The sequence below is a fragment of the Manis pentadactyla genome, chromosome 2, assembly GCF_030020395.1.
Source record: "Manis pentadactyla isolate mManPen7 chromosome 2, mManPen7.hap1, whole genome shotgun sequence".
NCBI lineage: Eukaryota > Metazoa > Chordata > Mammalia > Pholidota > Manidae > Manis > Manis pentadactyla.
The window spans coordinates 23,326,970-23,615,327 of NC_080020.1; the positions used below are offsets into that span (position 1 = coordinate 23,326,970).

The window sequence follows — 288,358 nt, forward strand, 5'->3', positions numbered from 1 at the left end:
GGTATTAGAGTGATGCTGGCCTCATAGAATGAATTTGAGAGTATTCTCTCCTCTTCTACTTTTTGGAAAACTTTAAGGAGGATGGGTATTAGGTCTTCACTAAATGTTTGATAAAATTCAGCAGTGAAACTATCTTGTCCAGAGGTTTTGTTCTTAGGTAGTTTTTTGATTACCAATTCAGTTTCCTTGTTGGTGATTGGTCTATTCAGATTTCTATTTCTTTCTGGGTCAGACTGGGAAGGTTGTGCTTTTCTAGAAGTTGTTCATTTCTTCTTGGTTATCCAGTTTGTTAGCATATAATTTTTCATAGTATTCTCTCATAATTCTTTGTATTTCTGTGGTGTTCATAGTGATTTTTCCTTTGTCATTTCTCATTCTGTTTGTGAGTGTGTGTGTGTGTGTGTGTGTGTGTGTGTAGACTCTTTTTCTCTTGATAAGTGTGGCTAGGAGTTTATCTATTTTGTTTATTTTCTTGAAGAACCAGCTCCTGCTTTCATTGATTCTTTCTATTGTTTTATTCTTCTTGATTTTATTTATTTCTTCTCTAGTCTTTATTATGTCCCTCCTTCTGTTGACTTTGAGCCTCATTTGTTCTTCTTTTTCTAGTTTCATTAGTTGTGAGTATAGACTGTTCATTAGTAATTGTTCTTTCCTGAGGTAGGCCTATATTGCAATATACTTCCCTCTTAGCAGAGCCTTCACTGCATCCCACAGATTTTGTGGTGTTGAATTATTGTTGTCATTTGTCTCCATATATTGCTTGATCTCTGTTTTTATTTGGTCATTGATCCATTGATTATTTAGGAGCATGTTATGAAGGCTCCATGTGTTTTTGGGCTTTTTCGGTTTCTTTGTGTAATTTATTTCTAGCTTTATGCCTTTGTGATCTGAGAAGATGGTTGGTACAATTTCATTCTTTTTTGAATTCACTGAGGCTCTTTTTGTGGCCTAATATATGATCTATTCTTGAAAATGTTCCATGTGCACTTGAGAAGAATGTGTATCCTGTTGCTTTTGGATGGAATGTTCTGTAGATGTCTGTTAGGTCCATCTGTTCTAATATGTTGTTCAGTGCCTCTGTCTCTTTACATATTTTTTTTTCTGGTTGATCTGTCCTTTGGAGTGAATGGTGTGTTGAAGTCTCCTAAAATGAATGCACTGCATTCTATTTCCCATTTTAATTCTGTTAGTATTTGTTTCAAATATTTAGGTGATCCTGTGTTGGACGCATAGATATTTATGATAGTTCTATCTTCTTGCTGGATTGACCCTTTTATCATTATGCATTGTCCTTCTTTGTCTCTTGTTACTTTCTTTGTTTTGAAGTCTGTTTGATGCACATCCTGCACCTAGTGCTTTTTTCCTCCCTATTAGTTGCATTAAATGTCTTTTTCCATCCCTTTACTTTCAGTCTGTGTATGTCTTTAGGTTTGAAGTGAGTCTCTTGTAGGCAGCATATAGTTGGGTTTCTTTTTTTTATCCATTCAGTGACTCTATGTCTTTTGGTTGGTGCATTCAGACCATTTACATGTAGGGTGATTATCGATAGGTATGTACTTATTGCCATTGCAGGCTTTAGATTCATGGTTACCAAAGGTTCAAGGGAAATTCCCTTACTATCTAACAGTCTAATTTAACTCACTTCGTAAGCTATTACAAACCCAACCTAAAGGTTCTTTTTTTTTCCCTCCTTTTTCTTCATTCTCCATTCTTTGTGTGTTATGAGTCATATTCTGTACTCTTTGTCTATCCCTTGGATGACATCTATTTATCCTTAGGAATACTTCCATCTATACTATCCAAAATACCCTATAGAGGTGGTTTGTGGGAGATAAATTCTCTCAGCTTTTGCTTATCTGAAAATTGTTTAATCCCTCCTTCAAATTTAAATTATAACCTTGCCAGGTAGAGTTTTCTTGGTTCAAGGCCCTTCTGCTTCATTGCATTAAATACATCATGCCACTCCCTTCTCATCTGTAAGGTTTCTGTTGAGAAGTCTGCTGATAGCCTGATGGGTTTACCTTTGAATGTGATCTTTTTTCTCTCTCTAGCTGCTTTTAGAAGTCTGTCTTTATCCTTGATTTTTGCCATTTTAATTATTATATGTCTTGATGTTGTGTTCTTTGGGTCCCTTTGTGTTGGGAGATCTATGTACCTCCATGGCTTGAGAAACGATGTCCTACCCCAGATTGGGGAAGTTTTCAGCAACTACCTCCTCAAAGACACTTTCTATCTGTTTTTCTCTCTCTTCTTCTTCTGGTACCCCTACAATGCAAATATTATTCCATTTGGATTGGTCACACAGTTCTCTCAATATTCTTTCATTCTTAGAGATTCTTTTTTCTCTCTGTGCCTCAGCTTCTTTGTATTCCTCTTCTCTAATTTCTATTCCATTTACCGTCTGTTCTACTACATCTAATCTGTTTTTAAATCCCTCCATTGTATGTTTCATTTCAAATATGGAATTTCTTAATGATTGAATCTCTGTCTTAAATTCGTTTCTGAGTTCTTGAATATTTTTCTGTACCTCCATGAGCATGTTTATGATTTTTATTTTGAACTCTCTTTCAGGAAGATTGGTGAGTTCAGTTTCATTTGGCCCTTTTTCTGGGGTTTGTGAGACTTTGGTCTGAACCAGGTTCCTTTGATGTTTCGTATTTCTATGTGGCTCCCTCTAGTGCCCAGAAGCTTTAGTCTCTGGAGCTGCTCAGCCCCTAGAGTGAGGTTGGGGATCATACGGGAGTGGAGCTGATGCCTTGGGGGAGGAAAGAGCTGTTTCCTGATTCCCGTCTGTGGTGCCTGTCTCCAGTGTCAGAGCCAGTGGGCCGAGCACACAGGTATAAGCCTCTGTGCTTGGCATCTCTAGCTGTTGTGCATGGGGTTTCCCTCTGGCTTGCCTGATGCCAGCGCAGTGACTGCCGGTTTGTGAGCCAGTGCCATCAGGCCAGGAGGGATGCTCAGCAGGCTGCATGTCACAGTGGGGGGCCTCAGAGCTGAGCAGCCCACCAGGGGGATGGAGTGCCCGAAGCTCCTCAAAGTTCCCACCCTGCTGGGCAGAGCACACCCAGACATCCTTGTCCACCTATCCCTTCTCCCACAGAGCAAGCTCCGTGCACCCCCCACCCCTTCAGCAGCCCTCTAGCTGCTAGGAAGCCTCTCAGACTGTCTGCCCTTTGCTTTGTCCCAGAGTGGCCAGTTGGGGATTCCTTCCTCCACAAATGGGCGGAATCTCAGTCTCTCAAGCACTCTGCCTGTCCCAGCTCCCCAATCTCCAGAGCACCACACAATGTAGGTTTCTGCTTGCAAAGTAGACCTCCAGGGCTGGGCGTTCAGCAGTCCCAGGCTTCCACCCCCTCCCTGCTCTGTTTCTTTTCCTCCCACAGGTAAGCTGGGGTGGGGGAAGGGCTTGGGTCCCACCGATCAAGGCTTTGGTACATTACCCTGTTTCCTGAGGTCTTCTCTGTTTGTGAGGTCTGTATGCAGTCTGGTGCAGCCTTCTTTCCTGTTGCTGTTTTAGGGTTAGTTGTATTAATTAACTATATTTTTGTACTATTTGTGGTTTTGGGAGGAGTTCTCTTTCTCACCTGTCATGCTGCCATCTTGAATCCAACCATCTAGGATTGATATTTTTTAAAAGCTCCCCAGGAGATTCTAATGCACACCTAGTGTTGGCAAACCAGTGATTTATGCATATACAAGACTGTGTGTGTGTGTGTGTGTTAACAAAAGGATCATATAATGAACACTATTTTACACTTTTAGGAAATTAATATTGTACCTTGAAGACTGTTCCACATCAGTGCATAAAGAGCTGGTGCTCTATTGCAAAGTAACAAATCACTCTAGAACCTAGTGGCTTAAAACAACAGTCATCATTTTATTATTTCTCATGGTTCCTGTGAGTCAGAAATTTGGTAAGAGCTTGTCTGGGTAGGTGGTCTCTCATAGAAGTCAGAGAGTGGCTATAGCTGGGACAATGGATGGAGGATGAAGCATCTGAAGGCCATCTGAACATCTCTTTCCTGAAGTCTCAGGGCTTCTCCTTGTGTTTCTCTCTGTGGGCTAGTTTGGGCTTCTTCATACCATGGACATTTCAGGGCCATATGTGCTGAAATGACAGCTAAAGGCTTCAAAAGCCAGTGTTCTGGCAAGCAGAAGACACTGTATATGATCTAGCCTCAAAAGTCTCATAGCCTCTCTTTCAGTGCATGCACTTCCTTGGTTGAAAGTCATAAAAACCTGCCTGATTTCAAGGGTAGGGCAATAGACCCCAAGTTTCAGTGGTAAAAGTGTCCAAGTCACATTGCAAGAAGGACACATGGGATTAAAAATGTCATCATGGCCCTCTTTGGGCACAGCTGATAGTATTCCATTGTTTGGGTGTGCTATCATTTATTTAAGCACTAAAGGACATTTATAGTGTTTCTATTCTTTTAATATTACAAATAGTGCTTTGAATGATTATAGGTATTGTTCTTCTGCCCCCAATCCCTAGAGGGGGCTTGGCCTTTCTTGAACATTCGCCTCTCTGGGCTTCTGTGTGGCAGGTCAGGAAGTAACCATTGGGTTCAAGAAGAGATTCCCTCCTGCTTTGGACCTTTGAGGGAAATTAGACTGAATTGTCCCAGAGGGGAATGAATGGAAAGCCAAGTAGCTGTGGGGATTTTTGAAAGTCTCTGCAAGATTGAGACAGGGGCTAGGCTTTGCAGAATGCTTGAGTGGCAAGATCTGAGCTCTCTCTGTCCTGGACAGGTGGGAGGGCCTCCCACATGGGTGGCTGTTGCCCTGGGAAGCTGGGGCCATAGCAAGGACCCCTTAGCCCCAGGGAGGAACAGAACTGCTGGCCTTTCAGGGGTTTTACTAACTTGGACCAAGGGCACATTTGTGGTAGCAATGTGGACAAAAGATTAGAGGGCTTTTCCTCCTGCTGGACCGAGTTAGACCAATAGACTGTCACAGGAAACCTGGGGTGGGGCAACAGTCACAATAATTTACTCAGATTAAATATTTTGCCTGCACTGTGAAATGGGGGTTTGGAACATACAAAATTGAATTTGGAGCAAGGAAAGAAATGTGACTCTTAGACCTGTGGTGAAGAAGCACATGTCACTCTTGCTACAAATTTTTAGGTACAGAAACTGATCTGTTATTTGATGTTTCATGGCAATCACAAGCCCCTGAATCCCAGATTTGTTCTTTCAGAGGTATGTGCTAGGTGCTGTGGCAGGTGTCATTAGAAATAGAGCATGATCTTTGCATTAAAATATTGACCTTCCCATTATTTCTTTACTTAAACGCTCATTTTTTAGATAGCCAAGACAACATCTTAAAGGATAAGTAGTGAAGTTGTTCTGTTTTTCTGGACAAATTATTTATTAAGAAGATAAGAAAATAATCAAGCAAGTGTTTAAAGATTTAACTACACAAATATTCATTAAGAATTAAAAAATTAGAAACAGCCTAAATAAGCAACAGTTGGAAATATGTTAAATAAATTATGGTACAACCATCTGACAGAAGTCTGTAAGGCCATTAAAAATCACTTGTAAAAGAATGTTTAATGGCACAGAAAGATGTTTTCATATAGTTACACAAATAATATATATATTGCACAACCACAGTTTTGTTTCAGAAATTATATTTATATGATTGGAAAGGAAGTATATCGTAATGTTTCTCTGGGTGGTAAGTGTTATGTTCTTTTTATTTCCCCATATTTTCTCAATTTTCTACAACACAAAGATGTATTACTTTAAAAAGAGAAAAATAATAAAAGTTTTGACTTACAGAAAAGGAAAGTAGATATATTTGTATTACTTCTGCTGTCTACCAGATATCATTGCCTTATACTTAGCTTATATAATCATTATTAATGGCTACGTTTATTGAGAACTGGCCATCAACATGCACTGCCTCTCTCTAATCCTCACAACAGCTCTATAAAATAAATGTCACTGTTATCCACAATTTGCAAATGAGAAAATTGAGACCAGAGATTAAGTAATTTTCTGAACATCAAAGTTTGTGAATTATAGGGAAAGAATTCAAACTCGGCTCACTCTGTTTCCAAAGCCCATGTGCACCTTTCTGTCTGTTGCCTTTCTACTACTACAGTCATAAAGCATGTATTCGGGACCTAATTTTATCTGATTTTTCAAGGCTCCCCAAAGTTCCTGTTTTTGAGTTACAGATCCCTTTCAGAATCCTAGCTTCGGAAAAATGCACATAAGGACTAACTTTTACGAATTTCATCCACTGACCCAGGTCAGACCCTCAAGATAAAACAAAGAACTTCACAGACCAGCTATGTTCAAGGAACATTCCCAGTAAACCCAAGTAGCTGAATAAAGTAACTAAGTCAACAGATAGCAGGACAATTAGGAACTGTTATCAACTCTAGATCAAGGATAAGAACAGATGAATATATGGGAGTGAGCCAAGTTAAGTATAAAATGAGGGTGGGGACAAACCAGGCGGTTCAGTACTTCTAAGGGCTAGCTGACGGGGCTAGGCAAACTATCTTGCATTCTGTAGCTTCACAGAGGTCTTGGGGTTTGGTGAGACAGGAGGGGAAAGGCCTTTGATCAAGAAATGTAGGCCAAATCAACATTTAATGCCAGTGTAATGTACTGAAGGGGGCACTCAATGCCGAGTCTCCTGCGGAGGCCCAGTGACCGCAAATCACACCACTGTTTCTCATGCCTCTCTCTCCCAATCAGCCTGTGTGTCTTCCACATTCTTTTTGCTTCTACACCTACTCCCTTCTCTCCATTCTTTCAGCCCCCATTCTAGGCCAGTTCCTCATTCTTCTTGAAAGATTGCAATAGCTTCCTTACTGACTTGCCAGGCCCAGATTAATTTTCCTATTTAAAGGCTGATGTTTGGGTCCTCTTTGCCATATCCTCAGCTTACATGCCTTCAACGACAAAAAGTTCACTATCTTTCAGGTAATAGAATTCAACTTTGATAATTATGATAACTAAGAATGATTGGCTGATGACTATTAAATTGAAATTCAGTAGTATGAAATTGCATTGTGTAGGACAAATAGGGGTAATTTCATATGGTCCAGTTGAATATGTACCGTATGCATAGCTTTGCACTCTGCAACATCTTATCTCCTTTAATCTCCACAACAGCCATGTAAATTAGTTCCAGTCTTACAGAGAAGCAAACTGACGTCCAGGAGAAATTAAACAATTTACAAAGATGGCACACAAGAGGCCCAGACTTAGCCTCAGGTCTAACTCCTAAGCTCCACCTCTTAGGCACTCTGGGTACTGCCTTATAATAACCAGTATCTCTGTCTTGCTGGCTTATCCACTTCTCTGGATCCTCCCTGAACAAACTGTCACATGCTCTCCCCCCAAAAGCATTTCCAAGGTTCCTCTCAATTGATGATCCCTGGTCCCTTCACTATTGCTCTTAACAGTAGGGATGAATCATGGGAAGCCTGTGGAAACCTTGCATCCAACAATGGCATTTGTGGTGGCCACTAATGTGCTGACTAGCCCATTCCCATTCAAGAAGGTCCTGAATTCTAGAGTCTTATTCTTTCCTAAAAGGTGCCTGCCAACACACCTCTCCACAAATAACCTCTCTTCGACCCAGTTGGTTCCTTGTTTTGTCCTATTTCTTTCCTCTATTGCCCCCAACTTTACCTCCAAACTCAGTCTCAAAATCACCTGTGAAGCCAACAGTTCCACTCATGGCTATATACCCAAGAGAACTGAAAACATATGGCCACACAAGGCTTGTGCATGAATGTTCATAATATAATAGCCAAAAATGAAAACAACCCAAATGCCCATCAAATAATAAACAGATGAACAAAATATGGTATAGCTATAAATGGGATATTGTTTAACCATAAAAAAAATGAAGCTCTGATACATGCTGCAACATGGATGAACCTTAAAAACATTTTGCTAAATGAAAGTACTCAGATGCAAAAGGCCATATATTGTATAATGCCACATATATGAAATGTCCAGAATAGGCAAATCCATAGAGGGAATAAATAGACTAGTGGTTACCAGAGGGATGAGGAAATAGATTTTTGATGGTGCAACATAACAAATATACTAAAACCCATGAACTGTATACTTTAAAATGGTGTATTTTGTCATATGAATTATATCTCAACAAAAAAATCATTGATCCTAACTGAATAGTTCCAATGATTGTGCCAGGAGAATTCTTAAGCAAGGCTCTGGTCAGGAATGGAGAGGTCAGCTATTCCTGGTCAATCCTCCCTTACTGTGAGCCCATCCAGAGTTACGGATCCAGAAGTGCTGATGAAAGTACAGATGTGCAGAAATAATACAGCCTGGAATGTAGGAACTCCCATTGGAATGGAAGGAAACCAATAGTTTGGGAGTTCCAAATAGAAAAAGAGTCTGGGTGAGCATCAAAAAATCCAAGGAAGGAATGGCATTTGGACTGGGTGGTAAGGGACAGCAGGAATAAAGACACAAAAGCTAGAGAGAATGAAAACACTGGGGTGGAGTTTACAGTGTGTGCAGAGAAATTTGTGGAAAACAAAGTAGAAGGAGTATTGGGGTCAAATTCTGGAGAGCCATTAATGCCAGGATTAAGAAAAACTGCTTAATTTTTGAGCAGGGAGGGGTGGTTGTAGTGAAGATGGTCTCACATAGCCTTGGAGAGCAAAACATATTACTGAGCCAAATCCTTAGACAGCTGCAAGCTCTTTGGACCTGAGATTTCACATCTAGGTATTTGTACTAAGAAATATAAGGATGTTCATTACAGCAATATTTATAATATTAGGACATTAGAATAGTAGAAAACCTGAGAAAAATTAGAAAATTATAATACCAGAATACTACAAAATTAGAAAATCCTACAAAAATACTAGAACACTAGAAAATAATACTAGAAAAACTTAAATACATAACTGTAGAGAAATGGTTCTCATCAGGGGTGATTTGGACCCCAGAGGACATTTTTGGTCCTCACAGCCTGAGCAGGGCACTCCTGGCATCTAGTGGGTGGAGACCAGGGGTGCTGCTAAATACCATACAATAGGCAGTACAGCCCCCTGCCCTTAACCAACAAAGAATTCTTGGGCCCAGAATGTTAACAGTGCCATGGTTAAGGATATGTATTTAAATATTTAAAAAATACATTAAAGCTTATAAATAATTTTTACATAATATAAATAATATATATAATACATATAATAAATAAAATACATTAGAGCTTATAAATAATATATTTGTAAATAAATATAGGAAACACCTTAAAATATACAGAAAATATTGGCAATGATAATATCTGAAATTATGTATTTGATTTCAATTTTTTCCTTCTTGTCTTCTTGCATTTTCTAAATTTTAATCAAGAACATATAAGACTTTGTGCAACCTACAGATTCAATGCAATCCCTATCAAAATACCAACAGCAGAGATCCTAAGATTCAAGATGGTGGCATGAAAGGTGAGACAGAGAACTCCTCCCCAAACCACATATTTTACAAAAATATAGTTAATACAACTAATCCTAAAAGAGCAACAGGAAAGAAGGCTGAACCAGACTGCATACACCGGGAGAACAGAGCAGACCTCATGAAACAGGGTAACATACCAAAGCCTTGATCTGGCAGGACCTAAGCCCTTCCCCAACCCCAGTTCACCGGCAAGAGGAAGAGAAACGGAGTGGGGAGCGGGGGGAAGACTAGGACTGCTGAACACCCAGTCCTGGAGGTCTGCTATGGGAGCACAAACCTACATTGCATGGTGCTCTGGAGATTAGTGGTGTTGGAAACCTAAGACAGGTGGAAGACTTGGAGTGACTGAGATTCAAGCCATTTGTGGAGGACAGGGATCCACATCGAGCTGCTCTGGGACAAAGGAAAGGCGGGTGGTTTGAGAGGCTTCCTGGAAGCAAGAGAGAGGGGCGGGACTTGCACGGAGCTTGCTGTGTGGAAGAAGGGATAGATGGACAAGGTTGTCTGGGCACACTCTGCCAAGCAGGTTAGGAACTTTCAGGAGCTTCAGGTGCTCCATCCCCCTGGCTGGCAACTCAGCTCTGAAGCCCCCCACTGTGATACACAGCCTGCAGCCCCTTCCTCCTGGCTTGCCCACACCAGATCGCAAACCTGCAGTCCCTGCGCTGGCATCAGGCCAGTCAGAGGGAGGCCCCACCTACAGCAGCCACAGATGCAAATCAGAGAGGCTTACACCTGTGTGCTGGCCCACTGGTTCTGACAGTGGAGACAGGCACAGCAGCTCGAAAGCAGGAAACTGCTCTTTCCTCCCCCCAGAGACCAGTGCAGCTCCACTGCCACCCCCGATATCACTCCAGGGGCTGAGCAGCTCCAGACACTAGAGCTTCTGGGCACTAGAGGGCACCACATAGAAATATGAAACATCAAAGGAAACTGGTTCAAAAAAAAAATCTCACAAACCCCAGAAAAAGGGCCAAATGAAACTGAACTCACCAATCTTCCTGAAAGAGAGGTCAAAATAAAAATCATAAACATGCTCATGGAGGTACAGAAAAATATTCAAGAACTCAGGGATGAGTTTAGGACAGAGATTCAGTCATTAAGAAATTTCAAATATTAAATGAAACATACAGTGGAGGGATTTAAAAACAGATTAGATGTAGTAGAACAGATGGTAAATGGAATAGAAATTAAAGAGGAATACAAAGAAGCTGAGGCACAGAGAAAAAATAGGATCTCTAAGAATGAAAGAATATTGAGAGAACTGTGTGACCAATCCAAACAGAACAATATTTGCATTATAGGGGTACCAGAAGAAGAAGAGAGAGAAAAAGGGATAGAAAGTGTCTCTGAGGAGGTAATTGCTGAAAACTTCCCCAATCTGGTGAAGGAGATAGTCCCTCAGGCCATGGAGGTGCACAAATCTCCCAACACAAGGGACCCAAGGAAGACAACACCAAGACATATAATAATTAAAATGACAAAGATCAAGAATAAGGACAGAGCTTTAAAAGTAGCTAGAGAGAGAAAAAAGATCACATTCAAAGGAAAACCAATCAGGCTATCAGACTTCTCAACAGAAACCTTACAGGCCAGAAGGGAGTCGCATGATGTATTTAATGCAATGAAACAGAAGGGCCTCAAATCAAGAAAACTCTACCCGGCAAGGTTATCATTTAAATTTGAAGGAGAGATTAAACAATTTTCAGATAAGCAAAAACTGAGAGAATTTATGTCCCACAAACCACCTCTACAGTGCATTTTGGAGGGACTGCTATAGATGGAAGTATTCCTAAGACTAAATAGCTGTCAGCAGGGGAAATAAAACCACAGCAAAGTAAAACAATTAATTATTAAGCGGATGCAAAATCAACTCAACTACTCCCAAAGTCAATCAAGGGATAGACAAAGAGTACAGAATATGATACGTAATATATAAAGAATGGACGAGGAAGAAAAAGGAGGGGAAAAAAAAGAATCTTTAGGTTGTGTTTGTAATAGTATAGTGAGTTAAAAGTAAGGGAATTACCCTTGAACCTTTGGTAACCACAAATCTAAAGCCTACAATGGCAATAAGTACATACCTATTGATAATCACCCTAAATGTAAATGGTCTGAATTCACCAATCAAAAGACATAGAGTCACTGAATGGATAAAAAAACAAGACCCGTCTATATGCTGCCTACAAGAGACTCACTTCAAACCCAAAGACACACACAGACTGAAAGTAAAAGGATGGGAAAAGATATTTCATGCATCTATTAGGGAAAAAAACCCACAAGTTGCAGTACTTGTATCAGACCATCTTTTTGTTCTATTTAGGCCCTAAGTGGATTGGATGATTGGTGAGGGTGATCTTTACTTAGTTTACTGTTTCAAATGGTAATCTCTTGGAAACATTCTACTATACACATCCAACTCTTTGAGGCATCCCTTAGAAGATGTGTGTGGGGAACTGGGGAGAGCATTCCGAACAGAGGGCTCACATTAGTTATGGTGGGGTATTTGGAGACGTTTAGGTTGCCACATGGCCTGCCAGACCAGGGAGGTCATGTATGTAGGCAATACTGAATGGGCACAGCACCCCAATAATTTATTGCATTCTACAACAATGGAAGTAATCTACTTTCCACTAAAGTTCATTTACAAAGTTCAAAGTTCCAGCAACAGCCTGCAATCCATGGTGTTTACAATGCAGAGGTGGTGGGCTTTGGCAGATACATTCATGGATGCAAAAGTACATTTCATACAGAAAGTGTTCTTTTCTTCCTCCCTTAGTAGGTTGGAGGAGCACTTCAGTGAAGATTCTGGTATTTGGAGATTCACTGGAGCTAATGGCATCTAGACTTGTGTGCATTCTGACTGACAAGCCAAGCAGGTACAGACTGTAGCCAGAAAAAGCAGGTTAAAATGCCAAGAGAAAGATCAGAAGGTTGAAAGGAAATATATTTTAAAATTAAGCCTCTACAGAAAGGACAGAAAAGAAAATATTAACCAGAGATTGCCTCTGAGAAGCAGGAATATGGGCGGCTTTAATGATCTGCCTTGTGTATTTTTTATAGGGAACATGTACTTTGTAATAAAAGAAAAACTATGGAAAGCATTTTTAGGGGGCCCTTCAAATTCTGAAATTACAGTCATTGAAATCTAAAACTTGGAGAGACTTGAGATGCTGACCCATACTCTACATGAAGGAAGCAGCCTGAGGTGTGACTGTGCAAAGTGAAACCCCATATTGGGGCGGCCCTGGGAAAAGGGGCACAGAAGTGGGGGTGGGGTCAGGGGGATGGCAAGTGGCTGGCAGTTCTCCCCAGTTCTAGCCATTCCTGCCAGGGAGGAAAGTGGATATGTAGTCATTAGATCTGATTTTCTGATAGAAGCCAAACAAATCTCCTGAACAGTAAATGTGGGCTTCTGTGTCAAATGTTGAAGAAAAGTACCATACAGGGCAGAGAAAACACATGTACAGCAATAGATTGCCGGGTGCTGTCACTTGGCAGCCTCTGCTTCAGGGCATTTTTAGTTTTGCCCACCTCCTGCTCTGTGCAGAAATCTCTTCTCCCCTGGTAGCAGACCAAGGTGGAAAGGGGACTCTCACCTTCTCCCCTCTGGGGCCCAGCAGCATCTGGAACACTCTGATCCTCATAATCCTTGTTCTTTGGAAATATTAATGATTTAATCTCCTAAGCTCACGCCTTCTTCTATGCAGCCATACCAGTGACATTTACAGGCAAGATCCAGGGAAGTTCAGATGGAAACAGCACACATCCTGACTCAGTTTTGCCACAAAGTGTAAAACTGCCCTCGGGTCGCCAGCCTCAGCCCCTCCACAGGAGTAGCCAGTGGAATTCTAGCCATGGGCGAGGTGACTGCAGAGGAGGTAGAGAGGTTCCTGGACTCAAACGTCAGCTTTGCCAAACAGTACTACAACCTTCGCTTCCGGGCCAAGGTCATTTCAGAACTGCTGGGGGCCAAGGAGGCAGCGGTGGACTTCAGCAGCTACCACTCGCTGAGCAGTGTAGAAGAGAGTGAAATCATCTTCGACCTCCTGCGGGACTTTCAGGAAAATTTGCAGGCTGAGAAATGCGTCTTCAACGTCATGAAGAAGATGTGCTTCCTCCTGCAGGCAGACCGCATGAGCCTGTTCATGTACAGGGTCCGAAATGGCATCGCAGAGCTCGCCACTCGTCTCTTCAATGTCCACAAGGATGCTGTCCTTGAGGACTGCCTGGTGATGCCTGACTCGGAGATCGTGTTCCCCTTGGATATGGGTGTGGTGGGCTATGTTGCACACTCTAAAAAGATGGCCAATGTCTCCAACACAGAAGAGGTACCCTCTTCCCCGTAAGACGGAGGGCGGGGAGGCATTATTCCCTTGGGCTGGGGGTGCGAGTTGGGTGGAGAGCTGCTGGCCACCAAGACTGGGCTGGTGATGATTCGGTGTTTATCTATTTACTTACTTATTTATGACATTTCATTTTGAAGAAAACAACAAAACAAAACCTCAAGCTTAACAGAAGAGTTCTGAATTCCCCAATTGTCCACACCTTGCCACATTTTCTTTATCTTCCTGTTCTCTGTGGCCCATTTGGGAGTCAACTGCAGACAGCACACTCTTTTAAGCTTAGGTACATTGTTGTGTGTTTCTAGAACAAGGACATTTCTTACATATCCACAGTATGATGGTCAAATCCAGAAAATGCAACATTGGTATGATAAACAGTTCATACTCAGCTTTTGCCAATTGTCTCAGTTACGTGGAAACAGCACTACTTTCTTAGTCTCCTCAAATCTTGCTCAGTCTGCTTTGTTTTCCATGATGCTGACATTTTTGAAGGGTAAGGGCCAAATACTTGGCAGAAACGTTGCTTGTTTGAGCTTGTCTGGAATGTTTTTGTGAAAAGATTCAGGTTATGTATTTCTGGCAGGCATATCACAGAAGTGATGTGTTTTTCTTCATGTATTACAGCGGGAGACATATGATGACAATATGTCTCCTTACTGGAAACGTTATCAGTGGTCAACTTGGTTAAACACTTGGCTCTTTCCTTCCATGAGTCCAGGGTTCTGTGGGATTCTACTGGCCGCTCTGACAATGACCTCTTTGATCATGGGGCAAACCGCTTCCCCTCTTTGGGCATTAGCTTTGGAAAGCTGCAGCACAGTTCTCCCCACAGCACTCTGCCTGGGCCGCCTCAGATCTCAGCTTGAAGGTCACTTCCTCTGTTACAGTCTCCTTCCTAAAGCCAGTCATCACCCTGAGCCTGGAGGCCTGGGACCACGCCTGCCTAATTTTCCCCTTTATCTTGGGACCCAGGACCTGGGACCTAGGACCCAGCAAATGTCTAGGCATAAAGCAGACACTTAGTAAACACTTGGCATAAAAGACTCAAAATCAAGTAATTATGCAATAATTTCATTAACACCTGTCTCACCCAAAAGACAGCCTGGCCCACAGTGGGTCATTCTTCTGTGCATTGGCCTGTGTTCGGTCATTTCCAAGAGCCGGCCTGGACATTTTGTGACTCTGTGCTCACCTTTCCTCCGACCTTATTTCAGATGAAGAGTCGTAAGGTTAAGAGGAGCAGAAGGTGGGGGCTTGAGGGGTCAGCTCACTCAACTGCCTCATCTAGGGATGAGGAAGCAGGAGAGCTTGAGATGGGACTTGCCTGGAGTCACCGGGAAATAGTCAGGACTCCCCACTCACAAGCAGCAGGTCTGATAGGTAGTCTTTTTGACTTGGGTTCTTTGGCAAGATGAGAAGTACAAGCTTGGGCATCTGTGAGCAGTGGTTTTCTCTGAATCACAGTGGTCTGGGTCTCCCTCTCCCAGGCACTTCTCCTTGAAGACCCAGGGGTGGGGTAACAGTGCTGCACCCCGAGGGCTTTCCTGAGGACTAATCCACCTGGACTGGAGTCTGTTCTCCCTTCAACTCTCTCAAGACTTTAATTGTGGCCACCAGGGATTGTCACAGCCTTGTAACGTAACTCTGATGATCTCTGTTTTGCATATGATGAAATGGAAACCCGGCACGGTCAGGTAACTTGCTCAGCACCACACCAATGTAAAGTGGCAGGGTGGGAATATGGATCCAGGCACTCTGGCCTTGTGCCCACACTCTCCATGACTTTGCTATTCTGTTGTTCCTCCTTATCTGTAAGATGAGGACATTGGACTAGGTGCTGTTTACTAAAAGTCATTTCAAGTCACAGAGCAGAAATTAAGATGCTAACCTTTGAGCTCAGATCTGGGTGTGAATCGAGACTCTGTCACTTTCTGGGAGCAGGTCCTTGGCAAATGTTTCGCCTGTCTGGGCTCACTTCCCGATTTATAAAACGGGTAAGAACAGTGTTGTAGGGTTAAACGGTAGTGCTATTTCCCATTTCGGAAAGTTCTTGGCACACTGATAGGGCTCATTCTGGCCGCTCCGGTCCCTAGGTGCGGTTATGACTATTTTGTTGTTGTTAAGGATCTGGTCTGCAGGATGGAGGCTGTACCAGGTCTGTGTGGGATTTGGACAAGAATCCAGTCTTGCCTTTTTGGAACCTTCAGTTTAGATTCTGTTGGTGGGGAAAACAGAACAGAGGCGCTGAGAGTGTCTATGGACCGTGGTATTAAGGAAATGTGGATTTTGGAAGGTACTCTGGTTTTAAAAGATTCTGGGCTAAGAGGTTGTTGAGCTCCTGTGCTGAGGGACAGGCACTGCTCCTGTTTGAGCCCAAAGTTCACTCTGGACGTGGTGTCTGTGCTTCCCTGGGAGCTTTTGGGCCCAGGGAAGCCTCCCTGATGGTGCCTCCAGCCTGGGGGGAGCCAGTCCAGGCCAACAGCCTTGGGTGCTCTGCATTTATATGTGTTTTTTAGGCTCCTCAGGCAATCTTCCTCTGTGAAGGGCCCTGGACAGTGGTGGATGGAGACGAAAGATGGTGTGGACTGGGGCCTGGGTTGTCCCTGAACCACCAACTGATAGCCTTCAGCACCCTCAAAAAACCTGGGAAATGGTTACAATCATGCCATTTTTGAAATGGGAAACCACAAATGGAGAAATTTCCCAGGGTCGTGCTATAACTCCCCTGTCCTAGCACATTCCTACTAACTCTTGGGATCTCTTCATGGAGACTTGACATTAGGATTGACAGATGAAATGTAGGATGCCCAGTTAAATTTGAATTTTAGATAAACAAAAAAAATTACCCCTTAGTATAAGTATGTCCCATGCGATATTTAGGATATACTTACACTAAACAGGTATTTACTTGAAACTCAAACTAGGCATCCTGGGTTTATTTGCTAAATCTGGAAACCCCACTTCCTGTCCAGCATTTGTTTGTGCATCTACCCTTTCTCCTGAGGGAAGCTCACGAGGCCTCTGTGCTTCTGTCTGTCTTATTCACCACTGATCCCTGGCATCTAGTCCAGTGCCTGAGACAGAGTGGATACTCATTACAGTTTACTGAGTAAGTGACTAGATAATGGCCCTTCCCCAACTGGCTGTGATATAGTAATCTATGAAAAGAAAAATAAACATTCGTGCTCTTCCTGTTTCCCAACACAGAACTCCTAAAGACCCTTGTAATTTCCTGAGTGATAGCAGCATCTGACAGAGTTCTTAAATCCTTCAGAATTTCGTGGGTGGTAGGTGGCCTTTTGTTTTAATGAGGTGACTGTTGGCGGACTCCTGGACGGGGGCAAGTCTAATCAAGCCCTGATTAGACACTTGGAATGTTCGGCCCCACCCCCATCCTCTGACTGAGGAGAGAGAGGCTGCAAATGGAGTTAATAGTTGATCTTGCCTATGTGGTAAATACTCCATATGAATCCCCAAAAATACAGGGTTCAGAGAAATTCTGGGTTGGTGGACGTGTGCACATGCTGGGAGGGTGACACCCCCCCACTCCACTGGGACAGAAGCTCTTACACTCAGGACCTTTCTGGGTCTCACCTTATGTATCTCTGTCTGACAGTTCATCTGTATCCTTTATAAGCATGTAAATAAAAGTATTTCCCTAAGTTCTGTGAGCTATCGCAGCAAATTATAAAACCCAAGGAGAAGGTCATGGGAACCCAGATTTACAGCCAATCGGGAGCATGGGTGACAACCTGAGACTTGTGACCGGCATCTGAAGTGGGGGCTGTCCTGGGACTGAGCCCTTCACCTGTGGGTTCTGACGCCAGCTGTGGGTAGACAGTGTCGGAACTGACTGGAGTTACTGGATGCCCAGCCGGTGTCAGGGGTCTGGTCAGTGCAGGAGAAAACATCTCTGTATCCGCTTCAGGAATGTCTGGGGTGTGGTAGTCGTGGGAAGGTAAATGGAAACAGTGAGTTTTTCCTATAGACACTGACAAATCCCATTACTGAAGACTGAGCCTGAAAGGACTGTCACTTCCAGAGACTCTCACATCTGTCATGCTGGTTTGTTCCCTCCCTGTGAGATTGGAGCCCAGAGTGCTGGGCCAGAAGGAAACCTCGAGGAGGACTTTGTCCAACACTCTGATTTTACCTAAGGGGAAACTGAGGCTCAGGGGCATTTCAACCACTGACAATGTACTAATTGGCCCCTGAAGCCACTCAGAGAAACAAGTCCCTCCCTCCCTGGGGCCTCAGGATACCACCATCCTGCAGGGGCCTCTTTCATGTTACGGTTTTAATTGTGGGTTCATGTTTTACATAGTGTCCTCACTACACTACGAGAACTCAGTGAGGAAAACCTCATCTTTCCTACTGGTCTAGGCATGGCCAGAGCCTCTCACAGAGCCAGTGCTCAGTCAATATAAATGAATGAATGAATCAATTAACCAGTGTATCAATGAATAAATCAATGAATAAACGGAGGGGCTGTGCCATTTACGAGCAAGGAAATTGTCTATGAGACAGGAAGGTGGCTGTTCTCCAGGACAGGGCTGATGGGGAAGTTAATGCGAATATGTGTAAATTGTCAGGCTCTGAGCCTTGAAAATCATTATTATTCAATAAATAGTAGATCTCATCCAGGGACACAGTGGAGCTGGGCACTGTGAGTGTTTGGAAAGAGGAATTGGGGTTTCCAGGAGTGAGAAGCAGTCTTGCACAGCACTGGAATAAAATCTACACTCCCCACAGAGGCCTCTGGGGCCATGCTGGGGAGGCCTCTGCCCCCTCTCGGACTTCCTCGCCCTCTGTTCTCCTTCTCTGCCTCTGGGCTTCCCCTACACTGGTCTTCCCGTTTCTCAGATCAGCCAGCTCATGGCCCCTGCTGGCCGTTGTGCTCTGTGTGCTCCCTGCTTGGAATATGCCTCACGTGCCTGGTTCCTTGATCTTTCAGCTCTCAGCATTACCTCTTCAGAGAAGCCTCCCTAACCACATGCCTAAATAAGTGGCTGCAGCCTGCCATCCCTCCCATCACTTCTTAAAGCATCTTGCCCGTTTACCTCCTTCAAAACAGTTACCATGACCTGGAGGGAAAATGCTTAGCTGTTTACTTGCTTTTGTTTGCCTACTCCATTTGAATGGAAGTTTCATCAGGAAAAGATCATCCCTCTTGTTCACCGCCAAAACCTGAGGGTCTAGAACAGTGCCTGGAATTCATACAGCAGGCCCTCTGTTAATGCTAACAGAGTGAATGAATGACCAGGCCTTCCCTAGCTGCTCCAGCTCCTGGGCTTTACAAAAAAAGGTTTAGCTAAATGGCTTCTAAGGCTCCTTCTGCTTCTGATAATCTGAGTTTCTATGACAGGTTTTTGAGGATGCTTTAAATACTGAAAATATAAGCCTGGCAATTACTGTGTAGATGCCAAGCCACTGGCAGGTGTATGATTTGTGAGAGAGTTCTGGGGCTGAGAACTCAGTGGGAAAGAGGGTTCTGGTGGACTGAGCAACATCTGTCTCAGATGCAGGTAAGGTCCACATGCTGCTTTCCCAGATAGAGGTGAATATTGCAAGACTGCACGGACTTCATGAAATGAATCCGAGCATGCCCCACGCAGGCATATGGGGATTCATCAGTGTCCTTAGAAAATGATGCGGAAAACCCTTTGTGGCTAATGCCTCTTTAGAGATTTTGCTTAATCCTCCAATGCTAATTTAAGCTGAACACAACAGGTTTCTCTTAATTCCTTTACCCTTCACCTGGTTTGAGACAGCTTCTTTAACAACAGTGCTGTTGTCTATATATTTAATCCCACCCCAACTAGAGGAAATCCATAGATACAGCAAAACAGTCTCAGAATTTCTGAATTGTGGGAAAGATTCCACACACTCAGTTCTAGAAAAGCTCTGTGAATCAGCTCTATAGAATACATATGTGTTCACAGAACAGCAGGTACTGTGCATGCCTGGGCTGGCTTATGGCGCAGGCAGTGCTGATGGCTGAAAAACCTCACAGTGCTACCAGGTAACAGAAAGGTGGGTTTTTAAATTTTAGACAATTCAGGATCTGTCTCCTCTTTTTGACCACATAGACCACACTGCCCCACACTCGCCTCCCAGGCTGCTTTAGGGGTCAGGTTGTGAGGGTGTGTGCTCCTCTTTGAGCCAAGCTCTATGCCCTGTATTACTGCTCCCAATTTATCTGTGAGCTAGCCTGAAGTTCAGTCTTCCCTCTATCCCTGGCGCTTAACATAAAGACTGACATACAATTAAGATTTGTGCAATGGGGACACCCATTAGACTGACTGTGTGGTGTTAGAACTGGACTGCAAAAAAGCTGAAAGTAACAAATTCTTTTGTTCAATGACCTGGGTCCAGTTCTAATCTTACCCATGCTTCCCTGAAAGGTAGCAGAGCTAAGGGTGGTTTCTGGAGCCACACACACATACAACTACCATTAACCTTCTTGTTTCAGTTTCCCTTTCTGCAAGATGGGTCCCTAATGGTCCCTGTCTCATAGGTTATTGGGGGGTTACAGTGGGTTGATGCAGGTAAGGCACTATGCATAACACCTGCTAGTGATCGGGATCATCATACTCATCGAAGTCTTTTTGTCACTCAAGTTTCTATTGGGGGCTTAACTGTCACCACCTCAAGAGAGCCTCTCTAAACCTCCCTTGCCAGGCAAAGCCAGCGCCCTCACCCTCGGGCCCCCACAGGGCCTCACTCCCTTCTCTTCCACTGCCTTCAGTAGGCTGTATCTCAGGCCTTCTTCTACTGGACTTCGAAGGCTTCCAAGGCGGAAGCACCACTGCCTTGCCCTGTGAAGAGGAGCAGATGGGAACATCTTCATCTTCTTGTCAACGGGAGAATAGCAAAGCCCCTCACTCCACCTCTACCACGGGCCCCTGGGCTCTGGATTGTTCTATTTTCTTTACCCTTCATCTGCCCACCATGCTTGTCTCTGCCTCCCTTCAGGATGAGCATTTCTGTGACTTCGTGGACACCCTCACAGAGTACCAGACCAAGAACATCTTGGCTTCCCCCATAATGAATGGGAAGGATGTGGTAGCCATACTCATGGCTGTGAATAAAGTGTATGGGCCCCGCTTCACCAAGAGAGATGAAGAGGTAAGAATGTTGTAGAAACTGGGGCGGCCATGCTGGCACATTCTCCCAGCTTATGAAGTCTCCTGAAACTTACCTTTTAGTCTCAGTTTTCCCATCTGTAAGACAAGAAAGTTAGTCTGATGCTCTCTGAAGGGAGGCAGGACAGGATAATGGTTAAGAAATTGGAATTTGGAGTCAGGAATGTAGAGATCATTGTCTTGGCTCTGCTAGTATCTAGCTGTTTGATTTGGGCAAGTTACTTAATTTCTCTGAAGCTCAGTTTTCTTATTTGTAAAATGGGGATAATTTTACAGTACCCAGCTCTTGTGGCATTTGTGATGATCAGATCAGATAATATACATAAATGACTCATCACAGGGATTGCAAACTCAATAAATAATAGCGATTTTTCATTAATACACCCCATCAATGTTGACATTCTACATTGTTAGAGTTTTACATTTGTATAAGGCAGCATTTTATGAGTCAGCATTCCATTGTCCATCTGTTCAAATTGCTTCTAATAAAGCTTTTAAAATAGTCAGACATTTGCTGATGGTAGAAGTGGCCAGAGGAGGGATTTCTCCTTCATCAATTTCTCCTCACACTGTTTGATTTTCAGATACTTCTCAAGTATCTCAATTTTGCAAATCTTATCATGAAGGTGTACCACCTGAGTTACCTGCACAACTGTGAGACTCGGCGCGGTCAGGTAGGGGGGTTGGCTCAAGGGAATGGACTAGACACGTCCTTTTACTGAAGTATTGATGTGGTCAGTCTGGAAAGGTGGGTGGTAATAAAAGTGCCTGGGACCATTGCAGTCTCTTCCCAGCACCCCTCGTGTAAATGATGTGGTTATTTGTAAAGCTCTATCTCAGTGATTACATGCACAAGTTTTCAAGTCAGGCAGCTTGGATTTGAACTCTGCTAAGCCATTTACAAGTTTTAAATCTTGGCAAACCACTTACCCTCTTCAAGCTTCAATCTCATTTGAAAAATGGGGATAAATATGGTTCCACCACCAAAAGATTACTGTCAATAGTAAATGATATAATGTATGTAGAGCACTTGACCTCAATCCACATTGGTTACTATTATTCTTATTAATAATCTCTGACAAAATAAATGGGAAGAGTTGGACCCAATATAAGCAGCCAATTACTTCCCCTCTCTGAACCTCAGTTTCTCCATCTTCAAAATGGGGATAATTATCCTTTCTGTGTTTCTGGGTTATTGTGAGGTGCTGTTTTGTGTCTCAAAAATTTTGACTACGTTTTTGTGTTTGTCCAGATACTGCTGTGGTCTGGGAGCAAAGTCTTTGAAGAGCTTACAGACATTGAGAGGCAGTTCCACAAAGCCCTGTACACAGTCCGAGCCTTCCTCAACTGTGACAGATACTCTGTGGGGCTCTTAGACATGACCAAGCAGAAGGTGAGAAGATTTCAGTGGCAGACATCTGCAAGGGCAGGTTAAATATGCACTGAGTGAAGCCCAGGCTGGTGTGTACTCCCCCACCCCCCAGCCCCCTGAATCCCCGCCACCAGGTTGGTTGCACAGCAGGGAAGATGGGAGGATGTGGGTGGTTGTGAAGTTTTTCACAGGTCTTTTATCCTGAGGAGAGGTGTGCCAACCTTAAAGGGAAAATGCCAATGAGTAAGAACAACCTGTATCTTCCCTAGTCAGTTCGGAAAGAAAGTACAGGTGAGAAGACTTGTTGAGGTGGTGAAGGTTAGTGATGAAGATGTCTCTATGGAGTGTGAAAATCCAGACAGAAGAAAGCTGCCCACTTCAGGAATTCTCATGAAATGTATTCACACATGGGTGTAAACCTTTCCCCCGGCTTGTGGAGCTGCGGCTCACCGGGGCAACTGTAGTGGAGGCCGGTGCTCAGATGTGGCCCCTCACCCTCAGAAGGCTCAGAGGCCAGGTTCGCCCTGGGACATCGGCTCGGGAGGCAGAGGCTGAGACTACCCCCTGGAAATGTTTTCAGTTAGATTTTCCCAGACCAACTCTCCCATTGCTCCTTCTCTGCCCCTGCCTCCCAGAGCTGATCATTTCCTGCTTTGGGGCAGTGTTCCAGAGTCATGAGAGTTGTGATTTCCTATCCCAAAGACCCAACATACAGGATCCCTGTCAGTCTCACTCTGTGCACCTTGAGCTGGGGTGTGGTGTGCAGAACGGTGGAGCCCTCCAAGTATGTGGTTGAGTGAATGAATGAATCACAGAGTCTGGGGTTGGAAAAGACTTAGACCTGGTGGGAGGCTCCCACATGTGACAGGGAATCAGAATCTTCTGAGGAATTTTCTTTTTAATTGCTAGGCTACATTTCCCAATATTGGGCCTTTTTTGTTCAATGTTTTATGAATCTTTCCATGTCAGTACATGTGGACTCCTTTTCAATAAGCCTTTATATCAAAATATAACATATGAGCCAGAAAGAGCACTATTTATAGATGAACAGTTTCATGAATTATCTCAGAGTAAACATCCCCATGTAACCACCACCAGGCTAAGAAATAGAAGATTACCACCCCCTCAGAAGCCCCTTCTTAGCCCTTTCCAGTAACCCTGCCCCCTCCTCCCTGAAGGCTGCCACTACTGGACCTTTCATGCCATGTTAGTGCTGCCTGGTTTTGAAATTCACATAAGTGGAATCATACAAATACATACTGTTTTGTGTCTGGCTTCTTTGGCTCAACATTTTGGTTCTAAGATCCATCTTTATTGCTCCACATTCATTTTCATTCTTGTGAATGTTCCACTGTATGAATAACTCACAGAGTATTTATTAATTCTACTGTTGATAGCATTTGAGTTTTCAGATCTGGGTTATTGTGAATACTGCTGTTATGAACACTCTAGTATATATATATATCTTTTGATACATCATTGTACCGATTTCTATTAGGTATTTACTTAAGAATAGAAGTTCTGCAATATAAGAATCATAGGTATTCCAGAAGAAGTAGAGAGAGAAGAGGGGATAGAAAATGTCTTTGAAGAAATAATTGCTGAAAATTTCCCCAAACTAGGGGAAGAAATGGCCTCTCAGACCACAGAGGTACACAGAACTCCCATGACAAGGGATCCAAGGAGGGCAACACCAAGACACATAATAATTAAAATGGCAAAGATCAAAGACAAGGACAAAGTATTACAGGCAGCCAGAGAGAAAAAAAAGGTTACCTACAAAGGAAAACCCATCAGGCTATCATCAGACTTCTCAACAGAAACCCTACAGGCCAGAAGAGAATGGCATGATATACTTAATGCAATGAAACAGAAGGGCCTCGAACCAAGACTACTGTATCCAGCACGAATATCATTTAAATATGAAGGAGGGATTAAACAATTCCCAGACAAGCAAAAGTTGAGGGAATTTGCCTCCCACAAACCACCTCTACAGGGCATCCTACAGGGACTGCTCTAGATGGGAGCACTCCTAAAAACAGCACAGAACAAAAAACCCAACATATGAAGAAGGGAGGAGGAGGAATAAGAAGGGAGAGAAATAAAGAATCATCAGATCGTGTTTATAATAGCTCAACAAGCGAGTTAAGTAAGATAGTAAAGAAGCTAACCCTGAACCTTTGGTAACCACAAACTTAAAGCCTGCAATGGCAATAAATTCATACCTTTCAATAATCACCCTAAATGTAAATGGACTGAATGCACCAATCAAAAGACACAGAGTAATAGAATGGATCAAAAAGCAAGATCCATCCATATGCTGCTTACAAGAGACTCACCTCAAACCCAAAGATGCGCACAGACTTAAAGTCAAGGGATGGAAAAAGATATTTCAAGCAAACAACAGAGAGAAGAAAGCAGGTGTTGCAATTCTGGTATCAGACAAAACAGACTTCAAAATAAAGAAAGTAACAAAAGACAAAGAAGGACATTACATAATGATAAAGGGCTCAGTCCATCAAGAGGATATAACCATTATAAATATATATGCACCCAATACAGGAGCACCAACATACCTGAAACAAATATTAATAGAACTAAAGGAGGAAATAGAATGCAATGCATTCATTCTAGGAGACTTCAACACACCACTCACTCCAAAGGACAGATCCACCAGACAGAAAATAAGTAAGGACACAGAGGCACTGAACAACACATTAGAACAGATGGACCTAATAGACATCTACAGAACTCTACATCCAAAAGCAACAGGATACACATTCTTCTCAAGTTCACATGGAACATTCTCCAGAATAGACAACATACTAGGACACAAAAAGAGCCTCAGTAAATTCCAAAAGATTGAAACCCTACCAACCAACTTTTCAGACCACAAAGGCATTAAACTAGAAATAAACTGTTCAAAGAAAGCAAAAAGGCTCACAAACACATGGAGGCTAAACAACACGCTCCTAAATAATCAATGGATCAATGACCAAATCAAAATGGAGATCCAGCAATATATGGAAACAAATGACAACAACAACACTAAGCCCCAACTTCTGTGGGACACAGCAAAAGCAGTCTTAAGAGGAAAGTATATAGCAATCCAAGCATATTTAAAAAAGGAAGAGCAATCGCAAATGAACGGTCTAATGTCACAACTATCGAAATTGGAAAAAGAAGAACAAATGAGGCCTAAGGTCAGCAGAAGGAGGGACATAATAAAGATCAGAGAAGAAATAAATAAAATTGAGAAGAATAAAACAATAGCAAAAATCAATGAAACCAAGAGCTGGTTCTTCGAGAAAATAAACAAAATAGATAAGCCTCTAGCCAGACTTATTAAGAGGAAAAGAGAGTCAACACAAATCAACAGTATCAGAAATGAGAAAGGAAAAATCACGACGGACCCCGCAGAAATACAAAGAATTATTAGAGAATACTATGAAAACCTATATGCTAACAAGCTGGGAAACATAGGAGAAATGGACAACTTCCTAGAAAAATACAACCTTCCAAGACTGACCCAAAAAGAAACAGAAAATCTAAACAGACCAATTACCAGCAACGAAATTGAAGCGGTAATCAAAAAACTACCAAAGAACAAAACCCCCGGGCCAGATGGATTTACCTCGGAATTTTATCAGACATACAGAGAAGACATAATACCCATTCTCCTTAAAGTTTTCCAAGAAATAGAAGAGGAGGGGATACTCCCAAACTCATTCTATGAAGCTAACATCACCCTAATACCAAAACCAGGCAAAGACCCCACCAAAAAAGAAAACTACAGACCAATATCCCTGATGAACGTAGACGCAAAAATACTCAACAAAATTTTAGCAAACCGAATTCAAAAATACATCAAAACCATCGTACACCATGACCAAGTGGGATTCATCCCAGGGATGCAAGGATGGCACAACATTCGAAAGTCCATCAATATCATCCACCACATCAACAAAAAGAAAGACAAAAACCACATGATCATCTCCATAGATGCTGAAAAAGCATTTGACAAAGTTCAGCATCCATTCATGATAAAAACTCTCAGCAAAATGGGAATAGAGGGCAAGTACCTCAACATAATAAAGGCCATCTATGAAAAACCCACAGCCAACATTATATTGAATAGCGAGAAGCTGAAAGCATTTCCGCTGAGATCGGGAACTAGACAGGGATGCCCACTCTCCCCACTGTTATTTAACATAGTACTGGAGGTCCTAGCCACGGCAATCAGACAAAACAAAAAAATACAAGGAATCCAGATTGGCAAAGAAGAAGTCAAACTGTCACTATTTGCAGATGACATGATACTGTACATAAAAAACCCTAAAGACTCCACCCCAGAACTACTAGAACTGATATCGGAACACAGCAAAGTTGCAGGATACAAAATCAACACACAGAAATCTGTGGGTTTCCTACACACTAACAATGAACCAATAGAAAGAGAAATCAGGAAAACAACTCCATTCACAATTGCATCAAAAAAAATAAAATACCTAGGAATAAACCTAACCAAAGAAGTGAAAGACTTATATTCTGAAAACTACAAGTCACTCTTAAAAGAAATTAAAGGGGACACTAACAGATGGAAACGCATCCCATGCTCATGGCTAGGAAGAATTAATATCGTCAAAATGGCCATCCTGCCCAAGGCAATATACAGATTTGATGCAATCCCTATGAAACTACCAGCAACGTTCTTCAATGAACTGGAACAAATTCAAAAATTCATATGGAACCACCAAAGACCCCGAATAGCCAAAGCAATCCTGAGAAAGAAGAATAAAGTAGGGGGGATCTCACTCCCCAAATTCAAGCTCTATTATAAAGCCATAGTTATCAAGACAATTTGGTACTGGCACAAGAACAGAGCCACAGACCAATGGAACAGACTAGACAATCCAGACATTAACCCAGACATATATGGCCAATTAATATTTGATAAAGGAGCCATGGACATACAATGGCGAAATGACAGTCTCTTCAACAGATGGTGCTGGCAAAACTGGACAGCTACATGTAGGAGAATGAAACTGGACCATTGTCTAACCCCATATACAAAAGTAAACTCAAAATGGATCAAAGACCTGAATGTAAGTCATGAAACCATTAAACTCTTGGAAGAAAACATAGGCACGAACCTCTTAGACATAAACATGAGTGACCTCTTCTTGAACATATCTCCCCGGGCAAGGAAAACAACAGCAAAAATGAACAAATGGGACTATATTAAGCTGAAAAGCTTCTGTACAGCAAAAGACACCATCAATAGAACAAAAAGGAACCCTACAGTATGGGAGAATATCTTCGAAAATGACACATCCGATAAAGGCTTGATGTCCAGAATATATAAAGAGCTCACACGCCTCAACAAACAAAAAACAAATAACCCAATTAAAAAATGGGCAAAGGAACTGAACAGACGGTTCTCCAAAAAAGAAATACAGATGGCCAACAGACACATGAAAAGATGCTCCACATCGCTAATTATCAGAGAAATGCAAATTAAAACTACAATGAGGTATCACCTCACACCAGTAAGGATGGCTGCCATCCAAAAGACAAACAACAACAAATGTTGGCGAGGCTATGGAGAAAGGGGAACCCTCCTACACTGCTGGTGGGAATGTAAACTTGTTCAACCATTGTGGAAAGCAGTATGGAGGTACATCAAAATGCTCAAAACAGACATACCATTTGACCCAGGAATTGCACTCCTAGGAATTTACCCTAAGAATGCAGCAATCAAGTATGAGAAAGACCAGTGTACCCCTATGTTTATCGCAGCACTATTTACAATAGCCAAGAATTGGAAGCAACCTAAATGTCCATCGATAGATGAATGGATAAAGAAGATGTGGTACATATACACAATGGAATACTACTCAGCCATAAGAAAAGGGCAAATCCAACCATTTGCAGCAACATGGATGGAGCTGGAGGGTATTATGCTCAGTGAAACAAGCCAAGCGGAGAAAGAGAAATACCAAATGATTTCACTCATCTGTGGAATATAAGAACAAAGGAAAAACTGAAGGAACAAAACAGCAACAGAATCACAGAACTCAAGAATGGACTAACAGGTACCAAAGGGAAAGGGACTGGGGAGGATGGGTGGATAGGGAGGGATAAGGGGGGGCAGAAAAAGAGGGGTATTAAGATTAGCATCCATAGCGGGGTGGGAGAAACGGGAGGGCTGTACAACACAGAGAAGACAAGTAGTGATTCTACAACAGTTTGCTATGCTGATGGACAGAGACTGTAAAGGAGTATATAGGGGGGACCTGGTATAGGGGAGAGCCTAGTAAACAAAGTATTCGTCATGTAAGTGTAGATTAATGATTAAAAAAAAAAAAAAAAAGCAGTTCCTATGTGGTGACCTCTAATGAGTTCTACACAATGATATAAAGGGCATATAAAAGTGTAGGCAAAGGGTCTGTTTGTGTTTATACAGAGGATCAAAGCCTAATTTGGCTACCCCAAAAATGAACTAAGATACGATATGAAAAAGAACTTCCAACATCAGCACTCTCGGGAAGACTCATGACAGAAGATGATCAGCAAAAAAAAAAAAAAAAAAACTCCAACAAAGATCCACGCACTGTCACAGGTGTAGATGCACTCATCCCACCAGTTCCTGGACTTGCCATGGGAATGATGAAGGAGATATCTAAGCTGGCCTGTGCATACAGTAAAACAAAAATTGGACTGGATCTATACTGTTGGAACTCAACCAAGAATTAGGAGAAGTGCAAATTGTAGTACTCCAAAATCTTACAACCACAGACTATTTATCGTTAAAAGAACATATGGAATATGAACAGTCCCCAGGAATGGGTTGTTCTAGTTTATCTGAATTCTCTCAGACTGTTTAAGTTCAGTCTGACAATATCCACCATATCATAGATAAGTTTTCACAAATGCCTAAGGTGCCTAACTGGTTTTCTTGGTTTCACTGGAGATGGCTGGTAATTACAGGTATGCTTTGGTTAGGTAACTATATTCCTATTATGTTAATGTGTGTGCACAATTTAATTAGTAGTTTAAAACCTATCCATGCTGAAGTTACTCTACAAGAAGATATGTCAAAGAAATAATCAATCTTCCCATGTTTTCTTCTGCCTGCTACTGCTATAGCTTTTCTTCTTCCTACCTAATCACAACCTTTAAATAGAACTCGTGCCACATGTCGAATTTACCGAGTATCATAATTCTTCCAAGTGGTAAAGACACCTCAAGACAAATGCTGGGCATAGAAGCCACAGGGCATAAATATGCAAAGAAGTAAAAAGCTAACCTTTTCAAACAATAAGGCTTCGCTCTCACTTACCAACTTAACATTTCCCTGTATGGCCCCGGAAGATGACTGGTTAGCCAGAGACGGGTAAGATTCCTCAAGGGAGGAACAACCTAAGACAGGCACAGTCACAGGGGGGCCATCAGGTGAGAAATTGGGGATCAACAGAGGTGAGGCTTAGAACCTCCCCCCTCATGTTCTGAGAGAAATCTTCTGCATACATGGATGTTTATTGCCCTCGACTAGCTCGGATTAACACATAGTCTACAGGCACACACCTGATCATCTACATTTGCTCTCTTACAACACTAAACTCTGTTTTCTACCTTTATCTCATATCTACCTACTTCAGCATTTTATTAAAAATAATAATAATAGAGAAATGTGGGATCCACATATAAATCAAGTTTAAAAATCAAATGAATATTCATATTTGAACTGTGTATAGTTCATAATGCATGAACAAAACCGAAAGTTTCTGTGATGACTGCCCTTGCACTGTTCACCATGTAACTTATTCACTATGTAAGAATTTGTGCTCCATGTAAGAATTTGTTCGTTATGCATCAGAAGATTGGAGACTGATGAAAATTAGGCTTGGGGTGGATTAATGATTGTGCATTGAGTATTGACCCCGCTATACAGAAATTTATTGTGGTTAACAACTATTTGATCAATAAATATGAGAGATGCCCTCACAAAATATATATATACATATATATATATATAAACACACTTCCAATTGTAAAATAAATAAGTAACCGGGATGTAATGTATAGCATAAGGAATATAGTCAAAATATTGTAACAACCTGGTATGGTGATAGCTGGTACTTAGAATTATCATGTATATAAATGTTGAATCACTGTGTTGTACACCTGAAACTAATGTAATGCAATACTGTTGTCAACTACCCTTCAATAAAAAAAAAAAAAAAAAAAAAAAGAATAGAAGTTCTGGGGAATAGTTTCAATAGGCATTGCCCATCTGACTTTAAAAATGATGATACCATTTTACACTCCCAGCAAAAATGCATGAGGGTTTCCTCACAGTCCTTGGTATCGCCGGTCTTACTAATCTCAGCCATCCTGGCCGGCACGTAGCATTAGGTCTTTGCGTATTAACATGCATTCCCCTGATGACTGAGAGGCTTGAATACTTTTCACCTGTTTATTGACAATTTGGATACCTCCTTTTGTTAAGTGCCTAATTGAGTCTTCTCCCCATTATTTTAATTCTATCATCTTTTTTATCTTACTAATTTCCAGTTCTTTACAAATTCTGGATATTGGTTCTTTGCTGAATACACACATCCCAAATATCTTCCCCCACACTGCTTTCATTCTTTTAATGGTGTGTGTTGATGAATGTTCTGAATTATAATGGAGTCTAATTTATCCAAAAAACCATTATTTCCCCACTGTTCTATTGAAAAGACCATCTGTCCCTATCATACTTAGTCTGCTTCTGGCCCATCAAGTCCTTGCTGCCTTGCTAGCTCTGTGAGTCCTTCAAATAAATATTTATGCACATACACATACACACACACACACACACTCCAGATTTTAAAATTATTTTCAGTCAAAGTATTGGTCTGGAACAAACTGGCCACTGTTAATGGAAGTAGAAATCCTCTAAAGAACAAAGAACTTTAGAGCTCATACTTATGGATAGAGAAAAATTAATTGATCCTTTCCCCTGTTGCTGGACATTTAATTATAATACAATTAGACAATGATGCACTAAACAACTTTGGACTTAAATCCCTGCACATATGGCAGAGAATGAAGTGGAATTGCTAAGACAAAATTTTTATTTCCCTCTAAAGTCTGCTATTTTACACTCTCACCCACACTGCATGGGAGTTCCATTTCTCCAGCTCCTGACAATTCTGGATATCATAAATATTTTTAGTTTTCCTGTCTTTTTTCTGCCAATTCTGGATATCTGAATTTTTTAGTTTTCCTGTCTTACTGTTTTCTCTTCTATTGTTTTTTCACTGATTTCAGTGAGGGTGAATATATTTTATGTTTGTTTGTGATTTAATTTCTCTTCTTCCATGTATTGCCCAGACTTATCTTTTTTTCCCCCTTTAAATGGAATTGTCTATTTCTTATAAAAACATAGGAATGTTTTATATGTGATAATGGTTATATATCTGTCACATAGGCTGCAACCATATTTTCCTTTTGTATGGGTTATATTTTAACTTTGTTTATAGTATATTTCATCATATAGAAGATTTAAATTTTCTTTTATGGCTTCTGAGTTTTGGATTTTGTTTGAGAAAAACTTCCCTAACTTCAATATTATAAAGATAATCTGAGATAATTTGATGTGTTTGGATTAATATACTTTATTCTTTCATTTATCTTGAAATGATGAATGTGCATGGTGTGAGGTACAGGTTAATTTTGTCCCTTACTCGTATTTCTCCATTTGAGGAATAGTCTATCCTTTCTCTACTATTTTGAAATGCTACCATTTTGTTATGCCATTTTATCATATACCAGATTTCGATATACTCATGGGTCTATTATTTTGATTTTTGCATTTAAAGTAGCTCCCTAAGTGATTCTAAGTGCAGCTAGGTCATTTACTGACCTTAGGGAACCTCTGATTCTAGTGCAAGCCATCCATTTGATTTTTGCATACTCTTGAAACAAATGTTTCATCAAATATTGCTAAATCCAGCAATAAGCCATTTGATACTCCTTGCAGCAAATGAATGAATTCATACAAATGAATGGTTCTTTTTTAATCAAAAGAATTTCTGAGTAATTGAATTCAAAAGACTCATTTTAAGGTGTCCAGTTTGCACCTTAGGGATCTGACCCAGGCATGGGCTATGCTATGCTGCAGTGTTCTTCCCTGTTTCTTTTGAACTTCCTCTCAAAAGGGAGAGTCACATTTAAGCAAGAATATTCTGACTCAGTCATCCCCAAAAGATAGAACAATCTAGCAATTAGAAGTGGGCAGGGTTGCCTCTAATCACTCTAAGAACCTGCTCCTGCAGGTAGCCAATCTCTTACCTGTGTTATAGTAGGTAGATAACAAGACCTAATCAGGGAGGGGTTGGGGACTTTGGCGGGTGTTTACATTGGACTAGATGCTTATATTTTACACATTGCATGTAGACTGTTCTTGCAGGATGTGGGGAGTGAGGCTATAGATCACATACCTGCAAAAACTGACTGGTTCCAATATGGAGGAGAAGCTGACCCAGACTTCACCTCAAAATACATTATATGCTAATTAACAGTAAAAATCATGCCCCTTGGTGCCTTGACACCAAGTTCTGAGACAGATCACCTGAAGACAAATGAAGGGCATCACCCTATTTCCAGGAAATCCCCTCCCAGTGAGAAAACCTACCTATCCCAATGACTATTCCACCCCCTGCTTAAACTCCAGCTGTCAGACCCCCCAACCCGACCCCGCAGTGCTGCTCGTCAAGGAGCACTCCCTCCTTGAATCTGTACTTTGCCTTAGTAAACAACTGGGCTGCCCACCTCTCCAGCATGCGCACACTCCCTCCTTGAGGGTGTACTTTGCTTTACTGAGCTACTTGCTTGTACCTGCTTGATGTGCTTATGAATTCTTTCTTGATCAGAGTCAAGAACCTTCTCCTGGGTTGAGGACTCACCCAACATAAAGGGCTATCACCCCAGACCAGATTGCCTGACAACATCTGAGCTATTGACATCCTGAAAAGTCATTAAAAACCAATGAATTGTACACTTTAAACAAATTATATGGTGTGTGAATTATATCTCATAAATTGTTTAAAAATAAAAGAGAGAAAGAAAGAGAGGGGTTTGGGAGAGAGAAAGGCAGGCGTACATATGCCCCACTTTCTACCCCATCCCTTGTTAACAACTTCTGCTTCTCCTTGGCCAATCTTCAGGGTCACTCAGTGTTGGACACAGATGGTGTCAGCCCATGTACTTATCCTTCTGGGCTCCTCTAGCATTTGTGTTTCCATGAATATTTTGGTTCTTACCCTATCTATCGTGTTACACTCAAGTACTTGATCATCTCCTCCCCTAGAAGTAAGTTCTTCCAGGCATGAACTAACTATACCTTATTCATCTCTGTGTACCTAGCAGCAAGCATGTTGTGGGGCTCAGGCAGGCCCCCAGTCCACATTTTCACCCAGAATTGAATTTCTTTCTGTTGTCAATAGTCATGAGAAAGAGCCCAACTGGGAAGAAGGTTGAGGACATGGAATCTGAATTTTGTGGGGTCTCCTTTCTGCTTTCCTCTAGATACTAGAACAGACAAAGCATCACAACAAATATGTTCAAACCAGAGAGAAGCCAAGAACAGTGACTATTGGTGCCCTACTCCTAGGAACTCAGATCTAATGGGTCACTGTCCCTAAAGACCAACAGTGAATGAACAGAGAGGACGCTAGAGGGTGGAGGCCTCCTCTGCCAGGCCCAGACTCAGCCGGACACCAGCTGTGCAGCTGTGTGTGCAGGGGGAAACCAGGACTGAAGTAGCAGGAAGAGCCTGTGTGGCGGCTGTAGGGGAGGAAGAAATTTCCTTTACTCTTCGAGGTTCTTCTAGCTGGTGTAAGAATCCAACTGGCAAGAGACAAATGAACAAGAGAAAAAAAGCAAATTTAATTACAAATGTTTGGGGAAGCCACAAACATAGATCCCAAAGACAGGGAAAGTGAGGCATACGTGTCATGCCAGCCAAGGAGAAGGAAGCAGCATCTGGGACTTCAAAGGAAAAGGGAAGCAACTCACAGAATATGAAAGAGTGAATGTCTGGTAAACAAATACATGATGGGCCATATAGAAACAATGGGGCACAGAAAGGAATTTTCACAGACTCAGCCACAGCCCTCCCAGTCTACCATACCTGGAGCAGGCCCTCTAAGTTCTTTATATGCTGTTGAAGTGGGGAGGTCAAAGTTCCTGAGTCTTTTGGGACTTGATTATTTTCAACTCTGAAATAATCTACATCTCACAATGGCACATCTTGGGGCCGCCTGCTTTGGTCCCTATGTGGCCCAGTTGGTTTCTTCTCCTAAGGCTTCTTAACATGTGTAACACTTCTCTCTGCCTGTGTCTTTGCCAGATGTCTTAAAGGTGCCATCCTTTCTTGTTGGATCCAAAATATATATCTATTTGTATCTGACAACATTGTTTTTTCTTTATTTGGGAAACTTTTTTTCCTGATTACAAAAGCAATACATTTATTACAGAAACATTGTTAAATAAATTATAATCTCATTCTAGTCACCTAGAGAAAACCAGTTGTTAATGCTTTTTTGTGAATTGAGAGCATTTTCTACATAGAATTACACTGGGGGTCATGTGATCTATATTTTTTGTTACCTCACATTTTTCACTCACCAGTTTATCACAGTGTTAGCCCAGGGAGAAATCCTGGGGCAAAATACCTCTAAAAACCGAAATCGGTCAAAGGGAGAAATAAAGTTTAAAACCCATTTATTGCTCACAAACTGCAGTCTAGGGCTATTTCTCTCTTTCTGCTCCAGCAGAAGCAAAACTGTTCCTCCCCCTCACCTCTCAGGTACAGATAAGCCCTCAGTTGCCCAGGTAATTACCCACTGATATGGAGATGAACTTCTCTCCACCCCGGGGGAATGATGCAAATGCACTAAAGCCATACTTCTTTCCACCTCTGAATGCCTATTGATATGCAAATGTACTAAAACCAGGTGAAATATTCTGGAAATATTACAATTTTACCCACACACAGACACCTTTTAAATCAACGCACCACATCTGTATCACCACTGTTAAAAGAGGTACATAACTGATTTAATAACTCCCCTCTATTGGACACAGATTATTTCTAAGTTTTCACTACTATAAATGATACTGCAAAAGACATTATTTTAGCTAAGCCTTTGCTCCCATGTTTAGCATGTTCTCATTGTAAGATAAATTCTAGCCGAAATAAGCAGGTGATGAGAGGCAATAAAGGGCCAGGCAGTTTATTTGAGTGCAATTCCTGGGTGAGGTTCACCAGTCTGAAACACAGGCTGGGGAAGTCGTGCCCAGGAGGGGAGGTGGGGAGTTTTTAAGAGAACAGGGAAGGGAGGGGGAAGTGGGCCGTGCTAAGGGTAGGTGGGGAATTTTTATTGGCTCAGGGTCGGGTGATGGACAGCCAGAGGTCTCCTCCTTCCGGATGGAGGGGGTCTGCATCTAGGGTTTGTCGGCACATCATGGGACTGGAATCCAGGAAGAGCTGTTCATTCCTTCCCCATACGGCACAGAGCTACTTGGTGCTGTCTCTGTTCCGCCTGCATTGTCTTTGCTTTCCTCTCTCCAGTGCCTCCAGCCTTACACTCATTAAGGTCAATTTCTTAGCCATGGAGGTCCTATTTTCCCCCTCAGTCCCAACAGCATGGGGAGCACAAAGGTGCTCCAACTCAGCTCCCAATTTTTTTGTTTAATGAATAGACAGGCCCAGTTCATCAATATCTTGAGGCACAGAAATGACTGATAACCTCTAACTCTAACCCAGGCTTAGGTGTTAGCCAGCTTTTTCCATCATCCAGATTTCAGTGATAGTTGACTCGTATGGGGAGGGTCTTCTTTTCTTTGTCTCCTTTTCTTGAACTACTTTCAAAACATGTAATTAATATTCTTATTCTTAGGAATTTTTTGATGTGTGGCCAGTTCTGATGGGAGAGGTTCCAGCCTACTCTGGTCCCAGGACTCCGGATGGAAGGGTACGTCTCTCTCTGGCCTGTTGAATATGATCTAATGTTTAATGAAATGCAAATGTAAGGTACCTGTAGACCTTGCTGGTGTTTCTTTATCACTTAGGTATTTATCTTCTCTGAGTTGGGTTGTCTTCCTTAAAATTTTGATAATTCCCCCACAATTGCCAACCCCTGTTATTTGCAAGATATTTTTAATATCTCTTTGGCCTTTCCCACCAACCTGGGTTGACCAAGGAGGAATCAATAATATTCATTCCACAGATAAGGAAAGAGCCCCAGAGAGGTCAAATAATCTGCTCAAGGACTCACCCAGCAGGAGTTAGGAGCTATGGACAATTAGAGATGTGAAAACCTTAATAGCCCATCAAGCATGTGTAAATTGGTAGCCAGAAGATCAGTTCCAGCCAATAGTTAAACTTGTTTGGCTTCATACCTTAAATTTTTTTTATTTTCTAAAATTTTGAATTGGTAGTGTAACACTTAAAAATCAAGTTATTTCCCATAAATATCTAGATTCTCAGTTGCCTTTGAAAAGGTGGAAGAACAGTCAAAACCGGATCACAAACTCACAAAGTAAATTTGATCAGAGCTGAGCAACAGCAGCCTGCTGGGGATCTGGCCTGAGCTGTCTAGTTTGCCACAGGCCCAGCCACTCCCCTTTGTAGGCACCAGGCCCCCAGCTCTCATTCCTGTTCCTATCTGGCCTCTTTCAGCACTTGGATTTGTGACCTCTGGTCTCATACCATTGCTTCATTTTAAAAGATGAGGCATAAACACATTAGAGAAGCTGACATGATGTATGTGGGATGTGAAGATGGTATAGGCTAAACAGACCAGCACTCAAATGTCTTACAGAACTCAAATGTCCTAGGGTGACTGAACGACTTAGCTGAGGCCACACAGAATAAGAAAGCAGCAGAATTGTGCCCTGAATTTTTAGTCAGTATTCTGCCCATAAGACCTTTTAGCCTGTCTGATATGGTGTATCAATTTCTGACAGGCCTGGTTCCACACAGCCGACTCTAACCTTACCCCAAATAAAGGGCTATGTGGGTGCGTGTGTGTGTTTGTGCAATAGACTTTGTTTAGTGTTAATTCAAATTGTAGGAATTCAAAATTATCACCCTTACCTGTAAGCTTTGTATATGTACCAGAAAAGAGCTCAGCCTTGGAATCTACATCGTTTGCTCTGCTTTATCCAAAATAACCTTTATAACCTGCCGCTGTCCAGTCTCAAACCATTCTTTCAGCCACACAGTTTAATGACTTCATCTGGGAAGACTGAGTCTTCAAGGATTGCACCATGTGCTGCTGACAGAAAGCTACTTGGGGACACTTTTCTCAGTACAGCTTTTTGTGTTGGCATAGTTGACATGTTACCACTGAGTTTTCCCTCCAGTTCATAAAAGAGCTGGACTTACATCGTCTGGATACTTATAAGTTGAAGAACGGGAATAGAAATCACCATAGCTTTTTCAGATACCACCAACTTCAAATAACTTCAGTTTCCCTGGCTGCTTTAATTGTCAGCTCTGAGCTGAGCCCTGAGCTCAGAGGTCATCCCTAACTCCAGGATGGCTCTTCACCTTCAAGTACCCATTCTTTAAGACTGAAGTGAACAGGGCATTTTCTTACTGAGTGCCAGAAGGGCTGCCCATTGTCTGGCCAGTTCAAGGACTTGGGTTTTCACTGAGGTGACTAGCACACTCGTGGTTCACATTTCTCTTTCCCAAGATTCTTCTTCATCTCAGATAGCAAGGGCTCAGTCCTTGCAAGAGTATAAGGCATTATGTTGTGATGGAAGAGGCCAGAAGGCAAAGGACTTTGATTTTGGTTGGCTGAGTTAAAAAACAAAATTCATCCAAGTAAGTTTGAAGATCTAACTGGCTTTATCAAGCGATTCATGAATCAGGTGGCATCCCCTCTAGCAAGTATAGAGATGCTCTGAAAGGCAACAGAAAGGAAGAGATTTTTAAAGACAGGACAAGGAAGCCAAACAGAAAAAGACTATTTAGGGCAAGGTTCCTTTCATCTGGGGACAAGGGTCTAATCAGGTAGATTTCTTGGGAGATGGAGGAAATAGGTGATGTTATCTTATCCATGCTGACCAGCCAATTCCTGACTGACTATGTTTCTGGGGGAGGTTGAAACTGAAGTAAAATCAGGTATTAAGCCCCAGTTCAGTGACCTGGCCTAGTGGAAGTGACAACGTGCTGGACCTGTGTCTTTTTAACAGTTGCTGACCTGTAAGGTAAGCTTGGTCAGATAACCCCTAGGGTCCCTGATTTTCCCATAAATGTGGTGCTGTCACTGAACTCAAGTTCAAAGTTAGCTCCTGGTCTAGGATGCAGCTGGTGAGGAACACACACAGGTCTGGAGCCAAGGCACGGCATGGCAAGATTGGCCAAAAGTAGATCTTTTGGAAAGAGAGTGGGGTTGGAAGGAGAAAGCCTGAGTTCATACCCATTCTATCAGCTAGTTGTATGGCCGTGGGCAACCTCTCTAAGCCTTAACTTCCTCATCTGTAATGCCTGGTAATCAAGCTGACCTCGCAGGGCCATGCGAACTACAGCGAATCACATGCTGACACACAGCAGACACTCCAGTGAGTGTGGCTACTTGGGTTGACCTCACTGTCTACCAGGCTCTTACCTGGCTTCTCTTTATTCTCTTCTCAACAAGTGTGTGAAGGAGGTATCCTCATTATCCCTGCCTGGCAGTTGAAGAGATTGAGGTTCAGAGGGGTCAAATCATTTGCACAGATTCTAACCGAGCGTGCATTTCTTCCTGTTAACTGTCATTACAATGCTTTCTCACACTCGCTTTACCATCACTCTCACATTTTATGTGCTACATTCATATTAGAGATACATCTTTTGCCTGGATTATGACCCATTAGTCTCCCCAAACTTTGGATTCTAAATCTCCCCAGTAGCAGCTACACCTCACTTCATCTCTTTTAAAAATAATATGTTGTATGTTATTTAAAAACTACATAAGTTAATTAGGCTTCATGAGGAAAAAAAAACAAAGTAGCACTCATTTTAAAACTGGTATTTTCCGTGCATGAGGATTGGACTCTGGCTGTATTTGTGATTCTTTCAAAGACGCTTCTGTTACAGCCTTAGCTGCTCAAGTAGAAGGTAACAAAGTGCTTTTTGATGGCTCGATTTTGACTTTCCAAAGGCTGGTGAATTCCTACATGAATATGGCCTTAAAGGCAACTTGGATGACCTACAGTGTGTGGAAAAAGCCCAGTTTTACCTAACGTACACTGGTCTTTTTGTTTCTTTCTGTGAAAGCCAATTGATTCTCCTGTGGGTTAAAAAAAAAAAGTCCATTTCTAACGTTTCTAAAGGAGTTGCATGGTGTGTGTGTGTTTTTTGCGGGGTGCAGGGAGTCTTCCCACACACAACAGAGCAATTCTCAGACATCAGCGAGATGTCTGAGAACTCAGTTCTGATGCTATCTGCCCAGAAACAGCACCAGATGCCCCAGGTTAAGGGCTCCATCCTACCAGACTGACCTCCACTCCCGACACCAGACACTGATCTCAAGCTCCAGGCAGCTCCCTGCGCTTCTGACCAATGGCTGTAGATTGGAGGTTCCCACAACCTCCCCTTAGGCTCGATTAATTTGGGAGAGTGGCTCACAGAACTCAGGAAAACACCTACATGTATCAATTCAATGAAGGATACAAGCTAACAGCCAGACAAAGTGATAATAGATTGGGCAAATTCCCAAATTAAGGAGCTTCTATCCTTGTGGAATTTGGGGCCTGGCTCAGTTCTGTTTTCCCAAGAGCAGAAGCTTTGCCCACAGAGAAGCTGGGTCCAAGAGAGAGGTGTGCTCCTGTCATGGCTTTTTGTGAGGGCTTCATTGCATAGTGGTGATTGACTAATTCATTGGTCATTAGCTGATTCAGCTTCCAACCCTCACCTCCCCCCACCCCCACCCCCTCCAAAGTCTGTTGTTAACATGACAAGACACCCATTTCACCTTTAAGGCTCTGAAGTGTTTTCTGAAACTGTGGATGAAGACCAAATACACCTGGGAAACATATATTGCTCATCTGAATGACCAAATATGTATTTCTTATGACTTATTATATTGTACAAGGCAACTGCTGGATAGGGCAGCCTGTGGGGCCCAGGTTGCTGGCAGCTTGCCTGGGAGTGCAGTGAGCAGCCCAGGCCCAAGCACAGATGGCCCTGAGGCAAAGACCTGAAGAAGGTCAAGGAGGTCATAGAAGTCGGCCTTCTCCTCTTCCCAAGTGGAAACCAGCTCTATCCAGTCCCAGCAATGATGCAGCCACATTTGCTTTCCAAACTGCCTACAGGGTACACCTTCATTTTTTTTTAATGTTGTTAGCACAATTTATTTCTATATATTGAGAAGGTAATACATTGGAAAGCTCACATCATACAGAAGGGTACACCACAGAAATCCAGCCTCTCCTAAGGCAGCCACTCTTGGTCTATCTTTCCAGGAATGTCTGCGGGAATTCAGATATTCCGGATAAATATATGTATTCCACCACCACCAACCTTGACAGTTGTGATGATTCCATTTTGCATTTTACTTTTCCCACTTAACTATATTTTGGCATCATCTTCCCCTACAGGCACATATATAGCTACATCTTTCTGGAGACATGCAAATACCCACTGTATGCAGGCCACCAATTTGTTTTTTCCCAACAGACATCGGACATCACATTGTTTCCAGACTTTTTAAAGCTCTGGCTTCAAAGCCTGGCTAAGACCCCTGAATGGGGCAAATGCTGCTTTTATTCACATTTGGGAGTACTGGTAAGATTGATCACCACATGTGTGGAATTACTGGGTAAAGAATATGTGCGTTTTAACTTATGGGGGATGTGACTCATTACCCAACTACAGTATTAGAATTATAGCTAAGAGGGACTTTAGTGATTATCGATTCCAGGTTTCAAAATTCTCCACTCGTCGTTAGAACCCTAGACTTCCATAGTGGCTGCCTTGGCTAGGGGTTAGTGGGGGAGGGAAGGACAGGAAGGGGAGAGAAAGGGATCAAAGAGAGATACAGGATCTCTCTGTGCCCAACTCTGCTTCCATAAGGCAGCTCTACTTTTGTCTGCTTTGTATGATTAGATTCCATGCTTTGGGGAAAGGGTTCTGCTGCTTAACAGCAACAGCAGGCAAACAGCACGGGTTTGCAGCTGGGGTGACCAAAGCCCCGAGAGCACACACAGTAGAACCGAAGCTGCAGTGTGAGCCTTCACTTTCCATCTGTTTCTCACTCCGTTTCTTTGGGCTGTGGGGTTCCGCTAGTCTCCCCGTGGATGCCTCCTATTTGAGGGAGCGCGTACCTCCCCAGGGCGACTGATCCCATCAGAACCGGTTAGCCAGAGGGCCTCCCTCAACGGTTCGGTCCTGTGGCTGCTGTCAGTGCTGGTTGCTGAGGAGTGGAGTGTCCCCCTCAGGAGCCTGAAGAAAGTCACGATTGGCTATCAACCAGAAGGACTTCCAGGCTGGATCAGGAATTTCTCCCTGTGGAGGTTCCGAGTCAGGAGGCCTGGGTAGGGTCTAGGGATCTCCATGTAAATTTCTAGAGCAGTATTCCTCAAAGTGCTTAAACTAAAGGAAAAGTGTTTTTTTTGTTTTTGTTTTAAAATTTCCAATCCATTTTGGACTGATCCTTTTCAAACTGTGAAGAATTTCAAACTAGAAGAATTGAAATGTACAAAGACATACAAAATATAAGTCCCCCCCCCCCGCTTTTTAAAGTTAATTTCAACAGACCTAACTTCAGTCAAACTGCTATGAAAGTTTCTAAATGCTGACTCCAAGTTCTATTTTTATCTTGTTATGGAATGGTAACAAATAGTTTGCAGACGGGTACCAGTTCAAGGACCACACTTTGAATAGGCTGTTCTGGCTGAAAGATGCAGAGAGTAAAACACTATTTTAAACTATTAACAGTAAGAGACATAGTGGAAAGAGCACTGAGCACAGGAATGAAGGACTTAGGTCTTCACTGTTAATGAGTCTTTCCTCTCTCTGGGTCTCAGTTTTTCCATTTGTAAAATGGTTTCTCACCTGCCCGGCACAGTTGAGTGTTCAGAGGATCTAATAAGGTGAGGCGGTGGAATTTTCCCTGGCACGCCAAGGGAAAGGAGCCACCTGCCAATACCCAACCACATGTCAGGAAGTCTTGTGATTGAGTAGATCTACTTTAAGAGAATGGGAGTCTTAATGGTGCAAGGGCGAGGGAGGGATGAAAGAGGTGGGAGTGAGTTCAGAGGCATGAAACACAATCAGGAAGGCAAGACTGGAAGAGCTGGCACAGCAAAGTGGGCAGCTGAGTGGTAGGAGAGAAGGAGAAAGGGGGCTGTGGTCATGGACCTAAGCTCTTCCAGGAGTCACAGCTGGGTTGATGATGATTCTAAATGGGTCGGGAGCCTCCTTTCTACCTCTTTCTCTCCCTAGACTCCAGCGACCGTCTTTCTCTCTTTCTCCCGCACTCAACTCTCAGATCCTCTTGAAATCAACATCCTATCCCTCTTTCTAGCCCCATGTCCCAGCCCAAGCCTGGCCACTGTGAGCTGGTTCCAAGGAGGAGCACAGGGGACCCTGAGCCAGCTGGGGACACGGAGCTCCGGAGGTAGCCGCACATGTCCTTAGAGGGATAAGCTGGTGCTTCTGGAACACCACGAACACAGAGTAAACAAAGAAAAAGGCTTATTGCCTGCATATATTCATGTTGAAGCTGTCTTGACTCTGAAAGTATGTTTCTCTCTCTCTTTTGCCTAGGAAATCAACTTTTACAAGGTCATTGACTACATCCTACATGGCAAAGAAGACATCAAAGTAATCCCGTAAGTTTCTTCTCAAAACATGTAGTGTGGCAGACACTGTTATCAAGGTCAATAAGATAGCGTTAAAAAAAACAGGATCATTGATTATCTCATTGGTTTTATTAAGAGATTCATGAATCAGGAAGCACCTCCCATAGCAAGTAGAGATGCTCAGAGGAGTTGTACAGAATGGAAGGCTTTTATAGACAGGAGGGTGGGAGAGCAGTTATCAGCCAAAGAGAACAGGGGATTGTTTCAGACAAGGTCACTTTCCCTTAGGGGGTAGAACAGGGAATCCTATGTGGATGACCTTGCTAGTGACAGGGAAATTCCAAACTGTTTGGTTTAAAATTCCACTACTGGGAGAGGTTGAAGTTACAGTTGGGTTAGGTATTAATCCTGGTTCCATGACTTGGTTTAACAGAAGTGACCCCATGTCAGGCTTGTGTCTTTCTTTTTAACTAGACTCATTCCAAAATCAGCAGTAAGCAAACCCAAGAAGGCCGCCCTCTTGGTCAGAGGCAGGGAGAGCGGTTAAGGAGGCGGTGTGGGGAGGCAGAAACGCCACACAGGCTGGGTGGGAAACAAGGCTGGATTCTGAGTCAGCTGCTACGGCTTAAAGTCTCAGGTCTGTTGCCAATAAGTGGCCTGTCTGGGCCTCAGTTTCTCATCTATGGAATGAGACCTTGGAATCTGATCAGGGTTTTTCAATTGTTTTCTGTGGAGGCACATCTGGAGCCCATGCAGGGGATAAGGCAAAGATAAGAAGTCGGCAAAGAAGACCTCAGCTATCCCGGAAAGCTTATTCTTTAAAGTTCTCTTCTTGTGTGACCAAGGCAGATAATGAGAAGGAAAGAACTCCTGGAGGGCTAGGCCTCAACCTGTCTGGAGGTTGTGGAGGTTCAAAGGCCATTTTAAGATTCCAGTAGTGAAGAACCTTTTTAGTACAGGCTTGTACTTTTTTGGTCAGTAGAACACTCTCAAAATTTGTTATCCATCTGAATTCCCTTCTCTATCAAGAGCCACACCCAAAATTCTTTCTTGAAACCAGCCCTTTCCCAACTGGATTGCTATTGTTGAGGCCAAAATCGGACTCTGGGAGAATCACACCTCTAGTCCCTTTTCCCTGGACTACACTGTCCACCTGAGGGGTTTACTCTTTACACCCTTAACCTTGAAACAGCCATGAGGGAAGCCACAGCTCATCTGATCCTGCTCACAGGTGGCATTGTAACATCCTGTCACTCAGATAACCCAGTTCTCAGGTTTATGTTTTGCTGATAGGAGGTGAGAAATTCCTTCAAGGTCCTGAGTTTCTGGGTTGTCTGTTCATTCCCATTTGTATGAAGATGGATTCTTTTCTAAGCTCATCTCTTTCTTTCTTTGTTTCTCTTACCTTATAAGACATATACTCTTCAACTATTCTATGTTCTAACTCCTTTTCTAGAGGTACAAGTTCACTACTCTCATTATCTGTGTCATCATGGGTCACAGTGTGCCCCGTTGTTTCTTCACCGCTCTCACCATCACACCCTCTGGCCCCTGCTGATACTCGCTCTGCTCCTTTCCACTCAGCCCCTGAACTATGCCGCATCTTTCAGGTTCTCTGTCAGGCACCACCTTGGTTCTGATAAAGATTTTTTTATCAGGCAAGAGAGGTGAGGCGGTACTATGGTAGCAAAACCTCAAGACTTAAGTAGTATAAGCAGTAAGTATTCATTTACCACCCCACTATGTGTAAATGCTGATTGGAGGGTGTGGTTGAAGTACAGTGTGTAGATTGCTGTCAAGCGAGACATGGCTGATACAGCAGCCACCAGTTTGAACCTTGAAACATTGACCAACCTTGTGAGAGGCAAGCGAGAATATGATAAAACACACATTGGCTCTTAAATATCCATCTGGCAGACTTCACTTCTGTTCACATTTCCCTGGCCAAAGTTAGTCATATGGCCACACCTAACTTCAAGTGGACAAGAAATGCAACCCTATCATGTGCTCAGGAGTGAGAGTCAGAAAATATTTGCAAACATCCCAGTAGCCACCAAAGTGTGTGCAATCTAGACGAAGAGAGGGAAAACTGAATAGCAAATAAATGCTTCATCAAACCAACAGAAGGCAAAATAAAAATTTTAAAGGGCATAGAGCAGGTGGGAAAAATTAAAAGTATACATTTGGATGATATTTAAATCCAAATATATCAATAATTACTTTAAATATAAATCAACTAAATGTTCCAGTTAAATGACAAAGATTGCCAGGCTGCATAACAAAGAAATCTATCCCATTTCATTGATTCTGAGATGCACAGCTCTGTACTTTTGGACATTGCTGAAATAGAACCAATGACACAGTACAGTTGCTGTCAGCCAGATGACAGCCGTGATACAGCTCTGACTGCCTATGCATGAACTCGGTCACAGATTGCTGTGACTTCAGTTGCGTCAGGCAGTGTTGGCTGTACCCACTTTGAATTTAACTGCCATATTAAGTAATTTAAAGAAATTATGCTCTGATGAAGCATTAAAACAGAAAGTTGTCTTGAATGGCACAAGAAGGAAAAAGGCATGAAATATGATAAAAATCTATATCTAAATTGTAAGAGCCCTGTTGATATTAATAAAGTAATAATTACAAGTTCAAAAGCATTGCATTCCGGATTAATTGGCAGCATTTTATTTTTCTCAGTTGCATATGAAAAATAGTTTGTCAAGGAACTAATGATTGCCTGGATATGCAGAAATATTGTGTATCCTCTTTATAAAAGATCTATCTAAAGAATAAGAATACAGAGAGGTTGGCAATAAAAGTTTGAAAAAATATATACCATGCAAATGCTAATCAAAAGAAAACAGACATAACTATATTAATATAAAATAAAAATAGACATTATATCAAAGAGCATTAACAAGAGTTAAAGATGGTCACTTCTTAATGATAAAGGGGTCAATTCACCTTGATATGCAGGTGATATTGCAATTCTAGATTGGCATACACTTAATAACATGATCTCAAAAAAACAACAGCAAAAGCTGACAAAAATATAAGATACAGACAAATCCATGTTTGATAATTGATAGGAAGAACAGACTAAAACAAACAAACAGAAAACAGAATATTGGAATAACACAATTAACAAACTTAATCTAATGGATATATATATAAAGAAGATAGGTACTCCATTTCCCAAACTATAGAACACTAAGTCTTTTCAAGCATACATGTGGTATTAACAATAATTGGTGATATAATGGCCCATAAAGCAAACTTCAATACCTTTCAAAAGATTGAAGTCATACAGAGAATGTCCTCTGGTCACACAATGAAAATATGCTAGAAATCCATAACAAAAAGCTAATTAGGAAAATCCTCATATGCAATTAGGAAACCAGGAAATACTCTTCTGAAAAAAAGGAATACACTTCTAGTAAAGCATGAATGAAGGACTAAATCAATGGAGATCAGGAAATATCCTGAACTGAAAAATAATAAAGATATTGCATATCAAAATATATGTGATGTGGTGAAATCATGCTTAGGGTGAAATTTATAATCTTGAATATGCATATTAGAAATGAGTAACAGCTGAAAAAGTAATGAACTATATACCCACTTGTATCAGTCAGGGCCCCAACAGATAATAGGTATCGCATTCAAAAACGGGCAATTCAAGGAGTATTTATTTACAAAGGGACAAATTACAGAGGTGTGGGTGGAGTGGAGGAAACCACAAGATCAGAAACCATTTATGCATATGCTAGCAGTGATGTTGTGACCACTCCTGAGCCCAAAGGGAGATTTCTAGAACTTGGAAGAAGAAAGGGTCTTGTAGAGCAGGCCCTCTTGAGAGAAGCACTGCCTTTCAGTCACGGGATGGAGTGAGCCCAAAGAGACCTTGCCAGGGGGTACCCAGGGAAATAAACAATCTGGCCTCACTGTGTCCTTCCTCTAGGCTTTTGCCAGGTCTCTCCATTGGGCCAAACTTGACCGGAAGCTAGAAGGCCAGGAGCTATGTGGATGTGGTCTGCAGACCGGCCTCCTGACACAGGCAGCGGCAGGTGGGAGGGTGGAGCTGGAGGGGCAGGCAGAAGCTATCCACTGAAGCATCTCAGGAAGTTAACACAGCAGAAAGATAAGCCCAAAGAAAATTAAGAAGATAAGCCCAGAAATTATGAAAGAGAAGAAGATAAACAATGAACAAATGTGAGAAACTGGTTCCTTGAACAGATTGATAAAATTGACAAATTTCTGGCAAGACTGAGCAAGACACGTAGAAAGAAAACCAAATGAGTTGTATCAGGAGCAAAAAGGAGGGATAACTACAGTAACACAGACATCAAGACAAGAATAAGAGGATTATGAAAAAAACATTTTAAATCCATATGAAATGGGCAACTTTCTAGAAAAATAAAAACTGCTAAATACAAATCAAGAGGGAATAGAAGACCATAATAGACTTATAGAAAAAATAAAAATGACAAGCTTTCCACAAAGACACTCCAGGCCCAGATGCCTTCAGGGGTGAGTTCTGCTAAATATTTAAGGAAGAACAATGTAATTCTCATACCAGATATCCAAGACAACAGAAAAAGAAGTGGCTAATATAAACTTGTTACCAAAACCCCTACAACATCTGTAGAAAAAGGAAAATTCAGACCAAGCTCACTTGTGAACACAGAGGCAAATACCCTAAATAAAATCTCAGCAAATAATAACTAAAGAGGATTATACATCATGACCCAATTGGGTTTATTCCAGGAATATAGAGTTGGTTTAACGTTAGGAAAATCAATCGATACAATTTGTAACATTGAGAGAAATATGACATCATTATCTCTATATAAGAGAGCTTTCTAAATTTTCTAAAGAGAAATTTGTCTAAATGTCTGAAAATACTAAATATTGAAGAGACACAGAGCAAAGGAAATTCTAATATACTGCTGGTGAGACTGTAAATTATACAACAACTTTAAAAAACAGTTTGGCCTTATCTGTGGTTGAAAGTAAAGTTGAAGATATACACATCTTATGACCCGGTATTTCTACTCCCAGGTATAGAGCATATAGAACTGAGAGCATATACATACTAGGCTTTTCAGAGCACCATATTAGCCCCAAATGGAAAGGGATTGTCTACCAAAAGCCAAATGGATAAACTGTACTCCGGTCCTGGGAGGGAAAACTGTACGTCAATAAAATGAATGAATTACAATAACATGAAAAAAAAAGCCAAATGAAATAGTATGTACTGTATGATTCTATTCAGATGGAGTTGTAAAACAGGCACAATTGAACTGAAAAGCATACGTAGGTGGTAAACCTCTCAGAAAAGCAGGACTGTAACTTATCCTAATGTTGGAACTATGCTTACCTTTTGGGGTAGGAAGAAAACTGCCATTGGGAGGTACAGATCAGGGGCTTCCAAAGTGCCAAGGTTGTTCTTGATGGAGATGTTGTGTCATGGATGTTAACCTTTGAATGATTGATGAAGAGTTTAGTGCACTGTTCTGCAGTACATTTTTTTCTCACAATAAAAAAGTTAAAGATAATAATACCAAAAATTGTAATGTTGTTGTGAAGGATGAATAAACATGTAAAGCACCGGCTTAGTGCTTGGTACATGGTAGGAGCTCACCGCGGATGAGTCTTCCCACTCTATATAGTATTAAGCTAACCATAGAGGTCACCGCTGCCTCTTTCCCCAGGCACACACACTGTAAGGGGAGGGAATGCTGGCTCTCTCTGCTCAGCACCAGTAACAGCCTGCTGAAGGAATGTTGTCTCTTCTCTTGGGTAGTCAAACTCAATATGCAATCAATAAAATGCTGTATTTTTCACTCTTTTCTCTGTGTCTAAATTTGAACATTAAGATGCTTAGCCAAGATTTGGGGCTTGTTTATGTATGTCAATGTAACCAGGGACTGGGAGCCACCAGAGATTAGAGGGAGGGCAAAGACCTGGATTCAAGTTTTTAGTCTAACGGTCCTTATATCTAAAGTTACCATTCATCTTTGGCTTTTGCAGAAATCCACCTCCTGACCACTGGGCGTTAGCAAGTGGTCTCCCCACGTATGTTGCCCAAAATGGCCTGGTAAGTAGTATAGCTTTAAAGAGGGAGAGTTTTGAATCAGGTGGAAAAGAGTGGAAAAAATGATGGGAAGCATGGATCTCAAAGCCTGATTCTCTCATTTCTCAATTCACTTGACAGTTGGTCCAAGGGAATGAACAGAGAATTGACATTTGAGTAAATGTGAGACACACAGAGAAATAACCCTCAGATGAAGGACTAAATATATTTATGCATATGTTAAGGTCAAAGTCGTGGCTGGCTGGCCTTCCAGGATCACCACAGACCAAGTCCCAACCTCTCATACCAGAGACTTAGTTGCCATTCCCAACCCCTCATCCCTGCCGTATTTCCAGCCATATTATGTACAGCAGAGCTCAAATGCCTCATGTCCCTCTCATTTGGTGTCAAAGGTGGAGTGAGCATCCCTTGACCAAGAGAGAAGGGCCTTGTTTGTTACCTGCACATCATTCCTGTATTTGGACTATACAGGCCATCCCTGTGTCTCTCCCCAGGCACACACTACACAATGATCCTCATGTTGCAGGGTGTTTGTTTATTGAGCATGTTCTATGTGCCAGGCACTGTGATTGGCTCCGGGGATACAAAGATAGATGGCTCAGATATGATTTCTGTCTGAAGCTCATAATCAAATGGGGGAGATATCTTTATATAAACATGTTTACTGGCAGGACCTTGTGAGTTGTTTGTAAGCAGAGAGGGAGGGAGAAAGAAGAGTCACAGTTAATTTCAGGCGTCTAGACTGGATGGATAGTGCTGCCTTCAGGTTTGGGTGTGAGATGATGAAGTCAGTTTCAGATAGGGTAAGCCTGAGACATTTTTCAGGAACAAATATCCAGCAAGGAGCTGAAGAGATGTCTCTGATGCTGTGGAGAGAGAGGAGGAATAAAGTTGGAGACTTGGAAGATCTCAGGACCAGGTGGTACTTGAAACCATTACTATGGAAAAAGTCACCAAGGAGAGTGAGAGGGACCCCAGGTAGCATATTTTGGATGCCAGCAAAAATTGGGTACAGAAAGAGGAATGTATGAAAGAGAAACAGAAGTAGGGTTCAGAGGCACCTGAAGACCCAAAAGAGGGCAGTGTCACAGAAACCAAGGAAGTAGCTAGTTTGAACAAGGAGAGAAATGAACAAATGCAGCAAAAATGATCTGGTGAGATAAGAAATGAAAACCACCACTAGGTTTGGCAATTAGGAGGTCTTTTGTGGCTCTGATGAGAACAGATCTGGTGGCGAAATGGGGCCAGAAACCAGTGTGTGATCTACTAAGATGTGGGTGAATAATGAGGAGGTAGAGAATTGCAAGAGGAAGTGCGGATGGTTGCTATAGGGGCTGTGTCGGGGTAAAGGGGTATCATTTTCAAGGATGGGAGAGACTCTCACACAGTCACCCGCTGAGGGAAGCAGCCCTTAGGGAGTCTGGAAATCAGGAGAGAGCAATGGTAATGATGGAACTGGTCCAAAGAGAGGCGAGAGGGATGGTGCAGTGGTTGAGAAGTCCTTGAACAGGAGCAGGGACAGCCCACCCTCTGAGACCCAGGCTGGTCCACTCCGCCTGCACAGGCAAGCCCATATGCTGAATGTAACCTTTTTGAGAACTAAAGAAAGGCACTCCTTTTCTTTTTTTTTCTTATTTATTTGTTTGTTTGTTTGTTTGTTTATATGTTTTATTAAGGTATGATTGATATACACTCTTATGAAGGTTTCACATTAAAAAACAATGTGGTTGCTACATTCACCCATATTATCAAGTCCCCACCCACACCCCAATGCAGTCACTGTCCATCAGTGTAGTAAGATGCCACAGAGTCACTGTGTGCCTTCTCTATGCTACACTGTTCTCCCCGTGATCCCCCACACCATGTGTACTAAACATAATACCCCTCAGTCCCCTTCTCCCTCCCTCCCCACCCGCCCTCTCACACCCCTCCCCTTTGGTAATCACTATTTCCTTCTTGGAGTTTCTGAGTCTGCTGCTGTTTTGTTCCTTCAGTTTTGCCTCATTGTTAGACTCCACAAATGAGGGAAATCATTTGGCACTTATCTTTCTCTGCCTGGCTTATTTCACTGAGCATAATGTCCTCCAGCTCCATCCATGTTGTTGCAAATGGTAGGATTTTTTTCTTTCTTATGGCCCAATAGTATTCCATTGTGTATATGTACCACATCTTCTTTATCCATTCATCTGCTGATGGACACTTAGATTGCTTCCATATCTTGGCTATTGTAAAAAGTGCTGTGACAAACAGGGGGAAAGGCACCCCTTTTCAATGGATGAAAAGAGAAGGCTAGGGGAATGTCTTCACAAGTCAAGAATAGACGGATTTCAAATCCCCCTCATCCTCTCAGCCATATGCTTTTGTGTGGTCCACACACCATACAACTGTACATAGTGCCCTGGACAGGGCTCCGGAGGGATTGGTAAGTACCATCTGCATGGTAGGGCAAACGTGATGACCTGCTCAGTTATCAGAAGGATCTGGCAATTTACAACCAGAGCCACAACACCGTTTATTTCTCAGCCTACTTTGGGGTTTATACCACAGGGGGAAACTTCCTTACAGAGCAAATGAAACAGAACCCAAGGTTAATTGATTCAAGGACATTTAGAATAGCATTATTTAGATTAATAATAAAAAAAACTGGACACAATCCAAATATTCAACAAAAGGGGGACAGCAAAATGAGATACTGTACAATATACAATGACAATAATATAATGACAAATTGTAGCCTTAACTTTTTTAAAGCTTAGACATGACTCAAGAGTGAAGCAAATGGTGTGAAGTAATGTTTGTATAAGGTGGCTTTTCTGTCCAGTAGCCTCATTTAATAATTCAAAATCATCCCAAGCATGACTACCTGATGAGAAAAATGTGAATGCCTTGGGTAAGGACGTGGTGTTTCTGAAAATAGGATGCAGGGCTTTACCTGGCGCTCTGTCAAGACTAGTCACAGCTCCGTTATTCCTCCTCATGGCTTTCAGATTTGCAACATCATGAATGCACCTGCAGAGGACTTTTTTGCATTCCAGGTAAGTCATTTTTATTTGCTCTCTTATTCGTATGATATTTTTCTCCCCAAACATGACTAGGATACATTAGAATTCGTTTATTTATTGAGAAACATTCTCAACAAAGTGAAAATGTGACTGGAGTAAAATCATGTGCCCATTGGAAGTGGGAGGGAGTTAATCTGGTAAATTTCAAGGTCTTATTCAGTTTTAATGTTCACACCCTTTGCTTTCTGGCCTCAAGACCTTTGTTTATGCTGTTTTCTCCCCAACCATTGTGTCCTACCCAAATCCCCTCTGCTCTTCAATAGCAACCTCTAATGCTTTGAAACTTCTATGAGGTATTACTCTGTTTCTCCTGGCTAGATATCATTTCTGTCTCCCTGGGATTTTCATGAAATATTGCTTAGTATTTCATTTGATTTTGTTTGCTAGTCTTTTTAGCAAAGGTGTATGGAGGACATCCTCTGTATCAGGCATTGGCAGAATGCTACACTGGCTACAAAGGTGGACCAGCCAGACCCGGTCTTTGTCTTCAGGGAGCTTATGATGGTATGGGGAGAGAGGCATGTGGGGTGCTGGTCAGGACAAGGGCCGATGAGCAGAAGAGGGAATCTCCTCAGGAGCCTGACTTTATCTGGGAGGAATTGAGGAACACGTCCATGAGATATTATTTTGTGCAGTAAAGAAAAGGGAGAGGACTGCAGGAAAGAGATAGCTTGACAGAAGGAAGCAGTGTAGACCAATGAAGCCGAGTAAGAGACTGCGGGGGAGAGTGGCTGGAGGCGGTTACAGAAAGGCAGACAGAGGCCCGGTCACACGGGCCTCCAAGGCCATGCCAGGAAATTTGTCTCTCTGACTATGTTTTCCTTACTTCACCTTTTGGTATCCTTCCTTGTCTTCTGAGCAAATTCTTTTCAGCAGAATATCTCATTCTTTGGTCAAAGGTTTGATCTTATCTTTCTTGGCATTTTCAGCTCAAGGTGCCCTGTCAATATTTGTTGAGTTCAGCACACTGGATGTAAGAAAAACAAATCATTAGCAAACAGGAAACAATTCAGAAGGAAATAAAATGATAGGAAAATTAATGGATTGTTTTTTTAATCCTCAAAGAACATTTTGAAAGAGCTTAGAATACACTTTCAAAGTTAAAGTTGTACATCTTGGGTTGCTTGATCATATCAACATGACAAGCCCAAACTGTGACTGAGAGTTGCTCACCTGAGGAAAACCACAGCAGAACTTAGTCTTCACCCAAGTCGTCCAACGAGTTACAGTCCACCCACATTAAAAATAAAATCTGATCTTGTGTTTAGATTCTAGTCTTCCCCCTCCAACTCATCCTCCACAAAATAACCTGAGTAATTTTTTAATACATTGGTCACATCAAGTAACTTTCCTGCTTAAAAATCTTTTTCAATGCTTTCTCATTTCATTTTCAATAAAACCTGTTTCCTTTTTATGGCCTTCAGAGGGAAGAGATTCCCTGAAGGATAGGCAGAGACTTGGGGGAAAGTAGGCCTTGAACTCATTTCCTGACTGACAGCACTGTGCTATTTGGACTATATTCTGCATCCCTCTGGAGTCATTCTCTGCCAGGTGCTGAGTTCCAGTGTTACTTAAATAATAATAATTATCATCTTGCCACCTTAAGAATCTTGGAACTTTCAAACTGGAAGACTCTCCAACTCCAGGAAGCCTTCCTTGACTTCCTTCTCTTTTGTGGCTCTGACCATACCATAAAGAACTTCCCATATGTAATTGCTTATTTACCTCTTAAATTATGAGCAAACTGAGGACAATATCTGCTCCTTATTTGCCTTGATTTCCCCAGCTTCTAGTTCAATTTTTTGCACATTGTGAAATGTTTGATAAATTTTTGATGACTTAATGGAAAAAAGTACCTAGAAATTTTGTAGCCCACTTATCCTCATGCTATAAATGATGAAAGTGAGGCTCAGCCAGATGGGAAATAACTCACAAAGGGTACCTTAAGATTGACTAAGAAATTCCACCTCTATTTTCTCATTTGTTCCATGAGACACCTACTCTTACTACTGTTCCCACCTACAGATGAGAAAATTGAGGCCCGTGGAGATCAAATGACATGCCGCAAGTAACACTGAATGACATGTCAAGAATCAAGAGACATAGGCTACATCTACTTGATTAGTTCAAATTTGTAAGAATTACCAATATAGTGCTTTTTAAGTCAGTCCCCCACAGTTAACTTCTATATCTGAAAGGGAGACATTACCTCTCTGGGCTGTGTGCATCGTCATATCCCTAGAACACCATACATAGTGGCCCTGACATTTTGGGGGTGAAAACAATATGGTTGCCCAACAGCATGGCTGCCTGGAGTAAGACCTCTAACTAGACGGACTGTCTCATGGCATCTGGTGAGTAAAACCATGCAAAACCCAATAAGGTGCATCATCTCGCCACCGCTTCAGCCAGTCCAGATTATGACATAGTGTGAGACCCTCACAGCTGCCCCTGCAGCCTGGCGCCTGAGGAAACCCACTCTGGTCCTTCTGTTGTAGAAAGAGCCTCTGGATGAATCCGGATGGATGATTAAAAATGTCCTTTCTATGCCAATTGTGAACAAGAAGGAAGAAATTGTTGGGGTGGCCACATTTTACAATCGCAAAGATGGGAAGCCCTTCGATGAAATGGACGAGACCCTCATGGAGGTATGTTTTATGGGGAGACCTTTTGCCCCTGGGACTCGGAGCCAGCCAGTCATGGAGCCTGGCTGCCCGAGTCACGAGCGGGGGCCTTGGTGCGCCGCTGCCCTATTCCCTGCAGGGCTGGGGAGCTTATCTTGTAGACTCCTGACTCAGCCTCAGCCTCCACGTTCTTTGCTCTCACTTCTGCACTGCCACATGTTTTCAAAGAAACCCACGTTATCTTTAAAAAAATTAATAAGCTACCTTTCAGCAGCTTTAGGTTCACTGCAAAATTGAGAAGAAAGTACAGAGAATTCCCAGATACCCTCTTGTCACAAAGGGTACCTTAAGATTGACTAAGAAATTCCACCTCTATTTTCTCATTTGTTCCATGAGACACCTACTCTTACTACATTCCCCTTTCATGAAGTTATTATGCATAAGAATGTTGCTTTATGTGTGCTAGTTGCTTTATATAAAATGCATTCCCAGCTATTATTTTTTCTTATCTTCTCATCTCTTTGAGGAGGGCAGCACATAGCTTATCAAACCCATTTTATAGCTGAGAAAATGGAGGCTGGCCCTCAGGTACGGAGGCAGGAACAAACCTGGGTGTTCTGCCCCGATTCTTCCTTTCTTTCCTTTCAGTCTTTGGCTCAATTCCTGGGCTGGTCTGTCTTAAATCCTGACACCTACGAGTCAATGAACAAACTTGAAAACAGGAAGGATATTTTTCAGGACATGGTAAAATATCATGTGAAGTGTGACAATGAAGAAATCCAGAAAATCCTGGTGGGTTAAGTCTTTCTATTGTTTCTACCCTAGCAAAGCTTGCACCCTGGGGCTGTGGCCAGAGCAAAGCGGACCTTAAAGCCCCCGAGGACGGAGCAGGGTGGGCTTGCCCAGTGCTCTAGCCACTGCCTCTCACCGAATGCTATGGGCTTTCCAGTTGAATGGATGAATGGATAGATCAGAGTGTCCCTTGCAGGGTCACCTCAGTCTTGGGGCCAGACCTGGGACTAACAGCTCTAGAAACTCCATGTTTCACTGGGCTCAGGGCTGACTTGTTGCTGACGTGGAGTCATGCAGCCACAGCCCCTGTAAGAGGAAACTCTGTCTGACAGACTAATAGCCAGTGGTCAGTTTCCCAGAGGCTCCCCTCAGGGGATCACTTCACTTAGAAGACCCAGTCGGGCCGCAGAGGAGTTTGGTGAGCAAAGAAGTACGACAGAGAGAGTTAGATGTCAGTAGGGAGCCCTTTCATCACTTTACTATTTATAAGGCAAATTCACACTTAGGATATTGTTTAATGCCTACAACAGTCCAGTAAGGGGGACAGGGTAAAGATTTCTATTGCCACTGTAGAGATGAAGAAATTGAGGTCCAGAAGGGGAAAGTAACTTGTCCCCAAATCACCCAGCTCGTTAAATATATCTCAGTTAATGTTTATCAGAATAATGAGCAGATTCTCTACCACTCTTACGAATGAGTTGCCTCAGGTAATAGTGAGCACCCCATTGAGACAGGTATCAAGCAGAGGCTCAGTGATTGCATACCAGGGCTGCTATAGAGGAGAGTCCTACCTGGGGTGGGAAATTGGATACGGTGCTTCCAATTTCAAAGATACATGAGAATTAATGATTCATCCTTCCTGGGATTTTGGTTTCAAAGGGACCAAGATTTTAGAAGTAAATTTAGTTAGCCAAATTGCATTGGGTATGATCCCCAAGCTCCCAAGACCTTGCTTATAGACCTCCCAAGTTGAAACATCACAGATCAATGTTTTCAGAGGTGATTCTTAAGCTGGGAAGATACCACAACAAATTTGATCATTTCATTCCAATAACTGATAAATTCAAAGTAGAAAACAACCAACTGATAAATTCAAAGTAGAAAACAACCAATCTGGATGAACTGACTCATGGTTTGCTTGGCTCAGTCCATGATCAGCCAGATGATGGCTATGTGGACTCTGCAGAGACACAGCCTCAGTGAACCAGTTAAAAGTTAATAGATTTTGCTCTGAGTCAAAAAGTCAGAAACAAGTAACTGGGCCCATGTTCCCCCCTCCTCTGAAATAGGAGAGAAGTGGGCCCAGAGAGGGAAGGAACTTGCCTCAAGTCACACAGTGAGAGGCAGAATCAGGACACTGAGCAAGGCCCCCTCAGCCAGTAATAATAACAATAAAAATATCAACAACTTGATTTAATTCTAGTGCTTATCATGTGTCAAGCGCTGTACTGTGATTTACATTAATTTAGCTGTATATGTGTTTTTAAAAATGACTTTGCATAAAATCTATTTTTAATTCTCCCGTTATTATTAATATCTCCAACACTTTTATTATCCCCATTTTATAGAAGAGGAGGTAGAGGATCAAAGGCATTAAGTAACACCGCCCATAAGTGGCAAAGCTTGACTTTGCATGTCCTCAGGGCTGCAAAGCCCAGGACCCTGAGGTTGCTCCTCAATGAATATTGAACAGCAGCCTCTCTGAGTTGGTGACTCTGTGGCAAAGACTTTGGATGGAGGAGAAAAATGGAGGCATATTTACACCTTAGATATAGTAATCTTTCTTTTTCTTTCTGCTATTTTGGGCCCTGGCAGAAGACCAGAGAGGTGTACGGGAAGGAACCCTGGGAATGTGAGGAGGAGGAGCTGGCTGAGATCCTGGTGAGTGAGGCCGAGCTGTACTGGCCCTGATCACACTCAGGACCGGTTCCGGTTCCGAGGGAGCCCTGGGCCTCCCTGCAAAGCACGGCCCTTGCCGCTCTGCTGCGTGCCTCCCAGTAGACCTGGGATGGGGCGGGGCGGGGCAGGGGCGTGGGGGGCAGAGGGGGATTGACCCAGGACACTTCATGTTCCCCAACTCCTTCCTACACAGCAAGGAGAGCTGCCAGAGGCAGAGAAATATGAAATTAACAAGTTCCACTTCAGTGACTTGCCCCTGACAGAACTGGAGCTGGTGAAATGTGGCATACAGATGTATTATGAACTCAAAGTGGTGGATAAGTTTCACATTCCTCAGGAGGTGAGCTCAAAACAAATCTCTTTGATGTCTCTTTTTCTTCTTGATTGCTTGCTTTTTTTTTTTTTAACTCTGTCAACTGCCTTAAAAAGAATGTTCCCTCAGTTTTTAGGATTTAAAGTGTATGTTGCACAGATGAATCATTTGTCAGAAAAGACACATAAGTTTCCTCTGAACTGTGCTATTTGGGGTGCAGTGGTTTCTTGGGATGGGTTTGAGGCACTGAATTTTGAAAGCTGTGAATAAATGGGATGCAAAAAAAGGCCCTATAGTCAAACAAGGGTGGAAATGTGAGTTAAGTCAATATAAACAGGGCTTTTCCTCTACAGGATTCTTTACAGTGTGCTGTGAATCTGGGGGTTGGGGGATGACAGACAAGGTGAGGGTGGGTGGGTGTTGTGTGCAGAATTTCTCAGACTCGTTAGATTGAAGCAGCGGGTCTCAACGCATTGCCCAAAGCTCATCAGCCACGCTAATGAATCAGAACTGTTTTAAGAAGCCTCTGGTTGATTCTGATGCACACTCATGTTTGAGAACCACTGATTTAAAGACCCCTTTTGTTTTCCTCCCTTCTAAAGCTCCTGTTAGCTTTTCCCCAGACAGTAGCTCTCCACAGCACAGTTTGGGAAATACTGATGAAACTCAATTGATGGAATAAGTAGAGTGACTCACACACCTACCTGGTTTCAAAAAAAGCATTTCACAGTTTGCAAAGTGCTTCCACAGCATTATTGTCCCTACTGCTAGCTCCCTGCTCTGGTCCAGTGTTGGGGTTGGGGGACCTCCCGCAAGAGGCTGGGCCCCAGGCCCTGATGGGGTGCGTGCTGCCTCACTGATGTGCATGTGTTCGCAGGCCCTGGTGCGGTTCATGTATTCCCTGAGTAAGGGCTACCGCAAGATCACCTACCACAACTGGCGGCATGGCTTCAACGTGGGGCAGACCATGTTCTCCTTGCTGGTGGTACGGCTGCTGGGACTGCGGTGGCTAGGGCTCCTGCCACACCAGACGACCTTGCAGAACTCCACGCGGCAGCAGCAGCCTGTTCTCAATTTATTGCTTTTCAAAAATTATGCAAGAGTACATGCTTAGCATAAATGAATTCCAAGCACAGAGAGACATCTACAGTAAAAAGTGAAAGAAAGTCCACTGTCAACCCCAGTCTGGTTATTTAGAGATAAACAAGATACAACTCCTTCCAAATTTTTCTCTAGACATATGGAGGCATATTTGGACACACATACACAGTTTATTTTGTTTAAACCAATTGAATATTCTTATTCTGTAATATGCCTTTTTCACTTGAAAGTATATATTAATCACATTCTTTATATATATATTTGTATTGTGTATATATATATATATACATAACATAAAATGTACATAATATAAAATGTATTATTTTAACCTTTTTTAAGTGTACCGTCCAGGTCAGTGGCATTAAGTTCATTCACCATGTTGTGCAGCCACTGCTACCATCCATCTCTACAACTTTACCATCTTTCCAAACAGAAACTGAGTCCCCATTAAGCAATACCTCCCCACTCCCTTCTCCCCTGTCCCTGGTGACACTATTCTCTTTTTTGTGTCTGCGAACTTGACTACTCTAGGTATGTCATGTACGTGGGCTCATGTGCGCTCTGTCCTTTGTGTTGGGCTCCTGTCACTCAGCATGACATTTTCAAGACCTATCCATGATATGATTTTATGACTCCCAAGTATTCTATACTGTTTAACTATGCCATGATTTCCTTGCTCAGCCCCCTAGTGTTGAACATAGGGGTTATTTTCAATCTTTCACTGTTAGAAACAGTGCTACAGTGTCCTCGGATGGACATACCTATGCTTATTCGTGCCAGTCTTTTTCATCCAGAGGGTTAGGAGCCTCTGTATTTCATTTAAAAGAGTGTTCCCATGCAGATTATGACCCAGATCTCTACCCTTGCCCAGCCACCTCACCCATTCCTTTCCTTCGTGGCTGGAATGGCCATGCCAGAGTAGACAGGAGGGCTTGGAGGCAGGAATTCTAACCAGGCCACCAAAGAAACCGACAAGACTTGATTATTTCTTAGAGTCACAGAATCACATCACCTCTCCAGGGTTCTACCCCACCCTTTACTCCAACGCCCAGCGTAAAAAAGGAGTTAAGGATTTGAAAGAGTCTTAGGGGAAGGTCTGCTGGGCTGGGCTTACACCAGTAGACCAGGTCTGGAAGGTTTGCTCTCCAGTCTGGACATGTTAAAAAACCCACCAAGCCCTAAAACCTGACAGCTGCACTTTCTCAACAGTCTTCCACTGCTCCCCCCTCCAGTGAGCAGACTAGGATACCGAGGTCCAGACGGAGATGGGACCATCGAAGTCACTCAGGAGTAGGGCAACCACAGCCCCATTTGCCCAGAACTCTCCCAGTTCTAGGACCATAAAATCTTGGAGTCCCAGGCAAACATCTGGTCCCCCTGAGGCATCACGGGTAGAGATCAGACCTAAATATCCAAGCTCTGGGCCCTCCTCCCCACACCTGCTTTCTCAGCCCTGCTTACATGCCACACAAGAAAGGAGTGACACCTCTGACTGCCCTTCCAGACCGGAAAGCTGAAGAGATACTTCACAGACCTGGAGGCCCTGGCGATGGTCACTGCAGCCTTCTGCCATGACATCGACCACAGAGGCACTAACAACCTCTACCAGATGAAGTGAGTCTGCCCTTACCAGCCCCCCTCCCTCCCTCCCACCCCCAGGTCTCTACCCAGACCTGAGCGGCTGCTGGGCAGACTCACAGGCCCAGGGGACGTCGTCCCCTGTGCACAGCTTGCCCCTTCCCCCTACCCTTTGGGTATGGGTAAACTCCTGCAATCGACAGATAATAGCCCCCAAATATGTCCATCCCCCAATGCCCACAGCCTGGAAATGTGTTGCCTTACAAAAAGGGACTTTGCAGATGTGATTGAGCTAAGGGTGTTGGAACATAGGGCGTACCCTGGATTATCTGAGTGGGCCCCACACAGTCAGTGGGTCTCTGTAAGGTGGGCAGGAGGTCAGAGAGGAAAGGAGATGAGTCACTGTTGGCTTGAAGGTGGAGGGCAGGCCACAAGTCCAGGAATACAGGTGCCTCTAGATGCTAGAAAAGGCAAGGGAGAGGATTTTCCCCTAGAGCCCCCGGCAGGAAAGTGGCTCTGTGGATCCATTTCAGACAGTGAACTCCAAAGCTGTAAGACAGTACATTTTTATTGCTGTAAACCATTAAGTTTGTGATAAGTTGTTATAGCAGCTATTGGAAACTAGTATATTAAACCCCCTCACTCTCCTCCTGCACTTCCTACCTGCTAAACTGATTTAGCCAAGATGTTGGTGACCAATAATGGTTCCTTCATTCACCTTGTATTTACAAAGCTCGTAATAAAGAGTGTGGTGGGCCCTTTGTGAGGCCAAGGAAGTGCCCCAGTGAGGTGCTCAGAAACAGGCCCTGTCTCCTCTGAGCCTGTGCTTCAGACAGCCTTGGAAGCATGACCCTTGAGCCACGGTTTTGGTGAACCCTCCTGACCTCCTCGTGGGCTGGGCAGGGCAGGGATTAACTCTCAAGTTCCGTCCAGGGCCACAATCTGTAATCATTAACAAGCTCTAGATCATGCTTTTCTGAGTCTTCTCAATACCTGCATGCTGTTTCCAAGGCTAGATTGTGTTTACATTTAACTTGAGGAAGCTAAATACTGAGCTCAGTTCTTGGCACATAGTAAGTGCCCAGCAAATATTTATTGACTAAAGACATGAATAAACACTCTGCTTAGGGGAATTCAATGCCTTCCCCTAAGACTCAGATATGGAGGATTTGGGGCTCGATGATCTTTAAAGTATGGCCCAGTGCCGGTGTTCGTGGCTGGCTATGGGGGATCCAAAATCTCTAAAATTGCATGTGGCATTGTGTGTGTTTGTGCCTTTTTCTGGGGATAAAGATTCACATTACTCAACAGATTCTCTAAGGAGTTCATGACCCCAAAGAAGCTCAGAATCAGCTGTGGAAAATGTTAAAGCCTGAGAGTCAGGAGACCCAACAGCTAGTCCTAGTCCCCATCATCTCACTGTGTGACAAGTTCCTTCCCATTCTTGGGCTTGCGACTCTCCATTTGCAGAATGAGGAGGTGGGAGGACTGGATGAAGCCTTTAACCTCCATCTTGGCCACTCCATGTTGATTCTGTGTGTGCATGTGTGTGTATGTCTCTCCCTCCCTTTCAGATCCCAGAACCCACTGGCCAAGCTCCATGGGTCCTCCATCTTGGAAAGACACCACCTGGAGTTTGGCAAAACACTGCTGAGAGATGAGGTAGGATGAGGATTTGTGCACTGGTTTGGGGCCTGCACAGGAGCCGCATCTCACAAGAAGCCCCAGCCTGGCCAAGCAGCGTTCTTACCACTGGCCTGGGTTGCCTCTCCCACCATCTGGGGTGGTCCTTGGTAGCTGGGTGACTTTACTGCCAGGATCCCTTCTCACAGCTCTCTTCTGGTTTTCTCTTCAGGACCTGAATATCTTTCAAAACCTTAATCGCAGACAGCATGAGCATGCGATCCGCATGATGGACATAGCCATCATCGCTACAGACCTTGCCTTGTATTTCAAGTCGGTATTTCTTCCCATTTTAAGAATAACAAACACCATAGTTTCAATTGATTTAATACATACTGTCAGCCAGACATGACCCTTGTGCTAGGGAACATTAACTCTCACTACAACTTTGTGAGTTAGATATTATTACCCGCATGGCACAGACGGGAAACTGAGGTCTAGGTGAAGAGATTTGCTAAGACCAGATAACGAATCTGTGACAGGGTCTGAGTTGGGACCTAGGTCTTCACTCCCAGGTCTTGGGTCTTTTAAGCTTATTCTGTTAATTAAATTGTTTTAATAAGCCTCTGTCTAAAGTAGCCAATGTTAGCAGCCCAAGTGTTGCCTTATTTCCAGATTTACTCCTTTAATGAACTGATGTGTTTTGTAGGAAGAGGACAATGTTCCAAAAGATTGTGGATCAGTCTAAGACATATGACACTCAGCAGGAGTGGACACAGTACCTGATGCTGGAGCAGACACGGAAGGAAATTGTTATGTGAGTTGACACAGGGCTTAAAAACCCTGATCCTCTGAAACACAGGTCATAGGTCAAGATGATACACCGACTGGCCTTACTGTCCTTAAGATACTTTCCATTTAGGAGGCCTCCAACATATGAAAAAAATGAAGCTATGCCAACACAGTATTGCAGAAATAATGACATATGTTTAATTTTTATTTTTAGCTTGAAAATATAAATAAAACATAATACTGTTTTATTTCTCTGTATATAAAAAGCACAGTTGACCCTTGAACAACACGAGGGCTGGGATGCCAACTCCCTGTGCAAAACTCCATGTAATACTTCAACTCCCCCCAGAACTTCACTACTCCTAGCCCACCGTATCTAGGAGTCAATTAACTTCAGACGCAGCAGAGCAGAAAAGTAGGAAAGAAATGGGAAGGTTGTGGAGTCCCACGGAGAAAAGGGAGCAGAGAGTGAACTGGCTGCTCTGTGGGTCCCTGCCAGGGCTGGGCAGGGGAGCACTTCGAAAGGGCAAAGGTTAACTGCCTCTTTCCTCTGATTTGCCCCACCCAGGCCTTGGCTTCTCTGCCTCTTTCAGATGCTGGCACTTCTCTCTAGCCCAGGTAGTAGCCAGGTGGCTCAGCGGGCTAGAGCGAGGCGCAAACAGCAAGTCGCAGGTTTGCTCCTCAGTAGGTACTCCTCCTTTTCCACTTCTGTACACCACATCGCCTTCAGAATCTGGCATCTTACATCCAATTACAGATACCATGTATTTACTGAAAAAAATCCACATCTAAGTGCACCCAGTCAGTTCAAATCCATGTTGTTCAAGGGTCAAATATATAATTTAAAGTATTGCTCATAAAATTCAGAATTTTGGTGGTAAAGTGATATAACTTCAAAGTTTTTGATAAAACCTAGACCATTATACCAAAGATGATTGGAGCAATAGCTACATGTGACTAAAAAAATATAGGCTTATTCACTTTATTAGTGTTCCTTTATACATGGCAATGCCCTGCAGTATAGCTGTGCTTCACCAGTTAGTATATGATTTATATGAAATTTATAATGCCTTGCTGGTGTGAGGCCTGGTAAAGGGACTCAAATTAAGTTTCCTAGTGAATGTCTTCTTTCAGTTCTCTCATTATGCTACATGACTCACTCAAGGGATGACAGGTTGAGAAGTGTAAATTGAGGCCTATTGTAAATATGTGACTCAAGGCAAATGGCCCCCTGGCTCCCCTGTGATGGGTCCTTAGTGTTGAGGGTCAGGGCAGACAAGGCCTGGTTCCCAAGGGACTATCATGTTGTCTGTTTATCCCCAGTGCTTCTATGGAGATAAGGCTTAAGACACAAATGTTGCAAGTCCCTGCAACAGAGAAGGGTCAGCCACTAGAACAGGCTCAGGGAGGTGGGGGACAAGAAGCAAGCTGTCCTTCCCTCAGCCTTGCAGTTGGACAACCAGGCCTCCACAAAGGTCCCCTGATCCTGGGGTTGTAACCTGCTCCCACTGATCACCAGAACACACTCAGGCTGTGAGTGCTCCCAGGGGGACAGGAGCTGCCCTGCCAGACATCTCACAATGGTGCAGAACAACCGAGAAAGTGGAAAGAACCCTGTTCTTGGATAGGGGGACTTAATAGTAAATGCTGTTTATTATCCCTAGTTAATTATTCATTTAAGGTGAGTCCAAGGAAAATATTGAGGAATAATTAGGAAGTTAATTCCAAGATTCTTATGAAGAATAAATATGCAAAAATAGCCAGAAAATTCTGAAATAGAAGAATAATAATAGGGCCCAGCAAAAGTCACAGCAGTTCAGTCCTAGGCATGAGTAGGGCAGATTGATGGGATAGACATGAAAGGCTATGCCTGTGCTAAAGTGGGCTTTATACTAGTGGAGAAAGGGTAAGTTCATAAATGGTGCTGGGACCATGAAGTGATCTGATGGTTTCTTCCAACACCACCTAGCAGTTTTCCAGTGCTCAGCAGGTACTGCCTGGGGGGCCTACAGACTTAACTCAGTTCTGACACTCTAGTTGGAGTTGGCATCGGATCTCACAGGGTAAGGGCTCAATCCCATAAGACTGGCCCCACTTCACATGCCAGTTGCAAGTCAAGGTTGTCATCAGTGATTTTGACTGCCTGGCTATAAACCCACTCCTTGGGTTCAATTAATTTGCGAGAGCAGCTCACAGAACTCAGATAAATATTTACTTATATTTACGAGTCTATTATAATGGTTATTATAAAAAATACAGAGCAGCCAGGTGAAGAGATACATAGGGAAAGGTCCAGAAGGGTCCCTAGTGCAGGAGTCATTCTGTCCTCGCGTCCTTGTGCTGCACCCTCCCAGCAAGTGGATGAATTTGCCAAACCAAAGCTCATCAGATCTCATTGTTTAAGAGTCTTTACAGAGCCTTACCTGCACCCTTCACAGAGGTCAGACTGTAGGCCAGACACAGAGAACCAATCTGTGACAGGGTCGGGGTTAGGACCTAGGTCTTACTCCCAGGCCTTGGTTCTTTTAACCTTGTTCAGTTAATTAAATTGTTTTAATAAGCCTCTATCTAAAATAGCCAATGTTAGCAGCCCAAGTGTTGCTTTGTTTCCAGATTTATTCCTTTATCAAACTGATATGTTTTGTAGGAAGAGGAAGGCTTCAGCTGAAAGCTCCAGCCCACTGTTCCCTGGGGCTTTCTGGGCCAGCCCCACCCAGAGCACCTACTTAGGGAACCCACATAACAAACCCAAAGTGGGCTTTGTAGGTGGTACAAAAGGAACCACCATCATTCAGGAAATTCTAAGGATTTTAGCTTTGTTTCAGAAACCAGATACAGAGATAAAATATTTTGTATTATGCCATAGGTGGCCATAAAGCTAGACCACTGTCTCACTCCTACAGCAAACTAAATTCTAGATGAATCAAGGATTTTAAAATGAGAAAAAAAAAAAGGGGGGGATGGAGGAAAAAAGCATGGGAGAATTGAAAAGAATAATTTCAGAGTGAGCTTTTCTAAGTCTAACATAAAATTCAAAAGTCATAAACAGATGGATAATTTTAACTATGTAAAAATTTCTGCAGAACACACACAAAGAACACATAGCTGAAGTCAGAATGCACAAATAAGCTGGAGAGAAATAATCTGCAACACTTCTAACAGAAAAAGTGCTCATTTCCTTAGTAAATAATGTGTTAAGGCAATTCAGAAAAAGACGAATCCAATAGAAAAATGGGCAAAAGACTCAAACAGGCATTTCCAAGAAAAAGATTTATAGAGGGATGTAAACATCTGAAAAGATGACGACCTTACTCATATTAAGAGAAATGCAAAATAAAACTATAATGAGATGTAATTTTTTCATGTCTCCTATCGGCAAAGATTAAAACACAGTGTTGGGCAGAATAAAGGGCAACAGGCAAGCCCATTCATCATGGTGGGAGTGTCAGCAGGTGCAGCCTTTATGGAGGGTAGTCCTCATGAAAACTGTAAATGCTTACACTGCGACCCAGCAATCTCACACATAGGATTTACTCTCCAGATTGGAGTATGTACAAAGTTATCCATTGCCACGGTATTTGTAAACAAAAAGGTTGAAAACAACTTGAATATCCATCGATGGGGGACTGGGTTAAATACACGATGGTATTTTCATACAATGGAATGTCATACAGACTTAACAAAGATATGATAGCAAGGATTTCCAAGATACAGTGTTCAATTAAAAAGAAAAAAGCCAGAGGCAGGACTTCAATCATTGCAAAAGCCAAAGCAAGTCTTAGGTGGAAGTTTTCAAACTAAGGCACACATACGCCCTCTGCCTCATCTCCCGACCTGAAGCCTTCCTAGAAGCATCGCGCTTGGCCTGCCTCAAGGAATCAGTGTTCTCTTGCTTCACATTACGTCCTGAGGACCTTCAGCAGGCCAGGCATGGTCAGTTTGCTTACTCTTCTCTCACTGTACAAAATAAAGGCAAACTCTCCCTTTCTTGACTCTTCCTTTGATGCAAACTTTTCCTATGGGACATCCAACAGCAGGACTATTTGAACTACTGCTGTCTTCAAAGCCTCTGAGTCAAGGCATTAGAAACCTGAGGACAGGTTTGGGGCCTTCTTTGGTTAAAAGCAAAACAAGGCATTAGAAACAGAATTTTGTCCTGGATTGTACAGCAGGGCAGTAAGAGCTAAGGCACTTAACAATCTTACTTCCTTCAGAGAAATGTGCCACTGTGTAGGGATGACCCTGCTACCAGGGCCAAGGAGCACCTGTAGTAGGTGCTGAAGGCACCTGCTCTCATCCAGGCCACTCTCTATTGTCAGTCTGTCTGCCTATCTACCCATCACCTATCCACCCATCTCTCTCTCTCTCTCTCTAGTTTATCTACATACCTACCCATCTACCTCTACTTTCTTAGAATTAAGAAATAAATGAGTGACATCAAGATGCGTTCTAACATGCTTATTTGAATTGAAAAATAACATCACATTCTTTCTGACAAGTCTGATTTTCCTGCTTTATTGACAGTAAAAGACTAGCATTTCTAATCATGCTACATAGCAAACATTCTCATGAGTTAAATGAGTCAAATCTGCAGCTTCAAAGTTTTGATGAAAACATAGCTTAAATTTATTTTAAGATACAAGCACTTTATAAAAAATACAACATTGGAAGATGTGTTAAAATTAATAATGTTTTAATTGACCTAACCCATTCTGAGTATCTTGGGTTAATCAAAGTGCCACAGAGAAAGTGTCAGGGTGTAATTAATAGTCATATGAGAAGTCTTGGTTCAGTCTTCATGGCTTGCTTCCCAGAAATTGGGGAAGTGAGTGATTCTAATGTTTGCCTTAAACGAAATCGAAGGAGAATCTAACTGAATTGTCAGTTGATCAGCATAATGATCACAGTATAGTTTTCAACAGTTAATTTGGAAGAGCTGAAAGAATTGAGTTGAGATTCTTGTAACAAAACTCCTTTCAATACCAAAGTTGATAATTACTTGCAAAAAAAAAATGGCATAAAACATGCTAAATCCCCATCTCAATTTAGCGATAAGAAATATTCATTCATTAGCTGATTTTTTAAAAATAGCCCCATTCTGTTTCATTAAGAGATGAATTTCCCTCCCAAAATTTGAGTGTTCAATAAGTATTTCTAAAAATAGATATTCTATTTTTTTGTATTGGTTAATTGTGCAATAATAAGAAGTTAATTCTAAAGAAAAGTTTTTGACAGAGTCCTATGGTCAAAGAAAAAAATCCTTACTTATATCATTTCAACTAATTGATATATGGTTGTGGATAGTATGAAAGGGTGATCAATTAAAAGACTTCTCATATATATATATATATATACATATGTATGTGTATACATATGGGCTTGAAAGTCTTTCATTATATAAATATATACGTGTATAGAGATACACATATACATACATATATATATGTATACATGTACATACATACACATATTTATAAAACTATTTATGGAGAAAAGGAAGAATGTAAAACTGTATGTTCTTACAGAAAAGCTTGTTCCTGTGTTGGAAAATGGATGATGGGGCTGATAGTCGGTATGAAATTGTAATACTACTTAGGTTCCTTTGTATTTAAAGGGTGATGTAACAATTTTATGTCAATATTTATAATGTGCTATAAATTAGATCCTCCCCTAAATATTTAAACTTATGATGAAATAGTCAAAATGTCAATTAAAAACTGTGTGAAGAAGTAAGCATTTTTCAAAATTCTTTAGGAGGCACTCAGTGGAAAATGTTTGAAGGCCTGAGAAGCAGGGTTCCTCAACCTTAACAGTACTGACACTTGGGGAGAGGAACTCTGCTGTGGAGCGCTGCCCTGGGCCTTGTCATTTACAGCATTCCTGGTGTTTACCCACTAGATGCCAGTAGCAGCCCTTCCTCCCAAGCTGTGACAATCAAAAATATCTCCAAATATTGCCAAGTGTCCCCTGGGGACAACAGTGGTCTCTGGCTGAAAATCACTGTTGTAGAGCAATGTTGGGGTTCATCAGTTAGGTGACCAGACATGTAATTAGAACTGCCTGACACCTGGGTAGTGTGGCTGTTACACAATGGGATCTTTGGCACCAGACAACCTGGGTTCAAGTCTCGGCTGTGAGCAGGTTGTTTCACCTCTCTGTGCCTCAGTTTCCTCATCTGCTCAAAGGAGACAATGGTAGCACCTGCCCTATGGATTGTGACTGGCCGATGTGGTGCCTGTGCTGTGCTGTGCCACATGGCTCAGGGTAGACAGTGATGTTAGGCACCATGCATGGTATATAAGACGGAGGTTTTTTGTCCCCAGTTCCAGACACAGAGCTCTAAAACCATTGGACCTTTCTGGGCCATAGGAGTGATAGGGATGTCTTTGGTTCTGAGACCTCCTGTGGAGGGTATGGAAGCCGTGCATGCACCCCATCCCATCCTGTGCCTTCCCCTTGGCATCTTTTCCATTTGGCTATTCCTGTGTTGCATCCTTTATAATAAACTGGTAAATGTAAGTGAAGAGTTTCCCTGGGTTTTGCTAGCTGTCTTAGCAAACTTTCAAAACCGAAAGGAGAGGAGGGAGTTGGAACCCCCAGTTTTGTAGCCAAGTTGGACAGAAGTGTGGGTGACCTGGGGACCTGACACTCGCAACTGAACTCTGAAGTGAAGTCTTGTGGGACTGAGCCCCTAAACCTGTGGGGTCTGACTCTAGTTAGCGTCAGAATCGAACGGGATTGCAGGACACGGAAGGGCGGACAGAATTGGCTGTTGGGAGGAAAAACCTACCCCTCCACCCTCCGCCCTGCCCCAGGCCGTGATTGTCTTGGAGTGCTGGTCTCAGCGGGCGGCCGCTCTTCTGAGGTCTGCACCTAATCCCTTGACGCCCAGAACCAGCTGGCTTTTGCTAGTGCCCTACACACACACACACACACACAGAACTCATGAGAAGTCATATGAGAAGTCTTGGTTCAGTCTTCATGGCTTGCTTCCCAGAAATTGGGGAAATGCGTCACCCTACTTGGCATGTTCACTCAGGGCCATGGTGTTAAAGTAGCTTTTGAGTGAGGGCTTGCTTCCCGTTCTTCCTTAAATGCTTTACATCTCCACTTAATCCCAAATTTCAACCTTGACAGTCTGACCAAACCATGAGTTGGAAAGGCCTGAGTTCCTCTAGTGCTGAGCTGGGAGGCCTGACATCTGTTTTAGTCCAGCTCAGGAGCTAAGAGTGGCTATTACATTTTTAATTGGTTGAGGGGGGAAACAAAAGAAGAATATTGCTGGCAAATAAAAATTATAAGAAATTCAAGTCTCAGTGCCCTTAAATAACATTGTCTTCTTTTACAGAAGGCCACATGATGATTTAGGGGGGCCCTAGGCAGTTTTGACATCATGCCTTCTTCCTCCACGGAGATAAATAAATAAATTTGATGTGTTATGGCTGTGTGGGTATAAAGATAAATAGAATCCAGGCTGATTCAGTATTATATTTTCAGCTTGATTATATATATTTTTTTCTGACTTTAGAACAAATCAAAATTAAACCATTTTCACAGGCCCCTCAAAGCACCCTGGGCCCTAGGCACTTGGCCAAAGGGGTCCACAAGCCTGCCCTTACTCAGCTCTGGCTGGCTGCACATCGCAGTGCCAGAGCCGACTACTACCTTGGAGCCTGTGTGGTCTGCAAAACCTGAAGTTTTTACTATCTACCCCTTAACAGAAACAGTTTGCCAGCTCCAGGTCTGGTGTTTTACAAATGAGAGAGCGAGGCCCACAAAACAAAGTGACTTACCTAGTGTCACACGGACATCAGTGGCACATCGAGTAAAGAAACTCAAGTCACACTCCTCCTCTCCTGCACACCCACAGCTTTCCCAGGCTCCTTCCAGCCTCCCTGTGCAGGCCACACCCTCTGGGCCAGGTGTGATTCCCAGAGGTGTCGAATGCCTGAATGTCTGCCTGTCCAAGTTGGCGGGGGAGCTTTCAGGGCCCAGCCTGGGGTCAGGGAGAAGTGCCACTGAGAGGCAGAGCTGAGCTGGAGAGACGTTTGCTTTGGGGATGGGCCAGGTGAGCTCAGCTTCTTGTGGTCAGCCGGCTCTGTACACCTGAGCAGCCCTGGACAGTGGTTACTGGGATGAAGGTGATGACAGTGACGGTGAGGAGGACCTGTTCCCTTACAAAATCATCTTACAGAATGGTCACAGTAACTCTTAGGATGGGTGCATTACACTAAACTGTATGAGGCTGCTAAATTCCAATGGCTTTTGACTCAGAATCATGACACACTTTTCATGAAATACTTTTTGCTCTCTTCTGCGTGACAACCATGTTATCTTTTAGTTCTTTCTGATCTGAAGCCTCTCTCTTCCTCTCTTTTAACATCTAATCTATTCCCACGCCCTGGTGAGTTTAATTCTTAAATGCCTCGTATCTGGAGACTTTTTGTTATCACCACCTCCATCTTTTGTCTTGACCCTACGATACTTCCTGTTGGCTTCCTGCTGGAGTTCCTGTCTCCTCCTCACTGAAGCCATAGTGATCTCTGTAAAATGCAAATCTTTTGCTCAGACTCTTCTTCCTGTTGCTCTTGGTGGAAGGCTTCCCCTCACGTGGTCCTGTGTCCTGTGGGTCTCCCCTGCTCATGTCCTGGGCCTCCTCTTAGCCCCCTGCCCCCTATTCCCTGAGTTCCTCCCCACTTCTAGCTCTTTGCGTGTGCCAGGCTTCCTTCCAACAAGACCTTGCCCTAGATGCTCTCTGCCTGGACTGCATTTCTGCACTCCATTCTCTACCGGCTTCACAGCTACACTTCCTACAACTTAAGTGTCACTTCCTCAGGGAAGCTCTCTCTGACCTCCCAGACCTATTCTCCTAGAATAGAACTATTTTCCTTCAGAGCAGTTGTTTGTTGAAGGACAACTGTAATGTTGTCCTTCATTTGTGTGATCATGTCAACTGCCCAACACGTCCACAAGCTCTCAGAGAGCAGGGACACTGTGAGCCAGCCCCTGCCTGGTGTCTGGCACACATTCATGGACAGGGATGATTGGGTGAACGCTCCCTACACTCCTGGATGGCCTTCGCCCTGTGGCAATCCCTAGTACTGTCTACTGCACCTTGCCCATTATACCATTTCTTCTCCCTTGTCTTGGAGAGCTCCTATGCACCCCTCAAGGCCCTGCTCCACTGTCACCTTTTAGATACCTCCTGAGCTGAGCTAGTTGCTTTCAACTTTGGATTTTTTATTTTTATTTTTTGCACCTTGCACTTCTTTCTGCCATCCCCACTTAGAATATTGTGATGACAGGTTTTTTGCTCTCTGTTCCTTGAGTGACTGTGAGCTCCCTGTGGGCCTCTCTGGGTCTCCAGGGCCTAGTGTGGCACCTTGACCTGGAAACAGCCTGAGGGGGTGGTGCCTAAGTGAATGCAATGCCTTGTCTTTGGAGCATATGAGGCTTTGAGTTGGTTTTTCTGGCACCCAGGGGTCCTCCTCCACCCATCCCAAGCACACAACAAATCTCTGTTTGCAGAAGCCCGCTTAGGGGTCAATCCCCAGCTGCAGGAATGATTTTAATGTGATCTCTCCAGCCAAGGAGAGTGAACATCCAGTGTATCCCTGAAGCCACACCTGTGGATGTAAAATGTGGATACTGACAAGTGACAGGGGACCAGTGGCTCTTTTATGCATAGTTGAGCATTCATTTCCTTAGTTTATTTGACGGTAACGTGTCACAACACTTCACACTAAGCACTGGGCACACATTTTGAAATTATTACAAAGTATAAATAAGAAATGTATGCATTTCTGAAAGTTCATGAACTTAAAGAATTCTACAAATTTTTGAGAGTTTACTTAATGGAAGATATTTAAACCTGTTAATATTTCATTTCCATAGCCTATGCCAGATATAGCTAGTTAATTGTAAAATCATCCAAGAAGCAAATAAGATTCAGAGCCCCAGGCTTCTCCCACTGTCCCCGCCCCTGCCCACCCATCTTGCCAGTCTCCCCAGGGCAGGTTGACTCTCCTAAAGTGGGTTGACTGGATGCTCTCCCAGCCCGCAGATGCCACGGCAGGCCCTTCTGCTCTGCCTGGATGGCTGTAGTGAATCCCCTCCTTCCTTCCTAGCCTCTTGTCTTGCTCCATCTTCCATGTACTGTCCCCCTGCCTTCCTCAGCGTAACTCTGGAGAGGTCGCGACCAGGCGACCAGGCTCTGAGCCTTTGACAGCTTTCCGCCGCTTATTGAAGCAGTGTGCCCTTCCCAGCCGGGTATTGAGCACCATGCCACGTGGCCCTGGGTTCATCCCAGATGTCTGTGCCACTGTCCCGGAAACACCTCCAGTTCCCCTTCTTCCTCCAATTCTTTGCCCTTGTGCCCTCCCTTTCTGTCTTCTATTGTACCTACCTATGTAATAATACCTGGCTTACTCCCCTGTTATTGTAAAATTCATAAATAATTTATCTTTTAATCCTTTCTTTTTTCCCCCAATCTCTGCCTCTACTTACTGCCAGGCTTCCTCACAATGACTGAGGTCACCTTTCTCCCTGCACCATGGATTTTCAACAGGGGTGATTATCACCCCTAATGGGGCAAAAATTGGTTCTTGGGGAAAGAGTAAAAAATCTTAGATATTGCAATGGTCCATGGCCCTCCTAACAGATATGAAGTATGTCTCTGGAGTGACTACAGAAAAAATGTCTAAAATGGCTCTGACCATTTGGAGTGGGGGAATGATGGGCAAAAGAAGGAGAAACATTGTTCTGTACTAGGCAGGAGAGAAGGAACTCCGAAGATGTGAAGAGATTGAAATGAAAAGGATGTCTATAAAATGCCTAGAACAATGTGTGGCACACAATAAAAACCTCACATATGTTCATAATTGCCAGTATCATACACATGCTATGTCCAGGCACTATGCTAAGTTTTTTGTTTGTTTGTTATCATTAATCTACAGTTACATGAAGAACATTATGTTTACTAGGCTCTCCCCTACACCAAATCCTCCCCACAAACCCCATTACAGTCACTGTCCATCAGCATAGTAAGATACTGTAGAATCACTACTTGTCTTCTCTGTGTTGCACAGCCCTCCCCGTGCCCCCCGCCCCCACATTATACATGCTAATCGCAACGCCCCCTTTCTTTTTCCCTGCCCTTATCCCTCCCTTCCTTTCCATTCTCCCCAGTCCCTTTCCCTTTGGTAACTGTTAGTCCATGCTTGGGTTCTGTGAGTCTGCTGCTGTTTTGTTCCTTCAGTTTCTCTTTGTTCTTATACTCCACATATGAGTGAAATCATTTGATACTTGCCTTTCTCCACCTGGCTTATGTCACTGAGCATAATACCCTCTAGCTCCATCCATGTTGTTGCAAATGGTAGGATTTGTTGTCTTCTTATGGCTGAATAATATTCCATCGTGTGTATGTTCCACATCTTCTTTATCCATTCATCTACTGATGGACACTTAGGTTGCTTCCATTTCTTGGCTATCGTAAATAGTGCTGCGATAAACATAGGGGTGCATCTGTCTTCTTCAAACTGGGCTGCTGCATTCTTAGAGTAAATTCCTAGAAGTGGAATTCCCGGGTCAAATGGTATTTCTATTTTGAGCATTTTGAGGAACCTCCATCCTGCTTTCCACAATGGTTGAACTAATTTACATTCCCACCAGCAGTGTAGGAGGGTTCCCCTTTCTCCACAACCTTGCCAACATTTATTGTTGTTTGTCTTTTGGATGGTAGCCATCCTTACTGGTGTGAGGTGATATCTCATTGTGGTTTTAATTTGCATTTCTCTGATGACTAGCGATGTGGAGCATCTTTTCATGTGTCTGTTGGCCATTTGAATTTCTTCTTTGGGGAACTGTCTGTTCAGCTCCTCTGCCCATTTTTTAATTGGATTATTTGCTTTTTGTTTGTTGAGGTGCGTGAGCTCTTTATATATTTTGGATGTTAACCCCTCATCAGATCTGTCATTTCATGAATAGAATATATTCTCCCATACTGTAGGATGCCTTTTTGTTCTATTGATGGTGTCCTTTGCTGTACAGAAGCTTTTCAGCTTGATATAGTCCCACTTGTTCATTGTAGCTTTTGTTTCCCTTGCCTGGGGAGATATGTTCATGAAGAAGTCACTCATGTTTATGTCCAAGAGATTTTTGCCTATGTTTTTTTCTAAGAGTTTTATGGTTTCATGACTTACATTCAGGTCTTTGATCCATTTTGAATTTACTTTTGTGTATGGGGTTAGACAGTGATCCTGTTTCATTCTCCTACATGTAGCTATCCAGTTTTGCCAGCACCATCTGTTGAAGAGACTGTCATTTCGCCATTGTATGTCCATGGCTCCTTTATCATATATTAATTGACCATATATGTTTGGGTTAATGTCTGGAGTCTCTATTCTGTTCCACTGGTCTGTGGCTCTGTTCTTGTGCCAGTACCAAATTGTCTTGATTACTGTGGCTTTGTAGTAGAGCTTGAAGTTGGGGAGCGAGATCCCCCCCACTTTATTCTTCCTTCTCAGGATAGCTTTGGCTATTTGGGGTCTTTGGTGTTTCCATATGAATTTTTAAACTATTTGTTCCAGTTTGTTGAAGAATGCTGTTGGTAATTTGATAGGGGTTGCATCGAATCTGTATATTGCTTTGGGCAGGATGGCCATTTTGATGATATTAATTCTTCCTAGCCACGAGCATGGGATGAGTTTCCATTTGTTAGTGTCCTCTTTAATTTCTCTTAAGAGTGTCTTATAGTTTTCAGGGTATAGGTCTTTCACTTCTTTGGTTAGGTTTATTTCTTGGTATTTTATTCTTTTTGATGCAATTGTGAATGGAATTGTTTTCCTGATTTCTCTTTTTATTGGTTCATTGTTAGTGTATTGGAAAGCCACAGATTTCTGTGTGTTAATTTTGTGTCCTGCAACTTTGTTGTATTCCGATATTAGTTCTAATAGTTTTGGAGTGGAGTCTTTAGGGTTTTTTATGTATAATATCATGTCATCTGCAAACAGTGACAGTTTAACTTCTTCTTTACCAATCTGGATTCCTTGTATTTCTTTGTTTTGTCTAATTGCCATGCTAGGACCTCCAGTACTATGTTAAATAACAGTGGGGAGAGTGGGCATCCCTGTCTTGTTCCCGATCTCAGAGGAAAAGCTTTCAGCTTCTCGCTGTTCAGTATGATATTAGCTGTGGGTTTATCATATATGGCCTTTATTATGTTGAGGTACTTGCCCTCTATACCCATTTTGCTGAGAGTTTTTATCATGAATGGATGTTGAACTTTGTTGAATGCTTTTTCTGTACCTATGGAGATGATCATGTGGTTTTTGTCCTTCTTTTTGTTGATGTGGTGGATGATGTTGATGGACTTTCGAATGTTGTACCATCCTTGCATCCCTGGGATGAATCCCACTTGGTCATGGTGTATGATCTTTTTGATATACTTTTGAATTCGGTTTGCTAATATTTTGTTGAGTATTTCTGCATCTATGTTCATCAGGGATATTGGTCTGTAATTTTCTTTTTTGGTGGGGTCTTTGCCTGGTTTTGGTATTAGGACTATGCTAAGTTTTAACACACAATATCTCATTTGATCTTGCATCCACTCTGTGAGGAAAATGCCAGACAAGCATTTTGTCTGTAATTATTATTACAGACAAGGAAACAGAGGCTTAGAGAGGTTGGCTTAATTGCCCAATGTTAAACTTCTGGTAATTAGGCAGGATTTGAATGTCTGCCTGACCTCAAAGCCTGACCTTCAGATGCAATGGGAAATGACCCCTCAGCTCTCAATGGGGTGTAGACAAGGGAGGAATGTATGGGATTAACCAGCACTTGAGGCCTTAAATGACTCTGGACTGAGGGACGGTGTCCTTATGTACAGGGCCATGATGATGACCGCCTGCGATCTCTCAGCCATCACCAAGCCCTGGGAGGTACAGAGTAAGGTATGATCTCCTCCTGGCTGAGAGGAGGGAAACCCCGTACCGCGACAGCAGCTCCAGAGGCAGCCGCCTTTGTTCCAGCCTCCTGCGCCAAGACATGGAAAGCACGTTAGGACCCCTCCAGGGAAGACAACACGTGGCAGGGGAGGAGTGGGGTTCATTTTTGCTGAGCTGGAAATCCAAGTGGAGTGAGAGTGGCAGGAGGGTCAGGGCTGGGCATTGATCCCGTGAGACTGTGGGCGTCTGTCTGTTGCAGGTAGCTCTGCTGGTTGCAGCCGAATTCTGGGAACAAGGTGACCTGGAGCGCACGGTGCTGCAGCAGAATCCCATTGTGAGTAGAGACGGGACCAACCTGATGCTGGGCACGCGCGACCTCCTCTCAGTAGAGCGATGTGCCTCCTGATATAGCAGTGTGTAACCTTACCATAGAGATAACCTTTTCCTGATGCAGTGGTTCTCAAAGGGTGGTCTCCAGACCACCATTAACCTTATTATTGGGGCACATAATAGAGATGCAAGTTCACAGACCCTACCTAGGCAGGAACTCCGCTGGTGGGCCCAGCAGTGTGCACCTCTCCAAGGTCTGGGAGCCCTGCTCTAATGGATGTGTCCTTAGTTCACTCAGCTAAGTAGGGACCGACAAACGGACACCGACACTTGGATTTCCCTTTCAGTTCCAACAGCCTAGGGCCACCGTCAACAGCAAGGGCCGTTGGATTTGTATCTCTTTCTTTTTAAGATTTTTAAATGTAGAGAAACTAATTAATGAAATCTACTTACCCATCAGCCAGATTCAACCATTAGCAACAGTCTGCCATTCTTGTTTTGTCTATTGCCCAATCCCTGGCATTTTTTAATCTTTTCACTGAAGTATCTTAAAGTAAATCTTAGATGTTGTCATTTCTTCCATAAGTACTTTAGTATGTATCTTTAAGTATGTACTTTAGTGTATATCAGAACTTACACACACACACACACACACACACACACCATTATCACACTCACAAAATTAACAATAATTCTTTAATATCGTCTAATCTCCATACTGTTCATTTTCCCTGACTAAGCAAGAAAAATAATTAAGTTGATTTGTTTAAATCAGGATCCAATCAAGTCCACACTCCCTCCTGTCTCTTAAATCTCCTTTCATAGGTACCAGTTTCCTCCTTTTTTTTCATATGCTGTTTATTTGTTGAAGGCAGTGGGTCCCTCTGTTGTGTAGTTTCCCACATTCTGCATTTGGTTGATTGCACCTCTGTGGTGTTATTTAATATGTTCCTCTAGACCTATATTGCCTGAAAACCACTAGTCAGGTGTAGAAACTTGATGAATTTCAGGTTTGATATATTTTTTAAGCAAGAATCCTCATAAGTAGCATGTGCCCCCTGCACCACACCAGGAGGAGCCCAGTGCAGTTAACTCTTTCTCCCCCATAACAGCCCATGATGGACAGAAATAAGGCAGACGAACTCCCCAAGCTTCAGGTTGGCTTCATTGACTTTGTTTGCACCTTTGTTTATAAGGTAGGTTATTTGCTTTCTCAAGTCCAATTATTTATTTTATTATTTCTCAGAGGATGTTTTTGATAAATGGATTCCTGAAAGACATCAGGAATAATGAACCCTGGCAAGTGACCAGTGGGTGATACTTTACAAGGTGCTTCTCATTTGCAACAGTGTGTGGTGCTCAGGGCAGCCTATGGGGTCTTGAGTGACCCGGGCATGGAGCTTCACACACCCTAGTTGCTCAATAGTTGTGGGACAAATGACTAAATATGGTTTCAGACAGGGAAGGGGGAAGAACACAGAACTGTGCCCTCCTAACTTCCCCTGATGGTGGAAATGCGATAGGCCACAGCAACCCAGTTGTCAAAAGATAATCTTAATTTCTCTTTAAGCTCTTGCTCAAAGTCTCCCTCTTGAGAAACCTACCCCTCCCAAATTCACATTCTCTGTGCCACCATCCCCCTTCTATTTGTTATTTTATTTTGGCCATGTTACACATGAGGAGACAGCAGTCAGAGATGAGAAATGATGGGGCAGGGTCACTGGGGTCAGCCGTGAGACAGGATTAGGTCCAGGACTCTTTCTGCCATGCAGGCTGCAGCCCTTCTGCGGAGAAGTGTGCGTGCTCCAGTGAGGGAACAGGTGCATGTCTGATACAACACAGGCTGATTCAAGTCCTCTGAGCAACTGGGCAGAGCGGCCATACTCTCCACTGTATCAGTAACATTTCTAAAAGAGGGAGAGGGGGCTGAGTACTTCATGTGTGCTGTCCTGATAATCCTGTGAGGTACGCATTGTGCCGTCCTGACTTCATGGGTGAGGATGAGCTCTGCAGGTGGCCTGCTGAAGTCTCACAGCCTGTGGCAGAGCCTGGACCCCACCCAGGCAGCTCTGAGCACGGCTGCCACTGGCTGGAACTCTGCAGCGGGCCCGGGATTTGCCATGCTTACCTTGGGCAAAGATGCTCCATTGATCTGCAACTCGATTTCTTCACCTAAACATCTGGGAGTAATGAATCTTGTTTTCCTACCTCATAGGCATTTCTGAGGATCAAAGGAGATAAAGTACTGCATAAACTGTAAAATTCTGTGCTCAGAGGCATTATTTTTATTCTTAGAGTTAAGAGATCTTAAAAATCCCCTTCACAAATCCCAGTCTCACACAGCAAATATTTGCTGAGCATCTTTGTGCCCCTGTGCTGGGCCAGGGCCACCCTGTGAGTGAGCAGACAGTGTCTCTGCCTTCTCCAAGGTCACAGCTCCTGGAGTCGTCGGGAAAAGGGAGTCATCACAGTGATGTGAGATGTGGGAAGAGAGGGCTCTGGGAGCTTTGAATAGGTGGTTCGACTTATCTAGGGAATCAGAAGAAACTTCTCTGAAGTGACATCTAAGTTGAGCCCTCAAGGGAAAGAGGGGAAGTTAGGGTGTCCTCGCAAAGGGGGGAGCTTGTGTGCAGCTGACAGAAGGAAGGATACACTCCAGGAAGTGACAGATTTGGAATGTCTAGAAGGTTGAAGAAAGTATGTGAAGGAGCATGCACCCCACCGCGAAGGACAGGGGTGCTGCGGGAGGGTTTTAAGCAGGAGAGGAGGTGGGGATCTTGTTGACCACAGGCCTTACAGTGGCAGCATGCGCACTGTGGGGTGACAGGACACCTGCTCCTCAAGGCCACTCATTCAGGTGGTGGGCATGCTGAGTTGCACCTCCCCTCTGGGCCTGGACCCTGGGTCGTGGTCCCTGCACCAGAGGCTCTCGCTCTTGCAGGAATTCTCCCGCTTCCATGAAGAGATCACGCCCATGCTGGATGGGATCACCAACAACCGCCAGGAGTGGAAGGCACTTGCTGATGAGTATGATGCTAAGATGAAGGTGCTGGAGGAGAAGCAGAAACAGCAGGCAGCCAAGCAAGGTTTGTGGAAGGGGAGAAGTGGGAGGCCCAGATGCCCCCACACAGAGTGCTCACAGTGTGCCTGGCCTGGTCTCAGAGTCTCACGTGTGTTCCTATTTGGGCTTCCCCATGACCTATTATTATCCCCATTCTCTGTACGAGAGCACGGAGGCTCACAGAGACGGAGTATTATGGCCACATCACAGAGTTAGTAAGGGGCAGAGCCTGGGTCCCAAGATCAAGGCTTGCAGCAAGGATTGCCCAGCTGCCCCCCAACTAGTGTGGGATAGAGTCCAGTTCTAAAACTGTAGCCCTGGGGCCCTACCTAGGCATGAAGGAGAAAACCTAGAATTATTGGCTGGAAGGAATCTTAGAGGCCAAATTTCCAGTCTTCCGTCTAAAGCTTGAATCCTATCTATACCATTGTGAGACCACCAGTGACGACAGGTGCGCTGTCTTCCGTGCCAGCCTCACTCACCACTATCAGAAACCTCCGTGCTTCTCCTCTTGAACCTCCACCTAGTGGCACAGTTCTGCCCTTAGGAATCAAATGGGATTTCTTTGTTCCAACCCAGCCCCAGTGAAGAAACACTCTCCCTCCCTCAAGTCATTATTTACTGGTGTGTGGCTCCAGTTCCTTCACAGGACATGGTTTCTGGTCCTCACTAACCCTGACTTCCTCTGCACACCCACCCTTCTAGACACACTCTTCACTCAGACACTGACAGGTCTCTGGCTCTACTCGGCTCTGGGCAGCGAGGGGTGATTCCAAACTGGCGGCTGCAAATGTGAGGCAACCACTTACGGTCTTGCAAGTTGTGCTGTTTGCACAGCTCCATCACAGATTTGTATTGTTTTTACAATTTTCCAGAAAATGGCAGCAAAGTATCCTGAGGGAGATGCTGTCTTTTTTGAATTTGCATTTTGTCTTTTGGGCTAGTGGCAGGTCTGTGCAAACTTGTGGTTTGCAGATGTCTTTTGTTTGACCTGCTTTTTTAAAAAAATGCAAATTTGCAGTCCATTTTTACAAATGGAATACTTCAGATTTTAAAAATCCAGATTTTCAGCATTTTTTTTTTTTTAAATCAAGATTTGGCCACACCAGTCTGCATCTCTGCATGACAATTAGCTGGAGCTGAGGAGCAACTGCTCCCTTTCGCAGGGACTAGGGAATCTCTCTGGTTTGTCACAGTCTGCACTGCTCCCTATTACTCTCAGACATTGGTGCTAAGTGATAGTTGCCATTTATCATCCGATTGTGCTGCTATTTTTCTGAGTCAACATTTTTGATTTCTGATTCTCCCTACACTTGGCTTGCCTTCTGCATGTGTGATTATCTGTTGACCCCTGAAAGCCTTTGAGTTTGCAACTCTTGGTCCAAACTGGGACAAAGGGGAAGCCCAGTCCAGCCTCCTCTTACCTGGTATGTTCTCTTTCCTGTTTGCAGGGGCTGCAGGGAACCAGCCTGGCCCAATAGGGGACAGACCTGCATCCAAGTCTTGCTGCATCCAGTAGCACTAGCGGGGATCAGCTGACCAGTGTGGCACCCTCCTTCATGGAAGAGATTAACCAAGCCAGTGGGAAGCCTGCACCTTCTTGAGAAGTAAAGAAGCCATAGGATTTGAAGGCTAAAAGAGAATTCAGCTTACGTCTTAACTAGTGGCTTTCATTTTGTTAGCCTTGAGAACTTTTCATTGACCTAAAACCAACATTCTGGCTTTCATAGATATCAATTGACAATTAATTAATGCCAGATTGACCTGCTTGCTTTGAATCATTTTGTTCTTATACTTTCATTTTATTGTAAAATTTTTCAGTCATTCTCAAAAGTAGAGACTTGTGCAATGAATCCCCACCCACCTACCCATTACCCAGATTCCAATGTAACATAGCACCACATCTGCTTCATCCATCCTTTTCATTTCTCTTTCATTTTCTTAACTAAAGCATCTAAAAGAGCAAATTCCAGACATACGACTTCACCCCTCCATTACACATGTTTAAGACATCTGGGTGTTTTTTAACATAACCGCATCATTATTACATGTAATAACGATCTGGTTGCGGTAGATGCTGTGATGAGCAGCTGTACAGGCCCCTTACCAAAGGGTAGAAGACTTGTGGCCCCAGCAGCTGAGTGCCACTGGCAGACAGCCCTCAGCCAGCCCCTTCAGGAATGACCTGCGCTGCACGGAGACACGTTACCCAAGGCCACGTGAGCCCTTTCCCAGGGCGGCCCATACCCAGTGGCTGATCCACACAGGTGTCCAGGCCTGCTCATCTCAGCCCCACATGGGACAGCTCTGCAAGGCCATCCAGCTCCAGGATTCCTCATGGGACCCACCAAGGATGTGGCTGGGCTTGTGGCACAGCTCAGCTCCTCCCTCTGCCCACTCCGACTCCTTCCCTTCCCCAGGTGTTGGTGCCAAGGGCACTCCTTAATAAACACCCTGCAGACTAAGTCCACTGCAGAGGCTGCTTTCTGCAGGACCTAATGTGACACCGGTCCTTAATCACCAATCACTGGTAAAAAAGTCGTTAAAAGTTGGTTTGCTTGAATCCAGTCCAAACAAGTTTCACACTTTGTTCAGTTGTTATCTCCCTTAAGTCTCTTTTTGACAGTGCTCCCTCCTCTTTTTTCTTGGACAGTGTCGTATTGCTGAGAGCCAGTTGTTCCATAGTCTGGATTTATCCAGGTGATTCCCTGTGGTGGCATATAACATGTTGCCCTGTCCTCCATTCTCCTATAAGCAGGCGTTAGCTCTAAAACTTCTCTTCCTTCCAGTGGAATGTTATGCAAAAGCTAATATATTAAAGCAGTTGCTTTAAGGAGAGGAAACACATGTTTTTGAACCACTGATCTCCTCCAACCTCCCTTTTTATATAAACAAGGGAACTGTAGGCCAGCAAAGTGATGGGCCAGGTGAGGTTACTTGGCTCTCTCCAGAAGCAGATGCCGAGTCACAGGGAACATAGAGTACACGGCTCATGTCCCTGAGACTCCACAACAGATCCATCTGGGCTCCCAATGCATGAGCCCCACCCATATTTGCAGGCCATGGTGTCATTAGGGAACTGGCTCTGGAACCCTCTTCTTTTAAACTCCCAAGCTAGATTTTCTTCCCTCCTCAAACTGGCACTCTCAGAGCAGTGGTCTTTTAAACAGAGGCACGTCCCTATGCATGTCACATGTAGCAGCTAAGTGGCAGGGTAAAGAGGAGAAACGTCACCCAGAAACATACAGGGAAACTGTTGGTCCTGGCTCCATCCTTTGGGCAGTCTCTGCTTTCAGTCCTCAGCCTTCCCCATCTGTCTAATGAAGGTTGTAATTCATGCCATGCCTTCACACAGAGCTATGGTTAGCACCAGAGACTGTGCACAAGGGGGACACCTGATGTTGATTAGTGTCTATGATATATCCTAAGTACTGTGCACGATCTGATTTCATCCTCACAACAATCCTGTGGGGCAGAAACTATTACTAACCTTATTACATGAGGAGGAGACCAGAGAGGTTAAGAAACCTTCCCAAGGACAACCGGCTGGTAAGTGCTGGAGTCAGGACTCAAAGCCAACAGCCTGACATCACCGACTCTCAGCTTGTAACCATTTGCCCTTCACCACGTTGCATTTAAAAAGCAATTTTTTAGAACATAAGCAAACCATCATATTTTATAGTAGGGGGAACCAGGGACGGAAATGGTAGCTTGTCCAAGTTGGTACAATACGGAAGTGGCTGAGATGGATCTCAAACACAGGTCTTTAGGCTCTACGTCTCCCGTCTGTGCCTCGCACCACTGAATGCATTTGGAGGGATCATTTCTGTGACACTGCGGCTTGGCTGCCTCTAGCTGGGGATAGTCATCAGGCCTTGGACAGGATCTATTCATCCATTCAGGAATTCCTGATTAACGGGGCTGGACATCCTGCAAGGAATGGAGAAGCATACCTGCTCTTCTGAAGTTTACCATCTAGCACAGGGACAACAGACAGTGAGCAGCCAGTCACACGGACAACTTCCCTAAGGACCCTCTCACGCCAGAGAACCCTGCTGGTGGGTGGCAACATCCTCACTCATTTTAATGGGAAATATGACATGTTCCCTTCTAAGAAATCCCAACAATTTCCAGATTGAAAAAATAAAATCACCTACCCAATAATAGAGCTAGTTTATGTAATATACAATTTGAAAATAGTTTGTGCATAGCATGAAGCGAAATGGCTATTGTACCTCTTCTTGTATGTAATTTTCTCCACAAATGTTTCAACCCTCTGGGGATACACGGTTATCTTGCACCCAAACTGCACTGAAAACTAAAGTTAAAGCAGTTTGAGGGCAAAATAAAGGCTGAACCTGAGAGGGCTTCAAAACTGCGGAAATAACACACACATCCAAGACCAAGAGTCTTTGAAGACGCCACTTCACTGCTTTCGTTGGGAGTTAAGAGTGCTAAGGAAAATGTTTCAGGTTTACCCAAATGTGCACACAATTCAAATCTGTTCTCTAAATCCTCTGACCTGCAGTGGTTCTGTAGCTGTCCATTGGTGAGTGTTTTTGCCAGAGGCCCTAAAGTCCAAATCTCTCCTTCAGCATGCATATTTACCGTGCCTCTGGGAAAGCTGGTAGGCACCAAAACAAGGGGGTCCTTGTTCAGAAAGTGGTGTTACTTTGTAGAAAAGGACTTGTGGCAGAAGTTAGTAAGGTAACATCTGTGCAGCGAGGAGATTGAACACCTCACTCTGATCCGCGGCAGGTGCTGTGCAGGAAGGAAAAGTGAACTCAGAGTTTTGGAGCAGTGGGGACACCCCTTGACTGGGGGCTTGTCTGACAAGGGGACACTGAAGCTGGAACAGGCTTTTGCCATTTAATGGCCAGGGTGTTCCTCAGTGAGCATGTAAGCAAAGAAAGACAGGCACACCTGGACAGGGCTATGGGTGGTATTTTCTTTTTAATCTCCATAGAGTATTTGTTAAGTTTATTTATAAGCAGATCACTTCACTATTTACATTACATGAGCATAGAGATTCTACAGTTTTTGTGATGTAAACAATAACTCCACAGTGGGAGTTTGAGAAAAGAAGCTAGTTTTGAAGTATTTACAGACGTTAAAATAGAACTTTATACTCACAGAATAATAATACATAGAGCAATTTGGTTAAATTATCTAGGAAACTATAGAATCTGACCATGTACAAATACAGGAAAACATTTTCTCATTTAGAAGGTAAGACAGATAAATCACACCAGAAATAAAACAGGGACGATGACAACCACAATAACTGAAAGCAGAGAAGGTCTCTTCCTTGCCTTACAGATAAAGTATTTATATAAATAAGGACACAACCCAACAAAATGGAAAAAAATATATAAAAATCCTCTACCAATTAAAAAAACAGCAAAACTAAAAACTCGATTCTCAATCATTAGCAGTGTCCTTTAAAAAATTAAAATTTAGCTTTCTATTATAAACAACAAAGCAGATGTGTCCCTCTGTGTAGGTGAAATTCTTGCACCTTTCTCAAGAAATGCATCAATGTAATTACACACACACACACACAGGCGTGCACAGGTGCAGGTGCACACAGCCTTGCACTCACACACCCCAGGCTGTAGTTACCTTGTTGGGCTTCCTAATAAATAACACCCCCTACAGCAGTAACCCTGGGGATGTCCAGACCCCACAAGTCGAGCCATTCCCTGGTCCATCCCTGTCACAGAGCCGGGGAAAGCCCTGGCTCCCTATTGCTCAGAATTCTCGAGGCTGCATGACCACACCAAGAGAAAAGGATTTGAGTCCAAGATTTGGAAATGCTGGAAGGGGCCCCAGGGACTGCCGTGCCAAGTCAGGTAAGGCTGGCTACAGACACTGTCTCTCTAGAAACCTGGGGCTGGGGCCAGGGATCCTGTGGAGGCATCAACATCAGCAGCTGCCTCTGGAAGAAGCAGATGCTCCGAGTTGATGCTAACACCGTGGCACAAGGAGATGCAGGGGATGGGGGTGAATTTCCAGAGCAGACTGCACCGAACTGGACTTCTGGATGGTCGTCTCCCCCAGAAACCATCTTTAAATCCAAGCAGTCCACTTCCCTGTTCCACTGACCACCCTGACCACACGTCCCTTGAGATTTCCAACCTGTTACCACAGGAATCAGAACATTCCTCAAGAAACAAAGTTGGGAATAGTTTATGACTTTTTATTCCTAACACAAAACACTTGACAAGATTTTTTTAAATACAAAATACAAAAACCACCCAACCAAACAGACAAAAACCTGTTCGGTTATTCGTGGACCATATCGAAGACCATGGCAGGCCTGCTCCCCACCCCCCAGAATCACCACACCCAACCTCTTTGCTTCTCCCGAGGGTACAATGCAGGTCACCTAACAGAGGTTCACTTAACAAGGTCAGCAGCTGGGCTGCCAGTATTGCAGTTACAGTAAACCCCTCCCGGGCACCTGGACACGGGGTCCGTTTCAGTCTCCTCTGCCCACAGGACAGCTAGTGTGCTTCTCAGTCTGCGTGACACTCTACTAAGTGGTTGCTCCCAGGACCGTGATTGGTGTTACACTGGGCTCTCCACACACACGGTTCGCTGGAGCTGTTATACTTTGTTCCCACAGATGGTGTTGGACAGCAAGGTGGTTTATTTGCTTTCCATCTGGGTAGCTGGTGGGTACAGTCTTTGGCCATTATTAGATGACGACTAGACGTTGATAAGGCAAAGTGCTGAAGTGGAAGCTGACCAGTCCCTTTAAGTCACCCATGAACGAGGCTGGCAAAGTGGAACGGGAGGCTTTCTCAGGCTTCCGTGGGTGATCCTTTGACAAAACATACCTAACAGTGAGGGTTCTAGTATCTAAACACCTTTTGGAAGTGATGTTGCACAGCCCAGGGAATGACCGACAAAATAATTTTCCAGCCCTCAATTCAGGCAGTTAGATGTCTTTGATACTTCTAAGGATCCGCAAGGCATTCTAATGAAAGAGTATCTGAAAACGTGCCCCCAAATCTCAAAGCTTCAGTCACCACTGCTATACCATTAAAGAACAAAAACGAAAGCTGCCCTAAACATATAGTGTGATCCTCCTGTCCCCGTATGTTTTATAATCATTTGAAAGAAATGTGTGGAAAGTGCCTAAGTTGGCTGTTTTGAAGTGTATTGCTAGCATTGTCTGTGAGCAAGAGAGAAGCAGCCAAATGGTCACAACATTCAAACTAAAAGCTGCTCCATGGGGACGATGGCAAGGCTGATGTGAGGTTCGGCACCGCCACCTGGCCAGGCTGGTTTAACCTCTCGCCATCCTCACTAGAAACTATGGCTTAGCTCTGTCCTGGGGAGCTGGCCCCCTGGAGTAAGGTGAGTCAGCCAGGACGGTGTGGGTTTGAATCTACTGCTGGTTGGTTACCTTGCAGAGAATTCTCACCCTCCACATGAAGTGGGCACAGCCAGTGAATGAAATTGGTTTCACAAGTTAGTGGTGGATTCCTAATGCTCCAGGATGGGAATCTGTGCCTGTCAGAGGTGAAAGGGACTTCAATGCTCATCCAATCCTATATTCTCATTTGCTAGGTGAGGAAACAAAGGCCCAAGATCACATAGCAAGTAAGAAACATCAGGCTTCTCAATCTGAGATGGCTTGTAGTTAAATGACTTGCTCTGCAAACCCTCTTGTCAGCCGGGCTTTTATTTCTTATTTATTTACAAAAACAGGTAGCAAGATCTAAACTCACCATTCTGTTTCTGGGGCCTCCAGCAGAGAGGCTGGCAAAGGGCTGCCCTAGGATGTGCTCTCCTGCTACTGAGATCTAGGAAGACATCTCTGCTCTCTTCTCCCTCACACCTGCCCTTCCTGACCCCATGCTAATACCTAGCAGAGTGCCTCGCACAGCCAAAGGAAACCCTAATTGCCAGTGCAGAAACATGGAGCCAGGCTGGAGTGTTGTGATTTTCTCAAAGTGCTTTTATTGGCTTCACTACAAAGTCAGCCTCGGCCTACTTCTGGGATGTCCTGCAGTTGGCTGCCAGGCACCCTCCCCCCACATCTGTTTTGGGGCAAGGGCCTCTGTGGGTTTCCCAGTTCCCAAGCTCTCCCTCCACTTACCCTGTACCTCCAGACTCGGCAAACAGCCCTGGAGCTCCTCTATGTGTGCAAACACCTCAGGGACTGGGAGACCAGCTTAAATATATTCCACGTAAGTACTAACTGGTTTCCATCTGCCCCATTGGGAAAGGGTGGGGTGGGGGTGGGGGTGTTCTCTCCTCTTTAGCCTATGAAACCATTAGGTTCACTTCATTTCCTATTGTCTATCCCATTTCCTTCCTTGGTCGTATCTGAGAGCAGTTACTAAGTCTCAAATGCTAAGAAAAATACCGCAGTTTGACAGGGAGGCAGATCAGCTGGGATGACCCCGTCTCCCAAGCTTCAGGCTCAATTGTGATTCCAATGGCACTCGAGGCCTGGTATGGGGTTCTGACCTGTCCACGCAGAAGGACCATGCTGTCAGTGCCTTTCCTGCCCCCTCCACTCACCTTTGCACAGTGGCCTCAGCATGCGTGTTGCATATGCCGAGAAGAAATCGCTCTCTAGACATCAACAAGCACAGGCTTCAGGTGACTGAAAGACTTCTTATGGCATCTCTTCCCACAGCCAGATTTGGGTACCAAGACTTTGCAGGTCAGAGCAGTGCTCCCATCCTCCTCGTGCCCCCAAAGCCCCGCCTCTCTCCTGAGTGTATTTGACATGCAGTGCTGAGAGACCTCAGGGCAGATACAGACAACTGACTGGTGCTTTTTGACTGAAAGCAGTTTCTTGGTTGCAGGGCAAGGGCGAGGAGATAAGGGAGCCTTTGCTGCACTCCACCCATTCAAATGCTTTACCTCTTTGATGCATTTTCCTTCAGTAACCAGAGCCCCCAAAAGTGAGGATTCTGATTCAGCCTTGTACCGACTGAGGAAGGAGATGGAAGAATTCCACTTAGTGGGTGGATCAGACATTATCAGAAAACACCAGCACAGCACAGAGATGGACAGAACAACCTGCCCTGCATGGGCAGCTACGGACACAGTCTGCAGTAAACTTTTATGGCAATCACATGTAAACATCATCAAGAACAAATACTACGACAGAGCTACAACAAGATGGTTGCCAATGGCAGCTGCTCCCTCTGGGTCATTCCTTAATTTGGTGGGAAAGAGACAAGGTTGACTAGTTTTCCTGGAGAGAACTTGGAGTCTCCTTGGTAAATGATACAGAGCACCGAATGAATCTTCCAGATAAAGGTTGTCTCCGGGATTGGTCAATCTTAGAACTTGCAGCCTTGTATGCATGGGAGGCGAGCAGAAACTATCAGATGCTCCTGGCAGACATCCTCTCCCGTCAGCAGCCCCAGCCCTGACCTTAGGCATGTCGTGTCCCAGTGCCATACTCAGACCTCGGCTCTGCTCTGCTCAAGGGTCACTGTCTTATTAACTTAAGTGCCATGTATTAACCTAATGGGAAAGGACAGCTTCAGCAGAGGAGGGGAGGGAAGAGACTTGTTCTTCACTAAAGATCCCCATTTTTTTACCCCAAAGTGGTTCTGCCCACGGTAGAATCTCTGGCCTAGTGCCATGAAGGGCTTAAAGATCACCTAGTCCAATTCTTTCTAGCTCCAGAGAGGGAAAGGGACTCTGTGACTTATCAAGGCCACAGGTAAGTTCTTGGTGGAGCCAGGACTCAACCCAGCTCTCCGGACTCTGAATTTAGAGTTTTTCCCTTTGGCTTCCACACGACGAGATCTTACTTTACTCCTTGGTGTAAATCAGGACTTAAGGGAGGCAGCAGTTGGACTGAAATTCTATTCGATTCCATTCCATACCATTTATTAAGTGCCTACTATGTGCCAGGCAGTGAATAGCTGGAAAAGGAATCTAGAATGTTCAGGTCTGTGCTGTAGAAAGTCCATTTTTTGGTCTATCCTCATAAACCCTGCTTCCTCAAACATGTTCATGTCTGCTATTCCATTTCTCTACCCCACCCACCCCCAAAGGGATTGTGCATCACAGTTATATTGTAGGTCTTATGTCAAAAAATAGCTATAGGGGAACTAGATCAGGACATCAGACAGCGATGGGCCAGACCAGCGTTAAGCCCAGCCACCTTACGGTCCTGTATGATGGAAACCTTTCAAAGACTAGACCAGCATGTCAAATAGGTTAAACTCTGAACAGTTAGTAACGTCGGCCAGGGCACTGTGTTTAAGGTTCTGATAGCATGGCCAAGCCCAGAGAACAGGAGGGCGGTGGCTGACAAGTCATGTCTGCCACTGGCCACGAGCGTGTAGCAGTCAGTGGTACCTGTGTCATGTATGTGGCATCTTGAGGTAGACACCACCTTACCAGAAACTAAGACGATCAGAGCTGACAGGGACCTTAAAGATGAACGTGCTAAATTCCCCACCTCAGTCCATTTCACAGAAGAGGAAACTGGGGCTCAGAGAGGTCAAGTGACACACAGGAGCTCAGGCTCCCCGCTCCTCCTAAAGCCAGTCTCCTGCAGCCTTCTCCACAGGCTTGGAGGGTGCGACCTCTCAGGACAAGCTCACTGGCCCAGTTAACCTACTGAGGTGCCGGATAATCTTTGAAAAAAAAAAACAAAAACAAGTTTCAAAGGATGAGGCCTGGCATTAACAATAGATTAAATTAGCTGATTCAGTGTAATGAGTCAATTTTGGACTTTCTTACAGAGCAGCAGGACCATTATTTTTTTGCTTTTTAAACCCAAGCCCTGACAAAGCAGGTCGTGCAGGAGCTGCTCTGCCCATAGCAAGGTGCTCTGCCCTGCCCAGCCGTGCCTCCTGCACAACCAGCCCTAGGGCCCCCACAGGACACCCAGCTGGACATGGCTTTGACACCACTTAAGGACACAAATTTTAAAGTAAAGCCCAATTAGAATGTTTTCTAAGTTGGGAAGGAGCTTGGAGTTTGTGTTACCCACACCTGACCCTCACACCCCCTCTCCGCTCCCCCTGCCCCATGTCACTAAAACAACTTTACAGGTGAGGAAAAGGAAAAGACAAGCTGAAGGGCATAGGAAGGATTGATGGTTGGCCCCGAAAGGATGACGGCCCCCAGACAGCCTGCTGGGCCTCTCCAGGTGTTTCTCGGATGCGCTAACGGCATGTCCACAGGTGTAGGCAAACCACAGGGAAGCCTGGATCCAGACACACCCCAGAGCTGAACTCCCCTAATGCTGATGGGTTAGCTGTTGACTCAACCCCCAAAATGTACCTGTGGGCTTCTACCTGCTGCCCAGTTTAGCTGAACTCACCTCCATCAGTCCCTGCAACTTTGTATCTTCACCCCAGCTACTGTGGGAGCATGGGACCAGCCATCAAGAGTCCTGGGCTGCGTCACCGCTATGCCTTCTCACTGGCTGTGGGACCTTGGGCAAGCCATTTCACCACTCAGAGCACTGCCCAACTCACCTGGGAAACCAGGAATAATCTGGCTTGTCCCACCTTCCCTACGCGGTCTGGGAGGATCTGAGCGCTCACGGCCAGGCACAAACTCCACACATAAGCTAGGGACCAGGCGAGGGCTCCGAATGTGATTACACCCAAACCTGCTCAGTGAGAGAGGGCAGAGCTGGGCAGCAAAGGCCCAGAAACTTCTCTCTGCTGCCCCCAGCTGTGTCTGCAGGCCGCTCTTCCTTGGGACCAGCCTACCGGCCACCCAGCCCCTCCAGGGCATTCTGGCAAAGGGAGCAGAGCAGCTCAGTGGCAAACACCTCACAACAGTGCATAGTTAAAAAAATCAAGGAAGCCATACAAGAATCCCAGGCTCAGCACATCTGAGCCATAAATACATTATTTTAAGGATATACTTTAGTTTTCTTCAATTGAAAATGAGTTTATAATCCTGATTCTATTCATGAGTAATAATTTCATCATCACACACCACAGACATGAAATGTTAATGGTGAACATGGCTGCACGTCTACGAGGGGAAGGAAGGGGAGCTGGGTGACCGCCCAGCACCGGGAGGCGCACCCAGGGACAACCCGCTGGAAGCAAGGACACTAGTGTGGCAGTGGAACGTCAACACCATGGAAACTCACAGACAGAAGCAGCTTTGTTCAATGTAAACATTGATTTTTTTTTTTTTTAAAAAGGACAGCAGTTTCAAGTCTCTCTCTCTCACGTGTGTTCTCTCATGCGCTCGCTCTCTCTCCTTCTATAGACTTAATTCCTTTGAAAACGTAAACATATTGGAAGGGCCTTGTCTGAGGTATTGAGGTATTCCTCGAAGGTTAAGGCTGTTATCAGTGCAGGCTCTGCTGGGCCTCCTTCAGCAAGCTGTCAAAATCCATGGCTTCGTACTTGTTTTTCAATGCTGCAGGCAGGGCCTCTTCTGCACTGGCCTCTGGGCGGTGGGGTTGGGGAGTCAAGGAGAGGGGAAGGAGGTGAGCAAGTGACAAAGGCCAGTGCCTGGAACACCTGCCACCAGGGTCGGCCCCACGGAGCGGATGCGGGCTGAGGCCTCAGAGCGCTGGACAGCAAGCGTTGGCCCTGCCACTCTGCAGGGACCCCTGTGGTGTCATCAGTGTCTTGGGACCCCGGCTGCCCTGTCTGCAGAGTGGTGGGGCCTGACTTAGAGCGCCTCAGAGCTCCTCTCCAGCTGGCATCCTACCTGCCCTAACAGTTCCTTGCCCTTTAGCAAACTGTTGTGAAGTCACATCAAGTGGCCAGAACACTAGGAGGCCCTCACTGTGGGGATGCTGAAGCGGCCATGCAGGTGGGTGGAGGGCTGCCGGGAACCCTCCTGCGCCTCCTGACACTCCGCCCTGAACTACAAGGCTGTATCGACTCTCACCTGCAAATAGTTCTAACTTGTATTTCTTTGTCCTTTGTCTTCACCAGCTTGTCCCCTAATGGTGAGGGCATGATGACAGTATGGACAATATTCACTGTGGCCCATCAGTGGGCAACGCTGCAGCCTGCTGGGGCCACCATGGAATGCCCCTCAAGGAGGCACGGCAGCCACTGGCCCCGTGGGGACAGAGACAGTAGTCGTGGTTCTGGCAGCTGGCTGTGGACACAAGACTGGACCTTCCAAGGGGCCACGGGAGGCTTCAGTCTCTCTCTTTGGTACCGGTCCCGGGACGGGACAAGATGGGCCAGAAGAGAACAAGGTGGCACCTCCAGGCAAGGCCGCTGCAAAGTCCTGCCTTCAGCGTGCTGGGGCCTGGGTGTGGGGCCTGCGTCCGGGGGGCGCTGTGGGGCTGGGGCCTCACTGGATGTGGCGGGGCCTTGGGGACTTACCGTAGTCAGCGTGCCTGGGCCAGCGGCGGGGCCCGAGTCCCCCGGAGCTCAGCGTCTGCGCGGCGGCGCCACTCCGCAGGGACAGGGCGGCGTGCTCCGTACAGCGGTAGGTGACGACGCCGCACTTCTCGCCCCTGCGGGGAGAGGACAGGGAAGATGCTTCCGGGCCAGCCTGTGCGGGACGACGGCAAGCGCTGGGCTGACCCCGTGGCGGGGGTAAGTGCGGGCGGTTCACTGGGTCTGCCCGGGGCCGGCCGCCGGGGCGGGTGACGCTGTTGTGCCCTCCTTAGGCACGAGGCGGCCGGCTCTCTGGGGTTGAGGATTTGCCCAAAGGCCTCCCGCCACAAAAGCCGCTGCATTCCCCGCACGAGCCCCCTCTCCTCGGGTTTGCCGCGCGGGTGCCCTCCTCCTCCAAGGCCGGCCTCGGCCACCACTTCCGGGGCCAGCCCGGCCTGCAGCCCCCCTGGCATTGCTGGCGTCGGCGCGCACCCCCTCCTGCGCGGTGCACACCTGCACGTCTGCCTGCCCGGCCTCCGCTCCTCTTGGCCGGACAACAGCGCGGTGGGCTCGGCCGGGCTCAGGCGCGGCGTCAGTCACATGACGGTGTCCCCCCTGGCCACAGTGACTTGCTCAAGTAAGAGCCTATCTACCCAAAGAGGAAAAATTCCCCTGAAATCCACCACAGGTCTTTGCTGGAAGCATGAGGGTGCCTCCTGCTTCCCCTGCTGGGAGGGGAGCTGAGAGCTGGGGGCGGCCGCGTGGCCGCCCGAGGGAAGCTTGCCCAAGAGGGTTGCAGGGCGAGAGGGGCCTGGTCAGTCCTACCGACCCCTCAGCTCCACAGAAAGAAAACAGTCCGGACTGGTGACTTCGTCTGCTAGCTAGACCCCTCAGGGAAGGAGATGACAAGGAGCCGCCCTCGGCTAGGGACAGGTTTACCAACCATAGGTGATTAACACACACTTAAGTGAATCCTATTTCCTGACAACTCTCTGAGCAAAGCTGAAGTTAGACCCCTCTGCCTCTTCAAATGTCTGAGACTGCTTGCTTGATGTTTGCATGTTATATTCACTTTATATCAAGACCACATAGAACCAAAAAGTTTTGTACAATAACTCTTTAAAAATAATGGTAAAATAATATACCAAAATTTACCATTTTTACTCTTTTAAGTGTACAGTTCAATAGTATTCAGTATTTCACACTGTCATGCAAAAGATCTCTACTTTCTCTCCTTGCTGTGTCTAGACTTGATTAGATGCCTCATGTAAGTGGAATCGTATCGTAGTCACCTTTCTGTGACTGGCTGACTTCACTTCGCATAATGTCCTCAAGTTCATCCATGCTTGTAGCACATAACAGGATTTCCTATCTTTGTAAGTTTGACAAGTATTTCCATTGTATGTATATACTATATTTTGTTGAACTATTCATGTGTCAATGGGCACCTGGCTATTAGGAATAATGCTGCTATGAACAGGGGTGTACAAATATCTCTCTTGAGATCTTGTTTTCAATTCTTTTGAGTATAAACCCAGGAGTGGGATTCCTGGATCATACAGTAATTCTGTATTTAGTTTTTTAAAGAACTTCCATACCATTTTCCATAGTGGCTTCACCATTTTATAATCCCACCAGTGGTGTACAAGGGTTCCAAATTCTCCAGGTTTTTACCAACACTTGTTATTTTCTATAACCATCCTAATGGATGTGAGATATGTAATGACTCCTATGCCGAAACTATTTTTCACTAAAGCTTTTAAAAATTATTATTAAATTAGAATTTTAAAGCCTTAATAACTCAGTTTGCAAGTATAATGGAAAATACTTTAGAATTATTTCAAAACTGACAGAAGTTTTGACATTTAAGTTATACATTTATATTTATATGCAACCTATTCTTGCAGATACCCTGACAGATGAAACGCTGCTTCCTTAGGTGGGTGAGGTAACACCAGGCCACCCAGCAGAACAAAAGAGCAAGACCGGGTGACAGGTGCTGCAGTCCCACTGCACAGGTGCAGTGCAGTGAGGTCCCAGCACAAATGTGCCTTTAGGCTCCAGGGGCTGTTTGCTGCCCTGCACCAGCTCCAGGGCACAGAACCTCAGGCAGATGTGTGAGCTGCAGATCTGGCTCTGCCACTAACTAGCTGTCCAGGTAACTCATCTGAGCTCCTTGAAAAGGAAGCAATAGGAAGAATGGGTGCATATATCACAGGCCAAGTTTACAAGATGCATGGAAATTGCCTGGCACTTAGTGAACCACCAGGATACGTTTGCTGCTGTAACGGGGCTGTGCAGTCATTACCGGTACTTCTGGACTAGGCTCTCCTTGTCCAGGCTATGAATTTTGACAAACTTGTTCTGCAAATCTGCTTGGGTTTCTTCAGCGTGGCCAGCCCTGGGCTGGGACCTCTGCCCTTTCTCATTCCCCTCCTCTGTAATAGTTTGACTAAACTCACCTCTTATTTCTTGTCAGCACCTGGCACTCTACAATCTCACCAAACACTTCGAAGCACCTCTTCAGCTCGCGGGAGCTCATGTCGCTGGAGAGATTTCGAATATACACCACACGGCCTTCGCCCTGCTCAAGGGGGTACACAGAAGGACCCAGTCATTGCCTGGCTGAGCAAGTGATACCAACTGGGGTCAGAGTCAGAGAGAGAGGACAATGATGTCGCTATTCCAGAGGACCTGCCTTAGAGGAGGAGGGGGCCACTGAGTATCGGATGGGAAGCAGCCACCAAAGAAACAACTGCTTACTTGAGAGAAATGGGCAGAGAAAGGAGAGGGGTTCATCACCATGAATTAACTGCATACTCAGTAGCTTCTGTACTTGTGTTCTGAGTCTGAGGCCTTTTTTTGGTAGTGGGGAAGGTCTTGGGGAGGACAAGCTAGTTGATAAGGTTGGTAATAGTCAAGCATTGGGATCCAGGTTGCTGTGGGAGTCAGAATGGGCTGGGGACAAAGCAGTGGGGCAGAGGGCATAGGGCTTGGCACCGCCATCACCTCTGGTTTTGCCAGGGCAGTGTGCAGACACTGTGACCAATAGGTCACATCAGGTGGGCTCAGTGCCATGGCCACAGGCCCCTGGAACAACCCAGCAGGGTGGGGGTAGGGAGATAGCCAGGCCAGACTGCCCCTCTTCTCCTCTAGGTTGTGATTGGATCCAATTAAAGCCACTCTACTGGAAGAGTTCTTTGATCTGCTGGAGAAACTCTAGCCCTGTTCTTGGAAACCTGTGGTCCCGTGGTCAGAACTGACAGCTTCTGATTTGGACAGGTTTTCTCTGGGAACAGATTAAGGCCAGTGATTCTGGAGCCGTCCCATTCTTAGACCTCAGAGGGCAGACAGGAAAGCACAGGCCCGGGGTCCACAGCAGGGCTGGCAGGAGCTGTGCGCCCCCCCACCAGGATACTCCAGGGTCAGCTCCATGCAGAAATCACCTCCCCCAGCCTCTCTGAAGCTCTGAATCCGAAGGCAGACCCAGTTTCTTGCAGACGCCCCTCCCAGACCGCCGTGTAAATACATCCTCCTAACTGGTCACCTGACGGTTTCAGAGATTTCAGTCATGAAATTAATTTCACCACACTTCTCCTAATCTGTAATTACTGTTTTTATTTCTTGTTTATGAGTCTGTTGTCCTTCTCTCCCTTCTGTCCCGACAATGGGTGTAGTTGTGTCCCAACACATGGGGACCTTGTGTGTCCTGTTCTTGTTGTCATCCAGGGTCTAGAACAGTGCCAGGCATGTCACAACTTTACGGTCAACACGTGGACTGCAAGAAGATGCTCCACGCACAGCCTGTGGTTCTAAGTGCCTGCTCACAGATAGCTGTACGCCTCCGGGGTGCATAGCCTCACGTGCCCCCTGCCTCTGCCCCAAAGCACGTCATGGGCGAGAGCAATCAAGTGAGCGTTTTTGTGCTTCTGTCTTTCTTTCTCTTCCCTCCTTTCTAGCGATGAGGAGAGGCTGGCTCCAGCTCCCGGGGCAGCTTCCCGAGGGGGCATTCTGCAGTGAGTTCAGCAGGCATAGCCTGTGCACTGACTGGGGAAAGCTTAGGGAGTAAGTGGGGACTCTTTTGGGCCCTTAGCCCTGGTCAAGCTGGAGGACCCTTAGGAAAACCGAGGCCTAATTCTCTAAGTACAGGTGAGTAAGCCGAGGCTCAGGGAGGCTGGGAGGCCTGCCAGAGGTCACACAGAAGGTGGTGGCAGGACTGGTCCATAGCTCAGGTGGCCCTGTCTGCTCACTTCTACCACAGCCTGCCCTCTTGGCCCTGCTGAGCCTGATGCTGAGCCCTAATCCCCACAAACTGCATGCCTCACAGCCAGGCACTGGCTGCACTTCGCACGATGCCACCTTTGATGCCCTTGGTAACTCTTGTGGTTTTGGAAGTGAGAAAAATGTAATTATCTTCTTCAGGCCACAGCCAGTCACCAAGGTTTCCAGGTCTACAAAGCCCCAGCCCTTGCTGATTTCCCTGCTTGTCCCCATTCACTCTGGGCTCTGGGGCCCCAGGTCACTTACAATGGCCTTTTCCCGCCGCTTCCTGGCACGCCGGACGCTTGGTGTTCCATCTGAACATGGCCCTCTGCTCTCACATCTGTCAGTGAACAAGCAAAGCAGAGGCAGTCACTCAGGGAGGGACCACAGCGGGGCAGGTGGGCAGAGCTGCTCCAGGAAGCAGAGGGCAATTCTCCAGGACTTGTTCATGAGGGCGGAGCTGTTGTGACTCCCTCTGGCAGAAGCCCAGTGATGGCCCAGCGCTGTGTGTGGGTCTGAGAACTTGGACACATGCCTGCTGCCAGCTCCTGGCATTAGCCCAGGAAGTACACCATGTCACTCATTTAACCATTCTGAACCCTGCTTTCCTATGCCATTTTTAGGGGCAAAAAGGCCATTTCTCTTCATAATCATATTTGATCTGATGAAGAAAGAGGAAAAAAACCTATTAAGTTTCCCCATTTTCCAGATGAAAACCCTGAGGCTCAGGTTCAATATGGGATTTGCCTAAAGCTAGACAGGGGGTAAATTAGAGTTACAAAGAGGTCTGCTGATCCTAGACCCATGGCACTCTAGTGGCTGGTGCCTGGCCCAGAAGCAAGTCCTGCCATCACAGCCCACATGCAAAGCGAGATGGCCCCTGGGGCTGTATACCTGTGCCTTCCTGCCTGTCTGCACACCACCCTCTCCTCCCAAGGGCCGGCCTGCTGGAGTGCACAGAGCATGTGTGAGGTGAGCCCCGCTCTGTTACTTCCCATACGCATCCTTGGGAAATAAGAGCCAGGAGGGGAAGAGCACGTGCCTTTGAATCCTGGCTCTGTCACGTCCCTGCTGGGTGACCTTGGACCCATTTACTTAAGCCCTCTCAGCTTCAGTTCTTCATTTGTAAATTAGGGAGAATCCATTGTATGCGTCCCCTCAGTTTAGCCCTGGCATTCTCAACGACTGCTTCCTACATTCTTCTACTGAACCTCAGCTTCTTCATCTATAAAATGGGGACAAGAAGCAGGTGCACTCTCCAAGCACACCTGTGAAGCTCAAACAGGGTAACAGAAAAGGCTGTGACTTGCAAACTTTAAAGTGCTATACAATAATAGTATCATCACCCGTTTGCAGTAGCATTGGCCTTTTCCCGCCTGAAGTGCTGAGGGTGACTGGACAGCACTGTGGCATTTGGGATGTGTTGTTAAACCAGCGCAGAAGGCTTCCTGCTGACTGGTGTTTAGTGGAAGCACAGGTACCTGTGGGTCTGGGGAAGGCTGATGACTAGTTTGCCAGGCACTGAGTTCTGCCAGGCAGCTGAGCAGGAACTGAATTAACTAATTAACTGTCTCCAGTGAGCAGAAAATGCCAGCCCTGAACTTGGCCCGAAAGTAAGAAGTGGAGAAGGAGAATCCACGGGAGCTTCTAGAGAGGCTCTCAACTCTTTGCACACCAAGTCCATGACAAGAGGCCCTACCCCAGTCCCCTGAGCAGGTCTGGGGGGGGATGGAGGTCAGAAACTCCAGCTCTGGCCTTGGGGGACAAAAAGTTTCAACAGGAAGAGAATTTTAGTAGCTTCTGAGCAAACAGCGAAGTGCCTCAGGTGGATGCTAGTCACTTAGCTTACAGCGACCCCTGTGGAAAAAGGGCTCCGAGAGGTCTGACAGAAGGCCGCTTTCATCTTCCAGGTCAGTACACAGAAGGGCGTCAGAGTAACTGCTGGGGAACTCACTTGGAGTAACACATAACGCAGGGCTTCTTAACATTAGTGTCTGGGAAGTCCACAAACCCCCTAAAGCCAAATGCCCAGTGAGAAGTCCATGCACATCTTAATAGGAAGGGGAGCCTTTGTTTTAATCAGATTCTCAAATGGTTAGATAGTGCAGATAGGGAATACAAAGCTGAATTTTCCTTAAAAAAAGTATCTTTCTGTTTTCTGAATTCTGGTCTTCAGTGGATGCTACTCTGGGTACATGACCACCACCTCAGAACTTGTTAGAAATGCAAATTCCCCCCACCAGCCCAGAATGCAGAGACAGACGTGAGGCCCAGTCATCTGGGCGGTAACAAGCCCTCTCTCTAGATGACTGGGCTACAGCGCTCTAGACCCCAGAGCACCATCTAGTGGTCACTCAGGTGCATCACAGGCAGAGGGTTTGGGACTGGCACCAGCCCCTCAGGCCTCGCATAGCTGGGTCCTGCTGCCATCAGGGAGAGAAGCAACCTGTCTCCACTGACATTCGCCAAACCTCCACATTTTCTGCCCAGCTCCTTGCTGACCTGTGGACCTCTGCAGTCTAGTTCAGTGAGCCAAGAGGGAATGCACAAACTGGCTCAGGAAGCATCATCTCCCAGGGAAAGTAAAGGAGCTCCCAGGGGGCGTCTGGGTACAGGAAACCCCTGTGCCGCTCAGCAGGTCCAAGAAATGGAAATAAACTTTAAACGGAAATCCCTGCTTTATATCCAGGTATTTTTTAGAACAAAGATGAGAATTATGCCAATCCTTCTTTTACATGTAAATGTCACATAGACATTAAACTGTATGGGTATGTGTATGTTTACCCAAACCTACCCATTTCACAAATATGAAAGCCAAACACACAGAGGAGGATGGGCAGGTCATTCAGACATGAGGCCACAAATGGGCAGGGGTGGGTTTCATTCCCCTCCTAAATTCAGCAGATTCGGGACACTCATGACTCACACAGCAGGCCTACTCGCCTCCACGATTTGCCCGCAGCTGTGCCTGAGGAGGCCCCTTCCAGGCCTCTGAGCAGTACAAGGGCCACATTGGGAAACATGCCCCAACCAGAGGGCTCCTCTCTCCTCTGACACCTCTGAACTGGGGTCCCTCGGCTGCCCCCCATTCCTCCTGAGGCTACGCATCCATACCTGGAGGTCCTTCTGGTGGCTGGTGACCAGGAGCGGCAGGAGGAGGAACCAGAGCTGGAGCGGCTGCGGGAACAGAGCTGCCACCTGGCTTTGCTGGGCGGGCTCTGGTAGGGGCAGCGGTCGGAGCGAGGGGGGCTGAGCCCCGAGTCCTCGTCATCCTCGTCGTCCCCCTCCTCCTCCTCCTCTTCCAGGAGGAAGCTGCTCTCACCACTGCTGCTGTCCTCAAAGACGGTGTCGTATTCAGGGCTCCTGCAGGAGACCAGGTCCTCGTCCCCCAGAGTGGCCTCCAGGAGCCCAAAGTGCTTGGTGAGGCTGGCGCGGATCTCATGGTCTCTCAGCAGCGGACTGTCCTTAGGGGAGGTCCTGGTGCCACAGCTTCTGTCTTCCTCCCTGCCAGAGGCCAGTGCCACAGCCTGTTGGGCACCTTGCTGGGGCCAGTCCTCCAGGTGGACCCCAGACAGCTGCCAGGACCTCAGCACCTTCCTCTGCAGGGCACCTTCTGGCTTGAGCACCTGGCAGTAGTCGTGGTCTCCAAAAGAACAGGAGAAGGGGCGCTTCTGACCAGCCTGGGAGGTTGGCTGGGCTGTGACATGCCGCAGGCGGGACAGGAGCTCACTCCGCTCTGGGTGCTTCTTAGGCAGCTTATGGGCAGACCCTGTGGCAGCCTCAAGCTGGAGGACCTCCAGGGTGGGGCAGCTGGGAGTCAGGTCTTCGCCCAGGCTGTGCTTGATGTCTGGCTTGAAGGGGTCCTCCTCTGTGGGCTTGTATGGAGGCGTGGTGGGTGGGGTGAGTCCTACCCAAGCAAGAGGAGAAACATGAGGTGGAGACAGATCATTTCTCCGAACAGCACTGAGACCCTAGTTTGGTTTGGCAAAGAATTAGCACAAGTACCACAGTCTTCCTGACCCAGTGGAATGCAGGCATCACTAATCAATCACTGCACTGCTGGCTGAGTCTGGATGTGACCCAGGACTCCTCACACAGACTCACACAGGCATGTAATGAAATCCACTTGCCATCCTTTCTGAAGCCTGGCAGTGGTAGCTGAAGCCACCAAGTCATCTGCAGTATCTCTTCCTACTCTCCATGCCTTCGTTCATCAAGCCCTCCCAGGTATTCCTCCCCATCACCTCTACTATCTCCCGGGATAGAGAGGGGGCAGGCCCCGGGAGTAACACCTCCCACCTGGGTCTCACATCCACAGTGCCCCTGCATCTGACCCTGGCCTCCGCCCTCCCCAGTGCACTGGAGGGAACCTAGGTGCCTGAGATCTCTTCCTTTTGGGGGCTCCTGACGCCTACAGGATCAAGACCAAACCCCTCAACCTGGCATTACTTGTGGCCTTTGGTGAAGCTCTTTCCTGACCCCCTAGTTCTGCATGTAGCAATGCCAGGTGGCCACAACCCTCAGATGCTCTGTGTGCTCACCCCTGTACCTTTGCTCTGCTGAATCTGCTGCCAGGACGTGCTTCCCTTCTTTGTCCAACACCTAGTCACCATGCAAGCACAGCTGGTGCTCCCTGTTCTAGATGCCCTACAAATCTTCCAAGGCCCCACTCTTGTGGGCCCTGCCCTTGCCTACCTGACCCCTTCCTTTTCCCCCAGAGCTTTTGCACACACTTGGGAACTAGTGCATATGGAACAGTATATGTCATGGTGTGACTGTCTCCCACACAAGACTGTGGGCTCCTACTGGGAAAGACAAATGTCTACTTTTCTAACCCTGCCCACAGCTCATGTGCTATGGCTGGCAACTGAATGGCTCTACTCAGGCCCTGATGCTCCTCCTGATGGCACCCTCACTGTGTACCTCCATATCCTGGGCAGCCTGTGCAGCCATGGCAGGGAGGGGCTGCTCAGTGTGGGAGACTTGTTGCTGGGGGTCATGCCAGCTCCCCAAAGGGCAGCCCACCACATCTGGCTCACCTGCTGTGCCACAGAGCTCCACAGCCAAGGTCTGCTCAAAGCTCTTCTTGCCAAAAGGAGGGTCACTGGTGGGGGTAGGGACAGAAAGGCCAGTTAGCAGCAGCTCCATCTCCCTGGGCACACAGGGATGGCAACGGGGCACTGCGACAGACCCTGGCTTTGCGGCCCACAGAAGTGCGGCCTGGGGAGAATTTGCCAGGGATCCCCAGTCCTGGATTAGAGGAATGCAGAACTGCATAGCTCCTTTAGGAAACCAGGAGAGATCAGCTGGGTGTGGAGACAGAACAAGTATCACCACCCCCCCGTCTTCACATGCAGCACTTGAGGCCCAGCAGGGGAGAAGGTCTGAAGCCCCAGGGCCCCACATGACAATGAGGACAAGGGTGTGGGGACAGGGCCAAACTCAGGGGTCCTGTGTAGCCCCCAACATACACACCAACAGGACAGTCTCATGAAGTAGTAATTTCCAAAAATTTACCTTTGTGACAAGGCCAGCATGAGGGACCTGGGAGAGTCTGAAAAAAAGACAAAAAAGAAAAAAATAAGATTTCCCAACATAGCATCACACCATGTTTCCTTCCAGAGGAGACCCCAAACTTCGCTGGTACCAAGCACATCTCCTTTCAGGCATGGGACCCAAAAGCCTCTGCCCTTTTCAAGGCAGGAACAACTCAAAGCCAGGCTCATTCCCAGGGCCTTGAAGGGCTGCCAGAGCTACTCGGTTTGGCAGGAGCAGCACATGGGCACCAGAGCGACCCCTCCTGGCCCAGCAGGGCAGCGCCATGGGGAAGCGGTTCCCAAGGCCGGCGGCAGCGGGGTCTTGCCAGAGCGGTTCAGGACTAACAAGCAGAATGACCCCTAGATTCCTCTGTGCTTCCGCTTGTGTCTTAAAGGGAGATTGTAACAGGCGTCTTGAGAGGAATCAATGTGGATAATTTGTGTTAAGTCTTAGACCAGTGCCGGGCACAGGGGTACACCATACAGATAACTTGTCATCCCCACTGCTGTTACCACTTACAACTCAGCTTTTGTTGAACTGAATTTATAGACTCCCACCTTGTCACATCATCACCCAGGAAGTCTTCTTTAGAGCAGTTACCATGATTTGAAATTACCTTCCATTTTTATTTGCTTTTTGATTGCCTGTCTCCCCCCACTGAAATACAAGCCCCATGAAGGCAGGGATCTTACTCCTTGTTCATTAAGTGGCACCTGGCCCATGTGATGACAAACTCAAGAGATGCATGGGTGATTCCTGGAGATCCACTCAACCAGCCCACTGTACAAAAAGGGAAGCAGAGAGCCAGAGGGGAAGGAACGTGCCCAACATGAGGCTCCGGGCTCCCCGTGCAATGTGGTGCACCACACCCCACCCCTGCCCCCTCTCCTGCAGACCACCGACTCCTACTACCTCTGGAAGGGAGCTGTGGACAGCTGGGGTCCTCATCCGTGTCCCCACACCCACTCTCACAGGGGCTCTCCAGAGCCGAGATCCGGGGTCCCCGGAGGAGCTGCTGGTCTTGGCCACTGTCCTCGTCCCTGGGGCTGCCCAGCTCCCCCGCCTCGCTGTAGGCCTCAGAAGCAAGGCGCAGTGAGGGCAGAGCTTCCTGGGGCTCCGCAGGGATCAGCGACTCATCAGTGAACGTCAGCCAAGGGCCCAGATCGGGGTTCAGTCTCCTGGACCGCCGCACAGGGCACACCGAACTCTCCAGCTTCCTCGCTAGCTTGGTGCATGGCAGGCCTTTGCCTGGTCTTTTCCAGCCCCACTCTTCCTCCTCTTTTTCCTCCTCCTCCTCTTCTTCCTCCTCGTCATTGTCCTGCTGCAGCCTGGCCGACCGGCTGTCGCGCCCTTTCACCTGCAGCCGTAGTGGGCGCAGGCTGGGTCTGGGCCCGGTACTCTTGGGCGAAGCTGCAATCCTCACCTCCACTGCAGGGGATGGGTGCCCAGGGGAGGCCTGGCTGTCCTTTGGGGGCCTGGGTTTGGGCCGGGGTGTGAGGGAGGCATAGACAGGTGTGGCCAGACGGTAGGGTTTGCTGACATCACAGAGAACATCTTGTGCCAGAAGTTCCCTCAGGATGGAGAACTCAGCCCAGGCAGCTTTGGAAGGGTGCCGGGACTGGGGCTGGGGTTTGACCTGCTTTGAGGGGCTGCTGCAGGGCTGGGAGGCTGGCTCTGGGGCCTGTGGGGGCAGCTTCCTTTGGGGGAGACAGTAGGTGTGCATGTAGCTAATAAGCTGCACCATCGCCTGCATGTCCTCCTGGGAAACCTGGGTGCTGGGGCCTGCCCTGCTCAGTACTGGGAAGCCCTGAGGAAGGGCCGGAGCTGGCTGGGGGCTCAGACAGTCCTCACCAGGCTCCCCATCCCCCCTAGCAGGGAGCTGGGGACTCAGAGGTGGTGGCGGCTGCAGGCCCCTATCTGGGGAGTGGGCTTTAGCCAGGAGGCAGGACGGCACTGAGGTGAGATGCTTATGCAGTTCTGTACAACTCCGGCTCTGAGACTGCGTTGTGGGGGGCCTCTTGTCTTGGGTGCTGTCCATCTAGAGAGGGAAAGAGGCCGCAGTGAGGATGGAGGCCCACGGTGCTCCTTCCCTCTGACCCACCCCTGCAGCCACTGGCTGGGCCCAGTGTGTCTCACCTGATCATCAGAATTGCCAGGTTTCACCCACTTTATCCCCAGCTTCCAGCACCAAGCCTGGCCGCTGGCAGTGCTCAGGCAATGAGAAATGAAGGGATGGCCTGCCTTCTAGCAGGCCTCCCGACACGGATTTCACCCCTTGCAGACTGACTGCCAGTGGCCCGTTCTGACTGTCCTGCTGCCCCTGCACTACCGCCCTCAGTCACTGTGTCAGGAAGTACATGAGTGGTGGCCTGGGGCTGGGCACAGGAACAGGGACCAGCTGTGAACGGGGGCAATAGTGGTCTTTCTGGGATGACAGAAATGTTCTAAAATTGGACCATGGTCATGGCTGCATGACCCTAAACTTACTAAAAATGACTGAATTGTACTTTTAAAACAGGTACCTTTGTGATATGTTAAGTGGCACCTCCATAAATTTGTTTATAAAAAAAAGAGAGAGAAATTCAGGAGCTTCCCAGTGCCCACTGGATGAAGGGGAGACCCTTGGACAGGTATTTTTTATGTATTCATTACATATTTTGGGACCTCTGCAATCTGGCCTCAGCCAACTCTCTCGCGTCACACTCGCCCCCACTTGTCCACACAGGGCCTCTCCTCCCAGGTCACCTGCTCTGCTGGGGCCAGGACAGCGGACAGGGGGGTCTCAGTTCTCTGGGTGCTCCCTAGCCTCCCAGGAGATGCAGAGCTGGCTCACAAAGGAGCGAATGGAACCTGAGGGCTGGACAGCCCTTTGCTGGGGAGGATGGCAGGACAAGCAGGGGCGGGTCACGGGGGTGGCCACACACGGACGGGGCTCCACCCCTGAGGGGAGCCCTGGCAGAGAGGCTTCCACACCGAGCTGGGGTCTGAGAGAGGCCTTACCCTGCCTCTGCCCTGAGGGTGGATTGTGTGCAACAGTCTCATGCAGGTGCCCAGAGACAAGAGGGGAAGGCTTTGGGTACCGGCTGTGAGTGACAGGGACACTGAGAAATCACTATGAAAGCCCTCCTTGGAAGTCTCAGAAGGTGGGGCCCGGGTGGGCACTTGCTTCTCACCTGGGTGCTCATGACAGAGCTTTCAGCTCTCCAGTGCCTCCCCACGAAAGGAATCCAGACTCCTTGCTAGAACCCCAAACCGCCTGGGTCTCAAGTAGTGCCCAGCACTCCAGCTCCATCGGCTGTGTGAGGGGCAAGGAGGGACACTGGAAGGGACTGAACAAAAGCGCCCTGACAGGAGCTGAAGGCTACAACGCCCCAAGGGGAGCTGTGGGCCTGGGTGGCTTTTGGGGCATGTACAGAAATACCTTGACACAAGGTCGCTGACTTTTGGGCCTGAGGCTGGCCTGGCGCCAGGCGGTCCGTTCCTTCTGGGCATCGGGACTTGAAGTTGGGCAGGATGTGGTGAGGAGGAGCTTCTGCAGCTGCGGGAGAAGCAGAGGAGTGGGGCTGAGCCACAGCCGGAGGCCATGGAAAAGCAGGTCTGGGGGACGGGCCAGAGCCCACAGCTAGCCCTCGGGACTGACCAGCCCTGCCTCCAGGCCATCACAGGGGCAGGGGAAGAACACCGGAGGGCAGTCAATGACCTAGACTGTCCCTGATATAGGAAGTTAGCAGGGCAGATTTTCTAACGATCCTAAACACACGCAAGCCTAATAAAATGTAAATCCTCTTCAGAATTCATAACCCAAGAAAAGTATCTGTGATTTTGAGAAAGCCAAACAGATCTTGGGTAATGCCTGCCCAGTCTACGTTAAAATATGTTGTTTGTACATCAGTGGGACACTTGGCACCTACCTGTAACACACATACATGGCCTGGGAAGTTAGGTGCCACACCGATTCTCTGGTGTGGGATTCCAGCTGATTTCCCTTTCATTCTTTGTGCTTATTCATACTGTTTTTTTAAAAAATTAATTTCTTACCTTAAAAAAGTAATACTTATAAATGGTAAAAAAATACATCCCACACATACTAACAGGTGGACAATTAGAAGCAGTCCTCTCCGTGCTGCCCAAGGACCCCATCCTCTCCTCCGAGGCAGCTGCTCTCTCCCACAGTCCTGCGACCCTCTGACAAGGTGGGCTCAGCCACATGATATACATGCACACCTCGCCTCTGGCCACCTGCGGCTTCTACACAGGCGGGAGCACACCACCCTGAAGCTTCTTTGGCTTCTCCAATCCTGCTGTAAGAAGTGCTGAGACTCTCACACTTCTGCACACAGAGGTCAGGGGGCACAGTATATCCCAGCTGAGACAGCAGGGAGCTGAGGGCGCCTTGGAGTTCCACCAGGGATCCCGTCACAGCCAATGTTAAGAATGAGTCAGGAAGCATCCTCTAGCCCTGAGGTCACCCCAGCAAGGAGTGACAAAGGCCCAAGGATGAGAGAAAAAGCCACTCCACACTCTCCTAGGCATTGGAGGATCCCCACCACCCCACCTAGATCCCAAGCCAACATGTACATGTGTGTGATTCTCTGATGTGGGCAGGAAAAGATCCTTGGCTTGGACGGAAGGGGCCTGCCTCTGGCCCAGCTCAGCCCCAACTCAGCATGAGGCCTTGGGTGAGTCCTTTTTGGATCTTGGAATCTCCATTGGTATTAACAGGAAGGTAGACTAACTGACTGGATCTAAACCTTTTTGGACTCAGGAGTCCCTCTAAGAATATGATAGAAGCTGCTGACATCAGAAAAATGCAAATATGTAGAGGCCCATGGGTCCCCGCCAGCCCACTGGTGGACTCTCTGGGATCCATGACTCCAGGTTCAGAATTGGGTGTCTGGATAACTTCTCAGGGCCTTTCTGGAACTCTGCTGATATGCTGGGAGTCTAGATGGTGAGTGTTTCCTGTGTGCCTAGCACAGTGCCTGAAACAAAGGTGTTGAGTACACGGTGGTCTAAGGCTTGGGAGGGAAACCTACAGCCAGCAGCGGCCGCTCTCACCCCGGAGGCCTGGGCCCTTCAAAGAGCGTGGTGGGGAAAGGGCCCTGAGAAGTCCGTTTGCTACTATTACTGGTCCTGTCGGGACCATTACTTAGATAGTATTCATTGAGCAACCTCTGTGTGCCAGGCACTGTTCTAAGTGCTTACATCTATTATTTGCTGTACCCCTCCTAACAGCCTTTGAGATAAGCACTATTATTAACCCCACCTTACAGACCAGGAAGCTGAGTCAGAGAGGTGCCCAGGAGACACACAAGTATTAACTGGAGGGACTGCACCTCAAACCCAGGGTGTCTGATTCCACCTGAAAGGAAGCAGGGCCCCTACCAACAGAGGCCACAGTGTGGGACTGAACACATAGTAGGTGCTAACTAAACATTTCACACTGCTTTTGGAAAACTCAAAGGAAGTGGGAGAGAAGGAAAGAGGTCCTGGGCAAGGACTCAGAATACCTGGGTTCTAGTCTTTGCCGGCACACCAACTTGCTGTGTGACCACGGTAGAGTCCCTCTCTACACTGGGTCACTGTTTCCCCAGAGTTGCTCTTGACAGCTACCATGGACCTTTCTAGCTCAATCTCTCCATGACCCAAGACCTCTTCCAGATCCAATAGGCTTTGATCTGCCAGGTAAGCCTCGTCAGACCCCAGGAGCTGTAGCACCAAGGCGAGGAGCCCAGGACAGGTGAGGGAAGCTGGACTTCACAGCCCAAAGGTCTGGGCCTCTGGCGCCCTCAGCCTGTGTCAAGGACAGCTGCTTTCAGCGACTTTGGAGGCCCCCCCTACTTGAGAGTCTGATAAAAGCTGAGGACTTCTCCCCAAAAAGCTGAGATTCCACATTCACATTCCCACATTCCACTTATACTCACATACAACAGTATTTAACTTTTGCTGGTGAGAATATAAACCGGTTCAACCTCTTTGGAGGCAATCTGGAAGTATCTGTCTAAACCAAAAAAATCAGGTGTCTGTGGACCAAGGAATTCCATTTCTAGGAATTTACACACTTAGATGTGGCAAGGCCTGTTCCAGAACAGTGGCTGCAGCACTGGTAACAATAAGGGAACTGAAGCAACATAAATACTCCCTGGCCAGGGCACTGGTAAGTTATGGCACTCCCTTTCACAGAACTCTGTGCAAGAAACAGAATGGAACAGAGCTACCCAGAGTCCTCTGGAAGACTTTCCAAGACACAGAGTTTACTGAGGAAAGCAAAGTACATAGCGGTTGTATAATGCAGGCTCCCTTTTGTAGTTAAAAAAAAAAAAAAAGAGAGGAAAGTCACGTAACAGATGAGTAACCATAGTTACCTCTGGGGAAGGAAGAAAATGATTGTGAGATGGGTAAGGAAGTTTTGCTTTTAACAGTCCAGATTTGCTGCTCGAGTTTTTACTGTGTGCGTCTGTATAATCTTTAGGAAAATGTCTGCATGTAATGTCAAGGGTTTAACACACAATTAAGGTCACAGAATCCCAAAGGGCCTACAGAGTGCAGATGAAGTCCCTGTGGCTCAGCTGAATGCATGGGAAAGGTGAGGCCCAGGGAGGTCTCCCACGTCCCGTCCAGGCTGCCTGCCAGGAGCCCTGTTGCGGGTGATACACAGAAACCCCTTCAGCTGGCTTCCCGGCACCCAACCACCCCTCCAACCAGATACCACATCCCAGGCCACCACTGGCACGCCAGCTGGCAATGGGCTCTCACCAATGAGAGCTCATCCACCTCAGGAGCGGAGGCCTGGGGCCTTTCCACGGTGGGGCTGGGGGGCACAGATGAAGGGGCAGGCGAAGCTGGAGCACAGGGGGATGTATCTCCACTGTCCAGGGCTGGGAAGGCAGCCAGACCCACATCATCTTCAGTGATGTTGTCCAGGGTCTTGGTGAGTGCTGCCAGGAGGGCCTCGTTCTCACTGTCGATTATCTGGGTGGAGCAGACAGGGGACACAGTTAGTTCCTGGGCTCAGCCATCTTCATGGTGGCAGCCTGTTCTGTACATGCAGCCGCACCACCACCACACTCCTGCCAAACTCACTCAGATCCTTCCCCCACCACATCTTCTCAGTTTTGCTGCGGTAGCAGATGCCCTAGAAATGTGTTATTGACTCCAAGAATCACAGACGTTTACGAGCAGGCAGCAGGTGACACTGGAAATGGCCTTTCCCTAGAGTCCCAGTCCTGGCTCTGAGGCTCATCAGCATGTGACCTTGGGCACAGGGCTGTCCACCTGAGAGACACCTCTCATGTTCACCAAGGACACCAGCTCCACACCCAACCCCTGGGCCGCAGCCCTGGGCCACGGAAGCTGGTGTGCGCCACCGGAGCAGCATCCCACGGCAGGTCCCGGCCCTTCTGACCCAGGGGCCAGGCAGGCAATATAAAGGCTGGAAGCCTCAGGGCTGGACCATCACAATGACAACCAAAGTAATACTAAAACAGCTACAGTTTCTCTGTGGTAGGAGCCTGTGAGCTCCCAGGACGTGTTCACCTTATTCATGACTGAATGAGTGACCATTAGTGAGGTGGTGAGGGACTTAGGCTGAGCCCCAGACATCACACTCATCAGCTGTGGGTCCTTAGTCATAGTTTATTGTTGAGGACTGAGTGAGTTGACCTAGGTATGATGCTTAGAAAACAATGCCTGGTATGTAAGAAGCACTTGTTACTACTACTGTTATTAGTATGACAATTCCTGCAACCATAATGATGGTGGTGGTGGTGGTGGTGGTGAAGGCGGCAGTGGTGGTGATGTGGTAGTGATGGTGGTGGTGGTGGCGCTGGCGGTAGTGGTGAGGGTGGCAGTGGCAGTGGTGGCGGTGGTGGCAGTGAGGATGGGGATGGGAGCCGTGGTGACTGTGGCAGTAGCAGTCCCCCCCTCCTCTTCCGCCTCCCCCTCCCCCTAACACACACACACTGAATGACTACTCTGCACCCGGTGTTTCTGGGGACTGGTGGCAGAGCAATGCCAAGCCTGGCACAGTTCCTACCCTCCTGGAACTTATTCTCCAGGGGAGTTAAACAAAGAAACAAGATTGTGTCAGGGAGTAAAAAGGCTGAGAAGAAAATAAAACGAACTGTGATAGAGAATAAGAAAGCGGTAAAGATTTACAGGCTGCTTAGGGTAACTAAAGAGGGCTGCTTTGGGCAGCTGATTCTTAACCTTAGGCTTGACAGATGAGAAGGCACCACCAGGAACAGGGTGGAGGACAGAAGATTCTGGGCAGAGGGAAGACCTAGTGCCAATGAGTGGGACAGACTTTGGCCATTGAGGAATAGAAAGACTCCGTAAATAAACACTGCCTCAGGTAAACCCACAGCCGCCTCCGAGAGGGGGTACTACTCTCAAGTCTGTTTTGCAGTTGAGGAAAATGAGGCCTGTGGAGGTGAAGCAAGATGTCTAGGGTCACACAGCAAATGAAGGACAGAGGCAGGACTCCCACTGAGCCCGCCATGTGTCAATGAAGCAAGACTCTTCCTTCTCTGATGTCTGAGGTCTGTAATGACGAGGGGCGGTGCTGCACACTCCAAACCTGCCCACCAGCCCCAGCCCGCCAGCCCCCATGCTCTGCTTCCAGGCGAGGCCCAGAGCGCCTCCCTCAGTACACCCCGGCAGCTGGGCCTGTTCTGGCAGGCGGCACATTCCGTCACATGATGCCTTTCCCATCCCAGCTTAGGCCGTTTATCCTTTCTTCAGGAAATTCATCTGAAATACACGTCTTGTGATGGCCTTTTGGCTGGACTAAATCTGTTCTAGGCCTTGTAGCTGGAGCAACAGCTGAGTGATTCGAAGTGGGGACATGGGGAGAAGAGAACAAACGTGTCTGTAATCTTTGGAACAGAGCTGAGAATAAAAGAAAGGTCAAAAGAAGGTTTTGGTTGGGCCTGACGCAAGCCAAGGATGGGGGTGAAGGGTGGGAGGACAGAGGTCATTCCAGGTCCAGAGACTCTGGCCTGAGAAAGTGCCAGGTCTCACCTGAGGCTCCCCACCCCCACCCTCAGGCTGCAGTCTCCTGTGTTCCCAGAGCATTTGTCTTGTGGGATGGGGAGTTAAGATCTTGGAACTGGCCTCAGTGACCACTCTTGGGGCTGACCACATGGGGCTCTGCCCCCATAAGGGAACCTTGGACTAGCCGTCTCCCTCTTCTAAGCCTCGCTGCTTTTTCTGTCAGATGGAAGGTATGATCCCTGGGCAGCCTCCCCTCCATGGCTACTAGGAAGGCCAAGATGGGCAGTGGTGATGAACGCACTCCAGAGCGTTCTTCCCACGCCTAGCTTAGTGCTTGAGGCCCAGGTGGCAGAGAGGCGGACTTACCGAATGGAAAAAGGAATGAACCAAACACTGAACTCTGGCTGCAGGGAGAGACTGAGATCAGTGTCTCAGACAATGGATTCCAGAGGGAGGGAAGTTATTCAGAAATTATGTTATCAGTACTAGGTAGAATGAGAATTCCCTCTTTCACAAGGACAACAGCAAACAGTCCACAGATACTATGAATTACTGCAAATACTGGAGCTGGGTCCCTCAGAGACCACAGAGTGACCAGGGCTGTTAAACATGTGGCCTGTGTGCCACCAGTCCCCATGTCACTAACCAACTGCGGCTCTCACTCCTTCCATGCCAGCATCTTTCTTAACACTGTCCTCTAGGCAACAATTGCCAGTGCTCAGGAGGAAACCTATTTACCATTCTTTCTTGGGTAAGGGGAATGAAGGTCCAGGAGAGAGACCTGTCAAGGTCACCCAGCAAGTCAGAGGGAGTGTCAAGGATGCGCTGTGTGCCTGGCATTGTGCTAAAATGAATACGTGACAACAGAGACCTCAAGAAGTACCTGACAGGTGGGTAAAGACAAAATGACCAACAGAAGGCCTTGCTCTCCACGGGCTGTTCCAGCGCAGGAGCAGCCGGGTGGGGCTGGAGGCCCTGGCTCTGCCTGGGAAGACAGGCCGTTCATGCCTACTTTATCCATCAGCACCTTCGGATAATACGTCAGAGGGAGCCGCGCCACCCCTCTCCTCTTCCCGGGCCCATTAGCTCAGCACTCCCTGCTCCGCATGGAAACAGAGTGCAAATTAATGGAGAGTTAATCAGCTGAGGAAGGGATATTAATAGACTCGGCCCCACCCCCAACCTTCCTAAGCTGATCTCAGGCTGGAAAGAGGAAAAGGAAATCTTTAAGACTTTCAGAAATCTGAGGGAAAATGCTTCATTTTGAAGGTCTAAAGAGGCTTAAAGAATGCCACAGAACACGGCAGTGGCTGCCAGGTCCAGAAAGACACTCAGAAATCCTCTGCTCTCCAGGGGGCTTGCCTGAAGCCCTGGACACCCAGGAAATCAGCTCCCCCTGTCTTCCAGGAGGGGGGTCCATAGGTTCCCTCAGAGCCTAAAAGGACCCATGACTCTTCCTCCCAGGAAATTAAGAACTGTAGATCGAATCCATGTTCCTTCCTCACTCCTCACATGGGGAAACTGAGGCCCAACAGAAGAGCTACTGGCCCAAGGCCACATAGAAATTGTGGCAGAGTGACCACAGCCTGCTTTGTCCAAACATACTTACTAAGTGCCGGTTGCGGCTCTGGCCCAAGGACCCTGGGCACACAGAGATGGAAGTGCTGCTCCTGCCCCCGAGGAGATGTCACCCTTGCGATGGTTGCTTGCTCTCCCCTCTCCCAGTCCGTTTCCACAGCAATGGTGCCACTCACCTGTTAGAACATGGCTCTGACACAAGGCAGCATGGCTCTATGATTCCCAAGCACGGAAACTATGCAGACTGGTGGCCGAGGGAGGATTAGAACCTATAGCCCTAGAATCCCAGCTCAAGGGTTTGGGAATGGGTCATGCCTGCTCTTTAGCAGAAAAGAAAATAAGTATTACAATCAGTCCCTCCATTCAACACACATGATTATTCCCTTACAATGTGCAAGGGCCCCAAGACCAGTAAATGCTGTTTGTCTTCAAGGCACTCACAGTCTAAAGGACACATATAGACACATGCATGCACACATACACACGTGCACACGCACACACACACACACACACACACACACACACACACACACACACACAGAAGATGTGAGTACAGTAGAGGAAATAACTGACCAACTGCCTTAGTAGGAGGCAAGCCAACATGACACCTGGGCATCAAAGGATTTATTCATTTAATAAACATTTATTAAGCCCTGACAAAGTGCCAGGCTCTGTGCAGAGCCCTGGCAGTATAACACTGCACAGTGCACAGTGGCTTTCAAGCCCTTGGGGCTCATGTCTGGGGGGTGGGGGAGAGTCAGGCACTGATCACACAGTCATATGAACTGAGGGTGCATCCGCGTGTAATGATGGAGCTGGCCTGATCTTAGGAGAACAGGTGGGGTGTGCAGGCCATAAAGGGGAGAGGGGCTGGGTAGATTCTGACCATCTGTGAGGATTCTGCCTTCCTTGCTGGGCTAGGAGCCTGGGGGCCGCACCAGGCTGACTTGTATGTGAGGCCATTTCACACACACAGTAGGGGCCTGTGGGGCAGTCTGGGCAGTCTCCGAGTATGTGGGGGCTTGTACAGTTTGGGTGTGGATGGTCTTCATGCACTCGTGAACTCTCTACAACCTGAAAGTATTTTCTGAAAGTTGGCCCTCTGTGAGGGAGGGGGCAGCTATGGCATGGCGGTCATGCCCATAGATGGAGAATGGAGTCCCTGGGTGCGGCAGAACTAGAGCCCAGCCCTGCTGATCCTCAGAGGGTTGACGGAGAGGCTGTGCGGCAGTGAGGGGTACGGGCTCCTCAGCTAATCCTTACCCTGACCCTCCGAGCTGTGTGACCCTGGGAAAATTACTTTACCCCTCTGAGCTTCTTTTTCCCCACCTATAAAATGGGTTATTAATAGTCCTTTACTTAGAGGTTAGAATAGTCTTGGGAAAAATCCAAACTCCTTACCATGGCCCATGAGACCCTGCATGATCCGGCCTCCCGCCTATTTCTCCAACTTCACCTCCTGGCTCTTTCCCCTCAGCTACTATCCTCCAGCCTTTCGGTTCCCCAACACAGCAAGCTTTCCTGCTTTCTGGCCCTGCACACACTGCTTCCTCCGCCTCGAAGCTCTGCTCCTTCCCTTTGACCTTCATGCAGCTCCTCCCTCTCATCCTTCCGCTGAAGCATCTCTTCTTCAGAGGGGCCTTTCCTGATGACGAGTCTTTAGATCTTCTCATCCCAGGCTTATTCCTTTTGTGCCCCTGTCACAGTGACCACCGTCTGCTTCTGTGTTCACCCATCTGGGCTCAGCGTCCCCCGCGGACTGCTGAGTGAGCTCATGGACACACAAAGGGAACTCCACAAACATTTCTGGAAGGAACAATGCAACCCACCAAGAGGACGATTGGAGAGGATGCTCATGTCACACTAGCATGGCATCTGGCCCATAGTACAAAATCATAATTATTCATATTACACTGCCAGACAGGCACAGGGAGCCATGGCCATCCCCCCGGGGTTCACGAGGGAGCGCATTCCAAGGGAAGAATGGTGAGTCCGAGGGTGACCGTCGCCCAGCTGCAGCATGGCCGAGCCCACTTCATCCACTACCCTCCAGACCACATGCCCACACAAGCAAATGCACGAAGAGCTGCCTTTATTCTGAAGCAAACCCTGGACCTCGTATTATTCCATGTCAGAGGGCCTCTTAAAGGAAATGTCCACCATGCCGTGCCCCCCAGGCCAGGTGTGGGAGCACACTGGGGTCAGAGGCATATGTATGCGTAGTGCTTCTAGACACTGCCTCTTTTTTAAAAACTCTAGGCTTCAGGTGAACGATGAAGATAACTATACTTATGTCTGAGAGTTATTAAGAGAATTAAGTGAGTTAATATACACAAACAGGGACAGTCCTGCCACAGAGCAGTTGCTCAATAACGTGAGTCATTCCCATAATGGGGTTGCCTTGGTTATAAATCCCTGGCTCAGGAGCCAGGCAGACTGGGTCTGACTCTAGCTAAGCTACTGACTAGGTAAACTGCCCTAGCACATGCCTGAATGTCCGCAAGCCTCAGTTTCCTCATCTGTAACACGGGAGATAATCATACCTGCCTCACAGGGTAGGAATGAGAATTCTGTGAGATAAAAGGGAAGGGAGGAGTTGGAACCTGGCCCACCGGGGAGCATTGGTCTGACTCAGGGGCACAGAGAGAGCAGCTCTTCCTTTCCACACGCCTGGTGAGGGGGCAGGAATTGCCCGAGATCAAGTGTAGATCCAGGGTGACAGACAGGGTCCCAAGAGCTTTGGTGGGTAAGGAGACTTTTTCACATGGGCAAGTGTGCAGAAAAAGATGGTACAGGCAGAGCCAGGCTTTCAGGAGCAGAGAGAGGCATGTGAGGCAGCAGGGGGCAAGGCTTGAGGGCACGTACCTGGAAGAGCTCCGAGTCGTCAGGGCTGTACTGGCCGGGTTCAGGGGCTGAGTTCTCTGGGCACCACTGCAGTTCCCCAAAGCAGGTGGCTGAGTCAAAGTCCCCGGAGTCCAGCTGGGAGAGGTCAAGCTCAGGGAAGTCGGCGCAGAGCTGCTCCTCCCCGGACCCTCCGCTCTGAGGAGACAGAGGAAAGGGGACAGGTCAGAGCTGAGCTCGGCTAGACCTATGCAGAGACTCTCTCACTCGCGGTGCTGCCAGCCCGGACCCTTGGCTGCTCCTGGCCAAGGGCTAGTTTTGCCAAGTGACCAAGAGATGTAAAGTTCTGACCCCCTTTTCTGCAACTATTGAATCCACCAGGAGCTAAACCAGGCCCTGGCAGGACAGACCCTGCCTGCTGCTCTCTCCCCGCCTCCTCTGCACTGCTACATAGTCAAAGCCCTGCCCACATAGCACCTCTTTTCTCACACTGCCCTTTTCTTTTACTGGAACTGTTATGTTGAAAACTTTATTAGAATCTGTGAATTGAGAGATACTCCTTATATATATAACTGCCCCATGTGAAAGGGGATTTCTAGAAGACAACATTCCTCAATATTAATAAGATACAACAAAAAATAAGATACAACAGCAATAACAATGGCTGACATTACTGAGGGATTGCTATGCTCTGGAGAAACTCACCCGTTTCCTGGGATTTCACAGGAATATTTGTGATGTCTAAAATGTGTCAGACCACCCATCAGTAGACAATAGGAAAACAAAACTATAATGACCCGTATTATGGAATACTACAGTGTTACTGAAAGGAATGAGGTAGATGTTTATGTTGTCCAAAGCATGTCAGATAAAAAGCTAAACTGTCAGATATCAGCAGGTAGAGTATTATCCCATGTGTGCAAAAAAAAACGCAAGCTACACATTCCTCTATGTATGACAATATATATGCAAAAAGGAGAGGGCCCACAGGGCACAAACCTACCCAACAGTGGTAGCTCGAGGAAAAGGAAGTCATGGAGGCTCTGCCAACAGCACCAGTCGACCAGTGCTTCTCAAAGTGTGGGACAGTCACCACCTCCCAGGAACTTACTAGAAATAATGCAAATTCCCAGCCTTAACCCCAGACCAACCCAGGGGATGATCACTTTCCCATCCTGGTGTCTCTAATTTAATAGTTACCTACAGAAGGGCTACCCTGAAGGTTCAGAAGTTGCCTGAATTGGGAGGCTGGCACAGAACCAGGAGACCACAGGCCCTGGGGTCTGGCAGACCTGAATCGTCACCCCCACTTCCCAGATGTGAACCTTTGGGCAAGTCCCTTCATCCCTCTGAAGCTCAACTGCCTCATCTGTAAAGTGGGACAACAGCTGCCCCACACCATTCCAATTAAACAAGGCAATGTTATGGCCTGGCTTGGTAAGTGCTTGATAAATGGTAGCTAACAGTAATGAAATCAGATAAATAATAATAATAAAAAGGACAGTGTTTCCTTTTTTTTTTTATTTATATGGAGGCAGAGAGGGTGGAACTACCTCAGAGAACAAAAAAAGGCTAAGAGAAACAGGTTTTGCCCAGGCCTTTTCCTTAATTGTTCCCACTTACTAGGCCTCATAAATTATGAATACATGTGTATTATTAGCTCTGCTTGATACAGGAAAAAGGCTTTTATCCAAATTTGGGTCAAATGTCTTAATTGGTGTTTTATAAGACTCCTGCCCCCACAGGCAGCACCAGGGCCGGGTTCTCTCAAGTGGCCGTCCCCTGCTCTCAGGCCAGGCAACACGGTGCCTAGCAAGCCTCTGTCTCTAGCAACATACCTCCACCAGCCTTGCCCTCCAGCTGCCGGGTCTTTCACAACCACATGTATTCAACAACCTTGAACGTCCAGCACCACGTCACCCTGGGTCCAGCCCAACATCCCACGTGACAAGCACTACAGCTCACCTGCTGTGGCCACACTGAACACTCAGGTGGCTTCCCAGCCACCTCACAGGGAATCCCTTCTCCTCCATGCCCAGTCAGACTATGGGGATGCAGTAGTCTTGCTTATTCTTGATGGACGGTTGGTTTGTTTCCAGTTTTGGGCTATTAAGAACAAGTCTGCAACATTTGTGTACAAGTCTTTGTGTGGACAGACGTTTTCCTTTCTCCTGGGCAAATCTCCAGGTGTGGGATTGCTGGGTCCTATGCAAGTCTATATGCGACTTTATAGACTATAAAAAACTACAACACTGCTCTCCTAAGTAGTTGTACTACTGTACACTCTCAGCAGCTGCATAGACCTTCAGCTGTTTCAGTTCTTACCCTCACCAGCACTTGGTATGGTCAGTCATTTTTCACATCAACCATGCTGGTGGTGCCTTCCAGTGCTCATTAAATGCTACATGTGCCTGGCACTGCAAACTGCAGGACTCAGTTTGTTCCTTCAGGAGCTGACATCTCAGTGGGGAAGAAAACACATAGATGTTTCATTAAGACTGTGTCAGTGCCATGAAGGAGACAAACCGGCTGTGCTGACGGGAGATCATGTAGGGGTGGGGGCGGCAGGGAAGGTTTCCTGCAGAAGCTGGTATCTGAGTTGAGACCTGAAGGAGTCAGGCAGCAGAAGAGGTGGGGAAGAACATTCCAGGCAGAGGGCCCAGCCAAGGCAAAGACCCAAATGTGGGCCAAGCCTAGAACATGAGGCGCTGACCAAATGCCATGGAGGCTGTGGCTTGGTAAGCAATGGGGGATGGGAGAAGGTGCCTTCAGAGAGGCAGGTGGAGACCAGGTGGGCAGGGAGTGTAAAGAAATGGGGCTTCACTCTGAGTATGATGGAGGCAGGGCCAGCACAGAGGCAGCAGATGGGTTCACTGGGGGAGCAGGGCGGGTGGTGGGGCTGGGAGGCACCACTGACACTCCACGGAGGGCCTCTGGAGCAGGAGGGGGGCCAACAGCAGAGACACCGGGTACTGGGCAGCTGGGGCCACCCTGGCCAGCAAAGCCCCAAGCTATAAGCCCTCTGAGGAGCTCTTTCTATTTGTTCCTGATCCTTTTCATCCCAGTAAATCAGAACAGCCACCACTGTAAGCCTCCCTTCTGAGGCTCAGCAACAGCTTTAAAATTGGAGTCCCAGAATCCCACCAGCCAGGAACCAGCATCCCTATGAGGTTGTCCAGGAAAGTCGGGGACAATTTAGGAGTCAGAGGTCCATTCAAGGACCATATAAAAGCTATGGATCCATAAAATGCTATTAATAAAGTATGTGTGTGCAATGCATGTGTGTACAGGAATTTATACTTAACTTCTAGGCCTTCAAGGCTGCAGCGTAAAATCTCCTGCCCTGTCGGTCTACCTCCTTCACTCTGCAGATACGGACACTGAGGCCCAAGAAGGATAACGGAGTTGCTCAGGGTCATCCAGGACATGCCCTTCTCATCACAACCATGCCAGCTTCTGTATAAAATACCCATAAAATGGCCATGACTACTGCATGTATCGATTATCCATAGCAGCTCAACATACTCAGTGTACTCAGGACACAAAAATAAAGAAACCTTAGCTTCACGGGTCTATCAATTAGGACTAAGGCCACTCCAGCTAAAAATCATGCAGCACTGCATTACCAATGATGTCTCCGGCCTTCACATTTCAAGGGGCTTTTGAAGGTGTGACGCAGTTCTCTCTGAAAGGTCTGACTTGAGGCCCTCTTGTTCTGTACCGGCTGTGCCCTGCAGGCCCCACCAGGGCAGCTGGGAGGTCACAATACGGGACTCAGCCACTGCCACTACTGAGCGCTCACTACACGCCAAGGGCATGCCAGGTGCCTTACACACACCCTCTCATCAGATTCTTAAAACAACCCCGTTATATGACAATGGGCTGCCACTGTCCCCACGTTACTAATCAGGGGAGTCAGAGATGGAGTCCCCTGTATCAATCTGCAGGAGCTGCTGTTACAAAGCACCACAGGCTGTGTGACCTAAACAGCAGAAATGCATTGCCTCGTAGTCCTGCAGGCCAGCAGTCTTGAGATCGAGGTGTTGGCTCCTTCTCAGGCCTCCCAGTTTGCAGTTGGCCATCTTCTCTCTCTGTATCTTTGCACTGTCCTTCCTCTTTGTGTGTCACTGTGTCCAAACTTCCCCTTTTGATAAGGACACCAGCATGCTGGATCAGGGCCCACCCTGATGACCTCATCTGAACTTGCTTACCTCTAGAATGACCGTATCTCCAAATAAGGTCACATTCTGAGGTCCCAGGGATTAGGACTCCTACACATCTGTTTTTGGAGGACAGAATTCAACCCAGAGACTTGGAAAGGTGAGGTTGAGTCTCAAACCCAAGTTTCTTCAGTCCCTACAAAGTCCATGCCAGCACCCAACATCTTACTTCCGAGAGTGAGGACACTCAAAACCACTGATTCCTGTGGACAGGTGGGGCGAGGGAGCTTTGGAGAAGGGCTGGGAAAGACCTGTCACATGGCAAGCTTGTGGCTGCACAGGGACAGGTCTGGGGCCAAATGTGCTGTGCTGTACACCAGCCTTGTGGGGCGACCCCCAACACAGGCCTGCTCACACCCCTGCTGTGGGACATCCCTCTGGTTGCTGAGCCCTCTGTACCCATTCCTCCACCACCACCACCACCCTGATCTCCCAAGCCAGGAAGATAAATGCCCCCAGCAGCAGATTACTAGTGTTTTGTATAGATTCACATAAGTGGCTTTTTTGGAAGCCTGTGTATCTTGTTGGAAATCGATTCCCTGCGTAAGAAAGAATGCATGTTCAGGAAAAACTGGTGGCTTCACTTTACTGACTCCAATCAGCAAACCGCCTAGCTTAGTGCTTGGCCCCGAGCATACTCTCAGTGAGTGGGTGGGGGGAAGCAGGAGCCGGATGAGGGGCTGGGGCAGAGTCTGGGTTCTGGGCCCGTCCACACTTGGTCAGCACCCTTCACCGGGTTGCCTCTCTCTTGGGTTTTCACTGCCCCCGTGAGGGAAGAAAGCCTCAGACACACAGACCCTATGGACCCTTGTCACTCAAGCATTTGATGCAGTTCTGTACTAATCCAGTTTCCAAGAACCACACAGGAATTGGGGAAATATCTAGGTAGAAGTCAGCATTTAATAAATAAATTAATTAATTAATGACTTGACAGAGAGCTAGACAAAGGTGTAGAGGGAAGGACTGTCTTGAAATGGAAAGAGGCCTGGACAAGGAGGGCAAAAAGGCCCCACCTTGGCTTTGCTACTAACACTAATCCTTCGAGGTTAGGACCTGACTTTTGCCACCTCACTTTCTATTGAAAAGAAAAAGAATCCTACCTCACAGGTAGGATCTACGAAAGTATGCAAATATAGAGTACACAGGTGGGGAGCCTAGCCTAGTCAGACACTCCATGAATGCTGGTCATAGATATAGGACTTACAGTTGACATCCAAGTGATGTTCAATACTATGGTCTTCTTGATACCATCCCAATGCAGGAAGTGGTCAATTGGCTTGACTGATGGAAAAACAGGGACTCTCAGAGGATCAAGCTTTGAAAACTTATCTTCTGATCCACCCCTCAGTCCTAAACCTACTGACTCTCTCAATCCTAAGTTCTTTCAACCTTGACCAGCCCCTTGCTCCCAGGTCACCATCACTCATGGTTCTTCTGGAGGAATGGTCTTGCCTGGATGGCCAAACGTCGCTGGCTCTCTCCAGGCCTTCCAGGATGGAGGGCAGCAGGGCACCATCCAGGCTTGGCAGACTGACCCCTTGACCACCACCTTCGACACCCTAACCACACCCCACGGCCGGCTTGCCACCTCCTCCACTGACAAGACGTTGTATTGGATGGTCTGAGGCAAGTTCCCCTATTAAATTGCTGTCAGGAAGGAGTCTTGGCAGATAGCTGGCAGAGGGGGTCACCTCTCCTACCTTCCTGATTCCTTAGTGGACACCACTAACTGACCAAGGCTCTCACTTCTCTGAGCCCCAAGCCTGCTCAACACGGAGCCTTAGGGACCTATTGATCAATTAGATCCGGCCTGGTCTAGACCTATGACCCTGTGCCTCCGCTTGTCTTCTAGGAAGGAAGTGGGATAAGCATCCATGAAGTCCCCTCCTACCCATTCACCTTCTTAATGGCGGCAGCCCACTGATTTTCCTGGGGAAGCCGCCCCTCCCCTCCACTCAGCTGTTGCAGGTAAACCCTAGTCTGGCTAATAAAAGTGCTTCATCCAGTGGCCACAAGTGGTTCAACTGATTCAGGGGTGGGTCAGAGTGAACACCAGGAATTTGCTGGGACATTTGGACAGGGGCTCAGCTGGCCGAATTTAATTCCAGAGAGGCTGGCAGCTGTCTTTGCCACTCCCTGGGGAGAGCCTGCCTCGGAATGAGGCTAGCATAGGGAATGCAGGTCTAAGAGGCGGAAAGAGATGGGTTCCAGATAAAATAACTTAAATACTTGGATCCAGTGGTACCTGAAGCCAGTATATCCTGTACTCTGCAGCTACGTGAGTAAATAAATTCCTTTTCCAGACTACGTGCCAGTTGGAGTTTGTTACGTACCAATGAAAGTTAGGACTAATCTGTCTTATGTTAAAAAAAATAAAATCTAATCTTCCCACTGCCTTCCAAATTGGTACAAAACTCCTAAAGTGGCTTTTAGAAGAACAATAAGGAGAGTAATTGATCTTAGTCCCCACAGAAATGCTTACAGCAGCCCCTGAAATAAGACTTAGGGGCCACAGACACAAAGTTACGCTCCAGAAAGAAAAAGTAGAAAATGGAGGGACTCTTGGGCCCAGGCTAAGAGAACAAAAGACCCTGGACTTTGATATAAACCAGGCCATTGACAGGATCTGCCACCAAAACACTGAGGACGAAGCACCTCAGCCTCTCACTCAAGGTCCTTTCCATGTGGAAGCATCTGGCCTCAGGCCTGCTGAGCACAGACTCAGTGACACTCAGCCCTTTCACAGGGTCCCTAAGTCCCAGCCATGCAGCTGCCAGCTCAGGGCTTCGTGTGAGGCCAGACTGGCTTCTCCAGCCCAGAGAGTTAAAATGGGTGCCGGTGGGCAGGAATGGGCTACAGGGTCAGACCAGACCCAGCCAGCCAGGAAGAATGGCGGTTACCAGTGACCTTAGGAAGGCAGCTTTGCAGAGTAAGTAGGGCAACAGGATGGAAGAAGCCAGGGTCCCTGATACTGAGACATGCAACATTGGCCCACGGTCGCCTACTTCAGGATGTGAAAGATGACTCAACTTGGACCCTGCTCAATTTTTTGTCATTTTGGGGGCTTTCTGTTACTTGTAGGCAAACAAACCTAATTCTTCCTAGGCCCTCTCAGGCCTTTGGTCCAACAGAAGCTCCCTTAACTAACAAGCCAGGTTAACCAACACTTTGCCTGTCATCCTGGGGCAACGCCTTTTACTAACCCAAAGGTGTCCCAGAGGCGCAGAGAGGACTCTCAGGCGCATCCACACATCCGCTCCCACCTGTTGGGCTGTTTGTTTACTGGCAGTCATTTGTGTTTCTTCCCAAACCCATTCATTACTGTCATAAAATGTAATTAAATGGCTCCTAAACAGAAAATCTGAGTACAAGAAGAGATTTCAATGGAAGCTAAGTTAAAGGCTGTGGAAGGATTCATTTAGTTGAGTTGCTTTAAAAAAAAAAGAAGGCAGAGCCAACATGGCGGCGTGAGTAGGACAGTGGGAATCTCCTCCCAAAAACATATATATTTTTGAAAATACAACAAATACAACTAATCCTAAAAGAGAGACCAGAAGACACAGGACAATAGCCAGACTACATCCACACGTGCGAGAGCCCAGCTCCTGGTGAAAGGGGTAAGATACAAGCCGCGGCCCAGCAGGACCCGAGTGCCCCTCCCCCCAGCTCCCGGCGGGAGGAAGCGGGAGCCCAGGACTGCTAAACACCCAGCCCCAGCCACCCACACCAGAGCGCAGACACAGTGCATGCATGGAGGACTGGAAACTAGGGAAACAGGGCAGCAAGACCTCTGAGCGGGTCCCGAAGCTGATGCCCCTGTGACAAAGAAAAGAGAGTGCTTTTTGAAAGTCTTAAAGGGACAGGGATGCAACAGCTGGATGGAAACAAACCACGTCACAGTACAGCAGCTGGAAACTCCAGGGAAACCTGGATGCACTAACCCCCTGGGCAACAGCTCTGAGACCCCTCACGGAGGTAAACAGCCAAACAGCCCCCAGTCCATTACCCCTCTGGGGCGTGGCCACAGCAGAGAAGCAGCCTGAGCCTGGCCACGCCCTCAGCAAGGGAGCTTCCTCCACACCGGCCCGGCAAGACACAAAGACCCAGTCCACACGCAGTTACCCAACACAAGCCACTAGGGGTCGCAGTTGTCCCAGTAAAGAAAGGCCAGTAGCAAGTGGAAAGTTTGGCCCTCCCAGCTGACAGTCAATAGCACCTGTCAACATGAAAAGGCAAAAAAATATGATCCAGACAAGACTAACCCAGACAGCTTCGGCATCTGCTATATCTTCCCCTGAGAAGGAACCTGGGGAGATAGATTTAACCAGTCTTCCTGAAAAAGAGTTCAAAACAAAAGTCATAACCATCCTAATGAACTTGCAGAGAAATATGCAAGAACTAAGGAAGGAGAATACAGAAATAAAACAAGCTCTGGAAGGACTTCAAAACAGAATGGACGAGATGCAAGAGACCATTAATGGACTAGAAAACAGAGAACAGGAACGCAGAGAAGCTGATGCAGAGAGAGATAAAAGGATCTCCAGGAATGAAAGAATTCTAAGAGAGCTGAGTGACCAATCAAAACAGAACAATATCCGCATTATAGGGATACCAGAAGAAGAAGAAGAGAGAAAAAGGGATAGAAAGTGTCTTGGAAGAAATAATTGCTGAAAACTTCCCTAAACTAGGGGAGGAAATGGCCTCTCAGACTACAGAGGTACACAGAACTCCCATGACAAGGGATCCAAGGAGGGCAACACCAAGACACATAATAATTAAAATGGCAAAGATCAAAGACAAGGACAAAGTATTAAAGGGAGCCAGAGAGAAAAAAAAGGTCACCTACAAAGGAAAACCCATCAGGCTATCATCAGACTTCTCAACAGAAACCCTACAGGCCAGAAGAGAATGGCATGATATACTTAATGCAATGAAACAGAAGGGCCTCGAACCAAGGCTACTGTATCCAGCACGATTATCATTTAAATATGAAGGAGGGATTAAACAATTCCCAGACAAGCAAAAGTTGAGGAAATTTGCCTCCCACAAACCACCTCTATAGGGCATCTTACAGGGACTGCTCTAGATGGGAGCACTCCTAAAAAGAGCACAGAACAAAAAACCCAACATATGAAGAAGGGAGGAGGAGGAATAAGAAGGGAGAGAAATAAAGAATCATCAGATCGTGTTTATAATAGCTCAACAAGCGAGTTAAGTAAGATAGTAAAGAAGCTAACCCTGAACCTTTGGTAACCACAAACTTAAAGCCTGCAATGGCAATAAGTACATACCTTTCAATAATCACCCTAAATGTAAATGGACTGAATGCACCAATCGAAAGACACAGAGTAATAGAATGGATAAAAAAGCAAGACCCATCTATATGCTGCTTACAAGAGACTCACCTCAAACCCAAAGACGCACACAGACTTAAAGTCAAGGGATGGAAAAAGATATTTCATGCAAACAACAGGGAGAAAAAAGCAGGTGTTGCAATACTAGTATCAGACAAAACAGACTTCAAAATACAGAAAGTAACAAAAGATAAAGAAGGACATTACATAATGATAAAGGGCTCAGTCCAACAAGAGAACATAACCATTATAAATATATATGCACCCAATACAGGAGCACCAACATACCTGAAACAAATACTAACAGAACTAAAGGAGGAAATAGAATGCAATGCATTCATTCTGGGAGACTTCAACACACCACTCACTCCGAAGGACAGATCCACCAGACAGAAAATAAGTAAGGACACAGAGGCACTGAACAACACACTAGAACAGATGGACCTAATAGACATCTACAGAACTCTACATCCAAAAGCAACAGGATACACATTCTTCTCAAGTGCACATGGAACATTCTCCAGAATAGACCACATACTAGGCACAAAAAGAGCCTCAGTAAATTCAAAAAGACTGAAATCCAACCAACCAACTTTTCAGAACACAAAGGCATAAAACTAGAAATAAACTGTACAAAGAAAGCAAAAAGGCTCACAAACACATGGAGGCTTAACAACATGCTCCTAAATAATCAATGGATTAATGACCAAATTAAAATGGAGATCCAGCAATATATGGAAACAAATGACAACCACAACACTAAGCCCCAACTACTGTGGGGTACAGCAAAAGCAGTCTTCAGAGGAAAGTATATAGCAATCCAGGCATATTTAAAGAAGGAAGAACAATCCCAAATGAATGGTCTAATGTCACAATTACCGAAATTGGAAAAAGAAGAACAAATGACGCCTAAGGTCAGCAGAAGGAGGGACATAATAAAGATCAGAGAAGAAATAAATAAAATTGAGAAGAATAAAACAATAGCAAAAATCAATGAAACCAAGAGCTGGTTCTTCGAGAAAATAAACAAAATAGATAAGCCTCTAGCCAGACTTATTAAGAGGAAAAGAGAGTCAACACAAATCAACAGAATCAGAAACGAGAAAGGAAAAATCACGGTGGACCCCACAGAAATACAAAGAATTATTAGAGAGTACTATGAAAACCTATATGCTAACAAGCTGGGAAACCTAGGAGAAATGGACAACTTCCTAGAAAAATACAACCTTCCAAGACTGACCCAGAAAGAAACAGAAAATCTAAACAGACCAATTACCAGCAACGAAATTGAAGCAGTAATCAAAAAACTACCAAAGGACAAAACCCCCGGGCCAGATGGATTTACCTTGGAATTTTATCAGACATACAGGGAAGACATAATACCCATTCTCCTTAAAGTTTTCCAAAAAATAGAAGAGGAGGGAATACTTCCAAACTCATTCTATGAAGACAACATCACCCTAATACCAAAACCAGGCAAAGACACCACCAAAAAAGAAAACTACAGACCAATATCCCTGATGAACGTAGATGCAAAAATACTCAACAAAATATTAGCAAACCGAATTCAAAAATACATCAAAAGGATCATACACCATGACCAAGTGGGATTCATCCCAGTGATGCAAGGATGGTACAACATTCAAAAATCCATCAACATCATCCACCACATCAACAAAAAGAAGGACAAAAACCACATGATCATATCCATAGATGCAGAAAAAGCATTTGACAAAGTTCAACATCCATTCATGATAAAAACTCTCAGCAAAATGGGAATAGAGGGCAAGTACTTCAACATAATAAAGGCCATCTATGATAAACCCACAGCCAACATTATACTGGACAGCGAGAAGCTGAAAGCTTTTCCTATGAGATCGGTAACTAGACAGGGATGCCCACTCTCCCCACTGTTATTTAACATAGTACTGGAGGTCCTAGCCATGGCAATCAGACAAAATAAAGAAATACAAGGAATCCAGATTGGTAAAGAAGAAGTTAAACTGTCACTATTTGCAGATGACATGATACTGTACATAAAAAACCCTAAAGACTCCACCCCAAAACTACTAGAACTGATATCGGAATACAGCAAAGTTGCAGGATACAAAATCAACACACAGAAATCTGTGGCTTTCCTATACACTAACAACGAACCAACAGAAAGAGAAATCAGGAAAACAACTCCATTCACAATTGCATCAAAAAAAATAAAATACCTAGGAATAAACCTAACCAAAGAAGTGAAAGACTTATACTCTGAAAACTACAAGTCACTCTTAAGAGAAATTAAAGGGGACACTAACAGATGGAAACTCATCCCATGCTCGTGGCTAGGAAGAATTAATATCGTCAAAATGGCCATCCTGCCCAAAGCAATATACAGATTTGATGCAATCCCTATGAAACTACCAGCAACATTCTTCAATGAACTGGAACAAATAATTCAAAAATTCATATGGAAACACCAAAGACCCAGAAAAGCCAAAGCAATCCTGAGAAAGAAGAATAAAGTAGGGGGATCTCATTCCCCAACTTCAAGCTCTACTATAAAGCCATAGTAATCAAGACAATTTGGTACTGGCACAAGAACAGAGCCACAGACCAGTGGAACAGACTAGAGACTCCAGACATTAACCCAAACATATATGGTCAATTAATATTTGATAAAGGAGCCATGGACATACAATGGCGAAATGACAGTCTCTTCAACAGGTGGTGCTGGCAAAACTGGACAGCTACATGTAGGAGAATGAAACTGGACCATTGTCTAACCCCATCTACAAAAGTAAATTCAAAATGGATCAAAGACCTGAATGTAAGTCATGAAACCATTAAACTCTTGAAAAAAAACATAGGCAAAAACCTCTTAGACATAAACATGAGTGACCTCTTCTTGAACATATCACCCCGGGCAAGGAAAACAACAGCAAAAATGAACAAGTGGGACTATACTAAGCTGAAAAGCTTCTGTACAGCAAAAGACACCATCAATAGAACAAAAAGGAACCCTACAGTAAGGGAGAATATATTTGTAAATGACAGATCCGATAAAGGCTTGACGTCCAAAATATATAAAGAGCTCACATGCCTCAACAAACAAAAAACAAATAATCCAATTAAAAAATGGGCAGAGGAACTGAACAGACAGTTCTACAAAAAAGAAATACAGATGGCCAACAGACACATGAAAAGATGCTCCACATCGCTAATTATCAGAGAAATGCAAATTAAAACTACAATGAGGTATCACCTCACACCAGTAAGGATGGCTGCCATCCAAAAGACAAACAACAACAAAAGTTGGCGAGGCTGTGGAGAAAGGGGAACCCTCCTACACTGCTGGGGGGAATGTAAGTTAGTTCAACCATTGTGGAAAGCAGTATGGAGGTTCATCAAAATGCTCAAAACAGACTTACCATTTGACCCAGGAACTCCACTCCTAGGAATTTACCTTAAGAATGCAGCAATCAAGTTTGAGAAAGACAGATGCACCCCTATGTTTATTGCAGCATTATTTACAGTAGCCAAGAATTGGAAGCAACCTAAATGTCCATTGGTAGATGAATGGATAAAGAAGATGTGGTACATATACACAATGGAATATTACTCAGCGATAAGAAGAGGGCAAATCCTACCATTTGCAGCAACATGGATGGAGCTGGAGGGTATTATGCTCAGTGAAATAAGCCAAGTGGAGAAAGAGAAATACCAAATGATTTCACTCATCTGTGGAGTATAAGAACAAAGGAAAAACTGAAGGAACAAAACAGCAGCGGAATCACAGAACCCAAGAATGGACTAACAGGTACCAAAGGGAAAGGGACTGGGGAGGATGGGTGGGTAGGGAGGGATGGGGGGGAGAAGTAGGGGGGGTATTAAGATTAGCATGCATGGGGGGGTGGGAGAGAAGGGAGGGCTGTACAACACAGAGAAGGCAAGTAGTGATTCTACAACATTTTGCTATGCTGATGGACAGTGACTGTAAAGGGGTTTATAGGGGGGACCTGGTATAGGGGAGAGCCTAGTAAACATAATATTCTTCATGTAAGTGTAGATTAACAATAACAAAAAAACAAAAAATAAAGAAAGAAGGAAAAGGGGGATTACTCCCTGATAGGATAAAACTAACTAAATCAACGATTAATGCATGCTTTAAATATCCTTAATTTTGATCACTTAAAGGGTGTCAGATGATCGGCTATGGAGGTCCATTTTTCTGATAATATTCCTTTCTCTTAAAAAAAAAAGCAGTTCCTGTGTGGTGACCTCCAATGAGTTCTACACAATGGTATAAAGGGCATATCAAAGTGTGGGCAAAGGGTCTGTTTGTGTTTATACAGAGGATCAAAGCCTAATTTGGCTACCCAGAAAATGAAATAAGATACGATATGAAGAAGAACTTCCAACATCAGCACTCTCTGGAAGAGTCATACCAGAAGATGATCATCAAAAAACCCCAACAAAGATCCACGCACTGCTACAGCTGTAGATGCACTCATCCCACTGGTTCCTGGACTTGCCATGGGAATGAAGAAGGAGATATCTAAGCTGGCCTGTGCATACAGTAAAACAACAAATTTGACTAGATCTATACTGTCGGAACTCAACGAAGAATTAGGAGAAGTGCAAGTTGTAGCGCTCCAAAATCTTACGACTACAGACTATCTACTGTTAAAAGAACATATGGGATGTGAACAGTTCCCAGGAATGGGTTGTTTTAATTTGTCTGATTTCTCTCAGATTGTTCAAGTACAGTTGGACAATATCCATCATATCATAGATAAATTTTCACAAATGCCTAGGGTGTCTAACTGGTTCTCTTGGTTTCACTGGAGATGGCTGGTAATTTTAGATCTGCTTTGGTTATGTAACTATACTCCTATTATGTTAATGTGTGTGCGCAATTTAATTAGTAGTTTAAAACCTATACATGCTCAAGTTACTCTATAAGAAGGTATGTCAAAGAAATAATCAATCTTCCCATGTTTTCTTCCGCCTGCTTCTTCTATAGCTTTTCTTCTTCCTTCCTAATTACAACCCTTAAATAGGATTCTTGCCTCATATCGAATTTACCGAGTATCATAATTCCTCCAAGCGGTAAACATACCTCAAGACAAATGCTGGGCATAGAAGCCACAGGGCATAAATCTGCAAAGAAGTAAAAAGCTAACCTTTTCAAACAATATGGCTTCTCTCTCACTTATCAACTTTACATTTCCCTGTATGGCCCCGGAAGATGACTGATTAGCCAGAGACGGGTAAGATTCCTCAAGGGAGGAACAACCTAAGACAGGCACAGTCGCAGGGGGGCCATCAGGTGAGAAATTGGGGATCAACAGAGGTGAGGCTTAGAACCTCTCCCCACCCTGTTTTGAGAGAAATCTTCTGCATCCGTGGATGTTTTATTACCCTTGTCTAGCTTGGACTAACACATAGTCTACAGGCACACACCTGATCATCTACATTTGCTCTCTTACAACACTAAACTATGTTTTCTACCTTTATCTTGCATCTACCTACCACTTCAGCATTTTATTAAAAATAATAATAATAATAATAATAAAGGGAGAAATGTGGGATCCACATATAAATCAAGTATAAAAATCAAACGAATATTCATATTTGACCTGATTATTTATAGTTCATAATGCGTGATCAAAATCGAAAGTTTCTGTCATGACGGCGGTTGCACTGTTCACCATGTAAGAACCTATTCACTATGTAAGAATTTGTTCTCCATGTAAGAACTTGTTCGTTATGCTTCAGAAGATTGGAGACTGATGAGAATAAGGCTTGGGGTGGATTAATGATTGTGCATTGAGCATTGACTCCCCTATACAGAATTTTATTGTTGTTAATAACCATTTGATCAATGAATATGAGAGATGCCCTCTCAAAAAAAAAAGAAGACCCTGCCATCAAGTCACATGTGGTGAGCTAACAGTCACAGGTGACGGGGCTCAGCAGGGATCTGAAGTATTCCACACTTAGATTGCTCGACAAGAGTCTAAATTTTTGATCCAAGGGAATGAATCTCACCGGGAATGGGAGCCCTGGGGCTGTGGGTGTGGACCAGAAGGGAGAGGATTGCAGCACTGGTGCCCCACACAGTCCCACAGCGAAAGGCTGGCAATAATGAATGCACACATCACATGGCTTCATTAAAAAAATAATGATTTCATGCTTTCACTGACTTTTTCCTAGTAATTATCCTCTCCAGGCCACCATCTCCGTCCAAGGTTCCTACTCTGACCAGATAAAGTGACGTTATACACAGATGGCGGCCTGCGTAGCACAGGAAATAAATCTTACAGTGGTCTGAGCGCTGGAGTCTGTAGGTACTTCCACTGACTAACCTTTCATTTTGCAGGTAAGGAAACTGAGACAGAAAGTCCCCTGGGGCAGGTGTCAGCTTTCCTCGTCTTCTCCCTTCCTGCCCCAGTGCCTTCAAGCACCGTCTTACCAATAGAGACCTTTGTAAAGTCTCTCACAGTCGTGCCCAGGCAAGACTACCTGGACTGAACAGCTCCTGGATGTCCTGGCAGGTGGCTGTGCGGGGCCCTGACACCCCACCCCTGGCACCAGGACTCAGTGGACGTGGTCAGCTAGCCCCTCCCCACTGCAGCCGCAGAGATCCTGGCATCTGTCAGGGCTGCCCTTTAGCACAGGCTGCCCCAGGCCAAGGAAGGTGGTGTGTTTTGTTTTTTATTTTAAAACAATAAAAGGTTGAAGTATGTTCTGTGACATGAGTGAGCCAGCAAGTGAGGGTGTTTTAGGTGCAATGTAACATGCACACTGTGTCTGTCTACAATTGCAGTCAACTGTATACACCTGAATTCAAAGAAGACTGTCAGGAAAAGCACTTTACTGACTGCAAAACCTGTGCAGGCGTCTGCTGTTAAGAACTGCTGAGGCAGAGCTGAACCTGGCTGGTCACCTGCTGGTTGCAGGAGTCACCAAGCTAGCCTCCTGGACTCTCTGGAGGCCAGCCTTGCTCATGGATCTGCTTGTACAGCTTGAGTTTCCGCCCCGGGACCTCTGTGTTGACAGCTCCCTGTGCCTGCAAGGCCTCCTGTCTTTCACCTTTGAATGGCTGGTCTCTGACTACTGATTACTCAAGTGGCTGCCCTGTCTCTCTCTGACCCCCCACCCTGCTGGAAATTCTCTTAGTTAGCACTTTTCATTTTCTGATAGTCCCATTTTTTTCTTAGTATTTTTAAAAATTGTGGTAAAATATATACAACATAAAATTTACCATTTTAACCAAATTCTAAATGTACAGTTGAGTAGGAGCTAAGTATATTCACATTGCTGTGCCAATGTCACCACCCTCCCTTCTCCAGAACTCTCCCCATTTTTCACCTATCTCCTTATGTACTGTTGCCTCCCCCAACTAGTGGCACCATGTGAGCAGGGCCAGGTCTGTTTTGCTCCCTGCCGTTTCCACAGTGCCTAGCACAACGCCTGGCACACAACAGGTGCTCAATGAACAAAATGAGATAATGTAGATGTGCCTTGTAAACTCTAAAGGGTGGTGCACAACAAAGTAAGAGAATACAACATGGGTATTTTTTCATACTGCCCCAAGACAAGGCCAAATTGCCTGCTGGCCTCGGTCATCAGATAACAATTTCCAATTCTGTCCAACTTGTGGCAAAACCACAGAGAAGTCCTTTTCCTGGTTCCAGGCCCATTTGCGAGGTCAAGAATTTCGAAGATATAGGATTGCACACACCACCTGACATCGACACTCACCGTTTCAACACATGAGCTGTACCAAGAGTAACATTTTATCAGTACTGAAGGGCAGGCACAAAAATAGACTGTAAGGATCAAATGCCACCCTCAGCAGTGGTTAAAAACTCTTGGCATATGGAACTGGGTGGAGGGTCCTCTGTCACAGTAATGTACAGAAATTGTTAAAGTGGATTCAGGGCTGGGATTAGGATGAGGTAAAGGAGGCCTCTGCTTTAGGCACCAAAAAACTAAGTAATCAAGACACATCATATTTAATGCAACTTTGTGAAAAAATAAAAATTAATGTAAATTATCCAAAATTCTAAATAAAGACAGGTCTGTCGTACAGATTTTTCCTTTTGCTTCAGGTGCCTGTATGGCTCTGCATGGCACTCTTGCTGTCCCTGCCTTTCTTTAAAGATTTGGTATTTTGTTCAGCATGGATATTTTGGCACCAATCATTATTTTTAAACATTGCAATAAAATATGATTTACCATGATCACTAAGTTTTTGGCATCTCCTTACATTTTCTGTCTGAGCCAAGTGTCTCCTTTGCCTCACCCTAATCCCAGCCTGGGTGGAAAGAGATGGTGAAATAGTTACTATATGTGCAGCTGTCTAAAATGATCAGATCATGTTCTAGACCACTTCCCCCAGGGCCTCAGTTTCCACATTTCTACAATGGGGTCCATAACCCTCTGATTGCTGTGGAATCGTCCCAGCCCTGTTCAGTGAGCATTTTTGGTTGGAAAAGTGTTTGGGGAAACTCTAAAGTTCAGTCCACATTTAAGGAACTGTTATTAAATGTTTATCAAAGGTTAGGAATGGTCCAGTAAAGTGGGGAATAGCACTCAGTTATGAGATGAGTTGCAAAACACTTGCCCTATTTATAATGAAAGGAATGAAGTTTGCTAAATGAATACATTTTGATTAAGAAGGGAGTTGAGAGTAGATTCACAGTTTTCTACTCTAAAATGGATCACAGGTCTATGAATGGCACTATCTTGCTAAAAGCCCAGAGCGGTCAGTGGGCAGGAGCAGAGCTCCACGGCCTCTGGGCAGGGTGCTCTCCCTGCTTCCCCCACCCGTCCTTGTCCCCCCTTGGTTCGGGATCACAGCGCATGAGACATCCCCTCCTGTTCCAATCCCCTTCCTGAATGGGAAGGAAGGCTGAGGTTACAGCTAGCCCTAGGAAACATGCCCATTCCATGCAGCTGAAAGGGGGCTCCACCGACATTTTAATCAAGTTGTGGCAATCATAAATGAGCAGGCACATCCCCTCCTTGGGGGCACATTCTGGGGGGTTTCTTCAAAGATCTGAATGTGCCTGGATATACCTGGAGAGGGGATACTGGCCTGTGTGCTAGCCACCCTCGTATATGTGTGAGATGGATGAAAACGTTCTGGAAAAGGGCAGTGGTGGTATTCATACGTCGTGAACACACTTAATGCCACTGAAGTGTACACTTAACAATGGCCAATTTTGTATTATGTATATTTTACCACAATAAAATAATATAAATATAAAAAAGTCCCAGAGGCCAAAAAAAAAGTGTCCAGCATCCTCCGTCTGGAGGTGTGCTCTGGGGTCCTACAGTGTGCAAGCTCTGTGCTTCTATTTATGTGTCTCTTGCCCCGCCTGGCAGAAGAGACTGAGGGAGCTGGGCCAGGACTCGGCCGAGAAGCCCTTGTGCCTGTTAACACTGCTATAAATAAACCAAGAAAAACACAGAAAAGAGGGTCCTGGCAGGAGAGTGAAGGTTAGGCAGCCCCTTGATGGCATCTGAGGAAATGGCACGCTCCACAGGGCAGCAAGGTGCCAGCTCACATCTTCAGCCCAGTGCTGCCCAGGGCTGACTGCAGCCTTGCCCTGATACCAGGGAGCCTGGGGGCCAGCACTCCCACCCAGGAAGGGCAGCTCCTTGGGGGGACGACCGTTGGGTGGGCAGCTTAGGATCCCCCTGAGCCAGGTGGGCAGGGACCAATGCTGGCTCCCCAGGAACCTGGGAGAGGGCTCAGTTACCCGCACCCCAGCCTCGGCTTCTCAGCTGGAGACCTGCCGAGGGAGAGATGACACAGCAACGCTCAGCCCACAGCTACCCCTGCTGGGGCTGCCGGCCAGCGTGGGAGCTGGGGGGCCTCACAGCCCATCTGGTCCTACGGTTCCCACGCTGGGCTCCCTGGGGAACCCCCTGCATGATCTCCACCCCCACAGCCCGCCAAGGCCCCAGGCTCTGAAGTGGGAGGGATTATGAGAGGGCTCATTAATTAGGTTTTCCATTTTTATTAACTAAGACCCACAGAGCAGCAACCCATCACACTCCTGTTGAACCTGGGTGAGCTCAACATGATGAGTGTGGCAAAAAATAAGTACATAAAAAGCCAAAGTTGTATTTCTGTCTTACATATTAGAAAATACGACATTGTATTTCACACATGAATTCTCTATCTTCCCATATCTGGGCAGTCGTACTTGTTATTCATCCACACTACTTCATAGGCAATTTAAAGGTTTTATGAGGCTCATTTGAATCCTCAAAGAAGCCACTCTCCGAATAGGTGATGCCCACCACTCAGAGCCCCTGCGTGGCACGTGAGACAGGCCTGGCAAAGTGGGCAGTACCCCACATTACAGATGCAGCAGCTCAGGCTCGGGAGGTAATGTGACCCGAGGTAATGTCAACTAAGCAGAACACGAATCCAGATTCAACCCCAAATTCTTTGCTGCCATACCCGCCTGCCTCCTGCCTCCTCCCCAACACCCAACTCGCCCTGGATCGTATCCCCGGGTATCATCCACAGCACGAACCCAGGCACTGTCTGCGTCCCCTCCAGAACGGAAGCCCCAGGAGGGAAGGGGCCCCGACTTGTCCTCTGTTCCAAGAGCGTCCAAGGCAGAGCAGGTGCTCACTAAACCTCTACGGGATAGGTGGAGCAGGGGGAATGGCAGGAGAGGCCCGCTTTCCCAGGTCAGTTTTGCCATCTCGGCCTCACAGTACTGTGATGCTGCAAGGTCTCCCTCACACTCACCCCCTTGCTGTGTGTCCGTTTACTGCCCTATGGAAGCTCTCGCCTTTCCTTTTACAGTGGGGCAGATAATGAGAAACCCAGACTACAGGCTCCCAGAAAAAGCTGGTGGGAAATAGATTCTCTCTGGCCCCAGCAGGCCCTCCCTGGTCATGTGGTCAGTGAGAGCCCGAGGAGAGGGAGGCCCGGAAGGCTGCCAAGCAGACCGCACTCACTCCCGTCTCCCCTGCCCACGGCACCGGCTCCTTCCAGCCAAGGTGAACCTGCCTAAGTAGAACTGTGTTCACTGCACGTGTAAAGCGGATCTGTATCAAACAAATCACATGTTTCTATCCGCTTCTCAAGAAACAGGGATATGTCCCATGGGAAGGTGCTGCCACAGGCTCCCCCGCCAGAGCTCAGGCCGCTTTATTGTGTTCCGACAATGGGAAAGCATCTGACACGGCTGGATTATCACCCAAGCCTGATGGGAAAAAAGCAAGAAGTGGGGACCTTTAAAACCCAGAATGGCGAGATCTTCTGGGGAGTGGAGTTCCCACCACCCCTGACTGTGAGGAAGGGCCACCTAGGCCCATTTTTCTGCCCTACTAGGGTTTCTCCCACCCCACCAGGACTGGGCATCTTGGGGCTCATAAAAATCCTTTATGCTGTAAACTAGACATTCTCATATTTGATCCTCACAGTGGGACAGAGGTGAAGCCATTTTTCTGACAGAGAAGCTGAGGATCAGAGAGGGAAAGTAATGTGCCTAAAGTCACATGGCAAGTTAAAGAGAAGAGCAGGGCCAGAAGCCCCAGATCTGACTCCTAGGTGCAGGGATACCAGAGAGCACTGACTGGGAGTCGCAACTCTGAACTCTCTGTGCTATTGGCATGGGTCCTGGAGTGAGTCCCTCCATTTCCCTGAGCCTCAGTTTCCCCATATTCCAACACTGGCCAGCCTTGGAGACCATGGTCAGTCATCTGGGGTTCTGGAACAGGCAGGGTCAGTCCGTGACATTCTGGGCAGGGTGGGCACATCTCAGGTACCCTACCGGTGGAGAGGCGGTGGGGAGCACCGAGGGACCGAGCATCACAGCAGTGTGTGTCTGCACGGGCGCCGTGGGAGGGCACCTGTGAGATCCGCTGGCTCCGCACTGTGCTACTCAGACCACAGATAGCAGTCACATCAGCCTCATCCGGAACATGTTAAATTCTGCAGGCTCTCACACTGCACCTCACACCTCCTGACAGAATCTGCATTTCATCAACATCCCTGGGTGATTCATATGCACATTCCAAGTTTGGGAAGCAAGAATTTTAAAATCAGGAGTCAGTAGCATTTTACATTCTACAAATGGGCTCAACACCTAAATCCTTCAAGCCCCAGAGTCTCCATCTGTAGAGTAGAGATAATGATGCGTACACCTCACAGGACTGCTCTGAGGGTTATACAAGATCATGAGTGCCAGCAGCCTAGCCCAGTGCCCGGCACGGAACAGCTTCCCAAACCGTTAGTTTCTTTCCTTCTTGAAAGGTCAGAAGGAAGAAAGCCTCTGTTTCCATCCCAAGTCCTGCCTGCACATCTGGGAGGCGAGGAAAAAAGACCCACATGGGGCAGCAACGGATGGGGACAGGGTGGGAGCAGAGGCAAAGGAGGAGAGAAGAGGAAATAAAGAAGCAAAATAAAAACAAGCAGCAGAGACCATCTGAATCCCCAGGAGGCAGGCACCATGTGAGACCCAGAGACACAGCCGTTTCAGCTCACGGCCTACACGAGAGTATCAGGCACTGCCAGAAGCCAGCAGGCCACGAGGGAGGGATGGAGGAGCAAGGGCCGCCGGCTCTGTCCCCTCAGGCCGCGTGTGACAGTGCTTTTCAAGCCCGACTCTGAACAAGTTCTTGTGGCAGGGGCTGACGTGACACCAGGAGTCATTGGAGCAACCGAACGGAAGCTGGGGGTTTGAATTGAGCCCTGGGAAGGGTCAACCTTGAGTGGAGGACCCTGATCCAGGACACTGTCAATCCAGAGGAGCTGGACAGTGGGGAGGCTGAGCTGTGTGATCTTGTCTAAATGATTTAACCTCTCTGGGGCTCAGTAAAAAATGGGGGCTAACAGCCCCCCACTGCCTTAGGGTTCTTATGAGGATTTCACAAGAAGGGCTTTGCAGTGTGGTGCAGTGTAGGTGCTCAAAAGATGAGGGCCATTAGTGAGATTAGTCCTAAAGCATTGCTGGAATAGCTGCAGCCTATAGGGGCTACAGAAGCTTCCTCAGCACCCACTCACTGAGTTAACCCTTCAGGCTCAGACTGACCCACCCATACTGCCATCAGCTCACACCTTACTGGCAGCCGTGGCCTTCTGCTTCCTCTACGGCCTCCTGCTTCCACTCCAGGCCCCAGCACACTGATGGACAGAGCTGCCCCAGCCATCTTCTCCAGACGCAGATCTGACCTCACGGCTCCTATTTAATACCCCGCCTGTCCAGATTCCTCTCAGATAAAGACCTAAACCTTCTTGAGGCCTGTAAGATCCTGCTTGACTTGGCTCCTATCTACCATGAAATAATCATTTCACAGTATTAACCCACTTCTACCCCAACTTTTGGTCCCACTGGCCTTTTTTCCACCCCTGGCACCTGCCAGGATCTCTCCCTTCACAGGGTCTTTGCACATGCTGTTCCCTGTGCCTGGAACACCAGCCCCATACACAGACCTGCTTTGCCTACTTATCTCCTCTATCCTTCACTCTTTACTTCCTGGAGGAAGCTTTCCTGGAGCCCTGCAGACTGCATGAGGAGCCCTTCTGTACCCTTTCGTGGCCTTCTGGAGATCCTGAGCATTCCAGAGCTTATCACAGTTGGTAATTAAACATTTATTTGCAGGGGCATTTTATTTATGCTCACCACTGTATCCCCAACAGCTGGTACATAGTAAATGCTTAATAAACACTTAGAAAAATGAATGAATAACCCCATTCTCTGGTAACCAGCTCTTCTCCTCATCCTAGGAGGTCCCGCATTCCTCTCTCACCCCAACCCCTAGGCCTTAACTATCCACACATGGGACAAACCCCAATGTTGCCTGATCCTCAACCTACATCCATGATGCATGGGCCTAATGTTGGAGATCCAAACGTTTCTAGATCTGATTTCTTGAAAGCAGCTTTGGGCCACTGCCAGGGGAGGCGTGTGCCGCCGGCCTCGGCAGTAAACGCTGATGAGGCTGTCTGGACCAGCTGAGCTGAGATCAGGAAATGCCAAGATTTAAAAGCATCCGGAACCCATTTATTTATTGTTGTTCTTGCACTTCCAGGCTATTTTAAGCTTCAGATAGATCTGCTGGCCCTCCTCGCCAAATATGACTCCAGAAATACCCGACATGCTCCTGGCCTACCTGTCAGTGCTCAGCTGACAGGTGGGACACATGACATGCAACAGTGACAACACAGAGACAGAAAGCTCTTCTCCTTCATCTTGCCTCTGTGAGTAGTTAAATGCTTTCACTCAAAGTCCCAAGGGGACATATTATTAGCTCCATTCGAAAGACGGGAAAATTGAAAAGTCAGAGAGGTGAAGGGACTTGCCCAGGATCACACAGCAGGAAGGGCTCGGACTGAGATTTGACCCCAAGTCCTCTGAATCCAAAGGTCAGGCTTTGGCTCCTAACCACTGAGTGATGCTGCCTCCCTCATTCCCCTGCCAAAGCACCTCACACATACTGTGGGTGTTCTCATCTTGCCCAGGGGCTTCCACCTGCGAGGACTGCACCAGCTGAGGCACACAGTCCCCAGGCACTGCTATGGGATGGCTGCCCAGATGGGCTGGTAAGTGACAAGAGAACTTAACATTATGTGATCCTCTTCATGCTTTTTAAAACAATGCTAGATGGATGGAAGGACAGATGGGTAGTCCACAGATAAGAACACCTAAGAAAATATTAAGGGTTAGGAAATAGGAATATTGGGTTGGGGATGGAGGGAGGTCAAGAATATTTACTCTTGTTTTATGTTCTTCTTTACTCTTTGAAGGTTTTTTAAAAAATTTAGTTACACACATGTTTCAACTCATCCATCAAGGTCCAATTCATATGCCACCTCCCCCATGGATCCTGCTTCATGCCCCCAACTTGCCCCTCCTCTCAATTCCCTACCACAATCTGCCTGCATTTTTCAGGGCAAGTAAGCCACCGAACCTGTGTCCTCAGAGTGCATATAAATGTAAGAGCCCCTAGGCAGGCTGGAGCTCCAAGGCCTGGGTCAGTGTCTCATGTCTCTGGGGTGTCCCCCTACATTGAGCCTGAGCTCTGCTGAGATGGGGGCGTGGAGAGCCCTGGTGGATGACTAACTGCTCTGCTTTCTACCTGGGTCCATGGCCTCTTGAAGCCAAGGAAGTTGGAAACTCTAAAATGGAACTCAGGGGTAGGGAGTGGTGAAGGAAAGCAGAGAATCAGAGGGTAAATTCAGCTCGTGGAAGCCTGCCCATGTTCATCCCTGGGAAATGACTCAAGCATGGATTATGCCAGCGGACAGTTCATTTGGGCCCTGAGGTCACCAAACCTCGTCATGGTCCTGCTTATTAAATACAGAGGCATGTGAAATAAAGCCACCACTCTGGTGCTGGGACTCTGAGGAAGGTGCAGAGAAATGGGGATGAGAGGTGGGGCATCTGTGCCCTATTCCCCAGCTGTGACAGCTCATCTAGGAAGCTCTGGGCTGTGGCTGGGACGGGACCCCCAGGTCAGACTTGGCTCTCGGCCTTGGAGGGAGCGTGGTGATGGTCCTACCTCACCTCTCAGGCAACAAAGGGATCCCCGTCCTCCTCCACACCCAGCCCTTGCCTGAGGACCTCTGAGAATTGGTAATATTTGGCCCATGATAATCACAACCCTTTGTTGAGGTTCTCTCGAGACCACACAGCTAAGTTGGTGACACTAGAACTGGACCAAGGTAGCAGCGGAGGAAGAAGCAGTACTCCCCTGGCTGGAGCTGTGTGATCACAGGAAGGCCACCCATCAGCCCAAGGCCTCAGTTTCCTCATCTGCTCAGCAGGCTATCTACCCACAAGGCAGCCTGAGAATCTACTGAGTGGGGCCAGGCTTCCGGGCTTCTGATCAGATACCACTAGGGGTGCGTTGGTGGGCTGGGAGATACTCAAGGGCACAGGATGGGCACGCTGACTCTTCTCAGAACTCCATTCTATCTACCCCCACCCCCCTCACACACACCAGGATTTGGTATAACAGAAAGCTAAATCACTTCACTGCTAAGAAAAACCTTATTCTATTATATAAAACAAGGGTACACTAGGGACTAGAATGTAAAACCTGCATTGCTTTTTTATAGATAAAATACAAATGACTTTTGTGCTGTGGCTTCTGTTTAAATGGTTTGTAGGTTTAGCTGATGGGGCTACTCTGGAGGCAGAAATGGAACCATCAAGAACACTGACTTTGCAATCAGAAAGATATGCATTAATTTGGGCTCAGTCCCTCAGTCAGCTGTGTGACCCTAGCCAAGATACTCCTCTTCTCTGAACCTTAAACTTCTTCATATATAAAATAGGTATGATAAATTCAGGCTTGTAAAGCAGGAATCCTTAACCTTTTTTGAAAAAAAAACCTTTTTTGCCAGTCTTACTGGCAATCTGGTGAAGCCTATTAAATTTCTCAGAATGGGTATGAATTCATAAAGTAAAATAAGTGAAATGTTTTTAAATGTATGAAATAAAACACAGCATTCTAAAGGAAACCAGTAATACCAAAATATAGTTATAAAATATTAAAAATAATTTATGTTACAGTAATAGAACATGCTCCCTTACTGCTGTATTAAAATAAGATCTAGTAGCAAGTATAATAATTACCTGTAATTTCTAAGTAGCAGGGAATATAAATATTTCTAGATAGCCTAAATAACTAATGTGATATGAAAATATCTGTGATTTCCACTGGTGATAAGGTCACAGGTACCACTAGGACTTTTACACTTGATACTTTTGTCATCTACATTCATAATGAAAGGAAATGTTAAATTTCACTTACAGGCTAGCAAAAATAAAGTATAATTTTTATTTTTCCAGCCAAGTTCACAGACCTCCTAAATTCTGTTTGCTGGGCTTGCTGAACGTGAGATTAAGCAGCTCAGTGGTAGCATTTTACACTGAACGTGGCTGGTTCAAGCTATGCCAGCCTCTGCTTCCAGGAACAACAGGGCCCAAGGTTCCACCTGCGATCCATTAGGAGTCCTCTAGGGGAGAGGTTTGAGTTGGCAAGAGCCCATCAGGAGCTCAGGGAGGTGTGTGGGTCATGCAAGGCTGCTGGGTAAGGAGGGGAGGCCCTTAAAGCTAATCCAGAAGCTTAGGGCTGGAAGAGGGTTAAGCCCCAGTTAGATATGCATTCAGGCTGTCTCAGCTCAAAATAGCTGTGTCCTTCCATGCAGTAGCTGTGTCCTTAGCTAGTCCTGCAAAGGAGCCCTTTCAAATCCTGACATCTGCACTTGGCTGGTTTATTGGCATCTCAACCTTATGTTGAAATAGAACTCCATTTTCACCCAAGCCAGTTTCTCCTTCAGTCTTCCCCACGTCAATAGATGGTGAACCCTTCACCCAACTGCTAAGAAGCAATCTTGGAAATCCTCTTTCACTCCCATTCAATCCATCAGCCAGTCCTGTCTACTCTCACTCCAAAAACAATACTATTCTCTCCATCTCTGCTATCATCACACTAGCCTGTGCTGTCATCATCTCTTAGAATTTTACAGTGCTGCTTAACAGGTCTCCCACTTCCATATGCACCCATCTCACTCCAAGTTGGTCTCTCCCACAGTAGCCAAAATAATCTATAAAAAATACATGTCAAAAAAATATATATACATGTCAGACCATGTCACCCCACCCCACTCCCTCCAAAAAACTCTTCAGAGACACTCCTATTCCACTTAGGATGAAATCCAAGCATCAATAGCTAACAATGCCCTTGCCAACCTTGCCAGCATCCTCTCCAGCCACTTTCTGCCTCATTCATCATGCACCTGGCATCTGGGCATTCTTGAAAGGAGCTCAAAAGCTGATACCTACCCCAGGGCCTTTGCCCAAGCCACTTTTGCATGCTGGCTCCTTCCTGATGCTTAGAGGAGAGACATTACTCACTCTAAAGTAGCAAACCCCTTACTCTGGCACACTCTCCATCACATGGCTGTATCTTATTTTCTCCATGACCCACATCACTGTCTGAGATTATGTTGTCCGTGCTGTTCACGTGTTTGCTATCTACTCACCCGCACTGGGATGGAAGCTCCTGATTGATGGGAACTGGTCTGTCTTGCTTCCCACTGTACTTTGGCACATAGTAGGCAAGTCTTCAGATTTTACTGAGTAAGCTTATTTTGTGCAGGAAAATGGGCTGGGCTCTTGACATGAATTATGTCATTTAATTCTCACAGCTGCTATTATTTCCATTTTACAGAGGAAGAAACTGAAGAGGTCCAGTGAGGTTCCCCAGCTGGTTGAGGGCTTCAAAGCTAGGTTTCCAATCATTGTTTTATACTGCTGAAAAAAAAAATTACCCCTTCCTTCTTCCCAACCCTTCCAAGAATCATCCCCAAACAGAAGGATGATCCTACAGAAAAATGCTGAGGGGTGGGGCTGAAGTGATGGACCCCCAGGCCTCCATGTGGTGATTCCATCCTTCTGGGAGCCGCTGCCCTCTGGACGCTCTGCCCAGGGGAGCTGCTGGCAGGCGCGGCTCCCCCACCTGGACTCTCGCTTGCCTTCAGCGTTCTGGAAACTCCCCACAGCTCCCTTCTCTCAACTGCCTTTTCCAGGCCTCTAATCTCCAGATCAGATTTCCCGAGCTGGTTTCCAGTGGAGTGTCCTCTGCTTGGGAAACTCCCCATCAACACCGGGACAGCGGGGAGCCTGCCTGAGACCAGAGATCTGGCATTTAGAACCACAGAACCCCAAGTGAGAAAAGACCCTGACAGCCATTTGGTCCAGCCTTTCTCCATATGCTTTAGCCAAGCACGGCTGCAGGCGCCTCCTGGGGCAGGTTCCCTCTTTACCTCCATTTCACAGAGGAGGAAACTGGGGTCCAAGGAGGCTTGCTGCATTCCCATGGTGGCATCCAGCTAAAGAGTCATTGAGCTGTGATGGGAACCCATGAAACTGGACTCTCTGAACTGTGACATTTCACCTCTATGCTAGATTAGAAACAAAACCCCTTTGGTATCAGACTCTCCAAGGGAGCGGCAGGTACCAGAATTACAGAACAACAGTGAAAAAAGAGCCCTTGGAGAGAACTGGCTCTGACTCTATTTTCCACGGAAGGAAACTGAGGCTCCGAGTGGAAAGCCACTGACTGACCCTTGGACTGCAGCAAGCGGCCTCTGGCAACTAACTCCCCATGGCCCCGGACACAGGCAGTGTGCACAAGTGGCACGCGTGGGGCCAGGGGGCACTGACTCCCACAAAGGGCCCACTCCAGGCCTGCGTGCCCGGGGGCCTGCATTCCAATCTGGTTACAACAGGAAGGGGGCAGGTGCTTGAGACAATGCTCTGCAGCAGCAGGTGGGAGCAGCTGCTGCACCGGAGCCTGCCTTCAACACAGCTCCCGGTTTCCATTTTAGCCCTGTTGCCATGCGATGGGCCTGGCTGGGACAACGGCTTCCTTGTATAGAGCAAAGCATGAATCCTTGCCCGGCTTCTCCTAACGCAAAGGCAATGGACACAGAAAAGACAAAATAAGCAACTGCCCTTTAGAGGCAAATGCATCTCTTTGCCATTTGACTACTCAGAGAATTCTGCTTGTGTGGGTGCGTGCACATGTATCTGCGGCAGAACAGCAAATCAGAACAAAGTGCTCTTGCCTGGGTTTGAGACTGAGCTGCCACATGCTTTTAAGCAAATCCCCTTGCCTCCCTGGGCTTCAGTTTCCCCATATGTATATTCAAGCGTCAAATTACACACTAATGTCCTCCTTGGCCACAATATTTCATAATCCTATGAATCCAGTTAATCTGAAATATTTTCTCTTCACTGAAATACCGACACATCGGTGACACCACCATCAGTCTGTCTGGAGATCCTTCCCCAAAAGACTTTAAACCTCCTGGTCTTGCTCTAACAGAGGATGAATTTTCAACCCTTCCTTGACAGCGCAAATAGTCCGGGGTTGGCAAAAGTTTTCTATAGCGGCCAGATAGTAAAGATCTGACTACTCAGCTCTGCAGTCACTTGAAGGCAGCCACAGACAATGCATAAACCCTCGGGTGTGGCTGGGTTCCAATAAAACTTTACTTACAAAAAGAGTCAGCTCACTGGATTTGGCCTTCAGGGCCTAGTTTGCTGGCCCCTGGCACCACCATCTGAACTGCCACCCCACCACCCCTCAGTGGTCCTTTGCTCTGACACAGTGCAGCCCCTCCCTCGGGGCCCTGGGGCCTTCAGCATCAGCTCCTCTTGGCAGCTGGGTTCTCAGCTTACATGCCTTCCCCCTGTGGGCCTGCTGTCTTCAGCAAGTTCCATTCCTTTCTGCTCAGGTACCATTTCTAATCTGCAGTGAACTGCCCAACCAGATCTCCGAGCTGAAGGCCTTCTTAGAACAACAACCAGTGGGTCTGGTGGAGAACCATTTGGGGAACAACAGTGCCTGGTCTCTGTCCTGATGGCTTTGCCTTCCACAGGCTCTGTGTTAGATTCCCAAAGGGGGAGGCTGCTGGACGAGACATGTCTGAGGTATGAAGAAACCGGGGTGTGGTGTGTTCTCCCCACAAGCACCTGCTGCATGGATGCCAAACAACGCAGTGCAGGGGCATTTTTTGAAACAAGGGTCTGCTTATGCTATCATGAAGAGCATGCTGGGATTTTCGGAAACCAGAGGACGCTCTGCTACTCCAACTTCCTTTTTTCTTTCCCCTGGGACCTACTGATCCAACCACTTCTCCCTTCTGACAGGAACACATCTCCAATGAGTCAGGGGCTCCTCCCAGCAGGCAGAAACCGCTCCCCTGCACAAGAAGAGCTACCCCACCGCCCCCACTCAGTTCTCAGGAAGGCAAACAGGAAAGCGCCAGCAACAGCAACTGCCCCCGCAGGCTGTTTGGAGGGTCCAGCAGACCAGCAACCCCGAGGGAAGGGAGGCCCAGAGGGATGGAAAAGCCACGCCCACAACCAGGCCCGGGGGGCCTCCCTCCTCCTGCCCCTGCCTGGATGAGGCCGCTCAGGGGGTCTGCTCCCAAGGCTGCAGTCACTGGCATTGCACATCTCTGCAGGTCTTCGAGGAGAAGACAAGAGGAGCTGCTTTTGCGGGGCTCCAAGGACATATCCAAGACACCAATGGATGGAAGTCACATTTTTTTTTCTATACGAGGAGGAAGGTGGTGGAGGCAGTGAAGGTCGTGGTTTCCTCTGCTGGGATTTACAGAGGGTGGAGTGTTGACTGCAAAGAGGACTCAGGACCCAAGGAGCAGACTGCTTCCGTCCCTATGACTATGTAGCAAGTCTGTCTCTTATCTTTCACCAGCACATTAAGCCTCTTGACTTTCTTTAAGGTAGAAATTATTACTGTTGCACTCTGCAGATAGGAAAACGGGGGCTCAAAAAGGTTGCAACAGAGAGGCAATAGTGTAGCCAGACAGTATCAGACCCCAGCTTACTAGTGCCAGTGTCCCCACAAAATCACATTCCTTAAATGACACTTAGGATCCAAGTCCCATCCCCACTCCATCCCCCAAATGGAATGAATTAATTGTGCGAGGTGTTGGCCTTTTTCTGACCCCTCCTGCCTCTAGGGAGCTATTGTGAAAAGTGATGGGGTGGAGGACCCCACATCTTTAGAGGCTCCAAGAAAGAAGATTTCTGCCCCCACCCCCACCCAACCCCCACTCTTGGTCAATGAAGGGTTAGAAGTCTCTGGAACCGCCCTGTTGGCTCCAGAAGGGCTCTCCATGCAAGGCCTACCTGCACACCCCCACTTTACAGCCTCCTGCCCTGCCCCTCCCCACCCTTTACTCCAAACACACCGACGGTCCCACCTCAGCAGCTCTGTACAGACTGTTCCACCTCCCCCCACCCCACCCTGCTCCCAGCCTTTCCTGCTAGGTGAGCTTGTTCTCGGCACATCTTCAAGGCACTGTCCTTCCATGTCTTGCCCAAGGACACCCCTGCCCCACTTAGACCCCTCTATGTCTTTGGCATCACTTCCCCACGGGGAAGCTTCGAACCCAGCACCAGGGGATTGTGGTGTGTGTCCTGGGGTCCCCTGGGGTCAGCAGGTGCTCATTCATCCCATGTTTGTTGAATGAGTGAAACTTTTATGATGTATCCTTCGTATTAAAAGAGAAAACCACAAGGCCCTGGGATATGGGCTCTCATTACCTAAATCTGGGAAAGGCTGTAAAAGTGGGGGAGGGGGTTGCCGGACACCAGTCCAATCAGAGCAGCTCCCCTTGTTCCTTGACTCACAGAGCCTTCAGGAGGTAAGATTCTGTCTGCAGAGGGGAGGAAATCTGCCTTTCAGCTCTAATATCCTCTAATTGCCACCCATTCTGCAGAAATTGACTTTTGCTATAAAAGACTAGCTTTTCCAGGCAATGAAATCACAGAATCATAACACTTTGCATTTGGCCGGCTCACAGCCCCAATCTGGAGGAGGCATGTTCTGGGGCTCCTTGCACGCCTCCGGGGATGGGGAGCTCCTGCACAAGCAGAGGCTCATCTCTAGCAACTCCTAAGCAGGAGCTCTGGGCATCTTGCAGATGTTTTGGCTGCCCCAAGAGTTGGAGGTAGGGTGGCTTAGAGATGGTGGCCAAGGAGAAATCTTACAGAATCAGAGGATATTCTTTTTTATTTATTTATTTTTGGTATCATTAATCTACAATTACATGAAGAACATTATGTTTACTAGGCTCCCCCCTTCACCAAGTCCTCCCCACAAACCCATTACATTCACTGAACATCAGCGGAGTAAGATATTGTAGAAACCCTACTCGTCTTCTCTGTGTTGCACAGCCCTCCCTGTGCCCCTCCCCCACTACAGATGCTAATCATAATGCCCCCTTTCTCTTTCCCCACCTTTATCCCTCCCTTCCCACCCATCCTCTCCAGTCCCTTTCTTTCCCTTTGGTAACTGTTAGCCCATTCTTGGGTTCTGTGATTCTGCTGCTATTTTGTTCCTTCAGTTTTTCTTTGTTCTTTTACTCCACATATGAGTGAAATCATTTGGTACTTCTCTTTCTCTGCCTGGCTTATTTCACTGAGCATAATACCCTCTAGCTCCATTCATGTTGTTGCAAATGGTAGGATTTGTTCTTACGGCTGAATAATATTCCATTGTGTATATGTACCACTTCTTCTTTATCCATTCATCTACTGATGGACACTTAGGTTGCTTCCATTTCTTGGCTATTGTAAATAGTGCTGCGATAAACATAGGGGTGCGTCTGTCTTTTTAAAACTGGGCTGCTGCATTCTCAGGGTAAATTCCTAAAAGTGGAATTCCTGGGTCAGATGGTATTTCTTTTTTGAGCATTTTGAGGAATCTCCATACTGCTTTCCACAATGGTTGAACTAATTTACATTCCCACCAGCAGTGTAGGAGGGTTCCTCTTTCTCCACAACCTCGCCAACATTTGTTGTTTGTCTTTTGGATGGTGGCCATCCTTACTGGTGTGAGGTGATATCTCATTGTGGTTTTAGTTTGCATTTCTCTGATGACTAGCGATGTGGAGCGTCTTTTCATGTGTCTGTTGGCCATCTGAATTTCTTCTTTAGAGAACTGTCTATTCAGCTCCTCTGCCCATTTTTTAATTGGATTATTTGCTTTTTGTTTGTTGAGGTGGGTGAGCTCTTTATATATTTTGGATGTCAAGCCTTTATTGGATCTGTCATTTATGAATATATTCTCCCATACTGTAGGATACCATTTTGTTCTATTGATGGTGTCCTTTGCTGTACAGAAGCTTTTTAGCTTGATATAGTCCCACTTGTTCACTTACGCTTTTGTTTCCCTTGCCTGGGGAGATATGTTCATGAAGAAGTCGCTCATGTTCATGTCTAAGAGATTTTTGCCTATATTTTTTTCTAAGAGTTTTATGGTTTCATGACTTACATTCAGGTCTTTGATCCATTTCAAATTTACGTTTGTGTATGGGGTTAGACAGTGATCCAGTTTCATTCTCTTACATGTAGCTGTCCAGCTTTGCCAGCACCATCTGTTGAAGAGACTGTCATTTCCCCATTGTATGTGCACGGCTCCTTTATCAAATATTAATTGACCATACATGTTTAGGTTAATGTTTGGAGTCTCTATTCTGCTCCACCGGTCTGTGGCTCTGTTCTTGTGCCAGTACCAAATTGTCTTGATTACTGTGGCTTTGTAGTAGAGCTTGAAGTTGGGGAGTGAGATCCCCCCCACTTTATTCTTCCTTTTCAGGATTGCTTTGGCTATTTGGGGTCTTTGGTGGTTCCATATGAATTTTTGCACTATTTGATCCAGTTTGTTGAAGAATGCTGTTGGTAATTTGATAGGGATTACATCAAATCTTTATATTGCTTTGGGCAGGATGGTCATTTTGACAATATTAATTCTTCCTAGCCAGGAGCATGGGATGTTTTCGTTTGTTAGTGTCCTCTTTAATGTCTCTTAAAAGTGTCTTATAGTTTTCAGGGTATAGGTCTTTCACTTCCTTGATTAGGTTTATTCCTAGGTATTTTATTCTTTTTGATGCTATTGTGAATGGAATTGTTTCCCTGATTTCTCTTTCTACTAGTTCACTGTTGGTGTATAGGAAGCCACAGATTTCTGCGTGTTAATTTTGTATCCTGCAACTTTGCTGTATTCCAATATCAGTTTTAGTAGTTTTGGTGTGGAATCTTTAGGGTTTTTATGTACAATATCATGTCATCTGCAAATAGTGACAGTTTAACTTCTTCTTTAACCAATCTGGATTCCTTGTATTTCTTTGTTTTGTCTAATTGCCATGGCTAGGACCTCCAGTACTATGTTGAATAACAGTGGGGAGAGTGGGCATCCCTGTCTTGTTCCCAATCTCAGAGGAAAAGCTTTCAGCTTCTCACTGTTCAGTATGATGTTGGCTGTGGGTTTATCATATATGGCCTTTATTATGTTGAGTTACTTGCCCTGTATACCCATTTTGTTGAGAATTTTTATCATAAATGGATGTTGAATTTTGTCGAATGCTTTTTCAGCATCTATGGAGATGATAGTGTGGTTTTTGTCCTTCTTTTTGTTTATATGGTTGATGATATTGATGGATTTTTGAATGTTGTACCATCCTTGCATCCCTGGGATGAATCCCACCACTTGGTCATGGTGTATGAGCCTTTTGATGTATTTTTGAATTCGGTTTGCTAATATTTTGTTGAGTATTTTTGCATCTACGTTCATCAGGGATATTGGTCTGTAGTTTCTTTTTTAGTGGGGTCTTTGCCTGGTTTTGGTATTAGGGTGATGTCGGCTTCATAGAGTGAGTTTGGGAGTATTCCCTCCTCTTCTATTTTCTGGAAAAGTTTAAGGAGAATGGGTATTATGTCTTCTCTGTATGTCTGATAAAATTCCGAGGTAAATCCATCTGGCCTGGGGTTTTGTTCTTGGGTAGTTTTTTGATTACCACTTCAATTTCGTTGCTGGTGATTGGTTTGTTTAGATTTTCTGTTTCTTCCTTGGTCAGTCTTGGAAGGTTGTTTTTTTCTAGGAAGTTGTCCATTTCTGCTTGGCTTTCCAGCTTGTTAGCATATAGGTTTTCATAGTATTCTCTAATAGTTCTTTTTATTTCTGTGGGGTCCGTCGTGATTTTTCCATTTTCATTTCTGATGCTGTTGATGTGTGTTGATTCTCTTTTTCTCTTAATTGAGTCTGGCTAGAAGCTTATCTATTTTGTTTATTTTCTTGAAGAACCAGCTCTTCGTTTCATTGATTTTTTTCTATTGTTTTATTCTTCTCAATTTTATTTATTTCTTCTCTGATCTTTATTATGTCCCTCCTTCTGCTGACTTTAGGCCTCATTCATTCTTTTTTTTCCAATTTTGATAATTGTGACATTAGACTATTCATTTGGGATTGTTCTTCCTTCTTTAAATATGCCTGGAATTCTATATACTTTCCTCTTAAGACTGCTTTTGCTACGTCCCACACAAGTTGGGGCTTTGTGTTGTTGTTGTCATTTGTCTCCATATATTGCTTGATCTCTATTTTAATTTAATTTGGTTGTTGATCCGTTGATTATTTAGGAGCATGTTGTTAAGCCTCCATGTGTTTGTACAATTTTTTTTGCTTTCTTTGTACAATTTATTTCTAGTTTTATACCTTTGTGGTCTGAAAAGTTGGTTGGTAGGATTTCAATCTTTTTGAATTGAGGCTCTTTTTGTGGCCTAATATGTGGTCTATTCTGGAGAATGTTCCATGTGCACTTGAGAAGAATGTGTATCCTGTTGCTTTTGGGTGTAGAGTTCTATAGATGTCTGTTAGGTCCAACTGTTCTAGTGTGTTGTTCAGTGCCTCTGTGTCCTTACTTATTTTCTGTTTTGTGGATCTGTCCTTTGGAGTAACTGTGTGTTGACATCTCCCAAAATGAATGCATTACATTCTATTTCCTCCTTTAGTTCTGTTAGTATTTGTTTCACATATGCTGGTGCTCCTGTATTGGGTGCATATATATTTATAATGGTTATATTGTCTTGTTGGACTGATCCCTTTATCATTATGTAATGTCCTTCTTTATCTCTTGTTACTTTCTTTGTTTTGAAGTCTATTTTGTCTGATACTAGTAGTGCAACACCTGTTTTTTTCTCCCTGTTGTTTGCATGAAATATCTTTTTCCATCCCTTGACTTTTAGTCTGTGCATGTCTTTGGGTTTGAGGTGAGTCTCTTGTAAGCAGCATATAGATGGGTCTTGCTTTTTTATCCATTCTATTACTCTGTGTCTTTTGATTGGTGCATTCAGTCCATTTATATTTAGGGTGATTATTGAAAGATATGTACTTATTGCCATTGCAGGCTTTAGGTTCGTGGTTACCAAAGGTTCAAGGTTAGCTTCTTTACTATCTTACTGTCTAACTTAACTCACTTATTGAGCTATTATAAACACTGTCTGGTGATTCTTTATTTCTCTCCCTTCTTATTCCTCCTCCTCCATTCTTCATATGTTGGGTGTTTTGTTCTGTGCTCTTTTGTGTTTCCTTTGACTGCTTTTGTGAGTAGTTGATTGCATTTTTTGTCTTTAGTTAGTATTTGGTTCGTCTGCTTTCTTTGCTCTGATTTTATTTTCTCTGGTGACATCTGTTTAGCCTTAGGAGTGCTCCCATCTAGAGCAGTCCCTCTAAAATACCCCGTTGAGGTGGTTTGTGGGAGGCAAATTCCCTCAACTTTTGCTTGTCTGGGAATTGTTTAATCCCTCCTTCATATTTAAATGATAATTGTGCTGGATACGGTATTCTTGGTTCAAGGCCCTTCTGTTTCATTGCATTAAGTATATCATGCCATTCTCTTCCGGCCTGTAAGGTTTCTGTTGAGAAGTCTGATGATAGCCTGATGGGTTTCCCTTTGTAGGTGACCTTTTTCCTCTCTCTAGCTGCCTTTAAAACTCTGTCCTTGTCCTTGATCTTTGCCATTTTAATTATTATGTGTCTTGGTGTTGTCCTCCTTAGGTCCCTTCTGTTGGGAGTTGTGTGCACTTCCGTGGCCTGAGCAACTATTTCCTCCCCCAGTTTAGGGAAGTTTTCAGCAGTTATTTCTTCAAAGACAATTTCTATCCCTTTTTCTCTCTCTTCCTCTTCTGGTACCCCTATTATGTGAATATTGTTCCGTTTGGATTGGTCACACAGTTCTCTTAATACTGTTTCATTCCTGGAGATCCTTCTGTCTCTCTCTGCGTCAGCTTCTCTGGGTTCCTCTTCTCTGATTTCTGTTCCATGAACGGCCTCATGCACCTCATCCAGTCTGCTCTTAAGTCCTTCCAGAGATTGTTTTATTTCTGTAATCTCCCTCCGAACTTCATCCCTTAGCTCTTGCATATTTCTCTGAAGGTCAATCAGCATGGTTATGACCTTTATTTTCAATTCTTTTTCAGGGAGATTGATTAGGTCTATCTCCCCCAGCCCTCTCTCAGGGGTTTTCTGGACTATTTTGGACTGGACTAAATTCTTTGGCCTTTTCACGGTGATAAAGGTAGCTGTAAGCTGCTAGCGCATGTATCAGCTGGGAGAACAAAGTCCTTTCCTGCTTGCTGGTTGCCTTGCCCTTCTCCGCCGCCTGTGTCGGTTACCCGCACTCCTGGAGCAGCCACTGGGTTAATCCCCTAAGCTGCTGTGGGCGGGGTCTCCGTCAGAGCAGCACAGAGCCCTGTGGGGAGTGACAGGCGCGCCGGGTGTGCTCTCCTGTGAAAGCGGCGCCCCTGCTGAGCAGCTGTGTGCCGACAGTGGCCTTTGGTTCTGGCCTGGGCAGTTGTGGGTTGGGCTGGGATTCCGGTCGGCTGCTGGGGGCATGGCTGCTCCTGGGCTGCTCCTCCACCACCACCGCTGGCTACCGCGGGCTGCTCCTGGGTCCCTCTGGCGCTTACGCCACGGACTTGTGCAGGCCATTCCCGGCCCCTTGTGGCGCTGCCGCCACAGGCTCGTGTGGGCCACTCTGTCACTGCCGCTGGCCCACGCGGGCCTGCCCCGGGCCACTCGGCCGCCACCGGCTTGTGCTCCCAGGCCCCTCTGGCACTGCCTCCCCCGGCGCGCTCTGCCACTCTCCCACTACTGGGCCAGTGTGTCGGGGTCTGCTCTGGTTGGCCAAATGACTGTCCTTGTCCTTGATCTTTGCCATTTTAATTATTATGTGTCTTGGTGTTGTCCTCTTTGGGTCCCTTTTGTTAGGAGTTGTGTGTACTTCTGTGGTCTGAGCAACTATTTCCTCCCCAAGTTTGGGGACGTTTTCAGCCATTATTTCTTCAAAGACACTTTCTATCTTCAAAATCACAGGCTACTTATCACTGTGGAGGGCTTCAGAGCTGTGCTGTTGCCCAGGGGGTTAGGTCGCCTAGAGTTCCCCGGATTCCCAGGTGCTAGGGTGCGTGTGTTGGGACGACTTCGTCCAGCTGTGAGGTCCCTGTCCCTTTAAGACTTGCAAAAAGCACTTGCTTTTCTTTTGTCTCAGGGGAGCCGGTTGCGTGGACCTGCTCGCAGGTTTTGCTCTTCTGTTTCTCTAATATCCAGCACCCCATGCACCATGTGTCTGTGCTTCTGGTGTGCATTTCTAGAGCTGGTTGTTTAGCAGTCCTGGGCTTTCACTCCCTCCCCTCCAACTCCTTTCTTCCCGCTGGGGTCTGGGATAAGGGGGTGTTCAGGTCCTGCTGGGCCACGGCTTATATCTTACCCCCTCTATGTGATGCTGAGTTCTCGCAGATGTAGATGTAGCCTGGCTGTTGTCCTGTATCTACTGGTGTCTCTTTTAGGAATAGTTGTATTCGTTGTATTTTCAAAAATATATATGTTTTTGGGAGGAGATTTCCGCTGAACTACTCACGCCACCATCTTGGCTCCTCCTCCCCCAGAGGGCATTCTTAAGAAGAGACTCAGTATTTCTCAAGGTTTGGTTCTCTAACTACCTGCTGCAGAATCTCCTGGGGATGCTTGCACAAATGCAGTTTCCTGAGCCTTACCCCAAAGGGTCTATAATCACTTTGGGGGAGACCCAGGAATCTACATTTTAAATAAGTCCCCAAGTGATGAAGCAACCGCTGCTGTCCACTGTCCAGAGCCCTTTCTCACATGCTGCATGGACTGCAAGGTGCCACATCACAGGAAGGGTTACGGAGACCCACTCCCAACAGAAGAGAAAGTACTCATAGAGCTTGACAGGCAAGCAAATCATCAATGGGCTTTGTCAATTTCTCTGCTTATTAATTTCTTCCATCAGGCCCCCAAACAAGAGCACTTGTAGACTCTCAGCTGCCTTACCCTAGAATCAGAATCATTTCCCAATGTGCTCCTTTTACTGTAATTTTTAGCCTCAAAGGGCCCCAGGAAATGCAGGCTCCAGACCATCTTACTCTGGATTTGGTTGGTCTGGGACTGTGGCAGCCTGGACATGGCCTGTGGCTGACTGCTGAGTGGAGAGTCACGGAAGCAAGCCAGGCTGAGAGCAGAGGCACACCCAGAGGGATCAGCAAGCCCCAAAGGGGGTGGTAGCTTCCACCTGGGAGGGGAGAATCTGCTCAGAGCTGACCAGGGCACCATAATAAGAGATGCTGCAGAAAGGCCCTGGTCCTCTGCCCAGTCCTAAGAAGGGCAGTCCATGCCCACCATTTTAGCTCCCTTTAACCTCTGTACCCCCACTCCTACCCCCACCCCCATGATAAATACTGAGTACGTAATATGTTACCTAGTACATCCCTTATGTGATCCCATTAGCTCCCCACAGCAGCTGTGACTGTCATTTCCATTTACAGATGAGGAACTGAAGTTCAGAGAGGTTAGGTAACATGCCCATGGTCACCCAGCCAGGAAGCAGTAGAGCCACAAGGTAAACCCAGGCAGTTTAACTGGAGATCAGGGACAGACCCTTAGATTTATATGGCTTCCCTTTCCTTTTCTCTCAAAAGGTCTTGGGAAAGTGTCAATGAGCCCTGAAAGGTTGCCACACTGACCACAGCAGACCGATTTCACCAGCACGGGTGTGTGTTAATGAGGGAGTGGATTAGTGAGGTATTTCCCGAGCAAGAAAGGAATTAGAGGTGCTGCTTCAAGTAATTCCTTCCAGGTGCAGAGCATTTTACATTTTTACAGAGAGAAGCACCATAATGAAGGGATTCAAAGCAGGGACACCAGAACCAGGCTGCCTAGGTATACACCCTGCTCCCACAGCTGTGTGGGCATGTGACTTACTATCTATGCCTAAGTGCTGTTTTCTTTAAAATGAGAGTAACAATAGTAACTACTTCATAGGGTCATTTTGAAGATGAAATGGGGAGGTAAGTAAAGCACTTAGAAAAGGGCCTGGCACATCACAAGTGTCATCTAACTTCTTGCTGTTATAAATATGACAAAATGACTTCACATTTATTACTTCATTTGATCCTCATAACAACCCTGCTTGGTTCACACGACTGGATGGATCATTTGTCCCACTTTGCAGATGAGAAAAGTTAACTTCAACAGAGAAAATCATTTCCTTTTGGGCACATAGCCAGCCTGAGTCTCTGAACCCTCAAGTCGCTCCCCAGGCAGGCCCTCACTTTGCATCTGTCTCTCCTCAGAGCCCTGAAGTTGCCCTCATTTGTTCTGTTGATTCACAAGTAAAACGAGAGAACTAAAAAACCAAAACCAAAAACGAAACAAAAGGACAGAATACAGTAATGGCTACTACACAACAAACTTACCACCATTTCAGTGCCTTTGCCCATGGCAGGTCCTGCTAATCAATCACAGGCCTCTTTCCTGCTGAGCCAGAGGAAAGCTTTGGATTCTCCAACACGGCATTTTTGACGGTCATTATCAACTGATTGCAGATGGTAGACGATCAAACCCAATCCTTCCATTGTATAGACAGAAATCGTCTCTCCAAACTTGGATTCTTTCCAAATCTAGTTATGATTGGGAGACAGGGGTACCCATACCACAGTCACATCACTACATGCATCAGCCTCCCTGCAGATCCCTCTCACAGATATAGTGTCCCTGTGGGTAGAATGTCACAGCATCACCCATCTTTCCCCACATCCAAGAAACTGCTCGACAGATTTTTTGCTTAGAGGTGGCCCCATAGTCTCACCTTCACGACTGGCAATCACAGAAGCTACTGCGAGGAAGCAGGTGTTCGCAGCATCTGACATCGGCAGGTCTCCCCCCTGTGTGGCTATGGACACTGGTGAAAGATGTGGTCAGCAACCCTTACTTAACCCATGGTTTTCTTCTTACGTCGTTTTTCTATTCTAGGCACCTAATTAAATTGGTAAGGCCTGAGCTGAGGTTAATGCTCTGCTTCCAGGCCTTGGGGAGGATTCTGCTTCTACTGGCAGAAGACCTTTATTCCTTTGTTTGTTTATTCATCCCTTTATTCCTTTTACTGATATTTATTGCTGTTTGATGGCCTCCACTCTATCTTCTGAATTCTTCTCCACCTTTTCTACTACTTATGACATTCTTCCCCTGACTGTCTCAATATGCAGTTTCTGCAGGCCATCTGTGGCATGCATACAGCTGGGTTTAGACATAAGGCCACCCATGTGACAGGGTGTCTGGGGAGGCATTTGCACAGCTATCTGCCTCTGGATCTTGCTCCTGCCCCTGGAGCGTCTTCCCACAAAGAACGGGCTCAGCCCTCAGCTTGCGCCTTCACTCTAAGCCAAGACCCTTGGGCAGCTAACCTCACAGATGCCGGGTGGAGCGGGGGGGTGGGGGAGGTGGGGAAGGTCAGTGAGTGATTCTTTTTTCTGACCCTTTTTAGTGTCAACCTGGGTTGGGATGCCACCAGCCCCCAACAGTCACAACAATAACACACAGCAGGACCACTCCTGTGGCCCCACCAGGGGACCAAGTCCTCACCCTGTGTATGAGACAAGGAGACTGGGGTCTCAGGAAAGGCAGGAATAGAGGGCAAGACTAACTGTACAGCAAGCGGCCTCTCCACAAATCCTTGGCACTAAATGATAAGGGGCAAAAGAGAATTCTTCTTAATGATAAATATTTTTGAGTCATTTGAACTGCCACGTTCTATTCTCAAGACTAGAAACTGGAAAGAAAGGGGCCTGCATTTACTGTGTGCCAGGCACTGTGTGTCTCATTTGAGACATCAAAATGGTTATCCCCATCCTCTTACACAGATAAAAAAAACCTGAGCTCCGAGAGGCCCAAGATCACCTGGCCAACAGGTGATGAGGGCAAGGATTCAAACCTGGGTCTGTCTGGCTATAACATCCATGATTTGCCTTTTTGCCTTTTTCTGTCCTACCTGAGGAGCTAAAAGGGCCCTTGGGCAAGGACATCTGGTCCAACCCTTCACTGCACAGATAGGGGACTAAGGCCCCAGAGGAAGAGGTCTGCCTGGGTCCAGGCTTCCTGCCACCCTTGGGTGAGGCCTCTCTCCAGACCTCCTGGAACTGGAGTACCAGTATGGAGAATTCTCTGTCACTCAAGAGCATATAAATACTTCCCTCTTTCCAGAAGTTATTTCAGTGCTAATCTATGCTACGCATCTAGGGGTATAGTAGCAGTGATAGAAAAATGGGGTCCCTGCCATGCAGTTAGATGGGGGAGCCCCCAGACCAGTGCCCAGGAGATTAGAACACTAAGAAAAGGAAGGAGAGCAGCTCAGGGGACCAGGAGGGCTGAGGGGGAAGCCGTTGGGTTGGCCTCAGCCCTGGGATCACTGAGGGTTCCCCTGAGGGGGTTTCTGCAGGACAATGACAAGGCAGACCTGTGCTCTGGTTGCCACGGGGAGATGGGGACAAATGGGAGCAGGAGGCCCAGTTGGGTGGCTTGCTCCCTAGGCCAGTGTGACATAGTGGCCTCCTGGTAGAAGGAAGTAAAATGAAGAGAAGCAGACCAATTGGACCTATTGTGATCTATATTCTGGGGTAGGACTGAAAGGACTTGGTGGTAGCTGGGCTGGGGAGTGAAGAAGGAAAAAGCAAGCTGGTTCAGGGCTGCGGTGAACCAGCAGGGAGAGGGGGTGAGATGCAAGAGGAACTCCGCTCTGGACATGCGGAGCTGGGGGTACCTGAAAGCAGGGGCCTGAGGGCGTCGGCCTCGGGCAGGCAAGATGTCTCCCACCCGCTTTGCCCAAGCTGGGGCAGGCACTGGAGGGTACGCACGCTTGTACACGGCGGGGATATGACTATGGCTGTGGCCACGCTCCTGTTTGTAAAATGCTACAGAGCAGATTCACACACTCTTATCTGGTCTTCAAAGCACCCCCGTAAGCTCTCCCCATTTCAGATGAGGAACCTACCATCCAGAGAGTTCTAGCATGCTCCCCAAGGCCACAACCCCAGCCCATGTCTTCTGTGTCTCAGGCCCCACGCAGTCCTCACCAAGGTCACAGACTCCCTTTATTCGGATATGCTTCTCTCTCTGGAGGAAACTGCACATTCTTAACTGAATGTCCAACAGGGCAAAATGGGCAAATGTGCCCATCAGTGAAGACAAGTCCCCCAGTTCCATTGGTGGCTGTGTGTCTCAGTGGAAATTAACTAACTGGCCTCTAGGGTTTGAGTGTGGCAGGAGGGGAGATGTGTCCCAAGGGTAAGGAAGGCCTGAGTGGGCCAATGGTCTGTCACCTTCTCTCTCAGTGTGACACTGACACCAGGACCCAGGAGTTCTGGTACCCATTCTGGGACCTTCGCCCTAAGTGCCCTGACCTTCTGTCTGCCCTGCAAGCTTAGAACCACTAGCCAGGGCAGCCCTACCAGCCACCTTCCACAGGCCCTTTCCTCCCTCCTGTTCTGCCTCCCTCCCCACCTCTGTTCCAGCTGTACTTGGCAGCCCCCCAGAGGCCCGCTGGGAGTCAGAAGGGAGTGCTGAGCATCTCTGGCCAGCCCCCAGGCAGCCCTGTGGGTTCACATTAGGGCACTAGCTAATATGCAGGACCTGTGACTGGCTGGCAAGGCCAGGCATTGGGCTATTTCAGCACCCCGGCCTGAGTGACCCCAAATCCCAGCTACAAATAGATGAGAATCTGTCAGCCCCCCTGCCTATACCCAGTCTCCTCCCCTTCTTCCTGGCCAGGAATGAAAGAGTGGCTCGAATGGTGCAGAGGCCCAGATACCCAGCTCAGCTGCTCTGGACCTAAACCTTCTGCTGGCCTCAGGAAAAATCCTCCACCGTCTAGAAATCCAGGGATCCGTCAAGCCTGGGCCTGACTCAGCATACGTCTCGCTTCTATCTCCAGTGACTCTCCTGGCGCACAGTCACTGCTGCCAACCCCCAGATCTCTGAGTCACTGGGACTGCATTTTAGTGTGCTGTCGCCAAGGCATTCACCAGAGCCCCCTGCCTGGCAGAAGGGTGTGTGCGCACATGTGCACCTAAGTGTGTTATGGATGCTGGTCTTGGCAAAAAATTATTCTTTTAGAGCTTCTTTACAGGTCAGAGGATATTAAGCCAACCTTCACTCTTCACCCTACGTAAAGGGAATGGGCCCTACCCCAGGTCACACAGTAAACAGGTGACAGAGCAGGGAGTGGACTCCCAGGCCAGCGCTCATCCCATCCCCAAGCTGATGATGAGCCATTCTCCCAGCCCACTACCACCTGGGTTTTTTTTTCTTTTGCTGTGCCAATGACCTGGAATGTTCTTCTTGTCTTTATCTCTCCCACTTCTTGCATGTAGCCCACTACCATCTCCACCAAAAAGCCATCCCAGTCTAATTTAATTTAGCTCAAAGCTGTCCTAAGCCCCATCTCCCTGCCACATACACTCTCCTTAATGCATTTACTGAGTCACCTGCTTGACACTGAACAAAAATGGCATTAATAATTATGTGCTTTTATTTAGGGGTAGCAAATAGAATCTATCTTATAGGCCAAGTCCTAACAGTTAGCAGTAGCTGGTATCTGGCAAAGTGTGTATAAGGATAAGGCCATATCCAAAATCAGCAGGAAAGTGTGCAGTGATGGACTAGTGCTGTCTGCCTCAGCCAGGCCTATGCCAGCACTCAGGCCAGCTGTGTTTGCTAGCCCTACTTTAGTACTTACTCTTCACTCTGCTCCTCCAAAACTGAATTCCTTAAGGCAGAAGCTCTGCTGTACAGATCAGTCAGCTTGACCTGTAAGAACAGGGATTCCTCCCTCCCTAACCACCACCCAAATGCCAGCACAGTGCCAAGAAAACATCATAAAAGGGGAAAAGTGATAATTATGTCTTGCTCACATCTGTGGTTATACCACATAAAGGATTCCATGGCCATCACCTCAACCCCTCTGGACAATAAGCCTGAAAGGCAGACAAGCTGAGGAGCGCAGAGGGCACATGAGCACCCGAGTCATGCTACGGGAGTTGGCAGGCTCACACCTGAAACCATCTCACAGAATGGCAGCCATCCAGAACCAGCAGGAATCATCCAGTCTGGTGCCCCAAAGGACAAAGGACAGCCAACCTGGCAGGCGACTGTTCCTCCCCCGCATACCTCCCGTGACAGGAAACGCCCTACCATCCATGCCAGGCCAGCTCATTCCACCTGGCGGCGGGCCCGGACATCTGGGAAGCCCCTTACCCTGAGCTGGACCTCCCCCTGCAGCTTCCTTCACCACGGCCGCCCCTCTCCCATGTGCAGTATCTGCAGGCAGCTCTCATGCCCTCCCTGAAATCTGCACGCTGCTACAGTCCCTGCGCCATTTGGAAGAAAACCTGGTTTAGACTCATCTTACTTTTTGTTCTCCTTTCTCTGAGAGAATATCTGTCTGCGTACTTTAGTGACAGAACCATCTCCTCCATAGTTCTGGACCCCAGACTTCAATTAATATAACCAAGTATTCAGAACTATCAAAAGTTTTTTGAGATTCATCATGCTTCACACTAGACAACCTCCTCCTCTAACCAATGATCTGCAAAACTAGAAGAAGCAGCTGTCAGAGCAAGCAGAGCATTAGAAACCGCTAGTGCACATGAAGGAGAAGCACCCCATCTTCTCAGGTTCAATGGCAAGACAGAGCAGAGACATACCAGAACCCAGATATCCTCCTCTCAGTCTTGGACTCTGCCCGCCAAACACTAGGTAATATCTGGCCTGAAATCCTGCACCCAATTCAAGGTCAGGCAAGCCAACCTGGGTCACACTGAGGACCTGCTGACAGGTCAGGATGAGGATCTGAACCCCATGGGCCTGCAGCCAGGCACTGGCACACGGGCCCCCACTGCTCTATCCCAGGCTCATCCCTGTGTTAGGGACCGTGCTTGGGGCTTCGCCCTCCTGGGAGCGTGGGCAGCCAGTGCTCTGATGCCACATGGCTCTGTTCTCCCCCACCCCCAGCTGGGTAGCAGGAGTAGGCTTTCCATCTGCAGGCCTAGGAGTTCACTGCAGGTTCCTTCTCTCCATTCCACCCAGGATGAAAGCTCTTTCACCTAAATTTCCTTTCAGCTCTGAGAATAGGGAAACAGTCACTCTCTGCCAGCCAGAGGGTGTTAGAAAATGCCACTGCAACAGGAGAGCGCCCACATGCAGGGGCTGGGAGTGGGCTCTGTCTACTCTATCCAACATCACAGAGCACCCAGATGCCCTGGGGTCAAGGTACCACACCACGGGTGCCCCCCACCCCTGGAACCCCCTCACCTCTAGCTCTCCTAAATACCTGTGTCCTCACCACACTATCCTCCTCTCAGGATCCCTCCAGGCTCTTTCAAATGCTCTTTCTTGCCGGAGGTCTCAAAAGTCAATCCTAGAACAAGCTGCCTCTGATGGTCCCATCTCCCATTATTTCCTCCATCTGCATCCCTCACCATCCCACTGCTGTCACCATTTTGTCTCCTGATTTGTTTCCTCATTTCTGTGTTTCTGAAGAGCTCCATGGATGCAGCAGCCTTCCAGTCTTTTCCTCATTGTATCTTCAGTGTCAAATATACATAGCTGCTCAATAAAAACCTCAAGGCATAATAAGAAGAAAACAAATCCTACCATTTGCAACAACATGGATGGAGCTAGAGGGTATTATGCTCAGTGAAATAAGCGAGGAGGAGAAAGACAAGTACCAAATGATTTCACTCATCTGTGGAGTATAAGAACAAAGGAAAACTGAAGGAACAAAACAGCAGCAGACTCCCAGACTCCCAGAAGGGACTAAGGGTTACCAAAGGGGAGGGACTGGGAAGGGTTGAGTGGGGACGGAGGTAGAAAGGGATTAAGGGGCACTACGATTAGAGCACATAATGTAGGGGGGTCACGGTGAAGGCAGTACAACACAGAGAAGACAAGTAGTGACTCCACAGCATCTTACTACTCTGATGGACAGTGTCTGCAATGGGGTGGGGGTGGGGGACTTGGTAATATGGGTGAATGCAGTCACCACAATGTTGCTCACGTAAAACTTTCCTAAGATTGTATATCAATGATACCTTAATTAAAAAAATAAATTACAAAAACCTCAAGGCATAAACATTATGTGGTACCAGAGGCAGTCCAGCAACACTATGGAGGCTGGCGGTGAGGTGCCAAAACTTGACCTTGAGGACAGAAGATACAACCCCCTCCCAGACACAGGAGTGCCTGCTGTTTCCAGTTGCTGAGCACTTTTGATGTGCCAGATACTCACATTCATTCCATGGCATTCTAACAACTCTCACCACTGTCTAAGAGATGGGGAGCACCTCAAGTTCAGAGAGGCTTAGTGTATTCCATCTGTGATGTGCGGCCAAGAGATGGGATTCAAAACTCAGGAGTCTTCCATGGGCTTTGCTCAGATGCAGAGCCTGGCTGAAATCAGATGGTGATGGGCCTTCAGGGTTGTGAGGAGTCTGAACCTGATTTAGCAGCCAACGGAAATCCAGGGAAGACCCTTCTGAGGTGGGGCTGACGTGGGCTCTTCCATCTGTGACATTCAAAAATGAGGTCTTGTTTGGGTTAACAGCCACCTAGGGCACCTACTCCCTAGACTGGTCATACCCCCTGTGGGATGGTTCTAGGAATAATCTGTTGAAATCCTAGAAACTGGGGGGATGGTTCCGAGATCATGCAGTTAAGTCACACTTTCCTTTTTTCAAATAAGGAAACTGACACACAGGTGCCAGGTCTTACCTGAGATCACCCAGCCACAGCCAGGCAGTGAGGATCCAGGATTCTGGCCTAGGGTATGGGGAAGGGAACCCGGGAGGTAGGAGTCATGGAGGGTGTGGCCTGCAGGAGGCGTGGGCCTCACTCTGTGGGGTCCCAGAGAGCTGAACCTGGGCCAAGGGTGGGAGCTGATATCCTAGCTCATTTGTCCTAAGGAGGCCAGTGCCAGAGCTGCCCAAAGATGGTTATGGGCAGCCCTGTGACGTAGTGAGGGCTCTGCGGCTGGGCACATGCAAACACGGGCTGCTTGGTGGGATGGCCGGGGGTGTCAGCACTAGATGGTGGTGGTCTCGGTGAGATGGCCTTGAGCGTCACCTTGACCCAGGCAGCGCGAGCGCCCTGCTCTCAGCCTCACCCATCCTCCTCCACCGGGTTGTAGACTCGAGGCAAGAGAGGCACTGAAGTCTTCTTGCCAGAGCATGGGCCTCCTCACCACTCTTGGTTCAGGGCGTGCACCCTTTATGCCGTCCCCTGTAACCCTGCAAGCACACAGCATCTGCCAAGATCCAGTTAATGCTGGCCTGTGCATGTGAGCACTGGATGTGCGTGCGTGTGTGTGTGTGTGTGTGTGTGTGTGTGTGTGTGTGTTGTGTGTTTTAAGAGAGTTTTAAATCCCTACTTCTACGTGTTCTCCTCTTGGGAAGCTGGAGCTCCTGGAGGCGGGCAGCGTGGCGCAGCCCTCCTGGGGAGAGAGGACCAAAGAAGGCAAGAAGTTAGGGAGTAGAGGGAGGGGCAGGTCACAGGCAGCTTCCCGAGGAGACCCAGGCTGTACAAGGAGTGAAGAGGCCCCTGTGATCCATGAGGGACGAGGCAGCCGCTTAACTCTTCCCTCCCAGAGTGGGAAGGCAGTGGACTTTCCCGACACATTCCCTGGCACAGAGCCCGGCGTGCCCCCTTCCACTCTCGGCTGTCAGCAGACGGGGCCAGGCCTAAGCACTGAGCAGGGGCTGGCAATGGCCCAGCGGGGGTGGGCTCCGGGAAGGAGAGAGGAAAGGGGAGAGGGTTGCTGGAGAACAGGGTCAGCAAACAGAAGGAATGGCCTCAGATCCCGGCCGTGCCAACACGGGCAGGGTTGCAATGCATTTGGGGACTTCTTTCAGAAAGACAGGTTTCCACATCAGTAAAGTGAGCAGAGTATGTGTGTGTGTTTAATATGACTAAGAAAATTACTCTAACCCTCTAGCACATACTAAATGCTCAAGAAACAGTAGATGAAACTTCCTTCACAAACCATGAAACTACCTTGGCAATCATGACAACAAAACGGATTCAGACTGAGTTCTAGCCCTGGTCTTGCTGCCTAATTAAGACAAGTCATGTCACCTTTCTGCGCCTTAGGCCCTGCATCTGCAAAATGGCAATAATAACCATCCTCTGGCAATTTAGAAAGTGCAACATGCCAAGAAATGGTTACTCCTATCATGGAATTGCTGGACGGAGGGTGGGGTCAGGCTGCAAGGGCAGGCACCAGGCAGGAGCCTGAGGGTGAGTGCACGTGTGTGCATGTGGACTACAGGCAGCCCAGGAGAGCCTCACTGTCTACTGCCCAAGGGAGACGGTTACTGGGCTATTTCCATCCACAGCAAAAACCCATATAGTCCTATTCAAAGCTGTCTGTAGCCCCAGAGCTAGCAAGTAGCTTAAGTGGGGATATGAATGCAGATCTAACTGCTGAGGCCACGGACCCTCTGTTACTCTACAGGGCTGGCCTCTGGATGGGCCATTCCCAGAAGCCCTGGATGAATTCACTGTATCCTAGGCTGCAGCTGGCACCATCGGCTCACCCAAGTCTCTCCACACCAGCACCCACCTCACATATGACCTCGAAATCCCCTCATCTATGGATGCCAACCATGGGTGGTACTATGGCCAGGGGGCACTTGGGAGTTCCTGGTGGGCACAATGATTTGGCAGCGGGGCCTAGGGTGCTAATCTAAATGCAGTCCTGGGCAATGAAAAGCTGTCCAGCCTTAAAAGCTTTTGGCATGCCTTTTGGTAAACACTGAACATGGGCAAATTTCATAGCACAGATAACTAAGGCCCATAGAGGGAAAGGAGATTGCTCATGTCACACAGTAAGCTAGCAATGGAAATGAGACTATAGCTCAGCTCCCCCTCCTTCCAGTCCAATGCCCTTTCATGGCCTCCATCACCTATGCTCTGCTGTTTTTTCTACGACGCACATGAAGAGTCAGAGCAGAACGCAGAAAGGGTTGAAAAGGAAGCTAACGACAATGACGGAGGGAAGGAGGGAAGGTCATGTCTGGGCAGGGAAGAAAGGAAGTGGAGGGCAGAGGTTTGTGCAGCCAGCGTTCTCGCATGCCGACCACTAGGGGGCAATGTTGGCATCAGACAGTTGGGTTGTCTGGGAAAAACGTTAAGAGGGAGCCAGGGAGGGGAAGGCAGGTCGACTCTATTATTGATTTCTCTCTCGTTTACTTTCAATATAGACTGTCCAGTGACCTAATGAGGCAACTCCTTTCAGTGCTACCAGTGGAGAGAGGTGGGGGGTGGGGGGGAGGGTAAATGGAAGAAAGTGGTCCAAAGATAGATGCAGATCAGAAAAGCCAGAGACCCAGAGCCCTGAGTACTCCCTGGCTCCCATCCAGGGACAGAGCGAGAGTGGGTGCCCGTAGCTGGAGCCTTCAGTGTAAGATACGCCCAGCTGCAGGCTCAGCATCCCTGCTAGATCTCTTAGAAACAGTGTGTATCTCCGTGCCAGCTCCAACTGATGGGGAGGACTGCCTGAAGCACTGTTTTGCAAAGGATTCTGAAGCCTGTCCAGGTTCCAAGGAAAGAGTGTGGTGATTGATTAGTTCTGCCTGCCATGGGCGCTGGAAAGGGAGTCTCTGCTTCTGTGACATCTCAGTCGTGACTTTCTCCTGCCCAGGAAGCCTCTGCACGCCTCATTCTCCTGAATCCTTCAAGCAACCTGGGCAGTGGGCAGGGCCAGAACTACCAAGCTCCTATACAGGGAAGGAAACCGTCGGCCTGCAGGGCCAAGGGAACTGTCCAAGGGGACACAGTGAGTCAGTGATGAGACGGAGACTGGACCTCAGGACTCCCCACCACCAATCCCGACCATGCCCCCTGAGCCCTGGGGGCCCGCAGAAGAACATCCTCAGCTGTCTCTGCCCATTGGGACTATCGTTAGGGCTCATACAGTGTAATCATGGGGAGGGCTGAGAGTTCAGCTACGCATGACTGTTAAGAGGGCTCCACAGTGGGGAGCTGCCTCGCCCACCCCTGCACACTCCTCACGCGGCCCTCAGCTGCCCAGGAAGAAGGTGAGATGAGTCCAGGTGAAGTGGTGTGACCAGATCCATCCATCAGCACCTCCCCTATAGCCACCAGCTTGACTCAGCTTTCCCTGCTCTGTGGCTGTGGGGACATGTGGCTCCCCTGCTTCATGGCCTCAAGTCTCATTTCAATGACCTTGGAAATGCTGAGGTGGAGTAACCACCCCCAGTGGGCATGCTGGACAGTGGGATTCACTGGACTTGGAGTCCAAAGTCTCAGATTGAGGTTACAGCTCTGCCACCACCCACTCTGGAGCCTTGGCCAAGTCCCCATCCCCCACCCCAGGACTCAGTTTCCTCTCTGTTCAATGCAGATTCATGGCCTCCAAATGCCAGTCTGTGGAGCAGCCACATCAGAGCCAGCCATGCACCAGGCTTGTGAACACACACGGGCCAATCCCAGTCTCAGAGCCCAAGCAAATACCTGGCACAAGGCCTGGAATCTATACTATGAGCCAGTTCCCCAGAGGACTCTGAGACCAAGAGACAGAACCCAACCCCTGGGCAGAAGGCCCGCAGGTCCCAACCCTTCAGCCTCACTGCTAGGACTCTCCTGAGAAGGTCCTAGAGAATAGCAGTAATTTTCTGAGCAGCTTGACAGGGCCCAACTACCAAGGGGAGTACCCATGATCAGCACAGGGTAGAGGCAGGAGGGAGGGGTGGGAGGCTCAGACCCTGCCCAGCAGTCAGAGCACACATGGGGCAAGCACCCAGCCATGCTCGTTCCTGAACACCTGGCACCCCACAAAGGGCCTGGCTTATAAGGGATGTAGCCTACATACTGAATGAATGAATAAATGTCAAAGCTGGTGTTGTAGAGACCATCCCAAACCCCCTCCCCTTAATACTCAGATACGGTAACTGTGGCCAGGCAGGCCACCATGGGACCAGATCCCGAAGGATAACAGCAGCAATCGATCTTTACTGAGCCCTTATTCAGTGCCAGGCCCACTGCTAAGTGCTTTACCTGTGTCATCCCATTTAAACCTCACAGCCCCCCAGGAGTATGTCATATTTTTAGGCCCTTTTTGAAGGTGAGAAAAGTGGGGTCCAGTGCACACAGCTAGTAAGCAGCAATACTATGGTGCCCTCTTACCAGAGTGGGGGCAAGGAGCTCTACCAGGTTTTCTGCCTCATGGCTGCTGCAAGGTGCCAGCCCATAGACTTCCCCCTGGGGCCCAAATGCTTGGATTATCCCGTCCTCTACCCAAAGGGCATCAGGTCAAAGCTGAAAGGGGGACCCAGAACAAATGCCTCATTTGCTCTCCTAACTGGTTCTGTAATGGCTAAAGCAGGCTGAAGTCCTGAGATACCCCGGCACACACTTCCTTTCTGATGGAGGGGGTGGTGCAGGCTGCCATGGGGCCCTGTGCAGGACTGGCATGAATCCTGGGGAAAGAGCACCAACATCCCAGAGAAACACCAGCAGCAGATGGTGGGTACTCAATGAATACTTATTGAAGAAAGGAGTAAATCCAGTCAGGAGGCAAAATGCAAAGTTGAGAGTGAGTGTCCCACCAAGGGCTGATGGAACCCCAGCAGGCAGAGGGCACTCAGGCTGGGGTAGGTAGAGAAAGAGTTAGCTGGGGAAGGTCTCCTGGGAGCAGAGTCAGGCTTTGAAGGGTGAGTAGGAATTCAATAGTCATTTCAAGACAGTGGAGCCTCCTCTCAAGGCAGCGGTGGGGTTGCCCTGCATGGAGAGGGAGCCAGGAGGGAGTCAGGCTGGACGAGAGCAGCTGGGCAGGGACCAGGCTGAAACCCAGCTCTGAGATATAGGCTGCCTCGCCCCACCCCTGCCCGCCAGCCAGAGAAGGAGCCAGAGTTGTCTTCCTTCCTGTAGGCAGCAGTAGCTGAGAAAGATCAATGGCCAGGGTCTGTCATGTACTGGCCCCCAGTAAATGCTGGGCAGAGACGCCGACAGGATGCCAGGGGGGCACAGGGGGTATCAGGCTTTGGGAGATGTGGTTGTGTTTCTTCTGGAAGTTGTTTTGACCAATAAAAGTCACATAGGTCTCACCTGGCTGCATGAGCCACCACCCAAGCAATCTCCACCCCTTCCCCAACCCCATCACAGCCATGTGGTCTATCTGGACACCAAAAAGGTACAGACTAAAGCTGCAGCCCACCGGCACTGTCAGCCAGAGTTACCAAGCACCGAACCCCCGGAGCAGATACCACCCTGCATCACCCCCCCTGATGGCCTGCCTTCAACACCAGACATGCTCCCCCTGTGGCTGCCAGCGCCGCCATACTCAACACTGCCACAACACCTTCACAAGGTCACGAGCACCATCACACCAAGCTCACAACGCCACCACCTCCATCACTCAGTCAGCAGTCAGAAAACACAGCGGGTGCCCCAGCAGCCCCACACAGCCCCACAGCCAGACCCCTACACTGAGCACCATGATGGGATGCATGATTACACGAACCCCACACCGCACAACAGCCAGCATGACACCAACCGCACCACACCCTAACCCACCTCACGTCACAACAACTTCCCTGCCGGACACCCTCGCGGCAACATACCACAATCGCCAGCCCAGGAAGCTCACAGCAAAGCCACTACCAGAACCACTAAGGCGAACTCAGACCAAACACGTGACACTGCCCTTGTGCCTGCGCAGCCAAGGGTCACGGGCAACCCCAACCCAGAACACATCAGAGCAGCCCCTTGGGAGGCTCTCCGCCAGCACAGTGTGGGGCTCGGCCCCCTCGCCCCCCAATCCAGTCTTGACTCCACTCCCTGACCCCATGCTGTATGATGTCCGCCCTGACCACACACCATGGCCTCAGCAGAGCAGGAGCCGCACGCCCACCTGGTTTCCCATCCCAGCGCTCCTTCTGGCCCCTTTGGGACTTGCCCCTGCACTCCTCCCCAGCCCGACTCCAGAGTTCTGAGGCCCATTCTCCAGACGCATGCGCCACGGTCACCTAGCTGAACGCTCACACAGAACAGTCTGGTAGAGTTTCAAAAAGCTCCTGGGGCTCTAGCTCCAAACCCAACCGCCTTGAGTCCCTGTGCTGGAGCCAACACCGGCGCCTGGGGAAGGGAAATGCCCGGGCAGCCCTCCATCCTTGGGGGTGATACCCAGCCCTCACTGGCCTCGGTATGCCTGGGAAAAGAAGGCCTGAGGTCAGGCAGGGGCGGTGCCACTCACTGGGAAGGGCACCCTGGGTGGACCTCAGTTTCCCTGTCTGCCGAATGGGGACAACCAGTGTCTTTCCAACCCCAGCTGGTCCCTACTAAGCAGATGCCCCTCAGCAGCCCCTGCAGGGCCAAGCTTCTTGGAAAAAAGCTGGCAGGACACTGGCTATGGCTCTGGAGAAAGCTTCAGGGCCATACTATTGAAGTATATTAGTTTACTAGGGCCGCCATCACAAAATACCACAGACCAGGTGGCTTAAACAGCATTAATTAATTTTCTCACAGTTCTGGAGGCTAGAAGTCCAAGATCCCAGTGCCAGCAGGGCTGGGTTCTAGTGGGGACTCCCTTCGTGGCCTACAGATAGCTGCCTTCTCACTGTCTTCACACGGCCTCTCCTCTGAGTAGTGTGGAGGGATAGCGCCCATGTCCCTTCTTTTTATAAAAACCCCTGCCCTATCAGATGAGGGCCCGCCTTTACAGCCTCATTTAACCTTCTTTACTTCCTTAAAGGCCCTATCTCCAAATATAGTCATATTGGAATTTAAGGCTTCACTGCAAGAATTCGTGGGGAGAGGCAACTCAGTCCAACAGGGAGAAAGACTTGCTATAGCATCCACTGGTTGGGCGTCTGGCAGCACTGGGATCGGAAACCTTCACCTCTCTGAGTATACATCCATAAATCTGGGATAACGATACTTAATTCACAGGGTTGTCTGAAGATTAAAATGAAATGTGAAGTAGATGAAAACTAGAGGCAGCTTGGAGAGATCATTCAGTGATAATCACATTGGTAGCATGGAACTGGCTGGCCATGGTAGGGAAATGTATGTCATGTAGACCAGCAAACCTCAAAACTCAGGGCTCCCCACCCCCTTCCCAGAGCTGCTGTTACCCATTTACCAGCACACCACTGAATGTAAGGTAGAGTGAGCACAGGGCTGCCAAACAGGCAAACAGAAAGAAAAAGGAAAAAGGAATACAGCTTGGTCTCTTTCTCTACGCAGAACTAGCAGAAGGATGGCAAACACTTCCCTTGCTATAATTTATTTAGCACACAGTGCAATGTAATAGGTGGTTCCCATTACTCTACGCCTTTGTCTTAGTTACCCCAAAATCTGACCTCACAGATCCAAGACCACACCCAGCTAGTTCCCACCTCCATGCCTCTGTCCACACCGCTGCCTTGAGAGTGCCCCCTGTATTGTCCCCAACAGCCCTTTAGACCTGGGCAATTAGGGCCTCTGCTCCCAGCTTTGCATCTCAGACAGCACCGCTCTGGCCTCCCTCTGGACCCAAATGCCCTAAGTAACCTGAACCCACCTACAGGCCCTGTGCAGGCCTCCTCCCTGGGTCCATCTATCCAGGGAACAACTGCACACTGTGTGCACACTCCTAGGCCCAAGGGGTAATCATGCAGCAGTCATCTGTAGGGAAAACAGCACATGGAGCTTGGCCATGCAGCTGGGGGCATCCACATGTGTGTGCACAAGGCCCCCCTACAACATGCAGGCTGGCCCTAGCCTCAACAAACCAGCCATCTCTTCAAGGTTCTAGGATGTGAAATTTGGTGATGGTGATAATGATCTTCCAAAGCCCAGGATCATTAAGGCCCCCTGACCCTGTGATGATTCTGTATCACTTTTAATCACTTAAGTCCTTACGCTTTCCTGTTACTCAAGGTACCTCATGCCATTCCAATACACCCTTGTAGTTCCACAATATTCTCTGATTTGTATTCTTAACAGTCAGTTAAAAGATGGAGAAACTGAGACTCAGAGATACTAAGTCTTTTGCCCACCGTCACATAGCTAATAACTGCCTTGAGGTAAAAAGTCTTGATTTTGCATAGGTGCAAAGTCTTCCCCTAATTGGATGATTAACTTTTTTTTGATATTGTTAATGTACAATTACTTGAGGAACATTGTGGTTACTAGACTCCCCCCATCACCAAGTCACCCCACATACACCATTACAGTCACTGTCCATCAGCCCAGTAAGATGCTGTAGAAGGACGATCAACTTTTTTGAGGGCAGGAATAATAGCCTTACATTTCTTTGTGCCTTGAGCTACTGAGCAATAAAAATATGGTTCCCAGAAGGGTAAAAATTTGGTCCCTTTTTTTAGTTGAATCATAAGAACTTGAACAGAATTTGACAGCTGGAAAAGGCGACTTCAGGACTCTGCATTCCTCCCCGTCAGGAGAGGAAGAGGGAGGCGGCAGGCTGGGGTGCAGCCAAAGGGGAGGGTGAGGGGGCTCATCCTACAGCGGGCAGTGCTCCCCAGGAGGGCCACATCCTGCTCTCCTAAACCTCTGAACATGCTCCCTCTCGCAGATGTGATTAAGTTAAGGGCATTGAGACGGGGGAAATTATCTGGGGGGGTCCAATCTAATCACAACAGTCTTTACATGGGGGCAGTGGGAGGGCCAGACTCAAGGGGGTGTGAAGACGGAGGCAGAGGCCAGAGCGACGCGACCACACACCCACCGAGGAAGGTGGGAAGCCTCTGGAAGCTAGAAGAGGTAAGGAAATAAACAATTCTGTCCTCGAGCCTCTAGGAAGGAATGAAGCCCTGCTAATACCTTGAATTTAGCCCAGTGGGACCCATTTTGAATTTCTGACCTCCAAAAGTATAAGATAATAAATCTGTGTTGTTTTAAGCCAGTACATTTGTGTTAATTGCTTACAGCAGCCATAGGAAGCTCAAACAACCCCCGTTTGATGTATCAGTAAAGAAACTGGAGCCCAGAGACAAGGGAGTGGCCAGGGGTCAAGGGGAGGCAAGGTGCATTCCCCCTCCCTCGGAGGGGGGGGCTTCCTGTCCCAGTGAGAACCCACCTCTTCTTCAGGTTATCATTTAGCCATCTTGAGTATCATTTGTAAGGGGGAAACATAAGATGTTATGTAGATGTAAACAAATGCTAGAAATTTCCAGGGGAGCAGAGCTCAGCTCAATGAAAGGAACACCTAAGCTGTCAATGTCCAAAGGGAACAGGGTACCCTCCGTGGGAATGAAGGTTCTGTCCCTGGAGAGGCACAGCCGAGTGGGTACAGCATTTTCCAGGGATGCTGAGATGCTTTCTTACTTTAGGAGGAAACTTAGACCAAAGGATACCCATAAATGCATGATTTAAGAGGCCTCTAAATTTCTAGGTTTTCTACACTGAGAACAACGCTCTAGATTCCCCTGCAGTTCTAAGATCTAACTACCTGTCAATAAAGTCTGAGACCCCATGCCTGTGAGACATACTAAGGCCATCTCTCCACAAAGCTCTCCCACATCCTCAAAGCTCCAGGTGTCCCATGGGCTCAGGAAAATCAGAAAACAGACTTCTCCCCTGGGAGCCCTAAATAAATTTCCTTTCTAAACAACTATTTTATTATCAAGGAATCTTTCCAGCCAGCCTCACCCAGACCACGTCTCCTGGAGCAGGTAAAAGGCTGGAGACACAGGAATGCATTTGTTGGCTCTTGTACCTCCCTGCATAAACACCCTCTCGGGTCCCAGAGCCTACTTCTGTGAACTTTACACCCTGGCCTACACCCTCCCCCCTCCCCCACCCCCACCAAGCCAGCATGGGAAATGGGCTGGGATGTCCAGCTTTACAGAAAGAAGACTTGTTTCCTAGTGCAGGATGGACTTACTCCCCTGGCACAGGAGGACATCCTTGCCAGGGGCCAGGGAGTTGCTGCGAGAGCTCTCCTCCCACCCAGTGCAGAGACTCAATCCTCATCTGCACGCCAGCCATGCCAGGCCTACGCTGCCAGCCAAACTCACTTGGAAAGGGGTATGTTGGTTTTGTTTCCTCCCCACACCCCTGCTTCCATACTCAGGTTGTCCAAGTGCAAGCAGGATACCTGCTTCTCTCTCACAGCCACTCAGAGAACATCCACCTTCCCCAAGGAAGCCGCCACATGGGAGAACAGATAATTCCATGTCTCACATTTGCTTACAGTGGGATCTTATGAAATCACGATGAGTGCTACATGCTCTGTAAAGGACAGGGGCAGGGCTACAGGGCATAATCTCAGGCTCTAGGGTGACATGCTGCTTCTTTAGGTCGGCTGCAGGCAGAAGCCAAAAGCGTGACCCATTAAACCCTCCAGGATCCAGGAACAGGACAGCTATTTGTCCTGGCCTTGGTGGCGTGGCAGTAAGAAGTTAAAGTCACACACCAGCTTTGAAATAAGACAGCTTGACTCAAATGCCAGCTGTGCAATGTATGTTCTCAGGCAAGTTACTCAGTCACTTCTGAGCCTGTTTCCCCTTTTGAAATACGGTGCTAGTATTGATCATGCTATGTAAAATGGGACCACAAAGGATGCATGCAAAGTGCTAATCAAATTGCCTAGCCTTTTGAGAAAGAGCTTAATAAGCGATATCTTTTAAGTACATATATTAATTGATCATTAAGGCTCTGCCAGGTGAGATATACTGTAGTTCACCTGCTAAAGATACTTTAGCTTTCCTGGTATGCTGACTTTAGATTTTCTTGATCTCCTTCTTTCACACCACCCCCATTCAAGCCAAAAATAAAATATAATAATAATAAATGAAAACATTTTTTTCAAGTCTCTGAACCTGCAATTTAGGTAGGCTGCCACATCTTGGCAGATTTCTCAATAGCAAGATCTATTGTAAGGTCCAAGCTTTGCGTGAGTATGCAGAGGTAAAGTTCTGCTCATGTAACACAGATTAGTAATCATGAAATTTCTACATACGTTAATTACAAGAAAATCCCCATTATAATAGCAGCTTTTAGAAAATTTGAGCAATTTATTGCTAGGTATTATCGGGTGCTTAATCTCATTTATCCTAAAAGCAGTGCTGTTGAGGCTAGCATTATTACCCCCACTTTTAGAAATAAACTGAAGGCTCAGAGGGGTGGGGTGACATGCCCAAGGCCACACAGCCTGTATCTCCTAAAGGAGGTCTTCAGGTAAGAATGAGCACCTCTCCCCTTTCTGCCCTTAAGGTTTGCCCTTAGCTCCTGGTGGCTCCAGTCCCAAGTGCCCCAGGCAGGTGGCTCCTTCAGTCTTGGTCTTGGCTGTGGTCTTACCAACAGCTGAATGGTCAGTGCTTCCCAGATGGGAAGCTTCCCAGATAGGGAAGATGCCTATTCTTCCCTAATCCAAAGGAGGTTTTATCTTCATTTAATAAATAGAGGTGAAGAAGAGGGTTCTTCCCTCCTTTCCATCCACAGGGTTAGATCGCCTTAAAAAGACAGTTCTGAGTTATCTCAGGACACTCCCATAACACCCTGCCACCTCTTGAAGGGACTTTACTTGGTTTCCTTCTATCAGATCCTAGAGGGAAATTCCTTTTTTTGCATTTTGACTATCATTAACTGCAATTCCATTATTAAGCGCCTTCCACCTGAATTTTCTCACTTCTCCCTCCCCCAGCGGCCTGAAGAAGCTGACATGCTGGTGGGAGGAAAGACAAGAAGCAGTATATGCATAAGTGAAACAGACATCATCCTGACGGCAGTAAGCACAGTAAGGGGGACCAGCAGGGTGACGTGGCTGAACAGCGGTGTGTGTAAGGACAGCCTGGAAAGCCTCTCCGAGGAGGTGGTGGAGCCAAGTGGACTTGGATCTAACCAGCCAGACCTCCTATGGCACAGCAGCTCCATCTTTTCCCACATTTTGATACTGGCAGCCCCAGAAGCCTGGGCCACCACACAACCCAGTCTGCGCCCTCCATGCTGAGACCCGCTGAGCCCTAACCGAGCCCTAACCAGACAGGCTCTACGTGGCATTTCCAGCCACAGTATCTCACAGATCAGGAGGGAATGTGGCACTGTCCTTCCCATTTTCTCAGTCAAAGGGCCAGCCAGCAGCAACCTAGACAAGACCCCAGCCCTGTGCCTTTGGGCATCAGGTCAGAGCCCATTCTGCTCCATCTGGTTGGAAGAGGCCTAAGCTCAGGTCCTAGAGAAAAGCCCTCAAGTAGCTCCAGCCTCCCTGGGTCCCTCCTTCCACACCATTCTCAGGAGGAGGCCACCCCAGGAAGGAAGCAGGGGGCACAAATGTTTGGGTCCTACCCTCTGCCCTAAGAGAAGCCCATCCTCAGGGCTCAGCCTGGGTTAAAGCACCCGTCACCAGTCCGGTCAGGCCTGGGGTGCAAGGTTCTCGCATCAGCTGCCCAAGTTATTTAATATCCTGTACCCACTGCTATTTTTTACTTAATATCTGTCTTAAAATCTACTTATTATTTTCTGGTTAGATTTATCCTTAGTAATAAATTATATGTACTAGGTATATTTTATCAATGGGCATTTAAATAAATACTTAGCTATTAAAATGAAAATAACCTGATCCACTTGGCACCCCAAATCACCAAGCAGACCACCCATGCCACACTTTGGGAAGCTGAGCTCCGTTGTTCACATGCACTGACCTTATCCCAGCCCTGCCCTTGCTAGCCTCTCTTCCTCCCCTGCATAATTCTGAAAAACAGTAGAATCTGAGGTCTTTCCAACCCAGCGCTTGGTCTTCCTGGATCTGGTAACTGCTGCCCAAGGGTCACGAAACCCCTGTACTGGAGCCTGTCTAGATCCCACCACGAATTCACAGGCTCCATATCTTTACCCAACCCCACCGCCTTGTGCGGCCCAGCCCCTCGGCAGGGCTAGAGGCCATCCCGCCCTACACCCAGGGGCCTGCTTCCCGCTGGGCCCTCGCGGCTCATCTCCCACCAACCCTGCGCCCACAGCCCCCTGCAGCCCTGCCCCCTGGCCGGGCTGCCCTGCCCCTTCTGCTCCGGGTCCCCACCCTCTCGCCCGGGCACTTCTTCCCGCCCAGCCCCACCCGCGCCTGCCTACCTGGGCTCGTAGGGCGGGTCGGGGGGTGCTTCTCTGGCCCTCCGTTTCCACTCCATACAATGAAGGTGGAAGGACTCAGACAGTTTTTATTTTGGGCCTGTACCCAGCTTCTAGTCTATGAAATCACAAGCAAATTATTTTGTCTTTTGACATTCTCTTCTAAAAAGAGTCCATACTGTCTTCAGAGTCCCTGAAGGGGGCTCTGACAGGAAGGGGGCCAAGCTCCAGGAGCAGAGGGTCTCTGAGGGCCTTCCGGCTCCGGCCCTCATGGCGCTCACGCCTGAATCCCCGGGTGCACACACTCCGCTTGGTCACACCCGGGACCGTGCACAGTGGCCTCACGAAGAGACTTGTGACGGCCCCTCTTCTCCCTAACTCCATCCTTCATGACAAACATGCCCCAACAACAAGAAAAGAAACATACCAATGTTGGATGCCTTTTATTCAACGTAAGAGCTGAAGCAAGTTATAACTTTAACGGGAGAAAAAAATAAAAGCTTAAGAGCCACTCCAGGGACTGTGGCCACGGTGAGGCTCTCTGTCCTCGGCCCCACTGTGGTCCCCAGGAACCCAGAATGCAACTGAAGGACCAGGGCCCAAGGCCAAAGGTGGTGGGGAGGGGTGGCTGGGGGGCGCTGCAGGGCCAGGGAAGGAGGCAGGGGAGGCCCCAGAGGGCTGGAGGGAGAGCCCATAGGGAATGCCACAGGCTAGAAGCTACAGGTTCAGCTTAACACCCACACATCACTAATACTGTCCCCAGGACAAAATAGGGGGCCTCCAGAGACAGTAAGCATCCTGTCCCTCCTCATGCTCAAGGGCAGCTGGAAAATTCAAGCCCTGCCTGGGAAGATATTAGATGAGATGCCTCTAAAATCTCTTCCATTCTTGTCAGCCTTGAAATTCTTCCTCAGGGCAGGAGGGGGCTGGGGCCTGGGAAAGTGGAGAAGACATTTAGACAGAGGCCTGGTGGTTGAGTCAGGCCCAGATCAGCAGGGAGGCATGTGGAAGCCACTGCAGAGGACTCCTGAAGTCCCCCCATTTGACCCTCTGCTTGTCACTGCCCTTGCATTTGACGCTCGTCATCTCACCTAAGTCCTCACAGGAACCCAGAGAGGATGAGGGTCTGCCCAGAGAACAGGATGGGGAGTAGACTGAACTAAGGAGAAAACAGCAGAAATCCTAGGGGTGACAGAAACTGAGCCAAGTTCTGTGAGCACACGCAATTTGGTTTTATCCTCACAGCACCATGATGAGGTTGGTGCCTGGCATTCATGTGTCCATGGGTATCCACAGGATAACATTAGCATCCCCTTACCGATGACGAGACTGAGGACAGTGGGACCTGCAGGCTATCAAGTTAACAAGCCACAGAGGCAGGCCTGGATGGCAAGCAGTTCCTTCCAGGCCCACACAACCAGAACAGCATTGCAGACCGTGAGAAGGGGCTAGGTGCCGCGCCAGCATCTGTCGCTGAACAGTCACCCAGACACCACACCGCTTTAATAACTAGAGCAGCAGGAAATAGACCCTGATTCCAGAAACATTCCGGCTCCTCCCCACCCAGTCCTGCATTTCAAGGCGTGAGCTGACCCTTTTCTTTCGCCTTACTTCAAGGTGGGGCAGGCTCCCCTTGAATGCTTACTGGGACTAAGTGTGCTATGTTGGGACCAGATGCAATCCTACTACACCTTGAGCAAATTCTAAAAATGACGCCACTCCTTCCCACTTCAAGAGGCAGCCAGACACAGCAGGCTGCAGTCCCTCTGGTTTGTGTGACAGGCATGAGATGGTTCATAGGGCAAGTGTCTGCCGTATCAGTACACCGTTTGGGCCCCATTCACATTTCACTCCACAGTGTCCAGCAGTGCCAGTCTCAAGCATGACCCAGACTTCTGCACACCTGTTGCCGCTGCCACTGCCACGAGGGACAATGGCAATGGAGAAACTGATGAGAACAGCCACACGGCAGCTGCAGATACATTAGGTCTGTTTATTCTCCTTTCTTTCTTGCACCCTTTTAAACAAGATAGGAGGCTCATAAAAGCCAGGTAACTTGCCCAAAGTCACACAGCATGTTAAATGGCAGACTCCTCAGACCCAGCACTCAAATTGGTCTGAGTCAAAAGCCCTACCCTTAGCTACCATTCGATGCCAAAGCTCTGCCCAGGCTTCAGGGACACTGCAGCTGGGATAGCCCAACCCAAGTCCGATCCCCAGCAATTCTTCCAAGAAACTGCAGCCCAGGGCCCTCTGCCATTACCACAGTGCTCTTTCCCTCACTGGGCTCATCAGCCCTGGACCTCGGGCAGTCTGCTGTTTGCTGGTCTGCCAGTCTACAGTCTGCTTGCTCACAGCTGTGTCCACAGAGTTGAGCACTGGGCCTGGTACAGTGGATTCTCAAGAAATGACCCAGTGGCCATCCTGCTGTATCCTTGGCCTTTGCAGCATTGTTTGCATTACACATGTGTGCTATCTGCGTGAGGACCGCACCCCCTCTTTGTCTGTTCCCCCTACAGCTCCTTGCACATAGTAGATGCTCTATCCCACTGGGTAAAAGAATCTAACATGGAAGATGTGGTGGGAAAGCCCTGGGTTCAAATCTCGGCTCTGCCACCAGCACACTCCTTGGCTTAGGCTGGTAGCTCAGTCCCTCTGAGCCTCAGCATCCAGGGCAGCTGTGGGTGGCCTCCACAGGGCGACCTTGCGCTGCCCCACACTGCTGCTGGAAGCATGCCTGGCAAGGATGTACATCTTTCTCAACTGAATCACTTCCTCTGGTTTGTGAGGACCAGGGGAGGAACAATAGTACTATCTTCACACTGAACTGGCCACCCCTGCCGGAGGCACAGCCCAATTTCCATTTATATGCTGTTCAAGTTCAACTTTGGTCAGCAGCCGCTTGAAGCAGGTGACTTAACTCAAGAGTCTCCAGCTCCTGACCACCAGAGTGGGGCTGGTGGCAGCCCCTCCCGCCTTGCTCCACTGGCAGCAGCTATTGTTACAGCATCCAGGCACCAGGGCTGCCTGCTCCTTTACCCGGTGCGTCCATTCCAAGAGGCAGCTACAGTGCTTTCTCATTTTACAAGTCAATAAGGAGGCAAACAGGAGCCAATGGCTTCCCTAGGTCATGCATCAACATAACTGGCTCTCTAAAAGGGAGAACAAACCACAGAAAAGAGTCTCACTCTACATCCATGAGGAACATCCCCTGCTGCCATCAAAATGGTGAGGTAAAAAATTTAAGGCCATGCAGTATAGCATATAGCACAGAGAAGATAAGTAATGACTCTACAGCATCTTACTATGCTGATGGACAGTGACTGTAATGGGGTATATGGACTTGATAATGGGGGGAATGTTGGAATCCATAGATGAGTGAAATCATTTAATACTTGTCTCTCTCCACCTGGCTTATTTCACTGAGCTTAATACCCTCTAGCTCCATCCAAGTTGTTGCAAATGGTAGGATTTGTTTTCTTCTTATGGCTGAATAATATTCCATTGTGCATATGTACCACCTCTTCTTTATCCATTCATCTACTGATGGACACTTAGGATGCTTCCATTTCTTGGCTATTGTAAATAGTGCTGTGATAAACATAGGAGTGCATATGTCTTTTTGAAACTGGGCTGCTGCATTCTTAGGGTAAATTCCTAGAAGTGGAATTCCTGGGTCAAATGGTATTTCTATTTTGAGTTTTTTGAGGACCCTCCATACTGCTGTCCACAATGGTTGAACTAATTTACATTCCCACCATCAGTGTAGGAGGTTTCCCCTTTCTCCACACCCTTGCCAACATTTGTTGTTGTTTGTCTTTTGGACGGTGGCCACCCTTACTGGAGGGAGGTGATATCTCATTGTGGTTTTAATTTGCAGTTCTCTGATGATTAGCAGTGTGGAGCATCTTTTCATGTGCCTGTTGGCCATGTGAATTTCTTCTTTGGAGAAGTGTCTGTTCAGATCCTCTGCCCATTTTTTAATTGGATTATTTGCCTTTTGTTTGTTGAGGTACATGAGCTCTTTATACATTTTCAATGTCAATCCTTTATCGGATCTGTCATTTATGAATATATTCTCCCATACTGTAGGATGTCTTTTTGTTCTACTGATGGTGTCCTTTGCTGTACAGAAACTTTTCCCCTTGATATAGTCCCACTTTTTCATTTTTGCTTTTGTTTTCCTTGCCTGGGGAGATATGCTCATGAAGAAGTTGCTCATGTTTATGTCCAAGAGATTTTTGCGTATATTTTTTTCTAAGAGTTTTATGGTTTCATGGCTTACATTCAGGTCTTTGATCCATTTCAAATTTACTTTTGTGTATGGGGTTAGACAGTGATTCAGTTTCATTTTCTTACATGTAGCTGTCCAGTTTTGCCAACACCAGCTGTTGAAGAGGCTGTCATTTCCCCATTGTATGTCCATGGCTCCTTTATCATATATTAATTGACCGTATATGTTTGGGTTAATATCTGGACTCTCTATTCTTTTCCACTGGTCTGTGGGTCTGTTCTTGTGCCAGTACCAAATTGTCTTTATTACTGTGTCTTTGTAGTAGAGCTTGAAGTTGGGGAGTATAATTCTTCCTTCTCAGGATTGCTTTGGCTATTCAGGGTCTTTTGTGGTTCCATATGAATTTTAGAACTATTTTTCCAGTTCTTGAAGAATGCTGTTGGTATTTTGATAGGGATTGCATTGAATCTGTAGATTGCTTTAGGCAGGATGGCCATTTTGATGATATTAATTCTTCCTAGCCAAGAGCATGGGATTAGTTTCCATTTGTTAGTGTCCTCTTTAATTTCTCTTAGGAGTGCCTTGTAGTTTCCAGGGTATAGGTCTTTCACTTCTTTGGTTAGGTTTATTCCTAGGTATTTTATTCTTTTTGAGGCAATTGTGAATGGAATTGTTTTCCTGATTTCTCTTTCTTCTAGTTCATCGTCAGTGTATAGGAAAGCAACAGATTTCTGTGTGTTAATTTTGTATCCTCCAACTTTGCTGAATTCAGATATTAGTTCTAGTAGTTTTGGGGTGGAGTCTTTAGGGTTTTTTATGTACAATATCATGTCGTCTGCAAATAGTGACAGTTTGACGTCTTCTTTACCAATCTGGATGCCTTTTATTTCTTTGTTTTGTCTGATTGCCGTGGCTAGAACCTCCAGTACTATGTTAAATAACAGTGGGGAGAGTGGGCGTCCCTGTCTTGTTCCCAATCTTAGAGTAAAAGCTTTCAGCTTCTTGCTGTTCAGTATGATGTTGGCTGTGGGTTTATCATATATGGCCTTTATTATGTTGAGGTACTTGCCCTGTATACCCATTTTGTTAAGAATTTTTATCATGAATGGATGTTGAATTTTGTTGAATGCTTTTTCAGCATCTATGGAGATGATCATGTGGTTTTTGTCCTTCTTTTTGTTGATGTGGTGGATGATGTTGATGGACTTTCGAATGTTGTACCATCCTTGCATCCCTGGGATGAATCCCACTTGGTCATGGTGAATGATCCTTTTGATATATTTTTGAATTTGGTTTGCTAATATTTTGTTGAGTATTTCTGCATCTATGTTCATCAGGGATATTGGTCTGTAATTTTCTTTTTTGGTGGTGTCTTTGCCTGGTTTTGGTATTAGAGTAATACTGGCTTCATAGAATGAGTTTGGAAGTATTCCCTCCTCTTCTATTTTTTGGAGAACTTTAAGGAGAATGGGTATTATGTCTCCTCTATATGTCTGATAAAATTCAGCGGTGAATCCTTATGGCCCGGGAGTTTTGTTCTTGGGTGGTTTTTTGATTACCGATTCAGTTTTGTTGCTGGTAATTGGTCTGTTTAGAGTTTCTGTTTCTTCCTGGGGTCAGTCTTGGAAGGTTGTATTTTTCTAGAAAGTCCATTTCTTCTGGTTATCCAGCCTGTTAGCATATAGATTTTCATAGTATTCTCTAATAATTCTTTGTATTTCTGTGGGGTCCATCATGACTTTTCCGTTCTCATTTCTGATTCTGTTTATGTGTGCAGATTCTCTTTTTCTCTTAATAAGTCTCCGTAGGGGTTTACCTATTTTGTTTATTTTCTCAAAGAACAGCTCTTGGTTTTATTGATTTTTCTTTTGTTTTATTTTTCTCAATTTTATTTATTTATCTTCTGATTTTTATTATGTCCATCCTTCTGATTTTTTTTTTTAAGAAAAATGTTATCAGAAACACAAAAGAAACGTTCATGGTGGTCACTTCTACAGAGTGAAATTATGGGTGGTTTGTGTTCCCTTTGGAGAGTGTATCTAATTCCTTAATTATCTTCAATAAAGATTTAATTTTTTGGAAAAGAGATTTTTTTTTTCAGGCTATCAGATTTTATTTTTTTGTTACAGTGTTTTTATTTTTTTTTTGAAGATAATTATTTTTTATTGAAGGGTAGTTGACACACAGTATTAGATTACATTAGTTTCAGGTTTACAACATAGTGATTCAACATTTATATACATGACAATTCTAGGCACCAGCTATCACCATACCAAGCTGTTACAATATCTTGACTATATTCCTTATGCTATACATTACATCCCGGTTACTTATTTATTTTACCATTGGAAGTGTGTACTTTTTTTTTGTGTGTGTGTGAGGGCATCTCTCATATTTATTGATCAAATGGTTGTTAACAACAATAAAATTCTGTATAGGGGAGTCAATGCTCAGTGCACAATCATTAATCCACCCCAAGCCTAATTTTCGTCAGTCTCCAATCTTCTGAGGCATAACAAACAAGTTCTTACATGGAGAACAAATTCTTACATAATGAATAAGTTACATGGTGAACAGTACAAGGGCAGCCATCACAGAAACTTTCGGTTTTGATCATGCATTATGAACTATAAACAGTCAGTTCCAATATGAATACTCATTTGGTTTTTATACTTGATTTATATGTGGATACCACATTTCTCTCTTTATTATTATTATTTTTAATAAAACGCTGAAGTGGTAGGTAGATACAACATAAAGGTAGAAAACATAGTTTAGTGTTGTAAGAGAGCAAATGTAGATGATCAGGTGTGTGCCTGTAGACTATGTGTTAATCCAAGCTAGACCAGGGCAATAAAACATCCACGTATGCAGAAGATTTCTCTCAGAACGGGGGGGTGAGGTTCTAAGCCTCACCTCTGTTGATCCCCAATTTCTCACCTGATGGCCCCCCTGCGACTGTGCCTGTCTTAGGTTGTTCCTCCCTTGAGGAATCTTACCCGTCTCTGGCTAACCAGTCATCTTCCGGGGCCATACAGGGAAAGGAAAAGAGATTTTTAAAGTAAATTTTTGTCTTTTATTTGTAAGACACAGAGGAAGAAGTTACTCTTAGGTGAACTAGAGGACTGTGAATGTACAAAACTATGGCCAATTCTTTAATTATTTTATCTACTTAAAAACTGGAATTAAAATGAAAAAAGTTATAGTTATTAAATATTTGTTGATTAAAAAAATACAAACAGGATATGAATCCATAGCAGAGAAACAAGATGCCACAGAGGCTGGAAGGAAGGCTCAAGTACATGGGCAGAAGTGGCTTGAGGTCATCTTTGAATCCCATGGCCGTGAACTCCCAGATAGGACCCCTGCTCCCAAAAGGCATTACCTGCCCTGGCACATAACCACATGGATCCCCATCTCCCAGCCAGGTCCCCGTACTTGTCTGTTGATGTCTGTCTCACAAGAGGACCTGACGTGTGCAGCTTCAAGGACAAGTGCACCAGAACAATGATGCTGCGTGCACAGCTCAGTCCCCTCCTCACTCTGGCAGACCCTGGTCTCTAAGGCAGCCAGATGAGACTGTGCTGCAGCAGTCCCAGCAGAGCCAGGCACGGACTGTGGCTCAGTAAGTACTTGCTGAACAAATGGAAGGATGTATATTGATTAGGTGAGAGAGAGAACGGATGGATAGGAGAATTCTGACCTAGAACAAGGTGAAGGGCTACACTTGACCCCAGGGCAGGGTTAGCTGGCCAGAGTCCACCCCACTGTGGGATACGGGTTGGCCACATGATCTTCAGCCTTACCCCCATGGGCCATCATGTGATAGACCTGTCCCCAGTCACAGGGGAACAGCAGGCATGGACCCCAGATCGTACTACTGTGCATGGGATAGCAGTGAGGGTCATGGCATAAGGGAGAGGGAAGAAAAGGTCTCCACCACACAGGCTGTTACTAGAAGAGATTAATCAGGCCAGAAAATGCCCCAAGCTACACACCCAGCCTTTTTCTAGAACACAAGCTCCTGGGGCAACAGGACCCACTCCCAGGCCAGCAGTGTCCGTGGGAGTCCGAGGCCTCCACATTGATCCGTGTCTCTCCAGCTCTGTTCCCAGCGGCTCCCTCCGGCCAGGCCTCCCTCCCTTTCTCCCCTTGGCCTTGCCCCCAAGTCCAGCCCTGCTGGTTTCTCTGCATGGTGACCCTGCCCCTGCCCAGCTATTCCAATTCTAAGAACCCTCCTTATTAAGCAACCCAATTAGCCCCACTGACCTCAACTCTCTGCAGCCCTCTGGGCAGCCGGGCGTTAAATCGCGGATCCAGAAGTGAAAATTGACTTTGTGTCGACAGTGGCTATGGATGCTGACAACATTAGATGGAAAGCCAGCAAGGAAGCCCTCATCTGCTAGGACAGCCTGCCAAAGCTACTCTGAATTTGGAAAAGCCTTGATTCTGCAACTTACAAAAGCCTTGTGGATTTTAGTCATTTCAAATAAATACTGTAGCTCAAACTATGGTCTAAAATGCATTTATTCACTCACCTCACTGAGGCTAACTTGGCAGTTCCCTCAAGCAGGGCCTGCTCTGATTTATAACCAACACATCACCTGCTCTGAAGATGCTTAAACACGCCAGCCCTCTTTACACAGCCTTCCCTTGGGTCCCATTTGTACAACTAGTGGGTGTACTGTGTAAATGACAAGCACTGCAACTCAAGGCCTTTGACCTTGCTGTCCCCACTGCCCATAGAACGCTGTTCCCCAAAAGGTTGCTTCCTTTTTGATTTCTCAGGTCTCAGCATGAATACCATCTCAGAGGGGCTCCCAGACCACCCTTCCTAACGTAGCTCCTGGACCCCTATCACATGTCCTTCCCTTATTGATTCTCATATCAGGGCTTACCAGGAGCTGAAAGCATCTTTTCATTTTCTGTCTCTCTATGCTAGCTCCCCATGGGCCGGCTGCTGTATCCCCCAGATCCAAACAGTGACTAGCATATAGGAAATGGACATTAACAGGGGTTGGAAACTGCCCATGGCAAAACAATGAATGAAGCAGGGAGATCCAGGCCAAGGGGTCAGAAAATCAGATCTAATCTCCATTTGACATTAGGACATCAAAGCACTGGAACATAGGGCTTTGGTTCCCAGGCAAGGAGGCTCTTATACCCTCTGCTTGCCAGGTGAGGCCCCCACCCCTTGGGGAGTAATGAGGGAGGCAAGCTGAGTCAAGTCCCTGAGGTTATAGAAAAAAATCATCTCACAGAAAGTAATCTGCAGAGTCTACAGGGGAGGAAAAATTCCCCAATCCCCTTAAGAGCATGTCCTAGATAGACCTTCGAGGCAGGGACCAAGCAGAACCTACTGACACCGAGCAGACTATGCTGCCATTACTATGACCAAGAACAATAAACATGAAACAAAATTAACAATAACTAGGATGTGAGCTCCCCAAGGCCAGGAACCCTGCTTCTTTTCTGCTAAATCCCCAACATCTGGAACAGAGCAGCATATACAGGCACTTCAGTATTTCTTTAGTAACTTATTTTTTTTATTAAGTGACTCCTACATGGTAAACACTTCATATACAAAGTCCACTGATCCTTCGAATAAACCCTGTATAGCCCAGGCTCTCTCTTACTACCTCAGAGAGGTGAAGTATGATACCTCACGAGCGAGGGAAGGGAGAGCACAGCCCCAACCCAGAGCGTCTGACATCAGAGCCTCCCTGACTACCAGGCCCACATCTCCTGCAAGCCCAACGGGAGTGAGACACTGCCTGCCAAGCCCCATCGTGCGCCACGTGGGGAGGGCTCCGCCACTGTGGCCTCAGTGAGCCTTTCAACAGCCCACTGTGCTTGCCAGAAAAGGCAACCATGGCCCAGAGAGGGGAAGCCACTGGTGCAGGGGTGTCAAGCTAGCTAACAGCTGGCAGAACTAGGATTCTAGCCTACGTATTGTTCAGCTCTGAAGTATGGGCTCTTGGGGTCCAGCTATACAGCATTCCAATGAAGGAGAAAGGCTGTGGGGGAAGCTGGGATAATGTACTGTAAAAATCAGGATGCTTTCAAACTGCACATCACTTCAGTACCTACTACAGCAAGACAACTCAGGACCCCAGCCCCGGGGGCAGACTAGCCCCTGCCACATGACTTGAGCAGGTCCATTCTCGCTGGGCCTCACTTGCCCCACCTGCTTAACCAGATGACAGGCTCTAAAATATTAGAAATCTAAAGTCTCTCACTTACTTGATACAATGTCAATATTAATGCCATATTACATTTTACAGCTTTCTACAGTTTACAGAACACTTGTACATTGATTATCTCATCTATCTAACAACACTGCTATTGAACTAACATCCTCACCTGAGAGTCTGGAAACAGTGACTCAGAGTTTAAGTGACTTAATTAAGGTCACACAGCAGGTAGGTGACAGGGCCAGGATCTGGATCCCAACCCTACTCAGTGTACTTTCTCCTTTAACCAGGCTGCCAGAGGAAGGGTGGAATCCAAGATCCCAGGGTATTGTGAGGGAAAGTAGAAGACAATCACACCCTACAGATCAGTAAGAAAAGAATCAAGAACACAACAGTTCATTAGAGAGGAAACACAAGTGACTCTCAACCATAAGAGACAGACTGCAAACTAAAACTACAGAGACACCAAATTAACAAATCAAAACAGTTTAATACCATGCTGTGTTGGTGAATGTGTGAAGAAACAAGCATTTCTTATTTATCCCTGTAAGGATGTAACACTGGTATAATTTCATGAAGGGGAATATGGTTATAGTCATCAAAATTTCAAATGCAAATACCTTTTAGCTGGGCAGTTCCCCTTAGCAGTATTCATCCTACACATTCATTCACACGCATGCAAAATGACACTCATACAAAGTTATTCACTGCAAACTAGCAGCACTAAATTAGGAATAACTTAAATGCCCAGCAGAGAACTGGTTAAACCACAGCCAAGCCAAAAAATGAAGTAGGTCTTTCCTTGTATACTGCTATGAAATGATCTTTCAAGATGTATTATTAAGTAGAAGAAAGCAAGTTGTACAGCAATGTTCTTAGCTTGCCACCATTTGTGGAAAAAAGTGGAGTGGAGGCAGGAAGTTAGAACATATATATGCTGGTATCTGCACCACCTACCTCTGGAAGACCATGTTAGAAATTGGTAGCAGGGTTCCTCTGAGCACAGGAACACAAAGACAGGAAAGATGACTTCCATTTGTAACTTTTGCAATTTTTTCAAGGAGGCTTATGTAAAACATTTTCAAAATAAATACAAAAATCAAGTCTATTGTCCCCTTCCCACTGAACAATGTTGTGTATTGAAACTAGCATGAAAATTTACTTGTTAGGTAGCTGGAACTTCCTGGAGCTTGCTCCATGTGATCCCCACCAATCTCTTCCCCTTGGGTGGGCTCCAATTGCAGGCTGAATCACAAGGTGGATCAGTTAACACTTCAAACAGCCCTGCTGAGTAATAGATTCTAAATCAGGAAGCCTGGGTTTGAAGGCCTTTCTACCAGCAAGGAGGTTTATCTTGCTCTGTACTTATTAACAAATGTATATATAGACAGATGCAGTACACAGTGTATGGAACAAAAGCCAAACCTTGGGGGTGATTAAATCTTGGTGTAAAATGGCAATTGGTTGTGTGAAATAACTTAGAGGTGATGAGATATTGTCCAAGCCGGATATTGCCTGAGTTCAGACAATAGCAGTTGCTGTGGTGGTGGCAGGCAGGGGAGGTAGTGACACTGCCTTACATCTGTTTATGACTCTACAACTTGCAATTCGCTTTGAAATCCATGATACATGCATGCATTCTCACAGCAATGCAGCGACAGTTCCCATTTTATGAAGGTGGAGTAGGTTGAAAGAGGTCACGTGGTGTGCAACAAACTATGACCAGTCTAGGTTCTTTCCTTCTCAAGGTCATGAGCAGAAATCAGCCCATTGGGAGGGATAAGGGGGAAAAGGGGGCATTACGATTAGCACACATAATGTGGGGGGGGGGCATGGGGAAGGCAGTACATCACAGAGAAGACAAGCAATGACTCTATAGCATCTTATTACGCTGATGGACAGTGACTGTAATGGGGTATGTGGTGGGGAATTGATAATGGGGGGAGTCTAGTAACCGCAATGTTGCTCATGTAACTGTACATTAATGATACCAAAATAAACAATAAAAAAAAAAAAAGAAAAAGAAATCAGCCCATAAATGATAGGCTGGGAGGCAAGAAAATTGTGCTCAAGTTGGGAAGCTTGGCTGAAGTGGAACCTACAACATTACTTTAAAAATTAAGAACTCTGAATTAGACTGCTTCTTTTTGGGTCTTGGGATTTTTCAATTTGTATTCTCTCAAATTTCAATAAATCAACACCTGCCACTCTTATAACAAGAAAATAAAATTTACATAAAAATAAAAAGACACGATAAACACATATCCCACTGCAAGACATTTAAACACATCAAACTGCTTAAAAGTGGTTGTTTTTTGAGGACAGAAGCTATAGGATGGCAGGGTGGGTCTCACTTTCTTAGACAAATGAGTTCCTAACACTGGAAAATTTTTTTAATCCTATTAAAAAATTTTTATTTTAAAATATCTTTATTAATTTAAAATATATATATATATGTCATTTGTTGAACAAAGAAAATATAAGGAGGGCTTTAAGATAATAAGTTACTTTTCTAAAACACTTTGGGGTTAAAGGTGAATCATGGAGCAATTAACTGCCTGAGTTATAGCAATATAAAATGTGTTTTAAATTCTGTACTTTTTAGCTTCTTTTATTACCCAACAAAACTGCTTTTAAATTAATGCATTCTGTAAGGCTCGAAGCAGAGTTTCCCCTGGATGTAGGCAGATCCCATCTTCCAGGCTGCAGTGGGTGAGCCACCTGTGCAGGCACCCCCGTGCACACACGGACCTGCCCGTCAGTCCGGCGGTCACCTAATCCACCAGCCTGCAAAATCCGGCAGCTGGCAAGGGCCTTGGGGAGTTGGGTAGCTCTGGTGTTGAATTGCCTGTTGGCCACATGGTACAGTAAGTGTGGTCGCTCTTTTTCCACTTAATGTGAACTTTCTTTAACTAATTGGAGGCCTCGTGGTAGAGCAGGGAGGCGCTCTGCATGAGAAGCACCAGGGCCCGGGCCTGAGGAGGGCCGTCTGAGCCTCCAAGAGCACCCGGAGCCAAGTCTGAAGCCTTGCCGGGGTATCTCAGAATGTGCTGATACCTTCCCTCCCTTATTAAAATATTTTTTAACTAGCACAGAGAGGAGAGTGAAAAGGCAGTTTTATAGATAAAAAAATGATTCAAGATGGATAAGACAATACTGTGGGGAAAAGGAAGAAATCCATTTTAGATATATTCTGTCAGTAAAGAATTTTGAATAATTTGCTCCTTTAGAAAAAAAATCTGACCTGAAGTTCCTGATTTTCACCCAGTCTTTCCACCCTCACAAGTGACTTATCCAAATGTCCCATGATTCACTGGAGAGGTTGGAAATTGGGGATTCTCCTGCCTGGAGTCCCTCCTCCACCTCCCCTCCTTCTAAACCCACTCAGTTAAGGCACATGATCCCATGACAAATGTCTTCCAAGCTGCAGTTCAAAGAGAAGTCAGCAGCTGTCACCCAGGAAGAGGACACAACCTGGGAAGTTAAGAAACTGCCACTGGCTTTGCCTGCCAGACGTTAGGGAATTCTCATTGTCCACTTGAGATGTGACAGTTCCAGTAATTAACCTTTTCCCTCTCCATCCAGTACCTGGCAGTTCTGCAGAATGTACAAAAGGAAGACAGCCCCTATGATAGAAAAATGAGTCACAGCACAGGAGAGAGGTGGGTTCCAGAAAGAGGGCTAGAATTGTCCATGGTCACACAGCAAAGAGGGACAGGCAAGATCTGAACCCAGGCCTTCATCCAGACTGCCAGGTTCAATGGTCTCAACCAAGGCACTCTAATCTCCGGTGCAACTACAAAATTCTCTGAGCAAGATTTTTCTCTTCGCTAACTCGAATTTAAAGAGGATCAGTGCAAATTGCTCTTTTCTGGGGGAGATGCAACTATTGCAAAATCATGCAATGGAAAGATGTTGTAACTTCAAAAAGACTGGGGATCACTGCTCCAAGGAGAATTCAAGACAATCTTAGGAACTCAGTCTAGACAAGGCACGGACATGAACGGCCAAGGGGCCCTACTAAAAACCACCCCTTCTTAGCCAGGCAGACTTAGAGGACCACAAGTTTCACATTCCTGTCAAGTTCCTGCAACAGTGACCTTATTGGGCAAGACACCTCAACATCCCTGGACCTCAGGGTTTTCATCTGTAAAATGGAAAAGAAAATCCTCAGTAGGATGTGAATTATGGATATGAAAATGTTATGAGAATTTCACAGTAATAATGCCAAAGGGGTAACTGTAGTGGTAACAGGAGCAATAAGGATTATTACAATGGTAATAACTATTATTATCATCATTTAATTCATTAAAGGCTTACCATGTAAAACTATTGACATTTTCCCTCACCTCTGAGAACCTGGGGGTTGTGGGGCCTGGCTGCCGTCCCCAGTGGGGCCTGCTGGGCACAGGATACAGTCAAGCCTGCAGATGAAGAGCTGTGCCCCAGCCTTGCCCCTCTCCAGCCTAGGGCCTGCGGGTGAGTGGCAGAGACCTCAGTGTGATCCCATTCACTCTGTCCTGCCTGTGAGGCCTGGGGAAAACCTCATCACGCTCCCCAGACCTTCCCAGGCCTCCCGAGCAGCCTCCAGCTAGTTTCTTCGGCTGGAAATCTTGGTGCTCGCAATGTCAATCTTCCAGGCACTCAGATCATCCCGTATGTTCTTTACCCTCATGACACCCATGAGGGTGCCCTCCAGCCAACTTAAATCCTCCATGCAGGACAGCCCTTGTCTCTTGCTGTTCATTCACCAGCCGCAGGACGTGCAGGGCCTTACTACAGGCCGGTCTCTCCCTCAGACGCCCTGCTCTTCCCTGTCAGCCAGCTCCAGCTCAGCCCTCGGTGTCTCTGCTACATGAGCTGCCTGGACACTCCCTCTGCCTGGCCACCCTCCATGGCCATCTGCAGACATGTTCTTCCCAGGACAATGGGCAGGGCTTTTTCCTCTGCAATCCTAGCTTCTGGCACAGAGGGAGTCAGTGCTGCCCAGACAGAAAAAGGAAAAGGCACCCAATGATAATCCAAGGTTCTGTGGTTCATGGGGTCTCCAATTCTCTTCACCAGTCCAACCAGCCACTGACTGTCAGCATTACTGACAGTAACAACACCCAGGCAGGTGCTAAGCTCTTCCCATGTTACATCTTTTCATTGTTTCAACCCCCCATTGAAATACTTAATCTCACTTCACAGGGAAGGAAACTGAAGTCCAGGCAGACTCGGTGAAATGCCCTAAGTCACTCAGCTACTGACTGACAGACCCTGGATGCAGACCCTGACTCAGAGCTCCAGTCTTAACCACTGTTCTAGTCTGCCTTCTGCTGACCCTCAAAATCCAGACTGCAGGCCACACCCATCACCTGGAACCAGCTGATACTGTTCCCCCTCCAGGTGTTCTGCAACTGGATCATGGAAAATTTACTGTGAGGTCATCTGATCAAAGAAGGTCTTCCTTGTTGTTCTAGGATGGATTCTAAATCTCCCTCCTTCCTCTTACGGTTTTTACCTCATCCTCGGAGCCCAGTCTGTTCCCACAACTTGATCCACTGATCTGAGCCTACTTAGGTTCTAGGGAGATGAGCATCTGGTGAGATAGCACCGTTATCCTCCAGGTCTGGCTGCTAGTGGCTGGGTGGCTGGCCTGCAGACCGCCCCACCCAACTCCATCCCCCTAGAGGTGGGAGATGGCCACATTCCTGCTGGGGGACGGTCCACAAAGTACAAGCCAGGCAGCCACTCCCTCTGCCACTAGGACAAAGAACAAGTGCTCGAGAGGCTGAAGGCCCAGGGTGCTTCTGAGCAGGTACGCTTGGCGGTACCCACAGTGCAGGGCAGAGCTGTCGCCCAACCCCAGGGCGAAAGTGATGACAGGTCACTGGGGCAGTACTCCTGGGCGGGGCCCTGTTCACACTGGCTTGCTGGGCCCCTGGGGCCTCTGTGTGGCTTGTCAGCAAACGGACTGTATCCCCTCACCACACCACTCACCCTCTGAACCTCGGGTTCCTCATCTGAAAAACAGGGCTTTATCTCCTGGAGCTGTTGGGAGAGTTAAGTGAGCTCCACACGGTGGCCAGAACAGACTAAAGGCTCAATACAAATTGAATTTATTCATTCATTCTTTCATCATTCAAGAAACATTCAATGAATGCCAACCATGGGCCAGGTCCTAGGTTCTAGGGACACAGTGGGAACCAAATAGGCAACATCCAGTCCTCTAGAGCTTCTGTCCCCACAGGCAACAGGGACTCCTGAGGTGCATCCTCAATAAGCAGGAAAGTGTATGGGAACATGCCTTGGAGCAAAGAGAACATGGTGCTGGGACAGAAAGAGGACGGAGTGGGGAGTCAGGGGAGGCTCTCTGAAGAGGTAATGTCTCCGCACATGTGGTGGAGGTGAGGGAGATACCTGGGAAGAGCACTCCAGCAAAGGGAACAGCACATGCAAAATCCTCACTACACTAGCTCAAAGTCTACTTCTATTACCACTTGAGCCACACCTTGTCCACTCCAAAGAAGCACGTTTAGCCAGGGAGACAATGAACTGGGCATCAGGAGAAGTGGGTTCTAGTCCCGTTGCTTCCCCTAAACCATAGTATGGCCTGGGACCGTGCCAGTACCCTCTGGGGTCAAGGGACTGTAAGGGTCCCTATAAGTCAAATGATCACTGCTCTGAGGGTGTGGAGGTGGCTTCCATTTCCTCAGGTTCCCTCCATTCGCCCTCTTCCAACCCAGCCACCTCTTGAAGTAATCGTGATCCCCCACAACCACCTGAGTTGCCCCTCTAGCGGGTATGTGGCTGAGGATCAAGGAGGATGGACACAGGGATGAAGATAAATATTTGAAAACAGATGCACTGCAGTATCCTATCAAATCGCTCTTTGGGACTCCATTTCTCCATCTCTAAAATGGGAATAACACTCTCCCCTTGCCTATGACACAGGATTGATATGAACATCAAGTGTCGGGGCCAGGTAAGGAGACCACTCTGCTTTATACAGGTATTATAAAGGGGCCTTCTAGCTGCTTCTTGGTCATTTGGGCCCTAAATGCTACCCAATGCTCTGGACTAAGGCAGAAAGGACAGAGAAGGGAGGGGACCAAAGAGTTAATGCCAGATGCTCTACAAATAGTATTTGATTGTTCAGGACCAAAGCAGGGGTGCCATGAGAGGAAGCTTTCTAAAAACCTTAGAAGCTTAAGAGCCTGCTTTCAAAGATTCTTATTTAGTAAGTCTAGGGCGGCCCCAGATGTATCATTATTATTTTTTTAATTATAAATTGATCCTGATATGCACTCATAGTTGAGAACTACTGATCAGTGTTACCAGCCTGTAAGGTAGGACCTATTATTACTCCCATTTGGGAGCTAGCTAACTAGGGCCCAGAGTGGCTGTCCAAACCCTTGGATCACATAGCTAGTAAGATTCGAACCAGACAGTCTGCTTTTATTACTCATTAAAGCTACACAGTTTCCTAAGGCCAGGCAGCATCTGCCATACTCCGTCTACTACCCTGTGCAACCTTGGAAATATGGGGAGACAACATCTCAAATTAGGAGACTGCATTAACTTTCAAAGTAACTTTGCTGACCAGATTAACACCTTCTCCATCTGGCATTATTGAGGAATAATGTGTATTCACGATAAGCAGAGTTTATAGATAACTTTGAAACTTTTCCAGCTTTCAATAGACATCCTCTTTTAGATGGCATTACCAAACTGTAATTCACTCTTCTTTGCTTCCTCAGAGAACACCAAACAGAATATACCTTTCCTCAGGGATGGTACAGTCTCCGTGACTATTAGCTTTGTACTTTTGGACAGTGTATTCAGAAGCAAGGGGTCTCCTTGCCCCTTCCCTAAAAGGTCCCAAGTTGCCCTCAGGGCTGCAGTGATGTGTTTCTGCCTTGAGTGGGACTGCACCCCTTGCCCTCTGCCTGCAGGGGCTTGCTCCTTCTAATGTCAAGAGGGGTGGACAGGATTGCCAAGCTTGTAAGAATTGTGTGTAAACCAAGAGATAATTGGCCCTAAGTAGGAAGGGTGAAGGGTGATCTTAGGTGGAACAGACTGAGTCTTGAGGGATTTCAAACCAGGGAAGATTGATGGCACAGAGTTAATCCTCTTGGGCTGAAGAGTGTAGTCGCCATCCCTAAGGGCTCCCTCACCCCTTTACCTCCCTGGATTCCCCCTTTTTTCCTCTAGATTGGGGGCCAGCTAGCCAGTCCTGCTGGAATAAGTGGACAGGCAATGGACTTGAGGTCCAGTGTGAGGTGCTGGTTCCTATTTCCCTAGAAGGTATAGAGACCCTTGACCAGACAGCGAGGCTCCTGGAGCTCTGAGCCCCTCCCTAGCTGGGCCAGAGCAATGCCCTCTAACAGACTGTTCTAGCAGTGTCTAACATGCCACACAGCCCTGCCCACTGGAGGTGTGTTCTGACAGGGGGTTCTGGATGCTGCAAAATAATGTTTGCTTTTGTTTCCTTTATGTGCAAGGTTCATCTTGGAGACAAGAGCGGTGGGCCCCTGTGGGGCCTGGTACAACCCCCCAACCCCTCTCACCCACACATTCCAGCGCAGCTCCAACCATAGAGCAGGGGTCTGTGTGGCCAGGCAAACGGTTAGTGGATTTCCTTAAAGACCAAACAGCATTTGTTCGTTCATTTTTGGGGGAGAGCAAGGAAGAGTGAAATACTGTTTGGTATTGCCATCTAAAAGAGGATGTCCATCGAAAGCAGGGAAAGTTTCAAAGTTACCTATAAACTTTTGCTTATTGCGAGCACACATTACTCCTCAGTAATGCCTGAAGGACAAGGTGTTTAGTGTGCCAGAAACCATTAAGGCTCTGGGGGATTTGACAGTGAACCAGCCTGATGAGGTCCCTTTCCTTAGGGAGGTCCAGTCCTGACTGCGTAGAGAAGAGAGAACAGTGAAGAATAAACACATCAACAAGGGTTATCCCAGGCTGGGAGAGGAGTTTCACATTTAATGAGGCTCCAGGGAAAGCCAGGATGGGGATGAACCTGGCACACAGTGGGCCCTGGATAAACGGATATCTATTCCCCATACAGATCTTCCCCCAAAGCGAATCCTCTTCTGCACCCCACTCATGACTGAGCCCCTTCACTCTGTGTCTTCTCTCCCACATCCCACTCACTTCCGAGTCCCACAGCTGAGGCCAAGGACAGGTGACTCCTGCCGCCACCCATCACCCCCATTCCAGTGCTTTCCACGTGCTCGGCCGGAGTAGTCACAGTGCAGCAGTTAAGACTGGGTGCTCTGAAACCAGGCAGACCTAGGTTCAAATCCCAGCCTTTCACCATCTGCCTGGGTGATGCGGGGCATGTCATTGAACTTGCAGCCTCAGTTTTCCAGTTTGTCATAGTACCGACTTCCCCAGGTAGCTGAGGATTAGACAAGGTGATGCACCTGGAGGTTCCAGCTTAGTACCTGGCCACTAGAGTGCTCACGAGATGTTAGCTCTTTTCTATTACTGTTATTAATAGCAATACTAATGAGAACCTTTGCTGACTCCCCACCAGAGCAGTCAAAGCTCCCTCCTTTAGCCAGTTTCCTCATTTTGTTCTGGGGCGGTTGGAGGGCAGATATAAACTCATTAGGGTGACAGAGTACCCAAGGGGAAGGTGGAGCACACAAGGTGTCTGCAGCAGACTGGGGGATCACAGAGCAAAAAGGGACCACGTCTGGGGGATGGGCATTAGGGAGGCAGCCCTGGAACTGGGCCTGGGAGCTGCCGGAGATGGGGAGAGACGGCAGGCCAGTCTACTCAATGGTAAAATGGGCATCAACAGTGGGAATGCTTCATGGGGCTCCTCTGAGATTAGATGTGATTTGCGTGTGAATAATTTAGCACAGGATCAGGCAGAGTAATTACTTGAAAGGGTTAGCAGTTGTTAACTGTTCTCATCACCATTATTGTTTAAAGATATGGTTAAAGATGAAATCAGACTGGGAACACCTAACACCAGGGTCCATGTTAGGACTGTGTTGTTCTGTTCTTGCAGCTGTGGAAACAGTGTTTCATGGTCTCACAGTATTTGATGAGTAGATGGAGAGACGGATGGATGGGCATTTGAGGCCTTGAATGCCATACCCAGGAGCTTGCTTCTGCATCATGCAGTGGAAGCCTGCAGATGCTGTGGCCTGGGATCGTAGCAGCATGGAAGCTGGGTCATCCTTGGTGTCAGGGAGCCAAGGCAGGGCCCTCCCAGTGTCCTGGGTATGACACTTCCCTGTGAGAAGCCTGAGGCCAGAAATAAAGGCTCAAGCAGCCACGTTGCCAAGACCGTTTGCCATGGCAACACCAGGGAGCCACTCCTGGGCCAGCTGCTGCCACTGCTCAGGGCTTGGTTTTAACATCTTCTTGATCTCCCTCTTCTAAATGACTGTGTTCTGCCAGGCAAGCACAAGGGAAAAACACTCTGCAGAGCTGCTGGGGAGCATCCGTCTCCAGCAGGCAGGGCTCGCCCAGCTGAGTTCCCAGACAGTGGGACCCAGACAGCTGAGTCCCTGCTCTGCAGAGCCAGCCCTGCCCAAGCAGACAGCAGCTGGGAGGCCTGTCCTGCCTCTGCTGGGCGATCTGAAGGCATCCCCTGGTCTGCTTTCAGCCTCTCTCCTCACATCAAGGTAAGGGTACTGAGTCAGATGACCTTTGAGGCACCCCCACCTCCCTGAAAGCTCACCTTTACTTTGGTGTTTTCCCACCATTGTCATTCTCATCATCCCAGTGGCTGCCAGTTCTTGTTGAGTGCCCACTGTATGGCAGGCAAAGCTACCAGCGTTACTTACCCTCTGTAGTTATCCTAAGAGCATACTATTATTATCCCCAATTTTGCATGAGGCAGCTGGGGTCAGGGGTTAAGAATTCTCAAGGTCACACAGTTAGTAACTGGTAGACTCCTGATTTAAACACTCGGCAGTTAAGCTCCAAAACCAAGAGCTCTAAGCACTATCGGATATGTCTTCTCTCTTCAAGTGGCATCTAACTGGATCTGGTTTCCTAAAAGTCCATATTGTAGTACTTTGCTAAGACTAGATGGAATTCCTCTTTAGTTCCCCCAGGAGTCTGGGGGAAGAAAAACATCATACTCTGAAAGAGGAACCTCAGGGCCTCAACAGGACCAAGAACCTAGAGTTCAGGGGGAAGATAAATAGCAGGGTCTGCGTTCTATTTATGTCTTTTTAATATTAAGAATGGCTCCAACTGGCTAAGCATTTCTCAACACTTTAGAGTCTAGTCCAACCAGTCAACCAGTCCTCACTAAACCCTTTAAAATAATCTACTACTATCAGTCCCATTTCCTAGATGAAAAAACTGAGGCAGGAAGAAATCTGAGCCAAGTCTGCAGGGCTTGCCCCAAGCAGAGTCCAGTCCTAGGATTCAAGCCCTCTCAGCCACCCAGACAAGTAATAGGGCCAATGCTGGTTTTCTTACCTAAAAGACTAAGCAGTAATTACAACCTTTGGGGATAATTAATCAAAGACTTTGCCCTCCCATTTGTAAAAAAGTCTCTCTGGTCTCCTACTCCACACCTAGGCGGCAACTCAATCCCTGCCCTAAGGGCAGGGTGAGAAGCCCAAAAGTCCAACTGCCACCAGGAGCCTGTGGACTCCATGCCCAGCCAGCTGTGTGACCTCGGGCCAGGCCCCTCCTCTCAGTTCTGTGAACTTGGGCTTCAGATCCCACGACCTGTCTCCCTCATTGGGTGGTCCTCAGCACCTAAAGAGAAAACCCGGGGCTAACTGCGAGGGCGCCACTCCTGGGCCAGCTGCTGCCACTGCTCAGGGCTTGGTTTTAACATCTTCTTGATCTCCCTCTGGGGTTTAGGAACAGTGGAGACCAATGTTCAAATCCCAGGTTAGATGCTCACTAGCTCCAAGACCCTGAGTGACCTCAATTTTATCATTTCTAAAGTGGGGAAAACAGAACCAATCTTGTAGTTATGGGGAGAAGCCCATACAAGAGTACTCTCAAGTCTCTTCGCAGATACACTGAAGCCATCACGGATGACATGATGTGGTATGTGGTGGACGAACGAGAGTGGCTGTGGGTCCAGGACAGCTTGGGCTGGGTGACAGGGGCATGGGGATTGACTGTACCATCTGCCACTGGCTCCTTCCACATTATATTTGACATTTTCCATAGCAAAATGTTTAAAATACAAAGTTCTTTTCAGAGAACCTGATACCTAATCACATAGATACTGCTCAAAAACTCATCTACTTAATGGGTAATAACCAGTGCAGGCCCAGGATAAAAGTACTATTTCTTGCCCTCCCAGAGCTGTCAGCCTGGTTGTGGAGACACACAGACACCAGAGGACAGCATGCAGTACCCTCCACGTCAGTGGTGGATGCAGTTTGCTTAAAGGGCTTTCCAGAGAGGACAGGTACAAACATGGGCTTGACATGCAGGCAGGCTATGAATCCATGAAAATGGTGGGGCCGGAGTGCAGGGAGCAAACTCCAAGTCACTCCACAGCATTTCTTCTTCTCAGGAACACAGGGACTGAAGACACAGAATGAGAAGTAGTGGCTGCCCCGAAGAGGCTTACGGGTTAGCGTACTGGTTTCTGTGAGGATTCTGAAGGCTACTGTGCTCTAGGCACTTGTGAGAAAAAGTGGTGAATGAAGCATACAAAAATGCTTGCCCTGGTGAAGCTTAACCATCTGGAGTGATTTTCTAAATGATAATACTTAGTGTGATTTCTGTATTAGAAAAGATGTTATCTATTATTTGGTGATTATATGCCACGTGTTGTGTTCAGTGCTTTAAATCCATTTTGTCATTTGATTTTCATTGACTCCTTGCAACAACTTTATAAGGGAAGTACTATTTATCATTATCTTTACACATGAGGAAATGGAAGAAGCTCAGAGTTTATGTGACCCACCAAAGGTCTCAGAGCCAGCAAACAGCAAACCAGGACTCAGCCGCAAGGAGGCTGACTTCAAAGTGAGTGTCCACTGCTACATGGGGCAGGCAGCTGTGGCCTGGAGAGAAGGCGCTACCGAAACAATGGCATGGGAGCTGGGTCTTGCGGGGTAAGTAATGGAAACGGTGGAAATGAAGACAGAATAGACAGAAAACAATGGCATGAGGCACCTGCTTCCAGAAACAAGACTCACAACATATTCTGGGGTGCAGCAGGGTCCTCCCCAAGCGAGAGCAGACAACTCAGGAAAAAGCCAGGGGCCTAACTCTCCAACTTCAAGTACATAAAAGGCTCTTCTTACGCATCAGGTTAAAATTTAGGTTTTAATTCAGAAGTACCAGGGAGCACAGGTGATGCATGAGCGAGGGTGTAACAGAAGACGCGCACTCTTGTAAGGGCAGGAACTGGTCATGAACAGACAGGGCCCTAGACCTGAAGAGGAGGACGGTCCCCAAAAGCGATGCAATCCAATTGGTTCTGTACCAGCGGACGGTCAACAGGATGGACTGAGGCACTCAATTACCCTGGAGGAAGAGAGCCTGGAAATGACCCTGCTTATTCTCTCCCATGTGACTTTACTTGGGTCCCCTTTACCTTCACACACCAATAATTATGTTTCCCTTTATTGCATAAAGAAGATTACACGGACAGGAGTTCTCACTGTATTTGATCCTGCCCTTCTCAAGTGCTTCAGAGAGAAGAACTCAGTTTTGTGAGCAGCAGGTTGCTGCTCATTTTAACTATATTATTTAATTCCCAACCCTGAGACTTAGGACCTACTACCCCCATTTCACAGATTGAGAAACTGAGGCCTAGAGAAGCAGAGGGCTTTATGAGTCTTTCTTCTCTCTATACAATGGGCTTTCATTTACTCAAGGCACTAAAACACAATGACGAAACAGAAACAGAGAGTAGCCCTGTCTGCAGAGCTTGGGGTCAAAGCAGTCGGGGAAGCTTGCCCACTGATCCTGGCTCTCCCACCAACTACAAGCTTGTGCAGAGAAGCTGTCTTCAACAAGTCGGTGAATTCTCTGAAGGTGTAAAATCCTCATCTGTATGACGGGAATAACAACAGCACCTACACTTAGAATCTTTATGAGAATGACACATAAGAATGTGAATATAAACCTCGGCAGAATACGTGGCATACAGAGAATGTGCAATATATGTTATGAAAACGATGGAAGGAGGAGATAGCTGCTGGCACTGCAGGGCTCCTATTATGACCTCACTTCCAAGCCCAAGACCCCATCTGCAAGGCTGCCTCTGACTCAAACCAGTACTCCTTGTATTATTCCAGAGACAAGGAAAAGAGTGACTCATCCTGGCAATTGTGGAGCTTCTGGCTGGCCTGCACCAGCTGGGGAGAGAAGAGCCCCAAAGTGAAGGGGAAATAGGTGCCCCGGGGGCCCGGATGCTGGGCCACTGCCTCCTGGGTTTCATAGGCATCCTGACCATTAGCACCAGAAGGCAGGCCCTAGTAAAGACAAGCCCAGGCCTCTGGTAAACAAACAAGCAAACATGTCCCCTTCTGAGTTCAGGTGAACATACTGCCCTGGTCTTGCACAGATGAAGGGTGGGAAAACGCACCCAGCCAAGGCTACCCTTTGACCTACCCCTACAGATGGTTAGAGTTCTGGCTTGGAAAGAAGTTAGCTCCAGCTTCAGGGGCTACAGAGGCAGCAGCTTTCCAGAACCAGCAAGTGAACACTAGGACTTCAAGCCATTTTCCCAGTTCTCCATGTGACAAAGGCCCCTTCCAGGTGCTCACATCCAGTTTTAGAACAATGTGGGAATAGGATACCAATTGAAAAATGGGCCAAGTTCACAAACATGACATTTCACAGAACAGAACCACAAATGGCCCATAATCATATGGGGAAAAGGTTCAGCATCACAAGTAATCAAAGAAATGCACATTAAAACAATAAGGGTGATAGAATTTACTGATGAACAGACTGAAAAAATGAAAAACAATTAAAACACCAAGAGGCATCTGGGTATGGGGAGCCAGGCATTCCCACACAATGCTGTTGTGTAAATTAGCACAATCTTTCTAGAAGGCAATCCAGAAATGTTTTTACCAAGTGCCTGCACAGTTATTTTGACAGAGTAATTTCACTTCTAGGCATTTAAATGAAGGAAAGAAGACATATGCAAAAATATTCATTTCAGCTTACAGTTAAAAAAAGTTATAAACAACTTAAGCAACTAACAATGAAGGACTGATTAAGTACGTTTTGGTTCAACCCTCAATGAAATACTGCATAACCATTCAGATATTAAGATACTGAGCAGCATGTTTACTGATGTGGAAAGGCAGTCATAGCACACCGTTTAGAAGGCAAAAAAAGCAAGTTACAGCAGTATGACTCCAAGTTACAATTAGTATATAAAGAATGACTCTTTTTGTACAAAAGGTATAATCAATAGGAACCAACAGGGAAAAAAAAAGTCTGGAAATATATATAAAAAGTAACTGGTTATCTTTGGGTAAGATTACTTATTTTCAATCTTTTTCTTTATGTTTTGCCAGTATTTTCTAACAGCTCTATAATTAAATATTTTTAAATAAGGGTTTGGGTTTTAGACCACATGACTTATAAATTCCTGCCAACTCTATAACGTTTTGGTATCTATGACTGATGTCCCCCCGGCAGCTTCAAACAACCCGTACTCAGTGTGGGCCTACCATGCGGCCTCTGGAGCCTAAGTCACCGCCCCCAGCTGAAGCCCTCGACATTCCACTCTCCCCGAACTTGCTGCCCAGCTGTCTCCCTGTCCAGCCTAGGAGCCTAGGCGCTTCCCCTGTCTATAATCTTGTGCCTAGCCAAGAGCTGAGCAAAGGAACTCAGCATGGTGACAGGTGCCATGGGGGCACAAGATGGAAGGCCCAACTCTAGTTCCAGAATCTTACTGGGACACGGAACTCACACACAAAGGGCTTAGTTGCACTACACACACTATGAAAACCAAAGGAGAAAGCAGGGCAAGCTGGACTAGGAAGGCCTACTAGAGCAGGTGGCATTTCACTGCAGGCAAGAGACACAGCCTGGACAAAGGTGAAGCCAACCCAGAGTTCTTTGGGATGCATGCCCCAAACCTTTCCAAGAAACTTTCACAATTCTTGGTGTGCTGAATTTTTGAACTTTGGCCGGAATGGGTAAAAGTTAAGTCTTCTAAACACAAGTCTTGCCTCTATCTTCCCTCTATCTCTGGAAGAGTCAACAGACAGCAATCTTTTGGATCATGACAATAAATTACCTTTTTATTCACTTTCCCCAAGCCTTCCAAAGGAGGAGACGGAGGAGGGGAAGGGAGGGAGGGGGTGAGTCTGGAGGAGGGGGGGGAGTCGCAAGAACACTCAGACATCTCACAGGCAAACAGTGCTCATCCCCACTACACCTCACCGTAGGCTTCTCTTGCCAGCACCACCACCAGCCCCATTTGACAGATGGAGGACAGGAGGCTCCGAGAGTTAAAATGGCTTGCTCTGGGGTCACCCAGCCAGAGGGTGGGGAAGGCGACTCCACTCAGGCCTTCTGACTCCAAGTCCAGTGCTATTTCGAGGTGACACACAGGACCTGGAGTCAGGAGCCCTGGGTAGCTCTGTCACCCGCTGGCTGCGTGGTCCTGCACAAGCCGCTCACCCCTCACAGTCTCTATCCCCAGCTGTAAAATGAGGAGGCACGCGATGGCCCGCCCAGGTCCTCTTCCAGCCCGGCTCTCTGAGCCTTCTAGGGGCGTCTGCAAAGCTCCCCCTATCAATTACATTTCCCAAGTTGGGCCGGCAAAGATCACCAGAAAGAGCCTCAGACTGTCACGTGGTTAAATAAAAAAAGCAAACGTCCCAGATTAACTTTCACTGCACTGCTCCAGCTGACACCTGATTACCCAATTTTCTAGTCTCTTTGGGTGAAATATTCCTGCTGGGTAGGCCCGCCGGGCGGCTAAATGGGCAAATAATTAATTATTGGAGAGTCTTGAAGATGGAGTTAAAATCTGGGGTCGCGTTCCGAAGGGATAGTTCTTGGTATGGGTCCCTTAACAAGTCTCCGGCTATTTCAGGCCTCCCTCGTCTTAGCCGAGAGTTTTGGAGATACCCCCAGGTAAGTGACAGAACTTTCCCAGGGGCAATTCGGCCCCGCCCTCATCCGAAGCCTCGAGCCCCAGGCTGGAGGTGGCACCGGCCTTCAGAACAAACACGGGCTCCGAGCTGGGGACGGCGCCCGGTGACCGCCGCGGGAGCTCCACTGCAGTTTCGTCAGAGGTAAAAAGCTGCGCGCCCAGCGCGCGCGGCGTGCACACACACACACACACACACACACACACGAGCGCGCAGACCGCTTATCACACACACACTACCTCACACACACACACCGGCCTTGAGAAGAAATGGGATCACGCGCCACCGAACTCCTTCCGCCCCAGCCCCAAACCCACCCCAAGCACGCCTGCCACCGACCACGAGGCCCCGCGACTCCCTGACGCAAGGACGTCTGCAGCCGGCAAGAGGCCGGCCTTCTCCCGCGCGCGGCGGGCTTCCTCTCCGCAACACCCCGCCACGCCGCGCGGTCCCAGCAGCCAGCCGGGAGTAGCCGCCCGGCGCTGTCTCCGCTGCTGCGTCCCCTCCAAGTCGCGTCTCACCGCAGAGTCAGCTTGCAAACCTCTCCCCGCCCACCCGGTCCCATGACAGCTGCTGCCGCCCAAAGACAGGCCGATTATAACAAGAAGCAAAGTTTCCCTCTCTCCCCTCCCACCTCCCGCCCTCCCCATCCCGCCCCCCCACCTTCCAGTGTTATGCAAAATGAGCCGGCACCGGCATTCCGACTCCAGGTACCAAAGCAGCCCCTGCGAGTCGCGCCCGGTTCCGCACGGCAGCCCCTCTCCGCGCCCAGGGATGCGCCCGCATCCGGGGTCTCATTCTTGGCTCCGCTGCATCCCCATCCTCCCGGCTACCCGCAGCTGGGCGCCCGGAGAAAAAGCCTTAAGTATGGGGCCAAACTTTATTCTTGCAACAGGCTTGGGATAGGAAAAACCAGAGAAGGGGGTGGGGGGCGCGCACGACTAGCGCAGGCATTTTCGTCGGCTGCCTGCCCCGGCAGTACCCCTAGTTCCCGTCTCCGCGTCACCAGTTTTCTCTCTCTCCCCACTCCACCACAACAGAGCACCCACTCCTGTCACGCGCGGGTCGCCGGAGGGGCTCCCAGGGAGCAGCCAGAGCCCGGGACGCCGCCTCGCCTTCCCTTCCCCCAGCATCGCCGAGCGCGCACCGGGGCCGCGCGCCGCGGGGGGACCCAGGGGGCCCCAAACAGTCCTTCCGCCGTCATCCTGCCCACCTTCCCCCCCCGGGGGGGACTCCAGGAAGGTGTTATCCCCGCCCGCACGTCCACGTGCCCCGCAGACCCCTATGTCCATCCACAGCAGGCAACTGGCAGGAAACTCTGCTCTGCGGGCGCCAGTGATGAGCCGCAGGGGGCCAGAAGCAGCACGCGGGGTACCGGAGACTGGAGCACTAGGGGACTCTGGGGTAGGGGGCAGGCGCCTGTGCCGGGGCCCCAAGTCCACGTGAAAGTACGGCAGCAAGTGCCGGGAGTCTGAGGGCGCGCCTCCAGCACCCAGAGCCAGCCTGAGGGTCCCCTCGCAGCTTGGCGCCGCTCCACCTCCCCAAGGAAGCGCGATACACACTCCCCAGCTCCGTCGGCGGGGGGGCGGACTCCAAGAGACCAAACCGAGACCCTCCCCAGCGGCGGAGGCGTCCCCAACGTTCCGGCATGCTCTGGGGGGGCCTATAGCTCCCTGCCTCCGTGACGGAGCGCATCGCAGGGCGCATGGAAGGGGTACTCTGCAGCCCGGAGCCTCCGACACCCCCAATGCGCCCACCGCTGCCTCCCGGCCTCCGCGGCTGAGGCAGCAGCCCCCGCAGCTCAGCACCTCTGGCCCCGGGCCCGCCTCCCCTGCTAGCCGTACCTGCGTGTCCGCGAGATAGTTGAGGAAAAAGGAGGAAAGCTCTTCGTCCAGCAGCGCGCCGCAGTCATTCCCCGCCATCTTCCAGCCGCGGCTGCAGCGTGCGGCGGAGTCAGCGCGGAGCCGGCCGGGGGAGGAAGCGAGCAAGCAGCCGAGGGAGGCGGGAGGAGGGAGCGAGGCTGGCGGGAGGCGGAGGGCGGAGCTCCAGCCCGGGCTGCCGCAGGGCCGCTGGCTGCGGAGGCGGGGCTGCGCGGTGCCTGCGCAGGCCGGGGGTCGCGCCCCCGCTTCCCTGCGTTACGTCTGGCACCGCGATCCTTGCCTGCAGCCCCTAGCTCGGAGAAAAGCGCCCGCAGCTGGGTGACGATGCCCCAGCCGGCAGCCGGATGCCTGCGCAGCAATGCGGGCAGCCCCCTGCTCCTGCCAGAGCGAATCACGTTGCGTTAGCGCTGGGCGGGTCCTTCGAGACAACCTGCTACGGCACAGCTGGGGAAACTGAGTCCCGGGAAGGCTGAAGACCTTCCGTAGCAGGAATTACAGATCCCAGGTCTGACTGCCCTGCTTGAGTTTCTCAACCAGGGCTTCAAGGACAGAAACGGAGGGATACCATAGTTCTGAAGTGTAGAAATCAGGGAAGGTTCCTCGGAGGGGGTTGCATTTTAATCTTTTCCTTGAAAGATGCGTTGATCCATGTTCCATTAAGTTTGACCACCTCCTTCTCTCTCAAGCCTCCCTTCACTCCACTGTTCCCCCACCCCACAAAAAGCAAAACAAAAAAATACAGAAACAAAAAATGCCAATGAGTTCCCTTACCACGGCCCACAACCCTTTGGAGTGGCCAGGCTCTTGCTGGCTTCCCCTGGCCCACTGGGATGGGCCATCTCACGAGGGGCCTCTACCCACAGAACGCCGCCCCCTGCCTAGCAGTCACCTAGTAACCACCTCTTCAGGGCTTCCCTCCCCACCGCCCTTCAGACTGTCAGCGCCCACCCTCTCCCCGGGCCCCCACCGTCTTGGGCTCCCTTGTCTTTCCTTTAAAACACTGGTCACAGTTCCCATTTTACATTTGTTTCAGTAAAGATTTGATCTTCATAAGTTAGAGTTAGTAGACTCTAAGACCCATGAAAGCAAAGCTTGAATCTCCTTTTGCATTTGCTATGTCTCCTGTGCCTGGCACATAGTACTTAATAAATAATGTCTTACCTATAAAACCTGGGTGATTTTTGACCCACCCTCACTCCACCACCATCACACATCATATAGATGGGACTGCCTAGAGTCAAGAGTGCGCATACAGTGAGTGCCTCTATGCACCAGAACCAGGACTCAGGCCTCCTGACTCCAACCTTGAACTCTCGTCACCATGCCCTGCTGTTCGCCAGGCAGGTGAGGGCACTTTGCCAGGCAGGTGAGGGCACTACCTGAATGAGGTATGAAGGCGGGAAGATTTAGGCCTGTTTTATTGGGCATGCCTACCCACCTTCCCACCCTCTCTCTACTCCAGGGCTGCCCCACCCTGCCTGCCATGCAAGGGGTCCCTCGGAGCCACAGAGGGAAACAGGGAGAGTCCCCAGTACACCTGCTCAGACTTGAACACCAGAGCAAGAGCTTCCTTCTCCAGTCTGAGGTTCCCAGAACCGCAGGGCGTGATTTCACTCTTTGGGCTTTAGGCCAGCGTGCTTTTAAGGAACAATGAATTCCAACTGAGAGCCTACATCTAGCCTTGGAGCGCTAGCCTGGGAGTCAGGAGCCCCGGGTTCTGGTCTAGCCCTGCTGCTTCTTGTCCCAGTATTGGGCAACTCAGGAAGTTAGAAGCATGGGCCCTGTAGTCAGATTGCCTGGACCCCTGCAAGTCATTTAGTTTCAGGCTTCAGTTTCCTCATCTACACGGATGGGGATCAGAGAACTACTTACTTCATAGAGTTGTTATGATAATCAAAGAGATAATATATGTAAAGTGTTTGGCACAGTGCCTGACTAAATGGGGAAAATGCTAAACTCTATGGTACTCTGTTGCCTTGTCTGTAAAAATGGGGATAAAATATATGCCCCTTGAAGGCGCTGGCCAGTAATACTTTCCCTTCCTCCTGCACTTGCAAACTGCTGGCTACACTGAACTACAGGAGATAAGGATTTGAATCCCGGTCCTCACTAGCTCTGTGCCCTTGATAATTTACTTAACCTCTCTGATTCTCAGTTTCCTCCACATAGAGATCTTGTGAGGATTACATGAAACAATACATGTACAATAAATTGCTTGGCCCTGTGCCTTGCAGGTAGGAAGTACATATCCTCACTCTCTTCTTCATCCCCTTCATTGCCAACATCATCAACAGTAGCACTAAGGACTTGAACTCTCCTAATTCCCCACCTTCCTGCTGCTTGCATGGACACTGGAGTCAGAACCCTGTGGGACAGTTTCTAGAGATGCCCCTACCAGATCTAGCCTGCCCTCTGACCGGTGTTGTGCCCCTTTTAGGCCAGAGGCTAGCCATCTCCAGCCTTGGGCTTGCAGGGCTGCAGGATCACGCAGGACTCCCAGGGAAGGCCTCAACAGTGCTTGCCCAAAGGTTTTTGTCTTTACAACTTCAGTGTTGATAGAAAAATTCACAAATTGCCCAGCTTTGGGGACTTTCTTACTAATTACTGTGTCCTCAGAATGACTTCTGGCTGACAAGAAACTCAGGTGAGAAGGCCCCCCCTCAACCTGAAATATCTAGCTTCTGTTTCAAAAGCATCTTATTCCAGGGACTCCCTCATCACAGGCCACTCAGAGTGTCAGCCTCATTGCACTCTCTAATCCAAGGAGGAATTTGAAGTTCTTCACTGATATTAGCCCTCAAGAAACCTAAGGTGCTAGATGATCTTGTGCAATTTCGTTCCCTCTCTGAGGCTGTTTCCTTACCTGTAAAATAAAAAAGCTAGTATAAGTGAACCTCTACTGAACCCTCCACCCTAGATATGATAGCACTTTATAGGTATCAGCCAAAACTTAGCAGCTTTTCTGTACTGTGCATGTTGCATTTATATCTCCCCAGGTTCTTTCCACAACCCTGAGTAGTTGACGTTATCATGCCCATTTTATGACTCAGGAAACTAAAGCTTAAAAGGGGTTAAAGTGATTAGCCCAAGCTCAAGCAGTTACAGACACATCGGAGAGTCAAATCCAGGTCTGTGCATGATCCAAGCCACGGACCCTCGAAGGCAATTGAGAAAAACCTCACAGTAGTTAACCACTCCCAAGAAGCTGGAATGGTAGCACATTTCTTATGTTATGACTTCCATATAAAAGGCAATAATAATGCTAGACTTGGACTTCATGTGGCTCAACTCCTACCTTCTCTGCCTTTTTATTGGCCTTGCCTCTCCCAAGATTAGTGAAAGTTTGCCCTATGCACACCCTGGGTGAAACCCAGACTCCTTCAGGCTCCGTGGAAATGGCTCCAGCAAAATGAACCTATTTAACTTGAATATTATCTACTGACAAACCCTCAAAAGTAAAAACCTCAGCATTTTCTCCCTCCTAAGAATAGAAGAATGTTTTATTCAGACACGACAGCCATGGTTCTCGAACTCTGGAGGGTATGACAGTCACCAGGGCCTTGTTACCAGAGAAGACAAGTCAGTAGGTCTGCAGTGGGCCCAGGAGTCTTCATTTAATAGGCTCCCCTGGATGACTGTGCTGCAGGAAACACCCATCATTCAACTGATACTGAATGAGCACCTACTATGTGCCAGCCGCCACACATGGATAAATCAGTGAACACAACAGCTGCCATCCCTGCCCACGTTCTATTCAGCATAATTGCTTAGTAAATGTTTGTTCAATGAGTGAAGGAGATAGGACATGCATCTTGATAATCACTCAGGCTTCCTGCCAGCCACCTACAACTCTGGTTCTGACCCAGGCCAGGGATCCAGAAACAAACCTATTTCCAGCTTCTGTCCAGGGGCAGGAACTCAAGCTGAGAGGAACTAAAAAGGTGTCTGCTTTTTATTGTTAAGTCTGACAGCCATCTCCACCTTCCATTCAATGAAGCATTTTAGAACTGCGGAGGGGCAGTGGAGAGCATGTTATCCACTGCCTCACTGTGCAGATGGAAGAATGTGGCTGAGGTCACACAGCCCTTCAGCGGCAGAGCCAGGGCTAGAAGCCTTGGCTCAGGATACACAGGGTGCTACAAAGTGCTCAGGCAGCTTCCATGGGACACACCTCCTCAGGGCTGAGCACTTGGAAAGAGCACCCAGATGGTGTCATTCTAGGGTCTCAGACTTGGAGGTGGGGAGCTTTGACACTGGGAAAGTCCATCCTAAACAAGGTGTTTCTTAGTGTCAACCAATGTCCTGTTCTTCCTGCAGGGTTAACCTATGAACTCACCAGCACCTTCTGGGGATACATTTAGATCACTTTCTCTTTCATTTGCTACAACGATTAAAGGGCTTCAAAATCAGCAGATGGGGGCACTCAACAGGCTGTTACTTCAGCTATTACTGTTTTTCAGTTTTGCAAGGGCTGTTTTTCGTTCACCCTCCTCAGCCTCATGAGTGACTGTGCACAAAGCATGGGAATGAAAAAGCAGGATGGGAAGAGAGATGTGCTTTTTCCCCAACTGCTCACAGAACAAAAAGATCTTAGGATCTGATAGATGCTCATTTGATAGATGGAAAAACAAAGGCCCAGAGATGTGAGGTGGTTTGTTGTTGTTGTTTTTAACAGAGATGTAAATCTACCAGGTTATTTTATATCTAGATCTAGATAGACCAGAACAGCAATATATAAAGAAACAGTCACCTGACAGTAAAGGGCAACATAGTATGCCTATCAAATAAGGCAAGCAGATGGCAGGAATACCTGAGTACCTGTTCTTCATACTCTTGTCCCTTACTGGCTTTGGGACCTTGGCTAACCTAGAGTTTTGTGTTGGTCAAATTCATTTCAAAGAACTTTGAACTCTATATCATTATCCTAAATCATCAATAATGCTGCTCCTGGGACGTTATCCTAAAGGTCTGATTCAAAAAATGGGAAAACTACAGCATGATGTTTATCTATACTTTGATTCAACAAATATTTTTAGAACCTTCTGGGTGCCAGGCACTCTACTACAGGCCACCAAGTGGGAGCCATGATACAGTCTTGGCTCCTACATAACTCATAGCTCCGATCTCCACAGGGACAGGGGAGAGAAAAATCAACATGCAATTTTCTAGAGTGTAATAAGTTCTTCAGTGAAGGAGGGGTGCTGGAGGCTGGAAATGTTGGGTGAAGATCTTAGGGGAAAGGTGGGGTCCTGAGCCAAGACAATGGAAGTAGCAGGAGGGATGTGGAGGACTGGATGGATTAAAGCTGTATTTTAAAGCAGAAATCAATAGGCTCCGGTCATAGGTAAGAAATGGTGGGAGAGTTATAGGGAAAGGACAAGACACCCAGTTTCTGGCTTCAGAGGATGATGGGTCTCAGAGGAGAGGCAACTTGGGAGGAAGACTCCTGAATGGGTATTCTGATGACTGTGGGATGTCCGAGAGGAGACCCATGTGGGGACTACACGAATGCCAAGCAAAGCCTTGGCAATAACCTCAGCATGTAGTAAGACAGAGCAGTTTGATTCCCCCCTAGTTACAGATAGACCTAAGCTCACTCGTGTGCACAGAGAACTATGTCCATGCATGTTCACTGTAATATTGTTCATTATAGTAAAAACAGAGAGAGTCTAAAAAAATGAACCATGGTAAGGCCATAATGGAATGTTAGACAATAGAGAAAATCAGTAATATCCACATGAATCCACACAGGTAAATCACAAAAACAACAAATGAGATAAGCAAGCAGCCTAAGGATACATACAGTATTATGCCACTTATATAATATTTTAAAATATGCCAAATAACACTCCATAATGTTGGTTAATACCAATATATGAAGTAAAATTATATACATGGAACAGCAAAGACAGAGATCAATTTTAGTAAAGTGAGAGGAGATGGCTTCATGGGTGTGCAAACTATGCAATCGCCCTGGCCCTGTACTTAGAAGGGCCCTGGGCTTGCTTGAATGCTCTGGTGTCACTGTCTTGAAATTTATAATGATTTTTCAATAAAGGTCCCTGCATTTCATTTTGCACTGGATCTTACAAGTTATGTAACTTCTCCTGGGTGATTAGCCTATGTTGTGCAGAAGAAACTTTCAACATATCTGTAATGGTTTTCTTTTTTAATCTCAAAAGTATTTTTAAAGTATCAGCATTTGTTAAATCTCTGTAGTGTATTGTTCCTTGTGCCTTTCTATATGTTTGAAATGTTTTACAAGAACAATGAAGATCTCCTCAGGCAAGGGAAACAAAATAAAACATGAACAAATGGGACTACATCATGCTAAAAAGCATTTGTACAGCAAAGGACACCATCAGCAGAAAAAAAAGGCATCCTACAGTATGGGAGAATATATTCATAAATGACAGATCCAACAAGGGGTTAACATCTAAAATATATAAAGGACTCACATGCCTCAACACCCAAAAAGCAAATAACCCTATTAAAAAATGGGCAGAGGATATGAAGCGACATTTCTCCAAAGAAGAAATTCAGATGGCCAACAGGCACATGAAAAGATGTTTCACATCACTAATTATCAGGGAAATGTAAATTAAAACCACAATGAGATATCACCTCACACCAGTTAGGATGGCCAGCATAAAAAAGACTAGAAACAACAAATGCTGGTGAGGATGCAGGGAAAGGGGAACCCTCCCTACACTGATGGTGGCAGTGTAAACTAGTTCAACCATTGTGGAAAGCAGTATGGAGGTTCCTCAAAAAACTAAAAATAGAAATACCATTTGACCCAGGATTTCCACTCCTAGGAATTAATGCTAAGAATGTAGGATTCCAGTTTGAAAAAGACATATGCACCCCTATGTTTATTGCAGCACTATTTACAAATGCCAAGAAATGGAAGCAACCTAAGTGTCCATCAGTAGATGAACGAATAAAGAAGATGTAGTACATATACACATGAAATACTATTCAGCCATAAGATATGTGGAGCATAAGAACAAAGCAAAAACTGAAGGAACAAAACAGCAGCAGACTCACAGAATCCAAGAATGGACTAACAGTTACCAAAGGGAAAGGGACTGGGGAGGATGGGTGGGAAGGGTGGGAGAAGGGGAACAAGGTGCATTACGATTAACACACCTGACGTGGTGGTGGGAGCATGGGAAGGGCAGTAAAGCACAGAGAAGACAAGTAGTGACTCTATAGCATCTTACTGCGTTGATGGACAGTGACTGTAATGGGGTATGTGGTGGGGACCTGATAATTGGGAAAATCTAGTAACTACAATGTTGCTCATGTGATTTTATATTAATGATACCAAAAAAAAAGAAAGCACTGGTGGAAGGGTCTGGAGAGCTGGAAGGAGAAGGTGATAGACTCCCACTGAGAATTTAAGAGCTGGGTGGGATGAAGAGACTTGGGGCTTGAAGTTTGGATGGTGACTCTAGCAAACGGATGCACAAGGGGATGAATCCTGGGAGAAGGTGAGTTATTGTTTCCATCTGAAGCCTCAGCTGGGGAGACTCACTGCCAGTCCTTTAAGGAGATCACAGAGATTGAGACCCTGCCCCTGACACACACCCTTAAGAACTGTGCTGGGCACAGCTGAGGCTGGGAGCCCCAGCTAAGTTATGTCTCCTCAGTACTGTCCATGCCATGTTTTGGAAACAAGGTCAGAGAAATATTAATTGCTGCTAAATTTCATCTTGCTAAGCCAAGCGCATTTTCTCAGCCAGCTAGGTGGGCTTTGTTTTTTTAGGTTTTCCTTGTGGTTTACAAGTATTCTTCAAAAACAAAAAATAAAACTAAGCTAAAAAAAAAAAAACCAATGAAGACGTAGTTATATGAAAGTTTATTTACATGATGAAATATTCTGAAGAAGGTGGAGGCCATATGGAAAATGTATGGGGAAACACCTATAACATTAAGTGAAACAAGATTATGAAAGCATTTACAAAATGATCATAGCCATATATATAAATGTTCACAGAAGTATATATGTTACAGTAACATAAGAAATATGAACAAATGAAACATTAGAATGGCAGAAATAACGTCTTTTAATGTTTTCATTTGTGCTATTACAATTTTGTTTTTACAATAAATAAAATTAAATGTAACTTGCTATCTGTTTTCTATACTAAGCTCCAGCTTCTCTGATAAACTAGGTTGCTGGGTTCTAAATGTGTTATTTAAGTAACAGATACACATTGTAACAGGAACATTTTGGAGAGTGGCTGGATGATGGAACTTTTGGCACCCTCCCTAAAATGAGTTCTGAACTGGGAGTCAGGTTGGAGTCTCACTCTGGCACTGAACTCATATTTGGACAAATCTCTTCTCCACTCTGCTACTCAGTTTCCCAGTCTACCTGCGATGGGCTTGGATTGGATCAGCCATCCCAAACATGCCTCGGATAGGCATCTCCCCCCGGGCCTCTGCCCTGACTATGAGATGCTCTGATTCCCCCTCCCGTTTGCAAGCGAAATCATCTGGGCCATGAGCAGTTTGGCAGCAGAGGCAGTTGGAGTCAGGAAACTGAGAGGAGAATCCAGGTCAGTAGGCCACCCCAGGAACATATTATATGGGGTGTGATCGCCTTGGCTCCTCGAGCAGCCAGAACTACAGAGTCACAGAGAAAGGGCATGGCAAGTTATAGAGCACACAGCATGACATCACAGGTGCAGCATGACATCATGGGCACAGCATGACATCATGGGCACAGCATCACGAGTGTGGCAGAGCATGATGAGCACAGCCCTGACCTCTAGCTACCCCGAGAATACTGACAGACACCTCAGAGAAAAAAGAAAAGCAGGTTAAAAGGGAATATTCCACTTCTTGTCAAAGCTGTTTATTATTTTTTCACTGTAAAATACTTTAAATTACACAAGTGACACATAATCCTTTTATCTTTGTATGAAAAATGAAAACAGTACAGAGAAAGAACAAGTTTCTGTGACAACTCCCACCCAATAACACTCCCTCCTGAGAGATGCCCACTGTTAGTATTTCATGAGTAGCTTTCTAGACATTTTCCTTTATTTTACATACTCATGTACATAGAGAAACTCAAAGTTTTATTTGGGAGATTTTGTTTTTAATGAAAATAAAATGTACTGTAATTACTGTTTTGTGATTTCTTTCTTAATGTGTCTTGAAGGTCTTTCCATATAGGTACATATAGACCTGTGTTATTTGTCTACGTGGTGTCTTGCAGTGTGAGTGTGCCATAGACTTAATTTGTAACTGGTGGCCCATCATGATTCTAAACTTGTGCTCTCCAGGTGTTCTTGCAGTCCTGGTTGCATCACTGAAGAATATGCAAAACTAGAGATAGAAAACAATGATAATGGATGAATTCCTTTATTCATTCAACCAACAAAAGCCTTTGGAATGCTCACTTTGAGTATACTCTTCATCTTTTCATACACAATGAAGCCAGATCTATGTAAATGAATTTGGTAAATAATATTAATCATGTTGCTACATTGCTTGAAATTCATTCATCATTCCTTCATGAGCAACCTGCTTTGTGGCAGGCACTCTGCTAAGCTTTGTGGGACTTTATTAGTTGTGAATGCTTTGGATTCAATGAATAGAAAACCCTACTCAAACCAGCCTTAACAAATAATGTATTGGCTTCCTTAATTAACACATTAAAAGGAGGAATGTTGCCAGGAAGATGCGGATGTTGACTTCTCAGCTCTGCTTTCCTCTGTGTTGGCTTCATTGTGAGGCAGGTTCTCTCCTGATAAAGGCAAGCTGTATGCTCCAGCCGAAATCCAACCCTCTTCGGCAAATCCAGCAGGAGGAACTGTCTCAGTTGTCCAGCAGAAGTCCATTCAATCAGCAAAAGTCAGATTTATTCTGACTGTATCATTTTGACTCATATGCCCATTGCCAGGGCTAATCTCTGCTCTGATTGGCCAGTACTGGGTTAAGTGCTCACTAAATCCAGGAGTCAAGCAGCTTCTTAATCAAGGATTTTTAATAAGCTACCCAGAATTTAAGTGGGAAAAACTGATTCTCTCTTTTCACTAACCTCTAACTGAAATTTAGCATTTCCCTCTGTTATGAATGTAGCAAACAAATCACAGTAGAATTAAAAGTACTTATTCCTTTGTCTCCAACATAAATCACATCCCAGTCATTGCTGATATCTTTTTTATTTTCATTTTTTAAAATTAAGGTATCATTGATATACAATCTTATGAAGGTTTCACATGAGCAACATTGTGGTTTCAACATTTACCCATATTATCAAGTCCCCCCCCCACACACACCCCTTTGCAGTCACTGTCCATCAGTGTAGTATGATGCTATAGGGTCACTACTTGTCTTCTCTATGTGTACTGCCTTCCCCGTGACCCACCTATGTTGTGAGTGCTAATTATATGCCCCTTAATCCCCTTCTCCCTCCCTCCCCACCCCCCCACCCTCCTCAACTCTCCCCTTTGGTAACCACTAGTCCCTTGTTGGAGTCTGTGAGTCTGCTGCTATTTTGTTCCTTCAGTTTTGCTTCATTGTTATACTCCACAAATGAGGGAAATCATTTGGTACTTGTCTTTCCCTGCCTGGCTTATTTCACTGAGCATAATATCCTCCAGGTCCATCCATGTTGTTGCAAATGGTGGGATTTGTTTTCTTTTTATAGCTGAATAATATTCCATTGTATATATGTACCACATCTTCTTTATCCATTCATCTATTGATGAACACTTAGGTTGCTTCTATATCTTGGTTATTGTAAATAATCATCACTGATATCTTAAAATATTTATTTTCATTAATATTTTTAAATTATGGTAGTTATTAACCAACTAGACCTTGTTACCTAATGTGTTAATAAAGAAGTATTTATGACAAGTATGCTTTTCTTATCATTTAGTAACTATTTCAATATAATTGATTTATTTGAAACCATATGTAGCTTGTATTATGCATTTAAAAACATCAATCTGAGGAGGGCTTCTAAGGACTGCCAGAGGGGTCTGTGGCACAAAAAAAAGGTCTACATATAACATGGGGCAGGGTGTCTCTCCAAAGGGAAATCGGGTGCCTTTGCCATAGGAGAGGAAGAGGTACTGAGCAGGCAGAAACAACAGATGTCCACTACAAAGGCACACAGAGATGAGACAGAAGTGAGCCTGCCTTCTAAGTCAGTTAGACTAGAAGGTGCCTGGAGATGCTGTGGGCCAGCTCCTTCATTTTATAGATAACAAACAGCTAAGACCCAAGAAGGGCGGGGACTTAACCAAGGTCACCTAGTAAGTGCCAATAGCAAGACCCAATGAAAGCTCCCTGACTGTAGACCTGGTTATTTCACTCCAGCCTCTTTAGTGCGGGTGGGGAGGGTGTGGCAGAACCCCACACTCCTGAAGTTAAACAACAGTACACACAAGAAAGGAAAATATATAGTGTTAAATGCCTATATTAAAATAGAAGATTGCAAATCAATAATCCAACCCTTAAACATAAGGCAGTGGAAAATAAAGAACAAACTAAGCCTAAAGCAAGCAGAAGGAGGGAATTAACAAAGATTAGAGTGAGGATTAAGAAAATAAGACAATAGAAAAAAATCATCAAAACCAATAGTTGGTTCTTTGAAAAGATCAACAAAATTGACAGAAGTCTAGCTAGATTGACCAGGACAGAAAATAAGAGATTCAAATTACTAGAAAAAGAATCAAAGAGAGGACATTATTAATTTATAGAAATAGAAGAGATTATAAGGTAATACTATGAATAACTGTATGCTAAAAAATAACTCAAGTGAAATGGTCAAGTTCCTGGACAGATACAAACTACTAAAACTAATTCAATGAGAAATAAACTATCTAAATAGATCTGAAACAAAAAGACGGTACTGAATTAGTAATAATAATTTTTTACAAAACTACCCACACAGAAAATCCAATGTCCAGATGGTTTCACTGTTAAATTCTATCAAACATTTAAAGAAGAATCCATACCAGTTCTTCACAAACCATTCCAAAGAATAGAAGAGGAAGGAGCATCTCTACGAGAGCAGTATTACTCTGAAACCAAATCAGACGAAGACATCAAAGAAAAGAGAAATACAGAACAATATCTCTTATGAATATATGTGCAAAAGCAGCACAAGTGAGGACTTAACCATGGAGTTAAATACCGTAATGGAAAGAGATGTATAAAGATGTCTCTAGTTCCCAGAAAATTCTCATCATCAAAACAATAAAAGATAATGGTGATGCATGAAATCAGACATAGAGGGATAGTGGGACCATTTGGAAAAATATGAGAAGACAATCCATAACAATACTTTGTCCCATAAAGCAAGATTAGTAATACTTCTCTGCCCTACTTCTCTGACCTTTTTGGAATTATTTTGAAGATCATTTAAGTTAAATGATGTTCAAAGTATTTAAAAACCTTCTTGTAGGATAATTACTGTCAGAACTCTTTACAATAATAAAATATGACCCTATTCATGAGCCCCATTCTATTCCTTACAAAGAGTTATCTCTGCCTCAGGGTCTTTTCACTTGCTGTTCCCATGATATGGAATGCTCTTCCTTCATCTCCCCTTGTACTCTGCTCTCAATCTTCCTGTCTAGCCAAAATCTCATCTTCTCAGAGAGGCCCTTCCTGACTATCTGATCTAAATTAAATCTCCAGAATTATCTATCTTGTAAGACAAGCAAGGCAGGAGAGCAGGAACACTGTCTTGTTACCCACAGTATCCCCCAGGGCCTATGACTGTTTGTGCCAAATGGAAGGATGCTGTTAAATGAAGAGTGACCCACATCTCTGGAACTGGTAGCCAGGCCTATTGTACAGATGAGGAAGCTGAAGCTCAGGAAAGAGAAATGACTTACCCAAGTTTCTAGTTTCTAAGGCAGTAGGGTAAGTATCCAATTTATTGTCCAAATTGTGAAGTTTTGCCTTGGACAAATGCTAAACTGGACAAACATGGGGTAACAGGTATAAACTGGGACAACAAACAAAGATACATGGTCACATTTCAGAAGGGGGACTAAACTCTGGCAAGTGTAAGCCATGTTCTTTCCACTATATACCAAGTTCTGTAGAAAGTCACAGTCAGCAAATTACTTTTCCCCCTGCCCCCACCCCACAGAGAACACAGTCCTGCATAGCTTAGGAGCAGATGATCATCACAACTCTTTGCTGACTTTTTAATCACCCAGGAGTCCTGAGGAGGTTCTCCATAGCAAGAGCCAAGATTTCCTCAGTTAAAGTACGTGCAAAAGAAGAATGAACAAAATTAAACCTATGAAGAGAAAGGGGGAGGGGCTTGAGCAATATGCCTGAGGAGAAGTTGGTGAGATCACTTTGCTCTGCAGATTCTGACTTGTCTCAGCATAGAACCCAAAAATATGCTTGCCCTTTGGCCAGGCGTCCCTGTTCCTGGGAATTCATCCAAAAAGTGAGTGAAAAGAGAAAAATGGGTTAAATTTGATACTTATCTTATTCAGTTAAATGGGAAAAAACATTCATCATGGGGGTGGGAGGCTGAATTTGGACTTCTGCTCTGTGGCTATCAAGATGGTGGCCAAAAGGACTGCCCGTCCCCTTTGCAGTGACCCCTCTGCAAGGGTGTCTGTCTTCCTCCATTGATTATGGACTGGCATTGTGACTTGCCTTGACCAAGAGAATGCAGCAGACAGAATGTTGTGCCAGTTCTGGGTCTAGGCCTTAGGACCCTGGGAGCTTCTGCTTTTGTTCTCTGGGAAGCCTGGCACCACATGAAGAAGTCCAGCTAACCTGCTAGACAGACCAGTGGAAAGAAAGAGGCCCTGGTGGATGAAAAACCACAAAGAGAGCAACCAGCCAGCCCCCAGCCATTTCAGCCTCCCCTGCTAAGGTGCCATGTGACTGAACAAACCCACCTTGGCTCCTCCAGCACCAGTGAAAAGCTACCTCAGTCAGTGCTACATGGAGCAGAGATGAGCCAGCCCAACCAAACCCTGGCCTCATTGCAGAATCATGAACAAATAGCTGGTCATTGTTGCCTTCAGCTACCACATTTTGGGGCAATTTGTTACACAGCAATAGATAGCTGAAACACTAGTTGTGTGAATTTGGGCAGGTTATTAAAATAATCTGAGCCTCAGTTTCCTTACCTGTAACACGAGTTAAATTTGATACTTACCTTATCCTATTATGGTGGTGCTCAAATGTTACATAGTGAACATTTAGTGATTTTTGTGAAATATAATATGACATACGTAATATGCTATAGTTTTGCAAGGGTTGACTTTCTATAAGTTACTGGATGGATTCACTAGATAAAATAGTATGGAACCATCAGAAATCACAAACATAAAGGTCATGAACAACTTTATTTATTAAATGACTTCAAGTAAAAATTAAATAATGAAATGTTTTGGAAATGAGTGACACAAGGAAAGCCATTCTGATTCCAGTGAAGTGAAAATTGTCTGAATAAAAGTTGGAAGGCAATGTGAAGAAATTAAAACTGTTAGTGTATTTGGGTAGTGGGTTTTACATTAAAATATACCTTTAGGATTCCCTTAATGCTGTTGTCAGGTCTCAATAATAAATCATGTTAAAGCAATTTTTAAATGAAGATAAAGTTTTGAAGAAAACCTGGAGACATGAAATGGTGTATTTGAATTTGAATTTTATGGAAAACATTCTCTACTAAAATTTCCTTTAATTTGATCTTCATAAAAAATACTTTTGGTGCAATTATTAAACAGAAAAACTGGTCATTGTGTGATTTATCCAATGCTATTATGAACCCAGAGGGGAGATGAGTTCTTACATTCCTTCATTTATTCAACAAGTAGCAAAATCCATAGTTCAAGGGGAGGTCTTTCCAGGCATTTGCTCTCTGATGCCTCCCGGGAACTCTGTGATGTCAGGGCTGTTATTATCCCCATTTCACAGATGAGGAAACTGAGACTCACAGAGATGAAATTACTTGCCAGAGTCATTCATCTTAGAAATGGCAGAGCTGAGATTTGAACCCAGGTCTCTTGAATTTCTCTTCCCACCATTTCTCTCATCCTTTGCCCACAGCAGTGCAGCCTACTCTAAAAGTTGCAGACTAAATAAATAGAGACTGACCGAGCCAAGCAGTGGGCACCAAGAAGCAACACTCAAAGAGACGACAGCATGGGGGCAAGAGACCTGGGCCTGGATCCAGACCTGCTCTGTAGCCCTCTGGACCTCTGTGGCCTCACAGGCTGAATGGGGAATTTGGGTAGATATTTGGAAATTTGTGGAAAATAACCCAAACCCTTGGTCCTTAATTTTAACAGATTATAGTTAGCACATTAGTCCTAAAATTGTACTAAAAATATTCCAATGGTACCCAGATACTATTCAAAGCAGGATTTAGACTTGAAGTCCTAAGAGTTGGTTTCAAAGACTAGCTCCACTTTGGAATGACTGGGCCAGTTTTCTAGCTCTCTGGCTCTGTTTCAAAGACAATAGCAATCCCAATCACCCTCGATCACAGGGCCCCAGGGAGGTGACCATGTAAAAGAAGTAAATGTTCAATAAGTATATATATCCTAAATTAAAGACACCTTAATGAGACAGCAATGTAAAATGATATAACATACCATTAGCACAAATCTCTCCGTTCTGATGTTTCCTGATCACATAGCAATTCTTTGATAAGTAGATATCCATTTTTGATAGATGTCTCCATAAGGAAAGGAAGTGAACCTGTTGAGAACAAGGACCTTATCTGCCTGGTTCATGGCCATTCCCTGAGCCAACACAGTGTGTGGTCCACAGTAAGTGCTCAGAAGTTTGCAAGAAATGACAGACAACATGCCTGGATCCCTGTGATGACAGAGTTCAGAGCCAAGATGGAAGTTCTCCTGAGTCTCCTACCCCATATGTTTTATGCGAACAGCAAATGATACAACTTTGGAAGGTAGTTAGTTTTTTTTTTTGAAGTTAAACATCTGCCTTCCATATGACCCAGAAATCCCATTCTAGGTATTTATATAAAAGAAACCAAAAATATGTCCACATAAGAATGCATATGTGAATTATCATAGTAGCTTTGTTAACAAAACCAATAACTGGAAGCAACCCAAATGGCAGGTTCAATAAACAAATTGTGATAATATCCATTCAATTGGAATACTCTTCAGCAATACAAGGGAACAAACTACTGACACATACAACAGATTTCAATCCCAACTACATGGTGCTATGTGAAATAAGCCAGATTCAAAACATGGAATAGGGTATAATTCCACTTAAATGAAATTCTAGAAAAGGAAAAATTACAGTGACAGGATGTAGAGGCCAAGGGTGGGGAGAGAAGACTGACTACAAATGAGGACAAGCAAACTTTTTGGCATGATGGAAATGTTCTGAACTACCTTGTAGCTGTAGTTGTGTTTACATAACTGTATATGTTTGTCAGACTCATTGAATTTACACTTAAATTGGTGCATTTTATTGTATATAAATTATACTTCAATAAAGCCAACTTTAAAAATGCACATCTATCTGGCAGTTGTTTTTTAACATGGATTGCTTTTTGAAGTTGTGAGTATCCTGACCCTAAGGAATTCCAAAGACAGGCCAAATGGATATCTGTCAGGCATGCTGTTGAGGGGATTCCTGATTTGGGTGCAAGCCCAGAATAGGTGGCCTTTAGAGTACTTGTTATGGAATTTAGGCTTAAGGTCAGTATTGCCTAATGTGTAATAGAAAGAACAATGGTCCAGGAGTCCAGAGTCATTCATTCATTTATTCGTTCATCAGTCATTTATGATCATCTACCATGTGCCTGACACTGCTCAATAATGTTAAGCTTGAGCTAGTTCAAGTCAGGTTTCTGTGCAATCACACCTAAAAAATCCTAACAAATATAAGTCGATTAACTAGGCATTAAATTGGGTAATATATACTAACTATAAATGCCAAAGGAGGAGATCAACGCAGGCTTGAAGAGTCAAGGAGACACTCCACTTATTCCCATCTCCATTCCCCAGCCTTGGTCCTGGGACAGCCTCACTGGTCTCCCTGAGGACACATACAACAACAGATTTCAATCCCAACTACATGGTGCTATGTGAAATAAGCCAGATTCAAAACATAGATTCCACTTAAATGAAATTTCCTCAGATCCAGTCTATACACAGGGGTTTCAGGGACCTCCTGAGATCCAGATCTGGCCCCCTTGCTCTCCTGACTTAAAATTCTTCCATGGTGTTTCATTGCTCCAGATTAAAGTCCAAATCTCTCAACATGGTTCACAGGGTCCTCGTGACATAGACCTTCAAAGGAGACCAACTGGGGTGGGGAGGAAGGGCTGGAAAGGATGGCCCGGAGAAATGTTTAGGGAGCAGAATCCAGCTGGACTGTGGCCCTGGTGGTACTGCTGGTCTGTGCAACCCAAGCCTCAGTTTCCCAGATCATCCAGGATGAGACAGGCAATCTTGAAGGGCCCTTTCGGTTTCAGGGTTGTATGTTTATGCTTCTAGGTATGTTTCCTGGCTGCCCCTCTTTCTCTGGGATTCTCTGCCCCTTGCATTCAATGGACACCTTTATAGAAAATTGTTATCTGTGGATATGAGTCACAGATTATAACCGGCTCAGTCTGCAGGAGGTTTCACAGCCCATCATGCTGACAAGATTCTCTGCCCAAAGGAGCTTGAGAGTCATGTTACCGCCCTGAAGTGCTAAAGAAAACCTGGTGAGTGTACTTTGAAATGGGAAAAGAAGGAATGTGCTTACGGCCACTGACACTCTCCTCGACAACTATTTTTCCCTGTAATATACCAAAAGTGCACAAGTCAGGGAGAGAACAGTCCAGTCTATCAGATCTTTCAGATGTTGTGTGTCCAAAGCACTTAAAACACTACCGAGGAGATGTTTCCTTCCAGTCAAAGGGAAAGGTCACTGAACTGGCTGTGAATCGATGGGCCACTCAGTCTCGGCTTGACCTTGGCAATGTCACTTCACCTCTAACAGTTCTTTTCCAATCAGTCGAATACAGGAAGGACAGCTCAGACGCATAGAAAATTTCACATTACTTATAATTTCACAAGCTGTACAGATTCATGAAAGAAAATATAAAGCATGAATAATCGAAAAGGAAAAACATATTCCTTAATCTCATCATTCCAGTATGAACAGATGTTTTTTTATTTTAACCAAAATGGGATTGCAGTTGCAGATTCCCTCCTGTATGCAATTATTTTCCTCAGTAATATATCATGAACACCTTTCCACATGATTAAATTTTCTTCTGCATTACCACTCAGATGTGACTGGATACCCATGTGTATTGTATCTCTGATTAAGGCCAGTCTCTGTGTTTTATTTCACCCTGCAAAAACACATCCAATCCCCAAAGCACTGCCAGCCACTGTGTGTTTTACTGAAGACTTTGTGGGCAGTGGAGGAGAAAACTATATTGCTCACCATCCAGCCAACCCCCTCAAACACCTCACTTCTCTCTGTAGTCTGACCTCCCAGTTCCTTCTACACAGCCTCTCAAAAACCACCACTAGCTCTTCTAGTCTGCTTGTATGCACCACATAGCAATATATAGCAAAACAATAGTCAGGTGGCATTCTTCAGCAAAGCATGTAAATTACTTTGGAAAGTAATTTACAGCATTTACTCATTCATTAATAAATGCCAAACACTTTTATATGACAGACATTGTTTTGGGTGCTGATTCATCATGCAACAGGAGGAAAAAATTCTTGGTTCTGTTGGGACTTAAACTGTTCACTATTTGCAATCTTATTGAAAGGAAATTTCATAATTCATTTCAAACATCAATTCTTTTCTGGCATCTTTGTTATTTCCAGTTCTCTCCTTCCACGTGGTAAACAATGCTAAGGTAAACATCTTTGTGGCTTAGACTTGCATATCACAATTTTCAAAGATCTTTCCCTTGACTAATCTTGCTTTTGTCATGACAATCTGAAGAGATTTTACTGAAAGGGAAGGTAAAGGCCAAGAAAAGCCAAGTGATTTCCCCAAGGTTACATATTTGGTTCTTTGGTGGCAGATAAACACACACACACACACACACACCTTTTCAGAAGGAAAGCATGATTAACAACAGCTTGAGCCAGATGACCTCTGAGTCCTTTCCCCTGAACAGCAGTAGCAGGCATCTACAGAGCACATACCATGAGCCACCAACCTCGACACATACGGTTCATGTAATCTTCTTATATTGTCATCCCATTCCACAGATGAGCATATGGATACCAAGTGTCAGTCAGGCTTGGACCTAGGCGGGCCTGATACCAAAGTTCATGCTCTGAAATACTCTCCTACTTTGCCTCATTGACTCTGTGAGTGACTGACTTCAATCCTAGCAAACTTGTCTTTGGGTCTTAAAAATTGTATAGGAATTTATGAGTGCTTCTGGCAATATTGTTTCTAGGTGGGCCAGTTGTTATTAGTCTAAATGTTTTTTAGCATCATGATACCTTAAGAATAAAGATCACACAATATCCACCATATCATAGATAAGTTTTCACAAATGCCTAAGGTGCCTAACTGGTTTTCTTGGTTTCACTGGAGATGGCTGGTAATTACAGGTATGCTTTGGTTACGTAACTGTACTCCTATTATGTTAATGTGTGTGCGCAATTTAAGTAGTAGCTTAAAACCTATACATGCTGAAGTTACTCTACAAGAAGATATGTCAAAGAAATAATCAATCTTCCCATGTTTTCTGCCGCCTGCTACTTCTATAGCTTTTCTTCTTCCTTCCTAATTACAACCCTTAAATAGAATTCGTGCCTCATATCAAATTTACCGAGTATCATAATTCTTCCAAGTGGTAAAGATACCTCAAGACAAATGCTGGGCATAGAAGCTACAGGGCATAAATATGCAAAGAAATAAAAAGCTAACCATTTCAAACAATAAGGCTTCTCTCTCACTTACCAACTTCACATTTCCCTGTATGGCCCCGGAAGATGACTGGTTAGCCAGAGACGGGTAAGATTCCTCAAGGGAGGAACAACCTAAGACAGGCACAGTCGCAGGGGGGTCATCAGGTGAGAAATTGGGGATCAACAGAGGTGAGGCTTAGAACCTCACCCCCCACTGTTCTGAGAGAAATCTTCTGCATACGTGGATGTTTTATTGCCCTTGTCTAGCTTGGATTAACACATAGTCTACAGGCACACACCTGATCATCTACATTTGCTCTCTTACAACACTAAACTCGGTTTTCTACCTTTATCTTGTATCTACCTACCACTTCAGCATTTTATTAAAAATAATAATAATAAAGAGAGAAATGTGGTATCCACATATAAATCAAGTATAAAAACCAAATGAGTATTCATATTTGAACTGACTGTTTATAGTTCATAATGCATGAGCAAAACCGAAGGTTTCTGTGATGACTGCCCTTGTACTGTTCACTATGTAACTTATTCACTATGTAAGAATTTGTTCTCCATGTAAGAACTTGTTTGTTATGCCTCAGAAGATTGGAGACTGATGAAAATTAGGCTTGGGGTGGATTAATGATTGTGCATTGAGCATTGACTCCCCTATACAGAATTTTATTGTTGTTAACAACCATTTGATCAATAAATATGAGAGATGCCCTCACAAAAAAAAAAAAAAGTACACACTTCCAATGGTAAAATAATAAGTAACCGGGATGTAATGAATATAGTCAAGATATTGTAACAGCTTGGAGGGGGATAGCTGGTACCTAGAATTGTCATGTATATAAATGTTGAATCACTATGTTGTACACCTGAAACTAATGTAATGTAATACTGTGTGTCAACTACCCTTCAATAAAAAAATAATTATCTACAAAAAAAAAAAAAAAAAGAATAAAGATCACTTTTTCTTTGTGACATTTTATATTTTACAAACAATCTCATTTGGTCCTCACAAGAAATGCTCATCCTTCAAGACCCACCTACTTCTCCAGGAAACCCTCTCCAGCTGCCTCCAGTGGAAAAGATATCCCTCCTCAGCCTATAGGCCACCAGACTGTGGGTCTTTCATACTGTAGTTTCTTTTCTGTATTGTTATTCTCTATCCTTGACAGTAATGACCAAATCTTTTTCTTTCTCAACACTATGCTTGGCCCACCACATGCAATCCATAAAAGTTTGTGAGCACTATTGCTCATCACTAGGTTCTTGAAAAGGAAATGGGAATTAAAAATCAGGGTTCTTCACCACCCCAACACAAGATTTTTCCTATCACACTTGCTTTAAGCTCAACCATTTTGGGTGGTTTGAACCCTGTCTGGTGCTAAAGATGCTAAAAATGAATGAATGAGTGGCTAGATGGGAGGGATGAGGAAGAGTGGAAAGAAATGAAGGGAGGCTGTGAGAAAAGGGAGTAGGTCAGGAAAGGTGAGTAGATAGAAGGAAGTAAAGAAGCATGGATGGAGGGATGGATGGGTGGATGGATGGGTGGTTGGATGGAAAGTAGGATGAATAGTTGAAAGAAAGAGGGCAGGGTGAGTGGATAAGTGGAATGAGGGAAAGAAATATAGACATATAGATAGAAAAAGGCGAGTGGGCTGTGGGAAGGGGGAAGAATGGAAGAAGGAGGAAGGAGGAAGTAAGAAGGCAGAGAATAAGAAAGAAACAAATCCCACCTTTTGCAACAACATGGATAGAGCTGGAGGGCATTATGCTCAGTGAAATAAGCCAGGCAGAGAAAGACAAGTACCAAATGATTTCCCTCATTTGTGGAGTATAACAACGAAGCAAAACTGAAGGAACAAAACAGCAGCAGAAACACAGAACCCAAGAAGGGACTAGGGGTTACCAGAGGGGAGGGGTGTGGGAGGGCGGGTGGGGAGGGAGGGAGAAGGGGACTGAGGGGGTATTATGATTGGTACACATGGTGTGTGGGGGTCACGGGGAGAACAGTGCAGCACAGGGAAGACACATAGTGGATCTGTGGCATCTTGCTGCACTGATGGACAGTGACTGCAATGAGGCATAGGGGGGACTTGATAATATGGGTGAATGTAGTAACCACAATGTTTTTCATGTGAAACCTTCATAAGAGTGTATATCTATGATACCTTAATTTTAAAAATGTAAAAAAAAAAAAAGAAGAATCCTTAGCATTCCACATAAAAAAAAAAAAGAAGGCAGAGAAAGAGGGAGGGATGGGGTGGGAGAAAAAGAAGAAAGGTGAATGGGAGGTCCAGGGTCAATTTATCTACAACCTTACTTTGGACATCACCTGCCCCTTGGAGAGTGAGGTATGGGAGCCCTTTGTCACTGAGATTTTGCATTCCAGACCTTAACCAGTATTTCATGTGCAAGATTAACCAAGGGTTCAGAGATTTTCAGAGTTCATTCTTAGGACAAAGAATTAGGTTTGTGTGGCCAGTCAAACTGGAGAGTTAGGCTCCAAAGGGTAATGAAATCAATCTTTAAGGAAATGTGCTTTCTAATCCATCGAAGAGACAAAGTTACATGAGACACAGATCAACAAGGAAAGCATGAACATCCTGGAGGTGGAGCATCAGAGTGGGGCTTTACATGTTGCGAAAGATTTCACCAAGTCATCAGAGTAGCAAGAACAAGGTCGCCTGCTCCAAAGGCACCAGGACCTGTGGGGAGCTGCTTCAGGGGTGGCACGTGAGGGTAAAGGTGGGAAATAGGTCTGTGCAAGAGCCCTGATGTCTAGAAAGCCACGCTCATGAGCTGGGGCTTAGTTTAAAGTGTGGGGAGCCTCAGAAGGTTTTTGAGCCCAGGGAGATCTGAGCAGATCTACATTTGTAGATTCTTGTATTTCCTTTATACACTTGCTAGATGATAAAATCCTCTGGAGAGCTTGATAACATGTAGCTAGCTCCACAGATCTGGGTACAGGGGCTTTTGATTCCGTCCTTTGGAGAAGTGTGGGTGGGTAGTTGCATGATAATGAGGGGAGGGACAGTATGGTTTTTGATCAGTCCCTACAATCAGGGCCGAGCCTCACCTCATTCTAAGTCTTCTGTGTGTCAAAACTGTACCCTAGGGGCTCAAGAAGGGGTTGTGAGTAGGGCAGTGGAAATCTCCTACAAAAACCATATATATTTTTGAAACTACAACTATTCCTAAAAGAGAGACCAGAGGATACAGTACAACAGTCAGGCTACATCCACATCTGCAAGAACTCAGCATCTCATGAAGGGGGTAAGATACAAAAGCTGTGACCCGACAGGACCCAAGCGCTGCCCCCACCCCAGCTCACTGGTGGGAGGAAAGGAGTCAGAGTGGGGAGGGAGTGGGAGCCCAGGACTGCTAAATAGCCAGCCCTAGCCATCCACACCAGGAGCACAGACACACAGTGCGTGGTGAACTGGATATTAGAGTGGTGGAAGGGTACGGTCCGAGACGGAGACTGAGAGCGGGTCCCCACAGCCAGCTCCCCTGGGACAAAAGAAAAGCTGGCACTTTTTAAAAGTCTTAAAGGGACAAGGGCTCAACAGCTGAACAAAACCGTCCCAGCACACTCAGCCCAATAGGCTGGGAATCTTGAGGAACTTTCAGCTCCCTAACCCCCTGGGGTGTAAAGCAGCCCCAAAGCCCCTCACGGTGATAAACAGCCTGCCATTTGTTCCCCTCTGACTGGAGCTGCAAGCGGACCGGCTGACCCGCCACAGTGGCAAAGCAGCCAGAGAGCGGCCCTGCCCACAGCAACTACACAGAGTTTCCTCCCAGTGTGCAGCAGAGGCCAGAGCAAGGTCCGGACGACACAAAGGGGTGCTGTTCTCATGGGAGAACACATCCGGTGCAGCTGCGAACCCCGACAGTGCTCTGGGCTAGCCCGAGGGTGGCCCACCCACAGCATCTCAGGTGATTATCCCAGAGACTGCCTCCCAGTGTGCGGGTAACCGGCACAGGCAGCAGAAGCCAGAGTAAGGTTCGGACGACACGAAGGGGCGCCATTCTCACAGGAGAACATACCCTGCGCGGCTGCGACCCCCAGCAGTGCTCTAGGCTAGCCTGGGGGCAGCCCCACCCATAGCAACCCAGGAGATTATCCCAGAGACTGCCTCCTGGTGTGCGGGTAGATGGTACAGGCAGTGGAGAAGGGCAAGGCAACCAACAAGCAGGAAGGGACTTTGTTCTCCCAGCTGAAACACGTGCCACCTGCCTACGACCACTTCAATCACCATGAAAAGGCAGAATAATCTGGTCCAGTCAAAAATCATTCAGACAAACCCAGAGAGAGGGCCTGGTGAGATAGATTTAACTAATCTTCCAGAAAAATAATTCAAAATAAAAATTGTAACCATGCTGATGGAACTGCAGAGAAATATGCAAGAGCTAAGGGTGATGTCCAGGGGGAGGTAACAGAAATGAAACAATCGATAGAAGGGCATAAGAGCAGACTGGACAAGGTGCAAGAGACTGTTAATGGAATAGAAATCAGAGAATAGAAATACAGAGAGGCTGAGGCAGACAGAGATAAAAGGATCTCTAGGAATGAAAGACTATTAAGAGAACTATGTGACCAATCCAAACAGAATAATATTCGCACTATAGGGATACCAGAAGAAGAAGAAGAGAGAGAAGGGGACAGAGAGTATCTTTGAAGAAATAATTGCTGAAAGATGGCCGCATGAGAGGTGAGACAGAGGCTTCCTCCTAAAACTGCATATAATATGAAAATATAATCGATACAACTAATCCTGAAAGAGCAACAGCAAAGAGGACTGTGCCAGACTGCATACACCTGGAAAAAACAGAAGACCTCATGGAAAAGGGTAATGTACCAAAGTTGTGGCCTGGAGGGACCCAAGCCCTTCTCTCACCCCAGCTCACCAAGCAGAGAAGACAAATGGAGCACGGAGGGGGTAGAGGCCTGAGACTGCTGAATACCTAACTCCGGAGATCTGCTCTGGGAGCACAAACCTACATTCCATGGTGCTTTCATGATACACTCATGATTGGGGATTGGAAAGCTAATACAGGTGGAATTCCTGGAGAAACTGAGATTTCTTGTGGAAAGCAGGGATCCATATCTGGCTGTTCTGGGATAAAAGAAAGGTGGGTGGTCTGAGAGACCTCCTAACAAGGAAGCCCTTAGCAAGAGGGCTGCAAAAGGGGCAAGGATTGCACAGAGCTTACTGCTCAGGAGAAAGGACAGGTAGACAAAATTGTCCAGGTGCACTCTGCTCAGTGGGTTGGAAGCTTTCATGATTTCCAGGTGCTCCACCTCCCTGGCAGGCTACACAACTCCAAGGCCCCCCTCCATGATACGCAGCCTACTGCTGGCTCACAAACTGGCAAACCCTACCCTGGTGTTAGGCAGGAAGACCTGTCTACAGCAATACAAATGCAAAGTATAGAGGCTTATACCTGTGTGCTGGGCCCACTGGTTCATGCAGTGGAGACAGGCATAGCAGCCAGGAATCAGGAAACAGCTCTTTCCTCCCACCGGGCACCAATACCACTCCCCCTGCAACCCCCGACATTGCTTCAGGGACTGAGAGCTCCAGAGAGTAGAGCTTCTGGACACTAGAGGGTGCCATATAAAAACATGAAATGCCAAAGGAACTTGGTTCAAAGTAAAATTAATATAACTCCTGAGAAAGATGACATTGACTACATGAATCTTCCTGAAAGGGAGTTCAAAATAAAAATCATTAACATACTCATGGAGGTATGCAAAGATATCCAAGAACTCAGGAATGAACACCGGTCGGAGATCCAATCATTGAAGAGCACAATGGAGGGTATTAAAAGCAGACTAGATAAGGTGGAGGAGATGATAAATGAAATAGAAATGAGAGAAGATGAATAAAAAGAAGCTGAGGCAGAGAGAGAAAAAAGGATCTTTAAGAATATTGAGAGAACTGTGTGACAAATCCAAACAGAACAATATTTGCATTATAGGGGTACCAGAAGAAGAAGAGAGAGAATAAGGGATAGAAAGTGTCTTTGAGGAGGTAATTGCTGAAAACTTCCCCAGTCTGGGGAAGGAGATAGTCTCTCAGGCCATTGAGATGCACAGATCTCCCAACACAAGGGACCCAAGGAAGACAATACCAAGACATATAGTAATTAAAATGTCAACGATCAAGGATAAGGATAGACTACTAAAAGCAGTCAGAGAGAGAAATAAGATCACATACAAAGGAAAGCACATCAGGCAATCATCAGACTTCTCAGCAGAAACCTTACAGGTCAGAAGGGAATTGCATGATGTATTTAATGCAATGAAGCAGAAGGGCCTCGAACCAAGATTACTTTATCTGGCAAGAATATCATTTAAATTTGAAGGAGGATCAAACCATTTCCAGATATGCAAAAGCTGAGAGAATTTACCTGTCACAAACCAACTCTACAGTGTATTTTGGAGGGACTGCTATAGATGGAAGTGTTCCTTAGGTTTAATAGCTGTCACCAGAGGTAATAAAACCACAGTAAAGAAAGTAGAACAGCTAATTACTAAGCAAATGCAAAATTAAATCAACTATCCCCAAAGTCAATCAAGGGATAGACAAAGAGTACAGAATATGATACCTAATAGATAAAGAGTGCAGGAGAAAGAAAAAGGAGGAGAAAAAGAAAAGAACCTTTAGATTGTGCTTGTAATAGTATACTAAGTGAGTTAAGTTAGACACGTAGATAGTAAGAAAGTTAACCTTGAACTTTGGTAACCACAAATCTAAAGCCTGCAATGGCAAAGAGTACATACCTATCAATAATCACCCTAAATGTAAAGGGACTGAATTCACTAATCAAAAGACATAGCATCCCTGAATGTCTTTGTAATCTATGTCTATGGATTCCCTATATTTAAAGAAATAAACCTCATTTTTTTCTAAAGAAAAAAAAAAGGACATAGAGTCACTGAATGGATAAAAAAACAAGACCCATCTATATGCTACCTACAAGAGACTCACTTTAAACCCAAAGACATACACAGACTAAAAGTGAAGAGATGGAAAAAGATATTTCATGCAACTAATAGAGAGAGAAAAGCAGGAGTTGCAGTACTTACATCAGACAAAATAGACTTCAAAACAAAGAAAGTCACAAGAGATAAAGAAGGACATTACATAATGATAAAGGGGTAACTCCAACAAGAAGATATAACCGTTATAAATATCTATGCTCCCAACACAGGAGCACCTACATATGTGAAACAAATACTAACTGAATTAAAAGGGGAAATAGAACGCAATGCATTCATTATAGGAGATTTCAACACTCCACTCACTCTGAAGGACAGATCAACCAGACAGGAAATAAATAAGGACACAGAGGCACTGAACAACACATTAGAACAAATGGACCTAACAGACCTCTACAGAACTATACACCCAAAAGTAGCAGAATACACATACTTCTCAAGTACACATGGAACATTTTCAAGAATAGATCATATATGAGGAAACAAAAAGATCCTCAGTAAATTTAAAAAGATTGAAATTGTATCAACGAGTTTCTCAGACCACAAAGGTATGAAACTAGAAATAAATCGAGCAAAGAAAATGAAAAATCCCACAAACACATGGAGGCTTCACAACATGCTCCTACATAACTAATGGATCAATGACCAAATAAAAACAAAGATCAAGCAATATATGGAAATTTTTTTTCCTCCTTCAAATTTATATGGATATATGGATACAAATGACAACAATAATTCAACACCACAAACTCTGTGGGATGCAGCGAAGACCATGCTAAGAGGAAAGTATATTGCAATACAGGCCTACCTCAGGAAAGATGAACAATCCCATATAAGCAGTCTACACTCGCAATTAATGTAACCAGAAAAAGAAAACAAATGAGGCCCAAAGTCAGTACAAAGAGGGACATAATCAAGATTAGAGCAGAAATAAATAAAATAGAGAAGACTAAAACAATAGAAAGAATCAATGAAAGGAAGAGCTGGTTCTTTGAGAAAATAAACAAAATAGATTTATCTCTACCCAGACTTATCAAGAAAAAAAGAGAGTCTACACACATAAACAGAATCAGAAATGAGAAAGGAAAAATCACTATGGACACCACAGAAATACAAAGAATTATTAGAGAATACTATGAAAAATTATATGCCAACAACTGGATAACCTAGAAGAAATGGACAACTTTCTAGACAAATACAACCTTCCAAGGCTGACCAAGGAAGAAACAGACTGAACAGACCAATTACTAGCAATGAAATTTAACTGGTAATCAAAAACCTTCCTAAGAACGAAAACCCTGGACCAGATGGCTTCACTCCTGAATTTCATCAAACATTTAGTGAAGACCTAACACCCATCCTCCTTAAGGTTTTCCGAAGAGTAGAAGAAGAGGGAATAATTCCAAACTCATTCTATGAAGCCAGCATCACTCTAATACCAAAACCAGGCAAAGACACCACAAAAAAGGAACATTACAGACCAATAGACCTGATGAATATAGATGCAAAAATACTCAACAAAATATTAGCAAACCAAATTAAAAAATACATTAAGAGGATCATACACCATGACCAAGTGGGATTCATCTCAGGGATGCAAGGATGGTACAACATTCGAAAATCCATCAGTATCAACAAAAAGAAGGACAAAAACCACATGATCATCTCCATAGACACTGAAAAAGCATTTGACAAAATTCAACATCCATTCATGATAAAAACTCTCAACAAAATGGGTATATAGGGCAATTATCTCAACATAATAAAGGCCATTTGTGACAAACCCACAGTCAACATCATAATTAACAGCGAGAAGCTGAAAGCTTTTAACATAAGATCAGGAATGAGACAAGGATGCCCACTCTCCCTACTTGTATTCAACATAGTATTGGAGTTCCTAGCCATGGCAATCAGACAAAACAAAGAAATAAAAGGCATCCAAATTGGTAAAGGAGAAGTCAAACTGTCACTATTTGCAGATTATCATGATCTTGTATGTAAAAAACCCTAAAGACTCCACTCCCAAACTGCTAGATCTAATATCTGAATTAAGCAAATTTGCAGGATACACAATTAATACACAGAAATATGTGGCATTCCTATACACTAACAATGAACAAGCAGAGAGACACATCAGGAAAACCATTCCATTCACAATTGCATCAAAAAGAATAAAACACCTAGGAATAAACATAACCAAGGAAGTGAAAGACCTGTACTCTGAAAACTACAAGACACTCATGAGAGAAATTAAAGAAGATACCAATAAATGGAAACACATCCCGTGCTCATGGATAGGAAGAATTAATATTATCAAAATGGCCATCCTGCCTAAAGCAATCTATAGATTCAATGCAATCCCTATCAAATTACCAACAGCATTCTTCAATGAACTAGAGAAAATCATTCTAAAATTCATATAGAACCACAAAAGACCTCGAATATCCAAAGCAATTTTGAGAAGGAAGAATAAAGCTGGGGGGATTATGGTCCCCAACTTCAAGCTCTATTACAAAGCCACAGTAATTAAGACAATTTGGTAATGGCACAAGAACAGACCCATAGACTAATGGAACAGACAAGAGAGACCTGATATAAACCCAACCATATATGGTCAATTAATATATGATAAAGGAGCCATGGACATACAATGGGGAAATGATAGCATACAATGGGGAAATGACAGCCTCTTCAACAACTGGTGTTAGCAAAACTGGACAGCTGCATGCAAGAGAATGAAACTGGATTATTATGTAACCCCATACACAAAAGTAAACTCGAAATGAATCAGAGACCTGACTGTAAATCACGAAACCATAAAACTCTTAGAAGACAACATAGACAAAAGTCTCCTGAATATAAAGCTTGAGCAACTTCTTCCTTAATGCATCTCCTCAAGCATGGGAAACAAAAGCGAAAATGAACTCATGGGACTACATCAAGCTAAAAAGTTTCTGTATGGCAAAGGACACCATCAACAGAACAAAAAGGCATCCTACAGTATGGGAGAATATATCTGTAAATGACATATCTGATAAAGGATTGACATAAAAAATATATAAAGAGCTCATGCACCTCAACAAACAAAAAGCAAATAATCCAATTAAAAAATGGGCAGAGGAGCTGAACAGACAGTTCTCCAAAGAAGAAATTCAGATAGCCAACAGATACATGAAAAGATGCTCCACATCACTAATCATCAGGGAAACGCAAATTAAAACCACAATGAGATATCACCTCACACTGGTAAGGATAGCCACCATCCAAAAGACAAACAACAACAAATGTTGGCGAGGTTGTGGAGAAAGGGGAACCCTCCTGCACTGCTGGTGGGAATGTAAATTAGTTCAACCATTGTGGAAAGCAGTATGGAGGTTCCTCAAAAAGCTCAAAATAGAAATACCATTTGACCCAGGAATTCCCCTTTTAGGAATTTACCCTAAGAATGCAGCAGCCCAGTTTGAAAAAGACAGATGCACCCCTGTGTTTATTGCAGCACTATTTACAATAGCCAAGAAATGGAAGCAACATAAGTGTCCATCAGTAGATGAATGGATAAAGAAGATGTGGTACATATACACAATGGATATTATTCAGCCTAAGAAGAAAACAAATCCTACCATTTGCAACAACATGGATGGAGCTAGAGGGTATTATGCTCAGTGAAATAACCCAGGCAGAGAAAGACAAGTATCAAATGATTTCACTCATCTGTGGAGTAAAAGATCAAAGAAAAAAAAACCAGAAGGAACAAAAAAGCAGCAGACTCACAGAACCCAAGTATGGACTAACAGTTACCAAAGGGAAAGGGTCTGGGGAGGATGGGTGGGAAGGGAGGGAAAAGGGGGGAAAAGGGGCATTAGGATTAGCACACGTAATGTGGGGTAGAGGGGATCCTGTACCCTGCAGTTGTGTCCAGGGTGAGGTGGTAATCTCACAGAGCATGGGCATGTTCCTTGTGGTGTTATGCGTGGGAGGGCCTGTGGGGAATGTCTCCTGCCCTGGTGACCCCAGCCCCCATGAACTTGGCTGCCATGATACCCACCTTTGATCGTCCCCTCTTCCCCCAAGTCCTGTGTGTGCAGGAGGAGGTGGCCTGGCCAACAGGCATGAACTTTGGCTTAGCGTTATCACTTTTCCTGAGAAATCCAAAAGTGGCTGAGCAACTCAAAGTTCTTTTATGACCAGCAAGCAAAAAGTCAGCTCCAGCCGTTAGTCACTGATTATTCCTCACCACCCTTCAGGCGAGATCCTTGCCCTGGTTTTAGAAGGAGTAAAACTGAGGTCTCAGTGTTCTTCTAATAGGTCCCTGTGTAATGTCAAGACACCTTTTCAGACTCCCAGGCAGGGAAAGAAGGCTCCTAAACTCACAGCCCCTGAAGTTGTTTATGTTGGGTGGGGGAAAGGGGCTCCATGTCCTGTCCTGCTGAGGACAGATGTGTATGAAAAGCCAGGATTCTCTCTAACAACAACAAAATGGTACTTACATGAAGTCATCTTACCATGATAAACATGTATACAATGTATACATGTATCATATTCTCACATTGCATACTTTAAATTTACACAGTGTTATATGTCAATTGTATCTCACTAAAGCTGGGAATTAATAAGTAAGCAAAGAAACAAATAAGTAGTAAATCAAATCAGAATCCTTCCTTTCCTGGCAGCAGTGTCAATAGCAATTGTATCAGACATTAAGAAGTTCTGGACGGTTTGCTCTAGCAATTCCACTTCCAGGAATCTCTCTTAAGGAGTTAATTCTCAATATGGACAAGGCTCCAGGCACAGGAATGTCTTCGTTGCATTATCCACAGTTGCTGAAAATAAAATCAACCGTGTCTATGCTAGCAATAGATAAATGATTAACATTTATTGCCCTGGGCTGTTGGTAAAGCATTTTACCTGCCTTAGCTCATTGGATCCTTGTGGGAGCCCCATAAAGTAAATACCAGCGTTACCCCCGTTTTGCAGGTAAAGAAGCTGGGCACAGTGGGGCGAAGTATCATGCCCCAAATTACGTAGCTAATATCACAGCAGAGCCAGGATTCACAATAATGTGAAAAAATGTTTCTGTTAGAATGGTTTTTATTAAAAAGGATCAAAGTTGATATAGAGAATGAACACAGCTATGTAAAACAGTGATAATAATATAAACAACTCAGAGATTTGTTTTAAAGACTTCAAGAGACAAATACTCCAAGCGTTGCACTGGTTCTCTTTAGGTACTGGGTGTGTGGATGTTTTGAGACGTTTGCGGTGTGGTGGGGGCAGCGGGGTGTTCTGCTTTTCTCTACTTTACACAATTGTATATTTTTTTTAATTCAGGATGAATTGCTTGTTTTCAAATAGGAATTCAGAATTGATAATGTAAAATGGTTCTCAAGCGGAAGGATCTTAGGCAACAGAGGACTTATATGGCAGCCACCAGCCAGCAGAGGACCGAGGAGGCTCCTGACTGGCCCCTGAGGTAGCATTACCGCAGAAGTGTGCCGCGACAAGCCCAGCAGAGAAGCCGGATGGGGTAAGGGTCAGAAAACAAGTCCCTGGAGAAAATGTCCAAACCCTTGGTCCCAGACCATGGGGGCAGCCTGGGGAGGTTTTCCAGTGACATGTCACTGGGAGGCTGGTGGCAACTTTGTTTCCTTCTTCCATCTGCAAGGTGGCAACTGGCAGCCAAAGATCAAGGTCACCCCATCATGGCCACTCCAGGGTGGCTAGAGAGGTCGATCTGACCCACTTCTCCATTTCCATCAGTCTCCCCCAGAACCCGGCCACCCCCTTCTTTAAAATGAACTCTACCTAACGTAAAGCCTAAGTAAAAAATTATTTTTAAAACTTTATTTTTATGTGTCTGTAACATTGTATCAAAGCAAAAAACACCGTGCTTGTTGGACAAGCTTACCTTAAAAACAACCCTCAAGCCCCGAGTTCAGAGGGAATCTGGAAGCACTATGCCCTCTGCCACACCCTGGTTCCACAAGGGAGCCCTGAAGGCTAAGGACACTGAAGGTGGGGGCTGGGTGAGCAGCTTGGCAGATGGCGCAGGCCACCTGAAGGCTACGGGAGAGGCAGGGCCAGGTCTGGGCCAAGGAAGCTGCAAAGCAGGGCCAGAATGAAGGGTCTAGGGCCGCTTGGAGGTCAAGGTCAAGCCAGAACTGCTTCACCTGCTGCCAAAAGCCAGTGGCTTTATGTTAAAAAAACTTGGTTAATCACAGACCTTTTCCAACATAAAATTAATAGATGTCATTATAGAAAATTTAGAAAAAAAGAAAACCTAAAAAAAAAATTTTTTTAAGATTTTCTGTTATTTTTATTTTAAAATACATCTTATTATTCAATATATTTTCCCATTGAAAGTAAGCCAGGAGGAATGTTCTGTTTGTTAAACACTTCTGTGTTGTTTGAATGTTTTGAGGAATACCTGCTTTCTTTATATTATGTCTTTGTTAATTTGGCAAATACAAAATAGGGAAGAAACAAACAAAAAATGGTTTCTTTTACATAAATATCTTTTATCTTTCAGAAACTCTATCTTTATGACATAAAGCAGATACTCATGAAAAACGTATATATATTTGAAAGCACATGCTACTGAGACAGGGACCATGGACTTAGAATAGGATGAGGGCCTCCAGAAAAAGACCCCTACTGAAACTCCATGTTAAACAATTAAGCAAAGCCAGAGTCACATTAATTCTCTAAAGTAAAATATCAAACAAGGAATATAAGCATTCTTCAGTGAGATTAGTAGTTAGAACTAAAAAGCCAGGAGCAACAGAACAAAAAGGCATCCTACAGTATGGGAGAATACATTTGTAAACAACATATCCGACAAGGGGTTAACACCCAAAATATATAAAGAGCTCACACGCCTCAACACCCAAAAAGCAAATAACCCAAGCAAAAACCCAGGCAGAGGATATAAAAAGACAATTCTTCAAAGAAGAAATTCAGATGGCCAACAGACACATCACTAATCATCAGGGAAATGCAAATTAAAACCACAATGAGATATCACCTCACACCAGTCAGGATGGCTACCACCCAAAAGACAGACAACAACAAATGCTGGCGAGGATGCAGAGAAAGGGGAACCCTCCTACACTGCTGGTGGGAATGCAAGCTAGTTCAACCATTGTGGAAAGCAATATGGTGGTTCCTCAAAAAACTAAAAACAGAAATACTATTTGATCCAGGAATCCCTCTCCTTGGAATTTACCCAAAGAATACAACTTCGCAGATTCAAAAAGACATGTTTATCGCAGCACTATTTACAGTAGCCAAGATATGGAAGCAACCTAAGTATCCATCAGTAGATGGATGGATAAAGAAGAAGTGGTACATATACACAATGGAATACTATTCGGCCATAAGAAAGAAACAAATCCTACCATTTGCAGCAACATGGATGGAGCGAGAGGGCATTATGCTCAGTGAAATAAGCCAGGCTGAGAAAGACAAGTGCCAAATGATTTCCCTCATTTGTGGAGTATAAGAACAAAGGAAAACTGAAGGAACAAAACAGCAGCAGACTCAGAGACTCGAAGAAGGGACTAGCAGTTACCAAAGCGGAGGGGTGTGGGAGGGCAGGTGGGGAGGAAGAGAAAAGAGGATTGAGGGGTACTATGTTTAGTACACGTGGTGTGAGGAGTCACGGGGAAGACAGTGTAGTGCAGAGAAGGCAAACAGTGAATCTGTGGCCTCTTATTACACTGATGTACAGTAACTGCATTGGGGTATGGGTGGGGACTTGATTATATGGGTAAATGTAGTAACCACATTGCTTTTTCATGTGAAACCTTCATAAGAGAGCATGTCAATAATACCTTAATAAAAAATAAAATAAAATAAAATAACCACAACCACAAAAAAATAAAAAATAAAATAAAATAAAAAGCCAAGAACAACTTGGCCTAGAAGTTTGAATACACCCCAGATAAAGAAAAGTATTTCAGCATAGCCTATGTTTGCACTGTGTCAATTAGAACATACCATTGTAAGATTTACTTTAGCCTGCTCAAAGGCCCAGCTTATTTATGAAAAATTCTATTTTTTATTTTATTTTATTATTTTTATTTTGGTATCGTTAATCTATAATTACTTGAGGAACATTATGTTTACTAGACTCCCCCCATCACCAAGTCCCCCTCATACCCCATTACAGTCGCTGCCCATCAGCATAGTAAGATGCTGGAGAATCACTACTTGTCTTCTCTGTGTTGCACAGCCCTCCCCGTGTCCCCCCGCACATTATACATGCTAATCATAATGCCCCCTTTCTTTTTCCCCCCCCTTATCCCTCTCTTCCCACCCATCCTCCCCAGACCCTTTCCCTTTGGTAACTGTTAGTCCATTCTTGGAATCTGTGAGTCTGCTGCTGTTTTGTTCCTTCAGTTTTTCCTTTGTTCTTATACTCCACAGATGAGTGAAATCATTTGGTACTTGTCTTTCTCTGCCTGGCTTATTTCACTGAGCATAATACCCTCTAGCTCCATCCATGTTGTTGCAAATGGTAGGATTTGTTTTCTTCTTATGTCTGAATAATATTCCATTGCATATATGTACCACATCTTCTTTATCCATTCATCTACTGATGGACACTTAGGTTGCATCCATTTCTTGGCTATTGTAAATAGTGCTGTGATAAACATAGGGGTGCATATGTCTTTTTCAAACTGGGCTGCTGCATTCTTAGGGTAAATTCCTGGGTCAAATGGTATTTCTATTTTGAGATTTTTGAGGAACCTCCATACTGCTGTCCACAATGGTTGAACTCATTTACATTCCCACCAGCAGTGTAGGAGGTTTCCCCTTTCTCCACAACCTCACCAACATTTGTTGTTGTTTGTCTTTTGGATGGTGGCCATCCTTACTGGTGTGAGGTGATATCTCATTGAAGTTTTAATTTGCATTTCTCTGATGATTAGTGATGTGGAGCATCTTTTCATGTGTCTGTTGGGCATCTGAATTTCTTCTTTGGAGAACTGTCTGTTCAGCTCCTCTGCCCATTTTTTAATTGGATTATTTGCTTTTTGTTCATGGCCGTGCATGAGCTCTTTAAATATTTTCGATGTCAAACCTTTATTGGATCTGTCATTTATGAATATATTCGCCCATACAGTAGAATGCCTTTTTGTTCTATTGGTGGTGTCCTTTGCTATACAGAAGCTTTTCAGCTTGATATAGTCCCACTTGTTCATTTTTGCTTTTGTTTCCCTTGCCCGGGGAGATATGTTCATGAAGAGGTTGCTCATGTTTATGTCCAAGAGATTTTTACCTATGTTTTTTTTAGAGTTTTATGGTTTCATGACTTACATTCAGGAATTTGATCCACTTTGAATTTACTTTTGTGTATGGGGTTAGACAGTGATCCAGTTTCATTCTCTTGCATGTAGCTGTCCAGTTTTGCCAACACCAGCTGTTGAAGAGGCTGTCATTTCCCTGTTGTATGTCCATAGCTCCTTTATCGTATATTAATTGACCATATATGTTTGGGTTAATGTCTGGACTCTCTATCCTGTTCCACTGGTCTGTGCATATGTTCTTGTGCCAGTACCAAATTGTCTTGATTACTGTGTCTTTGAAGTAGAGCTTGAAGTTGGGAAGCGAGATCCCCCCTACTTTATTCTTCCTTCTCAGGACTGCATTCGGGGTCTTTGGTGTTTCCATATGAATTTTAGAACTATTTGTTCCAGTTCATTGAAGAATACTGTTGGTATTTTGATAGGGATTGCATTGAATTTGTAAATAGCTTTAGGCAGGGTGGCCATTTTGATGATATTAATTCTTCCTAGCCAAGAGCATGGGTTGAGTTTCCATTTGTTAGTGTCCTCTTTAATTTCTCTTAAGAGTGCCTTGTAGTTTTCAGGGTAAAGGTCTTTCACTTCCTTGGTTACATTTATTCCTAGGTTTTTTATTCTTTTTGATGCAATTGTGAATGGAATTGTGTTCCTGATTTCTCTGCTAGCTCATCGTTAGTGTATAGGGAAGCAACAGATTTCTGTGTATTAATTTTGCATCCTGCAACTTTGCTGAATTCAGATATTAGTTCTAGTAGTTTTGGAGTGGAATCTTTAGGGTTTTTTATGTACAATATAATGTCATCTGCAAATAGTGACAGTTTGACTTCTTCTTTAGCAATCTGGATGCCTTTTATTTCTTTGTTTTGTCTTATTGCCATGGCTACGACCTCCAGTACTATGTTGAATAACAGTGGGGAGAGTGGGCATCCCTGTCTTGTTCCCAATCTCAGAGGAAAAGCTTTCAGCTTCTCTCTGTTAAGTATGATCCTCGCTGTGGGTTTGTCATATATGATCTTTATGATGTTGAGGTACTTGTCCTATATACTCATTGTGTTGAGAGTTTTTATCATGAATGGATGTTGAATTTTGTTGAATGCTTTTTCAGCATCTATGGCAATGATTATGTGGTTTTTGTCCTTCTTTTTGTTTATTTGGTGGATGATGTTGATGGATTTTCAAATGTTGTACCATCCTTGCGTCCCTGGGATGAATCCCACTTGGTCATGGTGTATGATCCTCTTGATGTATTTTTTAATTTGGTTTGCTAATATTTTGTTGAGTATTTTTGCATCTATGTCCATCAGGGATATTGGTGTGTAATGTTCTTTTTTTGTGGTGTCTTTGCCTGCTTTTGGTATTAGAGTGATGCTGGCTTCACAGAATGAGTTTGGAAGTATTCCCTCCTCTTGTATTTTTTGGTAAAACTTTAAGGAGAATGGATATTATGTCTTTTCTGTATGTCTTATAAAATTCCTTGGTAAATCTGTCTGGCCCGGAGGTCTTGCTCTTGGGTAGTTTTTTGATTATGGATTCAATTTCATTGCTGGTTTAGATTTTCTGTTTCTTCCTTGGTCAGTCTTGGAAGGTTGTATTTTTCTAGAAAGTTGTCCATTTCTTCTAAGTTTTCCAGCTTGTTAGCATATAGGTTTTTATAGTATTCTCTAATAATTCTTTGTATTTCTGTGGGGTCCATCATGATTTTTTCTTTCTCATTACTGATTCTGTTGATGTGCGTAGATTCTCTTTTTCTCTTAATAAGTCTGCCTAGGGTCTTATCTGGTTTGTTTATTTTCTCACAGAGCCAGCTCTTGGTTTCATTGATTTTTTTCTTTTGTTTTATTCTTTTCAATTTTATTTATTTCTCCTCTGATCTTTAGTATGTCCCTCCTTCTGCTGACTTTGGGCCTCATTTGTTCTTCTTTTTCCAATTTCAGTAATTGTGACTTTAGACTATTCATTTGGGGTTGTTCTTCCTTCTTTAAATAGGTCTGGATTGCTATATACTTTCCTCTTAGAACTGCCTTTGGTATGTCCCACAGAAGTTGGGGCTTTGTGCTGTTGTTGTCATTTGTCTCCATATATTGTTCGATCTCTATCTTAATTTGATCATTGATTCATTGATTATTTAGGAGCATGTTGTTAAGCCTCCATGTGTTTGTGAGACTTTTTGTTTTCTTTGTACAATTTATTTATAGTTTTATACCTTTGTGGTCTGAGAAACTGGTTGGTAAAATTTCAGTCTTTTTGAATTTACTGAGGCTCTTTTTGTGGCCTAGCATGTGGTCTATTCTGGAAAACGTTCCATGTGCACTTGAGAAGAATGTGTATCCTGCTGTTTTTGGGTGTAGAGTTCTGTAGATGCCTATTAGGTCCATCTGTTCTAGTGTGTTGTTCAGTGCCTCTGTGTCCTTACTTACTTTCTGTCTGGTGAATCTGTCCTTTGAAGTGAGTGGTGTGTTGAAGTCTCCTAGAATGAATGCATTGCATTCTATTTCCTCCTTTAATTCTGTTAGTATTTGTTTCACATATGTTGGTGCTCTTGTATTGGGTGCATATATATTTATGATGGTTATATCTTCTTGTTGCAATGACCCCTTTATCATAATGTAATGTCCTTCTTTATCTCTTGTTACTTTCTTTGTTTTGAAGTCTATTTTGTCTGATAGTAGTACTCCAACACCTGTTTTTTTCTCCTTGTTGTTTGCATGAACTATCTTTTTCCATCCCTTGACTTTTAGTCTGTGTATGTCCTTGGGTTTGAGGTGGGTATCTTGTAAGCAGCATATAGGTGGGTCTTGCTTTTTTATCCATTCTATTACTCTGGGTCTTTTGATCGGTGCATTCAGTCCATTTACATGTAGGGTGATTATTGAAAGATATGTACTTATTGCCATTGCAGGCTTTAGATTCGTGGTTACCAAACATTCAAGGTTAGCTTCTTTACTATCTAACTGTCTAACTTAACTCACTTATTAAGCTATTATGAATGCAGTCTGATGATTCTTTATTTCTCTTCCTTCTTATTCCTCCTCCTCCTCCATTCTTTATATGTTAGGTGTTTTATTCTGTACTCTTTTGTGTTTCCTTTGACTGCTTTTGTGACTAGTTGATTTTATTTTTTGCCGTTAGTATGTGGTTGGTCTGCTTTCTTCACTGTGACTTTATTTTCTCTCGTGACATCTATTTAGCCTTAGGAATGCTTCCATCTAGAGAAGTCTCTTTAAAATGTCCTATAGAGGTGGTTTGTGGGAGGTAAATTCCCTCACCTTTTGCTTGTCTGGGAATTGTTTAAGCCCTCCTTCATATTTAAATGATAATCGTGCTGGATACAGTATTCTTGGTTCAAGGCCCTTCTGTATCATTGCATTAAATATATCATGCCGTTCTCTTCTGGCCTCTAAGGTTTCTGTTGAGAAGTCTGATGATAGCCTGGTGGGTTTTCTTTTATAGGTGACCTTTTTTCTCTGTCTCTCTGCCTTTAGTACTCTGTCCTTGTCCTTGATCTTTGCCATTTTAATTATTATGTTTCTTGGTGTTGTCCTCCCTTGTTTTGGGAGATCTGTGGGCTTCCGTGGTCTGAGAGACTATTTCCTCCCCCAGTCTGGGGAAGTTTTCAGCAATTATTTCTTAAAATACACTCTCTATCCCTTTTTCTCTCTCTTCTTCTTCTTGTACCCCTATAATGCAAATGTTGTTCTGTTTGGCTTGGTCACACAATTCTCTTAATATTGTTTCATTCCTGGAGATTCTTTTATCTCTCTCTGCCTCAGCTTCTCTGTGTTTCTGTTCTCTGATCTCTATTCCATTAACGACCTCTTGCATGTCATCCAGTCTGCTCTTAAGTCCTTCCATAGATTGTTTTATTTCTGTATTCTCCCTCCTAACCTGATCCTTTAGCTGTTGCATATTTCTCTGCAGGTCCATCAGCATGGTTATGACCTTTATTCTGAATTCTTTTTCAGGAATTGGTTAAATCTATCTCCCCAGGCTCCCTCTTGGGGGTTGTCTGGGTAATTCTGGACTGGATCAAATTCTTCTGCATTTTCACAGTGATAGAGGTAGTCGTAGGCAGTTTGTGTGTGTGTCAGCTGGGAGAGCAACGTCCCTTCCTGCACCTTGCCCTTCTCTGCTGCCTGTGCCAGTTACCCGCACACAGAGAGCAGCTTCCGGTTTTGTTTCATGAGCTGCCACAGGTGGGGCAGCCATTGGGGCAGCCCAGAGCCCCACGGGGAGAGGCAGGCATGCCGGGTGTGCTATCCTGTGGGAACAGCGACCCTTCGCGCCCTGTCCCAGCTTCCTCTGTCTGTGCTGGGCTGCCGCGTGACTGCAGGGCCTCTGAGTCTGGCCCAGGCAGCTGTGGAGGAGGCTCTGGGTGGCCACTGTGGGCGCGGCCACTCTCAGGCTGCTCCCCTGCTGTGGCGGAGCCGTGTGGGAGAGGGAATGGACAAGAGGCTGTTTATTGCTATGAGGGGCTTCAGAGCTGCATTGCTTCCCAGGGGACTGGGGTGCCTGAAATTCCCCAGGATTCCCAGCTGCTGGGCTGAATATGCTGGGATGCTTCCATCCAGCTGTGGGGTCCCTGTCCCTTTAAGACTTTCAAAAAGCACTTGCTTTTCTTTTGTCCCAGGGGTGGCAGCTGTAGGGACTGGCTTGCAGGTTTTACTGTTCCGTTTCCTTAATATCCAGCACACCACACACTGTGTGTCTGCGCTCTGGTGCGGATGGCTGGGGCTGGGTGTTTACCAGTCTTGGGCTCCCTCTCCCTCCCTGCTCCGACTCCTCTCCTCCCTCCGGGAGCTGGGGTGAGGGGCGCTCGTGTCCCGCTGGGCTGCGGCGTATATCTTACCCCTTCATGAGGTGCTGAGTTCTCGCAGATGTAGATGTAGCCTGACTGCTGTCCTGTATCTTCTGGTCTCTCTTTTAGGAATAGTTGTATTTATTGTATTTTCAAAAAATGTATATGGTTTTGTGAGGAGATTTCTGCTGCCCTACTCACACTGCCATCTTGACTCCTCCTTTGGAAAAATTCTGTTTTAAAGCAAAGATTGCATTTTAATCAAACAAACAATAACTCAGCCCATATTGGAAGCAAGGCAGGCAGTCTTAATTGATATGCTGTCAGATCACAAAGCAGCTATCCTGGTTTCTGTTCTCTGATCTCTATTCCATTAATGAATCAGAGCAATAAATTTCTTGTGTCAAGCTAACTTTGCAAAATAACCCACTGATAAGAAACTTGGTATCTCTTCAAAAATAAACATTTTGGGACCATGTGGCAGGTCTGCATCCCTAGCCCTTTGTCTCTCAACTGCCTATAAATCCCCTAGACAGTGCACCACCATGGACTCTCTTGTCCCCTCCTGCACAAGCCAGGAGCTCTGTCCTCTTACTGTACCTCTAAATAAAAGCCTCTCACTTGCTCTCCTACTTTGAGTGTTTGCAAAGTTCATTTTTTGACTCCATGAACAAGAACCCGGCACCACTATCAAATTCAAAAGGTCCAGAGGTAGGTCTTCAGTTAACAGTCAGCCTCCTTCCCTCCCCCTCCTGTTGCCAGCCACCCAGTTCCCCTCCCTGGGGAAACCGTTTTTGCTGTTTTTTATTCATTCTGGCAGAGCATATCTTTGCATTTGCAGTTGTATGTACATACATCCTTTACTTGTGTGTGTGTGTTTACAGTAAGTGAGGCACTATGTTCTGAACCTTGCTTTTTAGACACAAGATATCTTTGGGATCTTTCTGCAGGACATGTAAAGGGTTCTGTTGACTGTGACATCATCCCTATTGACCTAAAGGGTGCTTCTTGGTGTCTAACCAGAAACCCTTCTTGTTGTCTCATCCCTCTAGCAAGGCCTGCAGCCCCAAGTAAACGGTTGAGTTGAAGGTAGGGGGCTGGCTCAAATTGCTCCCTTTTGCCCCCTCCCTTCCTTACTCCCTCTCTCCTCCCCTTTCCTTTCCTTCTTGCTTTCTAAAATTAAAATAGCACATTGTGGCTTTTATTCATTCTGATGATTGATGCAAAACATGCTTAATTGTAAAGTGATCAGAAAGTACAAAAAGGAAAAAAGGAACAAAAAGTCACTCCTACCATTACCCAGAAGTGGTCACTGTTAACATTTTAGCATCTGTTCTTCCAGTTATTTTTCTGGAATACACACAATATTGGTTCACCATTTTCACATTTGAAAGTGAAATTCAGTGGCATTTTGCACATTCACAATGTTGTACAACCATCACCACTATTTAGTTTCAGAGAATTAGCATCACCTCAAAAGGAAACTCTGTACCCGCTAAGGACTCTCTTCTCCCTTCTCCCAGGCCCTGGTAACCACTAATCTGCTTTCTGTCTCAACTGATTTGCCTATTCTGGGTGTTTCATATAAATAGGATCATATGTGACCTTTTGTATCAGGTTTCTTTTACATATTATAATGTTTTCAAGGTTCACCAATGTTTTAGCATGTATCAGTACTTGGTTCCTTTTTATAGCCAAATAATACTGCATTGTAAGGATGTACCATCCATTATCTATTCAGCTGGGGGACACTTGGGTTGTTTCCACCTTTTGACTATTGTGAATAGTGCTGCTATGAACACGTGTATATAAATTTTTGTTTGAACAACTATTTTCAATTATTTTGGGTATATACTTGAGAGTAGAATTGCTGGGTCAAAAAGGTCATTCTATGTTTAACTTGTTGAGAAAACACCAAATCCTTTTCTACGTGACTGCACCATTTTACTTTCCTACCAGCAATGTATGAGAGTTTCAATATCTTCACATCTTTGCTAACACTTGTTATTTTCTAATCTTTTTCTTTTGTTGTTGTTGTTATAGCCATCCTAGTGGATATGAAGTGTTATATCACTGTGGTTTTGATTTACATTTCCCTAATGACTAATGACAAATAACAGTGAGCATCTTTCCATGTGCTTGTCAATTATATATATTCATTAGAAGAGTTTCTATTCAAGACCTCTGCCCATTTTTAAATTGTGTTGTTTGTTTCTTTGTTGTTTAGTTATACAATTTCTTTATACATTCAGGATCCAAGACCTTTATCAGATGTATGATTTGCAAATATTTTCCTCCATTCTGTGGGGTTTTCTTCTTTTTTCACTTTCTTGGTAGTATCCTTTGATGAATAAAAGTTTTTTATTTTGATAAAGTCCAATTTATCTGTTTTTCTCTTTTGTTACTTGTGCTCAAGGTCATGAAGACATACTCTTATGTTTTCTTCTAAGAGTTTTATAGTTTTAGCTCTTATACCTGTGCCTTTTACTTATCTTGAATTAATTTTTGTATATGGTGTGAGGTAAGAGTTAAACTTCAACCTTTGCATATAGATACCCAGTATTCCAGCACCATTTGTTGAAGAGATTATTCTTTCCCCCATTGAATGGTCTTAGCATCCTTGCTGAAAAACAATTGAACAAAAATGTGTAGATTTACTTCTGCATTCTCAATTGTATTCCATTGATCAATATGTGAGACCCTTATGCCAATACCACACTTTTTTATCACTGTGGCTTTGTAGTAAGTTTTGAAATCAGGAAGTGTTAGTCTCCACACTTTGTTTTCTTTTCCAATATTGTTTTGGCTATCTGGGTTTGTTGCAATTACATATGAATTTCAGAATCAGTCTTTTCACTTTTGAAATTGTAATCTGTGGGGTTTGGGGATTTTCGTAGAGATTGTATTGAATGTGTAGATTGTTTTGGGGAGGGTTGTCATTTTAATAATATTAAGTCTTCAACCCATGAGCATGGTTGTCAGTTTATTTAGGTCTTCTTTAATTTCTTTTAGCAATGTTTTGTAGTTGCAGTATATAAGTCTTACATCTCTGTAGTTAAATTTATTCCTAAGTATTTTATTCATTTTTGGTGCTTTTGCACTCAATTTTTCCCCCAATGTTTTACTATGGTAAAATAAATGTAACACAAAATTTACCACCTTAACTATGTTAAGTGTATGGTTGACTGGCTTAAATACATTCATAATGTTTTACTATCACCGTGGTCATCCATTTCAAGAGCTCTTCATCTTGTGAGATGAAACCCTGTGCCCATTAAACACTGCCTCCTCATTCTCCCTTCCTCACAGCTCCTGGCAAACACCATTCTGTTTTCTGTCTTTACAACTTTGGCCCCTCTGAGTGACTCATATAAGTAGAATCTACAATATTTTTCCCCTTGTGACTGGCTTATTTCATTTAGTATAATGTCCTCAAGGTTCATTCATGTCGTCGCATATGTCAAAATTTCCTTCCTTTTTAAGTCTGGATAATATTCCATTGTATCTATATCCCTTATTTTGCTTATTCATTCTTATCAGTGGTCACTTGGGTTGTTTCCATGTTTTGTCTATTATAAATAATGTTGTTAGAGTATGGTTGTACAATGTCTCTTCAAGACCTTTCAATTCTTTTGGGTATATACCTAGAAGTGAGATTGCTGGATCATATGGTAATTATATTTTTAATTATTTAAAGAACTGCCATACTGTTTTCCAAGTGTCTATACCATTTTCCATTCTTACCAACAGTACACAAAGGTTATAATTTCTCTGCATACAACTTTTTAAACCAACTTTTAAAACTTAACATATGGCCGTCTTTCCATGTCTGTGGTGTAGAGGGTTACCTAATCATTTCACCACACTTTATGTATATACTACAGTTTGTTCCAACAATCCTTAATATTGGTATCTTGGTTATTTCAAGTTTTGAATGATCACAAATAAGGATGTGATGAGCTTCATTATAATGTACATCTTTGTGCACTTATCCAATTATTTCCTTTGGATAAATTCCCAGAAGTGGACTTACCAGGTCAAAGGGGAGGCATACTTTTAAAGCTTTAATGAATGCTGCTAAACTGCCCTTCAAAAATAGACCAACGTTCATTCTGAACAGCAGTGGAAGAGGTTCGTGTATCTCATATACGGGGTCCAATTACTTTTCCCCAATGTCACTTCCAGAGGGAAAGTACAGAGACCCTGATGTGCTTCTTCACTAGGAAGAAATCTCGAAGAAGAGAGTAAAGTCCCATTCAACAGAGGGGTCCTCCTCTTAGATCTGGAAGTGCCCTTAGCAAATCTTTATTGGAATTTTTATTATAAAGACAAATTTGGGTTCGTGGTTATTATTTTGTCTGTTATTTGTGTTTCTTGTCCTAGACTGTGAGCTACAATCAGCCAGGGACTACACCTGCCTCATTCATGTGAATACCAATGTCTTGTAAAGTACCTGGCACAGGGAAGATCTCAGAAATGCTTACCTATAGGACTGGGGACAAAACAGTTCAGCACAAGCTGAAACTCCAGGACAGCAGGAGTGGAGTCTGTTATTACCTTCTGTCTCCAGTGCAGCACAGCCTCTGGCACAAGGTCCCTGCTCTGTGAGTATTCATTGAAAGAATAAGTGAAAAAACTGAAATGAAATATGAAAAAATAAATGAAAAAGTGCCCAGCTCTAGGGTGCCCATGGTAGTAGCAGATCTGAGGACTCCTAGTCCAGCGCTCACTCTGCCCGCTGCAGCCTCTTATCCCTCTTTGCTCTAATGCTGCCACTGGATTTCTGTCTTTATGGCCCCCTGGTTCCTGTGCTTCAGCAAAACAGTCACATTTTTGCTGCCAAACAGACAAGTATGGGGCACTGCCTGTCAGCAGCTCTGAAGTTCCACCCAACACTCTCAGATGGTTTTCCAGTGGTGAGGACCCAGAAGGGAATTTCCCGGGTGTGCCCAGCCCTGGACCATCCGTGCCCACTCTGCTTGGATGCTGTTATGTGCTTTGGAGTCAGCTTGAGAGTTATTTTTGACCAAGTGGCTACCTAATCTTACATAACATTCAGTGATTCAGGCCAAGGTCCTTCTTACATGAAAGATGCTTCAGAGACAGTGACCTCCCTTCACCAGAGACCCTCCAAAGACCTAGAGCTGGAAAAGCAGTGCCATGAGGGTGGCTCCAGGCTCCACTGCAAAGCCCATCTAGGACCTTCTGAGCACACTTCTGTAACAGCTCCTGGGACAATTGCCCAAGTAGTTTGCTCCCCAGTATCCCTGGCACTCTAGTGGAATTGCAAACCCAGGAACCAGGGCATTGGGACCCCGTGCCCTCCAATACCCAGTTCCTCTCTGAATGTGGAGGTATATGAGCTGAAGATACTGAGAAGCCCCTGGCCCATGGATGGGGGAGGACTTTGTCCCTCCTAGGGGAGAAGTGATAAGCCCACATTTTCATTTCAATTTTGTTTTGTTGGGAAAGATAGAATGGAATTCAAGTTCCTTTGGAATCGCATCTGCTTTTCCTGTCTCTTCATCAAGCCCTTAACCAAAAGGTTGGCATAATAGATGCTCGCTAAATGCTTAGTGAACAGAACTCACTGCCTGCTCCCTTAGACTTCCTGCTACACCCAACCACTTGCCAGACCACAATCCTGCTGGTGAACCCTGTACCTTTGCATACACCGAATGCATCAAGACCACCGTTCAGTATCCCCCTAAACAGAATGTGTTGTTCTTTGGTCTATTTTTTTTTAGCATTCTCTCACATTTGTTTTGAGCTTCTTATAATATAAGTGGTATGCGTACTTCTGTTTCTGTTTCTTCTACCAGACTGTGAGCTCCTGGAGGGCAGGTTCTGGCCCTTCATGATCACTCTGTCTCTAGCACATTTTGCTGCTTGGCACTTATTGGGCCCCTGTAAATATCAATGTATTGGATGGATAGATGACTGGAGACATGAATGAGGTCTTCAGTTCATAGAATCATGTGTGTTTCATATCCAACATGGGCTGCTTATAAACTGTGTCCAGTATTCTGTTGAAAAAGTAGGTGTGGGAGCAGTCCTGCTCATGAGCATTTTCAGAGGATTCTGTCGACACAAGGCCAAGTCCCTGAGCACACAGTGGAATCCGGGTCTCCCTGAGCCTGGAGCTGTGAATGCAGGAATGCCCAGCCTCAAGGTCATTGGCTGGGTCCCTAGGGTTTTCCTCAGAAAGCAAGGGAAAAACATGGCTTTGAGGACATGTCTGGCACCTGACAGTTTGGAGCAAGTCATTGTCCTCATTCTGGGAGGTCATGAGACACCTGAGTGAACTGTCCCTGTGCCAAGCACTGTGCTCAGTCCTGGCCTTCAGGAGACGCAGCACACACAGACCCGTGCACCTGGAGCTCACAGTCTGGTGCTGAAGATAGACACTGAGTGGGTCCCTCCGCAGAAAGGAGTGAGGGTCACTCCTGGCCATGCTGGGTGCCTTGGGTGAACGAGTCAGGGGCTCCTCCTGCTCAGATGGTGGGAAAGGCTTCTGAAAGAAATGGGCTTGGCTGAGACTCGTGGTGGTGAGGCCAGAGAAGAGCAGACAAGCATCCAGGGAGAGGGAATTGATGGTGGAAAAGCCTGGCAATAGGAAAGAATGTAGAGCATCCCAGATGGAAGGAAAGCCCTGTTGGCTTGAACAAGAAGAATCCAGTAAAAAAGAGTACATGATGAGGCTGCAGAGATGGTAATGCCTTGTGGCCAGGCCTGTGGCCCGTGCTGAGATCTCTTTCCTGAGCACAATGGGGACCTGGGAGGGGGCCCCTTGGAAAGGTGTGACCCATGTTCTTCAGCGAGAGGCAAAGCAGACCGAATCAACAGGTACCAGGGCCCATGTGTCTGGCACTTGTGGTCCGTCCCAGGGGCCCAAGGCTCTCTGCATTACACTTGTATCTCAGACCGCTTAGCTCAGGCCCCGTACAGTGGAAGCCAAATCCGGGGCCTCCACCAGCCTGGTCGCTGATCATGGCCGATGCATACGCGTGTCAGCCCGGCTCCTGGGCCAGGGCCTTATCTTTTAATAGATAAATACAGCACGTGCATGTAACGGTGTACACATGACTACATCTCTACTTTCTGCATCAAGAAACATTACCCCCATCCAACTTCTGCCTTGCCTCCCATACAAAGAAACATCTTTGTCATGAAACTTAACGGAATGAGGTAATGGAACTGAAAGTTTCCTTTTCATAAAAGGAAAAAGTGCTAGAATGGTCACTTCCAAAATTTTTTTTCTCTTAAGCAGCAGAAGTCTTTTTTTCAAATAAAATCTTACTGTACATCATGTATCTGTCTGCTCCCATGGTGTTGCCTTTTGAAAATAATCTCAAATTTAACAAGTCCAAAACTAAGGCCTTGGATTCTGCCACCCTTTTCAAATCTGCTCCACCCTCCCCCTGCCCCACACCTTCTCCATCTTAGTTCTGACACCTCCTCCCACCCAGGTGCTCATGCTAGGAGCTGGAAAGGCAGCCCTGATACCCCTGCTCCCCAAACACATGCTCACAGTCCGCCACTGCCCCCACCATCATAACCAGTCCTATGGGCTTTTCTTGAGCACGTGTCTCCAACCCACTCTCAGCTCTCCATCGCCACCAGCCCTCCAGCCAACCATCACTCACCTAGGTTCTGAAGTAGCCCCGCCTCATTTCCCTCAGACTGTGCCTGACTCCTTTCCAGGTCAGTCACATGGCGGCCAGTGTGGAAAACACATGCAGAGTCACACACAAATCATAAGCACTAGGCTTAGTGAGTTTGCCTGAACTGGACACCCCTACTTAGCCAAAACCCAGCTCAAGAAGCAAAACATCACCAGCATCCCAGAAGCCCCTGTATGCCCACCATAGTCACCTCCTCTCCCCCTCAGGGTTAACCACTGTCCTGACTTCTAACACTATAGATTAGTTTTGCCTGCTTTTTAACTTGATATTATGGATTAACACACTATGTATTATTTTATATTTGCCTTAATTAATTCATCATTGTGTTATTGAGAGCCATCCACTTCATTATGTGTCGTTATAGTCTGTTCATTTTGACAATTGTATAGTATTCCATTGCCTGACTATATCATTTGTTAGTCAAGTACTGAGAAGCATTTGAGTGGTTTAGAATTTGGAGCTTTAAAGAGTACAGTTGTCAACATTTTTGTCCTTGGTGCACTTAAGTGTGCATTTCTGTTGAGTAGCTACCTAGGAGTAAAGTTGCATGGGTTATGCAAATGTCCAGAGTGATATTTTTAAAGCATAATCAGATTGCAGCATTCCCTTGCTTAAAAACTCCATGGCTTCCCATTGCCTCTAGAATAAAGTCCAAACTTTCCACCTAAGCTCACAGAGGCCTTGCATGCTATGGCATCCGCTGAGCTCCTCACATCAAACCATGTGCAGACTGCTTTCCTGCCACACTGACCTTTTATTCCATTTTTGGAGCCTGCCAAGGAAACCTACCCACTTGATATGCTGCAATTTCCGGGTAGGCAGCAATTACTCATTCTTTACATAACAGGCCAAATGGTATGTTCCAGAACGGCCTCTCCTGATCCCAATCCATAAGAGCCCTCACCATTATTGTCTCTCATTGCCCAGCTCACAACTGCACTTACCTACAATATGAAGTTGTCTTGTGGCTGATGACGGCCTCATCCAGTAGACTGAACAGCAAGAGACCGACACTGTCATGTTCACTGCTGAATCCCAAGTGGGATTCAGGAACATAGCAGGTGCTCACTAAATGTCACTGTGGTATAAGAGCGTGTAAGGGAAGACCCGAGGTCTGAAGCTGCACAGGGACCAGGGCTCAAATCTTGGCTGTGTTACTTGTTACTCTTGTGTCTTCAGGCAAGTCACCTAAGTTCTCTGGGCCTCATTTTCCTCCTCTGTAAAACAGGGCTAATCCAGCTGGCCTTTCAGAGAGGTAGTCAGGAAGGCGTGAGAACATACGTATGTACATTGCCTAGCACCATGTTGGGCACATGGCAAGTGCTAATTAGCAGTGGCTTCCCATGTACAATACATTGAAGCTTCACCACAATCCCAGGGGCAGGCACTGCTTTAAATCCCTATCTCATAGATTAAGAATTCAAGACACTAAGGCCCAGGGAGGTTAAATATTTTGCCCAGTAATTCTGGCTCCAGATACTAGACACTCCTCCACGATACTATTGGTGGTGGCATGTGGAAGATAAGTAAAAACAGAGGAAGGGGCAGTGACAAGCTCCTAACTGCCTACAGCCCTGCTCACCCCCACCCTTTGATGTCCATCCCCATGAAACTGAAGGTTAAGAGTACAGTATGAAAACCAACGGGTTACACAAACATCTGTGGTTATTAATAGCCATGAAGGAAAAAATAGAAAGATCTGATTACAGAAAAATTTTAAGCTTCTATATAACAAAAGACATCACAAACTAAGTCAAAAGATAAATTAGAGTGTGGGAGAAAATATTTAAACTTCATATAACAAAGGCTTACTGTCCCTGGTTTGGACATATTCCTGCAAATAAACTGGAAAAATACCAACAACCCAATGGAAAAATAGGCAGAGGATGTGAACAGTGTACAGAAAAGGAAATGAAAATGATCAAGAAACATGTGTGTAAGTAGGAAAATGAAAATTAAGTAATGGGCTCCCACATAGCTCCTAAATTGGCAAAAAATGAAAAATATTGGTAACTTCCATGGTTGATGAAGGCATGAGAAAACCAACACTATCATACCTATTATTAGTCTGTAAAGAAATTACAGCCTTTTAGGAAAAATTTTCCAAAATATTATAACCAAAAAAATGTGTGATAACTTTCAGAAATGAAAGCAATAATACATAGTGAGATATAGATAGATAGACAGATAGATAGATACAGACAGATATAGGCAGACAGAAAAACACAAGACTAGTCATAGAAACATTTTTGTAATAACAAGAACCTAGAAATGTCCTGATTGCATCAAGACAGTCACATAATCAATGGCTATTAAAACCACTGAGGTAGGTCCATTCACACCAACTTCAAATGATCCGTAAAATGTATAGAGTAAAAAAAAAGTGTTAAAGAATAATGTCTATTGCTTGAATGCATTTTAATAGAAAACAAAATAAACGTATCCAAGGCACCCTGAACGCTTGCTTAAGCAAAGAAAAATATAGGAAAACCAAATTTCTAATTAAAGTGTGTCAAAGGGGTTGGACCCAAGGGTTAGTTTTGCTTCAGATACATCTTTAAGTTGAATGGTTGCAATGAGTATGTATCTTATTTAAAAATTAACTAATAAGCTCTGCTCATTAATAATGACTGAATTAACATTACCTGCTTGTCTACTTTTATGAAACCTTTTCTGCTTTAACACTTACTTTACTTTAGTTCCTACAAATAAGCTGTTGGTTGGAGAGAAGGTGTTAATTGTCTTCTAAACAACTTCCTCTGCTTAATCTCTTGGCTTGCTCTGCTATCCAGCCTTCCAGGGGAAAGAAACCTGATATCATTATTCTAAAAAGAAATACATGTTCTGAATTCAAAATATATGTACATGGTAGAAAGTCAAATGAATGAAAAGTATATGCTGAATAGCACAGTTCTTCTCTCCCTAATATCCTAGCCATCCAGTTCTACACCAGTTTCTTGCATATCCTTTCAGAGATATTCTAAGCATTTATTAGAATTGACTTGTATATATTCTACTATTTTTAAACACAAATGCTGTACATCACACACACACAAATATGTTTTGATTTCTTTTAGCCAGAACCTGATTAGTTCCAAAGTTGCAGTTCTCTCCTGCTTGAGAAGCTGAAATTCCTCACCAAAAGCAGTTCATCCATTCATTCATCTATCCATCAGTCCATCTGCCTATCCATCCATCTGTCCACTACCATTCACTAACAAGTATTGGTAAGCCCTCACTCTGTGCCAGGCACTAGCTAGAGGCTGGAGATAAAGTGAAGAAATGATAAGGTCCTTTGTCCCACCCACTTGACCTTCTAGTGGGGAAGAAACAAATTATGTAGGAGAAAACAGATAACAAAAGAAAACTAACAAATTCCAAATGATATAAGTTGCCTTAGAGATACTCATTCTCAGTTAAGAGAGTGGGTAAGAGGGAGAGATGGAAAGGAGAGGGGAGATGAAGAGAAGGCCTATTTTAGATGGAGTGGCCAGGGAAGGTCTCCCTCAGGAGATGACATTTAAGCTGAGAACTGAATGACAAGAAGGAGCAAATGTTACTGGTTTCCCGCTTTGATGACTTTCCAGGGAGAGATCCCTTAGGGAGAATTTCAACCTGGTCTTAGTGGTGAAGAGGTTGGGCTCTGAAGTCCTGTAAGTGTGCATTTGAATCCCAGCTTAGCCACTGCCACTGAAATCTGGGTGAGCCTTGGGCAAATTATTTAAGCTCTCTGTGCCTCAGTTTCCTCATCTGTAACTTGAGGTTATATAAAAATAGTACCAACCTCATAGGATCACAGTAAAGATTAAGTGAATTAAGCAATGTGGCCTTATCAGGCTGGCACAAAGAAAGTGATCACCAAATGATAATGTTAAAATAAATCATAATGTGAGGCCAAGACAAGCTTTTTGTCCTTAGATAAAAAGTCAAAAGTATGACCTATAAAAGAAAAAAACAATATTTCCACCAAAATCAGAAACTTTTGCTCTTTGAAAGACACTGTTAAGAGGATGAGCCAGCACATTACAATCTGGGAGAAAATATTTGCAAATCACATATCTGACGAAAGGCTTGCATCCAGAATATAAAAAGAACTCTCAAAGTGTAGGCAAAGGGTCTGTTTGCGTTTATACAGAAATCAAAGCCTAATTGGGCTACCCTGAAAATGAACCAAGATACGATATGAAAGAGAACTTCCAACATCTGCACTCTCTGGAAGACTCATGCCAGAGATGATCGTCAAAAAACCCCAACAAAGATCCATGCACTGCTACAGCTGTAGATGCACTCATCCCACCCGTTCCTGGATTTGCCATGGGAATGAGGAAGGAGATATCTAAGCTGGCCTGTGCATACAGTAAAACAACAAATTTGACTGGATCTACACTGTTGGAACTCAACCAAGAATTAGGAGAAGTGCAAATTGTAGCGCTCCAAAATCTTACAACTACAGACTATTTACTGTTAAAAGAACATAAGGGATGTGAACATTCCCCAGGAATGGGTTGTTTTAATTTGTCTGATTTCTCTCAGACTGTTCAAGTTCAGTTGGACAATATCCACCATATCATAGACAAGTTCTCACAAATGCCTAAGGTGCCTAACTGGTTTTCTTGGTTTCACTGCAGATGGCTGGTAATTACAGATATGCTTTGGTTATGTAACTATACTCCTATTATGTTAATGTGTGTGCGCAATTTAAGTAGTAGCTCAAAACCTATACATGCTGAAGTTACTCTACAAGAAGATATGTCAAAGAAATAATCAATCTTCCTATGTTTTCTTCCGCCTGCTTCTTCTATAGCTTTTCTTCTTCCTTCCTAATTACAACCCTTAAATAGAATTCGTGCCTCATATCAAATTTACCGAGTATCATAATTCTTCCAAGTGGTAAAGATACCTCAAGACAAATGCTGGGCATAGAAGCTACAGGGCATAAATATGCAAAGAAATAAAAAGCTAACCATTTCAAACAATAAGGATTCTCTCTCACTTACCAACTTTACATTTCCCTGTATGGCCCTGGAAGATGACTGGTTAGCCAGAGACGGGTAAGATTCCTCAAGGGAGGAACAACCTAAGACAGGCACAGTCGCAGGGGGGCCATCAGGTGAGAAATTGGGGATCAACAGAGGTGAGGCTTAGAACCTCACCCCCCACTGTTCTGAGAGAAATCTTCTGCATACGTGGATGTTTTATTGCCCTTGTCTAGCTTGGATTAACACATAGTCTACAGGCACACAGCTGATCATCTACATTTGCTCTCTTACAACACTAAACTATGTTTTCTACCTTTATCTTGTATCTATCTACCACTTCAGCATTTTATTAAAAATAATAATAATAAAGAGAGAAATGTGGTATCCACATATAAATCAAGTATAAAAATCAAATGAGTATTCATATTTGAACTGACTGTTTATAGTTCATAATGCATGAGCAAAACCGAAAGTTTCTGTGATGACTGCCCTTGTACTGTTCACCATGTAACTTATTCATTATGTAAGAATTTGTTCTCCATGTAAGAACTTGTTTGTTATGCCTCAGAAGATTGGAGACTGATGAAAATTAGGCTTGGGGTGGATTAATGATTGTGCATTGAGCATTGACTCCCCTATACAGAATTTTATTGCCGTTAACAACCATTTGATCAATAAATATGAGAGATGCCCTCACAAAAAAAAAAAAAAAAAAAAAAGGACAGACTTCCAAAGGTAAAATAAATAAGTAACCGGGATGTAATGTATAGCATAAGGAATATAGTCAAGATATTGTAACAGCTTGGTAGGGTGATAGCTGGAACCTAGAATTATGTATATAAATGTTTTATAAAAAAAAAAAAAAAAAGAACTCTCAAAACTGAACAGTAAGAAAACAAGCAATCCAATTAAGAAATGGGCCACAGACTTGACCAGATACTTCACCAGAGGATACATGATGGTAAAAAGCACATGGAAAGATATTCAACAGCATCAGCCATTAGGGAAATGCAAAATAAAATCACAGTGAGATACCACTACCCACCTATTAGAATGGCTTAAAAAAACTGACACTATCAAGTGCTGACAAGATACAGAGAAACTGCAATCTTCATGCTCTGCTGCTGAGAGCACAAAGTGGTACAGTGCTCTGGAAAACAGTCGGGCAGTTTCTTATGAAGTTAAGCCTACACTTAACATATGACTCAGCAGTCCCATTCCTAGGTGATTACTGTAGAGAAATAAAAACATGTTCACACAAAAACCTGTACACCCCCATGGTAACCACTAGTCACTTCTCAGTGTCTATGAGTCTAAATAGCAGCTCTTTTCATAATCACAAAAAAACTAGAAGCAACCCAAATGTCCTCCAAGGGCAGAATAGATAAACAAACAATGATAAGTCCATACTACTAAAAGCTATACAGAAAAAAAAAGGTAATAATTACTGATACGTGCAGCACACAACAACTGAATGAAGGAGAAAGAAGCCAATCTCAAAGGGTTACACACTAGGTTTGGGGGAAGGTATGACTCAGAGGGACAACTCCAGGTGGTTTTGGGACTGGTGGAAGTGATATGTATCCTGATTGTGGTGGGAGTACACGAATCTACACATGTTAAAATTCATAGGAATGTACCTGAAAAAGTCCATTTTACTGCACATTAACTTTAAAAATAGGAAAAATAAAAAGTGATCCATGATATTGACATTCTAACTCAGCCTCTCACTTCTAGTCCCTCCTTCCTCTTTTGTCCTCTTTTGTCCAGAAACTTCCACCCACCTAAATACTTGAAGACATCATTAATAACCGAGTTTTGTTTCTCTGCATACAAAGGGAAGATATTTTTGTTGGAAAAACAGGAAGGGAAGAGAAGGAGGGAGAGAGGGAGGGAGAAGATTCAGTCATTGTAGAAACGTGTGACATAGAAAAGCAAAGCTCTCAAGAATCCCACCCTCCACAGTTAACTGCTGGGAGGAGCTTCCACCCAAACCATTTCAAAGCAATTTTATACAGTTGTTTCCTCACAAGGTTCAGAATGTCATATGGTGGGATTCACTCTTGATTGTTCAGGGAAACATGGAGGGCCCTGGGGAGAAAGATCTTGAAAGGTTAACATCCGGGATGCTAGCCCATCCTCTCATCAAGTGGAAGCATTTCACAGGTGGAGAGAGTCTTAAGGTGATCTAGTTCCTTAAAGGTCATCCAGTCCCTTCCTGCCCCTCTCTGCCCCACCCCCACCCCGAACAAGGCTCTGTATCTCATGGCAGTCTCTTCCCCATGCCCTGACCTCCCACTCCATGCCTGGCTGCCACTTCCCACTCAGCCAGCTCCATTTGCAATCGCTGCTTGGATCAGTCAGTCAACATCCAACAAGTCATTCATTCACCCGTTGTTCATTCTTTCAGAATCACTTATTGAGCACCTAATTTGTGCCAGGCACTGTGCTAAGGCATAGAAATACCTTGGTGCACAAGATGCACACAGTTCCTGCCCTCCAAGAGCTCCCACTCTAGTCAGAGAGACAGCAACTAACCACAGAAGGATTCTAACACATGTTTCAGTAACAACAGTGCTAAAGCCTAGAATATGGGAGCGCATGGGCTGGTGAGAACAAATCTGGTCAGGCCAGGCTTCCCTGAGGAAAGGGCAGTTAAGCCATGCACTGCAGGATGAGCAGGAGTTGTCCAGCTTCAGAGCAGAGGGAAGGGCATTTGAGGCAGAGAGATGCACATCTGCAAAGACACAAGAGGTCACGGTGGGTGGCTCATATGTATCATAGGGACTGGCAGGTGCTGGGGTCACAGTAGTGGACAGGGCACAATGACAGCTCTCCAGGCAAATGTTTTGGGGACTTTTGTCATTGCTTTTGTGGCCTCCCTTCCCCTCTCCCTCAGAGTCCTGTACTTGAAACACAATGTTCCCTGGAGAGCTCAGGGTATGGGGTCTGGAGTCATGCTGAGGTAAACCCATCAGACCTGTGCCCCATCATTCACTATGTGTGTGCAAATGTGCAACAGCTTAATCTCTCCATGCCTCATTTTCCCACCTATAAAATGGGTATGAAGCTATGACATGTGAGGATTTAATGAGATAATCCACATGAAGTCACATACCAAGATCACGATGCTCGGTACTCCAGCAGCACTCAGGTCATGGTGGCTAGTGGTGGTGTTGATAATGTTAGAGGCACCATGCCTGACCTTGGAGGTGCAGCTTCTGTCTAGTCAAATATGGAGTTAACACAGAGCCAGGGAGGGTCTTCCAGCCTCTGGATTCCTGTAGACAAAAGTCCAGGCAATGACTCCATTGGAATGACATTCCTTGAATCTGTCAAGTGTGTTTCAGGAGTGGACTTGCATTTGTCAGTGACACAGGCCAGGGAGCAGAGGACAGCTAAGACCCAAGAAGTTTCCTTAGATGACAGATCAGTGCTGCCAGTTGACATCAGCCCACTCCCTCCCCCGCCTCCTGCCCTGAAGCTGGACTCCTGTCCAAAGGATTCCAATGATACTGTCAGTAACAAGAGCCCCACAAAGTCCTCTCTGGGCTGAGAAGTCACGGGGTCTGCCTTCCCAGAAAAGTACCTTTGCTTCAGTGGGAGTAGGCCTTTGGACTGATAAAGACTTGCTGTGTCCAGTTATGGGTAGGAATATTGCATGGGGGTGAAGCTATTTTTTGCCACATGCTCTATCTCTGGCAGGCACAGCAACATTGCTTAGGATCAAATAGCCCCAGCCACAGAAGGTCATGGAGCAAAAGCTAGAAGTCAGGCTGCGGGTAGGAAGGTTTATTTGCATCACCAGTTGGAGGGTCTCAGAAACTCTAGCTCTCATTCCCTTCATCTCTGGCCTAGTCCAAACCCACTGTCCACAGGACTCCTGTTCAACCGATTCCCCTAGGCCCAGAGTCTGGTGGCAACTGCTTATTTTTAGCTTCTGATTTCCTGAGAATGAGGGTGGGCCCCTACAGAGCAGAGGGAGGGAGGCGGGAGGAAGAAGAGAGACCTCTGGCCCTGGAGGCCAGGGAGGACGCAGCGCCAAAGCTATCTGCTCAGCCCTGTGACAGACTCCTCCAGACTCAGGGCCGCCCCTGCTTGGCCCGCCCCAGCTCAGGACCAGGTTGGACTCATGTCCCTGCATTCCCTTTTTCTTCTTCCCTGAAGTCCCTAGGGACCCAACGCTTTCTGTTCTTCTTCCTAGCCTTCCCCTGAAAAGCAGAGGTCCTCTGGGGTCCCCACGCTCACCCACAGTGGGTGTGCCACAGGATTCCTCAACAGACGCCTTCCTCCAGCGCTGAAGAGATAGACATCCCAGGCCCATCTCCTTGGGCCAGCCTGACACCAGAGTGGATGCAAAATAAACCCGAGCAGACTGAAAGATGGATTTCACTGCTCTTCTTGCTCTTCCTATAGGCAAAAAGGCTGAATAATGGAAGAACTAATAAGAGGAAGTTATTGGGGTTTAGAAACTTACAAAACCCTTAAGTCACTGTCCCTGGCTGTTAGTTTCTGTCTCTTTTCTGAGAAGTTCCCTGGAGCCCCTGAGCCTCAACTCTGCCTCTGTGACCCAGAGGGAAATGCAGCTACCCCGTCTTCCTCCTTGATTCTGCCTTTGGCCTTCCCCCAACCTGTCTCTCCAGGATACCCAGGCCCTGCCTCTCAGCCCAAATAAGAGTCTGGCAAAAGGAAAACCATCTGGTCAAGCTGGCTCCAATCCTGGCTCCACCACATACTGGCCCTGTGACCCCGAGCAGACGCCCTGCTCTCTGCAAAAGACTGTTAACCTCTTTTTCTCTGAGGACCAGAGAGAGTGCATGTAAGATGGGTGGCCACAGAAGGTGTTTCATAAATGGTTATTGTTGTTTTGTTATCATTAAATAAATGGTGCAGAAACTGAAGACTTCTTTTTTAATATCTTCTTTCATGCTGTACCTGATCATTCTTCATATGTATAGAGTGCTTTAATATTTTATAAAGCACTTCTGTATCCATTAGCTCATCTAACCCCCACATAAGCCCCTTATGAGGGCCAAGTCATTATTGCATGATTATTATTCCCAGTATGCAGATAAAGGTACTCATGCTCCAGAAAATCACAGATGGGTCCTGCTTGTCACTGTGTTCTTAGCACCCACACAGTGCCTGGCAGAGTAGGTGCTCAAAACAAAACAAAATCCTTTTGAAGGAATGACCTATATGAGGTAATTTTCCACACCACTTACCCTTTTCTTTCTGTAAAATGGGGACTCATGCTGTAGGAGATAGACAGGAGCATTCAACTTGTAGGATTCAGCTCTACAGCAGGGCTTGATCTTTTTAACAGGAAGAAGGAAGTGAGTATCAAGCCCTTTCCCCCCTCCTAGAGAAGAGGCTGACTTTCAGTTTCAGGGGAATAATTGGGAAGTGCCTCTAATGGGGAGATGGTTATAACTCATTCCTGGAAGATCCCCAGACCAGATCCTCAGTGTCCTCACATCCCTGGGACTTTAGCTTCTCCTGGTTTCCTCAGCTGGAAGCTGAATTTTAGAGAGACAGGCCTGTGTACGTGTAGTCATGGGAAGTAAGTTCCAGAGTAAATAGGAAAGGTTCTGGAGTAGAAATTAAAATTTTCTCTAATATTGACACCCCAGGGAAAGGATTCTGCAGCAGTTGGAAGAGATAGGGTGGGGTGGATGAAAATGTTAGGAAAAATTAAAATATGTGCAATCCCTTTTTAGGTCAAAAATCATTTTATTAATTTTGGGACATAAAAATGTATTATGTATAATTTGATTTTCACTGCAAATTATCACAATAAGTATATTACATTTCCAAGTACAATCCTTATTCTCAAGCAGTAATTATAAATCTGTCGTTTACTTCTAATTTATTGAATCTAAAAAAAATGGCGCTATAGCTGTTAAATTTTCAGGAATCTCTTCAGCTTGCCTGTTGGGGAGAAGCAGAAGTCACCCACACTTGACTTCAGTAACTTCTCATGGTGTGGGATCAAGAGAGACCACACATCTTTAAGAAAGTTGCTGAGACTTTGTAGGAGGAAACACCCCATCTCCCTGATGGCAACACTTGTCTCTTGGAACTTACTGAAAGGGTACATTTTGTTTGCTAGTGACTGTACCTCACATTTTTTTCCCCTCAGAATAATTTATAATGCTCTTAGATTCTAGAATCGTGCTCACTATGTCACAGAAAGAGAAATTGGGGGAAATGGTTATTAAAGCTGATGTTTACTGAGAATCTATTCTATGGTAGCCAGTGTTCTAAGATTTTTACATATCTTCATTCATTCAATCCTTATAACAGCCCCACAACAGATGGACTGTTATTACTCACATTTTACGGATGAGAAAACTAAGGTTCAAGGAAGCCAAGTGACTTGACTAAAGTCCCATGGTTACCAAGGGGCTCAACAAGGATTTGAACCCAGGCTGAAAGCAAAGTAGTGGGTGATTCGGTACAAAAAGTAGGTTCCAGTCAGTGCGCCTCAGTTAGTCAAGTTACCATCTCAAAGGGAACTGGGGCTAACCCCCTCCTGCAGCCTCACAGCCCCATGGAACCAGGCGGGGGCCCCCTTCTTCCCAGGCCTGCCCCCAAGGGGGCACTCTCAGCGCAGGCGGCTGATAGAGAAAACCGATGCTCCTGAAATACTGCTTTAGGTCTTGAACTCAGAGCAGTTTTAAACTCTTTAAACTTTCATTTTTAAAGGATTCTTTCTTTAATTCCTTTTATAGATGATGAAGTCACAAGGGCAAGAAAAAGCCAATTTCTAATTCCCTGCCAACTCTGTTTCTCAGTCAGGCTCGAACTAGTCCGTCTAGAAACTTGAGAGAAAGCAGAAAAATCAAATCACACTCTGACCCTTCGCATTCACTTGCTCCTTTAGCCCTTACCTACAGCACTCGAGCCTGTGCGCGGCGTTGGGAACTCGGGCACCCTCAAGGCCCTGTCCTCACACGGAGCACCTTCTAGCGGGGGAAGACTGGTGAGAACCGCGGCCGCAGACAGGGGTTAAAGCCTGGTGACTGTCTAAGGGCTCCGAAGGGAGCACCCTGCTTTTCGGACTGGCAGTGCCAGTATCCGGTCAGGGCCCTGGCCCCGGGGCTTGGGGAGTGGGCAGGATCGCATTCCCCACCGGCAAGACTGAAGGTGTGGACGAGGAAGCCTTTCGGAGCCAGGGCGCGCAGGTGGTGCTCCCCGCAGCTCTACCCTCACAGCCTTCCTGGGGCTTGCTTTTTAGGGATCCCTTTGGGAGTGCAAGGTCTCCCTGGAGGGTCTGGGCAACTTACCTTCAATATTGTATCTCGGGGGAGATTTGTTCGTGCAGCTTAATTTCTTTGAGGAGCCCAAAAGGTCCCTGGAATAAAGCTACACCAATCACACTGCACCTCTAATTCCCACCTTCCCAACTGAGGCCCATAGGGAGGATCAGGGCCGACACTGCCTCCTGCCGTGCGCCTGAGAACCGCGCCTCACTGGGCTACACGTCAGTGTCCTGGGGTCCCTTTCCTGTCCATGATGTCAACCGGGCCTCGCAACCCCCGGGAAGAGGAGGACGGAGTTTCCTGCCCCCCCCTCCCCGCTTTCAGAAGCAGAGCCCTACTTCCACGCAGCTTCGTGCTCTGTTTGCCATCACAGTGTCTCCCAATCTTCTGTCATTCAAGGCCTCCCTCTGACTTTTACCATATTCCTGTACCACCTGTACTATTATTAATATATTTTTAAAGGCAGCCTATTTTTTCCCCCAAAGCTTAAGTGCTTTTGTTTAAAAATGAAACTTGATACCACTGCTCTAATTGGAAATCTGGTTTCACTTACCATAAATGGAAGGCAGCCATAAAAAGAAATGCAAGAAAATGTTATCAAGTCCCAGCTAGACGCTGCTGCCTCCTGAAAACTCTGAGCCTGAGTTTTACTTGATCTCTCTTTGTGAAAAAGGGAGGGTAGCAAGTGTCAGAGGTCTTAACGACAGGCTGACTCATAAGCCAGGACTGGAGGAGAATGGAGAAATGGATGAACTTTCTCGCTATGTGGGCGCTATGCCATGCCCCTTAGGGACACCACCCTGGTAGCCTTATCTTGCCCTTGGGAGAGCCTGTAGTGCAGCACCCCACCTTGCAGGGGAGAGGATTCACCCTTGGTAACTCTCACGTTGGTTCCCCCAAGTGCACCCCACTCCCTCAAGCCACCCTCACCTGTCTCAGAGGCCATCCTTTGCAAGTCCTCTGTCTCTGCCTCCCCGCTCCCCCCGTGAGGTCCCAGGCCCCAGCCCTGCTCACGCACATCCTAGCACAAAGTGGTCCTCTAACCCACACCCTGCCTTAACCAGGCAGCATCAGAGCTACTGTGTTGCCCCAAATGCCTGAACTCTCCCTCTGCTTCCCGTGACCCTCCATGCCCTGCCCAGGTGCTCTCTAAAGCCCAGATCCCATCACACTGCTTCGCTGCTGAAAATGCCTTGGCGCCTCCCATCACCCTCAGGATCCCACCCTGCCTCCTGCCAGGGTCTCCGAGGGCCCTGGCCCACGTGTGCATCTCCTCGCCCCATTCCTCACCAGTGCTCAGCCCCAGCTCCGGGATCTCGCCATGTCAGACTTCATTTCCTTACCAGGCTCCCCCTTGACTTGGGCATTTCATAAACCACGTTCCTTCTGCTTGAAGCACTGTGCCATCACCCACACATCACTCCTGCCCCAACTGAAATGTCACTCTCTCCTGGCAGCCTCCCCTGGTCCCCCTTGAAGCAGCCCCCACTCTCCACCCTTGGTGACCCTATGTTTCTCCCATTTCTCACACTTGCAACTGCCTGTGTCTGTTTGCATGTCTAGCACAGTGCCTGACACAGGGCAGAACTGTGTGAAGCCACAGAAATATTGGGTGACTGAATGGAGAGTTATTAATTTCCTGTACCTATCAATCTCCTCTCCCACTTTCCACCTGTCCTGCCTTTTGTCTTGACCTAACTAAGTTCTCTCTCTCCCAGCCTTGATGTTTCAGGTCAATTCCACCTCCTCCCTGAAGCCACTGCTGATCACTGGACCCTAGACTGAATTCCTTCCATCATCCCTAGGGCATCTGTGAGAGTGAATGGGACATATTGTAGGTGGAACAGAGTGAGGAAACAATGTCATCTAAAACTCACGCTCACTGCAATGATGCCTGCTTCCTAAGGGAGAAGGCGTAATTCCTATCAGTGGAAAAATAAAACTCTAAACGATTTACTTCTTAGAGAGGCTGGTGGGAGAAGAGAGACAATAGGCTGAAATTACAGTCTTTTTTGGTGTTTCTTTGCAGTAAATGTGGAATCCTAAGAAGAAGGCCTTTTTCAGAAAATGACTTGTTTAATAATAAGAGTAATAAATAAGAGTCGCACATGGTGTAAAACCCAAAGCAGAATTCCCTTAGCACACCATATTAGTGTATCTTTGAATGTGCAAGGAGATAGGTGTAAGTGGGAGTGGGGAATCCATTGCTTTGAATAATGCAGTGAGGGAAACTGCATCCCTGGGGCAGTCCCCAGGGGTGGAAAAGTGGATTCTAAGGCAGAGCGGCCAAGCACTCAAATGAAGGTCTAGGGCCCTTGACAGGGAGGGCAGCGAGAAGGTCTCAGGGCTGGGTGGACTAAGGGCCAGCAAGCTCAGGGCTGGCCACAATCCAAGTTACCCTTGCTGGCCTTACTGACCACATCTAGCCATCGGTAAGTCAGCTTCACCCAGATCCCTGGAGGGAGGTTTGGGGGGCAAACAAGGAAAGGTAACCTCAGTTACCCTGGAATCAAAACAGCCACAGAGAGAACAGGAACCCAGGGCCTGGGGACATAAGGCGGATGGAGGCCCTTGGGAGCTGGCAGAAACCTTGGGAGGGCATCAGGCTTCCCACAGAGTGGGAACAGGGCTCCAGCTACTTTTATTTAATCTCAAAGGACATATGACTTCAGCTAACACTGGTTACAAAGAGCCTTGCTTTATATTATATAATATCTCTTTTGTTTATTAATACCCTGCATTCCTGACTAGACTATAGGCTCTCTGAGGCTAAGGACTGGGTCTCATTTCTTCTGTTCCATGTCCTTCCTACTGGCCATTAACAGTGAACTCGGCACTGAACCCATTTTTGTGGCAGCCCACAAAATCCTTGCTGAGAGAGTACTGTGACTGAATGATTCATATCTCCCCCCTCCAAACACACACACACACACACACACACACACGCCCCTTGGAATTAGCCAGGGGAGGGGGAAGGCAGTATCTGGGCTGTCAGGAGCCCTGGGCACTACCTGGCTCCCACTACCAATGTGCCACTTTGGGCAACCTTGGGGCAAAGCCCTTGATTAACTCAGCTTTTGTTTCCCACACCTTCCAGTCAATAGCACAAGGAACCACAAAGCAATCTTTATGGCCATAGTTCTGGCTGGATTATAGGAGGTACAAATAAGGCCGTTTCTAAATAATTCCCAAACTGTTCCGATACGAAGATTGTAATGGGCAGAGACTGGCATCAGCTGGGGGGCTGGGCCGAGCAAGATTGCCACAGGGCTTTGTAACTGCTCACTGCAGCTATAGGTCTGGAACCAGCTCAAGTCAAATATATGTACAAGAAAGAGGTTTGAATGCCACCTCACAGACTGTGCGTGGGCGTCTTGCTGCCTCCACGGGAGAGATAAGGAAGCAAAGACACAGAGAGGTTAACACAGTCAGGAGAACAATAACAGGGTAGTCAAGAATTAACCTCAGGAGGCCAATACCTAATTCCTGACTCCTTAAAGATTTCTAGTTACTGAATTCCTGTCAAATTGAGGTTTTACCTTCCAGAGAAAAAATTTCTCCACATGATGCCACCGTTATAACAACAGTGTGGAACTGCTAGGCAGACTAGTTAGCCATTGGCTTGGCACAATGGATTCTTGACATCATTCAGTTTAAATTTTTGCTTTTAATTCTTTGTGAGTGAGCCAGAATACGTGTGGCATGTACGGATGCATCATTTTGCTAGGTCCAAATTTAAATGATGACACTGGGAGACTGGTGAACTGGAAATATTCACAGCCTGTGTGTAAGACCAGCCTGCTGCCCAGTGGCTACATTTCAACATCACTTTGCTGTTGTCATGTGTTAGATACTCTGTAACTCTCAGGAAGTTAATGCAAAAATATGTATATATATTTTTTACTTTCTATTAAATACGGTTCTTTGAAAAATGAGCCAACACTCATTGGTGATGGAAGAGAAGAGCAAGAGACATGTAAGTTCATGTTGGTCCTTAAACCAGAAAATAAAAAATTCTGAATGAACTACAGAATGAAAGATTGGACCCAGTGGGTGCTCAGTTTTAAAAATGGAGAAATTCACCTTCTCTAAATGGTAATTTTGAAAAAGCAATCTATAAAACCATTTTGAGCAATCAACAGCAGCAATACCAACAACAGAAAACACCTCTTTGGTGAGCAAGAGAGGAAACTTTAGAGAAGTTGAAAAAGCATTTGATGTGTAGCATGCAGATGCAACCCTTGAAGGAAATGGGAAGTCAGTTACCTGAGCAGTGATTTCTGTGCATACAAGTTTTGGGCTTGCAAAGGTCTCCATCTGTTAGTCTGGAGATGCTGGGAAGTCTTGCCTCACTCCATCAGTTCATCCTTCCTTCAGAAGTCTTACCCCTCCCCGCCCCCCCATCACCAACCCTTCCCAATTGGGAGGTCATGGTGGCACGCCATCTAGTGGTTAGAATGATTCCTGCATGTAACTGCCTGGGGCTTTTTGTTTTGATTACACCTTCATTTATTTATTCATTCAATGAATTGTTATTGTGTGTCTGATGCTGAGAATATAACAAAATGATATAGACAAAGTCCTTCTGTCAGGAACCTCAAGTGGGGAGAATCAGGCGCACAAAATACAAGAAGGATCATGGCATGTTACAGGGAGCAGCTGAGCACTAAGGAGGCACCTATGCCAACTGTTGTGGTCGGGGAGGACTTCCCAGAGGAAGTGCCATCAATGCTGGGACCTGAGAGATGAGTAGAAAAGGAAGGGAAAAGATTATTTTCCAGCAGAGAGAACAGGTGCCTAAAAGCCAGGTGTCAAGAGAGTACAGCCAGCTCATGCTGGGCTTTCAGCTTTGTTAAGAACTTTGAACTTCATCCTTGGAGGCATTAAGACCCATTTCTTTTCAGGGAAAATGGAGAAATCCTACAGAATTTGAATTTCCCCCAGGCCATAGCTTACACCCCTTACTCTCAGAGGCCATACTCTCATACACACTCCCAGTACTCCCTCCCACACACACATCCTAAAGAGTGACATGATTCGTTATTCTTCAATTGTTTTGTTTTCTTCCCAGGCCCAGGCCCTTGATCTCTCATTCCCTTCTGTCAGCAAAGAGGCTTGCTTGCATTGTAATCATTCTTAGCCAGGCCAGAGCTTTAGCTCCTGCAAGAGTAGGCCTGGGAATGCCCAGCTCAGCTCCAGAGCCAAAGTCCTTGATGGGATGACAATGGCCACTCTCAGGGTGAGGTCCTGGGGACCTCATGTGTTGGCACTGGCATCCTCTGGGGCATCTGTTAGAGGGGTACCTCCTAGGTCCCGTCCCCAGCCTGCTCTGTCCTCACTCAGAGTACAGCAGCCCTGGGACGGGCCCCGGGGCCCCAGGTGGCCCTCCTCCTCACTCACGTGGGAGGTGCAGTTGCGGAGGTCAGGAGCACAGGCCCTGGGTCCAGCCCCCTTCGTGGTTCAGCCCCAGCCCTTCCTCCACTGGTGTGTGGCTCGGCTGTCTGACCTTAGGCCAGCTACTTCATCACTCTCAACCACTGCTTCCTCTTCCTGAAAATGAGAATCATAATCATAAAACCTACCCGATAGGGTTATTGAGAAGAGTAGATGAGGTTATGTATGTAATGCACTTGGCACAGAGTCTGGCATACAGGAGGGGCTCGATGAAGTTTAAAGAACAAAAACAGTCAAGCATTGGACCCCATTTCAGTCATAAATGGGCCTAGCAACTGGTTAAGGGCAGCAAGCCCAGATAATCATGGGCTGCAATCTAGGATTAAACATGCCCAGGGGAGCGGGCTGGTGCTGAGGGGAGGAGAGCAAGCCTAGGTAGGGCAGACAGGTCACCCAGCAAGAAGGCGGAGAGTAGCAGGCCTGACAAGCAGACTGCTTCTGGAAAAGTGGAGCCCTGGCCATTGCGTCAGCTGGAAGAGAGTTAACAGAGGGCCCCAAGTGCACAGAAAAAGGGGTGGAAATAAAATATCCATGAAATGTTCAGAATCTGATAGGAAATTTGGCTCTGCCAACTCTAGGTAACAGTCACTCTTGCCATTACAGACTGACCTAAGCAAAAACAGGAATTTTAGGTTCATTTAAATGAAAAGGCCAAGGGTAACTGAATCCTGTTTAAACAAGTCATCAGCCAGGCTCCAGGTCTCTGCTCTCCTTCCTTCTGTCTTAGCTTTGTTCTCAGAAAGGCTTGATCTTTGTCACAGAGAAAAGTTAATCAAGTAGTTCCAAGTGTAGCTCAGCACGTAGCAATCCCAGCAGAGAGACAGCACCTTGTCTGAAATTGCTGTGACAAAAGTCCTGAGGCTGACACTCTTTGGCTTGACGTGGGTCACATGCCCATCTCCGAACCAATCGCAGTGACCAGGGACCTAGAACCTTCTGATTGGTGGGGTCTGTATCATGCATCCAATCCGGTATCCAAACTCCATGGACCAACAGAAAGAGTTCCCTGAAAAAAATAGAGTCCTTGTTTCTGGAAGAAGGGATGAAGACAAGTGCAACAGTGGTGTGCTCAGATTGCGTGTGAGACAGGCCCCGTGGCCAGGCGTGCCTGGAGTCAAGTACCTGGGCACCTGGGTGTCCATGTAGCTCTGCAGTAGCCACCACAGACCTGGTCCTTAGGCAGGGACTCTTGAAGCTCTGGGCAGCAGGTAGGAGGGGTCTCTCCCCACAGAAATCAATGGCACTACAGATGGTGCTTGCTGAACAGACAGTTCTTGGGAGCAGCAGACACAGCTGGTTTGCATAAGACCCCAGTTAGATTCACAAAGTGTCCTTCAAGAGAGACTGTAAAGGACAAAAAATCAGGGACTTTTTCAAGGCAGGGGAGTGAGGAGATGCTAAAATGTCTACATCTCTGGAATGCTAAGACTCCTAACCAAGCTGCCTGCAGACCCTGTGGAGCTGGCAGTCTAGGCTGGGGAGGCATTAGGAATGATGGCTTTGCTCAGCCACTCTCGCTTCCCAGGACTCCCTTCTTCCCAGGCCGTCCTCCACTCCCACCCCAGCATCCTCTGAACTATGAATTTCTCCTCTGAGTGCACTCCCTCACTCCTGACCCACATCTCTTAGGGGCTTGTATTTATTCAAGAACTAGATTAGCACCTACAATGGGCCACACCCTGTGCCAGGGGCTACAGCACATCCTCAGGCATAGCCCCCAACCTGGCTAAACACACAACTCTAGAAAGCGTGCATTCTTTATTTTTTAATTGTACATGTTATACCTGAAGTGATTCTCCTGGTAAAATAGTCCAATGTAAGTCCAAATGAGTCCACAGTGATGTCTCTCTTCTACCCCATACCCCATCAGGTCAACGCCCTACGAAAGCAGATGCCAGGATCACCAGTTTCCAGTTCTTCCTTCATGATAAGCTAAGCTATAAGTCAGCAAATTTTGGCTGTAAACAGCCAGACTGTAAATATTTTAGGCTTTACGGGCTTATGGTCTCTGTCACAACTAATCAACTATGTATTGAGAAAGCAGTCATAGACAGTACATACAGAAATGAACGTGGCTAAGAGGACTAAAGATGGCCGCATGAGAGGTGGGACAGAGGCTTCCCCCTAAAACTGCATATAATATGAAAATATAATTAATACAACTAATCCTGAAAGAGCAACAGGAAAGAGGACTACACCAGACTGCATACACCTAGAGAAAAGAGCAGACCTCACGGAACAGGGTGACGTACCAAAGCTGTGGCCCAGCAGGATGCAAGCCCTTCCCCCACCCCAGCTCACCAGCAGGAGGAAGAGAAACGGAGCAGGGAGGGAGTGGAGGCCTGGGACTACTGAATACCTAGCTCTGGAGATCTGCTCTGGGAGCACAAACCTACATTTCATGGTACTTGCATGATACTCTCATGATTAGGGGGTTGGAAAGCTAATACAGGTGGAATTCCTGGAGAGACTGAGATTCCAGCTGCTTGTGGAAAGCAGGAATCCGTATCCAGCTGCTCTGGGACAAAAGAAAGGCAGACAGTCTGAGAGACTTCCTAACAAGGAAGCCCTTAGCAAGAGGGCTGCTAAAGGGGCAAGGATTGCACAGAGCTTGCTGCTCAGGAGGAAGGACAGGTAGACAAAACTGTCCAGGTGCACTCTGCCCAGCAGGTTGGGGGCTTTCATGATCTTCAGGCACTCCAGCTCCCTGGATTGCTGCACAGCTCCAAGGACCCCCTCCATAATACGCAGCCTACCGCACCTTCCTCCAGGCCAGCTCCACCTGGCTTGCAGACCAGCAAACCCTACCCTGGTGTTAGGCCAGCCAGAGGGAAGATGTGCCTACAGCAACTACAAACGCAAAGCATAGAGGCTTATACCTGTGTGCTCGGTCCACTGGCTCAGGCAGTGGAGACAGGCATAGCAGCTGGGGGTGCAGGAAACAGCTCTTTCTTCCCCCAGGCACCAATACAGTGCCCCTGCAACCCCCGACATTGCTTCAGGGGCTGAGCAGCTCCAGAGAGTAGAGCTTCTGGACACTAGAGGGCGCCATATACAAATATGAAACATCGAAGGAACCTGGTTCAAACTAAAATTATTAATACAGTTCCTGAGAAAGATTTAAATGACATCAATCTCATGAATCTTCCTGAAAGGCAGTTCAAAATAAAAATCATTATGCTCATGGAGGTATGGAGAGATATTCAAGAACTCAGGAATGAATTCCAGTTGGAGATCCAATCGTTGAAGAGCACAATGGAAGGTATTAAAACCAGATTAGATACGGTGGAGGAGATGATAAATGAACTAGAAACAAGAGAAGAGGAATACAAAGTAGCTGAGGCATAGAGAGAAAAAAGGATCTCTAAAAATGAAAGAATATTGAGAGAACAGTGTGATCAATCCAAACAGAAAAATATTCACATTATAGGGGTACCAGAAGAAGAAGAGAGAGAAAAAGGAATAGAAAATGTCTTTGAGGAGGTAATTGCTGAAAACTTCCCCAATCTGTGGAAGGAGATAGTCTCTCAGGCCAGGGAGGTGCACAGATCTCCCAACACAAGGGACCCAAGGAAGACAACACCAAGACATATAGTAATTAAAATGTCATAGATCAAGGATAAGGACAGACTACTAAAAGCAGCCAGAGAGATAAATAAGATCACATACAAAGGAAAGCCCATCAGGCTAACATCAGACTTCTCAGCAGAAACCTTACAGGCCAGAAGGAAGTGGCATGATGTATTTAATGCCATGAAGCAGAAGGGCCTGGAACCAAGATTACTTTATCCAGCAAGATTATCATTTAAATTTGAAGGAGGGATTAAACAATTTCCAGATAAGCAAAAGCTGAGAGAATTTACCTCCCACAAACCATCTCTACAGTGTATTTTGGAGGGACTGCTATAGATGGAAGTGTTCCTAAGGTTTAATAGCTGTCACCAGAGGTAATAAAACCACAGTAAAGAAAGTAGATGATGGACAGTGACTGCAGTGGGGTATGGGTGGGAACTTGATAATATGGGTAAATGTAGTAACCACATTGTTTTTTCATGTGAAACCTTCATAAGAGTGTATATCAATAATACCTTAATAAAAAATTTTAAAAAAATGAATGTGGCTGTGTGTCAATAATACCATTTATGGGCACTGAAATGTGAATTTCATATCATTTTCATGTGTAATGAAATCTTTCTTTGATTGCTTTTCAGTTATTTGAAAAATCTAAACACCAATCTCAGGTCATTAGCTGCACCAAGACAGGCAGCCGGCTGGATTTGGCCCGTGGACTGTAATTTGCCAGCCCTGGCTGAGACCCATAAAAAACAAAAATGCCTGAATATTCTTTCCTCTCATCTTTATGAGAAGGGACCATACTGTCCACGTTGTTCTGTGTCTCGATTTTCTCACTTTACAATGAATCTGGAGATCACGCTGCATTGGTGCATAGAACACTTCCTCATTTTTGCCTTGGTGTCACATTACATTTTATTCCATGATGACATTATCACAGTTTCCTTAGCCAGTCACTTATTGATGGGTATATAGGTTATTTCCTTTTACTATTATAAACAATGTTTCAATGAAAGATCTTGTATGTATATGTGTGTGGGTATTTGGGGCTTTATTGAGATATACTTCACAGACCATACAATTCATCCATTTTAACTGTATAATTAAATTGCTTTTAGCATACTTACAGCACTGTGCACACAGCAGCAGTCAATTCTAGAACATTGTCATTACTCCAAGATAATATCCTCACTCTTAGCTGTAATCCTCTAGTCCCCCATGCCTCCCAGGCCCAAGCAACCACTAACCTTTGTTTCTCCAGATTTGCCTATTTTGGATGTTTATATGGAATCATATAGGATCATAAAATATGCGGTCTTTATGACAGCTTTTTTTCGCTCTTCATAAAGTTTTCATGATTAATCCATGTTGTAGCATGTTATTAGTACTTCTTTTTATTGCAGAATAATGTTCTATTGTATGGATATACCACATTTCATTTATCCATTCATCAACTTATGGACATTTGGATTGTTTCTACTTTTTTGGCTATTTTGAACAAGGCTGCTATGAACACTTGTGTACAACTTTTTGTGTGAACATATGTTTCCATTTCTCTTGGTTTATGTATCTAGGAGTGGAATTTCTGGGCCATATGGTAACTCTGCATTTAACCATTTAAGGAACTGTCTGAATGTTTTCCAAAGTGTCTGCAACACTTTATATTTCTGCCAGCAATTTATGAAGGTTCCAATTTCTCTACAGCCTCACTAACCTTTGTCATTACCTGTCTTTTTCATTATAGCCATCCCAGTGTGTATGAAGCACAGTATCTCATTGTGGTGCACATGTGTTTGTAGCCAAATACATTGTTCTGAGATCTTAAACATTCCTTTTTTTGTCTGGGACTTTTTTCCATGTGGCTACTGGAGATCTCTGTGCAGTATGCCAGAGCATAGCTGGAGCCCAGTTCAGCCGGTTCCCTCTGATAGCTATCTGAGCTGTTTAAACGTTTTACCAGCACAAACGACATCAGGAAACATTCCTGTTTTGCTTCCTTGTGCACAGAATGAGCATCTCTTGAGGACAGTATTAGAAGCAGAATTGCTGGATTAAGGGAGTACATTTAAAATTCTTGGTGCTATTACAAATCACCATCTGAGAAAGCTCTACCGATTTACACTCCACCAACAGTGTATGAGAGTGTCATTTCACTATATGCATGCCAGCCCTGGATATTAACCCTTTCATTGGTGCCCAAAAGCATTTTGTTTCATTTCCATTTCCCTCATCAATGTGAGACTGACTACAGAGCCATGTCTCAAACCATGGCTCTCCTCCTCTTTGGCGCTAGGGCACTGCACCTTCATCTGTGTCTTCCATGCTGCCCAGCACAGATCTGAGTGCAGCAGCTACTGGTAAATGTTGGAGTCAGGCATTGTGATTTTTGCAGTCTTATAAGACAAAAATATGTTTTGAGACCCTACCAAATTCTACAGTGTCTTAGTACTTCAAGATCTAACTGTGAATGCTAGAGCTTCTCCTGAGTTGTGCTGTCTTCTAAGCCTTGAAGAAACCAGAAATCTTCAACTCATTTAGGGAGTAATTCTTTAGAAACCAGCAGAGTGACTTGGACATCTATCTGATCAGGCTAGAACACAGGAATGTTTCAAAACAGGTCCTAAGATCCTGGGAAGCAGGTTCTTCTGCTGGAAACTTCCTGATACCATCATCCAAACAGAAAAGGAAAAATTTTAGGGGTCACTAAAGGGCATTTTAGGAGTATCCCATTGTACAGATAAGGAGACTGAGACCCCAGCCAACTAAGTGACTCACACTGCTAATCAGAGTGGAACTGTGGGTACAACCCCAGTTCTGATTCCAGGCCAAGACTCTTTCCTCAAAACATGTAGAATACAAGGATTGGTATCTAAACCCCTCCCGAAGCTACGCTGCTCTTAATTTGAGCCATGACCTTTTCCAGATGGCAACAGAGAGTGAGGATTAAGGGACCTAGTTTTCAAACTAGAAAGCCCTGCATTCAAATCTCAGCTCAGCTGCCATGGTCTAGTTACTTTACCCTTTGACCCTCAGTGTCTTCCACTCTAACAGTTAATGTACTACCTATATCACACAAGTATAGTCATATTTAGTATTACCTATCTCACAGGGTATGTCAGACTTAAACAAGCCAAATATATTGCCTGTATACAGATGGCACTCAATAAACTATGCCTGTGTTTTCCCTCCACTTCTCTGCCTCTTGAATGAATCATCTGTGAGGTGTAAAGATTAATCGATCAAAGGATAGGGAATTGCCAGTTCATGCTCCAGGCACTCGTGTGGATCACGTGTCGCCCACATTATCCTTCATTGGATTGGCTTGGGTCACCACTTCCCAAGTCACTGCTTTAACAAACCACCATTCACAGCAGAGAGACTGTCCACATCCTCACTTATCTCCACTGCATGAATTAGAAGGAGCTGAGAACAAGAGTTCCTTTGAGTTCAGTGGTTCTCTCAACTTTGGCTGCCCTTAGAACCACTTAGGCAAACAATTAAAAAACACCAAGGACTAGATCCCATTCCTTCCCATGTGACTTTACAGCTCCCTGGGTGATTCTAATTGAAGTCAGGCATGGGATCTACTGGTCTACATGAATGGTCTTCAAACTTGACCATACATCTGAATCCCCTGTAGGGATTCAGTAGGTCTGGTGTGGGGCCTATAAATTTGCATTTCTAGCATGCTTCCATTTGATGTGGATGCTGCTGATCTGGAGAACACACTGATAACAGCTTAACAGGCCTGAATGGACCTCTGGGGGGGTCTTTTCCTTCCCAGCATCAGGAGTAGGTCACTACTGCTGACTTGCGCTTAGTGACCTACTCTACCCTTCCTCACCTCTTAGGCCAAAGGTATGATACTCACCCTGCCTCCCAACTTGAGGCACAGGAGCCTGACCAAATGTGCCAATCAACAAAATCTCTCACCCTGAGTCCAGTGAGGGATCAGTTCAGTGATGGGTGTGTCACTTAATAGAGTCCAGTAACAGTCAGCCTTGTGACTTTTGCCAGAACCCTTGGGTAGAGGTGCTAAGTTGGCCGGAGTCAACCTGAAGCTGCTGGTGACCATCTGCTTTGCACGGGAAGAACCTGCCTAAGGATGAGGCAGGCAAAGGGAAGCAGAAGAGACTAAGTGGGACCAAGTCCTGATGGCCTCTTGCCCCTGGACCCAGCCAAGCCTGACTCCAAACCTAAATGTTTCAGTTTCATGAGGCAATAAATTCCCCTTCTTGCTGAAGTCAGCTTGAGGTAGGTCTCTGCCTTGTGCAGCGCAGAGAGCGCTGACGGTAGGACATCCAGTGTGCCTTCCCCGACGAGAGTGGGGTTCCAGCTTCTTGCCTGGGTGCTGCTTCCATCAGGCAATAGTCTCCAAAGAGGCCCCAGAACTGAGCAGCAAAACTCTTGGAGGTCATTTAGCCCCGTCCCCCTCCTGGGGGCCAAGGAGGGGCAAGGGCTGCTCCTGAGTCATGCATACAACAAAGCCCGTGGGATATCAGCCCTGGCTCTGTAGATAAATACACCCATACCAGAGGGGTGATAACAGCCAGCAGGTCTGTGACAAAGTGCTGACCAAGTCTTCTTCTCAAGGACGCCCACTTAGGGACAGGGGCTGCCTCCTTCAGCATAAAAGGACTTCTCAGTGTCTGCCTCTCTAATTGCAGTTGGATAAACACAAACGTAAATGCTATTGCTTTTTTTTTTTTGGTGTCATAACGAATTGAATTTTTTGTTTGTTTTTTATTTTTTATTTTTTTATTTTGGTATCATTAATCTACAATTACATGAAGAACATTATGTTTACTAGGCTCCCCCCTACACCAAGTCCCCCCCACATACCCCTTCACAGTCACTGTCCATCAGCATAGTAAAATGCTGTAAAATCACTACTTGGCTTCTCTGTGTTGTACAGCCCAGCCCGTACCCCCCCACCCCCACATTATACATGCTAATTGCAATGCCCCCTTTCTTTTTTCCCACCCTTATCCCTCCCTTCACATGCATCCTCCCAGTCCCTTTCCCTTTGGTAACTGTTAGTCCATTCGTTGGTTCTGTGATTCTGCTGCTGTTTTGTTCCTTCAGTTTTTCTTTGCTCTTATACTCCACAGATGAGTGAAATCATTTGGTACTTGTCCTTCTCCTCCTGGCTTATTTCACTGAGCATAATACCCTCTAGCTCCACCCATGTTGTTGCAAATGGTAGGATCTGTTTTCTTCTTATGGCTGAATAATATTCCATTGTACATATGTACCACTTCTTCTTTAGCCATTCATCTACTGATGGACACTTAGGTTGCTTCCATTTCTTGGCTATTGTAAATAGTGCTGTGATAAACATAGGGGTGCATCTGTCCTTTTCAAACTGGGCTGCTGCATTCTTAGGGTAAATTCCTAGAAGTGGAATTCCTGGGTCAAATGGCATTTCTATTTTCAGCTTTTTGAGGAACCTCCATACTGCTTTCCACAGTGGTTGAACTAATTTACATTCCCACCAGCAGTGTAGGAGGGTTCCCCTTTCTCCACAACTTTGCCAACATTTGTTGTTGTTTGTCTTTTGGATGGTGGTGATCCTTACTGGTGTGAGATGACATCTCACTGTGGTTTTAATTTGCTTTTCTCTGATGACTAGCGATGTGGAGCATCTTTTCATGTGTCTGTTGGCCATCTGAATTTCTTCTTTAGAGAAACTGTCTATTCAGCTCCTCTGCCCATTTTTTAATTGGATTATTTGTTTTTTGTTTGTTGAGGTGTGTGAGCTCTTTATATATTTTGGATGTCAAGCCTTTATCGGATCTGTCATTTATGAATATATTCTCCCATACTGTAGGGTACCTTTTTGTTCTATTGATGGCGTCCTTTGCTGTACAGAAGCTTTTCAGCTTGATATAGTCCCACTTGTTCATTTATGCTTTTGTTTCCCTTGCCCAGGGAGATATGTTCAAGAAGAGGTCACTCATGTTTATGTCTAAGAGATTTTTGCTTATGTTTTTTTCTAAAAGTTTTATGGTTTCATGACTTACATTCAAGTCTTTGATCCACTTTGAATTTACTTTTGTGTATGGGGTTAGACAGTTTCATTCTCCTACATGTAGCTGTCCAGTTTTGCCAGCACCATCTGTTGAAGAGACTGTCATTTCCCCATTGTATGTGCATGGCTCCTTTATCAAATATTAATTGACCATATATGTTTGGGTTAATGTCTGGAGTCTCTATTCTGTTCCACTGGTCTGTGGCTCTGTTCTTGTGCCAGTACCAAATTGTCTTGATTACTATGGCTTTGTAGTAGAGCTTGAAGTTGGGGAGCGAGAATCCCCCCAACTTTATTCTTCCTTCTCAGGATTGCTTTGGCTATTCGGGGTCTTTGGTGGTTCCATATGAATTTTTGAACTATTTGTTCCAGTTCATGAAGAATGTTGTTGGTAATTTGATAGGGATTGCATCGAATCTGTATATTGCTTTGGGCAGGATGGACATTTTGATGATATTAATTCTTCCTAGCCAGGAACATGGGATGAGTTTACATTTGTTAGTGTCCTCTTTAATTTCTCTTAAGGGTGTCTTGTAGTTTTCAGGGTATAGGTCTTTCACTTCCTTGGTTAGGTTTATTCCTAGGTATTTTATTCTTTTTGATGCTATTGTGAATGGAATTGTTTTCCTGATTTTTCTTTTATTAGTTCATTGTTAGTGTATAGGAAAGCCACAGATTTCTGTGTATTAATTTTTTATCCTGCAACTTTACTGAATTCAGATATTAGTTCTAGTAGTTTTGGAGTGGAGTCTTTAGGGTTTTTTTATGTACAGTATCATGTCATCTGCAAATAATGACAGTTTGACTTCTTCTTTACCAATCTGGATTCCTTGTATTTCTCTGTTTTGTCTAATTGCCTTGGCTAGGACCTCCAGCACTATGTTGAATAACAGGGAGAGTGGGCATCCCTGTCTTGTTACTGATCTCAGAGGAAAAGCTTTCAGCCTCTCGCTGTTCAGTATGATGTTAGCTGTGGATTTATCATATATGGTCTTTATTATGTTGAGGTACTTGCCCTCTATGCCCATTTTGTTGAGAATTTTTATCATGAATGGATGTTGAATTTTGTTTTGTCCTTCTTTTTGTTGATGTGGTGGATGATGTTGATGGATTTTCAGATGTTGTACCATCCTTGCATCCCTGGGATGAATCCCACTTGGTTATGGTGTATGATCCTTATGATGTATTTTTGAATTCGGTTTGCTAATATTTTGTTGAGTATTTTTGCATCTATGTTCATCAGGGATATTGGTCTGTAATTTTCTTTTTTGGTGGGGTCTTTGCCTGGTTTTGGTATTAGGGTGACGTTGGCTTCATAGAATGAGTTTGGGAGTATTCCCTCCTCTTGTATTTTTTGGAAAACTTTAAAGAGATTGGGTATTATTTCTTCTCTGTATGTCTGATAAAGTTCCGAGGTAAATCCATCTGGCCTGGCGGTTTTGTTCTTTGGTAGTTTTTTGATTACCGCTTCAATTTCATTGCTGGTAATTGGTCTGTTTAGATTTTCTGTTTCTTTCTGGGCCAGTCTTGGAAGGTTGTATTTTTCTAGGAAGTTGTCTATTTCTCCTAGGTTTTCCAACTTGTTAGCATATAGGTTTTCAAAGTACTCTCTAATAATTCTTTGTATTTCTGTGGGGTCTGTCGTGATTTTTCCTTTCTTGTTTCTGATTCTGTTGATGTGTGTTGATTCTCTTTTTCTCTTAATAAGTTTGGCTAGAGGCTTATCTATTTTGTTTATTTTCTTGAAGAACCAGCTCTTTGTTTCATTGATTTTTTTTCTATTGTTTTATTCTTCTCAATTTTATTTATTTCTTCTCTGATCTTTATTATGTCCCTCCTTCTGCTGACCTTAGGCCTCATTTGTTCTTGTTTTTCCTATTTCGATAATTGTGACATTAGACTATTCATTTGGGATTGTTCTTCCTTCTTTAACTATGCCTGGAGTGCTATATACTTTCCTCTTAAGACTGCTTTTGCTGCATCCCACAGAAATTGGGGCTTTGTGTTGTTGTTGTCATTTGTTTCCATACATTGCTGGATCTCCATTTTAATTTGGTCATTGATCCATTGATTATTTAGGAGCGTGTTGTTAAGCCTCCATGTGTCTGTGAGCCTTTCTGTTTTCTTTGTACAATTTATTTCTAGTTTTATACCTTTGTGATCTGAAAGGTTGGTTGATAGAATTTCAACCTTTTTTAATGTACTGAGGCTCTTTTTGTGGCCTAGTATGTGGTCTATTCTGGAGAATGTTCCATGTGCACTTGAGAAGAATGTGTATCCTGTTGCTTTTGGATGTAGAGTTCTGTAGATGTCTATTAGGTCCATCTGTTCTAGTGTGTTGATCAGTGCCTCTGTGTCCTTACTTATTTTTGGTGTGGTGGATCTGACCTTTGGAGTGAGTGGTGTGTTGAAGTCTTCCAAAATGAATGCATTGCATTCTATTTTCTCCTTTAATTCTGTTAGTATTTGTTTCACATATGTTGGTGCTCCTGTATTGGGTGCATATATGTTTATAAAGTTATATCCTCTTGGACTGAGCCCTTTATCGTTATGTAATGTCCTTCTTTATCTCTTGTTACTTTCTTTGTTTTGAAGTCTATTTGTCTGATACTAGTACTGCAACACCTGCTTTTTTCTCCCTATTTTTTGCATGAAATATCTTTTTCCATCCCTTGACTTTTAATCTGTGTATGTCTTTTTGGGTTTGAGGTGAGTCTCTTGTAAGCAGCATATAGATGGGTCTTGCTTTTTTATCCATTCTATTACTCTGTGTCTTTTGATTGGTGCATTCAGTCCATTTACATTTAGGGTGATTATTAAAAGATATGTACTTATTGCCATTGCAGGCTTTAAGTTTGTGGTTACCAAAGGTTCAAGGTTAGCTTCTTTACTACCTTACTCTCTAACTCACTTATTGAGCCATTATAAACACTGTCTGATGATTCTTTATTTCTCTCCCTTCTTTTTCCTCCTCTTCCATTCTTCATATGTTGGGTGTTTTGTTCTGTGCTCTTGTTAGGAGTGCTCCCATCTAGAGCAGTCCCTCTAAAATATCCTGTAGAGGTGGTTTGTGGGAGGCAAATTCCCTCAACTTTTGCTTGTCTGGGAATTGTTTAATCCTTCCCTCATATTTAAATGGTAATCGTGCTGGATACAGTATTCTTGGTTCAAGGCCCTTCTGTTTCATTGCATTAAATATATCATGCCATTCTCTTCTGGCCTGTAAGGTTTCTGTTGAGAAGTCTGATGATAGCCTGATGGGTTTTCCTTTGTAGGTGACCTTTTTTCTCTCTCTGGTTGCCTTTAATACTCTGTCCTTGTCTTTGATCTTTGCCATTTTAATTATTATGTGTCTTGGTGTTGTCATCTTTGGGTCCCTTCTGTTGGGAGTTGTGTGTGCTTCCATGGTCTGAGCAAATATTTCCTCACCCAGTTTGGGGAAGTTTTCAGGAATTATTTCTTCCAAGACACTTTCTATCCCTTTTTCTCTCTCTTCTTCTTCTGGTACCCCTATAGTGCAGATATTGTTCCTTTTGGATTGGTCCCACAGTTCTCTTAATATTGTTTCATTTCTGCAGATCCTTTTATCTCTCTCTGCATCAGCTTCTATGCATTCTTGTTCTCTGGTTTCTATTCCATTAATGGCCTCTTGCATCCTATCCATTCTGCTTTTAAGTCCTTCCAGAGATTGTTCTATTTCTGTAATCTCCCTCTGTAATTGCTCCTTTAACTCTTGCATATTTCTCTGCAGATCCATCAGCATGTTTATGATTTTTATTTTGAATTCTTTTTCAGGGAGACTGGTTAGGTCTATCTCTGCAGATCCCCTCTCAGGGGTTGTCTGGACTATTTTGGACTGAACTAAATTTTTCTGCCTTTTCATGATGATAGCGGTGGCTCTAGGCAGGTTGTGGGTGTGTCAGCTGGGAGAAGAAAGTCCTTTCCTGCTTGCTGGTTGCCTTGCCCTTCTCCACTGCCTGTGTCCGCTACCCACACTCCTGGAGCAGCCACTGGGTTAATCCCCTAAGCTGCTGTGGGCAGGGTCTCGGTCAGAGCAGTGCAGATCCCTGTAGGGAGTTGCAGGCAAGCCGGGTGCACTTCCCCATGAAAGCAGCACCCCTGCCAGGCAGCTGTGTGCCAGAAGAAGACTTTGGGTCTGGTCTGGGCAGCTGTGCATCAGGCTGGAATTTCGGTCAGCTGCTGGAAGCGTGGCTGCTCCTGGGCTGCTCCTCTTCTGCCACTGTCGGCTTCCATGGGCTGCTCCCAGGCCCCTCTGGCACCCCCCCCCCCAGTGTGCACTGCCACTCTCCTGCTACTGAGCTGGTGTGTTGGGGTCTGCACCAGTTGGGGGAATGACTGGCAGGCTGCTTAGTGCCGTGAGGGGCTTCAGATCTGCACTACCTCCTAAGGGGTTAGGGCGCCTAAAGTTCCCCGGGATTCCCAGCTGCTGGCTAAGTGTGCCGGGATGACTTCATCCAGCTGTGGGGTCCTGTCTCTTTAAGACTTGCAAAAAGCACTTGCTTTTCTTTTGTCTCAGGGGTGCTGGTTGTGGGGACCTGCCCACAGGTTTTGCTTTTCCATTTCTCTAATATCCAGCACCCCATGCACCATATGTCTGCACTCCAGGTGCAGATTTCTAGAGCTGGTTGTTTAGCAGTCCTGGGCTTTCACTCCCTCCCCATTCCAACTCCTTTCTTTCCACTGGGTTCTGGGGTGGGGGGTG

General features: G+C 45.7%; 3 protein-coding genes across 6 annotated transcripts; 2 read left to right on the top strand and 1 right to left on the bottom strand.

Annotated features, from left to right (window-relative positions):
• Nucleotides 1-13,206: 13,206 nt before the first annotated feature.
• Nucleotides 13,207-83,227, top strand: PDE6A (phosphodiesterase 6A). Its single transcript, XM_036881553.2, has 22 exons — nt 13,207-13,801; nt 20,792-20,944; nt 21,546-21,635; nt 22,214-22,354; nt 36,286-36,360; nt 43,149-43,213; nt 49,217-49,283; nt 52,268-52,315; nt 54,841-54,990; nt 55,615-55,758; nt 57,574-57,639; nt 57,851-57,997; nt 58,848-58,955; nt 60,576-60,685; nt 62,224-62,311; nt 62,505-62,605; nt 62,982-63,089; nt 76,950-77,013; nt 77,267-77,341; nt 78,450-78,533; nt 80,279-80,423; nt 81,850-83,227. Exons 1-22 carry the CDS (start codon nt 13,328-13,330, stop codon nt 81,915-81,917), a joined length of 2,571 nt encoding a protein of 856 aa, XP_036737448.2. The 5' UTR covers nt 13,207-13,327; the 3' UTR covers nt 81,918-83,227.
• Nucleotides 83,228-85,332: 2,105 nt separating this feature from the next.
• PPARGC1B (PPARG coactivator 1 beta) lies at nt 85,333-208,797 on the bottom strand. 3 transcript variants are annotated; one of them, XM_036881458.2, is made up of 12 exons: nt 207,618-208,797; nt 116,944-117,117; nt 110,263-110,478; nt 106,928-107,044; nt 104,419-105,544; nt 103,486-103,522; nt 103,008-103,072; nt 101,083-101,875; nt 98,233-98,308; nt 96,168-96,289; nt 93,709-93,842; nt 85,333-92,809 (listed from the first exon to the last, which is right to left on the bottom strand). In XM_036881458.2, exons 1-12 carry the CDS (start codon nt 207,693-207,695, stop codon nt 92,709-92,711), a joined length of 3,039 nt encoding a protein of 1,012 aa, XP_036737353.2. In that variant the 5' UTR covers nt 207,696-208,797; the 3' UTR covers nt 85,333-92,708. The 3 variants fall into 3 exon arrangements, with proteins under 3 accessions (XP_036737353.2, XP_057346789.1, XP_057346810.1); XM_057490806.1 differs by having other exon boundaries at nt 96,168-96,292; XM_057490827.1 differs by lacking the exons at nt 106,928-107,044; nt 110,263-110,478; nt 116,944-117,117; nt 207,618-208,797 and adding an exon at nt 106,680-106,903 and having other exon boundaries at nt 96,168-96,292.
• Nucleotides 204,818-208,376, top strand: LOC118910379 (proline-rich protein 18-like). 2 transcript variants are annotated; one of them, XM_057490860.1, is made up of 3 exons: nt 204,818-205,680; nt 205,779-205,917; nt 206,814-208,376. In XM_057490860.1, exons 1-3 carry the CDS (start codon nt 205,637-205,639, stop codon nt 207,246-207,248), a joined length of 618 nt encoding a protein of 205 aa, XP_057346843.1. In that variant the 5' UTR covers nt 204,818-205,636; the 3' UTR covers nt 207,249-208,376. The 2 variants fall into 2 exon arrangements, 1 of the variants encoding a protein (XP_057346843.1); XR_008993402.1 differs by lacking the exon at nt 205,779-205,917 and having other exon boundaries at nt 204,818-205,756.
• Nucleotides 208,798-288,358: the final 79,561 nt, after the last annotated feature.

Excerpts from the sequence above, each read along its gene's own strand:
- PDE6A (XM_036881553.2), top strand. The coding sequence starts at position 13,328 with ATGGGCGAGGTGACTGCAGAGGAGGTAGAGAGGTTCCTGGACTCAAAC. Across the intron at positions 20,945-21,545 it reads TCACCAAGAGAGATGAAGAG|ATACTTCTCAAGTATCTCAA; the intron begins GTAAGAATGTTG and ends TTTGATTTTCAG. Across the intron at positions 77,342-78,449 it reads TGCTGCAGCAGAATCCCATT|CCCATGATGGACAGAAATAA; the intron begins GTGAGTAGAGAC and ends CCCCCATAACAG.
- LOC118910379 (XM_057490860.1), top strand. The coding sequence starts at position 205,637 with ATGGAGTTAAAATCTGGGGTCGCGTTCCGAAGGGATAGTTCTTG. Across the intron at positions 205,681-205,778 it reads TTCCGAAGGGATAGTTCTTG|GGGCAATTCGGCCCCGCCCT; the intron begins GTATGGGTCCCT and ends GAACTTTCCCAG. Across the intron at positions 205,918-206,813 it reads CCACTGCAGTTTCGTCAGAG|AGCACCCACTCCTGTCACGC; the intron begins GTAAAAAGCTGC and ends CCACCACAACAG.
- PPARGC1B (XM_057490806.1), bottom strand. The coding sequence starts at position 207,695 with ATGGCGGGGAATGACTGCGGCGCGCTGCTGGACGAAGAGCTTTCCTCC. Across the intron at positions 117,118-207,617 it reads ACTATCTCGCGGACACGCAG|AGCGGAGGGTCCGGGGAGGA; the intron begins GTACGGCTAGCA and ends CTGTCTCCTCAG. Across the intron at positions 110,479-116,943 it reads ACGACTCGGAGCTCTTCCAG|ATAATCGACAGTGAGAACGA; the intron begins GTACGTGCCCTC and ends TGCTCCACCCAG.